This window comes from Fistularia commersonii, chromosome 1, assembly GCF_037954325.1.
Source record: "Fistularia commersonii isolate RoL2024-O1a breed Wild chromosome 1, RoL_Fcom_v1.0, whole genome shotgun sequence".
In the NCBI taxonomy this organism is placed as follows: Eukaryota; Metazoa; Chordata; class Actinopteri; order Syngnathiformes; family Fistulariidae; genus Fistularia; species Fistularia commersonii.
Genome location: NC_141284.1, coordinates 11,809,501 through 12,097,858, shown reverse-complemented (window position 1 = coordinate 12,097,858; position 288,358 = coordinate 11,809,501). Strand labels below are relative to the sequence as shown.

The following is a 288,358-nucleotide window of genomic DNA, read 5'->3' as shown; positions in this document are numbered from 1 at the left end:
TCACGGTATTGACAGAAAGAGAAATAAAGTAGGAGTTATCTTGAAGGAGGACTTTGTTAGAAATGTTCTGGAGGTGAAAAGAATGTCAGATTGACTTATCAGTCTGAAAGTGGAAAGTAATGCAGAATATCCCCAGAGATGAGAGAGCGGTAATTGGTGCAGGCTTCAATTGGGCATGTTGGTGCAGGCAATAGAGGGGATGAAGAAGTGATGGGCCGACTTGGTATACAGAATAGAAACACAGAGGGACAGATGATGGTAGACTTTGCAAAAAGGATGAAAATGGCTGTTGTGAACACTTTTATCCAGAAAAGACAGGAACATAGGGTAACTTTTAAGAGCAGAGGTAGGAGTATGCGGTTGACAACATCTTGCCTAGACAAGGTAACCTGAAAGAGATCAGTGACTGCAAAGTAGAAGTAGGTGAGAACATAGCCAGACAGCATAGGATGGTGGTTTGTAGGATGACCAGTGAGAAGGAAGATCAAGAGGACAAAAGCAACACAGGACAATGTGGTGGAAGCTAAAAAGGGAGGACTTGAGAAAGGTCCTGGGTGTCAGGGAGTGTTTACAGAGGGTTGGACAAGTACAGCTAATGTGATCAGGGAGACAGGTAGGAGAGTACTTGGTGAATCATCTGGAAGGAAAGTCGTGCAGGAGTCTTAGTGGTTGAATGAGGAAATGCAGGAGTATGTACAGAGAAAGTGGTTTGCAAAGAAGAAGCGGGACACTGAGGGGACTTAAGAGAACAGACAGCAGTACAGGGAGATATAGCGTGAGGTAAAAATAGAGGCAGCAAAGGAAAAACAAAGAGCGTACAATGACTTGTATGACGGAAAGGAACGAGAGAATGATCTATACAGGTTGGCAAAACAGAGAGAAAGAGATGGAAAGGATGTATGGCAGGTAGTGGGGGATTAAGGATAGAGGGAAATATATTGGCAGATGGTAGAAGAGTGGTGGGAAGATGGAAAGAGCTGATGAATAAAGAAAATGAAAGAGAGACAAGGGTAGAGGAAGTGACTGATGTGGACCCCAAAGAAGCAGAGAGTAGTAAAACAGAAGGGAGGAAGGCATTGAGGAGGATGAACAGTGGCGAAGCAGTTGCCCCTGATGATATACCTATGGAGTTATGGAAATATCGAGCAGAGGCAGTGGAAGACTTTCTGGCTAGATTATTCAACATGATCCGAGAGTGAGAAGATGCCTGAAGAATGCAGATTAAGTGTGACGGTGCCCATTTTTAAGAATAAGGGGGATGTACGGAATTGCGGCAACTATAGAGGGATAAAGGTGATGAGCCATATAATGAATTTGTGGAGTGTAGCTTCATGCCTAGAAAGAGTACAACAGTATTGGAAGCAGGCCTCTCAGTATTGCAGTATGCAGTATTTGCTTTAAGAATGCTTATAGAGAAGTACAAAGAAGGCCAGAGGGAGCTGCATTGTGTTTTTGTAGACCTAGAAGAAGCATATGACAAGGTGCCAAGAGTGGAACTCTGACTTTGTATGAGGAAGTCTGGAGTAACAGAGATGTATGTTATACAGGTGCAGGACATGTATGCTAGCTGTGAGACAGTGCTGAGGTGTGCTGTAGGGGTAACAGAGAAGTTCAAGGTGGAGGTGGGACTCCATGAAGAATCAGCTCTGAATCCTTTCTTGTTTGCAGTGGTGATGGACAGGCTGACAGATGAGGTTAGACAGAATCTCCATGGACCATGATGTTTGCAGATGACATTGTCATCTGTTGTGAGAACAGAGAACAGGTTGAGAAAGATCTAGAGGGGTGGAGGCATACTCTGGAAAAGGAGAGGAATGAAGTTTAGTCGCAGTAAGACCGAATATATGTGTGAAAATGAGAGGAACCTGGGTAGAACGGTGAGGCTACAGGGAGTGGAGATAAGAAGTTGGAGGACTTCAGGTACTGAGGGTCAACAGTCCAGAACAGTGGAGAGTGTAGAAAAGAGGTAAAAAAAATTGGTTCAAGCAGATTGGAATGAGTGGAGAAAATTGTGTCAGGTGTCCTATGCGAAAGAAGACTATCAGCCAGAATGAAAGGAAAGGTGCACAGTTACAATGACGAAAAGACAGGAGGCAGAACTAGGGGTTGCATACATGAAGATGCTAAGGTTCTCTTTGGGAGTGATACAGATGGATAGGATCAGGAATGAATCTATCAGAGGAACAGAACAGTTGGATCTTTTAGAGAAGGTCAGAGAAGCCAGACTGAGATGGTTAGGTCATGTACAGAGCATAGTGAATATACTGGTAGACGGATGCTAGAACTGTAGGTGCCAGAAAGGAGGTCTAGCGGAAGACCAAACTGAAGATTTATGGATTTAGTGAGAGAGGATATGAAGGTAGTTGGTGTGAGAGAGGAGGATACAGATAATTGGGTCAGATGGAGATGGTTGATTAACCTTTTGGCGACCCCTGAAGGGAAAAGCCGAAAGGAGAAGAAGAACACTGAAGTACCCTGGAGGTCCACACAAATATGTACCTTCCGACTTTTGATCCACACATTCATAAATACCAGTATGGCGATTGGCCTCTTCTAACAGCACCGACAATTTTTGTTTAAATCATTATTTTGTGATTGTACTTTTGTGTGTCATTAAGTCATATATTGTTATGCTAATATTTAGACATCTTCCATATTTTTTTCCAAAAATATAAAATAGTTAATTGCATGTTCTATAAAATGTAACCCGGTTTAGGAATTAGAATCTCCACAGGGTGGCAGTGCATTTTATATTCAGTAGGTGTAAACACTGGTTAGCAGGTTGAAAGAAAAGAAACCACTGCTTCCTGTGCTTTCATCCACACTGTGCAGCCTTTCACAGCGGGTCCCTCAAATCTGTGTCAGAGAGAAACATCTCCTCTGCCTTTACATGTCTGCAGCCTGACAACAGCTCAAGTCTACTGATGGATTGTTTTTGCTGGCAGAGCTGATGCTAATACTGACTTGACAGTGACACAGTGTACAAATGCAATTCAGCATGTGTACAAGGGAAGATATGCATCAAATCCTGATTGACAACAATAACAAGAACAGCAGCAGCAACAGTAATAATAATAATAATAACCATTATAATAATAATAATAATAATAATAATAATAATAATAATCAGTAGCACAGTAGTGCAGTTGTCAGCACTTCAACCTTACAGCAAGAAGGTTCTTGGTTCATTGTCGACAGATGGCTTTTCTGTTTAGATGGCACGTTTTCTCATGTCTGCATGGGTTTCCTCTGGGTTCTCGGTTTTCCTATTATAGTCCAAAAACATGCAGGTTCAATTGAGACTCTAAATTTTCAGAATGTATGAATGAGGGAGTGAATGGTTGTTTGTTTCTATACATGGCCCTGCAATCAACTACCATCCCCCACAACCCTGAGTGCAGGATAAGCGGCAGAAAATGGGTGGCTGGATGTATGGATGGATGGATGTATGGATGTATGGATGTATGGATGCATGGATGGATGGATGGATGGATGGATGGATGGATGGATGGATGGATGGATGATTCATTCTATTATTCAATCAGCTTCATAACGTAATGCAGCTCTTCCATTCACTTCTCTCATCTCCTCTCACTCTCAATGCACAATTTTTAAAGCATCAGAAAACCATGATGCTACTGGTCAATGTCTGGCTGTCATCAGTCAAATTATTCTGACACTTGACAATAAAATTAGTTCATACCAATGTTATAACTTTGTAACATCAGCCTGTTTCACAAATGCACACCCGCACACACACACAAGGACACACACAGATGCAGATTTGATCCACGGAAAGTCATTCTTCCATTGGTGCCCATAATGAAAAACATGTCACATAATTAACAAAGAAACGAAGAAGTGAGAATCATTTAATCTTGTCGGTCATAGCTTCTTTATATATTGTAGACTTCACCTATAGCTTTTTTTCTTAGATATATTAACCTTCATCCCAAAGCTCCCTATCCCCCTGCAACGAGACTTTGGGAGCAGGTTGGTTGAGCTGATTTACCGGCCACGTCACAAATTTACCCCCATTTGACCAGTGACAGTGCTAATTTGCCACCCTGCCAAATACATATGCACACTTTTCACCACATATACATAAATCTCCTGAACACACACGCCCTCTGTTCCCCTCTGTCCCCAAGAGCCGGGTCAGGGTGCCCTCCAGTTCGCCTCACCCTCTCCACTGTTAATTACCACTAATCTGCCTGCTCCTTTTTCCCTCTGCCATAATGGAACCATTCATCTTTACTACTTAATGAGTAGGCACTGTAGTCAGCAGCCAAGGTCACCCACAACTAGCACTGAAGAGACAAAATGACAGAGACTTGGAAACAATAGTTAAAGCAGAGAAGGGGAAGAGCAGTAAAGAGAGTTGGTAGGGTTGTTTATCCTCTACAGTGCAGATGAGAAAATGTGAATATGCAGAAGTTTCCACAAGACTCAGCTTTTTTGGAACTTGCCAAATGCAGAAAGATGAGAAATGTCTGGGAGCTGTAGGAGTCTGCACTGTCCAATGCAAAACAGGGCACATAAACACATACACAAACGCTCTCACACACACACAGATGCACATGCGCGCGTGTGCACACACACACACACACACAGACACACACACACACACACACACACAGGGAGTTTCCAGAGAGAGACTAATTATAAAAAAAATGTTCTGTGAGTGTAAACAATAGATCCCTCAAAACAATGCTGAAAGTGCAGCCTCGCACATTCTAACCACACTGGAAATAGAAAATGCATTTTCCGTAATGTGGTAAGACTCTCTTCTCCAGCTTATGCATACATAATTATGAAAACAATCATTCCGACTGGCAGCACATCTCCAGCCCCAGCAGGTGAAAGGCCAATATGTTAGCTGCCTCAGCTACTGTATAACATCTAATTAAAGCTTTTCAATGCTTCAAATATTAATCCAGTGGTGCCTATGTATTCATTATTATGTTGATTGTGAAAAGCAGACATGTTAGAGCAGAAAAATAATTTAGCCTTATTGCTAAATAGTTCCCTTATTGCATTTGCCTCTGAATATTTCTCTATTCTAATGCTCAGAGGAGCTATATCCTGACATTGCAGGCCAGGATTTTCTAATCAAGCAGTTTTCTCTGTCTCCCTCTTATCACATTGAGTATTTTTTCTGTCTAATCTAATGTAGTGCAATGGAACCACAAACAGTCATGTGCTCCTCCTCTGCTGTGGGGATTGGCCTAATGTTGGTAATGGGACAGTTGTAAATGGATTATGTTAATGTGGTAATCCACACACCGGCATGTCTCTGACATTACAGTAACCTTTGCATGTTTAGCCAACAGTACCTATGGATGTTCATTGAGTGGGTAGACATACACATACGAGCACGTACACAGAAACATGACCACAACATTTGGACAGGGAGATTGACTGTGCATAGCACATACTTCCAAAAAGTGTGGATATTCCTTGCCTAGAATAACACTGTGAATAATTTCAGACATTTACACTCAAAAATAAAGTTAGCTTGTGATGTCAATATCTAATCCAGTTCATCCGGTTCGTGTCAAAGGAGTGGCTGGAATGTTGAACAAAAGTCAGGCCATATCAGACTTTCTTCCCCAACGCAAGAAAAGAAAAAAGGGCTGGTGACTAAATGTCTGTGCAACACTTCTTCTACTGTTACCAACACCAAGTTTGTAGTATGACATGTTCTCTCACGTATGTGCAGCAAGTGATAGGTGTTGAGCATGCAATATTTTTTCTACATGAATGAGAAGTACAAAGAGGTTCCTGAGTACTTTAAATGATTGTGATCCTCACACTTTCTCTTTGGCCACTCAGTGCAGAAAGACATCCTGACATAACCACATCTTTAGACATGCATGAGTGCACATACATGTTAGTTTATATTTGTATTGTGGGGGAAAAAACAGAGAACACTAAGAAAAGACTAACTGGCTCTTTAGGGGAAAAAAATGTGACCCAAAGAAACAGTCAGAACTCATCAAGAGACAATAAGTGCTTTATTGTCACCTTACTATTTTTGGCCCTCTGAGCTTGACAAATAACAGCTCGCCATGGCGGTAACGTTTGCCTGTATTTTTGAGTTTACTGTGCATTATACTCCCACCATGCCAGCACTGATAAGGATCAGCTTGAACCACAGTTGCAATACAAGTGTGTTAAGGCCTATTCCAAGTGATGGATTACATTAGCGATAAGGATAGTTTTCTGACAGGCCTGTAGAAGAAAGTTAAAAATAGGCTACAGTGTTTGCATGCATTTAAATTTTCATTATATTTGTCCAGAAAGACAAAATGATGCAACAGGTTGCATTAGACTTAATTAGGAACCCTGTGGGGAGCTAACTGAGCAGTGCTCCCAAAACAATGTATTCTCTATTTATATTAATACAGAATACATACCTTATAAATGAGGTATTTTTTTCTGATCTGAAACAACTTCAGTACTTTTTTTTTTTTTTTTTTTTTTTCATAAAATAGCCCTGAACTAAAATTGTATGTGTCAATAAAATTTAAAAAGAGGTGCTTTCACCTCTGTCTCTCTTGCTTTATTTCACCTGTGATTCATGGTATTAGCAAAGAGAACCCAATGACCTAGTAGTAAAATAAATAATTACAAGGTGCAAGTGAAAACAATGTCTAACATTCATTGTTCACACTCTATAGTGCAAAAAAACTCTTAATCTTCTCTTGAGGCTGTCTGACATGCCTTTGGTTGCATCAAAACAAGACAAGGAGATGCAGGTTATTGTTTTTTCCTGCCCACAATTTGAATTTTTATAAATTCTTCACTTATTTCTCTGGGGTTTGACTCAAATGATTCTTGCATCCCATCTCTGGGCCATAAAAAAAGAAGGGGGGAATGAAACCGTAACACAACATTTTTATTGCACGACGTCTTTGGCCGTCAGCAGAACTCCTAATGAAAGGTGATATTTGTTGCATAAATACTACCTCGGATCTACTTGGTACCACCTGATCAAGCTGGCCAGAGAGAGCAAAGGATGGGGACAGAGATGACAACGATAGAAAACCCAAGCTCCCTTAATAAGTTTCCCATCTGTATCAAAGTGCGTAAAGGGATAGATTGTTCCGCTGACCCTGTGCCAGCAGGCGGTAGCATCACGGTTCCGATTTTACACGTGTGTGAGAAGTACAGGGGAGACAGTTCACCTCTGTTGGATGAAATGTCCAACCTCCATTGCAAGAAAAACGTCAAGACAAAACGTATATGCCGGGGCTACATCACAAAACTTCCAAGGTATCAGAAAAACAAACGAAGTCCCACAGGGTAATTTTTATGGCTGCGATGTGGAATGTCAATGTAGAGGTGACTACGACAAAAAAAATCACAGTTGCCATTGAGCAAGGCTATCCATTATCTATAAGTTAACCACTGCTCACTAATTCTTTACACATGGTACTAAATAAACAGAAAGACACACAACAGAGAGGGATAGCTTCTCCTCAGGGATGACGGAGGAGGGTCCTTTCATTCAGCTGCTCCACATGGCTAATTAGCATATGTGAAGGTCAGTTTGAGGCCCACAACAGCACCAACCAACATGATATCTGGCAACCCGCCAGTCCAAGTCACATACACACACGCAGACTCACAGGCATAGACACACACCAGTAGAGGCAGGAAACCCATTATATCTGCGTGCGTGAGTCCTGAGTGTGTGTGTGTGTGTAAGACCAATAACTGATTCACAGCCTGAAACAGAGTGAGATCCAGAGAGAGGATTTTAAGTATGCTGACATTTGCCAGAAGTTCACGCAGTGTCTCTGTCTCTCTCTCTCTCTCTCATTGAACTTGCAGGGGTCCATTTCTCAGGGGTCACTGGTCCTCCATGTGACTGTTTTTAACTATCACTTACACCCCCGGCTTGCCCTCTACTTTTCTTTTTCTGCAAACGGAAAAGCCAGGTGTTGCCGGGACCTGTTTTTGAAAATTAAGAGTAATGGTGGTCAATTGAAGAGGGTAAAAAAAAAAATTGAATCCACTGACAATGAAATAGGACTTTTTAGAAAATTGTAAACAAAACTAAATCTCATAATTATTTTCATCTTATAAAAAAAAAATGCAGAATGGGAAGTTTCATACAGGGTCATTTTATGTTAAATTCAATGCTACTCACAAGGACTAAATAGGCTAAGTTTGCCAAGGGAATCGAGTTAAAATTCAAAACCGGGAGGGCTAAAATGTCCATGTGGAACACAGAGGACTCCCCCCGAAATGGACAATTAAGTTTGACTGGAAAAAAAAGCTTTCTTTAGAGTTTTTCGGTTCCCTCTTGACACTGGCAGTTCCGATAAACCAGAGCTCAGGAGCTCAGGAGTCTGACAAGACTCAGCACCCGTGTGCATTAATTAAAGCGTTCCTTCTGGCCATTTACATGTCAACATTTATCTCAGGAGGGTGTTATGGGTGCACAGTGGACAAAAACAAAGGACTGAGATTATTTTATTAGCCAAATAATAAAACATGAGCTTACTCCATATGATTTTCATTTTTACATCTTTTTCCTGCTCTTTTCTTTTATTTCCTTGTCTCTTCCTTTTTTCGTCTTTCTTTTTTTAACTCAGAAGTAATTGTCATTTTGAGGAAACAGCATGCAGCCCAGGGATAACCACTGGCTGCCAATTACCTAAGCAGACTGCGTGTCATCCAAGAAAGATGAAAAACATTGAGCGGGGCCTCTTATCGGACACAACAGAGTAAATTAAAATTTCACGCGGTGCTGATTAGCACTGTGCTGGCTAGCCAAGACAAAGATGTAAACAAAACAATATAAACAAACAACTGACAGGAGAAGAGGAAAAAAAAGGAGAGGGATGTTGCAAGAGCTTGAGGTTGAACTGCTTAGTGCTTACATGGGGCCTAAACACACACACTCACACAGAGAGACCAGGAAAAACAAGCATTCAAGGACACAAGAAGTAAACAGACATCCTAAATGAATCTTAGGCTACAGAAGCACCAAGAGACACACACCTTAACGTCCATGTCCTGACCAAGCCCCATGAGCTTTCTGTCCAGGCCAGAATGTGCACCATAAATCTAATTCCCCCCAGCCACAGTCAGGCCCGTCACTGTGAACAAGGCTTCCTGAGATAGCTGCATAATACAAAGTGACATTGATCTATTGCGCCCATTATAAAGTCTTTGTTCGTATCATACTGATAATTCATAAGGGAGAACTGTAAACAGCATGCATTGGAGGATACTGTAAACAAAGATCATTTCAAGGTAAGCACATTTGCAAGGATGGGACTGGGTCTAGTCTTTGATATGTAGAATTACAGAGCTTTGATTTAAAACTAAAAAAGAAAAATAGGCAAACAGAGCTTTCCGGTGATGCATTACAAAAAACTATGTTCATCTATTACGTTTTCCATTATGGGGTGGGATGTGAAATGAGCTGCTGTCGTAATTATACAACCAACGCCATTTTAAACATGAGGTGTCCATCGTTATCTAATCACTTTTAGCATTCGCTGTGGGTCGCGTGTCTGTTCGGATAGGCTGATCGCGGAGCCTTTCACTGCAGAAACAGAATAACACAGGGGACAATTTGTGTTTTGAACTTAAAGGAGCCATCAACGTTGGACGCGTGGTTTTGTGCTGCTGCTACACTTCCCGCACTGTGTTATGAAGGCCCTTTTACGGACGCATGCTGTCTGAAGGCCTCAGTCTGAACAGTGAATGTTGTACCCTTTCCACTGTCAAACAGATCAGAAAAAAAATGTAATTAAAAAAAAAGAGAAAGTAGTATAATTTTGGTGAGTGTGCAAATTCAACAGGTTTGAAAAACAATCTCTCATGTGTGCACACATCAATACACAGGACACACCATAAATATACAATTTGGAGAGTCTCTGCTATCATCTTGGTTTATGCCCAAACCCTTGTGTGTGTGTGTGTGTGTGTGTGTGTGTGTGTGTGTGTGTGTGTGTGTGTGTGTGTGTGTGTGTGTGTGTGCATGTTTCATGGTGATGGTAAATGAGGTGCACTTTTTATGCTCACAGCTTGATTTTGAAAAGAGACAGTAGGGAAGGAAATTGGGGGTGGGGGGTGCCAACAGGTGACAGAGGTGCGCTACGACCAGACACACTCCAAAATGAAGTGCGGTCACAGTCATATCATGGGGCCAATTTGGATGCTATCTTATGCACTTCAATGCCAGTTGCTCTCATACTGCCTGTCAGCACAGAGCGGAACAGTGCTGCTACTCCTTATATGAATTAAACATGGGGCTTTTGTAGTGTGCATACACCACTGCTGAAATGTTGGTAAAGTCAAGCAGGGAGCAGCACATGCACAAATCATTGGGGATGGTGAAAAATATATTTGCAGTCCAAAATATTGAATGTGTGATATGCTGAAGGGGCTCATTTGCAGGAATTTCATGCAGTAAAATAATTACAACAAAAACATTTGGTGATAGAAAAAGAGAACTGAGGCAAGGAATGGAACTGAGGTGTTTTATAATTGATAATCGATACATGTGTAATGACCAGGAAGTTAGTTTTGACAGCCTTCTAAATGCACTCACTTTGATCAAAACTACAGCCAACCCTTTCAAATAAATGTCCAATTTTATTTCCCCAGTATTCAACACAAATTGCCTTTAATTGAAACAGTCAATGCAAATGAACTCCGTTTGTTAAGTGGGAGGGAGACAGCGTAACACCCTGCTCTCCAGTTGCCAGGCTGCTCCATCTAATAATGCTCATATCATGAATAAAAAAAATAAATAAATAAAAATTCAAACAAAAACAGAATAATGACAAAATATAAATTCACATTATTTCAGGGCAGCTTCAACTTCTCCCTGGCTGTAGGCCTTCACCATGTTTACGGCGGCAGGGTTTCTGCACATATCCGCGAAGTGTGTGGAGTTCTGGGACTACCAAAGATCGGATACAACTATCCCCAACAGATATCAACAACTGCTCCTCTAAATCAACAACAAACAAACAGACACACACCTCTGATGTGCTCTGGAGCAAGGCACTCATCAACCAGATATACCCCAGTGTAGGAGCAGGCTTGTGGGGCTTCCAGTCTTAAACACAAACACACAAAGCCCCTATATTAGTGTTGAGTGCTTTGTGACGCATTGACGTTCCAAGTGAAAAACAACTCCTTACACCGCTGCTTTTAAATAGTCCAAAGTCAAAAGAGATTTAAAAGTAGATGTTTTGAGTAGAAAAAAAAAATGCTATGGCATGAAAACCACTTTCACGTTTTTTATTTTGGGATGGAATTGCACTTTTTTTGTATTGGGGTGAAATTTGTACAGATTGTGTGCAGAGAGTTTTTGCGATTCTGATCGACTATTGTATTGATGAACATGTTGGTCGACGAGCCCCTCGACCGACACACGTCGTCGGAGGTCGATTTTCTCTCAGGAAATTTGGTCGAATTCAAAACTCCGCTCACCTTCCGGGACACTTTACGTTTTCCCACAACGATCTGAACCCGAATGCATCTCTGCGATCTTGAGTCTGGAAAGACCGATTACAAGTCGTGTGTCTTGAATCGGGTTTCAAAAACAGAGAGTCTGTCCGGAGGCGTACGCGTGCGCGCACACACATACACGCACAAGTGGGTAGTTCAGTGTGACACATCTGCTTTGTGACACACTTTTTTTTTTTTTTTTACGCGTGGTCCAAACTCACCTGACTCCTACTAAGGCCCTGCCCTCCGTTGCCTACGCTCATCGAATGCGGGTGGTTTCTCTGCTGCCCTCCCCACCCGTGGGCCGACGCGGTTCCGTACTGAGGCCCCGCGTCTTTCCCCAGGCCCACTCCCACTTGCTGCTGCGCCGCGGCTCCGCCATAGTCTTGATAGGCGCCGCCGTAGCCTCGCATCATGGGGCTCGGGGATGTCAGCAGCTGGTTGAGGGTCGGGGTGGCCGCCGTGGGATGCTGCGGCTGCGGCGGCGGCTGCGGCTGCGGCGGCGGCTGCGGCTGCGGCGGCTGCTGACTCTGTCCCGCGAATCTTTGAAAGCCACTCGTCGAGATCGTGGACTTGCCGTGACTTGCCAAGGAGTTACCGCTCATCATCATATTCCCGGGTTGCCTGCACCCGGAAGGGCCCATCATCCCGTAGGCCCCGCCGCCGTAGCTGGCCCGGTACGGCGGGTACTGGTTGTACTGGCTGTTGTGGAACACCGCTTCGTGGGAGTTCTCCATGCTGTTCTGCGCCGTGGGGTGCGTTATTCCCATCCCGCCGCTTTGCTGCTGCTGCTGTCCGCCATGTTGCTCGTAACAGGCCCTTGCGTTGTAATAGTTGTTACTAAACTCGGAGTTGTTACTAGTTGGCCCCAAGTTGGAGTGCTCGTACCTGGAGCTCACCATCCCCCCCGCGGGTTTACAGGTGAGCTCCCCTTTCCCCGCCATGTGCTGTGGCTGCAGGTCTCCCTGACCCATTAGCAGGTTCTCTTTGCCGCCGTGGTGCTGGTGGTCCACGCCTCTGTCTCCACGGGATACCTGGCCGTTGTTACTGCCGGTGCTGTTACTTTGGATCTGGCGCTGCTGATGTGGCGCAAACTGGCCGAACTGCTGCTGCTGCTGCTGCTGCTGCGGCGGCGGCGGCGGCGGCGGCGGCTGCGGTTGAGACTGGGGGGGGTCTCCGCTCTCCGCGCGTTTCAGCTTGTGGTTGGCGAGCAGACCCGTCTCCGCGGAGGAAGCGGTCGAATTAGTCGACGCGGAGGCGGACGAGAGGTTATTCCCATCCTTGCCGTGGTCGTCCGGCGCGCCGTGAGCCGCGGAAGTTGAATGGACCATGGCGAGCTCGCTCCGGTGCTGATGGTCTACATTATTCACGGTCACATCTCCGGCGCCCAGCATCGGTCCCGTCCGCTGCGCGCTCCCTCCTCCGACGGATTTCCCCGAATTGAGCTCCGAACCCAAGCCGCCGGGCAGTTTCTTATTCTTGCTGTTGGTTCTGGCCGGAACCGATACCACTTGCGCGGCCATGGTCACTCCAACATCTCCGAAGAAGAAGCGCGAAGGCGACGGTGAGAACCGCGACCGGCCTGGCGCTGGGAGATCGAGCCCGAGAGGGGCAGAGAGAAACGCGAGAGAGGAGGCGGAAAAGGGGGAGCAATTCAGTGCAAAAAAAAAAAAAAAAAAAAAAAAAAAAAGCGAGCCGGGTACGAAAGCCGAACAGGGGGTGGGGGGGGGGGGCTCTCGTCAGCGAGGCTTCATATTGAAAGTTTCTTTATCAGGTATATGGCAAACTTTTTTCCCCCCTCTCTCCTTCCCCCTCCGCCTCTCCTCCATCCCAGTCCTTGGTAATATGTAGTGGAGTCTCACGGAGCCCTTGTGGCCCAGCATGGGATGAGAGAGCGAGAGAGAGAGAGAGAGAGGACTCTACCAGTTTATCCACCTTCGAGGCTCCAGCGCCTCACGTGGAAAATCCGGAGTGGAGTCGCAAGGTGCGTGTAATTACTATGTAATATTTGCCCACGTCGATCGCTTATTTTGAAAATGTCCACAGAGGTTTGCAGTACAAGTCCAACGCGGAGGAAGTTGAACATTGGAAAAACAGGCGCAGGTGTAAGTTTGCCAAAGAGAGTTTGGAGGCATTTATCCAGATCTGATTTTCTTTCCTCCCACAGTCCCTGTCCCTCGGCTGAAGCCAGTCCTCTGCAGCTCTGACAGGAGTCGGACACGCAACCACAAGCAGTACGAAATAACGTTGCCGTCGGAATAAGAATGCAATTACACTTTATGGCAGCTATAACGTTGTAATATCTTTAGTATGGAGTCAAACTCCCAGCACGTCCCTGTCGCATTTTTTTTTTTTCTGAACACGAGTAATATTCCCTTTCAACAAAGAACCCTGACAATATTTCGACTAAGGGGACCCATATGGATTCACAGAATAGTGAAATATATATAATCTACCAGACTCTTCTGTAAAATACTTAAAGTCACCTTCAAGAGCAATTAGATCTTCTGAACTTTCACTCAGCGGTATGAATGAATTATATGAATATTAAAGATATTCTTCATTAAGATCGCCTTTGAAAAAACGGTTAAATTCTTTAATTTTGTCGCCTCGATTTAATTTGTCAGGAGAGGAACTAGTCTGAACTGATAACGGCAATGACATTCTTAAAAGGGGAGGGGGTGGGGTTGGTGTGGGTGAAAAAAAATCAACCTCGGGCTGCAGTGTAGGACCACACAAAAACCAAAGTCTACAAGATATGCCATCCCATCAGTGGTATTCAAACATGAATGTAAAATAGTGCTTAGCAAAGAAGCCGGGTGTCTGTTGGGACTTGAATGAGCAAAGGGTCTGCTTTGATGAGATCAGATGCATTTGATCAACAGAGGGAGCTGTGGATGAAAGCGGGGTGGATGGGGAGGGAAGGGAGGGCTGGAAGGATTTGGGGATGAGTTGTGCTGAGGAAGCCTATGATAATGATGCTGACTGGTAGCAGGAACAAATGTGAAGATGCCACTAGTGAACGTTGTGATGATTGCCAGGTTGTTCGCAAAAAGCGCATTGACCGTTTTTTTTCTCCCCTTCTACAAAACATGTTGCCTTGGGCCACGTAACGTGACAAAACAGGTAGATTTAATATCCTCTGCCTTATTCTTGAAGCAATGTGGTGGATAATTCACTCTGAAGATATGCCCATGACAATGGGAAGACCCCTGCTGGACACATCTCATCATAGCATGTTGGAGTTCCACATGAAAGTCTAAAAACAAGCGAAAACCCACCGAGTCTTGGGACGGTGCCAGTGTCGACGGCAAGGATACTCTATGTATAATACTCTTAATACATCACGTTACATAAAAGAGAGAATCGGGAATTTAATTTAACAGGCACAGAGAGTGCCTCTGCCCCACTTTTCCAAATATAAGCTCATGCATTGGAGAGAAATAAAAGCGCTTGACATCCCTGGAAACCTTTCCCAGCCGTTTGCCTTTATGAGCCCATATGGCAGAAAATAAAAGCCGTTATGTTGTTACAGCGCAACAACAAAGTCTCCGCGGCGTTCACCGTGCACCAGGCTCAGGCCCAGCCTATAGCATTGGCAGGAGCAGATGGCCATTTATCTATAGAACACTTGAGGAAGTCATCATATCTCAAACCTCAGTGTACCTATGTGTTTGTGGTTTTCAGGAGCACAAAGTAAATGCTGTTAAAGGATTTAATTTCTACGTGCAAAGTGTCAGACGGCGCCTTCCTCGCCAGTTACGTGCACGTTCCCTGATTAGAATAAGGCTCACCCCCAACCTTCCCACTCTCTGTACTTTGTGCACATGCCGATTCTGGCTCCCATCAGTGTCCCAGATCAAAGCCTCAGCTCTGATCTCATCTAGAGCAACACTAAGGCTGACAGTGAGAAAACCTGGGGCATTAGCATATTCTATGATGGTGCCTAGCTTTTCAAGCCGTTGCCTCGGCTGCAGCTCTGGGTCTGCCGCGCTGTGGCTTTGCAACTCTAATTTCCCTCGTTCATTAAAAAAAGCCCACTGTTCTATTAATTCGCAGACACACTGATCTGTTTGAATGGCAAGGGTGTATGTGTGTGTGTGTTTGTGTCTGCGTGTGTGTTGTTTGAGAGAGAAATAGAGAGAAGGAAGAGGGAGGTGGAGGAGGGCAATGGCTCAGCGCATTTGCATTTATGTATAATTTATAACCTTCAGGGGCCCCCTGATGCAGCAAGATTGAAACAATAACTCCAGACAAACACGAGAAAGAGAGGAGGAGGAGCCAGCGGAGAGTCACTGGAATTAAACATACAGATCAGGGATGGTATGTGCTTTGAATATTTTTGCAAGTGATGTGTGTGTGCGTACATCCGTTGATATCAGTGGTGTCATTTCACATGCACTATTGTAAATGTTCTTTGCTCGTCCTCATTTGGGCTACTGCAATCGAGAAGTGTGGTTGTAACAGACTCACAGACATGCGCAGGCGCGTATGCACATACACACACACACACACACACACATACACACTGAATAAGAGGCAGAGAGGTCTCCAGTCCACGAGGGGATAACATGCCATAGTGAGTGTCTGTCAGGAGGAGAGCTGGAGTCTGCTCTGGGGCTGTCTGCAGGGATCTCCCCCTAGCAGCACAGCACAGAACAGCAGACAGCAGCAGCACAGGCCTGGCCAAGCACAAAAAGTGGGTCAGCCCAAAGACACACACACACACACACAGACACACACACACACGAAACACAGACACAGCTCAGACAGATACAGCAACGGTGTACCACAAGGAAAAGAGATGGTGCATGGGAGAGCAGATATACTGCGGGTTGTGTTCATGAAAGACAACATGGCAGTATAATTTGCATTAGAGATGTTAAAGGAGGGGGTGTTCTTTAAGAAGTGAGCTGGATGGCTAAGGAGGGGCCAAAAAGGCAGCCATTGTGAGTACACTCTATGGAAGTGCATCAAATTGATCCATAGTCTTTTCATTTCAGGCTTGGGTAAATAACAGCATTTGCATTGATCAGCTTGCAAAACCAGGCAACAATGGGCTCGGGAGCGAGTGTGTGTAACAAAGCGTCTTACGCCTTTCGCCTCCTTGCCAAGCTGATGACCTCAGCAGAGCTCTTCAAATGGCTATGATGGATAAAATGTTTTTTTTAACACTTTAGAAGAGCAGATGCTATTGTGTACATTTGCATACTAAAACAGGAAATTCACACAATTCCCAGGCTGCTGTGTGCTCTGTTTATGTGTGACTCAAAGAACCTGAAAACAGCTATGCTCTACTTTTACTGGCATGTGAAGCAAGGAGGGGAGGATGAGGATGATACACACAGGGAGAGGAGATTGATTTTCTTCAACCACAGATCCTGTCCTGATGGTGACAAGGGACTGGGTTCTCAGACCCTCCTTTCATCCCCCATTCATGTACCGCCAGCCCCTCCTCCCCTTGACGCCTGTCACTGCTCCCATCCTTTCGTTCCCTCCTACCCCCCTCTCGACTGGAGGAGTGTGTGAAGTGTCCCTCGAGGAGCGCATACTCAAAGATGGTATTTACAAGACACACACTGAGCCCACTTTTAACTGCCTGTGAAGAACTTCTCCAACCTCCTTTGATGTACCATCCTAATGGGGAAGAGTTTGCCAGCAGTCATCTTGTACGCTAGTGTAGAACCGTAAACTAATCCACTAGCGTTGCGAGGTGCGCTCCATGCTGCTTGGAGTAAGTGAGCCGCACAGCAAATGCCAAGCGGCTTTGCAGAACCACCCTTAGAGATATTCACACTGGTGAACAGGAACTGACACAATGCGTCAACATTTGCTGCAAATTTGTGACACCATAGGCACGAAACGTCTTGCATTCCATCACTTTGATGCCGGACTTACTGTACCAGATACGTAGAAGATTCTTCATCCACTTAACAGATAAAACCCAGCGATGTGCAAAATGTAAAAAAAAACGATACATGTTTTTTTTTCTGTTTATGATTAGTACATTTAGCATATTAATAAAAGTACTCGTCCAAATCCAAACCCTTTTTGATTATATGGTCAATTGACATTTTCACTCTGATAGGAAGAGTAAATGTGAAGGACAGAGCCAAATGGCAGAGATTTGACATTCCCAAGTCTGTTTGAAGCAGGTTTGTTTGGTCAGCTTTCAAATACATCTGATTTTGAGGAAAAACGGGTAGATATCATAGATTAACCTACACTCACTCTTATTGTACATATCCCCCAAGCCCCCTTTTTTTAGACAAAGAGCACGCGCGTGCACACACAAACACACACACACACACACACACACACACACACACACACACACACACACACACACAGATGGAACAATGTCCCTTGTCCAGCTTTAGTTTTATCTTAAACTAAAGAACTGAGGAAGAGGGTTTTCATGACAAAAAGAGGTATTTGGAATGATTTTGAATCAAGCAAATTAGGTTTGTGTTTTGTTTGCTGTTCAGGAGGTATGATCAAAGTGATATTTTACCAATTTGTGTCAGCTACAGAGGAGAGCAAGAAGAGGTTGGAGAATACTGCCTATTAATTTCATTGCATTTGGTGCAGTGTGTATCAGGGACACTAATCACAACAAGAGAATTATGAATAATGAAAAGTGTTGATAAGAAATTAAGCAAAACAGTACATTTGTGTTTTATTAGAAGGATTTTAGTAACAAAATTGAACTGGATGTTTTCTACTCATTTTTACAGTTCCTGAAAGGGGGAGCTTTTGTATGATTGTTTTTTTCAATCCTCTCTGCTCAGCCCCAGTTGAAAAATCAAAATCAAACCGATGTAGATGGCTTGACCAAGCAGCTTCGATTATGAGCGCAACCAGCTGTTTTGATCTGAGCTAAGGTGCAGCGTGTGGTGATATTTTTATTTCCGGCTCTGTCAAGGGAATACAGGGTACCGGGAGTGAAAAGACTGTCATGATTCCAAACAGAAACATGAGCGCGAATGTGTTCCTGCTTGTGTTAGCATCTTTGTCCATGTATGTGTTTGTTTTCCATAAAGAAGACGGTCCCGCCGCCTGCCTCTCCACACCTTTTGTCGAGTCTGCTGTCACATTCAAGGCTGTTTGGATCACTAATGGCATCAGATGATTTTCACTATCTCTTCAAAAAAGTCAAGTGTTCTCGACATGTTATTTGCCCAAAGTGGCCTTGTTCCATGGCTCTATTGTTACCGTAATGGAGGCTAATGATACTAAGACTCTAATTATGGACACCGACGATCAGCCCTGAAGATATTGCGCGCAAAGTGGGTAATTTGTGGCTGTTGTATTGAAGGACAGGGGGGAGGTAGAGAAACGAGGGGAAGTGTGGTTCTGTGTGGTGGTTATTCTTTGCCCGTGTCATCACCCTGTCGTCCCTTACCCTAATCATTCCCAAAGAGCACAAAGCCAAGATGAAGAAACTGCAAAGAATACTTAGGAATGTGTGACATTATGGTGCCCACCTATTCGAAAGGAATTTTGCATTAGGCTAAAGTATGGTCCATCAACAGGTGAATACTCACCACTTGCTAGCATTCAAACTCGGATTTGATAAAGGACCTGCATGACACAGCACAAGCACCCATTCATCTTGTAGGACACACATACACACACACACACACACACACACACACACACACACAAAAATTACATATAAGGCAGACCCATGCTTGTAGGTCAATTGCTTGTTTGTTACTAAGCATTCTGCTGCTAAGTTACCCTAGCTCAGCAAAAGATCACCCAGAAATGAAATGACAGCCCAGATTTGATTGAATTAATTTTTGTGTGCTGTCCTAATGGGCGGTCAAGCAAGAAATGATCCCAGAAGCTCCCCGGTAACCCAATTCCCTCAGGAATTCCTAGTGTAAAAGGCCGTAGAAAAGTTGGCCTTTAGCTTAAGTGCGGTCCGAGGTAAGTAGCCTGTAGTCAGCTGTACAGTGCAGTACCAGAACCCCAGACAGATACCAAAGTAGCTCAGCAAGCCTGTGCCTATTCTGTCAACACCAAATATGAAAGCCCTCTCCCATGAGTGATCTGTCCAAACAATTAAAATGGAACCTCTTTGTACCATCACACTTAAAATGTCAGACGGAAAAATGAAAGGAGCATTGTGTATTGGAGTTACACGCTGTGACACCTACTGTGACAAGCCCCATGGAGAAAGCAGCACGCCACAGGAGTGATGGCACTGTTCAAATTTTAAATATGTTTTGACACAAAACCAAAAGTAGCTTACCATTATGGCGGCAAGATCCCCCATTTTTTGAGTGATCACCGATTAGACCCCTCGATGAACTGAGCAGACACACAGACACCTGAATCCCCCTTTTGCACTTTCTTTGACTGTATTTAAGGAGGGATCTGGAATCTTTTCACACGGGGAGATAATATTTCATTGTGAGAATGAAGCTTTGATCTTGCAACATCTGAGTCTCATAAGGAGCCACCAGTGATCACTCAGGATTCCTGGGTGACTCTTGGTTATATTTTCCTCACATTCTGCCGTTCAGGAGTCCAAAAACTCTGTTTGCAGCCGTTACATTTCTCACGAGAGTGACACAGAGCATTTGGCAGGCCTGCTGCAACTGACAGCCAATGTAGGGCTGTGTCTGACAATCCTAGAAATACACCGGACCAAAATTACCAGGATTTTTCTGTCTGTGCCTAAGCTGATTGGTTTGATGAATTTGATCCTCGGAGCGTACTGATTGGACAAGAACTAATCACCCCTTCAGGCCCATCAATCAGAATTTGCTGCCATCTGACATTTTTTTTTGTCAATTAACAATGGTCCTTTTCCAAAACATATATTTCCTTTTCACATTAATATGCTTGAGTGGTTTTAAACATAATGGGAAGAAAGGCTATTTCATGGGCTTTCACTGTGCTCTGTACATAATCCTGAAGATGAAATTCCTAATCTTCTGCCAAACAGGGGAGAGTTTTTTTTCTTTTATTTTTTTTCCAAGCGAGATCCAAATTATGCCCAGCCACAAATTAGCATGTTTAATGTAGCAAAATGTTTTAATATAGAATAAAAGCATGGCAGAAGAAAACAAAAGCCCACTGGGTAATGAGATTATCTCTGTCAGGCGCCCAGTGCCCATCATTGTAGTTCACACAAATGAGAGAGATTATAAATCACATTCATAACTGCCTAATCCATGAAAGACTCCTGATATGATTACTTTCTCTTACATTTGGTGACTGAGAGCGATGGATTTATTTGAATCCTGAGGTACAGCTGGACATAAAAGAAACATGCCAGTTGAAGATTAGTTGAATCCATCTGTGATAAGCTACAGAAGTTTGGCCACAAACACAGATAAACAATTTAAAAAAAAAAAAAAAAAACGCAGATGTAATATACATTTGACAACCATTGATTATCTCTGCAGATCAGACATGGAGAGAAGATATCAATTCATACTTTTTACTATTTACTTTTACTCATTATTACTTTCCAAAACACAGAAACAGATTAATCAACATCTCCCCGAAGTAATTGTTAGATATGAACCTTTTTCCAAGTAATCAAACTTGTCGGCTGTTATGCAAGTGGCATTATTCATAATCACGGTTGTAGGTGTTTAGAGCATCACGTCTCAACCTCCTTAGCTGAATATACCCCCCTTCATCCCTGACCTCCCCTTAGTTCCTGACAAGGTCAAACAGCACCCATTAGGGAAAACCATGCCTTGCCTTTTGCAAGAGTAGTATCAAATTCATACATTGTGAAGGTCAGGGGCTGCATAATGAACTGGAAAATGTCAGTTATATTACTTCCCATTTAAATAGTGACTTTTTCAACACCAGAAACAATGGTGATATTTACCTTTTTTCCTGTCCTGCCCCTGAGCAAAAAATCTTTTTTAATCCATCTTGGAGGTGTGAAATTGAGTTGTGTGAGATAGGGAATATGATTTCCTGGTTTCAGAGACAAGTGAATGTGCTACATTATAGTTCACAACAACCAAGCTTTCTTCAAATGGGAGAAGCATGAGAAGAAATGTAATACCCTCTTTGGTGTGCATTGGTGTGTCTGTTTTAATCAACAATCATACACTCGCTGCCAAAAACATAAGTGATGGCATTTAACGCCGGAAGAAAAGTACATCTAAATTAGATTTAGAAATGGACAATTTAATCTCTCTAAAAAACAAAGTATCTACCCACTGAAGGGGGAGAAACATTTACTAATTGTTATACTGATTATTCACATATCCAAGAATATTCAGACACCAACAGGGATGTCGCAGCTGCATAAATTAGTGAGGGAATAAAATGAGGGAAGCGACAGGGCTGAGATGACAAAGAGGCATCCAAAGGAGAATGTTAATAATGATTCCTCTAAAACACTTTCCATTAATTTTCAGCCATCTCACCAGGGAGTAATATCTACATGCCCGAGGCAGGTTTAAATTGCATAGTCTGCCTGAAAAAGGAGACGAAGACTCTCTAGTGTCCAGCTGCTCTCATCAGATCATGAAGAGTCAAGGCACACCCAGGAGACAGCCCAACAATAGTGGCACCAACACTAATAGCACAGTACCAAAACCAGGAGAGCGACACGCAGAATGCTCATAGTTTTGCATGATGCTTTTGTAACACGTTTGTAGCAGGCTTTATGCACCCGGTGTTCAGAACACCAAATTGTAGAGGTTCCTTAACCGTCAGGTGCATAGCTGAAAGTCAAAGGTAGGACATGAATAATGCGATCATTTCATATTTTGACTCCCTGCCAGGGAATGTCACTCTGACACCGGGTCACATACCTAGTCAGCATGTAAAATCAGGGTCGGGGCCGCGAGCCACGCCGTGACGAGCAAGAAGGAAGCCAGCTAATGTTGCACATACCAGCATCAAGGACCCTTTTTTTGTCCCCAACCAAAGATGTTCCATCAACAAACTAGCATAGCCCTAACCCTAAACTCTATTTAAGGCAATTGTTCGCTGGCTTTGCCCACTGACACCAGAAACATCTCCTGGGTATGGGCACACCTGGCAGAATGTCAATAGGCTCAGGTTTTAAAAGGGTGGGGCTATTTTTATGCAGGAGGTGATAGCCAGTCATGAAGTCACAACAATACTATGTGTATTGAGAACTAGTCTGCCTTTGTTGAATATCCATACAAAGTATGGAATACTGCAGTCTAAAACTAAGCCCATTAGTTTGGATAAACAGTCTTGATTTGAATTAGATTATTATTATTCTATATGTTAAACATTATGTGCACATCCCTGTTCTGTCAGTTATCACAGAATCCTTGACAAAATAGTAATGAACAATTTATATTCTCTGAAAGATGCAATCATAGTTTTCTGACACAATAAATGGGAATGCAATAGAACATCACAATTTTTAATGATATATAGCAAGTATGCTTATATGGCGACTATTGCAACATCTTGTGGGGTTTTTAAAAATAATAGCTGGTAAACAGGCTTTGCTATCCTCGTTTTCATAGGGATTGTATAGGCCCCTCTCTTTGTCAAGGTGCCATAGGGATAGAAGGTCATTGGTCGCTTATCTAGCACTAGCAACAGTCCAAAATAAAATGTATGTGCCTTGAATCATGAATTTCTCTTTATGGTGGTAGCAAGTTTTTTAAGACAGTTATACTTGTAAATGATGACTATGTGTGTGAAATATTCCTCTTAATGTACCTCAAAATTTTGAACAATAGATAATAATAATACCCTATTAGTGTGGTATAGTGTCCCAAAAATGTTCACCAGTTATCGTTCATATACTGCATAACAGATACCATTTTACATAGGAATTCTTATATTCATATCCTCTCTCACTACGGCCATAAATCTTCTCTTTGGTATTCCTCTAGACCGCCTGCCTGGCAGCTCCAATTGCAACATCCGTTGACTAATATATTCACTATGCCTCATCTGTGCATGACTGAACCATCTCAGTCTGGCTTTTCTGACCTTCTCTCCAAATCATCTAACATGTGCTGTTCCTCTGATAGACTCATTCCTGATCCTATCCATCCTGGTCAGTCCCAAAGGAAACCATAGCATCTTCATCTCTGCGACCTCTAGCTCTGCCTCCTGTCTTTTCATTATTGGAACTGTTTCTACTCCATACAGCATCATTGGTCTCACCACTGTCACTGTTGTGCACCTTTCCTTTCATTCTGGCTGATAGTCTTCTTTCGCATAGGACACCTGACACTATTTTCTCCACCCATTCCAACCCGCTTGAACCCGTCTCTTCACCTCTTTTTCACACTCTTCGCTACTCAGGACTGTTGACCCCAAGCACCTGAAATCCTCCAACTTCTTGATCTCCACTCCCTGTAACCACACCATTCCACCCTTTCTCTCATTCACACACATATACTCTGTCTTGCTGCGACTAACCTTCATTCTTCTCCTTTCAAAAGCATACCTCCACCTCTCGAGATTTTCCTCTACCTGTTTTCTGCTCTCACTACAGATCACAATGTCATCTGCAAACATCATGGTCTATGGAGATTCATGTCTAACCTCATCCGTCAGCCTATCCATCACCACTGCAAACAAGGGATTCTGAGCAGATTCCTCATGGAGTCCCACCTCGAACTTCTGTTACCCCAACAGCACACCTCACCACTGTCTCACAGCTAGCATACATGTCCTGCACCAATCTAACATACTTCTCTGCCACTCAAGACTTCCTCATACAATACCAGAGTTCCTCTCTTGGCACCCTGTCATATGCTTTTTCTAGGTCTACATTCTCAAAGCAAATACTGCATCTGTAGTACTCTTTCTAGGCATGAAGCCATACTGCTGTTCACAAATGCTGAGTTCTGCGCTCAGTCTAGTTTCCACTACTTTTTCCCATAACTGCATTGTATGGCTCATCAGCTTTACCTGGCACAGGGACGCGGGGGCGGACTCAGGCAGGGAACCACACCTCAGAGCACAATCTGGGTTGAAAGTGCTTTATTATGTTGAACGGCAGGTAGGGTGTCGCTGGTAAGCCCCTGGCCCCGAGACAGAGTTGCACAGGGCTGGGTCTCACCAGGACGGGTTGCAGGACAGGCCGCAGGACAGGTTGCAGGCAGGACAGGTTGCAGGCAGGACAGGTTGCAGGCAGGACAGGCCCCCAGGCAGGACAGGTGAAGGCAAGAAGGGTCACGGCAGGATCTCATGGATGGATGGATGGATGGATGGATGGATGGATGGATGGATGGATGGATGGATGGATGGATGGATGGATGGATGGATGGATGGATGGATGGATGGATGGATGGATGGATGGATGGATGGATGGATGGATGGATGGATGGATGGATGGATGGATGGATGGATGGATGGATGGATGGATGGATGGATGGATGGATGGATGGATGGATGGATGGATGGATCCGGTCGTGGCAGGGCTCCGCAGTGGTCTGTGGGAGCCACAATCCCCCGGCGCCAGGTAGAGCGTGCCGCTGCCCTTTATACGGATCTTGATTAGCGGCATCTGCTGCAGCTGGCGCCGATTACAGACTGGACCCAGGTGTGATACCCTGACATTACCCCGCTGTAGTTGCTGCACTTATTCTCAAAAATGGGCACCATCACACTTCTCCATTCCTCAGGCATTTTCTTAGTCATTACTTATATCATCAGGACCAGGCCTTTCCACTCTTAGTCCTCGTCAATGCTTTCCTCACTTTATTTTTACTAATCTACTACTTTGTGGTCTACAATAGTCACCTCTTCTACCCTTGCCTCGCTTTCATTTTCCAGATTCATCAGCTCTTCAAAGTACTCTTTCCATCTTCCCATCACTATTCTAGCATCTGTTAATACATTTCCCTCTCTATCCTTAATCCTCCATTACCTGCCGGACATCCTCTCCATCTCTATCTCTCTGTTTTGCCAACCTGTGTAAATCATTCTCACCCTCCTTACTACCCAACCAAGCATACCAGTCATTGCACGCCCTTTGTTTTGCCTTTGCTCCACTTTCTTTACCATACGCTCTATCTCCCTGTACTGCAGTCTGTTCTTTTCATTCCCCTCAGTGTCCCAGTTCTTTTTTGCAAATCGCTTTCTCTGTATATACCTGCACCTTCTCATTCAACCACCAAGTCTCCTTATCTAGTTTCTTCCCAGATGATACACCAAGTACTCTCCTACCTGTCTTTCTGATCACATGAGCTGTATTGTCCAATCGTCTGGAAGCACTCCATGACCACCCAGGGCCTTTCTCCTCTCCTCCCTGAAAACCATACAACACTCCTCCCTTTTCAGCTTCCACCACTTTGTCCTCTGCTCTGTCTTTGTCCACTTGATCTCCCTTGTCACCAGAGTCATCCTACAAACCACCACCCTATGCTGTCTGGCTACGTTCTTACGTACAACTACTTTGCAGTCATTGATCTCTTTCAGGTTTCCTCGTCTATATATGATTTAGTCTACCTGTGTGCTCCTACCTCTGCTCTTATAAGTTACCCTATGTTCCTGTCTTTTCTGGATAAAAGTGTTCACTACAGCCATTTCCATCCTTTTTGCAAAGTCTACCACCATCTGTCCCTCTGTGTTTCTATTCTGTATACCAAATCTGCCCATCACTCCTTCATCCCCTCCATTGCCTGCACCAACATGCCCTTTGAAATCTGAACCAATTACCACATTCTAATCTCTAGGGATATTCTGCATCACTTCGTCTAGCTCATTCCAGAACTTCCCCTTCTCCTCTAACTCACATCTCACCTGCAGGGCATAGCCACTAACAACATTGAACATCACACCTTTCCACTTTCAAACTTTCAAACTCCTCCTTCAAACCTCCTTCAAGATAACTTCTATTCTATTTCTCTTCTTGTCAGTATCATGATAGTACAACTTAAAGCCTGCTCCCAAGCTTCTAGCCTTACTACCTTTCCACCTGGTCTCCTGGACCACACAGTATATCCACCTTCCTTCTCTGCATCATGTTGACCAGCTCTACCCTTTTCTGTCATAGTCCCGATATTCAAAGTCCCTATTCTCAGTTCCAGATTCTTGCCTCTCCCCTTACCTCTCAGCTTCCAAACACGCTTCCCTCCTCTCTTTCTTTTACCTGCAGTCGCCCAGTTTCCATCGGTAACCTGTAGGTCACTGGTACAGATGGTGGTAGTTGTTCACGCAGGCCTTGACTGATCCAGAATGAGATTATTAGGTTTGTTTCACGTGTTTATTTTGGCAAACTTTTAAACCTGATGCCCTCCATGACGCCCTGAGGCTGCATTTTACACAGGAATTCAAACATTTGAAATGAAAGTTCTGCATAAACTGTCATTTTAAAAAGTAACTTACTCCACATGCCTGACTGTTTATCTCGGTCTTACATTAATGCGTTGAATGTTGTTGCTATTTAGATGCGGAAAAATAATCTTAAGTCATGGATTAATTGAAATCTGGTCTACAGTTAATGTCAATTCTTTGCAAAAGGCATACTTTTCAGATAAACTAGACCTCATAAGCAAACTAGTCATAACTGGAGATGACAGCACAGACATGCAAAAGTAAAAAAAGATCCAGATATGAAAAGATAATTGCATAAGTCATATGTGTTCATTTTAATGGGCCTTAGTGGACTTTGTGCTGTTCCTTTAAAGTACTCTCTTGCTCTCAAGCACCATTAAGCATCAATGTCTTGAGGTGCGTGCAACTTTTAGTGAAAGAGATAGGATACCACACTCTGTAATCCATTAAATTACCTATTAGCTGACTAGAGCACAGGCTACTGGACTCACCTTGGAATAGCCAGTAGATATTTGTGCTTGAATGACATCAGGGTAATTTTACACAATCCCTTGTTTTATTTGTACAACTGTGCAGATAAGACATAATACAGAGATTGTGGAAAGGTATTTATGGATGATGCCTTGACAGAGGACCGGTTTTAAATTCTTATGCCAATTTTGTCAGTACCCTGGCCTTAACCTATCCCTTCTTGTACTGTCCTCACTGCTTATCCTACATGCAGGGTCATGGCAGGAATAAAACTGAGCTCAGCTAACAGTGTAAGGGGCAGAGTGTGCCCTGGTCTGGTCTCCTGTCGGTCAGAGTTGCATTCAGAGATATAAAACCGTTAACAAACCTATTCACATCTACAGACATGTCAGAGTCTTCATTTTACATACTGCGTGCTTTGGTGTTGTGAGAAAAAAAAAGAGAACCTGGAGAAAACCCACAGGACAGGGGTTGAACACAAGAAAACAAGTTGGGAATCAAACCAGGAACCTACTTGCTTTAAGGCAGTGCTCCAGAATGAAAAATAATCCCCCCCCCCTCAAAAAAAAAATCACCTGCAACTCTCCAAATACATCAGTTTTAAGCTGAGCTGACGCTATGAGTGAAAGAGTGCACTTCTGCAAATGAGGAATGGGTGGTCAGAGAACCCATTACTTTTTGGATTAAATTTGAGGATGACAAGTAAACGATTAAGTGGCGAATAACATCTTATGCTATACAACGGTATGGACATTGCTAGATCAAACACACTATCCCAAGCCCAGATGTGAGCTTTTGGAAGTGGTGCGACAAGCAGCTCATGTTAGCAGACTGCGCGTGCAGTACACAGGCAGACATCAAAGGACACCACACAGAGTGTGTTCTAGACAAGAAAGGCATAGAGAGACTTCAAAACAAACAACTGAGATCAAAAATGCAGCCCAAGCTGTGGCTACCGTAAAAATAGTGCGCAGAAGGGAAATGTCTCCTGCACAGCAAAAGGAAAGTTTAGAAGAATAGGAAAATGGTGCCTTCTAGTGATCTTTGTCCTCCATGAAAACAGAACATCAGACTACAAGCCAAATGATCCATTTATTGATGTAACTCAGAAATTGATTTTTCCCAGGGAAGTGAGCTTCAAACCTTAAAATGTGGGAAATAGCATGAAAAGCATAAGCTGGACACAGGTTAACAGGCTAATATTTTCCTTGAACAAATCACCGTCCGAACACTTAGTACCAGCTCTTTTTTGTGTCTAGCCGAGGGTCCCTATAAAACGTTATGCTTGCCTAATGACAAAATGTGTACATATCAGAAAAACAAATAACAGTAGGTGGTAGTAGCATGAAAATGGATGGTAGGAGCAACAAACAAACGAAAAGCCAACCTCATGCACTGTGACACAAGAACCAGTTGTCAGGACCCAAATGCAAAACTCAACATGAAGCTCTCAAAGTTCATTCATCTCAGCCTGAGGTTGTGGCAGAAAAAGAAAAAACAGGTAGTTTCCAAATCAGTAATAAGGGCAGAGTCAAGAAATAATTAAATTAAAAAAAAAAAAAGGTACAACAGCGAGTGGAAACAGAGTATTTGTCTGGTATGATGACCAGGTGGAATTACCCCCACGAGAGACCTTAAACTACAGGGCAGGTTAAATTCCATGACAAAGTTTGCTGGGATTTTGGCCGGCCAAAATACCCTAGAGTACCGGTACTCTGAATCCGCTTTGTCATTCTGGTCTCCCCTGCTGTGCACGGCAATTGATATTGTACAACGACAAGCTGGACTTCTCGCACAGAAGTCTGAAATCAGGTACACGCAAATCAAAAATCTGAATCCTATTTGAAGTCAGATGTTTTCCTCAGCTCCATGTGATGGCACATTCAAGACCACAAGCCCCTTGATTTTATCTTGAAGACAATGTTGGCTGCAGCCCCAACAAAGCCAGAGGGAATGCGAGAGAAATAAAACTTTACAATCATTCACCATCCCTGTAAGGTTATCTCTTTGAAGTCACAGAGGTGCATATTTCAAGACAAATTGAATGAGGGAAAATAATGTTTATGGAGTCCTAAGCAGGCAACACGGGTAAGGATTAGAGTCAACAAAGATTGTGAGATTTATTCTTTTAGCCTGGAATCTCTAAGCACATTGAAGTTAATGTTGGAAATCAAGCTGCTTGTTAAGAGCACTGGCAATCTAACTCCAAAAAGCCTCACTTTAACTTGTACCCTCGGACATGGTCAGGGTGTCATACATTTTGTCACAAATGTTGTGTCTGGTAGACATGTCGAAGTGTGTGGCGAAGATAGAGGTCGCCAAATCAGCACTTGGAAAATATCAAAGAGATATAAGAATTCACACATCCCTTCAAGCTTGTATTACGGCCTCAGCTATGGATTAAACTAAAGAAAATCGTAATAAAACAAGAGCATTTCATGGATAAAGCCAACATAGACAAAAGAAACCTAGCAATCATTCTCCTTTAGAACTGAAACACAACAGTCAACAATTTCAAATCACTAACAAAGCTGATGAGGAGCTGTGTGCTTCAATTAATTTAACTGCCAATAAGAAACCTGTCTTTGTGGTCACTCGCCACAAAGATACATACAAAATGGAGAACAATGCAAGAGTACAAAGAGAGACACTTTCGCCACCTGTACACAGTAGGGAGTCCGTCAGAGTTCAAGAGTAGGAATTTATCATCCAGAAGGCTGACACCAACCAGTTTTATACTCAGCAATTGAGATGAACAAGTATGTCATCAAGGTTGCAGTCATCTTCCCCCTCCAAGGGGAAGCACAACTCAGCCAGAAAAAGAGGATAAGAACCTTATATTAGAAAAATATACTCATCTGAGAAAGTCACCATTCTTGCCTCCTGCCCCAAAAAACACAACAACAAATGCAAAAAGAACATGCATCGATAATACGCACACAAACACATACTCTTGGTAAAGCATTCTAACTCAGGATAAAAGTTTAATCCCCCTGTTGTCTCAGTTCTGTGATATGTAAAAGGTTTGACTGGCTATTTGGTCACAAAAATGAAGATACGTCCACTGACATTGTTGAATGTGTAAATATTAATAATAATAAAAAAATAATAACAGATGACATTGGTGATATATGATTAAGTGAGAGTACTAAGTATATCTGGTGTAAGTTTGGTAAAATGAAAGAGATGATTTTGCTGAGAAGTATGCAATTCCATTTCTACAGAAGAATCAAATGTGTGTTTTTGAAATGCTGTTTGTAAAATAGAGCAGAATGTAACATTTAAATGATGTACTCCATCTGCGGCATCACATACTCTGTATTTCTACAGCTGCAGCAACTGTATTTACTTCAAATAGCCTCCAGTAATTGGAACTACAATGAAATGGCGTGAGATAACATTTCACCAGAGGTGGGCACATTTTTAGAAAATTCCATGTGTGTGCAATGACACATGAGCACTTTGACAATTGTGATCGGTTACGTTGACAATATTGGACTATCAATAGATAAAATGAAATAGACGTCAGATGCAAATACTTTGAACTTTACTTTCAAAACAAGACAGTAACATGCAAGTGGAAAACATACAAATCAGTGGAAAATTAGCATTTCCCTCTAGCCATTTGTGTAAGACCATATAATGAAAACTATATTTTCTCCCCATAAGAGCTTTCTAATATCCTGTCCCTTGCCTGCTTCTATAATGGGTTGGATGTCTCATTTGCAAGAGGGCCAGGAAAAGAGAGGGCTGCCCACACGTCTGTCCATCAGGCGAACTTACCAGAGAGTTTGCGCACCCACTTGATGGAGTGTGTATATGTGTGTTGATTAATATCAGGAGGGTAAGGCAGTGTTCAGGCTGCGGCTGGAGGGAAAGAGGAAGCGACAGGACAGTTCTTTTCACCGCTGCAGAGGGAGAAGTCTGCTGGTGAAGGGGGTAATGAGGCAGAAACAGTCTGAGAGGAGAGAGTAGAAGGCTGCAGACAAGAGAAGTGGAGAAGGCACAAGGACAGGCTGCCCCCCCCCCACCACCACCACCATTGCCAATACTGCTACCACCAACTCAGATACACACCCAAGTAAATCCTTCACTTTCCCTCCATCCCTTAGCCCCATCATTTGTCGCCCACAAGATTCAAGCACCATCAAGGTTCCCCGGGATGTTTTCTCTTTCAAAATTGACACTCATTCCCTACTTCCTTCTGTCTGTTCTGGTTAACGCCACACTGAAAGATACATCTGCGGAAACTCCCGACTGCACATCACATTAAAAACCTCTTTCAAAAATGTACAAAAGCAAGAGTCTTGTGCCATTCAGAATTTATGTCAGTACTGTTTCTACCTGATTCATTCAAAGCCCTGCCAAGTGTATATTGCTGGGATTGAAAAAAGGTTTGAAAAATGCTTCTTAGTCTTGCAGATTTCAACAGTTATACTCACCAAAGCAATGGCTTAGAGTAGTAAGGCATAAAGAAGACAAAGCAATTGGAAATTGGACCAATGTGCATTGCATAGTAGCCACAGGGATAAGTAGTAAACAACAAGCCATGGGTGGGTATTAAGAATGGAGGGCCCGTGTTTCTGACGGATTGTAAGAGTTGGGGTCTAATTTTGCTGTCTGAGAATATTTTCATCAGAATAATTTGTTGTTTCTTTTTAAACGGAACTACCTGAACTTTGTTACTGTTAGATGTTGAATAGGGCCATGTGTGGACTATCTGCGATGAGAGGATGTACCCATCCACTAAGACTTATGAGGGAGAGCACAGTGGTTGGAGGGCCGGAAATAACATGAGCAATTTCATAAATTGAAGGGAGAGGCTGTGACTGCCTAAATCGTCTGTGAAAGACAGAGGGAGGGAGGGTTGAGGCGGGGGAAATGTTGAGTGAGGGAGGCGACGGGGAGAAAGATGGAAGGAGGCGAGAAAGAGCATGACACAAAGTGTGAAAGAGAAAGAAGAGAAAGAAAAGGGAGCAAAAATGAATTTAGGATAGGTGGAAAATGAATATAACTGGATGAGTAAGGCAGGGGCAAAGGGAGAGAGAGGGAGGCTGGAGAGATGAAAAGATGAAGAGGGCAGATATTCCACCAACTAAGTGAACACCTCCATTACCCTTTCTCCCTCCCTCCATGCCCCCCTCTGCCTTTGTCTATCTTTGTGTCCCATCGGCCAGTGTGTTGCATCCTCTCATGACAAATTAGATCCAGCCCGGAGAGGCAGTTAAAAATCCTCTGTCAAAGTTATTTAAAATACATCTCATGTTGAGGCCTTCAATCTTTTCAGCTCCCTCCCAGTATCTTTATTTCTCTGCATTTGTCCTTGTCATGGCCCAAATTCAAGATAAACCCAAGCTCTGGCACTGGGACCTGAGCTGGGGAATCTCCCCATTGCATCAAAAAACACTATCAAATTTGACGGTGTGTGTGGGAAGACACATTTTAGAACCCTCAAATCACTAGCTATGGGAGAGACGGCAGAAATAAACATGACCTGGATATTCAAATTCTGTGATTCGGCGTCCCTTTTGAACATCCCGTTAAAAGAAAAGAACACATTAAAAACAAGATTGTTTTCTTCTATGCAATATTAGGGACTTTTACGATGAAGCATTACAGTGTGCAAAAATTCTCCTTTATATGTTTTTTATTCCCTGAAAATCAATAAAAACATGCAAGGTGAAAGCAGAGCTATTCCATCCAGTGGAGCTGTTGAGGGAAGCTGGGCTTTATAGACGCATGACTGTGCATTGACCAGCACTCTACGAATGACACCTCAGAGAGAGAGAGGAACGAATCACGCCATGTGTGTCAAGGTTGCGTCCCTCCTCGTGTGAGAGTCCAGTTTACTGTGGCACAGCGCAGCCCATTTTCTGACAGAGACTGCTGTTTGTGCTCTCCAGTCATGGCTTTGGTGATGAATGGCCTCCACTGCCAGGCAAAGAAAGGAAAAGGGGGCCTGGGAGCCCTCCAAGGATCAATACGTACACACAGGAGTACCTGCCTCGCATGTTAAAAACCCTTATCCAGCCTCAGCCCCCCCTGTCTGTTCACTCTGCTGTCTCCTGCATCACTGATGGCCAAGCCTAGAGGAACGAGTAGGCTGGAATGAGGGCTGAAGAGGAAGGACTAGTGTGTGTGTGTGTGTGTGTGTGTGGGTGAGTGTGGGTGTGTGCGTGCGCACTACATGGGGTGCGTCAGCAGGTTTCTGAAAGGGCTGGGGTTGGCATGTCAGCACACTCAAGGTCGGCATGGCATGCCCAAGCACAGACACAAATGCACACATCCTCACATCTCTCTGTCGTCTTTCTGAGAGGATGGACGTCCTAGTCAGGAGCCCACAAACAATCACTAATGAGCTTATAATGGGAAATTGAATGCATGGGAATGGGATTGGATCTCCTTTTAGCCAAGAAACGAGACTGTTGAACGCGAGCCAGTGCTCACAGGCTCAAGAGCTAAAAGCTTGAGATTAATGCAAACTGCATGGGTGGTAGCAGGGCAGGGCTCAGTGGAGGGGGACACAGTCAAACCCAATCAATATACCTCTACCAAGCTTGCCTTGTTGCATTTGTGATATACAAGAGCAGGCTTCTTTCCAGAACATAAATAAAGCAAGAAAATCTGAGAAATTATCAGGCTAAATTGACAGAGAACAAGTTTTCTAATAATCCAATATTTTTCATTCTGAGAGTGGTTTTTCCACGTCCACACTGAGTGAAAATGGTGAGATGCAGATGAAAGCATCTTTTCGGGTCATTTGGCCCATTTTTCTCCTCACCCTTTTCCATACATGTACTTTTTTTTGTTTTTTTCCGGTCTGTAATTTTCTGTACATATTCGGGATTTTTGATTTCTCTATTTGATTGTTTGGGCCGGGTGCCCACGCACCTGCCCGGCGGTGCTGGCTAATCGGACATGGCGTCCCCTGAGCCACCCCCTCCATCCCTCTGGCATGGAGTACGGATAATGCCGCCTGACAGCACGGTGTCTGTGTAGGGAATACTGCTTGCAGTAGGACCCAAAAATCTGACGTATGCGTCCAGATTGAACCAAACTGTGGTTACCTTCCTGAAGTCGGAAGAGCTTGTCCACCAGTTGATTGCTAGCGGGATGGAGACCTTAATTCAGGTCCCTCCTGTCCGCACCTTCAATGGGAATCACCATCTCAGGTCTGCCTCTTTTCAATCCAAATGCTCTGATGGAAAATGAAATAAAAAGGTGTTTGGGAAGTTTGCCAGTGGCTTTAAAACACTGAGCCTTGGGTGCAAGGATCCATGGCTAAGGCATGGTCAGTCCCTGAGGACACATGTTTTTGGAGGCTCCATCTCAAAACCGTCACAACCTGCTGCGCCTGCCGTTGTACTGTGGATACAGGGGAGAAGGGAAGTTGGGTGAGGGTGAAGACATTGAATGTGAATCAGAGTCTGACACTGTTTCAGTTACATAGAGCAATAAAGTACAAAATGATCATAATTAATTAATTAATTAATGTCTTCTTTAGGATTCTTTAGGATTAGGATCCTCTATAGGATTCCTCCTATAAGAAAGTTGATATCTCAGACTACTTTGGTGACACTGACATATTCATCAAATCAGTCAGCACCATCAACAAACTGCAAAATCTGCACCCTTTGGATGAAAGGAAACAGTACCGTCTGTAGAAACATGTTACACTTCTGAGGAAGGTGAAAGGCAAAACTGCAAGGAAACGGATGTAAAAGACCATGCGTAACTCTTGCTCTTTCAGTCACCCTGTTGCATGTCATGTCCACTCTCTCGCCCAGGTGCCTCTCTTCCCCCATTCATGCCATTTCTTAGGCTAGGCTCTTTGAACATCAGTGGCGGAAGAGACAGAAACACGAGAGCCCTGATCTCCGATATGTTTCCAGAAAAAGTTGGATATGTTCTTTTTACAGGAAATGCACACGGTTCAGAAGGACGAGGTGGACCAAGGTTTATGATGGGATGGACCCTATTACCTCAGTCACGGAAGCACCAAGAGTGCATGTGTAGTTATCCTCCTCAAAGCCTCAGCCTTCTGCTGAGGCAGCAAAGGGCCACTTGCTGATTGTGAGGGTAGAGATAGCAGATTCTGTCTTGCCTAGTTAAAGGACACGCTCCGACCAGCGTCGCGGACAAGTGAACGTGTTCCACACACTGAAGGAAGAACTTTCAATTTACCAGTAGGACAATATCATAGTGGGCGGAGACTTCAATTGCACTCTTGATGAGACTGTTGACAGAATAGGTGGGGAGCCCTATGCAGTATCTTCTCAGGCCCTCTGAGCTGCCATATCCTTTTATGTTCTGCTGGATACCTTGGTCCGGGCTTGCAGTGGTCGGGTGTCAGCGGACAGAAGTGGCAGGTTCTACATTTCTAAGGCCCTCCTACCACATATAGGGGCTGCGTGGCGCAGGAGGTAGAGCACTGATCTTTGTAACCTAACATTGATGGTTTAATTCCCAGTTCTCCTCCTAGAGAGTTGAAGTGTTGTTGAGCAAGACAATGATCACTAATTGCTTCCCTAGCACTGGTGGATGCATACCTACTGCTCATGATTCATCCATGATGAGTTAATTGCAGAGAATGTATTTCCCCATGGGAATTGATAAAGGATTGATAAAGGATTAATTACTATTAGTCAAATGCCACGTAACTCCAATTGGCTTTTTGGATCATCATTTAGTTGCGTTTGGGTTAGTCATGACTACTGGCCAATGGCTCAAATTGTAGTAGCATTTCAACAATAACCTTCTAAAAGACAGGGGCGTCTGGCAAACGTTCACTGTTTTCTAACAAGAATGGATAAATCAAAAAAAAACTTTCTGTCTTTGAGTGTATGGTGGTGGCCCATATTAAGGTCGTCTGTCAGTAGTGCACATCTCACTCCTTGGCCAAGACAAAAGAGGTCATCAGAATTCTTGACTCTGAAATTTTGAATATTGAGGAAGGGTTGGATGGAGATATGGAGAGGAGACTTCAACTCGCCACTCTCATCTAGGAAAGGGTAAAGGCAGCTCTGATCAGGTACGGGTTCCTCCATTGTAAGGATATGGATGCCCCAATGTCCTCCTTTTCAATCAAGAAAGATCTATTGCGTAGCGAAAGCTGATGTTCTGTTTGAGGCTGCCTGGAGGCAGAGTTACCACCTACCCAGCAGAAATTAAGGCCCATGCACAAAGATTCTATACAGACCTATTAGGGAGAGTACACTGTGACTGTGGAAGCGCAAGGAACTCCTCTGAGAACTAGGGAACTACTCTGGACCAGGAGCTGACCATTGAAGAGCTCACCATGGACGTAAACCAGATCCCCCTGAGACGGACTCCAGGACTTGCTGGGCTCCCTGTGGACTTTTTTAAACACTTTTGGATCAGTATTGGCTATGACCTTAACCCTCATATTATGTTAAGGGTCAATTTGACCCATTGGGTCAATGGGGGAAATGGGTCAAATTGACCCTTAACATAATAAGAGGGTTAATGCACTGATGGTGAGTGCAGTCAGACTGGCTCCCTGACAAGCACGTGCTGGAAGGTGGTCCTTGCTATGCTTCTGAAGACAGGAGACCTGGCCTTGCTGGAGAACTTGAGGCCGGTGTCCCTCCTGTTTGCCCATTACAAAATCCTGTCCGAGGCGCTTTCCAATAGGCTGAAGAGTTGCCTCGATAACATTGTACATGCAGATCAAACCTGTTGTGTCGTAGACAGGACTACGATGGACAACGTGTGGGATGTGCTTGACTTATGCGACAGTTACGATTTGAAGGCTGGTGTAATTGTATTAAATCAAGACAAGGCCTTTGATAGGGCGGACCGCTCATACTTGTTTTCGACACTTATGGCTTTCGGTTTTGGCTATAACTTTGTATCCTGGCTGCGCCTACTTTACAATAATGCACAGTGCCAGGTCAAAATGGGCGCAGGACTGAGCCAGCCGATCGCCTTCAGACGTGGAATAAGACAAGGCTGCCCCATCTCCGGACAGCTGTATGCTTTCGGCATTGAGCCTTTGCTCTAACTACTCAGGAACCGGCCCCATGGCTTCTCCTTGCCATGGCCAAAGGGACAGAAGCACTCCTTTAGCCTGTGTGCTAATGCTGACGATGTGCATGAGTTTGTTTCTAACCAGGATGATGTCCAGCACCTTGTGTATGCTCTCTCAGCAAAGGTGAACTGGGAAAAGAGCAAACTGCTCTACTGCTGGCCCAATAGAATGGCCACACTTTGCCCGCCTCACCCGATGGCCTTAGCTGGGAAAGGGGATGCCTGAAGGTGCTAGGGATGCACCTAGGAACTGACGCCTTTAGGGGAAATAACTGGGAAGGATTGAAAGAAAAGGTTAGTGCAAGGCTGGCAAAGTGGAGGGGGCTATTACCACAGCTGTCCTATAGGGGAAGGGTGCTAATTGTCAATAATCTGATTGCCTTGATAGGCACAAACTCTTTGCACTAGTGCCACCAAGGGGCTTGTTAAAGGAGATCCAGAGGCTCGTCCTGGACTTTTACTGGTTTGGAAAACGCTGGACCTCAGCAGCAGTCCCCTGTCTTCCGGTTGCTGAGGGAGGCCAAGGCTTCTGCTTCAAGACTGCACACAGTGAAGAGGATCCTTTATGAGTGTGGACCCAGCTGGCTGGTCACTGTGAAGCTACTCTTATGAAAGGTTGGGTGGTTGGGGTTGGATAGATGCAGTCCGGGGTTTCTCAATCTGACTGGATTCATTATGGTTCAGTCCTCCAAGCGTGGCAGGTTCTAGCGTTTCAGCTGGTGGTGAAAGAACCCCCGGGCTGGTGGCTGATGGAAGAGCCTCTGCTCTTTAACAGTTTTCTGAGGTCCCAGTCCCTGCGTTCCACAGGCCTGGGTCTCAGTTTCAGCAGGACGGGCCTCATGAAGCTGTCTCACCTCTTGCAGCTCATCACTGAGGGAGTCTGGACATGCCACCTCTACCAGACTGATCACTAGGGTCACCAAGGGAATCAGTAATGCTCTCCCTCCCCGCCTGAAGTGTTTGGTGTCAGATCACTCCCGCCATGACCTGTGGAACGAGAACATCAACTCCAGGTTCCCCTCGCTGGCCATCCTGCCACAGGTTGGGGAATGGGACAAGGACAGCCTAATACCGGCGTTCGAAACCCCAATCTTGGGGTTCCGGATGCCGGTAGGAGGAGTATTCAAAGTAGCAACATTTCTTTGGACCGGACACCTCTCTGGGGAGGCAGTCCCTGTAGAAGCCACCACTGGAAAAGCGGGCAGGTGACCTCCAGTGGAGGATTGTGCATGGTGCTATAGTCACAAACATGTACAGTGCACAATTGGAGCCTGGGATGACCAGAGAGTTTTGTTCATGCCCTGAAAAATGGCCTCATTTATTTATTGAATGTCGCAAGCTTGTGCCACTGTTTTTTTTCTTGAAGAGTTTATTCCTTGGTTTGAGGGTCACCTTTACCTTCCAATTATTTATTTTCGGTCCAAGATATTCAAAGACCAACAAGAGGGTGTCAGTTATGCTAAACTTTTTTTCAGGCTCTGCCAAATTAGCCATTTGGTTGACCAGGAACAAGAAGCCCCACTATCAAGGGAACAAAAGTCCAGTGACAGTCTTTAAAGCACTGATTAAGCCTCGCCTAAAATGGGATTTTGATTTCTTCTCTTTAACTGGCAACCTGGGGGACTTTAGTTATACTTGGGTGATAGGAGGCGTCTTGTGTTCCATAAACAACCATGGCAAGTTGATGTTCTCATTGTGTTGACCCCCTGCCACTGAGCTGTACTGAGCATCGAACATTGTTCTCATTGAATGTATACCTGTTAGAGCCCAGCGTTTGCATAAAGGGAATTTTTAAACTCAAACTCTTCTTCTTCTTCTTTTTCTACTTCTTTTATAAATGAATAAATTAATCAAACTCGGGTTTAGCAGTGGTGTGGTAATTGCGGAATGGGGACCGCAAGGTGCTTCTGCAAGATGGGTGAAAAGAATTACAGTCCAATTGCTTTGTCTTATTCTGGCCCTAATGCAGCGAGGCCTTTTCCTACAAGCCTACTTGCCTATCCATGTGATTTGTTTCCATTTGGAGAGCCTTATTTTCCTCTTGATGTCACACATTAAGGGCCTTGCTATTCACCAGAGCAGGAAAAGGGAGAGGGGGAGCAATGGAATGGATTATCATACAGCTGTTGAGAGCAAACAGTTCCATGTTTTGAATTTTTTCGCCCTGTCCAGTTGAATCCTAAAAAGGGATGGATAAGTCTTAGCAAGTATAATGGCATTAGAAAAAAACATTGCTTTTGGAACAGTTGTGGTCAAGCAGGCTGTAATTTGACAAGCAATGTAATCTAACTATTGCTTTATGTGATGTGGTACAGTTTCCACAATAGTATGGCAATCATGACCCCCCCCCCCCTTAGATATAGACAGGCTTACTGCTGCACCACAGTCCAAGTCCAATATATTACTGACTGCCAGGAAACAGATTCTCATGCGTCTGTTTGAATGATGTTGATGCAGGATTGAACTTAACCAGCAGTAGTGCTTGTCTGCTCAGAGAATAGCTAGCCAATTACCTCTCTTAATTATATATTGACGAGATGGAATTGATGTTTTTGGAGCGCTGATTGGATAATCAGGAATGTCGGCCACAGTTCTTCTCCTTGGCTGGGCTCACTCATCTGGTATCTGGTATCCTAGTTTCAGTAATCTGATTAATTGGACAGCATATTCCAAGTGAACAATAATTTATGATCTGAATGAAAAATGTTTCCTTTTTATGGACACATTTTTCCCCACCACACAAGGCCTTTCTGATAAACTGGTGTTCATAAGAAAACAAATAATGCTCTAATCTAATCTAATCTAATCTAATCTAATCTAATCTAATCTAATCTAATCTAATCTAATCTAATCTAATCTAATCTAATCTAATCTAATCTCTCCATTTAGGGCCACCTTCATCTGCAGAGATGCTTCTCATAAGGTCCAACATCCAAAATGGCCCACTGCCAGAAAAAAAACCTGGATTTTTATACTCTTGTCTTACAGCACCACTTCTGTTTTCCTTGACTCTATTGCAGTACACAGTGGCAAAGGACTACGCATGCATGGGGAACAAAAGGGTGCAAAAGTGGAGTAACACTGATTGTGCCAACGCTGATTAAACCCTTCCTGACCCTGGTATTGGGACATTATAATTTTCCCTTTGAACCATCATACAGCAATTATATTGTGTTTGGCTGTATTTGCATTTCACAAGACTTCCCCAACAATCAAAGGCAGATTTGGAAAAAAGGATGAAGCCAAATAAAAGCAAGGAGGTCTGAAAAAGGAACAACCTTGGGTCAACTGGAGAATGGGATGCTGCAGTGGCTCGTTGCAAGATCATTATGTAATGGGAGTACCATGGGGCTAAACCTGTTGTGTCTCAGTAGACAGAATTGTAGTCTAAGATCACTTTCTCAGACACCATTAATACTGCCCACGTTCTCTACATGGGACCGGAATGCATACCATTACTAGCCAAAAGAGCCCGAAAATGTAATTGTTCAGACCAGACTAACACAAAACCACATCCTTGACCTTGAAAGTCTTGAGAGTCCAACTTTTTGCCAGAGACCAGAAATGGATTTATCACCCTGATGCCTACCTCAACTTGGTAAAAAAAAAAAAAAAAAAGAGACAGGATAAGGCACAAAGTCAGGCACTAAAAATAATCGCACTCAGGAATACTCAGCAGTATTAACCATATGGCCCACTCGCAGAAAGTACACTACACTGAAATACACACAATGGAGAAGAATTGAGCCATCTATGCAAGTATGTACTTCAGGAATAGTGCACAAGGGCACACACTCCAGTTTCCATATTCTGGCTGACATGAGCACTTTGCTGGGGAAATGATTCTCTCCCAAAGATACCGTCTACACAAGCAGTCATATGTCGCTGACATAAAAGGAGTACCTTTGAAAACTTACACACAGTTGGCATTTGAAGAAGCCAAAGGAGATTTTCCCAACCAGCTACTGTCGTGTGTCCACGGCTACCAAATCTGACAACAACAGCAGACTAAAGTTGTTGTGTTAAGAAGAGAATTAAGCTGGCAAAGACCCCGGAGGCCTCCTACTCTCCAGGCAGAATAAGATTGGAATCGCATTCACATCTAGATACTACAGAAAAAATGTTGTTGGTGGTTTGAGTCAACTAGTCGGATGAATACTCACAGCCAATGCAACAAAAGAACCAGGATAAAACTGTATGACACTGGAAGATTCTGAATTTTTTTGTTTTGATATGGATTCTATCAGGGGTGGGCTGTGCATTTTAAACTTAGTCCTTCAGTAGTGCTCCGAATCAATCCACCCCCCAATAATTAGTTTATGGCTATAAAGAAAACATCTTATTATGCAGAAATGCGGTATAAAGAGAGGTGCATCGTAGATAGATAACTCGTGTAGTGTTAAAATTCGCCCGCGGGAACGCATCAAGTGAACGCATCAAAAGCCTGCTCAACTCTGTACTCTTCCACTGACACCCCCCGCGCGTAAACAATCACGTACCCCGCGGCTTTGTCCGGGACGCGGCCCGGCACCCCAAGTGCCCAAATTCCAAGAGTTTGTAAAACAAGTCCTTATTAGGAAGTAAACCCGACTGTTGAGGCGATGGTATAAAATGACCACGCCTCCTCGGCTTGGGGCCAGAACCTCCTCACCTGCACATCCGCTAGACGCGTCCCAGCGGGTGTGCAGAGAGGTTGAACGATCCTCTTGGGGTGACATTCATTCTGGCCTGGCATATCTCTGGCCAGGGATATCTCGTATGTGTATTTCCTGTCTTTGAATAAACCATTCTTGCTTGATCAGTTCCTGGCCATTGTGACGTTTTTCCCTGAATGAAATCTGAACACACCGGGAGAACAAAGTCTGTTGGGATAAAAAGCGTCTGCCAAAGAAATATATTCTTATCTTAAGATAAGGATATCAGAAACAAGACATTTGTATTTCATAATTGCAGACCATACATTATTTAGGCCTCCTATTAATTGTTTCTTTAGTTTGAAAAAAATAATGCATTCAGTGACAATATAGCCCAGTGCTAATGCAGTCATCTTGTATCCACAGAATACAATCAGGCATATTGAATTTTTTTTCTTCATATATCAAACAGAAATAAATCTAAAAAAACTAAACAACGAATACCAGGAAAATTACTACTAATTAGGTAATAGATTAATCAATAAATACCTGCTTCCACCTGTTTTCAGTAAAGCACTGGCACTTTTGGCTTTGTGATTCAAACAATGAGGCCTTTTATATCTGCACAATGTATTAGATAATGCCATACTTAACTATAGTGCCTTATCAAGTGAAAACTCATCCAGGCAATGAGGAACACAGAGCAAGTACAGACAGTGATACATAGTGAGGTTGGAAATGCCATAGTGATACTTAAGATGCACCAAACTCTTCAAATGCTCTTTGGCTGTAAATTTTTTGCATGGTGAGTTCATGTATTATCTACACCGGTGATCGTGCACACAAGCTGGGGGAGTGCATGAGTCAGTCTCAGCTGTCACTGAGCGGGATGTGGGGTGCTCCCAGGACCATCCCTATGCCATCCTCCATATTAAAATTCAAAAGGAGAGATAAACATAGCACAAAATTAGCCCCGAGCTTTCAAAAGAATCAATATTCAAAAAGGTTTTTAACGTTTCTTCTTATGAGCATCATCATTAGTTCAGTCTTTATATTTTTCACTTCACTGGCTCACAAATGAGCTTATTTTGAAAAAGCAATTACTTTTGAAGTAAAATTAATCATATAAAACTGAAGAAGAAAAAGAAAAGGAAAAAGAAAATATATATAATAGCTGCCGCCAAGTTATTATAGCATACTGTAATACATAAAAGCAGCAGAGAACAAAGTGCAGCCTGGTGCCAGATTTCACATTAGGGCAATTTAAAAATATTCCAGACTGCCTAATTTAGCGTTTGGACTTCTGTGTATCTTCATTCAGCAAGCTTAATTATACAATTAAATCCAAACTTCTCTCAATTATATGGAAAAATGTTGCTGGCCTGCTCAGGCTGCCCTTTCACCTTTGCTGCGTTGAGGCACCTGATAGGCATAATATCATCAGTGGAAGAAGAAACTGATGCCTATCGCACAGGTCAGCGATTTACAGCACCTAATTGCTGGCAGAATTAGTGACCGCATCCTTTACATGGAAAGCCAAAATGTTATGCCATTCACTCGCATACTTGTAAACCTGTTGGAGCCTTTTCCTGGTTGACAGAATAAACCTCTGAAACAAAAGATTTAATTGTGTCTCAAACGTTTCTGTAATTATAATTTGTTTGCCACCTCTGCTCTGCTGATTCCTCCTGCAAGAGAAGGAGAGTCTAATGTTGAAATATGTTCTGAGCTTAGCAGTTGTGGTCTTAGCTTTGAAATACGTGGAAAGTGTTAGTTAGCAGGCTGACCTACTATTTCAGTTCTCCTAAACAGGCAGAAACATGTCATCTCATTAAAATAGTCAGGCTTTTTTTCCTTTCCTTTGAATAAAGTATCCATAACAGATGACATTAAAAGGGCCACTGACCTCCAGAATACCAGACCACTGGTAGCCCCAATCATGTTCCTTTCAATTCATCTTAAAGCGATGAGCAAAAGCAGCAGGACATGTTCAAAGTAAGGTGGGCTCAGCTTTCTTGTCTGGTAGCCATTATTGGTACGGGTCTTGGAGTGAGAGAGGAAAAACCACCAGGGACGGGTGTAAAACCTCTTTCAAAGACCCTCAGAATCCCAGTTTCTTCTCTTGCGCGCTCTTTCAATGCCTCCTTGTCATCATTTCATTCGCTCTCGCTCTTCTGATTTCAGAGAGGAAGAGAAGAAGCAGGGGGGAATGGTTTATTTGACCTTAATCTGCCCAGTAGTGGGTTTCAGAGAGATGACGGGCAACCTCAGAGGTAAAGGGCAATTGTTTCTTTTTTTCTCTTTTAAGAGCAAATTTTGATTCCCCCGAGGATGTTGTTTGAAAGCTGCAAACTAGTTGGGGTACCTTCCGTGCTGCTTTAGATACGCCGAGGATAAAGCAAGCACCATCACTTTCCTTTTTCTCAGTTTTCCCTGGCCCATAAGTTTCCATTCATACCTTTTGTAATAGAGGTGTATGGAGTCAAAGATGAGTTTCCTCAGACACTCTGTGTCTGGTTTGCTATGAAAATCGGTCTGTGTGCATTATTTTACATTTCATTTTTTTAAGTTTCATTAGCAGTGATGCGCAAAACTGCTGGATATAGCCAATTTAAACAGATCCAAATTTAAAACCCAGAACTCCAAAACAGCCCTTAATGGCCATATTGATTTTATAAGCATCTAACTGAGATAATCTTTTCTATAATTTTTTTTGCTGTACCTAACCTTCATGGGTCATACTTAACGTTCATCATTTGGTCTTCAGCTGTGTTTTCGGCTGTGTTTTCTCAAAAAGCTTCGACCTTAGAATATAAGTGGTACAACTGATTAGAGAAACGATCATTTCGTCTTTAAATAGTTAGCACACAGCAGCAGCACTTACCTTATTAGGTCCAAAGTGAGTGAAACGAGGCAACTTTGAGACATTTCACCTGTGTGACATGCTGTCCCACTGGCAAGGTGGTCTTTCAAGCTCCTCTTAATTGCCCATATCAGCAAAATGTGTGGCATGTCCATCTCTTGCTATAAATAAAGCAATTGTTTGGAATGGAATATTTACGACAGGATGTCATCATACAAAACGACAGCGGGGATTTTCTACTGCAGTCACAAGAAGCTATGACAGATTTGCCAAGTCCTTATATAGAATTGTCAAGTGATGAATATTTAACGACGTATGAAGGCAGAGAAATTAACTACTAGACTAGACGAGTCTTGGTGAGCCAATGTGAGACATGAATTAATAATTTGGAGTGAAGTTATTAAGTTATTTGTTAACAGTTAATATTCTGTATGTGTCCCTGAGAGCGAGACGTTTGAATAATTTTGAATTTTTAAACTTTAATGTTTGGCTCTGCTCTTGAAACAAGGGCGCTTAGCTGTAATTGATTCTTACGGCGTTGAGTGATTATGACGGCTGTGTCAAAGTGAGGCCTGATCCGCTCGGCCCTGGGTGATAGAAGACAGAGCAAGGGGGGAAAACAGAATATTTAGAGACTAGGAGGAAACAGAGAGACTGAGACAGAATGTAACACACTGGCAAAAACAGCCCCCAAGCCCGGATGATCAATTCTGAAATCTTACTCTACATACCAGTCTTGTTCTTCAGAGGCTTTGGGGGGAAAAACATCCTTGTCATTTTTTTTTTGCCTCCTCTATTTTTCATATCACTCATTCGCTTGCTGGGCTCAGTCTTAGATAGTCTCTTGTTGAGAGAGGTTAAGGATACCATCGGCAGCAGACGGACTAAATCTCAGTAGTTTATGATGTAATCCATCAGGACTCGGGGTTAATTACTCATCAAAACCACAGGGCTCTGAAAAGCCTGGGTTGTCTGGACTCAGATGGTGAGGCACAAAATATCGGGTGAAAAAATGTAATCATCCAGAACAACACCTATGTCCAAAAGGCATTTGGTAGAGTTGAGGAATTAATGGGAGTGAGTAAAAAACCCACAAAAAATCACCTGCAGTTTCCCAGGTGAAGGTGCAGATTCATTTTTTGGCTGCTGGGGTTTCCCATAGGTTATTGACACACTGTTTTATTGTGGCTGCGTGGAGTGCAATGGCAGTTGTCTCCTGGGTGAAATCTCTATAGTTAATATAGTATAGACACACACACACACAAGCGCGCACACTCACACTCAGACTCACACACACACACACACACACACACACGCACGCACACACATACATTCTGAACACACAGTCGTGTCTAGAGTGGCATAGTGGTCCCTGGTCACAGCTGCTCTCCCCTGCCTCGGGAAGAATTGTTTCCATTTGGCCTGTCACTTTGGCCAGGGCCACTGTGGCTTTTCTCATTTGTCGGGGAGCAGGGACATTTCTCTGGCTTTTGTGGCTAATCTGTAGTCTTGGGCTGAAGGTGACGACTCTCACACACACACACACATCCACATGCTCGCCCGTTTAGTCTCTCCTCATAGCTGACTGACGTAGGCTTTTGGTTGGTCTTTTTACCCTTTTGTTTAAAGGGGCTGAAACAAGAGTAATAAGGAAAAGCTACGAAAGAGAGAGAGAAGGAGAGAAAGAAACAGAAAAAGAGAAAGAAAGAACAGCCATGGATGTCAGAGTCAAATAGCCTTATTTTCTGTACCCTCTGTTCCCCCACCAACTAACTTCATGTGATCTCTCACTCCAACCATAAATCTTCTCCTTGGTCTTCCTCTGTGTCTCCCGCCTGGTGTGTCCAATCGCAGCATCCTTCTGCCAATATATTTACTAAACCCCTCTGTATTCCAAACCATCTCAGTCTGGCCACTCTGGCCTTATTTCCAAAACATTTAAAATGTGCTATCCCTCTCATGGACGCATTCCTGATCCTATACATCCATGTCACTTCAAAGAGAACTCCAATTTTACTTCCATCCCAAATATTCTTATTACAAATCACACCTGGCATTTGTCTCCAGTTGGTTCAACCTGCTCGCAATTGTTTCTCCACTCTCCATCCCTCTGGACTGTTCCTAATTGCCTAAAATCTTCCACCTTCTCTATTTTGACTCCCTGTAGCCTCACCATTGTAATTTGGTTTTGGGTGGGACTTTCCCCGACCTGATCCTTGTTCTCATTACAGATCCCAGTGTCACCTGCAAACATCATAGTCCAAAGAGATTCCTGTGTAGCATCACCTGTCAGCCAGTCCAACACCACTGCAAAATAGAAATGGCTCATAGCTGATCCCGATGCTGATGCAGTTCCACCTCCACCCGGAACTCCTCTGTTATACCTACATCACACCTTATACTTGTCTTACAGCTCTCATATGTGTCCTGCACCACTCTAACATACATCTCTGTCACTAAAAAATGTCTTCATTAAGTACAACGGTTCCTCTTTCAGCACCCTCCATCTTGACATTCTCTGACTTTCTCTGTCAACATCCTCAAAGCAAACACTGGATCTGTAGTACTCTCTCTTGATGAAACCATACTGGTGCTCACAAAGGCCAACCTCTGCCTTCACTCTAGCTACTAACTACAAACTACTACTTAGTAACTACTTAGTATGGCTTGTCAACTTTATTCCTCTGTAGCTACCACCGGAGTCATCCTAGACACCAAAGTCATCCTAGACACCACCGTCCTGTGCCGTCTGATTAAACTATCACCTACCATATCTCAAGGAAAGTACTTAGTCATCCAACGTCTGTCTGGCTATGTCTCTATCCTGGATACCAAACCTGCCTATCACTTCTTCATCACCTCTGTTGGCTGCACCGGCACATGATTTTAAGTCTGCACCAATTACCACTCTCTCTGCCGGGGATATTCTGCACCACGCCATCATTCCAAAACTTCTCCTTCTCTTCTATCTGACACCCTTCCGTTTGGACATAGCCACCAACAACATTAAACATCACACCTTCAATTTCTAGCTCCAGACTCATCAATCTATCTGACACTCTTTTTACCTCAATAGCATTCCGAACAAAGTCCTCCTTCATCTTTTTTTCACTTCTGCCATGACCCGCCCCCGCTGAAATTTGATTGGTTTACGCGCGCGCGTGTATGTGTGTGTGTGTGTGTACGTGTGTGTGTGTGTATATGTGTGTGTGTGTGTGTGTGTATATGTGTGTGTGTATATATGTGCGTGTGTGTGTACGTGTACGTGTGTGTGTGTATGTATATGTGTGTGTGTGTGTGTGTACGTACAAACTATGAAAAAACTGCATCTTATAATCCAAAAAATACGGTAATTATCCTGTAATAAAAGGGGAAAATCACCTCTACAGCTGGCACACTAAGGAGGTCTCACTTACCTATTTGCTTACCTGATGTTTACTCAGCTTGATGAATAAATGATACAGTGAGTCTCCAATAGGGATATCGAGATCCAAATGAAACTAAAATGACTTGCATTCATAGTTAAATTACCAGAGTCCCTCAGGTTCAACTTTGCCATGCTCTGTATTATTAAAGTTCATTGTTAAAATTAGTAGCAGCAGCCATCTGGTCAAGTAACATGTTAGAGCAAGTGATCCCAAAATAAAGGCTGCAGGATGCTTAGGAAAAAAAAGCTTGCATGCGGCAATCATCTGGTGGCTCTACTTAGTATAGTATAGTATAGTATAGTATAGTATAGTATAGTTACTATTACTAATAAGACATTAAAGACTCTCCAACTCATTCAGAATACTGTTGCGTATTTTCTAACAAGAACAAGTATGAGCATAAGCATCTTTCTCCCAAATTGGCCTCTCTGCACTGGCTCCTGTGCAATTCAGAAAACAATTTAAAATCCCTCTCTTTGCCTATACAGGCATAAATGGCCAGGCACCATTATATCTCAAAGAAATCTCAGAACCCTACCACCGTGTCAGATCTTAACACTCTCAGGACACAGGGCTACTAGTTGTCCGTAGAGCCTCTGAAAGCAGAATGGGAGCAAGAGCATTCCGTTGCCAAGCTACTCTTCTGTGGAACCATCATCCAATCTGGATCCCAGGGGCAGAGACCAACTCTTTGTTTAAGTATAGGCTTTATATCTTCCTTTTTGAGAAAGCTTATAGTTAGGTTCGGCTAGCCCCTAGTTATGCTGCCACAGGCTTAGTCTGCTGAGGGTTATCCCATGAAGTGTGTTATCCACACTTCCCCTTCTTCCTACTTATCCTATCCTGTCTGCAGTCATGTCCCATCATCATTGCATGATTGTAACCTCATATCTTCTGTTGAGTATTTGGGCTCTCGCAATTCGCAGGTTCCCAGGGGGCATGGCTTGATCTACTGCAGTTGCCCTGTCGGGCACCCGCTATTGCTGTTTCTTTTGTGAATAAAGTTATTATTGTATCATTTCAGCTATCACATGTAACTGACAGCACAACTGGTATTAGAAGTTATAAGATAATTTGTTCCTGTCCCTCTCCACCCTCATACTCCACTTTATTTCTGTCATACTCATGCTTTTATCTCTGTCCCTCTCTCTTGCTTTTTCTCTTTTTAGCCCAAATGTTCGCGATAGAAGGCCACCTAGATTAATCTTGGATCCAAGGTTTCTGCCTGATAAAATGTTTTTTTTTTTTTTTGCCACTGCATCTGCGTGTTCATAGGGGAATGCTGGGTTTTTGTAAATCATTTAAAATTGTGTGCCAGACTTGTTCTAAATAGGAGTATTATGAGACATCCCGATGATTTGGTGCTTCAAAAATAAAATCTAACTTGACTTGAGTTGAAGGACGATACACACTTCCCTGCAAGATGCATTTTAGAAATCAAGCGTATTCTCGTGATCAAAGGATGTATAGAATTGGATTGTCTCTCAAAAAGAAAACAAGAACAAGTTGAGACTCTCTTGATGCCTTTAATATCAGGAGAAAAATAGAAAGACGCTGCAGGCGTGCAAGATAGATAGTCAGTCAAATTATAACCTTGAGGTATAATGAAAAAGAACTACTTCTTTTGAAGGAAATAACTGGAAGAGGTGGTTCATGACCTGACAAGATAATTAGGATGTACCTAGTTGTTCTGTTTCCTTATACATTAAAAGATGAAACAAGCACATACATACATAAATACAGACATACATATGTGTACACCCACGCGCACACACAAACACACACACACACACACACACACACACACACACACACACACACACACACACACAAACACACACACACACGCACACACAACACTACACTACACAACACTGCACTATACTATAATGTAATCTGATATCCCCTTAACTTTACCTAAATCCAGTTTATCAATGCAATAATGCAACTATTTAAAATGCAAACTATCATGATTACTGTAATTCACTATTCAGTATTTACATTTCTGAGTCATGAAGGCTTTAAATGAAAATAGTAGAGGGAGTGTTCTGGAAAGATGATATAGTCATTCTGCTGACTGTTTATTCTATTTCTATAGTCATTCTGTTTACATAGAATAGGACTGATCATAGATACAGTGGGGAGAACAAGTATTTGATACGCTGCTGATTTTTCAGGTTTTCCCACTAACAAACATGTGGAGGTATGATTTTTAAATAATTAATTTGCTTTTTATTGCATGACATAGGTATTAGATCACCTACAAACTAGTAAGAATTGCAGTTCTCACAAACCTATTAGTTCTTCTTTAAGAAGCCCTCCTGTTCTCCACTCATTACCTGTATTACCTGCACCAGTTTGAACTCCTTACCTGTATAAAAGACACCTGTCCACACACTCAACCAAACAAACTTTAACCTCTCCTCAATGGCCAACACCAGAGAGCTGTGTAAGGATATCAGGGAAAAAAATCATAGGCCGGGATTGGCTACAGGACAATGGGTAAGCAGCTTGGTGAGGAGGCAGGAACTGTTTGAAAAATTATTAGCAAATGGAAGAAGTTCAAGATGAAGCAGAAGGTCGATCTTTCTCAGTCTGGGGCTCCATCCAAGATCTCAACTCTCGGGGCATCAATGATCGTGAGAAAAGTGAGGGATCAGCCAAGAACTACACGGCTGAACCTGGGCAATGACCTGAAGAGGGCTGGAACCACAGTCCCAAAGAAAAACATTAATAACACACTACATTGTCATGGATTAAAATCCTGCAGCACACGCAGGTGCCCCTGCTCAAGCCAGCACATGTCCAGGCCTGTCTGAAGTTTGCCAGTGACCATCTGGATGATCCAGGGGAGGAATGGAAGAATGTTAGAACTTTTTGGTCTAAACTCCACTTGCCGTGTTTGGAGGAAGAAGAAGGATCAGTACAACCTCAAGAACAACATCCCAACCGTGAAGCATGGAGTTGGAAATCATTCTTTGGGGATGCTTTTCTGCAAAGGGGACAGGACGGCTGGATCCAATTGAGGGGAAGATGAATGGGGCCCTGTATCACAAGATCTCGGCCAAAACCTCCTTGCCTCAATAAGAGCCTTGAAGAATGGTCATGACCAGGTCTTCCAGCATGGCAACGACCCGAAACACATAGCCAGGGCAACTAAAGAGTGGCTGCTTAAGAAGCATTTCAAGATCCTGGAGAGGCCAAGCCAGTCTCCAAACCTGAACCTAATAGAAAATCTTAGCTGAAAGTCCATATTGCCCAGCAACTACCCCGAAACTTGAAGGATCTGGAAAAGATTTGTATGGAGGAGTGGGACAAAATCCCTGCCTGTGCAAACCTGGTCAAGAACTATAGGAAACATCTGATGGCTGTAATTGCCAACAAGGGTTTCTGTACCAAATATTAAGTTCTGTTTTTCTGATGTATCAAATACTTATGTCATGTTATCAAATGCAAATTAATTATTTAAAAATCATACAATGCGATTTTCTAGATGTTCGTTTTAGATTCCGTCACTCACAGTTGATGAGTACCTATGATAAAAATGACAGACCTCTACATGCTTTATAAGTGGAAAGGCTGAAAACTCAGTAGTGTATCAAATACTTGCTCTCCCCACTGTATATACAGAGACTGGTTTGGTATTACAAGGTTATATAGTGAATGAAGGAATTCATATAAATGTGTTAGTAACAGAATAAATTCATAGGTACACCTACAGATATAATAGGTCTGAAATATTAGTATAACGTTATCAGCTGATCTGCTGGGTCAGCCTCTTTTAACATGAAAGAGAATCAGGATAGGCATATATATATATGTGTGTGTGTGTGTGTGTGTGTGTGTGTGTGTGTGTGTGTGTGTGTGTGTGTGTGTCTTTAGGGTTTGAAGACGAGCGCCTGGTAGCTGGGCCTGCACCCGTGGGGCTCAGCCGGGCATAGCCCAAAAGGTCAATGCAGGTCCCCCATTCCTTGGGGGACCTCACCATCCATGTGGAGGGGCCAAGGGGGTCAGGTACATTGTGAAGCAGGTTGTGGCAGGTTGTGGTAGGTGGTGGGAAGTGGGAGACCTTGGGGTTTGATCATTGCCTGCAGAAGCTGGCGGTAGGTACACAAAATGTTACCTCTAGTGGGGAAGGAACCTTAGCTGGTGTACGAAGCAGAAAGGTTCCAGCCAGACATAGTTGAACTCACCTCGACGCACAGTTTAGGCTCTGGAACTAGGCCTTGTGGGGGGGGGATTGGATTATTTTTCTACTCTGGAGTTGTCCCCTGGGAGAGGGGTCGGGCAGGTGTGGGCATACTGACTGTTTTGACTCTGCACCTGTATGCTGAGATTCAAACTGATGGACGAGAGGGTTAGGACCTCCCTCCGCCTTCGGGTAAGGGGACAGGTTCTGACTGTTGCATTTCCCAATGCATCCAACAGCAGTTTGGACCAACCACTCTTTTTGGAGTCCCTAGAGGGGATGCTAGAGAGCACTCCTGTCAGGAACTCCCTGGTATTGCTGGGGGACTTCAACATTCACATGGGCAGTGACGATGAGACTTGGAAACGCATGATTGCGGAAGGCTCCATCTGATCTGAACCCAAGTGGTCTTTTCTTCCTGGACTTCTATGCTCCATAACAAACATCACGGTCACGCAAAAAGCTGATAAAGGGGGATCACAGTGTGTACTCCAACTACAGGGGATCACACTCTTCAGCCTCCCTGGAAAAGTCTACTTGGGGTGCTTGTGAGGTGGGTCCGCTGGGTTGTTGAACCAGGAGGAGCAGTTTGGACAGTGGACAAGCTCTATACCCTCAACAGGGTCGGCGAGGGCGCATGGGAGTTTTCCCAACCAGTCTATTTGTGTTTCTTAGACTTGGAGAAGGCATTCGACCATGTACCGCAGGGAATTCTGTCGGGGGTCTGCTCCGGGAGTATTTGATACCGAACCCTGTAATCCCTTGTACGTAATCCCATACAGTCCCTGCATGATCAGTGTCAGAGCCTGGTCCATATTACCAGTTGTAAATCAGATTTGTAAATCGGTGTGAGCTGGACTATGTCAGGGCTGCTCTTTGTCAACGTCCCTAGCTGCTCATAACTTGTATGGACAGAATTCCTTAGCGCAGCCATGGTGTCGAGGGGATCTTGTTTGATAGCCTCATGATCGGGTCTCTCCTTTTTGCAGATGATGGGGTTCTGTTAGCCTCATCAGACTGTGATCTCAAGCTGTCGTTGGAGCAGTTTGCAGCCAACTATGAAGTGGCCGGGATGAGATCTGAGATTTTTTTTTCAGACAGAAAAGGGTAGAGATTCCGCCGCAAGTGAAGGTGTTCAAGTATCTCAGGGGCTTGTTAACGAGTGGGGAAGGGATGAAATGGGAAATAAACAGGCGGATTGATGCAGAATCAGCAGTGATGCAGACTGTCTGCCGGCCTGCCACAGGGAAGACAGAGCTGAGCCAAAAGGTGAATCCTTCAATTTACTGGTCAATCTACGTTCCTACCCTCACCTATGGTCGCGAGCTGTGAGTGACCATAAGACCATGACCATGAGAACAAGGTCATGGATCCAAGCAGCCGAAATGAGTTTTCTCCGCAGGATGTCCGGGCTCTTCCACAAAGATATGGTGAGGAGTTTGGCCCTCCAGGAGGGGCTCTGAGTGGAGTCGTTGCTCCTCCATGGGGAGAGGAGCCAGATGAGGTGGCTTGGGCATTTGGTCAGGATGGCTCCTGGACGCCTCCCTGGTGAGCTGCCTCGGACATATCCAACGAGGAGGAAGCCCCGGGGAAGATTCAGGATACACTGAAGGGACTATACCTGGCTTGGAATTGCCTCACGATCCTCCCAGAAGAGCTGGGCTGAGTAGCTAGGGAGAGGGACGTGTTGGCCCCTCTGCTTCAGCTGCCACCCACATGATCTGACCCCAGGTAAGCAGAGGAAGAAGGACAGATGGATGGCAATGAACAAATGTATTCCCAAGTGAGATTCTCACTCATGCTAATTGGAGAACTGGGTTTACACACACACACACACACACACACACACACACACACACACACACACACACACACACACATTTTATATATATATATCCATATCCATATCCATATCCATATCCATATCCATATCCATATCCATATCCATATCCATATACATATACATATACATATACATATACATATACAATGGTGGTGCGGATATTGTTTTGGTGCTGTGACTCCTCTGCTTTGATAACTGAAGAGATAAAGCAATCTGCAGTGACATTAAATACTGAGTACTGGTGGCTTTGTGAAACCATGGATTCTTCAAGCATTTCTTAAAATGTGGCTGGTGACCTTTAATAAGTACAGATGACAGAATAAACTGCGCAGGTCAGCGTTTGGAGGAAACATACTAAAAACAACAGATCAGGAATACTCCCCCTCAATCTATGTGTCAATAAATTTTCTCCATGAGATTTCTGTCTCTGGATCCATATTGAAGATTCTTGTAGAATAATCATTTTAAAAAAATAATATGCAGAGCTCTCCTTGTAATATACTCACTATCCGGTTTTGGTGCTCCCACTCATTGATCAAAGGCACATCTTTAATTTCCAAATCATTGCAAAACATCATTTGAGTGATGGTCATAACTTTTTAAATATTTCTGACAACCTAAATGTATTCCCAAGTTTAATTATTTCTTAATATTGACATTTCTAATTAAGCAGCATAATTGGAAAGCCCATGTGCAGTGGCAATCATTTCAGCGTCCTCTGAAAAATTAATACAAAAATTAATAATGAATACTACCGCTTTTAATTGCTGTGTACCCATATTCATAATTGCTGCAGCAGCCTCCTTGAAATGACACGATGACAAATACAAGTGTCATGTCAGCGCTTCCCTTCTTCATCTCACACCTCAATCAAAGCTAATCCATTTCACCTCCGCTATGAACACTGAAACAAATTAAAGCCCCATTTCATTTTCCACCTTCATTAATGCATCTTGTTTCCAAGGTTACAATCGTTTAATCGCTGAAAAAAAGTTGAAAAAAAAGTGTGCGCTTTAATATTTTCAGAGGAAGAAGTGGATGGAGCTTTCTGAGAAAACAAATCAGCGCAGAGTTTAATCCTCCGGCTCCAAAGCATTCCGCACATGTTTATCACAAAACAAAGCCCTTTTCATCTGAACAAACATTTTAATATTAGAATTTAGAGGCTCATACCCAGTAAACAATGTTCCTAATTCAAACTTTGCCTGGCCAGCTTTATACCAATAAGAATGTGTTGTGTTACACAGTCTGTACTGCAGTGCTGTGAGGAAAGAGCAACTGCACAATGTCATTATTTTCATAGTGATTCTTCCTGTGGTGTAATGTGCCAAAGCACAATGACAGACACAATGACCCAATTTGGCTGAGTGGCTACAGGGATGTGCCAATGGAAGGTTACACTAAAAATACATATCTAAAAATAAAAGAAAAAATTCTAATACTACATATTGTACGTAAATAAAATGCAGCTGTATGAACTGCTGTATTATCAGCATATACATCACGCACAACTTTAATCACATACGCTCAATTGAATACATTTGTAAAATAAATTAAAAAACAAAAAAAAACAAAAAAAAACAGCCACAACAGAAAGCTTTCACAAATGAAGGGCTGAAGGTAGTGGGGGCAATGATGAATTCTCAGACTAGGCTCTTTCGCATGCAAATCATATCTGAATTTCTCATTAGCATAAATGCATGAGCAACTTTAAATGCTTTTAATTTTCAATCTCTCCAAGCAGAGGAGTAATTTGTCACTGTCAGTATGAGAGACTAAAAGAGGGGAGGGGGGCGGAGGGGGGGAGACCAGAGGGAGCCAAGGACTCCACGCTAAAATGGAATCACAGAAAATTTCTGATTTACTAATTGACTGATGTGCAGTTCAGCTGAGTTGCCTTGAAGGTGTAAATAATTCTGTGTATATTCAAATAGCATAAATGAGAGAGTGCGGGGTGGATATGGAAAAGCACATTACATGATGGTTCTCCCCAGGCCATACTTTTCTCTGGTGATTTTCATTTCCAGCCTTTAACAATTTTGCTGTTCGGCTCCAAAGGGGGTTGCTTTTGCTGTTTTAGGATACAATCACAGATAATCAGCTCATAATTAAATTAAAAAGTGCCCCACCCGAAAGGCAAAAATATCATACATTCTGGCCATCACAAACAAAATCCAATCGTAAAACATTATAGCAGTAGTGACCAAGTGTAAAGTATTTCAGATATCAATTTCATTCCTTTTAGATATAAGATCGGTTAATACTACTCTTCAAAGTCTAAACTCATCAGGCGCGGTGTGCAGTCCACCTGGGCTAAATTTAGATGCGGGTGAGAATAGCGCTAACAAGCTAACCCCATTCGAAAGACCAAAACCAATTATGCAGACATGCGTAATTAGTATTCTATAGGAATATTAAGAACAAGCATGGATCTTCCATTAGTACCACGTTACTATCTTAGTCAATGCACTCATTTGCTGTGCGACAGTGGCACTGCCCGCACAATATCCGTCCGATCTTTCTGAACTTTGTCACGTCCACGAGACAGTTATCGGAACACCGGAGAGCCAGAGCTTCATCTTCACACCTCCTCCTCACAGCTACGGGCAAGGCAAAAGGGAGCCAGTGAAGCTGGGGGATGAGGTAGCATTTAATTTTAGTCAAGATGAACAACCACAGAAACAAACAAAGGGTTATTTTAGCCATTTATGCACTGACTGAATTGTTTCCCACAACCTCGAGTAGTATGACAAATTACTATAACCATTTAATAGTGTTTCCCTAACTTTGAACCTCTCTAAAATTTCTGAAAGTAGGATGTTTTTCTGGGTGGCTTTGTTTGGTTCTGTATCATTGTGAAAACAGACTACAGAAAAAAAAAAAAACAATTCATGGGATTGGGGAACATCTCCAGTTCTCGATGAAAAGTCTTGTATGCCTAAATTAATAACTACAATTCAACAGTAATAACTAAGCGCACCATGCAAACTTACAGGAAAATTCCTTTAGTTTTACATGAAAATTAATACTTGTGACAAAGCCAAATAACCATCAACAAAGTTTACACTGTTATCAGCCCAGACAAAAGAAAGTAGAGTTGGCTATCTTCTGTGAAAACATTAAAAACGGCTAAAATGGCAGGACCAGACACAGGTAAAAATAAATTATCATTACTATCATTGTTGTTGTTGTTACTGTTATTCTGTAATTACTATTGAATTACTCCATCTTAATCTAATACATTATTCAGTTTTAGTCTCCTGGTTATTATTAAGTGCATATTCATTCTGCACATTTTTTCTCCTTTGATTCCTTTGACTCTTAAATTCATGAATGTGTTCTCTCTCTGACCTAATAGAATATGAGTTATGACTTGTAACATGAGTAGTAGTATGGAATTAATACATTTTTCACATTAAAGGACATCTTTAGAGGTAAACTCCTGAAACAGAAATATTCTAATTGTTACTTTCTAATTATCGGAATGATCAAAATTTTCTACTAAAATTGTGCCAGACCGCCAATCACTGTGATATATGCATGATGTGGTTCTCGAAATAAAAAAAAATAAAATTAAAGCTCCTGTTGTACATTTGGAATGTTCTCCTGATCACAGTATGTTGCGTTGGAATCCACGGTTAAGTAAGAAGCAAGTCTCCTGCAAGTACACGGTTGGCAAACCCATTCTTAACCGTGCGCTGACACTGCCTCCTAGTGGCCAAAGTCTGAACAACATGTAGAAGGAAGCCGCTGGAGCTGAGTAATGTCAGATTTTTTTTCTTATAGCGCCAAATTAAAACATAGTTGTCTAATGACTTTTTCCATGTCGAGCAGGACTGGAGCGCAGTCTTTCAAAAGTGCTAAAGAGACCCCAAATTCCCCCATGAGTGACAACTAGTGACAGAGGCCAGGCAAAAAGGCATGGGCAGCTTTCTGTCTCAAAAGGTTGGGGTAGAAAGTGATAGAACGAGAGAGGAAGACAGATAGATTTCGAGCAAGAATGTAGTAGAGACAGATAGGATATGAAGGTAGTTGTGTGAGAGAGGAAGATACAGAGAAGAGGGTTAGATGGAGAAGGTTGATTAGTTGTGGTGACCCCTGAAGGGAAAAGCCGAAATGAGAAGAAGTATGTAGTAGAGACAGAAGGGGCATGATGGTTAGGAGAGACAGGTACAAATAACTTCTTACTAAAATTACATTAGCCCTTGCAGTTATATGTTGATAGCTAACATGATAGGATAACTGCTTTGATATTCAGAATTCATATGCATCTGTCATTGAGTGAGAGGTTGGGTTCACCCTCGATCAGTTGCAAGTGGATTAAAGGGGTACATTCTGAAACATACAACCATTCATTCACTCATTCCCACATCTGGACAAATTCGGGTGTCTGATGAACTTACTGCATGTTTTTGTCTGCATTTCGATAGGTTTTGAATATTGGACCCCCAGTCCCGACGGTCTGGTTAGCGCCTTGCAAGGTAGCTCTGCCACCTTCAATGTGTGAGTGTATCTGTGTGTGGGTGTAAGAGGGAGAGAGCGGTGAGTTGTACTCCGATCAACTATTTTGTCCAGACAGCTCTTCTCTAAAATCAGCCACTATTCTTCCAAGTCATCAATCATAAGTATTGTATAGGTTTCTGTGGGTTTTGGGGTTGTTGTTATTTTGGTACATTTTGTTTAATGACACATACACATTATGGAGAGAAAAAAAGAAGATGTGCTTGTGTCATGTTTGCACTGACTGCCTATGACCTTTCAAAAGTATTCTATGCTATTATTTATTATGCAAGGACCTGTAAAGATCGCTCAACAAAAGACTGCATTTTTTCCCCCTCGATATTTAAACAGAGACAATACAACCAATTGAACAATTAAATTAAATTGTGAAATGAAACAATTGATTAATTAATTAACACAAGTAGGAAGTTATACATTTCTGTTACTTTTTTATTGTACCTTTTTATTTTCTATTAATTTTTCAGTCCTTTAGAGACAACCTGCATAAATATATCCTGTATCCATGCCTCCACACACTGCAAGGATTTAACCAAATACTCAGTATTTATAGGGACATAGTACATAGTAATAGTTGAGCATATAATAAGTCAGAAGTTAGGGTACAGGAAACCAGAAACTGTGATGAAATGGGATTTTGCCATTATCAAAATGAGTTTTATGCATTTGATAATAATAATAAGATGCATTTGTTGATGATCAAATATTTGTGTTTATGTCTTCATATTGTAAGAACAGCTGCCTCAGTCATTGACATAATAGAAATGTTTTGTCTGAATGAAAACAATGTGTACTTGTGTTTGGGTTAAAATATCTTGGCATGTTTATCAGTTATGTGTTTGAAATGACCTGGAAATTTATAATAGGATATTGTTTTATGAAGAAGGTTTTGTGTCAATGAGCATATCACATCAAACAGAGGACTGAGATTACACTGATATCAGCGTTATTTGATGATTTTGTGCTGGATTCCACAAAGCAACCACAGAAACACCAGCCGTTCCATTACAACTGGTTCAGGATTAATTTCCATTTTGTTCACATGAATATATCCTGTCCCTTACATTATAGACAGTGTGAAAAGCTGTAAGAAAAAATAGAGATTAAATGTTTCACAGTATACACACATAGACACACATACATACCCAAAGAGCAAAGAAGCTGAATAATAATTTGTTATCAGACAGTGTGGAACACAAGCCCATCATCATAGTGTGTGTGCCACAGAGCTAGTCTCTGACAGCTGAGTTAAACACCAATCGCGTTCACTCTGTACTATTACGTAGATAAAATGCACACTTTAAAGGAACTAAAATATCCTAACACTGAAAATATACTTTACACACAAACCAGCCTCAAACTAGCGGACTACAGGCGGTTCCTTTTCTTGCAGAATTAAAGTACAAAAAATAGTATACTTATCCATATATGCTGCCCAAACTACATATAATTGTATTATTATGCATATATACCCATATTTCTTAACATCAATTCTGCACTTTTGCTCACCTAGGAATGCATACACGTCATTTTTGCACATGCAGAGGAACAAGACACAGTCCTGTGTCCACAGGGTCCCTTTAGGTGCCTCAAAGTGTCTGTGTGACCTTTACTAGTATTAACGCTCTGAAATACCTGAAATAATATTATTGTAATTGCAGTCAGTAGAATATAAACACATTGGTCAACTATTCATAAATACACAGAGCTGCAAGTCCCACATACAGTATTGTCACCTTCTCAAAATAATTGCCCCATTCATTTTTTTATGAAAATTATTTTATTTGCCAAAATCAATTCCATAACATATAGTTCAGTTTTTTAGTATAGTTTTTTGTTTTCTGAAAAACGTTAAAAAAAACAGGTGATTATTTGAAGAAGGCCACAATAATAATCTATTTAAACCATAAAGTATCACTTTCCAAAATTCATTTAATGTGTGATGAAAAGGTGGGAGTGGAGGGGAGAGAAAGTGAATGTTCATGGCCCTGTGGCCCCCCACAGTTCACTTTAAGTCAGCCTTTGAGCGCCTCTCCCCCAAATGTCTTAAAAGTTAAAATTAGAGTTCATAACAAATTATGTAACCAAAATCCTAATCATTCTTCAAACCACTCCATGAGTATTCTTAATTCTTCTAATGTCAGCGACGTACTGCCTCGGTCATGGTTGCTCATGGTTGTGTGTGTATGTCATATTTTAAAATTGTATCTATATTTTAGCAGACTAACTGCTGGTCTCTTGCAGTTGAAGAAACAAGTATTGCCTAAATGTTAATGTAAAACATCATCCTTGTGATGGATTAATGCACCTCAACACTATCAGAAGTAGTCAGAGATTTTTTAATTCATTAATTTTGTTTTTTTATAGGGAAACAGTCTGATTAAGAGCTTGCATTATAAGGAGTGGATCAGGTTACAATGGATTCCTCTTGATATGTTTAATATGTTAAGATGGGAGTTAAATTCATCAGGTGACTAATAAGGCTTTCATGCAATTTGAATTTTATTTTTGATTTCTTTCATGTGAAATAATATTCCACTACCAGAAGATATTTTAGATGGTCTGTTGGGTGTTTATTTAAGGCTAATATGTTGATCTGTAACTACTGTGTGACAGTTTGATATTTTGAATTTGAATAATTACACAATGAAAAACATTGGGTGAAAATAAAAAGAATCTGATTTTTAGTTGAGAAATGATAAAAAGGCTTCTTTCTGTTCCCTTTTGATCTCTTTTTAAAAACTTGGCATTTGATTGAATTAAGTTTGTGCTTGATGTCAACCACAATGAGTAAAACATATTGATGTTACTGCCAATGTCCGCTAGATGGCGTCTCCATTTCTGCTGAGGAAGATCAACACGGAAAAAACAATACAGAACACCAAACGTTTCTCAGACACAAAATATTTTATTAAAAGCACTTGGTTTTGACTGGCAAATACTATCCAACAGCTAAATGGTGAATCTGTTCTAAATATTTTACCTAAAAGCTTTGGCCTATCACTACAGCAACTCCATCAGCGCCAAAGCACCCGAATCCATAAGGAAATTTACAAAAATACAGATACCTGCTGGCAAAAATCCAAACCACATTCAGTATATCCAAGTAAGGTGACTGCTTCCAAGCACTTTAACACATTACCAAAAGCACTTTGCTGTAAGAATGTATTTGGGGTCATCATCCTTACAAATCTAACACCGTTATTGTAGCAGTAAACCAACCTGGGCTGTCTAAAAAAAAGAGATTCTGGAGCAGAACTGCTATCAGTGTAGTTTTATTTTTAGCACATTAGCATCACAGGGTAAAAAACAGCGACTGAGCGTGAATAGAGTGTTCCAGTGTCTGATTTAAACTTTTGACCTGACAAGCAGGCCCTCGTCAGTGATGTAGCCCCCAAGCAAGAGAGCAGGGCTCCTGTGTTTGTTTTATAAGAACACACAGGTAGAGGAAAATAAACTCGGTAGATGACTCTTGGAGGATTCTAAATGGCTAACTTTCCTAAACATCCAAAAAGTGTCTGTTAGCAGCGAACATGATTTCCTTCCATCCAAAACATACAAACAAAAGTTTTCAGCATCATGATAGTCAGTAATCTTTAAATGTCAATGTGGAGAATATATATGCAAAGTCTTAGTCTTTGGCAAACCTGCTCATGCATGAACTCAAACACCAAGAAGTATGCATTGTCAAACTCTTAAATTTACAAGAATGTCATGCAGTTTTCAAATTAAAATAATCTCTCACATGACATTTAAAGGCTGTATCCACCTGAACTGTACAACATGTGCCCCGAAAAGGCTTCGCAGTTTTTTAGTAAACAGATGGCAATACATTTTCCAGCTGATCTTAACACAACTTGGTTTTACTGGGTCAATTCGAAGGCAGCGCCGATCAGATATTGGAGAACACTTCTCCAGCTTCAAACTGAAAATATACATCCTCACAGCTGATGTGATTTTATACATGATATTCGGTTGCATAGTCCATATGTAGCATCATCTGCAGAGCACGCAAGGAGAAGCTTCAAGTCTTGTTTCGCACAATTTCTTAAGAAACACATTTTCATTACCAGAGTCGCTGGTCAAGGAGCTAATATGATCTAAATAATATGTCATAAAATTACAAAAAGTGCACCATACAACACAAGCGGGGGATACAGGAAATATGCCAGGGCCACTTTCACCACGTCAGCATCTACACTTGGGGACAAACAGTGTTGCATTCATTCAGTGTGGAAAAGTTTTCCCTTTAATCTCCCTGCCACCCCACCTCCTGTGCCCCCAACCAGAATCCCTTTGAACTGCATGCAGATTAACACGTTCCAAATGGGCAATAACACAAAGCGAGGAAGTAGGGGAGCGTGCGTGTCGTCTTCTGTAATTATTCTGGATCACAACCCGATGCTTTTTCAGGCTTTTCAGGCAAAGTAAGGACAAATGGAAAGAGGACACCTTTTGCCTCCAGTGGTGCCCTCAGCACCTCCTCGACAAAATAGCCATTTTCCTCCTCCACCACAAACTGCAGAGCCTGGCTTTTGTTCACGCAATAGATGCAGTTGTCGATAATTGCACACCTGAATGGTAAAGCGCTTCCGAGCCTCTGGGAGGCACAATCATGCCACATTTTCACAATGGTGTTGTACTTGAACACGTCGATCCCCTGGTCGCGGTTGACGTCAAAGCGGTAGATATAGCTCTTCAGAGCCACCATGTCCGTCGACTTCTTCCTGCTGTTATTGTAGGGGCACTCCTGCCACTCGTCCCTCTTGGGGTCATACTTGAGGAGACGGTAGAACAGGGAGCCCCCGGAGACGTAGAGTTCCCCGCTGCATGTCGTGGCTTCATGAGCCACCGCGAAGGCTCCCTTGGGCAAAGGAGCCACCATGGTCCAGCGGTCCGTGCGAGGGTCGTACTTCTCCACGGTGAATAAACATTCCCCCCCTATGGCGTACAGGTAGCCATCCATAGACACCAGTTTCAGCTGAGCACGGGCCTGAGTCAGGGGCCGCACCTCTGCCCAGCAGTTGGTGATGGCGTTGTAGCAGAAAACTCTATCCGACACCTTGCCCTTGTCTCCGTACCCCTTTATTCCTCCCGCCACGAACAGGTAGTTGTACATGGTGCAGACGCCACAGCCTTTAGTGTTTATGTCCTCAGGCATGGCAGTCAACGCTCTCCAGTCGCTTTCTTTTTCGTCAAAGCAGTATATCATATGGTCGTCCTCCAAAAGCCCAGCTGACAAGGGGCTCTGAGGACGGCTGCCGCAGCGGCTCGGCGGCCGGCTCCCCATCCGATCAAAAACATCATTTATCTCCATGACCATGAGCGTTTTCCTCCCTTCCAATCTCTTCCTCAGGATCAGATCCCGTTCTGATCCGGTCAGACGGCCGTACACAGAGGGGTCCTTCAGGATCTGGAGGAAGTTATCGCTCATGAAACCATAGGCGGTGTCCTTAAGCTCGCTTAGCCGCTGCTTTTTGGCGATGGTTAGGATCTCATAACAGTTCTCGCCAGTGATTTGCAGAGACATGCAGTCTACAGCGGCCTGGACTGCGCAGGGGATCTGCAGGATTTTGGCCCCTGTGATGACATCGACAACATTGCCTTTATGAACATTCATCTGAGATGTGTACACATAGTCTATCAGCGTGGACAGAGTCTTGTAACTCAGCCCCTTGACTGTCAGGATGTCTCGGGACAGACGGGCCTTGAAGTAGTCACTTTTTGCGGCCAGGATAGACTTGTGAGCGCTGATGGTTTGCCCTCCCACTTCGATGACCAGATTGGGCACCGTTTCAGTCGGCGCACCGATGCCCCTGCGTTCGGGATTGGATTCTAAGACTGACAGATCAGCATCCTTCTTGGTAGGACTAGACAGGCACACAGAGGAATCTGCATCGCAAGACACTTTATCCCTGCCGCCATTTTGGATTTTACCCCTTGTACAGTTTTGCTGCATCACAGCTATATGATTGAACACATTGGTGTCAGCATGAGGAGGGAGGGATATGTCCGGTTTCTTATTGGAGGGGTGAAGTTGATCGTCCGTTACGTGCAAGCCCATGCCTCTCTGGTGACCTATGTGGTTGTTCTCCACCAGACTTTGGTCCAGCAGGTACTCCTTCTCAAAGACCTTGGGGGGACTGAAGTCCATGTCATCCCGCAGGAGCCCTTGCACGTAACCCCGACAAAGATTCCTGTCTTTGTCTGGGTCTGAGTTCAGAGCATGGTGGATGACTTTGGCCTCGGCGGTGACGGCGCCTCCTTCTTCCCCGTGGCCCTGGTTCATCTCGGCGGAGTCACTGCAAGGTGATGGCGTCCTCGCCGGTCATGCCGAGCCAACAAACGAAGTTAGCCCTCGGATTCTCTCCTCTCACCTACTTGGGGAAAAAAAAGGGCATTTGAATCTAGGGCACCGAGGCAGGGGGAAGAAGTGTTAACGCTGCAAACACTTATTTACTCTCTGAGAGGCGCTCTTTCGCATATTACTGGCACTTGCAACGAATTTCTGCAGGCAAATACTGAAAGCTGTACTTCAGAAGTAACTCCTGTTCTGGCCGTTTCAGGGAGACCAGGTTATTTACTGACAGCGTGAAAACATCTACAGCTAAACAAAGGGTGTGTGGGGTGTGAATGTACACTGCGTGACCTACTGTAATAATCACTCCACCGTTTAATCCGGGGGCATTCAGGGCGCATGCGTAGAGGTATTAGCTCATTCTTTAAAATGAAGAGAAGAAAAAGAGCGATTGCGATAAAAACAAAACAAAAAAAAACGTCTTTTTTAAAAATAAACCCATTGTATATTAAGAATGTAAACTGTGATCCTGTAAAACGCCCGGAAGATGATATCTGCGTATGTCGTTTCTGATAAATATTAGATGCAATCCGATTTAGCAGGAAATCCTATTTGACGTAAAGGTTCGGACTCCGAACAGTTTTCCCTCCGTCGTTTCTCCACGTACCTTAGTTACATAAGACGGCCGCAGTCCCGCTCCCACGGCCGGACTGTTGCTCCACTGGATACTTCACCGACACTTCCAGCTGCTGCTCGATACTCCGGACCGTGTCCCCCCTCCTCTCTTCTTCCACCTCCTCCCCCTTCTTGCCCGACCTGCGATCCTGGGATCCTCCCGCTGCGGAGGCGAGGCAAGAAGAGGAGCGATCAGAGAGGCTTCACGGGGTCGCGCCTCCTTTTCACGCGGAGCGATCGCGTAATCTCTTTGCGTGGAAGCACTTGAGCCAGCGTCCGCACTACACGCGTGGTGGTGGTGGTAGTGTGTGTGTGCGTGTGTGGGTGGAGGGGTACCTTTGCTTCAACAGCAGGGCTGCTGTCGCCTCCTGGATTTTTTTTCTTGGTTACATAAATATATTCCCACACATTTATTTATGTATTTATTGCAGTTAAGCGTTGATCTGAAACCACGCCCCCAGCCCAACCCCCCCCCCCCAAACGGCCCCTTACTCCATCCGTCGGGCGCGCACTGGATTCATCTCCGAGATGCGACTTCCCAACCCCCACCCCTTACTAAGCACCACCATGGGTATGGGCCTACTTTTGGAATAACTCCATACATTTGCATTCTCTATAGGCCTACATTTGTAAACCCCAAATTACAGTATGCTCCCAAATTTAGGATTTAAGGATCTGAGAAAGTTGAATCACCCTTCCTGGAGTGCATGAGCAACACCATCATACACACATACCCATGGTTTCATCCTGGGTGCATAACCTCCCCTCCAACAAACTGGCCTCCAGATATATATAAAAAACACTATCATCCCCTGTTTGAGATCAGATGGCGTTCGGCTGAGAGGTTGTGATGCCGGATATTCCGAGAGCCAAGGCTCACTTACAACTGAAACATCCACGCATATCGAGCATCTCCACGGAAACCTGGGAGTGATAGGGAAAACGCATCCTCCACTTGCTGTTCTGATATGTGAATATCAACATCAGCCCGTGGGGATGGGATGGTCACTGTGTTGGTCGTAATATGTAACAGTGAGTGAGGCCTCTGCATGGGGTCAGGAAATACAAGCAAGTGCTCAGTCACATGATTTTATTGTTATCTAGGTTAAAAGTCTGGCTTAGGCAATATTTAGGATCAGCTTGGCTTTTATATTTTTTAGGCTGTTGCAAAGGAACACCTCCAGGCTGAGCTCATCTATTTATACTAGACCTGTCGATACAGAGATACTCTGTTGCGCAACGGTTTATGTGGGTGTCAAGCACAAGAAAAGGCCTCGACCCTTTCTGTTCAGCGGCGAGCGAAATGAGCAATGAAATCCCGGAAGAGCCATATCAGACTCTGTTCCTACAGCTTCCCTGGAGCACATTGCTAGTCCCTGCATGAACCAATGACTGCACATAAACAAAGACGGGAGAGGACACTGGTTAGTCAAGAGAAACATACATCCCTTGCCTCATTTATTAAAACCAATGCCTCTTTTGGAAAATCTGTAGGCTTTTGTCAGTGACTGATGAACTGCCTGCTCCTTTGCATAGAAATATTTCTGTGAGGTTACAGTGCATCCCAGACAAGAGGTGGATGGGACTTCAGTAGTTGATGTAAAATGTTTGCATCCTTTGAACAAACATGATGTACACAGTGTCTCTCAGTAAAACATTGTTTATGGATTAGTTAAGATGCATAACAGAAGTCCAGTATATATACTAATACAATAAAGCGTTTTCATTTTTTTTCTTTTAAATATCCTCATCGGAGAAACATTGCATGAGAGAGCAAAACAAAAATCTGTTCTCGCGAAACCAACTCTTTATTAGCTTTTGTAAGTACAGATCCCCGGCCTGCCAGGGAGCTCATTTTTAGTCTCAAGTATTTAACTTTTTTTTCCCTTTCTTTGTAGACAGAATGGTAGAGGGTATCTTTCTGTGGTCCAGTGGTAAAAAGGATCATTTTATATAAACAGTAACAGCCCTTGGCTAACCCTAAAAACTGATACACATATAATCCTGAGTTGTTATACTTTGCAGCTACAACTCTCGCTTTGACAGATAATCTGAAATCTGGACAAATCCTAATCTTAGTAAAAATATTCATGCATTATCAGCACCATCTTTATTTTACAGGACTTTTAAAACAGAATTAAATGCGTTCTTTGTGCAAAGTGCCCCCAAAATGTTTACAACACTGATTTTAAAAATTGCAGTCCTGTACAGTCAACCTATGCTAACACTCAAGTCTTGTAAAACATTAGCTATGTTATAGAAAAAAACAAACAACTTTACTTATAAAAGATTTCTCTTCTGTTTTTTTTTTTTTGTAAATTTAATTATTGCTTTTTTAAACAACTGTGTCTTTCAGTCCACCATTTTCCATGAAGGACTGCAAGTGGCTGATGTGCAACAGCAGATCTCCTTGCAACTGTTGCTGCTGCACCGATGTTTTACCCTGCAGAGAGGAACATAACGTATATATGTTTCTTATAGATTCTGCCATCATATTTTCCACAGGGTAGGGGTTTTATTAGAGTGGCTTACCATGGCGCTCGTGACTCACATGTTGAGCAATGGAATTTGCCAGACCATGATGGTAGAGGTGGTGTCCTCGTGGCGTGACTGTTTGGTTTTTTTGTTGACCCTGTGGTGGCCCAAACCTCCAGACACCACCAGCAGGGAACTGACATCTACCTTGCTCGCCCGCTGACCTTTTTGGTGGTGCGCTGGATCATGGAGCATGTCATAGAGTGTGCTATCCTCTGGTCCATGCTCGAAGGAGCCCTGGGACTGAGCTAGTGAGCCACAGGAAGAGGACAGGGAGTCCTGGAGAGCCATGGTTGTACAGCCCACATCTCCCAACCACACTCCTTGACCCTGAGGGGCGTTCGGAGCAGAAAGTGAGGAGGACTGGGTGCTCTCCACATCTTCTGCCTCTCCTGGCTTGACTGAGGAGGGAGGAGTGGAGCATGTGACAGCAGAGAGACGGTTGCACACAGCGGTTGCCATGGTGAGGAACTTCACTGGGCCGTTGTGAGCATGCAAGGACACCATACCCCGACCTAAGAACAGAGCAGCCACCTCATAATGAATCCTTTAGGTTCATATGTCTGTCTTGTCCTTCTGTGTGTACAACAGTGTACACACCTGAGTACTCACAGTAATATTACCTTCCACACTGAAGCTACTTGGCCTTACACAAAAAACCTGCCATGAGAAAGTCAACATTGAAGACCAGAGCCTTCCTTATGAAAGACCTAATAAACAATCCTTTTTAATTTTTACTGTTTTTGGGCCACACTAACTTAAAAATGTACAGCTGTTGCATAGCAGATTTCAGCATTACATGCAGGATAACTAAAAAATAATTGATATCAAATACATGTAATAATGCATCGAATAAAAGCTGATTGAGATGCCAAAAAATGGCAAAGAACATATTGCATTCATTTTGAAATGACATTTTTAAAATGACCAAAGGTTTTTGTGAGAATGTGAATTTCTGCATTTCAATTTGGTGAAAACAACAGTAGGTTCGACCTGATGTTCCATGACGTAATATCTGAAGCTTCAGACATCAAGGCCTTGGTAAGCTAAGTAAGACTACTGAATCCTGTACTGAGGAACGGAAGGAACCCCTTAACTGAGATGTGAAACTTCTATAATTCAACCTGACGAAAGTGGCCAGGAGGAACAGCCTGTCAGCATACTGCCATCTGAGAGGCTGTTGATAAGACAAAATTTAAGCTGCATTATAAAGGGCTTGGCTACATGACTGTAGTGATGTGTTTGTATTACCTGTGACCTTGGGGATGCCTTGCAATCTGGGGACAGACAGGGCCACAATCATGCCCAGGTTGGTGCCGACCAGTAGCATCCCGTGGCAGACCAACAAACTGCTCACTGACACTCTATGGCTCCCTGCAGAAAAACAAAAGCGCAGCGACTGTTCAATCACACAAGCCTACTAATGTTTTTTTCAAAGCACAGGGACAAAGAATCTTTTGACCTGAAATGGGTCTCTGTATCAAGAATGCTTTGTTTGGCTTGATGTGTTGTTGCTGTACACTTGTGTGTGCTATTAAATGAGAGAACCATATGGTAAGTGTGGTAGTTCACTGTGCTTGAACACAGTGGGGTACCGAAGTAGTCACATCTTTTCGGTGAATCCTGATGTTTCTGCAGCAGTGATTTTTAACGGTTATCTGTCTCCAGGACAAGAGAACCCTGAACACAAGAGTTCCTTTCAAGTGTGTGAACACGGAAAAGCGCGCCATTATAGTCCGCTTTGAGATAAAAGAAAACCAAACACACGAACACAAAATGTTACGCAACAGAATCAGTGAAGAACAACGTTGAAATTTAGCGAGGAGAACTGGTCTATTTAGACAGCTTGTGCCTCCTCTAACAGGATATTCCAAGCTGACCTTTTCCCTTCCCTTGCGGTCAAAGCAGCTATGCCATGCCATTTTGGACAATAAAATGTACAATTATTATGTTAACATCTTTCATGAAGGAAGGTCACAACAAAGCCCCTGATAGGCTCTCACTAGATAGAATTTCAAATTTATCGCAGCAAACGCAACAAATGGGATTTGGCCAGAAACTCACATTTTTTATGACTAACAAGAGAATTTCATTGTATAGGGAAAAACATTTCCGGACATTAAACATAACAATAAGTGCTTTGAATCTTGAATCTGTGGCTTAGTAAAAACGGTTTTCACTCCTGCTACGCGGGAGGCAGGGCTGCCATGAGTCATTACTGCTGTAACAGCTTGACTTAAATTTCTTCCCTCAAAGAAATCCTCTTCGGCTTAAGGACAAAAATTGCTCCCTTCTTTGCTGACTGACACCCCCCCCCCCCCACACACACACACACTAAAAATGACCTTGTACATGAAGGCACACAGTGGCCGTACTGCTTTGCTTTGAGAAATCCTGTAGATAAAGCAGGCAGGTATACTCCACACTTTACAAACTGCAGCTCTTGAGAATCTTGCCTGCACATACTACTAATGAGGAAAAAAACTGAAGCTGAATCTGCCAACTCCTTTCGTAATATTTGGAATTCCCCACCCAGAGGGTGAACTAAAATAAACCTTGGGTGAATGAAAATAGTGCCTGGCTTGGGCCTGGGTCTATACCAAATGACCACTTTGAGGCACACAATCATGAAAGGCGACCACGGGGTAGGTGGGTGGGGAAGGAGTTCACCCCCACACTGACAGCCAATATCAGATTTTCACAACTAGCAATGCGGGCAAACATGCTTTCTGGTCTTCAAGGTCTTTTTGATGTTGGCAGCAGTCAGCATAAAAGGGTCATATTATCATCAAGCTTACGATTCTACATACAGAGAACTACATACACTACAATTTATCCATATACATTTTGATCGTAGCTTCATCGTTAAGCTTTAATACATTTTCCTAATCTGCAACTCAGACAGTAATAGTGAGGAGTCATGAATCGCAACTTTGAGAAAGTGGATTTGCATTAATATTATTCAGTCCTGTCTCTTTAGTTCATGTGATGTGTCTTAAAGCCCTCACACATCAGAGAAATATAGGATATCCATGATAGGTGGTGTGGGGCAGTGGCTCTTGGCCAATGCTGTACTGGAGGTATTATTTATTGACCCCCCCCCCCCATATGTTTGTCTCTCATCATCTCAAGCTTGGTTGCCTATTTAGGTCACAAAGGAGCACACAAAGGCAGACCCTCAGCAGAGCAGCAAGCCACCAGCAACCTCAAAGACATCAAGATCCTCACCCATGACCACACCCTCAACAAAACCTCATCAAATATAGTTATAAAACTGCTTTGTTGTGCCTTATCGCAGACTCTTTTTTTTACGCATTTACTCTTGAAAAAAAAAAGATAGAAATTTAGTAGAATCAATTAGATGTCATGAATGATCAAAAGTATATAATGCAGCCTCAAGGCGGCACAGGCCAGTGTCTCCCTCAGCCCGCCCCAAGCCCAGATAAATGCAGAGGGTTGTGTCAGAAAGGGCATCCGGCGTAAAACTTTTGCCAAAACCAAACATGCGGAGGAGGAGTTTGTTAGGAATGTTCTGGAGGTGAAAAGAATGTCAGATAGACTAATGAGTCTGAGACTGGAAATTGAAGGTGTGATGCTTAATGTTGTTAGTGGCTATGCCCTGCAGGTGGGATGTGAGATTGAGAAGTTCTGGAAGATGAGCTAGATTAGGTGATGCGGAATGTCCCCAGAGATGAGAGAGTGTAATTGGTGCAGACTTCAATGGGAATATTGGTGAAGGCAACAGAGGGGATGAAGAAATGATGGGCAGATTTGGTAGACAGGATAGGAACGCAGAGGGACAGATGGTGATAAAATTTGCAAAAAGGATGGAAATGGCTGTAGTGAACACTTTCATCCAGAAAAGACAGGAACATAGGGTAACTTATAAGAGCAGCGGTAGGATCACTCAGGTAGACTACACCTCGTATAGACGATGAAACCTGAAAGAGATCAATGACTGCAAAGTACTTTTAGGTGAGAATGTAGCCAAACAACATAGGATGATGGTTTGTAGGATGACTCTGGTGTCAAGGAAGATAAAGAGGACAAAGGCAGAGAAGAGGACAGCAGCGGAAGCTAAAAAGGGAGGAGTGTTGTATGGTTTTCAGGGAGGAGTTGAGAAAGGCTCTGGGTGGTCAGGGAGAGCTTCCAGATGATTGGACAACTACAGCTAGTATTATCAGGGAGACAGGTAGGAGAGTACTTGGTGTACCATCTGGAAGGAAAGTAGACAAGCCGACTTAGTGGTGGAATGAGGAAGTGCAGGCGTACCTACAGAGAAAGCAGATAGCAAAGAAGAAGTTGGCCACTGAGAGGAATGAAGAACACAGACAAGAGTAAGGCGAGATATAATGTACGCTAAAGATAGAGGTAGCAAAGGCAAAACAAAGGGCGTATGATGACTTGTAAGCTTGGTTGGACAGTAAGCAGGGAGAGAATGATCTTACAGGTTGGTGAAACACCGAGATAAAGAACAGAAGTCAGCAATTGTGAACAGAAGTATGGATTCATGCCTAGAAAGAGTACTACAGATGCAGAATTTGCTTTTTAGAATGCGAATAGAGGAATACAGTGAAGGCCAGAGGGAGCTGCATTGTGTTTTGGTAGACCTTGAAATGGGATATGACAGGTTGCAATGAGAGGAACTCTGGTATTGTATGAGGAAATCAGGAGTGGCAGAGAAGTATGTTAGACTAGAGCAGGACATGTATGCTAGCTGTGAGACAGTGGTACGGTGTGCAGTCAGGGAAACAGAGAATTTCAAGGTGGAGGTGGGACTCCACCTTAAGAGATCAGCATCATCAGGAATCAGCCCCGAGCCCCATCTTGTTTGCAGTGGTGATGGACAGGCTGACAGATGAGGTTAGACAGGAATGTCCATGGACTTTCATGTTTGCAGATGACATTGTGATCTGTAGTGAGAGCAGGGAAGAGGTTGAGGAAAATCTAGAGAGGTGGAGGTATGCGCTGGAAAGGAGTGGAATGAAAGTATGTGTGTGTGAATTAGAGGAACCCGGGTGGAACGGTGAGGCTACAGAGAGTGGAGATCAAGAAGTTGAAGGATTTCAGGTACTTGGGGTCAACAGTCCAGAGCAACGATGTGTGTGGTAAAGAGGTGAAGGGACGGATTGGAATTGGAGCTGCCAGACAGGAGGTCTCGAGGAAGACCAAAGAGAAAATTTATGGATGTAGTGAGAGAGGATCTGAAAGTAGTTGGTGTGAGAGAGGACAATACAGAGAATGGCAAAATGGCAAAAAAAACAGTCACTCATTCATATGTCGGGCCAATTTTGAGTCTCCAATGAACTCGCTGCATGTTTTTGGAGTGTGGGAGGAAAACAAACCAGGAGGAAAACTAAGCATGCACTTGAACATGAAAGGGCACAGAAAGGGCCCCTGTCAGTCAAACTATGGGCCCTCTTGCTGTGAGGCCGAAGCACTAACCACTGTGCTGCTCTGATTTTTCTTTTTTTGAATTGCGCTATTTATGGGTGAAAGGGAATTTGACAGCTACTGTGGCATATTATGAGAAGACATGTCTGTGTCAGAACTTCACCACTCTGTGCTCGGCTTAAATGCAATGTCACATAATACTAACTAATAGCCTTTCATAAAGATATATACTTGCTTCAGAAGGTAATGAAGAAGTCATCTTCGTGAATCAGGAATATTATGTAAAACAATTTTGTGACAGCTGGATGCTACTTTTAGTCACTCAGAAAATATACATTTTCGCAAGACTCAAAATTCTGCCCCCTGTCCAAGTAACTGCAGGGGAGTTTTTAATGGAATATCACATGTTTTTCTTTTTCTGTTCCATAGTGGTAGCTGTAAGTGATAAACACCCAAGTAGGAGGTTGTGGAGAAGATAAAAGATTGACAAACTCCTGGCTACTGGACAAACCCTTTGATTTCCATGGTGAGGGACAAAATATGCATCTAGTCCTGTTATCAGAGGAAGTGAATTGTAGTGGGGGGGGCTAGAGAAAGAAAGCTTTCATGTATTAAGCACAGAACAGACTTCTTATTAGTTCACATGGGCAGTGAGATCCCAAAGCAGTTTATCATTTAAATCTGTTTATGACAAAGGGAGAGGCCTCCCACTGGTAACTCAAAATTTTGGCTAGTGTGATACTCAACCATTATATCAAAGAAACTTGGGTAGAGTACTTCAAGAATCACTTTATTTTGAAAAGGGATTATCTTAAACTAACACTCACAGAGCCTTGAGCTGCCTCAGATATTTATTTTTCTGACACCTTCCTGAACTTTAACAATGCTTTTATGGCAGCTGTGTTAATGTTAATGATGCAGAGGATGAGTGAATAGAACAGCTCTAAGGTACGCATCAAACGCAAGACACAATATACACATTCATTGTGTTGAGGTATAACTATGTGACTCATACAAATCCAAAAGTTACAATGAAAATTCAATTGAAGTCTACTGAAACTGCAATGTGTAATTTTAAAATGTAATAATTCATGTAAATACAACTCAATGAAATATGCAACTGCATATGTGCAGACTTCAGATAAATAATTGTGATCTCATCTCATCAACATTTTGCTATCATCTTGTATGATGATGTATTTTTTGCCATGTATTTTTGGATTATGTTTGACATCACACAGCAGACAATAAGATCTGATGCTGATGCAGAGTCAGCTCTGGTGACATCAGGCTGCGACCACTGACATTTGATTTCTTCTGACCTCAGCATCTGCAGTGATACTTTGATTTAAAACTATATGTTTGGGAAAAAAAAAATCATGTACTATTGAGTTGACAACAAATCAGCACATGACGTAGATGCAAAGTGAGTAAATAATAGTTAGGGGCACAACTATTGGATTTTGTATTTTCTCCAACTCATAGCAAATAGGTAGTGAATTTTGGCTGACTTATTCACCCTTTGGCACCATTCTGTTGATGCTACTAAATTATGGTTAACATCCGCATATAATCTTGGACCTAGGTAAGCCACACTCATTGTGGTGGAATAGAGTAGGCAAAAGAACTGCTCAGCAAAGCAAGAAAAAGGCAGGGTTCACTCTGCCCTGAGTTTCCAGCCAATATGGGGCCACTTTTTGAAACATAAAACCATTCACTCTCCCACTCACACCTTGGGACAATTTAGAGAAATCAGTTAACCAGGTGCATGTGTTTGGGCTGTGGGAGGAAGCAGGAGAACCTGCAGGTGCAGGGAGAACTGCAAACTCCACAAAGAAAACCCTCGCCAGCCAAGAGAGCTGAACAAGGAACCTTCTTGCTATGCGGCTCAGAAAGCTGACTGCTGTGACACCTTGTTGTTGTTCTTCACATTGCAATGTATTGCAAAGCCTCATATTCTCACACATCACGGAATATAAAAATGCAGAGAGCAATGGCTATAGTCTACAATCAAGAACTCCCTTTTTTCCGCATTTAAACATTCGGCCTTTTATAACACAGGGATTTTTCATTTGGAGTTGCAACAGCATGTTTTAGAAACATTACTGCAGCTGCTAGAATTTTGAACAATGAAACACATTGATCACATTAAATAACCCACAGAATATCAACAGGCGTAAACACTGGCATCTTTGGGAGTATTTTCTGTACTCTGGCTGGGTACTCGTCTAAAAATCGTCTCATGTGTCACATTTACATTACATACCTCACTGTGGTTGACTGAGAATTTTCTTTTCATTGAACTGATTATCGATTCTTAAAATTCTATGTAATAAATGCATATCTATATTTATCAGAACTAAAGCAACCTCGCTTTGCTTTTGTGCTTTAAACCTGAAGCACAAATAATTTGTGTTATAATTAAAGAACTTCAGTGGATTTTCCTATACAAAGCCTGATTCAAAAACACATAAAATTGATTTCGGACTGTGTGAGCTCTACTATTTTTTACAAAACGAGTAGCTCCAGATACTCCGCTTAGACACATAAAAAGAAGCAAAGGTCATGACAAAGCTGTCGGAATTAGCTGTTTAGACGTGCACCTACAATTATGTCAGCTATTTAATGGCAGTCAGCAAGTAGGTCAGCACTTAACAAACATGAGGTTGTAGGACCTGAATTGCAGTCTCACAGATTGTCTGAGTAATGTGTTTGACAAAACCACATCATGCAAGAAAATGCATTAAAACAAGAGCTCCAGATTGGCTGGTCTTGGTGAAACAGTTTTATTCTGTACCTATCTGGTGACTTGGTGACATTTAAGGTTGGACAAAAAGTGGTAAAACTGCAGAAGCAACATTCAAAACCTGGTAAAAGCTTTTAAACCTTACATGAATCAAATTATAACAAATGTTATAGAGATAACTCTTCTTTTTTTTTTTTTAATTTGACCTTATCTGAAAACATTTGAACAGGTTGGTGCTGTCGTGTCTGTTTTGTCTGATGGCAAAAATATTGAGAAAAGACAAATTTAACCTACCAGTAGCACCACCTGCAGGCACAGTTATACCTAGATTATACCTACAATGAACACTCATCTATTACATTTTTCTTGTTTTCCTGTGTAGACCCCTCTCGTGTGACATCAGCTGCATAAAGAACATTAGCTGTGAAGCGTATGCCTTGAGGGGACTGGACACTTCTACCTCACGACAGTCTGACATTGTAGAAATTGTGGTTAAAATGCCCAATGAAGTTACTGCGAGTCTTACTGCAAGTGAAGTTAGCTATGCCAGTGCACAAAAGATAAACGAATAACTATACACAATTTTTTTGCTAACAGAAAATTTATTGGCAAATTAGTTGGGAAGCACATTTCTACTCTGACCCCTAAACTCTGAATGACATTTGTGTGTTATAAAAGAATGAGCCTTTCATTGAAGATCACCCAATTATTGGCACTTCCGTGCTGAACTGAACACCAGAAAGTACATTGGTTTTTTAGGGCGATTCCATCTACAGAATTTCTGTTATAGGAATTGTGGGGTGGACTTATTGGTCAAGAGACATTAATCTGGTTGTGATGTGTTCTTGCAACTCCGGATGTTTATTCATCTGTGACGAATTCCAAGTGATCTCTTTTCTTTTCCTTTCGACAGAGTCTCAATGGGAGAGGATGCATTGGCTCAAACGTGGCCAAGAATGTTCTTAGCTTTAAGATTCTCTTAGAGCATCATTTGGGCACGGTTACCGTGCATGGGTGTGGGTATGGGTGCATCAGGCTATCTGGAAGTCAGTATTTCTCCAACAGGCAAAAAACAAATGGGTAGGCAATAAACTTGCTAGGGAACATCAACACTCCTGTGGGCCGCGACAGTGAGACGTGATTGGGAGGAATGGCAACCTGAACCCGAGCGGTATTTTGTTACTGGACTTCTGCGCTTGTTATGGAGTGTCTATAACAAACACCATGTTCAGACATAAAGGTGTGCACATGTGCACCTAGCACCAACACACCTTAGGCCGCTGTTCTATGACCAACTATGTGGTCCTCTCATTGGACTTTGGGGTTGGTGTTCTGGACACTCGGGTGATGAGAGGGGCAGAGCTGTCAACTGGTCACCACCTGGTAATGCTGGTCAAACCATGCAGACCATTGTGGTTGCCAAGCAAAAGCTTGGGGATGGGAAGAGTTTGGTGAGGCCATGGAGAATGACTTTTGGAATGCTTGAAGGAGATTCTGGTCTGCCACCTGGCGGCTCGGGAGGGGGAAGTATGCCGTCAATATTGAGTACAGCGGGGATGGCGGGGACTGTTGGCATTGACTCAGGATGTTGTGGATCCGTGAAAGGAATACTTCCAAGGCCTCCTCAATCTCGATGACATGCCTTCCAATGAGGAAGCAGAATCAGGGGACTTTGGGGTGGACACTATTTCCTGGGATGAAGTTGCTGAGGTAATCAAAAAGCTTGGTGGCAGGACCCGGGGGAGGATAAGATCTGCCATGGGTTACATAAGGCTCTGGATATTATAGGGCTGTCCTGGCTGATGCCTCAGCTGCATCCCTTAGAAGGCAGGGGCAGTGAATGGATGGCAACAAACAAATGTATTCCCAAGTGAGATTCTCACTCATGCTAATTGGAGAACTGGGTTTTTACGTATATGTAAACTTAAATTATGTGGAAAGGTATGCAGATTAGAGTCTGTGATGGATGCACAACATAGTGATAATGAATTTGTGTATGAGAAAAACAATTAACTTTTTATTGGAAGTGTCTTTTGAATACTTCTCACTCAAATTGCGGAATTTAATGTTAAGCATCCAATTGATATGAAACTGCTTTACATTATCCATCAAAAAAAGAAAAAAGAAAAATGGAAACTATGTCTTACCAGCTAGTGTATTATGGACAGGTGTGGCAATGTTAATATCCTGCAGATGTTCAAGGGTCTCAGTGTGGAAAAGGCGCAGAGTGGACCCCGAGTTGAATGCAATCCAAATCCCCACGCCAGCCACAACCATGTGGGACACCACCATACCTTCCTCTTGGTGCGCCTCTAATTGCCTCTGAATTGGGGAGAATGCGGGGTAAGAAATAGAAAAACACAAGTTTTGATCTCAAGACTGTAAAGAATCATGCATATCATGCCTAACAATGTTTCCTTTCCACTTCATTCAGTTCTTTTGTTTCAATACATCTATAGTGCTCATATTGGGCAATCATCTGATGAACTAAGGAATAAATTTGACCAATGGCATAGTGCTTGTTTCTGGACTAGGTGCCACTTTAGAAACTGTATTCCTGTAGGCTACTGGGGCTTCAGCGAACTGCAAAATTACCTTTAACTCAATAGGTGAGCAACTTGTGAAGAACTTTGTCAAAGTTGCAAACTCAAGGCCCTTGTGCTGGTCCTGCAGCCACTAAGTCTCAAGTAAGGTTTTCTTAAGCTTCAAACCGCAAAACAGCACTTTAATGAAAAAAAATCTCAAGCAATCACTTATTCAAACCAGCTATTACTAGTGACCTTGTTTTTGACATTTAACATAATTGCTTATTTATAGTTGCAGCAGCTGGTGAATGAACTAAAGTTGGATTTCCACAATTAAACATCAACACAGCAATTGTATATATTTCTTGAAGTTGGAGATCTGTGATGGAGCTTATTAAAGGTAATGATTTTCAATTTTCATAACAAACAGCAAACATTAGGATACAAAACCAGGAGAAATGTTTCTTCAGTCTTTGAATGATAACTGTATTTTTTGATATGTTGCAAATATGGTGGTAGCCAAATAAAAAAAAAACACAGACGGAAAGCAGTACAACAAACTAATTCACAAGATTGTGTTTCTGTTTTCTTAATTATGTATTTTCTATGGCCAGAATAAAAAGGATCAGAAACGTTTTATGAGCTACGAGTTAAAATTATGTCACAAAATAGTGCTTTATATATAAGTGGAGTTACATTGGGCTCCTATGAACCCACTCACAATTGTTTGAGTACAGTGGTAGATAATCATGGTATTTCGGTCCAATTTTCAGGTTTTACCTTTTTCATCTACAGTTCTTACTTGTAATTGATTGGATATGTACTTATTGAGTACATATTTCAGCTTTACATTCTGACTAATCAAGCCACAATTACGATCCAAATCAGAACTAACTCCAGAGTGACGGAAAGAGAGCAAGACAGGCAGGTGGTCCAACATAATGAGCTTAATGAGACTAACCAGATTATGAGTGAGTGCATGTCAGAGGAATGTTGCTATTTCTGGCCTGCGGCAGGTGCTCTCTTTCCACAAACCCCAGCAGAACACACATGGGAAGTACTATTCACATTTTACAATGTAGACAGAAGAAAATGTGGTGGGAATAAGTTAGGAAATGTTTCCTAATAGGGATATTTTATACACAATCCAGTTCTGCTTCAAGTCATGTCTGGCCTGGAATCTGTTTGATTTCATGCTCTTTCCTGAACTAATTTATGTAATAGATCCTTTTTTTCTCTCAATATATCATATGAAATTTGATAACTTGGCCTCGCCTTTTTTTTTTCCAAGTCTCACTCTCCTTGTTTTGGGCAACCTGATATCCCCACATCACTGAGAAAAAGATAGAAGGAACTTTCCCTGGATGGTTTCCTGTGTGACTTACACAATCAGACTGTGACAGACTCTTCCAGAAAATCAGAAGGAAACTAAAAATATATTAAAAATCATATATTCAACCCACATCTAAATATGATCATCTAAATCAGTGCTACATACGACATAAACTAGTTTACATACCTCCACACAGTGTGAGTGTGTGCTGATGATGAAGACCTGTCCACCTGATGACACCCAAAGGTGCTCTCCCACAGCCAGCATGGCCTTGACGGGAAGGACTCCCAGCTTCAGCACCTTTGGCTTCTCACTACTCCACAAACCATCTGTAGCAGCACAAAAATCAGTAGATCAGCAGAGAAACAACCAAAAAAACATCCTGCAGCGAGGAAAAGGCATGAATTCCATATCATGCCTATGTAGTGTCACAAGAGGAGTGCAGCGAAATTACCCACTTGTTTTTTACATTTATGTAAAAGTATGTTAAGTATGTTTATAGACTAAGGTTTCCGAAGGTTTAGATGAAATCAAGGTGCTGTGTACAGTGGGTGAAGTTGAAGGTTGAGTTAATTGAACTGCTTTAAATTCTTGGGTAATTTATGAAATCATTATATCACATTTATGAATTTTTCAGTTTCAGACAACAATTTATCTCTATATATCATCCAGATGACCCAAAGTTAAATTAACCCCAAAACATAAAAGACACCAGACAGAATAAAAATGTTGTAGGAAAGGAAACTGGCAACAATAGCCATCAATATTTTGTGGACTGATAGCACAGGCATGCAGGGAAACTGTAGACTGATGTAGAATGAAATTGAAATAATCTGGTAAAGCTCAAATGTACCCATTTTCTTTCTGCCACTGGTAACAGACAAATTATCATTCAGATGAGCAACAGATTGCAGGTCTTGTTGAAATAATACTATCCTGAACTTTGCAATTTAATGGTTATTTTTACACAACAGTGAAAGAACAATAGTTAACACTGCATGTGGAGGATGTCATTTCACTGTTTAAATGCTGCCTGCAAAGGTCATTTGCATTTATAGCTGTAATTGTGGCAGAGTGGCCATTGATGGTTCTCACAGCCCTCACTGTGAATTCAGATGTGCTGTGAGGCATTCAGAGAGAGCCAAGCTCTATCCCACTCACACCTCCTACACACTCTCTTCTACATGTACTCTGGCACCTCCACTGCCAGCTCCACAGTGATGAAACACCCTGTGAACACATTTTGTACATTGGAGAACATTTTTGCAACATGTATTGGATTGATATCAGAGGAAAAATGTGAGAAAAGATAGGAAGGACAGATTCGTTTCTTGCATCTTAAACTTAAAGGGAACATAAAACATCATCATTTGGACTTGGTTATTTTTTTTGTGAAAACTGCATTTACTGCTGAAGTTTAAATATAAGGGTCCAGAGTCCTATTTGCAATTCATTTAATTTCCTCTGCCTGCCCCCTTCCCTGTGCTTATCTTGTCCAGAGAGAGAATTAGGAATGACCAACAGAGCATGCTTGAGAAAAGGCAAGAAAGCACCTGTTGAGCATTGAGGTGCCATACAGGGTGAGTTATCCTTTCAGAGGTACAGTAATAACAGTTGAAGTGGGTTTAAGGGTGGATTGGCCAGATTAGCATTCCAGCATTTCCTTGTGTATATTATTGAAGCTATCACACTGTGTGGGTTACAACACAGAAAAAACAAGAAAAAAAGGAAAGGAGGAAGAGAAGAGTAGAACACAAATGGCAGATGTGCCAACATGCAGTCTTAAATCTTTAGTGCTGAAGTCAGCCTTCCTACATACCTACTTTTAAGGTGAACCTTTTTTTTTTATTTCATGTTAATAGTGTGCAGTGATATACATGATGAATTAGTTTAATGTAAACAGACCAAAGTATATAAAGCAGACAGCCAGATGTGATTTAGCAGGCTAATCATTTTTTATGATCTGTCATCTAGGTGACAGAGGACACAGTGCCGAGCGCAGTGCAGTTTATGTTGTGACTGTCTGCCGACGATGCATGACCTCTGCCTTGTTTCCTTTCCCTTTCATCATCCCTCAAACACACGCTGTCACAAAGGAAAACGCAAGCATGGCAGAATGAGGATGACTGGCTGGCTTCAAACACACTGTATCTATGGCACAGTACCATTTCCATTTACCATAACCATCGCTTTGAACAGCTGACAGTTCAGAATCAGGAAGAATATAAGCTTGCGTTTCTCACAATTGTGCTGGGTTCTTCATTGCTGTGTTAATTGCAGCTCTGCTCCAAGAGCTAATGGAAAGCAGCCAAAGCAAGAGCTTGAATGGGATTACAATCAAGGATACAGGGGAGATACTACTGACCAAATACTGCAGAATGAATCATTTTTTTGAGCATCAAGGCAACACAGTCATAAATGAGAAGAAATCATACATTGGATTTATAAAATCCAGGGCCACAATTTTCTTCTGGGGATTAACATGACACACATGTTAATGATTAAAAGAAGCTACTGAAGCTATTGGAGCACTTGGTTGCACCAAAGTGTAAGGCTGTCAGCCCTAAAGATGCTGCAGAATAATTAGTGGATGGCTTTAACACATTCTCGAACAATAGCATGTATACGATACATTATTTTGAAGCAAACTGTATGTTTTTAGGTAAAAAAGGACTGTGTTTGTCTCCACAGAATCAAACACACTTATCATCGTTTCTTTCATCCTCTTCGACAAATACACATTAATGTTCATCCAATAAAAAAAGTACAAAAAGAGTCATTTAGGGATTCCGAAAATCCTATTTCAGACATACGAAGAGATGGTGAAAAATTCATTAAATGTAACCACCTCAGTGTAAATCTACGGCAGTATTTGCATCACAAGACAATGACAGACGTTCTGGTATTTGACAATCGAGATTATCAAATCTTTGTATGCTTTTTTGTTGGAAAGCAGACCAAGACTGCAGTAGAGGAAAATGCAGTTTCAGACAGATAATAGAGAAAAAAAACAGGAGGAAGGCAGAGAGGAGTGTCTACGGCCTAGATTCTTTCCTTTTTCTGAGCTCATCTGGGAGATGAGCTGATTAAATAGGCCACTTCTAACAGACTAGATTCTCCTAGACAACCAAAGCAATTGGAAGTTGAACCTTAGCACAGAAGCAAAGGAGACCCCTGACTCAGAGTGAGACATTAAGAATCTATGTTAAGACACCAACAGAACCCAGGACTCAGACTAAGAAAACAGCTTCTCTAAGACTGCTGCATCCTGAGAAAAGTACTGCTGTTGATGTCAGATATTTTTCTCTTTGAAAAATAGGTACTATTGTAATTCTATACTTTAAATATTCATGGATTGTAAATGCTGCAGTCAGCACTGTCTTGATCCCACCTCTTTCCACAATCCTTTTATTTAGCTTGGCTTAGAGCAAACAGACAGGTGACCATGGCAGTTTCCAATCCAGCATTCGATCTACCACTGCAGCTTTGAGAAAGATGCATGTCTAGAGAAGGCCTTTAAATGTTGCTCAGTCAAAAAAGATAAATCAGCCATAGAGCACATAATTACTAGTCCCCCTGTTGTGGTTAAGGTTAGAAGTTTCAGGGTCAATGCAGATTAAATACCCGCATTTTGAAATCAAATAAAAACAACAGGTATATTTACGTTTCGGCGGTAGCATTAAAATAATATAAAGGTTATACTCAATATAGTCATGCTCTACATGGAAAGAGACAAAAATTCACATATCTTTCCAAATTACATACCAGGTGATCTGGAGTAAATGGCCACAGTACCGCTGACCAGACCAGCGTACAAACAGTGTTTCTTGTAGACGAGGCTCATTACAGTGGATTTGTCAGGTGTGAAGAAATGCTGCAGGCGTACTTTCTTGGACCGTTGACAGCTCTTATACACAACAATGCTAAAAAGGAGTGCAGATACAATTAGCAACAAATAAAATACTACTGCTGAGCACCTTCAAAAATGCAAATACAAGGCCAATTGCGATAAAAACTGATAATTGCCGTTAACAACGCCACAACCATATTTGCCACTTTCTTTCAGTCGAACATACCCTCCACTTATTTAAAGAGCACTAAATGTAATGCTATCTAATGTAGAACAAGGTCCCAGCTCCAGAAATAAACATATATTCTAGAGAGACTTACAAAAATAATACCAGTACCGGTACATTTAAAAATTTCAAAAAGTAATTCACTGAATTCGCAATTCAATGTTTAGTGGTAATTATTGTAAAAATTTGCTAAAATTAGAAAAAAAAAAAAAAAAGACGTTTTTTTAATTTGGCTGAATCATTATGCACTGATAGCTACTAAGAGACAAATAAGAGCATAAATATTAAACACAGACACAAACTGTCAGAATACACCTGACACCAAATACGAATAGGTTAAATGTGAAAAAAAAAACTCAAATTGAAGAATAACATTGACTCAATGCGTAATTTCAGTGTCTAAATCTGCAGACACCTCAGTGGTCATTACCTGCCCTCCTCCATGCCCAGACAGACGGTGGGTGTATCACTCGCTTTTGCTGGGGATGTGTGGTTGTTCTCTGGGACTTTCTTCCCAGTCTCCTGGGATTGTTCCGCTGAGACATAGGCCATGCAGAGGATACGGGACTCAACATTGAAGCATTCAGTCACCTTGGGGCTGCAGCTCTGCATTGCCACAATTGCTATCTGGCCCATCTGGTTGGTACAGCTTGCAACCTGAAGAGAGTAAATAATTGTCTATTCAACTTATAGTTGATCTGTCACTTCACAGAGTTTTTCATTCGTGTGGGTAAATGTGGCAATTAATATTTCTACTCAGTAGCTCTGATTTAAGGCTGGTTATATAACCAGGCAAAACAGGATTCAGCAAACACAAAAAAAAACAATATAACCTACAATTCTCATTAGAACTCATTTCAAGTTGTAAAACAATCCAATTTATTGAAAAAATGATGAAGAACCATATTTAATTCCCAAAGCATTAAAAGAAGAGAGTGAACAAGATTTGAAAAATGAATACAGGGGAAAATATCTCACCCAGACACATCCATGACCCATGATGGGAGTGTCAGCGGTGCTCTCATTGTTGATGTAGGGCTCTGGGTTGTGAACGGCACATTCAACCTGTCACATTACAGGAGGGAAAGAAGATAAAATGGAAAGTTATAGGTTGTGAAAATGGCATTAGTGAAATCACAAGAAGAAATCAGAACAAATGAGTCATTTCTAAGGTTTGATTTTTGTTTTTAGTCTGTATTAAAGCACCCCACTGACATCCATGAGCTTGCCCCCTCCGAAACAAGTCATTTTTCACTCCCTCTACTTAATATCAGTTGTTGCAGTCTGGTGTCAAAGAGTGTGCGTGTGCATGTGGTATGATACAGTTGTGAAACATACATTCTTATGGATATGTTAATATTGCATAAAGGTCCACGGTTTCCATTTTGACAAGCACAGTGTGTTAAAGAAACACTGACTGAGATTGATCCTTTACTAATATGCCATCCCAGGGCTGACATCAATTGCATTGAATACGATGCAATCACATCCAGTTAATATTGTCTTATTTCCCCAAATGGTTCATTTCATACCATGCATAACATCTCAGAGATTGAGTTTTATCATGGTGAACTAATAAATTGGCAAATGAGTTACCACGCAAATAAATCTGAATGTCTGTTTGTCCTTTCATAGATTTATATGTATAAAATGTAGCTACTTATACTTTTGTTATATTATCTTGCAGGCAGCAAAGAAAAGAAATTCATTGTACAGGGAAACAAGAGAAACAAGTTTCCTTACTGTGCAAAGTATAATAAACACTTTTCATCCTTGAATCCGAAACAGGTTGAAACAGGAGGGAAAAAAAGGACTCAAAGACAAAGAGGCCAGTGTCAGTACTATGAAAGCACACTATCCCTTTAAAACATAGCCATGTGCTGGGAACAGCTGAATAACCTTGCCATTATAAGCATCAGTCTAGTCTAGACAACGAAGTAACTGGCCCTAGAAGTAAAGCAAGAGCGACAGGGAGTATAGTATGAGGGCAGGATGTCACATGAGTGAGACATCAATAGTGACACACAAAGATGTAGGGATACAGACAACATACTAATTATAGTGTCCAAACAAATAACAAATCACTTGTGTAACTCTGCACAACATAAAGTTCTCAGAGCTACAAGGTACATCTTTAGGGCATTGGGAGTTATTTGTATGATGTTATGCATCATAAATCTATTCTCGGTAACGTGTTTATTAATTAACAACACAGGTGGGGCAGAATTTTAAGAATTATACTATTTTTCATGAGAATCTAGCTGTTGGTTAAGACTGAAGTAACCAGCTACTCTGATGTCAGCTTGTACCTTATATACATTATCTGTGTATTTGCAAGAGATTATGGAGTCCCACCTTGAATTCCAGGAGTTTAGACATGACAACAGGCATATGTCGAAGCAGGAGAGGGTGTTTCTGTTTTTTTATCTGATTTCCATCATCCTCTGCAAAGAACCAGCCCTGCAGGTTGTCTTCTTCTATAATGACACAGAGCCACGATGTTATCAGCTAAGTTGTAAAAACAGTTTTAAGAAATAAACTCCACAGAAATAAGTCATTTTAATCAATAAATAGAAGAATAAACTGAACACAGTTTACATTAAGGCAGTGAAATGTACCTAGAGCCAGCTTGGCCATTTGCAGGTTGCTTATCCATGACTGTTTGATGGCTGGGTTTAGGGTGTTGAACACTGCACTGAAGTAGGTAGATTTACCCATTCTACCAAAGGAAAGAATAAAAGATCACACTGTAAGCTGACATTAACGTTTTTTACACTTTGCTATTTTCAAAAGTCCATGTTAAAGTTAAGAACAGTGTGATCCATGTGATACAACATAAAGAAAACATAATAGTGCATTTCCAACTTTTTGAAGAGCTGTGGATCTGTGCCTCACTAGTGTAAGATAGATCAGGGCATGCAGTCCAAATCACATCCACAAACAATGAATAAAGTTGACTTACACTTAGCTTTAAAAAAGCACCACAATGAAAAGTCATTTAATCAACATTTTATGATTTTAGAAGTTTCAAAATATCGCAAAATATCCATTGGCAACAACACAAATAGATTTAGCATTACACCCACACACTTGTCAATGATGTATCCTCTTAACCACACACTTATTAGTATACAGTATCTTTAAATGTTGAATAAATTGAAAATGTCCGGGCTGTATCTCAGTCACAGGGGTGACGGATGCTCGTCAGTCCTGAGCTGACGGAAAACAGACTGTGACAGAGCTGCAGAAGTCATTTACTATTATGATTTCCAATAATGTGAGTGTGTCTGTTCCTATGGGTGTGTGCTGCTTCCTGTCACAAGATGATGGAAAGAGAGGTAGTGTTTTGAAATTAAAGGATCACAGGATAAAAATGTGACTCACGGCAATTTTCCAAACAAACCCATAGATATTCCCAGCAGTTAAGTGAAGGAACGATCACTTGACGGGGTAGGAGAGACAATTATAGTTACAGAGAGAGAGAATTTGAAAAAACAAAACAGAGACTGCTCCTTCGTGTGCTAGTTTAACTGTATACCACGGCATTACATGTATGAATGTGTGTCATGAGCATTAGTATTTAGGAACAGCTGTGACACCAGCTAGCCTCTGGTTGTAAACACTAGAGCACCATTGCCACATTTACCCCCCAGAGAACTGCAGTACTTCAGACTGGGGCAGATGGAACAAAAGAAGTTCAAAGGGGATAAAGATGAAACTGGGATAGAGTATAGAAGTTTAAAGCAGATCTGCAGTGAATGCAGCCCCTTTTGGCCACCAGACAAAGACCTCAAGGTGTGCAGACAGTGTAGGTAAATGTAAACAACAACAAAAAATAATAAAATCTAAAAATACAAACTTGTCTTGTTTTCCAGGCAGCTGGAGTTGGATCCTACAACGATCAGCTGCCCTGATCTCCTCCTCCTTCTTCAGAATCAGCCTCTGGAGACCGGAGACCCAGTCCTGGGCCACGGTTGGGTTGACATTCTACACAGCCATATAAAAATGGAGGAAAGGATGATATAAATAACCAGCAGTAGGACAGAAAGAGAAGGCGAGAGAAAGAAAGTGTAAATTAGGCAAATTAGATATGGGTGTTGCCACCACCATACAACTTTCAGATTTAAATACAATTTTTAAAAAATGATGCACCAAGATTGGCTTTAGATATTTGTTGAGTTATTAAACTTTATTTGATGGGCACATGTTTCAATAGCACTGCATATATAATATAAATTCACAAAGGTTGAAAAGATAACATTTATTTTAAGCACTTTCATGCAGAATGGGACATGAAAAAAATCCTTGCAGGTTGACTTTGAAAATATATATTGAAAAAATATACACTATACATGAATAAATCTGAAAAAATGCCAAATGTGTCAAAATAACTACATTTAATCAACACAGTGAACCATCAACATCAAACTGCAAGATATCCTTTGAATAAGTTACAATCCATGAGATCTGAGAATATCAATGAATGATTTCAACCACACACGGCTGAAATTATAGAAAAACAATGTATGGTAGTAGTTCATTCTATCGCTGAGAGTATGACAATAGGATTTATTGGGAATCTGTTCTTAATCAAAAAACTGGCTCTGATATGAAGAAGGAGGCAGATGGTAAAACTGTCTCAAAAAATGTTTTTTAATTGCCAAAAACAATGAATATGATTAGTTCCATACTAATTTTAATTTAAGTAGGGAATCAATTGGATATATTGCAGTCATCTTGGAAGGATACAGTATATGAAGAACTTTGATTGCATTTTTATTTCGAATTAGTAACCGTCGGGTTTGTAAATTTTATGTTGGGTTTTGTGAAAAATGCTTGACAGAGCCATCTTCTTTCGATTCATCCTCTGTCTGTATCACCCTATCAGCCTGTGTCCCTATGACAATGCTCTCTGACACTGTTGTTATTCAGCCCTCACAGTCCCTGTAGCTGATGAGATACACATCATCATGTTCTTGTGTTGTGTTTGGCGAGCTAAACCTCCATCCCAAGAGTGAACACGCTGTTATGTGATCAGAAAATTTTGGATGGATGAAAGCCAGAAGGGACCGACATTTCCCAGTAACTAATTGAATAGGTAAACATATTAAGCCTCACACAGTTTGCCTTTCACAACAATTAAACAAAAATGTCTGAAATTAACAGCAAATGCAATTATTTCCTTACTAGCCCCTCCTTGAGCCACCACCGTACCAAGGTGGAGGTCCCCAGTGATCCTGGGAGTTCAGTTGTTGGGACTTTATGGACCGTCCAAGGCAAATGGGTCACAGGAGAGGAACCAGACAAAGTGTGATTGAGAAGATCCCAAAGATGAAAAATACTAATGGACTTTTTTTGTTTTGTTTTGTTTGTTTGTTTGTTTGTTTTTTAATCATTTTTACATCTCAATCCTGGAGCATGAGATATGTTGCTATGTTGAATCTGGCAGTTAGTACCTGATAGTTGCCTTTGAGGCTGCTGATCATGCAGGAGATCTGGTTGACCAGATTTAGGTCATGGATTAGGTTTTGCAGATCTTGGTAGAGTTGACCTGGGCCCATATACAGCTTGTCTGCACACAAACATACACGTGACAAAAATGCCAAATGCAGTAACAAAGAAAACAAATGAGCAAAGAGCACAAGTAGGCTTTGTAGCCTAGGCAGCATTCCTGCATTGCATTGGCTGTAGTGCTGTGTTAAGGGGTCAAACAAGAGGAAAGCCAAAAGAGGAAAAGGTTCTTTTTGTTCTGTTTCTGTTTTCAGTATGATGAAAAAACTCTATGAAAGAACTGTTAGGCCATGAGTTTCTCCTACACTCTCTTTCTCTTTCAGAATAAATCTATTAAGATAATGAGGAAGAGTTTGTGCGTGGCACAAATCACGTGGGACAGCTTGCCAGGATTTTCAACTGCTGAGCTCTGAGGACATTTGGTTAAATTAACAGAGTACAGAGCTGACAAAGGTCATTCCAATTAAATTCTAACAGCAAACATTTTTTTCATGGCACCTAGCAAAAACTGGGGAGCAACTATAAACCCCCCTCTGTCTCTGCTTTGTGCTGTTATTGCCATTTCAGTGGCATTAAAACCAAGTGCTCTCCTGATGCTCTTGCTGACTGGGCAATTGGAGCATTTTATTTCTGCTTGTGGTCACCGAACTTTAAAGTCATAGGTGATGCCTAAGTGAATAATGTAACAACACCCTCTGAGTGCAGAGGTAGGTTTAGATTTCTTCAATTAGTTAATTGTCCCTAGTTACTATCATCAAATAATACATTCCATGGGATATTCATTATGTTATTACTAAGTAAGATTTTTTCTTTTTTGGAGAAGAGTTATGCTCATCTAAACAAAGTGCCATTTATAAAAAGATTAGGGTTTAATTTGTGTCTTGTGTTAGCAGTGTGCATCTACAGTGCAATATTCATTTACAACATCTCACAGGACAGCAACATTTTTAAATATCTGTAATTATCATATACAATAAGGAGAAACTTAAAAAGCATTTTGCAATATTCCTGCAAGTTATTGATGATATGCTGCTTCTTTAAACTAAACAGACAGTAGACAGTATATTACTGCTGAAGAGATATTCATATACTGTATATCATCATACAAATCTATTAATCCACACCTTCATATGATCTGTATTCTGTGTACCGGTATTTAAAATCACTAAATAATGAGGGCAGAACAGAATCGTATGGTCACTGAATTGACCATTCCCACAGTAGACTGACACTGTGTAATCTGGGTCCAGTTTATGAATGGCTCTTTGTTAGAGTGCCAGATGCAAAAGGATTTTCTAACAAAACAGGCCTGGGAGCATCTTCAGAGGAAGGGACATTCATTCCTGTAATTAGGCACTTCCTAAAAACATGCTGACAAATTTCATAGTGACTGTGTGAGCAGTAGGAGAACATTACTGAATCACTTGTGGTTTTACTGGTGAGCAAGCAGCCTAGTGTAGAGGATATATGTAAAGCAATGGCATCGTCGACTGTTTGGACTGCTCATTGAGTATGCCTTTGACTGAAGATAGCGGTTGGGAAAAATGTCTCTGCTAGTTAAAATTTCCAAAGTTACCAAAAGATACAAACTCAATGAAAATTACTGGAGTGGATCAGTAAATATAAGTTAGGAAGGTATGCACCAGCACACTCTTTTGTTATCTTATACTAATTCAAATTCTATGATATGCTGTATGGTTCATTTCAGGTCTACACAAAGAGCTGAGCTTAAGAAAATTATATAACAACAAAAAGAACGACTCAATAATGGATATTTATGGTCAGGGAATTATACCAAGACACAAATAGCACTAATATGCCCTACAACTACAGCAGATGTTACAGAGGTCTGTCTGCAGCTTATGTCAGATATAGTTGTGAAATGTCTAGTGTCGAGACAAGTTCATGCCACCTGGTATCAGAATAAGTATCAGAGGCAAGACTTCAGTGCCTTCAGTGATGAGCTTGCTAAATCTGGGTCATCTGAAGTCAAAACAGTAAATAGTAGCAAAACAAGTAAATCAATAAATAAAAATAACAGGACAGTGAATCATGAAGTATCTACCAGATTTTTTTCAATGAATAGATGTCTGGGAGTAGTGGGACTTCTGATTGATAGCATTGCACTACAAGGGATGAGTTATATAATAACATGAGGACTGCTGTACCTCATTTCAGTCACAGATTTTGATCATAGGCTATAAAATCTAGAGGACGTAGTCAATGTCCAGGTGACAGCATTTCACATTGTAAATGACATGGTGATAAAATGCACAAGACTGGTAATAGCGGAACACTAAGCTGTAAAAAGACTGCATATAATGTGTTTGTGTAACTGACAGAATGGTTAAAAGTGAGAGAATGTAGTGTTGATTGGTAGTAAATGTAGCCCACTTCCACTTCCACTCCCAATTAAGGAGGCAGTGATGCACAACAAAAATAAAACCTGGTGGAGGTAAAGGTTAATGTCACTGCAACGGCCAGGGTACAGACAAAAAGATACTGAAAATCCTACATCCTACAAATAGAGCTTGGAGTGCCTTAACCACAAAATCATAGTCTCTGTATGCCTAATGTTTGTCTGGTCTAGGCCTTTTAAGCAGCTGAACAGCTGTTGATGACAGCATAGAATTCATTGGAAAGTCTGAAATCATTGCACTAGGCAGCAAACCAACTGGTGCAGAAGGAAAAATGTGCACTTGCTAAAGCCAGACTGTTACCATGTGATACCTTTTTGGCAATGCCTGTAAATTTCCAGTAATACATACAGTGTATATATAATAATAATAATTATAATTTATCCTTAATTAATCCCTGTGGGCAAATTTGTTCTCTTCAATTAATCCATCATGGGTGAGCCATAAGCATTAGACTGCCGTCAACCAGTGCCAGGGGAGCAGTTAGGGGTTCAGTGTCTTACTCAACAACACTTCGACACACGAGGAGGAGCCAGGAAGTGGACCAGGAATGTTCGGTTCCGAAGATGATTGCTCTACCTCCTGTGCCACGCCACCACTTCTGGCATATGATATTATAGCAACAATTTATACTGCAGAGCCATTATTGAAAGGTGGACATTTTAACAAGATTTAAGCCCCAGGACATATAGGATCAGCACAGAAAGGTGTTTAGTTCCAGTCACATCTTTGTCTCTGTACAGGCTTCAATGAGCAGACACTACCTAACTTTAACAAGTCTCTTTATTTCTACAGTCTACTATACAAGGTCAAAACTCACGTCCTTGTTAATGTCTTGCTAATTCAGCTAATAGAACCCTGCTACTTTTTCTCTATGACCCTCAAAGGCTTTAAGAGCTGAAATTAAAGAAAGAGAACCACAACTGTTTTATGAGGTAGACTGCTGATTAATGATAAAGGAATATGAGGTGGTCCATACTTGGTTTTGCGTTGATGACAACTTTCTCCCCCGAATGTGGTGCAGGATAGCACGTGCTGTCTGCCATGTCCTCACCGGATCCAAACTCTAACACTTCAACAAAGCTCAAAGGCACACTCCACTTGAGAAGGAACTTCTGGTCAGCAGGAGCACTCCAACTGCCACTGCCACCCTGACATCTGCACAGAGCAGACAGAGTCATTTGAAGTCAAAAAGTGCGTAACTTGAGAAGAATGATGAATGTTTTGCTTTAGCAATGAAATGAAAGATGACTGAGACTTATTTTAAAAAAGAATATATGGATTTGCATATTTCCTAGAGTTAGAATAGCATATGTCGCTACTAACACATTTGTAAAATATTACACATAATTGCAAAGAAAAGTAAGATTACTTCACACAGAAAAAAAAAAAATGGGACAGACTGAAATAGGCCAAAATTGCAGTCCGTCTTACCGGATGTTGGGTGTGGCACACATGAGAACATCATTGAGCAGGAAGAGGCGCCGCTCCTTTGTTTTGATAACTTCACCACGGTCATTGTAGACTGTCTCTACCATGTCATCTGAGCGGATCAAGTAGCGGCTGCCATTGCTTAGAAGCTGGAGGATGATGGATGAGCGTGGTTAAAAGTCACATATTGACAGTGACATTCAAATTTGTACAGTTTATGATTGTCTGCATGAATGACATCACTCCTACAGGTATGTTACATCTAGATTCAACAGAAAGTACTTGTTTCCACAGACACACTTGTGTGGGTCCCTTTCAATTGACAAATTATTATATGTTACAAGGTAGAGTTGTGTGCAAATGTCATGCAAAGTCAAAAGCTAAAAATACTATGGCTAAGATAGTTTTTTGTTAGATAACATGAAGCTAATTCCCTAGTTGCTTGCCACATTTTGGCATGGAAAGAATAGCACAACCTTAATTTGTAAGATGAAAATCAGCTTTCTATCAGCTCAATCTGCTGGTGAAAAAATGTAAAAAAAAAAAATAAAAAAAATAAAAAACTGCAAATGATGCTCAAGGATGCTTGACTTAAGCATTTTGCTTCTTGTTTAAGTAAATGGTGTGCACAGTGACTGGTGAACAGACCTTGTTTAGGTAACCTTCATTCATGGCCTTTGCGATGTGACGAATCTCACAGCGCTGGTCTGCTTCCCTCTTCTTTTCATTCAGTTTCTCAGCCAATGTCTCGAGTTCAGTTAAGGCCATCTGCAGGGGCAGCCGGTCCGGATGTCCAACTGGGGTGTTTTTGAGCATGTCCTGGTCAGGATGCACAAATCACATCACCAATCATTGTAATAATTATCAACAATAACAATAAAGACCAGATATTTTTCTTAGTTATGTGTTATTTAATAGAAAAAAAAGTTGATAGTAAGAATCAGGTTTGAATCAAATTCCACTCCCTCACGTCTATTTGTGTGAACTTGATGTTCCTTCATAAAAAAAACAACAAAAAAAAAACCTTGATTTTTGCATATTGCACTCCCTCTATTGGTGGATGTCTGTAACACAAATGTGCAACTGGTTCAAGACGAGGTCCATGAATTACTTACTTGGAGAAGCAGAATAAACTGAGGAAATCTCTGGATTGGTTTCATCATCAGGCCATACAAAGTCATCCTGTCACAGCTGGTCTCCTGACGATGCTGTTAAAACAATAATAGATGAGTGTACAAGCTGTGAATGTCAACATTAAGCATTTAAATGCACTTTTGATTATCAGAATTCAGAATTTTTATAAGGTCAAAAATTAGGATCTTATATTGTCTTATATAATCAAATGACAGAAAAGAATCCTCAGGCATCCAGGTTTTCTCCGTAAAAAGATTTTTGATTTGTAACTTATCTCTCGAACCTTCAGGAATTCCAGGAAGCCAGGCTTAGAATTGCAGGTCTTCCTCACCACAGACATGGCTGTGCTGAAGTTGTTCACATACTCACAGTAGGCATCGAGCACCATAGATTTTGAGAACTGCAAAAAAAACGAATGTGTCATAAAAATTACACACAAGCAGTAAGGTCATTTACTGTAAATATTCATCAAGCTGTAATAGAAGCAATTTAAACACAAGAGCCCCCAACCCCAACTGGGCTGACATGGGACTCAACTATAAAGTCATGCCAGAGGCTGCAATGGATTTTTCTGGCAAAAACAATGATATGAAAGAGCAGGATTGTCGGAGATGACTGCTTTTATTTCCGTTTGAGTTGCAAGGCAGCCAAAGACAAGAGCGATGCCCAAAAAGAGCAAAAACAAATATAGTAAACAAAAAGGCTTTAAAATTTTAGGTTCAGTTTTTGTAATTTTCTTATATCCGTATTTTTGTTATGATTTTCAAAATACATTTGAATAACTCAAATCGTATTGTATGCTGAGAGGATTCACACTATAACCTGGCCCTTTTAGATAACAATGTTATTTATTTTTGAAAATCTATTAAGGGAAAATAGCAGGTTGCTGACATCATTTTCCAAAACTGACCTTAAATCTAGCTTCTCTCTCTTGCTCTATGAGCTTTTAATAATGAGAAAACTGAATGCATGCAAACCCTGAATGTATCCCAGCAGGCAGTAATACTTCTTGAGGGATTAACACTGCAAGTCAAGCTCACCGATGCTACAAAGACGTCGCCAATCATCTCCAGACTATCCCACTCCGCCACACGGCTTGCAAGGGCAATCTGGAAGAGGAAGTGGCACTGCAGGATCTCGCGCACTCGGTAGAAGGTCATTTTCAGTTTCCTGTCACTCAGCAGCCTTGGCTCAATCTGTGACAAGGGCTTCTCATATTGCTGAAGAAGCAGAAAATGTTAAAAGTAGTTATGTCATAGTGGATTGGGTAATCACTAAAGCCCTATGTGCGTACCTCTAAAATCCTTTTTAAAGCATCAAGGTAGTTCTTCTCGCTCTCTAATATAGACCCCAGGATACATCTCCTCACCAGCTGTAGGAGAATAGCATGTTAATCACAATCTTCAGTTCATCGCTTTAATATCAAAGATTAATGAATATAAGCTACAACTGAATGGCATTACTTGCTGCTGTGAAAGAGCTTCTGGAGCTGGAACCAGAGCTGGTTCCACATTGAAACAGTCCACCTCAATAAAGAGTTCAGATTCCTCATCCTCGAAACAAGTAGTCTTCCTCTCTACACAGCACAGACATAAAACAATGTTGATAAGCTGAATAATTATTAGAATGCAAGCAAGAACAACTAACTGAAATTAAACAATATTATGATACATAAGAAGAGATCAGGTAAAAATGTGTCTGAACACTACTTCTTCGTCTTTGTCTACTTTCGACTTCTCCCTTCAGTGGTTGCGACAGCGAATCAACCTTCCTTATCTAACCCTTTTTCCGTATCGTCCTCTCTCACACCAACTACTTTCATATCCTCTCTCACTATATCTATAAATCTTCTCTTTGGTCTTCCTCGAGGCCTGGCAGCTCCAATTCTAGCATGCGTCTATCAATATATTCACTATCCCTCATATGTACATGACCAAACCATCTCAATCTGGCTTCTCTGACCGTCTCTCCAAAACATCTAACGGGTGCTGTTCCTCTGAGAAGAGTCATTACTTATCCTATCCATCCTGGTCACTCCCAAAGAGAACATCTTCATCTCTGCGACCTGTAGCTCTGGCTCCTATCTTTTTGCTATTGTAACTGTTTCTAGTCCATTCAGCATCGTGGGTCTCACCACTATCTTGTACACCTTTCCTTTCACTCTGGCTGATAGTCTTCTATTGCATAGTACCCCTGACACTTGTCTCCACCCATCCCAACCTGCTTGAACCCTTCTCTTCACCTTTTTTCCACACTCTCTAGTACTCTGGACTGTTGACCCCAAGTACCTGAAATAATCGGACTTCTTGATCTCCATTCCCTGTAGCCTCACCGTTCCACCAGAGTTCCTCACATTCACACAAATATACTCTGTCTTGCTGCAACTAAATTTCATTCCTCTCCTTCCCAGCGCATACCTCCACCACTCTGGATTTTCCTCTACCTGTTCTCTGCTCTCACTACAGATCACAACGTCATCTACAAACATCATGGCCCATGGAGATTCTGGTCTAACCTCATCTGTCAGCCTGTCCATCACCATTGTAAACAAGAAGGGGCTCAGAGCTGATCCCTGATGGAATCTCACCTCCACCTTGAACTTCTATGTTATCCCTACAGCATATCGCACCACTGTCTCACAGCATACAGGTCCTGCACGAGTCTCACATACTTCTCTGCCACTCCAGATTTCCTCATACAATACCAGAGCTCCTCTCTTGGCACCCTGTCATATGCTTTTTCTAGGTCTACAAAAACACAATGCAGCTCCCTCTGGCCTTCTCTATTAGCATTCTCAAAGCAAATACTGCATCTGTAGTACTATTTCTAGGCATGAAGCCACACTACTGTTCATAAATGCTGATTTCTGCTCTCAGTCCAGTTTCCACTACTCTTTCCCATAACTTCATTGTATGGCTCATCAACTTTATCCCTCTACAGTTACTGCAATACTGCACATCCCCCTTATTCTTAAAAATGGGCACCATCACAATCTTCTCCATTCCTCAGGCATCGTCTCACTCGCTAAGATCCTGTTGAATAATCTAGCCAGAATCTCTGCCGCTGCCTCTCCCAGACACCTCCACAGGTATCAGCAGCCTTTGCAATCTTCATCCTCATCAATGCCTTCCTCACTTCACTTTTATTAATCTCTGCTAATTTGTGGTCTACAATATTCACCTCTTCTACCTAATTTCCTCATTCATCAGCTCTTCAAAATACTCTTTCCATCTTCCCATCACTTTTCTAGCATCCATCAGTACATTTCCATCTCTATCTCTGTTTTAACAACCTGTATAGGTCATTCTCTCCCTCCTTACCGTCCAACCGAGCACACAAGTCATCGTACGGCCTTTGTTTTGCCTTTCCTACTTCTCGCTTTACCTTAAGCTGTATCTCCCTGTACTCCTGTCTTTCTCTTGGTCCCCTCAGTGCCCCACTTCTTCGCTAACTGCTTTCTCTGTATATACTCCTGCACTTGCTCATTCCACCACCAAGTCTCCTTATCTACTTTCCTTCCAGGCGACACACCAAGCACTCTTCTGCCTGTCTCCCTGATAACATTGGCTGTAACATTGGCTCGTCCAGTCATCTGGAAGCGCTGCCTGATCACTCACAGCCTTTCTCAACTTCTCAGTGAAAACCATACAACACTCCTCCCATTTCATCTTCCACCACTTTTTCCTCTGCCTTTGTCCTCTCGTTCTTCCTTGTCACCAGAGTCATACTACAAACCACCATCCTCTGCTGTCTGGCTACACTTTCACCTACCACTACTTTGCAGTCACTGATCTTTTTCAGATTACCTTGTCTATACAAGATATAGTCTACCTCCGTGGGTAACTCTTATGCGTTACCCTATGTTCCTGTCTTCTCTGGAAAAAAGGTGTTCACTACAGCCACTTCTATCCTTTTTGCAAAGTCTACCACCGTCGGTCCCCCTGTGTTCCTATCCTGTTGACCAAACCTGCCCATCATGTCTTCATCACCTCTTTGCCTGCACCAAAATGTCCAATGAAGTCTACACCAATTACCACTGTCTCATCTCTGGGGATATTCTGCATCACTCATTCCAGAACTTCCCCTTCTCCTCTAACTCACATCCCACACTCTTTGTGTCTTAACACAAAGTTGTCAGTGTGTGATGTTTCATTTACCATCTTGTGAGGAAACCATTTTGTTCAGAAAGTTAGGTGGGTGAGCAACAGTGTTATAAATGTGTTATTACTATGTACCATTACAGAAAGACTTGGTTTTGATGAAGGAGCGTCCCTTCTTCACCGCAGCTTTGGTTTTCTCAAGTCCATCTTTGGTCCCTTCTTTTGCTACTTTCACCAACTTTTGCATCTTTAAAAAGACATAAAATACTATCAGGCAGTTACAGAGGGAACATCAAGCGCGACCTTTTCTTGACAACATCCCTCCAAGTGATTTTTGAGAAACTTAGTAAGTCTCGAATGTAGCAATTCATGACATGGCATGACGTTAGATCATATAGTAAAGTAGGGATCAGTGAATGACACAGCAACTGGGACATCAGCTAAATGTAACACACTTAGGTTATATTTCTCCTGCTGCTTTACTTATCAAACAATGTGTTTTGTATCTACTGTATAGAAAAACATTATTTTCAACTGTTTTCAGACCACCAAGAATCAATGACCAATGTAATCGAGTCTCTAGTGCTGGTGTCTCAGTTTACTGCAAGTAAATGTTACTCAGGAATATATCATAAACTTAAAAAAGGACAAAATTGTGAACATTTAAAGAGCCAGGCAAATGAAATTTATGCAACTTCATCATCGGTATCAGCACCACTGCCACCAACGGCACCAGAAAAAAAAACAAAAAACATTCACATTAGTGCAGGATGAGGGGAACCGAGTCAGTAAGAAATGACCAAGGTGAAGTCAGCTAGACTGAGAACAAAGGCTCAGAACTACTTTGTCTAGCACAGGCAGGCGGGGTGAGCCTCAGGCAGTTACCTTCTGCTCGTGTTTCTGTTTAAGCTGTTGCAGCTCTACCGTTCCCACTGTATTTGCCACTAGATCTTTCATCTTTTTCTCATAGTGTTCTTTCAAGCGAGTCAGATCTTGAGAGAGCTAAACAAAAGCAAAGCAAGTGTTATTGGTTATAGTTTTAAAAGTGAGAGTCTGGAGTGAGAAGTGCACTTCATTCTCAATGTGTTTTCCTGGTGAGCTGACAGAGCCTTTCCTGAAAAGGTTGTCTTAGCTCTACCCATATGAATTCAGAGTCGGAATATATTTTTGTGGCTTGATTCTCTGAATTAATGTACATACAGTATATTTTTGTAGCTGGGGTTAGTATAAAAAATAGGTCCATACAACTTAATTTACAGTTGTAATTACATTTAGATACAAGAATGGAGTCACTGAATATTAATAATATTTAGTCCATGATTCAGTTTAAGTCCTTTTGAGCAAATATATTGTATTTGATCTACTGTTATTAAAACAGGGAGAGGCCTATTTTACAGAAAAGAAAAAAAATCTGTTTTAGTGAGGGCGCTATAGTATGAATAAATATGACATTTTTAAGTATTTTTCATTAATAGCAATGGATAATAAAATGTGTAATTCTGTAATAATATCTAACACTTCATGAAGGCGCTTCAATTCCAAACATAAATTCCACCCAAGATGTCCACGGATATGTGCACTTCATTACCATTCAGAAATAATTACTGGAAACTGCAAAGCTAACTGCAAGCTAGCAAACCCAAGCCACTACAAAGCAGACTGAGACAAAACTATTGATTTGGCCAAGTTTTAGAAAATAGACATGTCAGTCTACACACAAATAATGATTGATCTTTATCAAAAATAAATAAATAAATAAATTTACACTACAGCGTAAATAAATAATTTCTTGATGTAATGACAGAAGACAAACTGACGTGTCCGAAATGTCCAAAATAAACAGAATGATATCGTACTTAATTCCAGTTTTATCTCCACAAACCTAAATAAATACTGAGTTGGGGGCAATGCTGACACATGGCGGGGAGAGTACAATGAGCATGGTACCCACATGAGTCCTTCTCTGGGGTGGCTTCCCCCTCATAAAGGCATGAGGCAGTCCGTTCTCTGGGTGACCTTCCCCATCGCTTGCTTCATCATAGCTTTCAAACTCGCTGGAGCTCCAGCCATTATCGAGGGAGCTGCTGCACCCGCCCTCCTCGCCAAGCTCAACGTCATCATATATCATCTCATCTGGCTCTGCATAAATAAAACAGGACAAAATGTAGTTTACAAAGAAAGTAAAACTGATTATGAAATAAAAATTATTCAGTTATGATATGGCAGAGAAAAAGGAACACTATTCTATTAAAACGTGTGTCCTAAATATGTACAAAAGCGTAATAACAATGTGCAGCAAACTAATATAATAGCCTGAAAGTAAACTTTTGAATAGTGAAAACAGTAAAAATGTTGAATGTTGTATCACACATTATGAAATTCTCCTGACAGATGATTTTATACAATGTAGTATTCATTCAACTGTCAGTTGACTAATCTGAGTTACATTATTTTGCTTGGATTAGTTTAAAGAAAGAGGAAGCTAAAAGTAATTATCACAGACATACAATTCAAGTATACAGTATGTTAACTGCAAATGAAAAGAGTTCAATCATTTTGTGTAATTAAAAAATAAAGTAAAACTCACCTGTGTTTGAGTCAGAGTTTTCTCGGGGCACGTCATCATAAATCACTTCGTCAGGATCTGAACCATAAAAAAAGTATTTAGCTGATAATTCATCAATTCAGATATCATGTTAACTAGTCCATCTGAAAAAGCAGGATGTAATGTCAGGGAAGAGAAAGGCTGCACACTAGGGTCTGCTTCCTCAAAAGAATGAGGAAGGAAGGATGTCTGGGAGCCCTGTTATATGAGTGGTGAAAAACAAACAAAAAAAAAAAAACAGCCTGAAGGAAGGACATGTGTGAGTTATTTTCCTGAAAACTAAACATGTTTTTATGATTTTATTGTATGTTGAGTCTTTTTTGTGTAAATAACATCTTACTTTCCATCCAGGCAGTGTTGGCAGGGTCTGATGCCCACTTCGCCAAAGCATCCTCCTCTACAATAGGTGGCCATTCACTGAAAACATGCAGAGTACATTAAAAAATGGAAACTATACTATTAACAAGATCATATGTAACTCAATTTCAACTTTGCATGTTCTCAACGCATCCGCATGAATTTCCGCGGGGTTCTCCCGTTGCCTCCCACAGTCAACAAACATATTGTAGGTTCACTGGAGACCCTAAATTAGCCAGACATTTGAGTGATCGAGCGAATGGTCTCTCTATGTGAGCCTGTGATAAGAGTAGCAAATGGTCCAGGGAGAACCCAGCCTCTTGCACAAGTGTCAAAAACCCCACGACCCTGACTGGATTGAATGAATGAATGACTGAATGAATGAATGTCCTTCAGATTTATGACTCACTGTTTGAGGATGATCATCATAATAAAGTATGGTGATGTCAGCCACATCTTGATTTAGTTAAATATTTGGAAACTGGAGGCATTCCTCCAAAGGTTACTGTAATTATTTACAAAAAATGTTAAAGTGAACTCAAGCTGTTACACACCTGTCAACTGATGTGTTACCAGTCCTGGCCACTGTGTCTAAGGAAATAAAAAGTCAAAATCATAACATTAAAGCCTTGAAACACATGATTTTTAAACATCTCCTTTTCTGTTAATTATATATCTATATTCTAAAAATGGTAACATGATGATAAAAGATCACTGGAAACATTTATGTCCATGGAGGCACACAGTAGATATTTCTGATGAGCAAAAACGATATATATATGTGTGTATTCATATCAATGGATATGCATATTAGTATAGTTCTGTGTAATAAAAAAAAACACCATAAATGATAATAACTCTCATTTGAGAAATATGTAGGCTCCATGTTAATTAATCTTCTTGCATCCTTATGGGAAGATGCTGGTATTTCTATATATGTGCCACTAGATGTCATTAATGTTTCCATATCTCCTAAATTTTAGAAATTTAAGAAATTAAGATGAAAAATGGCACAAAGAGGGGATGTATTTTAATCCTGTACATTTTCTGCATATCAACATGTTTGTCTATAACTCTAATTTCACAAAAGCCTGCAGGTGTCTGCATTTAACATGGTAGGAGGTTGTGTTATAAATATCATAATGAGTGAGTACTTGTAAATTCCCCCAGGTGAATATGTTTCTAATAGAACACTTGAAAACAATACAGCAACTTGTTTTAGGCAATTCAAGTTTTAAAAACGTACTTGAAAAATGTATTTGAATATCTGAGAATTTAAATATGTTGTGACTATGCTTGGGTAATTACAGTGTAATCAGATGCAGTTTACCACCCTGCAGAGACGCTGTAAGATTTTTAGGAAAACCAGAAAATCTTCATAGCCAACTGAGACATTTGAAAGCGAGATACTAAATTTTGAATCTCTGTGGAAGAGTTTTAGGAAAATAAAAAGTGTATTTGGGTCTATCTGAAGTAAAGCAAAGAAGTCCAGTTACAGGGTGACAAGTTTCTGGACAACTGGGGGAAGGAATATAAATGGGAGGGGGACTTCGATCGATAATGATTGGGATAGTAGTCATTTCCATCTTCTGTAGATTTAACTTTACCGTCCTCATCTATGGAAAGGTGTCGAAAGATGACAGGTGTGGTGTAAGCTGGTGTGATAAGGGGTACGCCAGACGGGGTGGCATAGCCGCATGGTACTGGCACGGAGTAGCCTGAAGAGATGCTGCCAGGGCCACTGTGTTTATCTTGTGCCTCTGGCTCTTTGGGCTCTCCTGGTGAGAAGATGGACAAGGAGGGTCCGTGACGCTGTTCTAGCTGTGCTGGTTCGAGGGGAGTGATGTCAATCACAGAGTAGGGGTTAACTTTGCCCTGGCAGGAGATCTTAGAGACAGTCTGTGGAGAGCTGATAGACACATCCTGGGCTTCATCCCCTGGTAAGGAAGAGACAGTTTACTTGTCAAATTGAGGTTTGCAAGAGGTGGGCCAACATGCAAGACACATGGTAAATGTATCATGCACAACGATGCTTACACAATGTAGAACAGATAATATATTTACTTTTAACAAAACATTTTCAATTGATAACATGATGTGTTTGTGCAATTTGACAATTTACCAGTTTATCTTCCCTGAATGGCTCATTTTGAATGACTGTCACTTATTGATGTTATTTTGGTTAAATGTTACAATTCTGCTTTGCTATCCAATACTAGTCCAAGTCAAACGGCATGATGACGGAGAAGAAAAAGCATTGCCTTAAACCTAATGCTGCTGTCAAAACTGTCAGTGAAGACCACCAGACAAGCTCTTGAAATAAAGTGATGTGACAGGAGGGAGAAATACCTTCCAGTCAAACTTTAGCCAAAATTGAGGGACCTTGATTAGAGAGATAATTTAAACAAATTGTGCCAGGGTTCTGACAAAATATCAAACCAGCAAAATTACTTCTTTTTTGGGAAGGTGAGCTTAAAAATGCAAAACTAACTAAGCAGACTGAGCAGACAACTAAGTATCAACGCTTTTGGGGTTCAAACCTGTTATTCCAGAGTCTGTCTCAAAATCACCATTTGGAGGAGGGGTTGGAGGTAGCGGTATGTCTGGCTCCTTGCTATCAGACCCTTCCAGACAAAATGGTCTCTCTCTCTCTGTTGGTCCTTCAGTTTCTTGGGGGGCTCGGCCCGTGGCAAATTTTGGGTCCGCTGATGACAGAGTTGTTTCTGCAGCTGGGTGAGGCACTCCAGGGGCTGTGCAGGGCAACTGACCTTCTTGGTCACTGATGGCAATGCTGGCCTGGTCTGGGCTACTGGGATCGAGGGGTGCTGGAGGTGCAGGGAGTGGGAGGTCAGCCTCAGGGATGTCATCACCACTGTCATCAAACTCAAAGGCTTTCCCCTCTTCTTCATCTGTAAAGGGGACATTGTCTGCCAAGACTGGAGACAGAAATAATATTTTCTAAACAATATCCAGTATGATCATTCAGTCATCATATATCGCTATATATATATATATATAATACATTACAGATTATAAATAAACTGTCGAATTAAGAATGTAGATTCATTTATAAAAAACAATGTCTAAAAATTATTCGACTTGATTAAGCAAACCAATTATGGTTTCTGTAGACCTTTAAATATTGATTGCACAGGTGATATATATATACACATGTACACCTCTTGCATATTTTTGGATATTTTTGGAAACTGACAAAGGCAGAAAAACCCATGCAAACACCACACAGAACCTCCCCCTTGCTGTGAGGTGGAAGGGCTAACCACTGTGCCACTCTATATGTGTGCGTGCATGTGTGTATGAGTGTTATATATATTGTATTTTGAACCATCAAGCAAGAGATTGTAAAGCAATAGTAAAATGAGGACAGTAACAATGAAATGATGTTCATAAAATGACAGATCATATACATACTGCTTTCAGGGAGCTGGAGGATCTCACTTTATATTTAGTGTGGATTTAACTCGCTAATCATATTTGCAAAAATCCCAAATTAGACTGTTTACAAATACACTGTGGATGGCGATTCTCGAACAGTTAAACTTCAGGAACCCAGCTACAACATACTTATAATTAAGGGTGTGGTCTTCAGTGGTCGTGTGTTTCCAAACAAGAATCCCCACATAAAAGGTTCAGCACTAAAACACAACATCAGCCCTTTCACTTAACACCCAAAAAACAGCTGAGAAAGATTAGATTTGAGAACTTCACAAACTTCACCTTCATATTTGAGCTCTGACTTGGCAGCAGTCAGGATAGGAACAGCAAACGTCTGTCCATTTGTTACAGAGAGTAGAACAGGAAAGGGCTGTCAACTCCCTGTTTGGGCAGTGTTTCTGATCTCATGAAAAGTGTTTGAGCTTATATAAGAGTGTAAAGAGAGTAAAACTTGAGTGATTTACAGGCATATCTTGCATCTGCTGAGGTTTTCATTATAGAGCTTTTGCTTAAAAACAATAACAACACAAAAAGAAACAATAGCAATGCCAGCATATTTTCAGGAAAAAGGACTGTAAAGGAAGGAACACTGAAAATAATACCTACTGAATTCAATTATGTGGAAAATAACAGATTCATGGTGCAGGCCAAACCTCTAAGACAGAAGGAAAGGATAATTTCAGGGTCCCTCCCAACTTCTTAGAGAAACATTCTATCTTTGAGTTTTGCTCCGAATCATACCATAGATTCCTTGTGTGCACTTTCATCTGTAGTCACAGCTTGACTGTTACTTTGCAGTCTTAAGACTTCCTCTCATTTCCTAAAAAGTAGGCCAGGGGACAACACAAAATTCTGAGTTTGCACAGAGTATCTGTTTCCCATGCAAGGATATGGCAAGTCCATCGCAGTAACAGATCAGATTTAAATTTAACTTTTAAACCATTTAAATGAAGTAAACATGATTCATAGTTTCTTTGTAAATTGAATGTTCCTAAAAAAAAGTTTATTTTATCCTGTTCATTTTGACTTATTCTTAAGAGAGCTTATGGTGGGTCAGTTATAATGAGCTAATACTTCTCTGCTTGATGCTTTTCATCATTCAACTTCACCTACTCTTTGTCTAAGCTTGAATAAGATTTTCCTCAATAGAGATCACTTATATATACACACTATATGGCCAAAAGTATTCTCTCACCTGCCTTGACTCCCATATGAATAAGTGGCATCCCATTCCTAAGCCATAGGGTTCAATATGATGTCAGTCTCCCCTTTGCAGCTATAACTTCTTCAACTCTTCTGGGAAGGCTGTCCACAAGGTTTAGGAGTGTCTTAATGGGAAATTTTGACCATTCTTCCAGAAGCGCATTTGTGAGGTCACACACTGATGTTGAACGATAACGTCTGGCTCTCAGTCTACGCTCTAATTCATCTCAATGGTGTTCTATCAGGTTGAGGTCAGGACTCTGTGCAGGTCAGTCAAGTTCATCCACACCAGACTCTGTCATCCATGTCTTTATGGACCTTGCTTTGTGCACTGGTGCACAGTCATGTTGGAAAAGGAAGGGGCTAGCTCCAAAACTGTTCCCACAAAGTTGGAAGCATGGAATTGTCCACAATTTCTTGGTATGCTGAAGCTTTCAGAGTTCTTTTCACTGGAACTAAGGGGCCAAGCCCAGCTCCTGAAAAACAACCCCAAACCATAATCCCCTCTCCACCAAACTGAACACTTGGCACAATGCAGTCAGACAAGTACCATTCTCCTGGCAACCGCCAAACTGAGACTTGCCCATCAGATTGCCAGATGGAGAAGGGCCATCCGTCACTCCAGAGAACGCGTCTCCACTGCTCTTGAGTCCAGTGGCAGGGTACTTTACACCACTGCATCCAATGCTCTACATTGCACTTGGTGATGTGTGGCTTGATTACAGCTGCTTGGCCATGGACACCCATTCTATGAAGCTATCTGCACACTGTTCTTGACCTAATTTGCAGGCCACATGAAGTTTGGAGGTCTGTAGTGATTGACTCTGCAGAAAATAGGCGACCTCTTCGCACTATGCACCCCCGGCAGTTTATGTGGCCTTCCACAACCAGAATTGCTGCGGTACCCAAACACTTTCTTATAATACACGAATGGTCATGTTCTTATAATACAGATGAAAGTTGACAGTGGAATATTGAGGAGCGAAGACATTCACGACTGGATTTGTTGGACAGGTGGCATCCTATCACAGTTCTACACTGGAATTCACAAAGCTCCTGAGAGTGACCCATTCGTTTACAAATGTTTGTAAAAACAATCTGCATGCCTAGGTGCTTGATTTCATACACCTGTGGCTATGGAAGTGATAAGAACTCCTAATTACGAATACTTTTGGTGAGCGAATAGTTTTGGCCATATAGTGTGTGTGTGTGCGTGTGTGTGTGGATAGATAGATAGATAGAGAGAGAGTGTTGCAACTTCACCTCCAGGCCTGAACCAACAAGGTAAATCTTAACTCAAAAGATATGCAACGTGGCCTCTCTTGCTAAACAAAGTAACTTTGAAGTTTTTCAAAGCAGTTTCCATGCTCTAAATCACCGATATGATCCCCTCAGGCATTGACAGTCTGTTGTTCCACCCTTTAGGCAGGGTGTTAGGAACAGTCAGTAATTACTGCTGCAGGTCAGCACTGTGACCCCATGTCTATCTGCACCAGAGACTAGGGGTACATGGAAAGGGAGGGGCCCATAACAATTCTTGGAAACAGATGTGATTAGTCTCTTCCCTCTGTTCAGTAATTATACCATAGGACACAGAGGAAAGGCACAGCTAGTCCTGTGTTATTTATTGTCTGTGACTGGTGAATTAACACAGCATTAGCTATGGTTCTAATATGCAATCTGATCTTCCCACTGTGGTTGGATTGTGGAATGCTTGATGATACTAGCATTCATTTGATTGGATTTGGACAGATGATGAGACAGTTGACCATTCAATAGTTTTTCTGCAACGTAGCAAAGAGGAGGGCTTCGACAATCTGCCATGTTGGCATGCTTGCCTGTATCATATGTACTTGATGTCGATCTTAACTCTACTGTCCAAGCTCTAACACGCACACACACACACACACAATATCAGATCTGTATTACGATAAATTACATTACATTGCATTGCATTTGGCAGACGCTTTTATCCAAAGCGACTTACAATAGACGACATAGGGACTGCAAATACACTTGCAAATACATATAAATGGGGAATTTGTTTCTTCATTACTGTTTAACAGTCATTACTGATGGAATTTGATTCCCAATAAATATCTGTGTGGAAAAGACATTTAGTCGGGACAATGCCAACAGTCTCAAATTGTTTCATTAAAACTTCAAGAGTTGCTCTTAACATAAGCAGTAGGAGCAGTTACAGAACAAAAAAAAACATTTATTGGAGATTATAGAATCAACATAAATTAGCATTTTTAAAAAGAGCAGTTGTATACTAGAACATACATACTGTCAAAGTTTTTCCCAAATTAACTGGCACATTTTTTGTGATGATCTGTTAGGAATGGGAATAGGACCCTAGTTATATACTTGTACTCAAATAGGGCATGAATATAATCTTTTGCAAAGGGTTTTTTATGCATGCGTTTTGGAATAATCAGCAACAGAGCATGACATGCAATGACACTGATGCCCATTGTACGACACACGCTTGCATTCTATGACTGCTATTTATTGAGCACTCTGCCCACAGTGACTTCAACATTTAAAGACTGGACCGTTCTGTGACCGGACAGCAAAAGAAGTTATTTCATTGAGTGGGTCAATAAAGGTTTAGTCAGTCTGTTGTGTTTTGAAAGTAGAAGTAAGATTCTATGTAGTTTATTCTCTAATCAACATATTATTTGAGGTACGTGGTCAGGTAAAAGGTTGTAATCTGGCCCTTCACCACTGTATATCAACAAATCCCATCACAATTCACATAAGTCTTACATTGTCATTTTTGTCTTTGAAAAAATATAAACAAAAACATTAGCCTCTGCAAAGTTACACAACTGTAATTTCTTATCAGAAAAATTACAAAAATATATGGTAAAACTGATCGACATTCATGTTTTAATGTTAATATTCAGATAAAGGTCATTATGCATTTTTATGTAAATTATTTTTGCACCATTACCATGTGCAAAACACAAAGCTGCCAAGCTGGGGCATCAGTTCAATTCATAATCCTTAAATTGATTATTTTCTGCGGGGCTATTTCTGATTTTTCTACATAATAGCCTGTTCAAATGAGTCACTGGGTTACTATCCGCACAAGCACTGCCCTAAAAGCAAAGCAAGTAAGCGGCTAGCTGGAGATTAAGCTTTTCTTTTGCTTGTTTCTAAACTTGAAAGGGCTGTATGTATGTGAATATATATATATATTCACATATACATGTATGTACGTGTGTGTGTGTGTGTGTGTACACATGCTATTGCAGCAGAATTCAACTCATACTGAGGAACATTATCTGGTATTCACAGCAGCCCAGGACATCTTGCAGAGCTTAAACCCTGCCTTTTTCTGTCCACTCGCCCCAAAGCTTCGGAGGAGAGCATGAGAGGAATGGAGGAGTGTTCTTCCCCGTAACTGCCAAGCTTTAACAACCTTGTAGGAAGGGATCCTTCCCTGAACTATAAAAAGGTACTTTTGATACTTTTGACATCATCATGATGTGATTCAAAAATCTCTTTAAAACCAATAGTAAAAAAAAAAAAAAGACAAGAAGGACAATACAAACAAAGATATCTTACATTGTTATATTAGTAGAATCTAATTTATAAACCTTTTTCAAATTCAGTTTTTTACACAACTTTTGTCTGTTTGTGCCGTGTACCCACAAACACCCATTCCCTGACAAATTTGCTATACTATAGCGATAGGGAAGTTTTTCAGAAAGAAACAAACGGAAAAACAAAAAACAAAGGTCTTGGTTAAAGTCAAATTTACTGCTTATTAGCACCACACTAAACAGCTTAGGTGACTGGCCTGTGGCCTCACATCGAACCTGAGTTAACCTTTTAGCTTGAAAATCTACAAGCAATGAATTTTGACTGCATGACTGTGCAAGCTTCACTTGAAGTGTGATACTAAAAGTAGAGGAAAAGGCATAGTGCATGTTTGAAGGAGCTTTGTAGACATTACTTGCAGGAGGCGGGGGTGGAAACTCTTCCATATCCATGCTTAGTGTTCTTATCGCTGACAAGCTTTTCAGACAGCAGCATGCAGAACATCAACTACGATGACACACATTCCTAGAGAGAAGGAAGAAAAAAAAACAACACATCACTGAGGCAGAACTGGGTGGTTGACCGACAAAATATAATTAAACTACACATCTCCATACATCCTATTTAACTGCTATTATGTTGTTCTATGAATTTGTTTTACTACCAATGAGACTATTTGTCAGCTGGTCCTGTGGGAAAATTCAAGAGTTTCTGTCAATACCCTGATCTCATTCAGAATCTTGATTAACACTTGGATGAAAAAAGAATTTGTCACTCTCTTGCTGTATGTTGTCGACTCAAGCACAGGTTATGAATATAAAAAATACCTCATATGGCAACTGCGTATGATTGAGATAATGTCATGGTAGGAAACACAATGATATACAAAGTTCATGTTTACATTTTTGCCGTTGTCTGTTGTAGTCATGGTGATATAAAATTGAAGTGAGCCAACTATAAACTTGCCCTCCCTCCCTTAATTTACATAGCTGAGGCCCTATTAACCAGGAGTTGCACTTGATGCTTTTAGTAAGATATTAAATTAGTGAAAATACAAAAACAAATAAATGTAGAAAGGGCAGCCACAAAACAAAAGACTGCCTATTATCATGCCACTTAACAAAATGAAATAATAATTTCACACAACTGTTGAATCAAACTAAAGCTTGCTAAGACAAAGGAGGCACACAAATGAAATGAAGTAAAATGAAAAACAATGTATGAACCTTGTTCAAGGATCAGTAGCTCAGGGGTCATGGGGAAGTTACCGTTATTTCCAGACTATTGAGCACACCTGAACAATAATATATTAATATATTATCATGAATAATAATAATAAGCTGCACCGGCTGAAAATAAATAAGTAAATATATGTGTACATATATAGGCCACACTTGTCTATAAGCCGCAAGTGTCCACATTGTTACATGAATTATTTACACAGAAAGATGTTATACAGGAAGATTTTTTAACTTTTAATTAAATACATACTGGTAACATCCACAAATGCTCTGAAAATGCTTTTTTCATAACAGTGCCTGTAACACAAGCGATGAAAAAGATTAATAATAAATAACACAAGGAAAAGTCCATCTATCCAACCATTTTCTATAGCTGCTTTGTCCTTCTCAAGTTGATCATTATCGTTATCTTCTTCCTACGCACTAAAACAATTAAAGTCCTCTTCTTCAGTGTCGGTATTGAACAGCCTCAGAATTTCCCGGTAATTTCGTTTGTCCAATGTGACAAGGCTAAATGTTGGCAGTATGAAGCTTTTTAGCCCCCCCAAAAAATCCAAAAATTAGCCACATCATTGTTTTAGCTGCAGTGTTTAAAGCATGTGAAAAAAGTAGCGTCTTATAGTCCGGAAATTACGGTGTAACAAGCTAAACAGGGAAATGTCATGGGCATGTTGAAGCAGCAACAATCTTTGAATGTGCATGGACATGAAAGACACTGCATTCCTCTGCAGCACATCCATTGTTTGCAGAAGTACAATTCGTATACAGAGGTGACAGTTTCTGTCAAGGACTTCCTCAGGGTACTTTAAGAACGGATTCATTACATCATACTAGGCATAAATCAAGCATTGTGCTAATACGTATGTAATAAATTCTATTCATGAATCTCTTTACTTGGGTACAAACCACAACAGAAGTTAACAACCACCCCTTTTAGTCTAAGACAAACCTCAACCACACTGATGCTGCAACCAAGTCTTTGTAGGCTACAAAGCTTGTTTTGTCTACTAGTAATGAGAAATCCTCTGCCTCTCTGTCCACCCTATTCACAGGGCCCAAGGCCAAAACAGTGAATGCGAACACACAGGGCCAGTGTTTGCTGAATACAGTGCAGCTGACAGATACAGTAATGCTCATGCTAACACTGGCAGGTAGAGTATGCATAGCCTGAGGAGAAATAACCCAGACAATGGAGAGGGAACTATAGAGGGAAACATAATTAGTCATGTCAAAAATAAAATCAGGGATGAGGCCCTGTCTCGCTTACACACTACAGACCAAAGTACAAAACAGGTACATGACATACAAGACTGTGAAGAGTGACAACATTTGGTGTGAGAACAGACTCGTATCTCCCTTTTAATGTCTGGTGGATGCCTGGAAAAAAAGGAAAAGGAAGGGAGAAGGAGGAAATGAGAACTATCAAAGGATCAGGCACTCACCAGAAATGCAAAATGTAGTTTTTATGTGTACATCAGTAATAAGACAAAGAAAAAAATGTAGTGATTTGCACAAGAGCAGATCTGTCACCTCTGTCTGAACTACACTGCTGAGGAAGAGACGCACTTTTGCACACTACATTTGAAATCAGTCTGCAGACTACCACAGCCAGTCTGCCCCATAATCACTTAGCTGCATGTGCTTTCACACACCTTTCCATAAAACGACCTACAAAGTCTAAAGAGGTGCCTATTCAAATCAGCCAAGTACCATTCGAGAATCTTGAACACCCTGTGGGAAACACCAGCTTGACCGAGGCACTTGCTTTATCCCCAGACCATAATGCAGCATTTTAAATGGTACATTCAACCATCACAGACAGGTGAATAGGTGAAAAGGAAATGCCTCTCATGATTCATCTACAAACTGCTAAGCTGAGATTCTCTTTTAGAATGAAAAAGGTCTAACACAGGAGCGGTGACTGAAAGCAAGAAGGAAAATAGGGAGTTAAGATTAACCATGTGGCTGAGGGCAGACTCAGCTGAGCAAGTCCTTACATGATGGAAAGACTGAGCTATGTCTTTGCAGTGCAGGAAAACATTCATCTGGCTAGGTGGTGTAATTTACCTAATTTGCTCATTTATGTATTCACCCAAATCTATGTTAAGAGGCACTGACAAAGACCAAAAATATGCAGACAACAGAAATAAACAGCAGATAATCTGACCCTCCCTCTCTCACACACCAAACAGAGATTCTATGTATTATAAATATGAAGTATGATAAGGAGCTATGATTCTTGAGTAGCTCCTGTTGATGCTTTGTGGCATTCCACATAAACAAACAGCCTGGGCAGGGGGTGGTACGCACAGAGACTTGTGGTCTGATTGGCTGTTCAGTTGGCCAGTGTGTCCCATTTGTCTCCCTCTGCCAAGATTACGGTACATTAATCTGGAATCAACCCTGCAGCGCATATCCCAAGTCTATAAAACTTGGATGTATGAGATCAACATAAAAATCACATTTGTAGGAAGTTTCAGTCTTTGTTTCACCGGCTGAACTGAGCAATGCCATACAAGGTGGGGTTGTAGAACAGTTGTCTCTCCTCATCTGTTTTACTGGTATTGTTGGTGTTAGCATTATAATTGGCTGCTGGGAGTATTTTGTGGATGCTCCTGGTACCATTTAGACAAATTACACTGTCCCAGTTGTAGCTGAAGTTTAATCCAGTCAGTCAAAAATGAATAAAATTTAGAACAAAAAATAATGTGCTCTTATAGCAGCCTCAGGAGTATTACAGCATTTTAAGAGCTGATGTTATTTAGTAATAACATTGTGTTGCTGATATTGAATAGCTAGAGAGAATGAGACACTATGAAAATAAATGTAAATACATCATATACACGGTGGCGCAGTGGTTAGCGCTTCGGCCTCACAGAACAAAGGACCCTGGTAAGAGTCTGACAAGGGAAACTTTCTGTGAGGAATTTGTATATTGTTTGCGTGGGGTTCCTTCAGTTTCTTCCCACAGTCCGAACCATGCAGCAGGTTAATTTGGAAAATAGCCCCAAATGAGTGAGTGAGTTTGTCTATGCATGTAGCCCTGTGCCTCTCAACCAATGACAGCTGGGATAGGCTCCAGCATCCCCTGTGACCCTGAGTGCTGGATAAGTGGCAGAGGATAGATGGACACTATATACACACAATGTCACTTTTTTAAAGCTTGGCAAACAATTGTAATTTTAAGAAAACACAGTCATGTATGATTCTTCGTTTTCTTTTGGTAGTTCCCCCCGGGGAACGCCCCAGCAAATCATCTGCGTCCATCTTACTCGATCCCCTGCACCCTCTTCTCTTACGTGGACTAACTTCATGGCCTCTTCTTCTCCATTCATAAAACTGTTCTTTGGTCTTTTGGTCTTTATCTAGGCCTCCTGCCTGGCAGTTCGGGGGGGGGGGGATTCTCCAGGAGCTTGAGCGTATGACAATGATGGGTACCCCATCAACGACAACATGGGCTGTTTGGTCCCTGTATGATCTGTGTCAGAGCCTGGTCTGCATTGCTGGTTGTAAGTTGGACCCGTTTCCAGTGAGCGTTGGACTCCGCCAGGGCTGCCCTTTGTCACCAATTCTGTTCATAACTTTTACGGACAGAATTTCTAGGTGAAGCCAGGGCGTCAAGGGGATCTGGTTTGGTGGCCGTAGGATCAAGTCTCTGCTTTTTGCAGATGATATATTTCTGTTGGCTTCATTAGGGCCATGATACCCATCTCTCCCTGGAGCGGTTCACAGCCGAGCAGCTGGGATGAGGATCAGAACCTCCAAATCCGAGACCATGGTGCTGGACCAGAAACAGGTGGAATGCCCACTCAGGGTCGGGAAAGAAGTCCTGCCCCAAGTGGAGGAGTTCAAGTATCTCGGGGTCATGTTCACAAGTGAGGGGAGGATGAAGCAGATCGATAGGCGGATCAGTGCGGCGTGTGCAGCAATGCAGAGTCTGTGCCAGGGAACTGAGCCCTCCTTTAGAGCTAGGGTGAAAAGTTCAGTCAACCGGGAAGAGCTCCGAGTAGAGTCACTGCTCCTCTGCATAGAGAGGAGTCAGATGAGGTTGCTTGGGCATCTGGTTAGGATGCCTCCTGGACATGACCCGGGGGCAGTATTTCGGGCATGTCCATCTAGGAGGAGACCACGGGGAAGACCCAGGACACGTTGGAGAGACTATGTCTCCAGGCTGGCCTGGGAATGCCTTGGGATCCACCCAGAGGAGCTTGACCATGTGGCGGGGGAGGGAGGTCTGGGCTGCTGCTCCTGCGGCCTGACTCCGTATAAGCGATGGATGGATGGATGGATGGATGGATGGATGGATGGATGGATGGATGGATGGATGGATGGATGGGATAATGGACACTGAGTTTGTTGAGCTAAGGCATGTCTGAAAGGAGGTGCGCCAGTGACTCCTACGGCTTGTCAGAATGAGAAGTGCAGACTCCTCATCAAGATCCCATGCACTGAAGGCACAATGAAATTACTAATCCCACTTTCATTTGTCTATGCAAAGTGATGAACGCATTGACAACAGTATCAAAAATTGTAGTACAGGTATGAGTAACAATGACCACGACAACTGTTTATGATCCTACATACGTTACAATAATTATAATTCTAGCAGCTTTTGGGGAATATTTTTAGTAATAATAAAAGCATGGTCTTTAAACAATTTTACCCAAACATTACCACAAGAGATGGTCTAAAATAATGACTTGAATTACGGTCTCATTTCAGTGGATCACTTGTTGAGACAGCAATTCCATAACTAATTTTCTAAAACTTGAAACCCTCCTAAAATACTGGTTTTCGCATAGCATAAATAAGGATGCTCTTCATGACTGCATTCAAGAAAGAGCTGGCTCTTTGAGCATCAACCCACCATGTCACTGACACCAATAAGCTATGATAGCAATTTGATCCTTGATGTGTCTGGACCAAATCTAGATTGAAAGCATGAAATCATGAAAAGCCAGAGAATGCCAGTCACAGTTTGAGCGAGAACTGTATTTTCCTCCTCTAGGTTTTAAGCATTCATTTGGGGTGCCGGGCAAGCACCTGATTTGCCAGTCAAAACATCAGCATAGATTTTTGTGTACATGCCTGAGTTTGACCCCTTGATTGTTCCAATTGTATAGAGACCTATTAACTGCATGGCAGCAGGCAATGCAGAGGAGCATCAAAAAGGTATTTTAATCCTGTGAAAACATGAAACAAGGACTTAACTTTAGGTGCGTGTGTGTGTGTGTGTGTGTGTGAGAGAGAGATAGAGAGAGAGAAGAACACTATTACATCAAATGGTTAAATGAAGCGAATCATGGTTTAATCATGGTTTTACTACCTGTTTGGGGGGATTTTCCATTTGACTGGAGGTTAGCAGCCCTCTCACAGAGGAATGCTATGCATGACTACTTGAATTTGCTGTTGGGTTTGGTGCTGCAGCACAGACTCCCTCACTTTCGACCCAACTTTAGGGTGAATAAAAAAATAAGAAAGAATCTAGTCGATTTCATAGGTTTAGTGTGCATCGCTTGTCTAGGATACTTTGCGTTTATTATCATATCAGCAAACGTGAAACTGCAAAATATCGCACATTAACATATCGCAGCTACAGTATGCGACGATCACTGCTGTAAAGATTTCACGTTAGAAGAGAGATAAAAGAAAAGAAGAATAGTGCTACACAAACGTGGCAAACGCACACACGACTAAGAGAAAAACACATTCAAGATGCGTGGTGTCAATCGACTTTTATTGTATAGAGATGACCGGGACGAACTCCGCAAGTGTCCACAATTATGAGCTATTGAGGCTAGTTACGTCGCTGAGTAAGAAGTGTCCGTCTACTTGGCAAAGTTAACCGAGGCGCCACGTAAAAGCTTCTCGCCATACACTTTGTTTAAAACAACTTCAGTTCTTAAAAAAAACAAATAACAAAACGTTGGTAATGTTCTTAACAAATGCGGACAGTCGTCACGTTCTATCTAAAACAAGTAATCAAATCAGTAAAGTGTCAGGATATTTAAACTTTGTTAGAAACAGTGATAAACGTCGTCAGCTTACCATTTTGCAAATCTCCCCAGGTTAACGCCTTTATCCCTTTACATTAATAATGCTCAAAGGTTACAGTTGATGTATTGTTGAATTCAGCACAGCTCCAAACATCCCAGTACCCAACCAACTTTAGCCCCGATAATCTTCGGGTTCACTCAGCTCTCTCTTCGGTGGGAGCAGTCTCCATCCATATAAAAAAAGACCCTTGAGCTTCCTGGTTGGTCGACTGCTGAATCTACTGTGATTTCATTGGTTAACTCAAACTGCCAATCAAACATCCATCAATTTCTTCTCCAGGGGGGATGATCGGAATGCAGAGTTCCGAGCCGCCCACGTGACGTATGGGGTGGCTTCGTTGGAGCTCTCCAGCTGATGTTTCCCCTGAGCTGAGCTTGTCTTTTTTTTCTTCTGTTTTCCCAGTGTTCAATAACCACTGCAGTAGACAGTTTTATATTTAGGGTGTATGTTAAAACAGATTTAAGAAGTATAAAACATTTAGAATTAGTAGGATTGGATTTCCGTACACCGTAGAATTTATTCCTCCCACATGCAAAAAGAAGTTTAGTACAAAACAAATGCAAATGGACAATTACACCTTTATCAGATTTCTCCTTAATAATCGGGCACTAGGATTTACCCATTTTTGCTCAGTAACTCTGTTCAGATGTTTCACTTTAAAAGAAAAAAAAAAAAAAAAAGAGTAATCAGAGGTATTTTTCTTCTTTGTCCCTCCCATTTTGACATTCCAGGGTAAATAGAATTGCTGTTTAACTAAAATAATCCCAACTCATGAGTTTAACTGCATGCTTAGCCTCAATGACAAACATATAAAGGCTAATTCATGAAATAAACTCAATTTCCCAGTACACACTGCCTCATCAGTGTTGGTTAACTGTACTGTAAAAGCTTCAATGGTGAGCTGAATTACCACATTTTTAGTGCCCCTTCTGCACAGAGCTCTATTTGCTGGATCCCACAGTGCACAACAGTTTTTGTCTGACAGATCAACTAAATAAACAATTGTGGTTGATGACAGGAAGTAATCTTCCTGGGGGCTCCTTAAGACAATCTACAGGTCTAGGGTAGCCAGCATGCTCTTCTTTGCTGTAGTGTGCTGGTGGGGCAGTACCAAGACTGGTGAAGTCAACCAGCCAAACAAGCTGGTGAAGAAAGCTTGCTTGGTGGTGGGACTAAACCTGGACAGATTGGAAATGGTGGCTGAGAGGAGGGGGAAGGAAACACATGGAGTTATCCAGGGCAGTCCTTCTCACTTTCTGCATGACGAGCTGTGGCTGATGGGTAGCTCATTCATCCCACCCCAGTGAAGAACTAAAAGCTTCCAACGCTCCTTTGTCCCCACTGCGATTAGACTATACAACAGCAGTCTAGACAGCACACAACTCTGACCTGCCAGTCATACTACTGGCCACTACCTGCAACTGTCACTTTACTCCTGCTCTTGTGTAGTAGCTTATCTATTTTTACCCTTTTATTGTGGCTGCTTATATCTATAACCAATTTATTAACCATAATGTCTTTTGATACCTGTCCTCTTGCCCTGTGCTGCTGTAACACTCTAATTTCCCCAATGGAATCAGAAAGTATTATGTGATCCTAATCGCTCTCAGGTTGAAAAAAATCGCATACTTAAGTGCTTAAAATTAGGCAATTTGAGTTCGTGAAGACCAAGGTTATGATTTGAGGATCTTTGGCTCTTTAAAATTCCGTCTCTCAGTTCCTGCTACCTCCAGAAGTTACAGCTCCAGTTCCTGCCACCTCCAGAAGTTCTCCGATGACTTCCATCATTGGATGCATCAACAATGACATTGAGCAGTACCAAGGTCTGCTGTCTATTTATTTGTGGGTGTATTTCGCTATCTTCCATTTGTCTCTCTATTTATATTCATATTTATTGATACTATAACTGTTACGCTGCTGTGACAAAAGAATGGGTAACAATGAAGTTGATCTTAATCACTGTTATCTTACAGCATAGATGTCAAACTCCAAATACAATATAATTATATTTGGCCTGCAAAGCCATACCAAATGACGATTAGAGCTGGCTCGCCGGGGATAGTCTACAGTGCATGAACCGCTAATTCTACAAATCCCAGAATTTTCTGTTGGTGTTTTGGCACGAAATCACAGCAGGACCTACAAATGCTCTGACCTCTGTGTACAGTACTCATAGCGACCTTATGCTGATAATGGCACCCTGCTACCTAGGCAGAAAACAGGATTTTGCATGTGTGCAATATTAAGTTATATATTGTACTGTAGTATTAAGCTATGCCATTCTTCCATATTTAGTTTTTAAGCAAAACTTGTTTGGGTCCATATGAAAAGGTTCATTGTTATATCTGGAGGAAGATTTTTTTTAAACAAATATCAATGTTGGCCCACGACTTTGTCCCAGTTTTGAGTTTTGGCCCACTGTGTATTTGAGTTTGACACCCCTGTCTTACAGTGAATAATTAACCAAAATGTGCAGGAAAGTGATATTTTACTCAGATTATGCAAAAAATGTCAAGGTGAAAGCTTAAAAGAAAAACAAATATCCCTGGTACATTTCAACAGTGAAGAATATATTTACAACTGCAGACATGTCCTCATTGACCACATAACTCTAAGCCAGGGCAATGTGTTATAGATTACCTGGACATCAAGCAAGCCAAAGTTTCACTTTATCCAAAAATTTACAAAACTTCAATCTTAGGAAGAGAAATGTTCTGTTTGCTCTGTGTATAAATTCATCTTTTGAGGTAACAAATAAATACTTGACTTGCTGTAGGCCTGCCAAAACTAATTCTTATTTCTAGATTTTTTTAGGTTATAATATTGTTATTTTCATGATCTCTAAATGTGCATAAATTATTCCTATGGCTGACATAACAAGCACTTCTGAACTAAGGTAATTTAGCTGTCTACTGCAAAATAATACCATGAGATGGTAATTATCACTCATTTAGTAAAATCCCGTTTTAAGTTAAGAGGGAAAACCATCTAGATAGTTAATCTATAGGGTACCCCAGAGCATTAAGACTCACCAGTAAGTTTTACTCATACAACTAAAATTCAAGTAGTCTGATAGGAACCAACTACCTTGACTTCCCATTAGCTGGCATGGGGTTTGACAGGACCCTCAGACTGACTCTCTGAGCAAGTATTCACAGGAACGGTCTTATTTCCAAAGTTCCAATCCACAGGGTTGAGCAGTTGCATGGTTTTCTTGTGCGTCCAAACAGGGTTGATTACAAATGTGAGCAAAGTCAGGCCTGTAAAGAAGAGAAGGCGCTGGGGCAGGGCCACGTGGGCATTGATCTCTCTCCAGTGGGTTATGCTCACCCACCAGATGTAGTATGTGAGCACCATGCGACAATGGAACATGTGGATCATAACCCACTGATTGGCTTTCCAAAACAGGCTTTGGGCCCATCCAGCCTAGACACAAAGAGAAAAGGAGACAACAATGAACAAGGATATGCACTTTTTTCCCAAACATTTGTTCTGTTTTTTTGCAACTTATAAGATCAAAACAGAGAAAGATCACCTGAACTTTGTGTTTCTACAATATTCATAAATTCATTCATAAATTAAGCAAATTCCTCATTACTAATCATCAGGATATGAAGGTAGTTGGTATTAGAGAAGAGGATAGAGAATAGGGTTAGATAGAGAATGTTGATTCCCTGTCGCAACCCCTGAAGGCAAAAGCCGAAAGGAGAAGAAGCTCATTACCAAATATCAATAAAATCCCATGATGATTTTCACAATAATGTGAAATGCCATGAGTCAATATGTGATGACATAGTAATAAAAACAACAAAAAATGAAAGGCTATAACCAAATGAGGTAAATAAAAAAGGTGAGAAACTACCCAAAATATGTGAAACGTTAGGCAAAGAAAAAAATTATGCAATTTTATGTATCTACTTTTGTCAAAAAAAACAGATTCAATACCAGCAGTTTGACAGAAATTACTTTTGAGTGATGACATGTACTTTTATGTACAATGGAATGCCCACCTTCAGTAACATCCAGGATATACAGGTAAATGGGGTACTCATCTCCAGCAGCAACGTGACCATCGGCAGGAAGTGGCCCATAGAGTCACACACTATCGTTCCCGTATAACATGACAAGGCGAAGAAGTGATGTGTTGCCAGGGGAAGGTCAAAGGATGAGAACACTATATTGGAGGCATGTAGTGCCACATTCTCAAAAACAAAGAAGCCTGTGGCAGTAAGAACATTAAACCACGACCAGTCCTCCTGTCCCCTTACTCTGTCCCTGGTTAGCACTGAGTTCTTAGTCAGTACCCAGAGGCCTGCAACTATACTCTGGATGCCAAACACTGCACGAGTTGCTGCAAGGTTCCAGAAGACTTTCTCCTTAGCTGGCAAGGATTGGTAGGTACAGGATAATACTCTTGACAGCAGGTGCGAAAAGAGGAATATAATTGAATAGAAAGCAAATCCGCTGCCAATCAGCTGGAGACGATGCTCCCATAGAAAGTATACTGCACTAGGCTGGGGTGGGGCATCTGAAGGAGGCAGCTGGTTGGTCTCCTGCCCTGGAATCATGGTGTTTGAAAGTAGGTTAATGAAGCTCACTTTGTGCTACGGGCATGATGAATGCGTATGTCACCTGTGAACCAAGAGATATACAGATATAAACACCATAGATAACAGAGCAAAAGTTACATTTATTCAAGCTATATTTCCTTAATCCAGAGTTAATAACTTGTATTCCTTATCAAAAGCACGCATGTGTACTTAAACGACTTACGTTTCTAATTTTGTTAGGTTTATAAAACCATTCATTTCGACTTACGTTTCTAATTTTGTTAGGTTTATAAAATCATTCTTTTGTTAAACCTCCCTGGAACAAGACGAGGCAGTTACTCCCCCGCGATGGCAGCGAAATGTTAGCACGGAAATAGCTTCCATATAACTTAGGACGGAATGATAAACACAACATTTCAGAGATGTATAGAGCAATAACCTACCGACAATCCGGTATCTATTCTTTAAAGAGAAGTGTTTCCCAAAGTGAACACTTTGTTCCTGTTTCTTTCCACAGCGGTAAGCACATCATAGGACTTCAATTTGTTCATGTGATCAACAAACCGGAAGTCCCGCCCACATTGACTCATTGACATATCATTGGTCGATGCCGCCAAAAAAAAAAGAATAACAGAGCGGCCCATTGGCCAAAATGGAAGTTCACAAACAGAATCAGTTACCATATTTGTAGTACTGTATTGTAAAAAGACATGCTTCTAGTTTCGTGGGATTTAAAGGGAAAGTCATGGTCCTCAACACGCCCTCTTCTCTGGAAGAGAAGAGACATAAAGACAGACATAAAATGTAATTAAATGATAACCTAATATAATTTTAACTAAAACGCAATTTGACCTATTCAATAAATGTTATATCTGTGATGCTTAACCATGTGACAGTGTGGCCACGAGCATATAGCTAATTTTAGATCCCTCTAGATCAGTGCTTCTCAATTATTTTCTGTTACGCCCCCCCCCAACAAGAAGAAAACAATTCGCGCCCCCCCACTCACCGCCGTGACTACAAATAATATCATTTGTCTATAAAGCTATTATAAGTACACCGCTGCATAAATTATATCCTTATTAACATTAAAAAAATAAGGAAGAAATATAGTTCAACTTACAACAAAGAATAACTTTATTAACCCTAGAACTCTAACGTTAAAATAAGTAACACCATCGCTAACGTTGGGTATATTTTACCCAATACAATATCCTGGATAAAATACAGTTTTCATCAATTTATAGATGGGCCGATGGGGGGAGGGACACAAACATACAAATAATAACACCAGTGGGCAGCCTACAGCTACCCAAGGACCCATAAAACTCAGACAATGGTAACACAATGAAAATCACATGACAAGAATTTTGTGGGTGAAAATCACCCGACGTTCTAGGGTTAACATTGTTTTTAGTTTTTTCCTCGTCTGCCACTGTAGTCACGGCAAAGCCAAGCGCTACATGCGCTTTGTCATATTTCCTCGTCTTCGCTTTTGGGTGACTTTCTTTTGTCTTGTTATCTTCGCCTCTCTCCGTCTTTCTTTATATTCCCGTTAAAAAAAAGTCATGTCATTTCTTGAGGGTTTATTAACTGCACTTCATATCGCCTGCTCGGTGCTAAAGAAAAACCCTACACCATAGAGCTAATACTCCCTGCGCACACTCTGACAATGATAGCGCCACTGCTCACTACTGTAGTGGATGTGCAATTACACTTTATTCTAGTACGGCGAAAAAAGCATGTTCCCCAGGGTCACACGGACTGCTCTAGATAATGAGATGAAATCATAAACGCTGGAGGAATCACGATTGCTGTGTTTGATATACAGTATGATATTATGTTGTAAATTGACAATAGTAACAAATTTCTGCCCTGAGGTCAAGATTTGCTTTTCAACCAACATGCTACCTCCTGCAAACACTGATCAGTCATACTGTATATAACACACACAGTTGGTGCGTGAGTAGACAATTATATGAACAGATTTTACCAAGCTTTTGGACTACGATAATGACACAACTGCTGCACACCAAAACGTGTGTGAGGATGCACCTGCAACAGCTTGCAGAGCTTGTTTATACTAACAGATACTGATTGTAGATATGCAGATTTGCAGTATGAGTATACCAATGTGTTTCATCATTACGAGCAGTTTTGAAAAAAGACACGCTGGGTAAGCAAACAGTTGTAATCAGCAAAAAGATGACAAAAATGATGTCTCTACTAATAGTTAACCAGAAATAAACAAAACAATGGCCACTAAGTAAGCCCCAAACTTTATAAGTGGTTTCTTACCATTTTCCCAGTTGTTCTAACAATTCAGGTTACATATATGTATGAAAATATTTTCGACAAGCAGAGGTGATAAACAAGAGATTGTTGTTAGAATTTCATATTTCCCTCAAGATTCTACTGACCAAATACAACTTAAAATTTGTCTGTGGTTGCAGTTTGGCAGGATTGCATCTGACAGGATATCTCAAATATCTATAGAAGTTCTTCATCTGTCCTGCTCTTGTTGGCAGTGACTTACACAATTCTGGCTGAACTGAGACCTTGACCTCCAATTATGTATCACTATTTGCTGTTGTTTTTCTTCTCCTTTCGGCTTTTCCCTCCGGGAGTCGCCACAGCAAATCAACCTTCTCAATCTATCCCTATTCTCTGTATCCTCCTTTCTCACACCAACTACCTTCTTATCATCCTCTCTCACAATGTCGATAAATATTCTCTTTGGTCTTCCCCAAGACCTCATGCCTGGCAGCTCCAATGCCAGCATCTGTCTACCAATATATTCACTATCCCTCCTTTGTACATGACCGAACCATCTCAGTCTGGTTTCTCTGACATTCTCTCCTGTGCTGCTCCTCTGATAGATTCATGCCTGATCCTATCCACCCTGATTACACCCAAAGAGAACCATCCTCATCCTCATCTCTGCAGCCTCTAGCTCTGCCTCCTGTCTTTTTGTCATTGTGACTGCTTCTGGGCCATACAGCATTGCTGGTCTCACCACTGTCTTGTACGCCTTTCTTTTCATTCTGGCTGAGCCTTCTATCGCACAGTACCCCTGACACTTCTCTCCACCCATTCTAACCTGCTTGAACCCATCTCTTCACCTCTTTTCCACACTCCCTGCTGCTATGGACTGTTGACCCCAAGTACCTGAAATCCTCCAACTTCTTGATCTCCACTCCCTGTAGCCTCACCATTCCACCCGGGCTCCTCTCATTCACATATATATGCTCTGTCTGCGACTAACTTTAATTCCTCTCCTTTCTAGAGCATACCTCAATCTCTCTAGATTGTCCTCAACCTGTTCTCTGCTCTCACGACAGATCACAAATTTCTCATACAATACCAGAGCTCCTCTCTTGGCACTCTGTCATATGAGAGGAGATGAGATGAGAGATGAGAACAACTTTATTAATCCCAAAGGAAATTGTTGTGCCAGAGTTTCAAGTAAAAAACATAACAGTAATAGATAATAGTAGAAAGGAGGAAGAATAAGAAATATAATGAAATATGAATTGTCTTAACTGTTAGCAGTAACTACAAAGATTGAAGATTCCCTGCGGCTGAGGGAAGAGGAATTAAAAAGTCTGATAGCCTCAGGTAGGAAAGACCTCCTGTGGCGTTCAGTGGAGCTCTTTGGTGGTATCAGTCTACGACTGAAAGAGCTCCGACAGGACATCAACGTGGCATGCAGGGGGTGATGGACGTTGTCCATGATGCTGTGGAGCTTCCTCATCATCCTCCTCTCTGAAACCTGCACAACAGACTCCAGCTCCACTCCCAGGACAGACCCAGCTCTCCTGATGATATGCTTTTCCTAGTTTTACAAAAACACAATTCAGCTCCCTCTGGCCTTCTCTGTAATTCTCAATTAGCATTCTCAAAGCAAATACTACATCTGTAGTACTCTTTCTAGGCATGGCGCCAAACTTCAGTTCGTAAATGCTGGCTTATGCGCTCAGTCAAATTTCCACTACTCTTTCCCATAACATCTTTGTACGGCTCATCAACTTTATCCCTCTTTAGTTGCTGCAATTCTCCTCTCCATTCCTCAGGCATCTTCTCACTCTCTCAGATGCTGTTGAATAATCTCTAACTATACTGCTGCCTTTCCTAAACACTCCACACCAATCATCAGGTACAGTATATCATCAGGACCAACCTGCCTTTCCACTCTTAGTCCTCTTCTTCCTTAGTCTCTGCTACTTTGTGGTCTACAATGGTCACCTCTTCTACCCTTGCCTCTCTTTCATTTTCCTCATTCATCAGCTTTTCAAAGTACTCTTTCCATCTTCCCATCACTCTTCTAGCATCTGTCAATACATTTCCCTCTCTATCCTGAATCACCCAAACCTGCTGTACATCCTTTCCATCTATATCTCTCTGTTTCATTAGCCTGTATAGATCTTTCTTTCCCTCCTTACTCTCCAACTGAGCATACACGTCATCGTACCCCCCTTTGTTTTGCCTTTGCTACCTCTATCTTTACTTTCACGTTGTATCTCCCTGTACTCCTGTCTGTTCTCTTCAGTCCCCTCAGTGTCCCACTTCCTCTTTGCTAACCGCTTTCTATGTATGTACTCCTGCACTTCCTCATTCCACCACCAAGCCGCCTTGTCTACTTTCCTTCCAGATGACACACTAAATATTCTCCTACCTGTCTCCCTGATAACATTAACTGTAGTTATCCAATCATCTGGAAGCTCTCCCTGACCACCCAGAGCCTTTCTCAACTCCTTACTGAAAACCATACAACACTCCTCCCTTCTCAGTCTCAACCACTTTGTCTTCTGCTCTGCCTTTTTCCTCTTGATCTTCCTTGTCACCAGAGTCATCCTACAAACCACCATCCTATGCTGTTTGGCCAGACTCTCACCTACAACTACTTTGCAGTCACTGATCTCTTTCAGGTTTCCTCGTCTATACAAGATGTAGTCTACCTGCATGATCCTACTGCTGCTCTTATGAGTTACCCTATGTTCCTGTCTTTTCTGGAAAAAAGTGTTCACTACAGCCATTTCCATCCTTTTTGCAAAGTCTACCACCATCTGTCCCTGTGTTCCTATCCTGTATACCAAATCTGCCCATCACTTTTTCCTCCCCTTTATATCCTGCACCAACATGCCCATTGAAGTCTGCACCAATTACCACTCTTTGATCTCTGGGGATATTCTACATCACTTAATCTAACTCATTCCAGAACTTCTCCTCTGACTCACATTCCACCTGCGGGGGAAAGCCATCAACAGCATTGAACATCACTCCTTCAATTTCCACTTTCAGAATCATAGGTCTATCAGACATTCTTTTTACCTCCAGAACATTTCTCACAAACTCCTCCTTTAACATAACCCTTACCCCATTTCTCTCCCTGTCTGTACCATTTTAGTACAACTTAAAGCCTGCTCCTAAGCTTCTAGCCTTGCTACCTTTCCACGCTCTGTTGACCAACTCCCCTCCTTTTCTTGCCGTATTCCTGATATTCAAGGTCCCTACTCTCAGTCCCAGACTCTTGCCTTTCCTCTTCTCTCTCAGCTTCAAAAGACACCTTCCTCCTCTCCTTCTATGACCCACAGTACCCCAGCTTCCACTGGTCCCCTGTAGGTCATCGGGACCAATGGCGGTCATTGGTAACCTTGGCCTCGACCAATATGGTATAAAATTATTTGGTTTGATTTGCCTTTTTGGTTTTGGCAAAAGTTCCCCCTATCAGGGAGTTCCTTTCTGACACAACCCTCTGCATTCATCTGGGCTTTGGACCGGCTCAGGGAGATACTTGCTCATTCCACCCTGAGGCAGCATTAACTTTGTCACTATTTTGTTATTTAATCAAATATCTTATGAGGTATGATATTAAGTGAGAAATCTGCAGCAGAGTGTGACTACTGTCTTCATGACTATTTCATCTATAAAGATATTCTTAAATTAAAAAAAAACTGAGATTGCAACCTGAGAGTGATTGTTTGCCACTCGTAGCCATTGTTCCCAATTTCAAGAAAAAACAAACAAAAAAAACTACAACACCAAAATTGTTTGAAATGCTTGATCCTATAATTTCACAAGCTTTCAGCTTTCACAAGAAGTAAAACAAGGATTAAGAATTTTGCAGTGTGAAGATAGAGTATATACAAATACATATAAAATAAGCATATACAGGTTCTACTCTGCTGCTCACCAAAAGACAGCTGGGAGCAGCCCCAGCATCCTTGCAACCCCAAGAGCAGGATAAGCAATAAATAGCAAATAAATATATATCAGTTCATGCATTTTCAATCCTTCTGATTCTTGTGTGGAAACTCCACACAAAAAGCCCTTCTTTGGGACTCAAACCAGGGTCCTTCTTCCTGTGAGATGGAAGCACTAACCACTGCGCCACCCAGAGAGTGTGTAAAATTTTATATACTGCTTTTTAATATGTTGACAAGACACTGAAATGTCCTGGCACCACAGTCTCAGCCCTGACAAATGACAGATTCAGCATTTCAAGGAAAATTAAGATTTTTTTTAATTTCCAAAATGAACTATTTCTTAACTTTCCTAACTATATAATAATTTAAATGAGTAAAAATGCAATGAGGTATTTGAACTGCTACAAATGGTCTGAGTCAACAAATTTATCATTATTCCTCGTCTTGGAGAATCAACACCCATCCTAATCAACTGAAAAGTACTCTTTATGCATAAGACCAGACAACCAGAGACAAATGTCCAGAGACGGAGCTATATAACCCTGTAAGATACACAGATCGAGGGATACATTTACATTGGGAGAATGTATCGGCATGTAAAGTGCAGAGAAAAATGAGAGTCAGTTGTTTAAGTGTCATGCTTTTTTTAATAAAGACTTTTTATATAATAAAGATGGTATCAAAATCTTCTTCATCATCTCTTACATCATCACTTTTCAGTAAAATACAGCATGCTTTCATTTTTTCAATTTTTTTTTTCTTTTAAATAGGGTCATTTAGACAGAGTAAAACAAGACCGCTGTGCTATATCTGATGTTTAACAGCCCTCACTACTATCTCGTGTTGGATTATAACCCTTTCTATGAATTGTATGATTTTATGGATAAATCTGCAATCAAAATGGGGTGTTATTTCTGATGTGGGATTCTTTGATTTAGGACATATATATACTGTCAGTCACTCTTTTGCCCCCAAATAGCAACGGGCCATCAAGCCATGGCTTGTGTGACCAGTCTACAGCAAATCAGCCCCAAACACAAATGCACAGAATTGACGATAAAGCTGAAAAATTTTAATATATTTACTTCTTCTAATACAATTGTCGAGGTGGGAGATTGGAGCTGCAGCCGTAAGGCGGTCGGCGCATGTCAAGGCGGCAACCCTCGAACCCAGTGGTGGACCCCAGCAGTGAGGGATGCTGTCAAACTGAAGGAGTCCTATCGGGTACCGGCAAGCCAAGTGGCATGTAGCTTCGGTGGTTGCCAGGGCAAAAACTGAGGCATGGGACGAGTTTGGGGAGGCCATGGAGAATGACTTCTGGTGGGCATCGAGGAGATTCTGGTCCCCCATCCGGCAGCTCAGGAGGGGAAAGAAGTGCTCCGTCAACATTGTGCACAGTGAGACAGGGTGCTGCTGACCTCAACTCGAGACATTGTAGATCTGTAGCAGGAATACTTCCAAGACCTTCTCAATCCTGTTGAAACAACTTAAAATGAGTAAGACCAGCTTGATACCCTTGGCAGGGTCCTGGAGGGGGCATGGGAGTTTGCCCAACCAGTCTACATGTTTATTGTGGATCTGGAAGAGGCATTCGACCATGTCCCATGGGCAATCCAGTGGGGGGGTGCTCCGAGAATATGGGGCACCGAACCCAATCATACGGGCTGTTTGGTCCCTGTATGATCGTATCAGAGCTTGGTCCGCATTGCCAGTTGTAAGTCGGATCTGTTTCTGGTGAGGGTTGGACTGGAGAGTTGGGCTGGCCTTTATCACTGATTCTGTTCATAACTTTCATGGACAGAATTTCTAGCCACAGCCAGGGCTTTGAGGGGATCTGGTTTGATGGCCACAGGATTGAGTCTACTTTTTGCAGATGATGTGTTTCTGTTGGCTTCATCAGGCCATGATCTCGAGCTTTCACTGGAGTGGTTCACTGGAGAGTGGGAAATGGCTGGGATGAGGATCAGCACCTCCAAACACAAGACCATGGTGCTCAACCTAAAACAGGTGGAATGCCCACTCTGGGCTGCAGAAGAGGTCCTGCCCCAAGTGGAGGAGTTCAAGTATCTCAAGGTCCTGTTCACAAGTGAGGGAAGGATTGAGGATGGATGCAGTGATGTGGACTCTGTGCCAGTCTGTTGTGGTGAAGAGGGAGCGTAGCCAGTAGGAGAAGCTCTCAATTTACCGGACGATCTACGCTCCTACCCTCAACTACGGTCACGAGCTGTGGGTAGTGACCGAAAGAATGAGATCCCGGATACAAGCGGCCGAAATGAGTTTCTCCACAGGATGGCTGGACTCTCCCTTAGAAGTTCGGTTGTCTGGGAGGAGCTCACGGTAGAGCTACTGCTTCTCCGCATAGAGAGGAGTCAGATGAGGGGGCTCAGGCACCTGGTCTGGATACCCCCCGGACACCTCCTGGGGGACATATTCCGGGAGTGTCCACCTGGGAGGAGGCCATGGGGAAGAACAAGGACACGCTGGATGGACTTCTTCTGAGAGATTAGTCATCACAGGATTGTGTTCTCTTCCAACCTGCATCAGTAATGATAATTAAAATAGATGCATCTTATGAAGCAGTTCAAATGAAGTTAAAGTAAGACCCAAATTAAAAAAAAGAAGTCATTTACTGTATCATCTATTTTGCTGATCCTCTAGTCAAGGACATCATGGCGTTACAGTTTTCCAGTTAACCTAATGTATGTGTAATGTATACAGTAACTGTGGGTAGTAACCAGCGAACCAGAAGGAAATTCGTGACACAGGGCAGAACATGCCAACCCTTTTTCAGAATTTGATTATCTGAGCAAATGGAAATGAAAAATGAAATGAGTTCCCATATGTCTATAATCTTTCAATAATCTGTAAAAAGCTAATATTAACAACTAAGTCCAACCAAACCTATTACTTACACAACCTCTCCCAGAAAGTAAAAGGAGAAGTCCATCCATTGTCTGCCACTTATCCTGCACAAGGATTGCGGTAGCCTATCTCAGCTGTCATCGGGCAAAGTACACCATGTATTGGTCACCAGTCATATCAACCATTCACTCGGGCAATCTTGCCAATTAACCTGCAGCATGTATTTGTACTGTGGGAGGAAACAGGAGAAAACCCACACAGACACGGGGAGAACATGCAAACTCCACAAAGAAAGGTCCCTTTGTCGGCATGGAACCCAAGCCCTTCGTGCTGTGAGGCCGAAGCGCTAACTGTGCCACCCAAAGGAGAAGTGATGTGTTAAATTCAATCAGAAATAATGAACCCTAACAAAGCAAATACAACTATTTAAGAGAGCACATTAAGGCACATCTTTAATAAACTTTCAAGAGGTAAATCCAATTTTATTGACCACTGGATGAGTAAAGCACTGAAATCCAATAGGAGGCAGCCTTACACTTCATGATGCACAAAGTGTAACTGGACAATTAGGCTGCACAAAATGAAGACTGATGGACTAAATCATCCCTATTAATACAAAAATTTTTTCAAGTGCCTTGCTTAATGTGCTCAGTTAATGAAATTGAAATACATGGGTGAAAACAAACAAACAAACCAAAAGGTACTTGTCTTATAGCTGACCAGTTTGTGTCTGTCTGTATTCTGGAGCATGACAGGCGCTAACAGAAAGCCTTTGTTACAGGATTTTGAAGAGACAACTGCTACAACGAAAAAAAAATGACACAACATGGAAGTTTGAATAAATTAAAATAAAGACTTTAACACGTGAAAAACAGAAAATGAAAAAGAAAATGTGTGAAATTCATCATTTGTGTTGATTTTACTTCTGTCCATGACTTCAAGAGCATTTGGAAAGTGGGCTTGACTGACAGACATTTCTTTCTCTCCCTTCGCATTAGGAAAGTGAGCTCATATTTTTAAAAACTCTGACTGACTCAATCCCTGATTGCATGTTGCATTTATGACTAACAATGACATCGAAATGCAAAAGGCCTTACACAGAGGCATTATCTGTATATGTTTTTAAATGGCTATCTATTTCAAAACTAAAATATTGTCTGGAGATATTTGCCTTGTCTAAAAATGGACTGAAGCCCTTCTCTGATACTGACAGCAAAAAATGACACACTCAAGAGAAATTTGGGTCTAAAGCATTCATGGTCCAGTTAATCAAGATAATCCACAGACTATGTCACAAATAGTTCATGTGGCCTGGTGGGGGTGTAGTACATTTAAAAGTGGGATTGTCATAAAAGTGCTGAGATTTAAGTGAGTGGATTATCTTAATTTACCAGGTTATGATTTCTGGGAAGCCTTTTTTCTGCTGAGTTTTCACATCCTTTTTCTTTCTTTTCCTTTTCAAACATCACAAGAGGGAAAAACCCTAATCTATTTTTAAGTTCAGATGTTGCGGCAAAAAAAAATTAACTACTGTAGATGGATGAACAAGAAAATGGGTGAACTGCCTTTTTCATTTAGTATTAGAGACACTTAAATGGAGGATTGTTGTGGCCAATTTTCTTGTGGGTTATGCTGGAGTGATACCATACTTAATATATAAACTACAGTGACTATGTTCCATCTCTATAAAGGTTCTCAATCATCAAGGTTATGGTTAATTCTATTCAAAATATTTTTGTGGCAACTGGACTTGAGATCAGTTAGAAAATAACTGAAGAAGCCTCTCGGATGACAGATGAAACGCCTTTTTGGGAAGAAACTCAACTCCAGTTGCCATAACAAGATTTTGAGAAGAACTATCCACCTTTGATACATTTTTGATATACACATATATCCTGGGGATCTGAGCTCAATTTTCCAGCAGGATTCACAGTATTTGAGGCCCAAAAATACTTATGTGGCTTTCTGTTGATGTACATGTAAATGTACAGTGAGCTCACTCAGTGAGTCAGTGACTGCCCTGACTCACTTGGTTGAGAAAAAAGGAAAAGGAAATTTAGCATCATTTGACAGATTTGAAAGACTGCTTCATTGCTTCCTTTGTGTGTCTGGTTATATTGATATACTAATTGCTCAAAAGACAAGAAACTGTTTCATTTATGTCATGATCATTTCTTTTTAGAGCAAAAACCCTCCCCAGGAATACTGTTTTTATCAAAATAGCTGCCTGCCTTCCTAGTTTTGGTGGATATGATGTGTTCTGTTCTGATGTTCTGTATGACAAAATTAAATCAAATTATACAATCTTTTTATTACTGAATTCCTTTTCATAATATTAATATTTGAATACATTCCATTTTTTGCATGGACAAAATAGTTCCTATGAATATTAAGAGTAAAGTGACACTTCTCAGACAAAGGTTTCCAAACATTTTCTTCAAAAATTTAATTGCAGAATTATTTACAATGGATGATTTCTTCTCAGCAATGACCAAACCAAAATTTCACGTTATTACAAAAATAACCCGACAATCCATCTGGAAATACTGATTCTAAGTTTCACATAGAGAAATGCATACATGATTCATTTAAATAAATACAAAACAAATATACATTGGTGCGACAGTGTCATTATTCTTGCAAAAAAAAAAATAAAAATAAAATAAGCATACATTCAGAATCAGTATTTTGCATGCCTTCGCATCAGCTTAAAAAATTACTAGACAAAGTAAAAATGATCAAAAACCATATGCAAGAGCAGAAAATATTAATCATTAATAAAGCATATTATATCTATCTACCTATTTATCAGTCTATCTATCTATCCATCTATCTTTATATATGTATATTTGTTTAGAAATAATATTTGGCATTATAGTCATCTTCTATATAGATATGATATACAAGAGCTGAAAATAGTTTTGCTAATCAACTACACTTTTTTTTTAATTATATTAAGTAATTAGAGTTGTCTCACATTCCAAACTCAAGGAATTGTCCGTTTATCTCAGTTTGTCTGATGCTGTTTCCACATTGCGACTGAGAAAATGTTCACTTGAAATGGTCCACCTCATACCAGATGTGAGGCCAGAGATATTTGCTAAAATGTCAGAGGAAGAAATGGCTTGCTCATACTAACATGATGAAAAATATGTGGCTGTGCAGACCAGTGATTTACAGTAAGCCGGAGAGGTGAAAAAAAGATGGCGTTTGTTGTGAATTGCTACCCTCATGACACATAATGTGACTGATGCTTTCTGCTGTGGGGGTTTTCACAAGGTTTAAGCGGGCAAGAGCCATTCTGCCACAGGGGACAATTCTCACAGTATCATGTTCGCTGGACTGCATCCAACATAGAACACCCACCGAAAAGAGCTTTGTCAAAGACATACATCACTGCTTTGCTATTTTTTTTTTTTGCAAACTACTTGAACTTGACTCAAAAGTTCACAGCTATTTGGACCAGAAACAGAAAGCAAAAACAAAAAAAGTTTATGAATAGCTATTTCAAATATTTGGCTTTGAGTGTCTTTGGAGGTATATTTTGCCCAAAAGGTAAATATTTCTCACAGTAGATGTGTGATTTCTTTAAGCCCTGTAACTGTTGCAACACATTTATCAGTGTGCCTTTATTTTTGCAACTCTCTCTTCGGGAAAATGGCCTCATTGCAATTGTGCAAATGTGTTTTGAAGGAGAAAGCTAAAGATACTTTCAATTGTACCTAGGTTTTGGGTATGTCCAATTTTGTTTTCAGCTGTGATCATGAAGGAACCCTTTCAAGAAAAAAAAAAAATAGATGCTCATAAGCGTATCAGTCATTTTTAAGCATTATCTTAAAGGTCATAACTCACCATTTTATGTAACAACTGAAGCTTTAAAGGGTCTTGGAGGTTTTTTTTTCTTTTTCCTGATGTTACCAATGACCCGAAATATTACATAAGCTTGTAAGTCAAAGACAATCTGAGAATACCCAGTGCAACAAATAGTGATCCAAACAGAACAGCCTTCCAGCTACAAAACAGCACCAGCAGTATGGAACTCTATGAGGAGCTCTTGTCTCCTCTAAGCCAGCATATGTCAGGCCAGCTCTGTCTTCCTCCTGTCTGCCTGCCATTGTGGCAAAGCAGGGGAACCCTTCTCTATGCTGCCAAATGCCTGGCATCACAAACCCAGATGGTTTCCAAAAACCCACTGTTAAACTGCTTAAAGTCCCTGCGCCTGCACTGAAAAGCAGCAGAATTATACATGTGCTGGTTTTCTTAAAAGTGCTGTCTAACACTCAGCTAAATGGCTATTAATAACGCAGTATTAATGCAGCTGTCAATGCTGCACTGCCAGTTACTGACATTAGGTACATGGCGATTTGAAGGACTCAAAGCTTTATTGTTTTTTATTTATTGAGATTTATTGTTAAAGCCTTGCTACAATTATCTATGACAAATAATGCACCGTGCACTCTGATCGGATAAACTGCACGCTTAAATCCTGGAGGTAAAAGTGACCTGAGAAAAAATTTGACATGATGAGTCATGACTGGTTCCTTTATTATATTTGTATGTGTGATTTATCAGAAGATATGATGAGAGAAAAACTGAACTTTGCAAGATATTTCATGATGTGTGTCTCCACAGAATACTGGTGACAGACTTTGTGTGTGTGAGAGAAATGAACAACTGGCCACAGCAGGACAATAATTAGGTGAAGTGTTTTTTAAAGTGTCGATGCTTAAGTGAAAATACAGTTGTTCACTGTAATTAAATAAAAACATAACATACTATGTTGTTTGCTATCAATGACCTCAATACTTTGGTGATTTATTCCTGGCAACACAAAGGAGGTTTCAAAGTTTGAACCCACATACTAGCATCATAACCTGCAGGGGATATTTTGCCAAAGCTCCATTTCTACACTCACTGTTGTTTTTTTTCACTTTTACATCACCAGCTCTTACTAAAACTTGCAATAAATGGTTTGCTTGGCTGCAGTATCACCCTCTAATCAAAAGCAACCAGTAACACAAATAATACGTGTATCTCTGGTATCACAAGCTTTAACATAACAGGTGACAACAACAACACAGTCACTGTAAATACTTTGCAAACCACAGCTTTGATGGCATCACTTCTATAACTACAAGCTGAAATATGGAATAAACAAAATCTTCTTATGAGTTAGTGGTGGATGTGCAGGAAAATGTACTCTAAGCCAAAGTAGGTTCCTTTTTAGTAGCATATAAAGAATACTTTTTATACAATGTAATGTAACATTCTTCCACCTTACATCGTAATTAAATGTAATCATAATTTTTCCTCAGGGTTTATAGATACTATTTCACTTTTCATTCTAAAAGGGTCACAATGACTGGCAACAAGCCCGCATTAGCTGCTTGCTACCAAGCCAGCATTAACAATCTAAGAAGCAAGCTCATCTTTGCTATGGTAGCTGGTTAAGCTGGTCATGTGACAGTAATGATTGGCTGTGAATATGGAGAGTAATTAAACAAAATATGGAGCAAAATCATTTAAGTTCATTGAAACTAGGCAGCGGAACCGGATTTGTCAAGAGCATTGGAAAACCCAGGCAAGCAGTGGGCATTGGGAAAGACACAATTAATATTCTTCTCGCTCAATATACAAAAATGCAAAAGTACTACTGTGATCCTCGGTATATACATTTCCCTTGGAAATAGAGAGAATTGTTATAAGTGCATAAGTGCGTTTAATGAGAGACTTTTTGATCAAAGGAAAACGATTATTTTTTTTAATGGATTGCTATTCTAACAATTCAGGGCACAAGAATTGCATGTATTCTGTTTCAAGTAAATGCTTGTATTTGAAAATTGGCAATTGGAACATGAGATACAAGACGAGGTCTTTGAAATGTGCATGACAGGAGGTGAGCAGACAGTTGTTCTTCCACCAATCCAGACCAGGAGAATAATTACTGCAACCAGACTTGGTGGAAAACTGCCATTTTTCAACAGCCTAGTCCAAACCTTAGGAGACATTTTTGCTGCCTGAATAACCTTGAATGGGCGATCAGTGCCTCATGCACATAGTTGAGGTATTTCAAGCATTGGCACTTTTCATAGTTTTCAACTTATAACATCTTTTTTTCAACGTACCACCCCAACGTAAAAGAAACAAAAGTGAATCTGATTTGTAAGGTAAATCTACTGTCTGAATTTTACATATCTGAGGAGTTTGATTGAACTGTTTGAACTGTGTCTCTAATTTTCTGTTTTTAGCTCAAAGGCCGTGTTGCTGGTAGATTTATCCAAGCTGCACTTTTTAAAATGGCACTTTGCAAATGCTGAAAGACGATGAACTCACCCTTTTAGAGCATTGGGAAACACTTTTGGACATCAATGGGAGACATGGTTTGGCACATCCTACAGACCGAAGGCATTGGTGATGGGCACTGAGGATGGCTATCAACATTAGAGGACGGATGGAACGAAAAGGAAGAGTAGAGAGAGGAGTAGTCTAGAAAAAGGCAAGTTTGAAAGTAACAGCAGGGAGAAATGTTAGCCCATGACTCTTAACTCCTCAAAGTCTAGTCTGAGCCTCGGGAATATAGATCTCGATACTGTCTGCACGTTCTGAGGCTGAGTTTTGCCGAAAGGAGGCTGCTCGCTTGGCGGCCATGAGCCGTCGTCGAGCCTCCTGCCGATGCCTGTCCGGTAGGTCCAAGGATTTCTCCCTTGTCACCAAACTCCTCTGTCGGGTTGTCTTCTTTGGTATGGAAGCTGGTGGCTTCAGGGAACACAAAAGACTTTTGTGAGTATTCTAGACACAATGGATCAAAAAAAAAATCCTAACACAAAAACACATCCACCCACAAGTAATGATCATTAGGCTTTTTAGTTGTGAAAATACACCTTTGATTGTTTGTGTAACAAATCAGTTCTACTTAAAGGCCTCTTTTCCACTAAAAGGCGACATCGCTCCATCCACAGGTCAAAATATAAATGCAACCAAACTCTCAGAAATATGCAAATATGTCTTATGCAAATAAAAATATTTAATTTAAGAATGTCTATATCTTATTGATACAGGAAACTGGCAAAGTTATCATTACATGTGGTTTATAACAAAGGGTCAGCCTTTGTCATAAAGACAGTATTGAGTTTCACTCATCAGGGACAGTTAAAATATCATGGTTATGTCTTTTATAATTTTCACTGAATGCCTGGTGGATATTTGTGTTTTGCAGCATTGTCACTATCCAGAAATCCAGAAAACCTGCCTGAAACAAATCTGCGTGTGACTCCCTGCTCTTCATGTCACCATGAGTTAGCGCTCTCTAACACATGGGAATGTGGAAATAAAGCTGTGCCCTCATTTGGAAAATTCAGCTCTTGCAATATGTGTTTTCAAGCAGGTTTGTTTGCATGAAAATAGATACATATGATCCCTTCAAAACATTTTTTATAGGCAGCAAATTATGAAACAAACATTGACCCAAATTGTATATTCTCAGAGGGATAAGTGAGAAAAAGTTACATTAACGTGCACTGAATATTTCTGGGGCTGACAGATCACGCACCTTTTTCTCAGGGCTTTCTACGAGCCTCCAGTTGTTGTTCTTGATCTGCTGTAACTGGTCAAACTTAACAGTGACGTCATCAATGGAGAGCTGTAATAGGTCCCAGAACCCAGCCAGGTCCTGAGAGGTAGGCCTCGGCATGGCGCTGGGGTCCTGTGAGAGAGAATCAGAGCAGATCAATTCCTGCGTTTGATATTAATTATTCAGATTGCAGTTCCCTGTGACTAACCTAAGGACTTTGAGTACATCCGACACACACTGTTTCTTCAGATACACAAGCTTTAAATGACGAAACCAGCAACTGCATATATTTAATACAGGAACCACTAGATGTCCCCATCTCATACCCATGAAAACAATTAAACCATTCTCAAGCTTTCATCTCAAGTGATGGATATCAACTTGAAATGGGGACCAATCCAGCCATATTTCAATAAATGAGCTCTGAAATGATAAACTGCCCCGGTCAGTTCAGTCCTATTCATCACTTGATTCCTCAGATGAAAAGGATGAAAAGAAAAATCAGACCAACGAAGAACAAAGTGTCTTAGCAGCTTTTCTGCAGTGGCTTTGGGTTTAAATATGTAAGAAGATGCTGAGAATTTCAAGTTAATTATCAATCAGCATTTTTTTTTTTAGTTTCAGTTTTGAATATTTACCATTTAAGGGTAACAACCACATCTAACAGAATCAACCATTTTATCTCAAGAGCTCCGCATAAAAGTATATAAAGGTAGCCTTTAATGAACATTGATTTGGAAGGTATATCAATTCAGTATCAGAGGTGTGACTCCAAACCTTGTCATAACAATTGAATTCTGAGTCTCTTAAATTAAAAGTTCAAGAAGGGACAGGATCTTACAATTTTGAAACCTTTCTCTGTCAAATTTCCAAATTACTTTCCCCACAGGATTTTCAATTGATACTGATTAACATAACAACGTAAGCGATGCACATTATGTAATCCATAGCATTGTTTAGACGGAGATCGTCCTTCTTACAATGCTCTCATCTTACATCTTTTTGCACATCACACTGCACAATTCTGTCACAGTAATGTTGAACCCGCCATTAACCAATGCCAACATTCAGGCCCAAAAAAACAAACAGATCTGTACCAATCATGGGTAATTTAAACTTTGAAACGGAATGAATAAAACTCCTAGATTTATTTTGATGTTTTGTAGTCTGATATTCCTGGTACTCTTTTTTACTCATTGGGTTTAGGTGTTAGATATTGTGAGCCAGTTTAGTTCGTTTAATGTCAGTGTGCGTCACTGTGTGATTTGAATCCTTATGATCCCTTTTTGAGGATTTCCGATCTCAGAAAATGGATCGCGATGCATCAGACAAACAAAGTGACGCAGAATGAAGCCCAATTATATCACTTAAAAGACACTGTTTTTGTTAATGCCTCTATTTTGTCTCAGAATGCCTAGATAATGTCAAAAATAATAAGGGCTTCTTTAATCAAATTTAGTGGAAGGAGGGATAGACCATCAGAGTTTGAGGCAGACTTGTTGAGCTTAGTAACAAAATGCACCTCTTTACTTATGGGCTATCCTCTTCCCTGGTGAATGCCTTCGAGTTTTACATCTGGAAGTGTCATATATTATTGTTAAAGTTTCATAATTTGACACCTGCAGGAAGTGGCTGACTAAAGGGCTGGTTCCCTGCATCTAGTTTCAGTGCAATTCCCATTATCCCCAAATGAGCAGTTTCTGCTGCGTATTGCAAAACAGCAACACTATCTCTCATAATGGGTACTTGGTTTAGATCAATAAAAGGTGTTGTAAACAGTATGGTCCTGAAAGTCCTAGCCTCAAGTGTGCTCCTTCTGTGTATGCGCAATATAAGGTCTGGTGTTTTGGTTTAATTAAAACTAGGCCATATCACCATTCATTACTTAAAATAAAATTCTTGAAATTCTTCTCATATATTTTTTCAATTCACACAATGAATTGTAACCGGCTGTGTCACTATCGCTTAAAAATAAATATGTATTTGTAATTGTAGCGTCAAAAACAAGCATTATGATTATGATGATAAATTAATTTTTTATTGTTTAATTTTTGCTCTGTGTCTTTCAATTGATGAAGTTCAGCTAACCCAGTTAGATGGTGGGAGTTATGAAAACACAATTTTTACAAATTTCATCTTGTATTTTTAAGGCCCTTAAATCGCCTTTCTGTACAGATCTTTGGCAGATAACCTTTCAGGGAAAGGTCTTTCTTCAGCAGCTGTGTCCAAATATTATTTTTCTTGAAGGAAGGCTGAGGCTTGACTTTGGAAGAAAGGCTGAGCTTTCTACCGAAAAGGGTTTCTGGCATAAAGGCCCCCAGAGTCAGCTGACAAATGTTGTCATTCGACAGCTTGCAGTGATAAATCAGCAGTTCACTATCAATGGATTGGCGTTATGGAAGTCTTTCATGGGGATCTTCTTACTTTCCTATCCTCTCTTTTCACTAGTTGTTTTTACTACCGGTAAATCTTACTTCTTACTTTCCTATCCTCTCTTTTCACTTGTTTTTTTTTTACTGAATAAATAGATTCCGTGTGAGAATATCAGAAAACCTTATAGTATGGGTTAAAATACCACTTCTGACAATGTTAACCATATGTTTCTTTGCTTCCTGCCTTTCTTTCAAGTGCCTTATTCTCTGGTACACAGCTATTATTGACTTGGAGCTTGTCTAAAATTGCCTCAAAACGCCTGCATTTTACTATTCAAGGTTTCATTATCTGTTCAAAACTCACATAACATAGACCAATAATCTGGTTTGGTGTAGTCCTCACAAAGAAGACACTGAAAATTATTAATGAAAAGATACATTAAATACGACTGATCAGTTGTTGGAAAGACAAACAAGTTGGGTCAATTGCACACACAAATGCACACACAGGAATGCAAACGCATACACACGCCTGCACGCATGCTCGCATGCCCGCATGCACGCACGCGCACAAGTACTCACACACACACACACACACACACACAAACACACACAAACACACACAAACACACACAAACACACACAAACACACACACACACACACACACACACACACTAATACGCATGCACATGCACTCACAAACTTTCTTACCAGGTTTTGCTGACACAACCAGTAGAATTGTTGGAATTTCTGAGACATGAGCAGCTGAGCACTCCCCACTGCACTTCGGATTTTGCCTAGGACTGATGCAAACACAGGCTTTTGCATTTTTCAGTCCAACTATGGCCCCATAATTGCTGCCAAAATTGTGCAACTTAAGGTGAAATATGTGCTGCTTCACACAGACACTCACTTTCTTCTGATAAATCATTCTCTTCTGCCTCCATCTCCATCTCCTTGCACCAGCCCTCCATCCTTTTGGACTCTGTATGGAGGAGTTGCATGAACCAGCTCCCATCTCTCCGCAAGGAAGGTGACACCCTCCCCGACTCCCCTGGCGCAATGGTACTCTCTCGGGTTTCAAGCTGCCACGTGGTCTCACTGCTGGTTTCCCGTGGGCTGGGTGGTTCAACAGGGGTACGATAATCCTCACGGTAGCTAAAGAGCCCCTGAGTACGTACAGTTCGCACTGCTCCGTACTGGGTTGGTGTGCTTGGCTCAGAGTGACGTTGGAAACCACCGCCGAACTGTAGGCCCTTGTCCTCCATTGTGGGGAATCCCTCCAACTCCATGTCAGCCTGCACAGCTGTAGTAACACTGTTGGAACGTTTGAACCTGCCCCGCCTGCGTAGTACATTGTTGAGAGTGAAAACATGAACGAAAACACATATTCCGACATTTCCTGACACCTAAAGGGTTGTAACATGCAAAGCCAAAAGTAATAAGAGGCTTTTGTTATGAGGCCAAAATCACATTCTCACCCTTTCTTGTCATCTTCCACCTGAATCCCAACAGAGTGGTACTCCCGTGAGCTCTTGTTTTCTGATTCGGAGTCTGTGGCTGCTTCCACCTAATGCAAAGAAATAATAAAAATTTGCTTAACATTATGAGGGCCACTGTTCTCCAATGATTCTGGATTTATTGCTTTGTGATGAGACAGAGCACTTTAAGCTCAGTCTGCCTGCAAAATGGTAGAAAAATAGGGATGTTGCGAAAGCAACAAGATTTTTGAGAGGCTTTCGAGACTCCCAAACTGCATTAGCTTTTTACTAATTAATTCTGTGAAAGGTTTCTCTGATTTATTTTTTCATGTGAAGGCACTTTTTATGTGAAACATGAAAGAGTATGTGCTTCACAGGATTCTCCCCCATCCAAAAATAAATATTCTCTCTGTTGCAGCAAAACCTCTCTTAATTTTCCTCAACCAGTTCTCTGCCCTCATTACAGATCACACTATCATCTGCAAACATCTTGGTCCATGGAGATTCCTGTATAACCTCATCTGTCAGCCTGTCCATCACCACTGCAACAAGAAGGGGCTCAGAGCTGATCCCTGATGAAGTCCCACCTCCACTTTTAACTTATGGGTGTGCTTATGGGTGTGCTGTATGGGTGACTGTATGGGTAACAGCAAACCTCACCACTGTCTCACAGCTGGCATACATGTCCTGCATCAGTCTAACATACTTCTCTGCCACTCCAGACTTCTCATACAATACCAGAGTCCTTCTCTTGACACCCTGTCATATGCTTTTTCTAGGTCTACAAAAACACAATGCAGCTCCCTCTGGCTTTCTCTGTACATCTTTAATAGCATTCTCAAAGCAAATACTGCATCTGTTGTACTCTTTCTGGGCATGAAGCCATACTTCTGTTCATAAATGCTGACTTCTGCTCTCAGTCTAGTTTCCACTACTCTTTCCGATAACTTCATTGTATGGCTCATCAATTTTATCCCTCTATAGTGGCTGGAATTCTACACATCCCCTTTAAAAAATGGGCACCGTCACACTTCCTACCCATTCTTCATGCTGAATATTCTAGTCAGAAATTCTATTGCTGCTTCTCCTAGACAGTTCCATACATCCACAGAGATGTCATCAGGATCAATAAGGATCAAAATCGGGATCAGATAAGGTCACCTTATTTACTTTCCTTCCAGATGACACACCAAGTACTCTTCTACTTGTCTTCCTGATAACATTACCTGTAGTTGTTCAATCAACTGGAAGACCTCACCTTACCAACAAGAGCCATTCTCACTAAAAAACATACAACACTCCTCCCTTTTCAGCTTCCACCATCTTGGCCTCTGCTCTGCCTTTGTCCTCTTGATCTTCCTTATCACCAGAGTCATCCTACAAACCACCATCCTATGCTGTCTGGCAATCCTCTCACAACTACTTTGCAGTCACTGATCTCTTTCAGGTCACCTCGTTTATACAAGATGTAGTCCACACGCATGCTTCTATCTCTGCTCTTATGTTACCCTATGTTCCTGTCTTTTCTGGAAAAAAATGTTCACTACAGCCACTTCCATCCTTTTTGCAAAGTCTACTACCATCTGTTCCTGTGTTCCTATCCTGTATTCCAAATCTGCCCATCACTTCTTCAAGGCCTCTATTGCCTGCACCAACATGCCCATTGAAGTCTGCACCAATTACCACTCTATCATCTCTGGGCATCTCTCCTTCAAGATACCTCCTACTCCATTTTTCTTCTTGTCAGTATCATGATAGTACAACTTAAAGCCTGCTCCTAAGCTTCAAGCCTCACTACCTGTCCACCTGGTCTCCTGGACACACATTATATCCACCTTCCTTCTCTGCATCATGCTGATCAACTCCTACCTTTTCCTGTCATAGTCCCGATATTCAATGTCCCTACTCTCAGTCCCAGACTCTTGCCTTTCCTCTTCTCTCTCTGCTTCTGGATACGCCATCCTCCTCTCCTTCTTTGATCCACAGTAGCCCAGTTTCTGCTGTTCCCCTGTAGGTCATCTATCGGTACCAATGGCGGCCGATCCAGTATGAGATTATTAGGTTTGATTCGCATGTTTCATTTTCGCAAAAGTTTCTTGATCAGGGAGTTCCTTCCTGACACATCCCTCTGCATTTATCCGGGCTTGGGACCGGCTCAGGGAGACACTGGCCCATGGCGCCCTTAGTCTGCATTCTTGACCGAGAAACATGGCTTGTTTTTTTGTATGGTATGGAATTTATATCAATAAGACTGGAGGCGACACAAAGACCATTCTAAATTTTGACCTCATCATTTGCAGATCTGAAGTCTGCTCACACAAAGTGTTTAACTTTTGGGTGTAGAGGGAATGTCTGCAGAACTAAAGTGCTACCAGTGTGTTTGAACTTTGAGACTGACAAGCTGCGCTTTTCAGATACTATCTCATATTGAGATTGATAGTGAGCAGAATCCATGCTCACACTATAACTCAAATGACTGTTATTATTATGACAGGAATGAACCAATAATGTCAACTCTTAGTATGAAGCAGTCAGAATTCAAAGTAGAGTGACATTTTCAGAGGATCTTTCTGCATTCCTTCCAGACATTTGGGTGAAACTGATGGCGGGTAGGAAAGCAGGCCCAACTTCTCCGGCCTTAATATTTTGTGATATCTGTATGCAGAGATACACCGGTGCATACGTGTGTTCCATCTGGAATTCCAGTCACAGTATCGGCACACCAGGGAAACCAGTTGAAGGGAGCCAATGTGGCTTCCGTTTAAATCACACAATCTGCATCTATTGAATTTCAGCAACCAATGTCATAGGCTACAAGTGATATCTTGCTCTAAATGAACCTTACTATTCCCCCTGCTGAAGTGGTTTGAATCAATCAACTGGTGTTTCCTTCAGGTGAACTGATACTTGCTCCACAACTTGATCTAAGGGATGGTCTTCTAATCCCTCACCAGTTGCAAAGATGGAATCGGTCCAACCTGGCCATTATTCCTTGATGATTTGCTGCTGAAGTAGACTCTTGTATCAGGTTGCCCAAGCCAAATTAAGCCTTTTTCTGCTGGATGACCGCGCCAATTTATTGCCTCTTGGAAACAAAAAATTGACGGGTTCTGAATGAATTGTATTGAAGGTACTTTTTCATTTTGGAGAACCCGCTGGCACATTATTACAGGATTCCTGCAATCCCGCCTTAGTTTACCATGTTATCCATCTTGTAAAACATCTCTCATCTTCCATCCTGACTCTAAGTGGACCTTCAGGCTGCTTCTTTCTTGTGTTTGTAGTTGTATGAGGTGTAGGTAGCAGACATGATGCACGCCTGTGGACAACCTAACTAGCCCACCCATGGTGTAGATGATCTAACAGCTCTCCAGTGTTTAATCGATGCCAACTGCACTATCCATGGTTGTTACTGATGTCACTGCCAAAATATCAAAGTGTCAGCAAAGCTGCCTCTACCTGCTGGGCATTTTTGCCTGAAGCGCTTCTTTTTCTGGCAACAGTGAGCCAACTGCAGGGTAACCAACTGAGCATCACTCTTAGCTAATGTGTCAGTCCTTCAATCACAGAATGTCTCGAGGAGAGTGGTGACAAGGATGATAAGAATAAACCCTGATAATTATATTTATAGAGCGCTTTCCATCAAAGTACCGTTCAATTAAGAATGGACAAGAGTAGAGCATAGATTAAATGAATAACATACATTATATTAATTTATTTCACCTATGGAGGGATGTGATAGGGTTAGAGGCTTCCAATTGACAAACTCATGTTTTTGGATTGTGGGAGTAAACCAGAGAACCCCTCGGAAACCCATATAGATATGGGGTGAACAAACAAACTCCACAGAGAAAGGTCTCTCTGTTGGGATTGCGCCAAGAACCTTCTTGATGTTAAGTGGAAGCAAAACCACTGTGCTCCCCAGACAAAAAAAGGTCTCCATCTCACATTGTAGAGTCCTCTCATATCCCACTTTGCTCTGTGCTTCACTTTTTCCATATAGCAAAGGCAATAAATTCAATCAGATACATTGGTCAGGCCTTAAAAAGCCTTTTTTTGACAAGGAACCTGAGATGTCCAGGAACTGGTCGTGGTGTTGGGTGACTGGTTGGTGATGGGGGGGTGGGGGGGTGGGGCAGTGTAGCCTCTGAAACCAATTTCCACAGGGTAGTTGAAACCTCTCCACCCAGCTAATGAGCACACAGCTGCAAGCTCTGTGTATTATTCAATTTCCTTTAGATGGCAGCCGCTTTACCATTCTCTTGTGGGAAAGCTCAGACAAGATAACTGTTTTTAAAACGGAAGACCTAAGGATGATGTAATGTTGTAAGAGGGTTGTGGTGATCTGGGGAACTTCAATTGGAGTCCACTATTGGAATGCTCAAACTCACTTGAGGCCTCTTCAGCATGTCATCCCATAAGACATACTGTTGATGGATTCCCCTAATCTTGAATGCTTCTGTCAAGAGGATTGGGAAGATAAAGCATCCCATCACTTTGCCTGTTTCCAGCCAGGATTGACTGGTTGAGAAATTCAGGATAGTCCAGTCTCTGAAATGTGCTAAAGCTGTTTTTTAAAAAGTACATATCATGGAAGCTAATAAAAGGTGTGCAAAGCACTGGTGGGGACAGACCCACAAGCATTTGCAAGAACTGGACAGTTTGTATGTGGATTTGATTTGTTTTCCTCAGCTGTCAAGATTTGTTCCTCGATAATAGCCCAGTGGCCCAGACAGCAAGGAAATCCAGGAATACCTGCCTTCTGGCAACTGGTACCGAAGAAGCTATCTCTTTGCAGGGAGCTGATTGTGGGATTCTTTGAAACAAAGAGGATAATGTCCCCCTTTACAATTAGCAGGGCATTGTAGTATGTGTTATGTTGCTGGGGTGGATGTTGTGATATCTACCCTTCAATCTGCTGGGATTGTGTGTTCCACGTCATGATTATTACCTTTCACAGTAGGTGCTGGATTTTTTTTTTCATTATGCTTTATTAATCCCTCAGTGTCTTGCTCAAAAACACTTCAACAGCCAGGAGTTGAACCAGGGATGTTCTGTTCCTGGGACGACTGCTCTCACCCCTTGGACCACACCACCCCTAATAGCATTTACCACATATTTTACGATCTGTATTTTCTTGCCTGCATGCACATGTGTGGGTGTGTAGGAATACACATACGGAGGTTCAAGTTTTCTCAGAAACACACTATATATTTACCTGCTAACCATCTGAAATTTCAAAATTAATTCATTGCATTTTAAACACTAGACTGCTGAAACTGGTGAGTTGGAGCATTTTAAATGATTTGCCTCTCCACTTTACAGTCAAATAAAATGTCTGTAAAAGTTACTGCTATACAGTCTCTTGCGAATTTGAGTGTGATACAATGGAGTGAGGCTAACAGAATGAACTGACTCTGGAGGGATCATTTATTTGTTGGCTTGCCTCCAGTCAATATAATACAATTGCAGCCGTTGACTCATCTCCAGCCAATAGGCTTAAAAATAACTATAAAAAAGAATGGCAGAGGAACTACACAATTAAAGCGTTCCCAAAACAGAATTCATCAAGTGGACTTTATTTCTTAGAATTTATTTTAAGCTCACATTTATCGAAGTTGGCAGAAAAAAGGTAGATTTGTGACATTTTTTTGTGAGTGGATCAGGGGGAATGGCTTGAGTGAAATATAATTGAAATGACTCCTGAGGATATCAGTGGTGAAAAGAAATATTTATGTATAAATACCTAATGTACACAGGAGAAATTATATCAGATAAGCAAAACCAATTGTTCATACTGTATGTGAAGAGCAAGAAATACATAAAAAACACATTGTAAATAAAAACATTGATAGCAACAGCAGCAAGCAGAAAATTGAAAGACAAAAAAATGCAAAAGGAGGATAGAACAGATTGAAGAGGAATAGGGGGATTATGTTAATGAGTTTTGTTGTAAAATGGAATATCAATGAAAACAAACAAAAGGAACCAAAAAAATGCCTTTCATAGTTAGTAGCCCAAATGAATTGTTTATCCATTTCAATTTGTTTTAACAATGATGAGTGCAGATAGAGTGAATTATCTTAAACCATGAGATGAATCTTAATTGATGGATTGCAGCAGTATGACTCACTCCTGCTATTTTTAGCCACAGAAACAAGAACTCTCTTTTTTTAAGTTTGTGTGGAGGCTTGTGGGCTGTGAATCAAATTGGGAGACTGATAGCAGGGTATACAATTTTTCTAAACTTTAAGAAAATCAATAAATTAAAAAAAAATTATATATATATATATACATATATAGTGGTCTTTATACATCTCTCTCTCTCTCTCTCTCTCTCGCTCTCTCTCTCTCTCTCTCTTTCTATATATATATATATATATGCATATATATATATATATATACCTTGCTGAGAAGCTGTGGAAGAAAATAACAAAATACACAATGCCAGAGCAAGGCAAGAGAAAATGCAGTATGACAATAAGTTATTGCTTTGATGTTTTTGTTTTAATGGTGTGCTAATTTGCATAATACAGCCTCAGGGCAGCACGGACAGGTGTTTCCCTGAGCCAGCCTCAGGAGGCACAGGCCAGTGTCTCCCTGAGCCAGTCCCAAGCCCGGATAAATACAGAGGGCTGCGTCAGGGAGGGCCTCCGGCATAAAACATTTGCCAAAACCTACAGGGAACCAATGTATGACCTACAGGGAACCAATGGAAACTGGGCTACTATAGGTCAAAGAAGGAGAGGAGGAAGGCGTGTTTGGAAAGTGAGAGAGAAGCAGTAAGGCAAGAGTCCGGGACTGAGAGTAGGGACTTTGAATATTGCGACTATGACAGAAAAAGGTCATTGAAAAGTGAAAAACTGGTAATTGGTGCAGACTTTAATGGGCATGTTGGTGAAGTCAAAAGAGGGGATGAAGAAGTGATGGGCAGATTTGGTTTACAGGATAGGAATGCAGGGGGACAGACGGTAATGGAGTTTGCAAAAAGGGGATGTGCAGAATTGCAGCAACCATAGAGGGGTAAAGCTGATGAGCCATGAAGTTATGGGAAAGAGCAGTGGCAAGGGTGGAAGAGCTGACTATTGTAGACCACAAAGTAGCAGAGATTAGTAAAAGTGAAGTGAGGAAGGCATTGAAAACGATGAAGAGTGGAAAGGCAGTTGATCCTGATGACATCCCTGTGGAGGTATGGAAGTGTCTTGGAGAGGCAGCAATAGAATTTCTGACTAGATTATGCAACAGGATCTTAGAGAGTGAGAAGAGTCCTGAAAAATGGAGACAAAGTGTGATGGAGCCTATTTCTAAGAATAAAGGGGATGTGCAGAATTGTGGCAACCATAGAGGGATAAAGTTGATGAGCCATACAATGAAGTTATCGGAAAGAGTAGTGAAAACTAGACTGAGAGCAGAAGTCAGCATTTATGAGCAGGAGTATGGCTTCATGCCTAGAAAGAGAACTACAGATGCAGTATTTGCTTTGAGAATGCTATTAAAGATGTACAGAGAAAGCCAGGGGGAGCTGCTTTGTGTTTTTGTAGACCTAGAAAATGCATATGACAGGGTGTCAAGAGAGGGACTCTGGTATTGTATGATGAAGTCTGGAGTGGCAGAGAAGTATGTTAGACTGATGCAGGACATGTATGCTAGCTGTGAGACAGTGGTGTGGTGTGCTGTGGGGTAACAGAGAAGTTCAAGGTGGAGGTGAGACTCCATCAGGGATCAGCTCTGAGCCCTTTCTTGTTTGCAGTGGTGATGGACAGGCTGACAGATGAGGTTATACAGGAATCTCCATGGACCAAGATGTTTGCAGATGACATTGTGATCTGTGCCGAGACAGGGGGAGAGGTTGAGGAAAATCTAGAGGTGGAGGTATGCGCTGGAAAGGAGAGGAATGAAACTGAGTCGCAGCAAGACAGAGTATATGTGTGTGAATGAGAGGAACCTAGGTGGAACGGTGAGGCTACAGGGAGTGGAGATCAAGAAGTCCGATTATTTCAGGTACTTTGGGTCAACAGTCCAGAGCAATGGTGAGTGTGGAAAAGAGGTGAAGAGACGGGTTCAAGCAGGTTGGAATGGGTGGAGAAAAATGTCAAGGGTACTATGCAATGGAAGGCTATCAGCCGGAATTAAATGAAAGGTGTACAAGACAGTGGTGAGACCAGCGATGCTGTCTGGCCTAGAAGTAGTTGCAATGTTGAAAAGACAGGAGGCAGAGCTAAAGGCTGCAGAGATTAAGATGCAGAGATGAAGATGCTAAGGTTCTCTTTGGATGTGAGCAGAATGGATAGGATCAGGAATGACTTTCAGAGGAATAGGATATGTTAGATGTTTTAGAGAGAAGGTCAGAGAAGCCAGGCTGAAGTGGTTCGGTCATGTACAAAGGAGGGTTGGTGAATATATTGGCAGACGGATGCTGGAATTGTAGCTGCCAGGCACGGGGTCTTGAGGCAGACCGAAGAGAAGATTTCTTGACGTAGTGAGAGAGGATATGACGATAATTGGTGTGAGACGGAAGATATGGAGGATACAGAGAATAGCGTTAGATGGAAACGGTTGATTCGCTGTGGCGACCTCTGAAGGGAAAGGCCGAAAGTAAAAGACGAAGAAGAAGAAGAGGTGTGCTAATTTTGTGATAATTGTGAAACCATAATTATGTTTGTATGACTCCTGGAATTAATCAATGCCAAGGTATTTTCATCATACAGACAACATCAAGACTTACCTGAATCCCTATGGAGGATCGGGGTGTCTTCAAGTACTCCTCTGCCTTGGACACCAGGATTGCCTTGTCACAGGTGAGCACTGAATTGTGGCTGTCTGTGGAAGGGTGTCTTTTTCCAGCCATGACTCCAGATGCCTCCATAGCTATTGAAACGGCCTTAGCACTGTCCAGGCTATCAACAGAGTTATAAAGGGCCTTGCCTGGGCTCAGGCCAAGGCAGAGGCCATCAGAGCCCCATATTTCACCATGAGGGTGCCTTGCCTCATGGTAGGCATCCTGGGTTGACTCTGTGCTGCTTTGGGCTGTGATGGAGATTAGGGGTTTGGTGGTGGTGCGAGGTGGCACTGGTGGAGGGGTCTTCTTGTAGCTTGGTGTGTAGGTGATAGCTGTAAAAGGTAAGACAAAATGTTGATTTAGCAGTATCATGTGGAATCATCCTCATGGTATTCTGATAGAAGACAGTTTCTCTAAGAGTTACAGCAAACAAAAATGAATAACCCTAAAACCTTTTTGTGCATTTTAGTACCATGGTAAGAGTGCATAGCAATTTTACACTTCAATACAACCTGATGATTTTAAGTCACTGTACATTTTTAGATTTTGATATCAAATGATAAATACAATGCACTCATTGCACCTTAGGAGCAGCCAGTATTTGTCCACTTGGTCAGAAATTACTTCAATTTTAGAGCCTACCGCAATCATCCTGTAGCTGATTCATTTTGGTTAGTTACATATACAACTAGAAAATTACTCACTCACTCACTCACTCACTCACTCACTCACTCACTCACTCACTCACTCACTCACTCACTCACTCACTCACTCACTCACTCATTCGGGGCAATTTTCCCCAATTTTTTTATAATTAGCATGTTTTTGGACTGTGGGGGGAAATCAAAGAACCCCACACAGACATGGGGAGAACATACAAACTCCAAACAGCAAGGTCCCCTTGTTTGAGAAAAAAGAATGAGAATGATCTGTAATTGTCAACAAATATGATCAGAGTATGAGATTATATTGAGTCATGGACCAAATAATGTTTTTAGCTGAAGTTTCTAGGTACGAAAATAAAATGGAAAATAAACCACAACAACCATGTCTTAGATAAAAAGAAAAATATTTTCACTGTATATTCAGCAACTTACATTGAAATTTTGATTCAGTTTATAATCCCATGTCAATATTTTTCTTTTTTTAATTCAATGACCATTTGTCTCCTAACCATCTCGATCATTGGGAACTATTGCTGTCCAACAACTTGTCCCAGGCCACTTCCACAAACAATCCTTCTCTACTTAATAAATTATTGATTTCATTCCTATATCAGGAATTAAGTGCTGAAATATTCTTGATTGAAGGTGGCACATTAAATACATATATTTAATTGGAAGTAATTACATTTTTGCCAGACTCCCGGAGATATCAGCTACATTCGACCCAAGATGAAGAGCCTATGCAAGGTAATGTTATATGGCAAGTGTTATACATTATTAATTACAGAGATGATACTATGGTATGTTAAACATATGGTATGGCAACTTCTTCAACTGATTCAAATATGGCATACTCAAGGAGGGCAGAGCTGTGCTGCTTCGTACCTGTTTCGCCAGATTACTGTTATTTTTCTGATATTAGGTATAGAACAATAAAATGTTTGAATTTTCACATTGTTATCGAGTGTTTTGCATAGTTGAAAATAAAGTACTCATTTATTATCACCTGCATAAGCCTATACGCATCTCATCGTTATAGTTTTAGCTTCAATATTTCAACTTAATGTTCTCTGCTCACACGGGGTTATGTCATTCTTATTGCAGAATTCCCCTCCCATTTTATTTTTACTGCTCACATGAGACAGAATATAATGGCGGATGAGGGATCTTCTAAGCACTTAGTATATTTTTAGACAAAACTACATTTTTGTGGTACAGCAGCACACAAAAGCCCATAAGACACTAGACACTCCTGAGTTACAGATGGCTGTAAAGAAGCACACACACAAAGGTACTTGTACTTTCATAGCTCATGGTAGGTTGCCAACCTGTCTGTTCATGTCCATTTCAGGGAAGAAAGACAGAGATTACTTTTGTGCAAATTAGAATATGAACTTAATCCACAAAGGGATGGACTGAAGAATGGCTCAGGATGACCTCTAATCTTTCACATCTTTACTTTGATGCAAGGCTGTGAAAAGAAAAGCTCCCTCAGTGATATCTACAAGCTCAAATATCATAACTTGTGTCTAGTGTGTTACGATCAGGACCAAGATTGTAAAAGGAACCTCAGAGTCAAAAACAGAAGGAAGACAGTAAGACGAAAAGCAATTTATAATGATTGTTTTCATCTCTAAGAGGAAAACCATGCTGACTTGTGTGTCTCTGTTTTGTTGCACAAATGCTTGCGGCGCACAGACATTAAGGAAGTCCATAATGGAATCAAATCTGATCTATTTTGGGTGAAAAAGAGCTGCACTCACATCAAAAGGCCAAGTGAATGTTTGCGGGAAAGTACTCTCCTAACATGTTGCACCCTGAACACTGACGTCAATCACTGAAGTTGTTGTTCAAAAATGGTTTTTAATCGTGCAAAATCTCAGTATTTCTCAAACCAGCGACTCCCATTGACCTCATTCTCACACTGGTTTCTTTGGATGTGTGGTTTTAAAAATAGCTTTAAAAGTCTAGTTTGTGAAGCACTATTTGTCTTAAGGGGATAAATGACTCATGCTGCTGCCCCATTCACAAAATTAAGTCATTAGGACTAAGCTGAGGAGATGCAATTGTGACAAGCAACAGAGGGCGGGAGGAAAAAGCAGCGAGACATAACAGGGAGGATGATGTGTGTGTCTGTCTGGGGGAGAATAGGGGGAAAGGATAAATCAGGGAGCCAGAAGAAATCAAGGGAGGGGGAGAGATGACCCATTCAGGGGGCATGATTCAGCACGAGGACCAAAATAGAGCTATTATTAGTCAGGAAGTCGTGCAAAGCAGGGTCATATTTCTTGCTCTCATCTTGGCAGCGGCAGTATTACTCAGCATTTAGATTTCATCTGAAATGAACACAGCCAGTATACTCACTTGGCCACTCACTCACTGCTGCGCCTGCAGCAAAGGCATTGAATAAAACCCTCAGCAACATTTGCTACACCACCGTAACAACAAAATCCTCCCCAAATTTATGGTCCAATGTAAAATTTAAGAGCATGAAGTGTTTGGACTAAGAACGTAACAGTGACGAAATTTTGATATAATTCTTTTCGTGACATGGTTATGTTAAACAGAACAACAAGACCTATACCCAGGAGGATTATCAGCAGTCCAATGAACAGCCAAGCGCAAAAATAACCGCACGGCACCAGAGCTCGGAAATCCAGAAATGTCTCTCTCAATCTGTATTCACTGTAGAATTATACAATGGGACTCAGTGCAAATCTATGCAGGAATTTGGTGCACAGTGCCAACCAGAGTTTGTGCACCATATTCTAGTCGTATGCCTTTGTCTTGAAGAAGTAAGGTTGCACATGACATGATAAATGTTGAGAGTCTTTCTATCTGACTAGATTTATCACGTAAAAGGAAATGCAGAAGACTTTTTCGGATGGAGAGGGTGGGTGAGAGAGACGATGGAAAAAAACATCATTTATTAGACCTGGCAGAGAGAATTAATATATGTTGAGAACATATCAAAAAAAGGTATATAAAAGACAAGATTTTTTTTTAATTGAATCATGATTGATTGATTAATTGATTGATGAACTTAATTGTGATATAAACGGAAATATTTTCAAATGACTCGAAATTTTGTAACCAAGAATTAACAAAAACAAAACTGCAGCAAATCAGATCCCAGAGGAAGACAATGTGGTTATTTCAACAAGGGCTCCTTGTCATCCTTCTGTCAATTCTGTCTTTAAATTAACAACTGCCAGGACTGGCAAGGAGGTCATATACTAGCAGTATTTGCATGCTAACCGTTAAAATCACAGCAACACTTTTATTTCAACTTAAGTAAAAAACACGTCAGCTGCTGCCAGCGAGAAAGATCCCTGTTATATAACATTGGGCCCTAATAGGAGAACCACCAAGAGTATGCTTTAGTTGTATGCCTTCCTTCACTCATGTGATATGGCAGACTTTGGAACATAGAGATGCTCTGTGGTCATTTTTAGAAAATTACCACGGTAAATTACCACGGTAATTTTTGAAAAATGACCACAGAGCCTAACTTGCTGTGACGTAGCAAGTTAGGCTATGCAGTGTGTGTGTGTGTGTGTGTGTATATGTGTACGGTTGTGTGTCGTTTGTGTGTCTCTGTCCATTAAAAAAAAAAAAAAACCCTCACTAACCCAAGCTGTTCTGTATATTTCCTGTGCATTGTGTATTTGCGAGTGTATTTGCAGTCCCTATGTCCTCTATTGTAAGGCGCTTTGGATAAAAGCGTCTGCCAAATGCAATGTAATGTAATGTAATGTAATCTATATCAGAATCATAAATATGCTAAGGGTAGTGGGAGCAACCCACAGGTCTGTTCAAATTGGGGTCACCCTCAGATGTAAGAAAGATAATTTAGAGTACTGTTTAGTTTAGGTGTTGTTGAGAATCTACAGCAAGCTGCATTATGGAGTGTAACTCTGAGGAGTAACTGATGGATTGCTGTGACATTTTTGACAAGTTGCATAAATACAGACACAGCACATTCCTGTTTTTACACACAAAAGCAGGTTCAAGATCATATCATCTACAAAAGCAAGTGAATGTAAGCTACTCAACATTATACAATGCACCACATGATCATCGCTAGTTAACATCTTTGTCTTTCTGATCCATTTCATTGTAAAAATCCAACATACAGTCACTCATAGATATAATAGACGCTCACATCAACACTGGGCAATGTAGGATTTCTCAGGTAGCTGTTTTACCTGGGGGGTGTTGGGGATTCCGATCAGTGTTGCAGGTGGAGGGGAGACAGAACTGGATCCCTGAAAACACAGGAGTTGGGTGGATATTCAGAGGAGCGGGCAAATTAGCCCAAACACCTTTGGTTACAGGACTACTCTTGCACAGCAATGATGTTCAGTAATTGCTTTTAATGGATGAACATGTATATGGATTTACAGATGCAGATGCAGATTATGTACTATTTTTATGAGTTTCTATGCAAATGACTCTTCAAATTATTTCATCCACTATGGAATACATAACTTCAGTACAGCATGTGACCATTATTAACTTTTAATTTTGCATTTGGTTCAAGGTACATTCAGTTCACTTTAGATTTTGCTTTCTTTTCTTTCTCTGAAATCCAAACGAAAACCTCCCAGATATTTTAGGAACAGAAGCAGGCCATGCTTCAAGCTTGTCTCTCCCAAGCAAAGATTTCACAATTCATCCCCCTTTTTTCGGTTTTCCTGTTCGCAGCCTATTATTATCATGTCTCCCATTGCATTGGATACATTTTTACATTTTTATTTTAAAAAAGCATTTTATTATTCAAGTACATTTTGGATAAGGTGGTATGTTTGATTAGCATTCTAGTACATTTAAAGTCAGATATAAACAAAGCTAAGGGGAGGACAATTTGGTGTGCTTTATGCCATTAAAATGAGCACAATTGAAACAATAAAATCTAATTAACTTCCAATCACTTTGAAAATCTTTCTGACGAAACCTTTCATTTAGTGCTATGCACATACTCAACTCAAATCGACACACAAGAAAGTCCATTGCTGCCAGTGACCTGATGCTCAGCTGAAAGAATCTTGTTCTAGTGCACTTTTACTTGATCACAGACAACTGTGAATGATTGTTTTAAGTGGACTCATAGCACAGAGATATTTCATGATTTGCCCCTCTGTTCAGCTGCTCATTTCTCATAATAGAACTCTGCTTCCTTGGTGGTACGTAGGTGCCTGCCAGTGTGCTAATTATCAAAAACTAGCAATAATTCTAATTTGCTTTCTCTGAGTCAGTGAACTGCATATGATATACACAAATTGTCATCAGTTCTGCACATTAAAAAAATCATCATTAGCATTCAGTGTCACACAGATTAAAAAAAAATACAATGATTTATTCAGCTTTGTCTCATGATGCCAAAAAACCTATGTCCCTGTGGTATTACATTCTCAGTCGAATTCCTGAGCACTATCATGTCATACAGTAGAAAAAAAAACATGATATCACCTTTCATTACAGCCTGTTATTACCATAGCCAGAGGGTTAGATTCATTCAACCTTAATTTGGTGTGTTTTTGTATAGCTATTTTCTAATATGTATTGTCCTGTATGATATTTGTGTGTAAATATATATGCTGTTATTTTATAGCAATTAGTATGTGAATATCAGTTTTGTGTTTCCCAGCATCATGTCTTGCTGCGTCCATCCAAAAGCTCACATAGTAAACAATATGCCCTTGGGAATAATAGTTATATGATAACTGTCAAAATTGATTTCGCCCGACTATGGAGTGGGAATACACGGAAATCAAACCAATGAAAAGGAAAGAAAGTTCTGTCATCATGGCAAGGATTGTCAAGGCCTTGATTATATTCGGCCATCCTATTTGTAATGTATTACAGTGACTAACAAAAGTGTCTCTTAAAATAGTTTCTCTTTTCAAATTGTCCACTAAGGATGAATTACATTCATGACCAGTGTATCTGAGGATTAAAAACATACACTGTACTTAAAATGAGTAGTGCTGTCCTGGAAGAATTTTTTTCATTTATTTATTACAATTCATTTTTCGGTAAATTTGTCACCAATGAAGGTTTATCACATTCTTACAGGATGTTGCAATCCTTATGGTTCTTGCTGCTACTGTTGCAGTTCTTTTCCTGGAAGTTTATGTGGAGGTTCTTGTCTTGAATTACAAGAACAGCATGACATTTATATCCACAGATTGGTGTCAACAAACCATGAAATACACTTTCAGCTACATTTTGTCTGCTGGGAATGAGATATGAGCTCACAGAGTGAGAGATACATATGTGATTTCTGCACTATTGTATTCATATCTCCTGCTCCATAGTTCCACACTGGCACTTCGCTGCAGTGACTCTTTCCTCTGAGCCTTTCTTTGCCACCGGTACCAAAGAAACGCTGCTTCGCATGTTGACATCTCAGGGCTATCTGGAGTCTTCTCCTGTGCAAAGTCCTCATATGCCTGGGAAAAATCCATGGAGACAAAAGGTTCTACCAGATCCTCTGATGTCATGTGTGCTGGATCCAGAGGTGAAAAAGCTGTGCTCTCAGCATTAGGTGGGGATGGATCAGTATTTTGTAAAGCAGGATCTGGTGATGGACTTGTTAGGCCAAAGTCCATTTCCAGTGATGAATCAGGAGACACTGAACTCGGAGGGGATACGGTAACCGTGACCTGTGGTAGTGGGACTTTATGTAATACTGAAGATTCATCCTGGGACACACCTGCTAAGCTCAAATGCATCGCTGGCTCCAGATTGACGGACTCTGCTGACCTCGAAGGATCAGAAGGACATGGTGCAGCTTGGCTAACAGCATGTGAGTCTGGAAAGTCTGATTGGTATAGAACTGAATCAAAATTGGGTGGAGAGTCCAGACTCAGGTCAAATGGTTCTGGTTCAGGGTCCATGAACACAGAGTCAAGATCATCCTGATCTAGGGAAGTCAGCATGACTAAGTCAAAGTGGACAAGATCAGCATGGTAAATTTGGGTGTTATGAAATGGTTCTGGGAGAGGCGGCCATTCAGAATCCTCCGTTTCTGGTTCTTTGAACTGTTGAGTTTGTACCAAAGTGGGTATAACGTTTGATTCCAATTGTATTTCTTTATTAGGATCAGATGAGTCCTCTGGGAAGGTGGCAAAGGGCTCTGGATTGATGCTGCTCTCTGTTGGACTTGTGGAAATATCTGTTTCGATGTACTCTGACACCACGATGGCTGGACATGTTTTTAGACAACAAAAGGAATCAGCATCAGATGTGCATGCATCAATTACTGAGCAACTAGTTTCAGTATTGCAGGCAAATGTAGATACTGTAGCTGATTCCGATCGATTTGGTATTGATTCAGTCAGGTGTATAAAATTTGATTCCTCCAATCCTGTATTTGTGTCAGACATAGTTGTAGGTTTCTGAGACATTGGATCGAGCTTGTCTCCAATGTCAGGATCCTTAGACTCAGAATCTGATGCAGGTGGGGACACAGTTACAATAGGGACTAAATATGGTAGGCACCTTGGTACCTTGTCCCTTTCACTAAGTTCCCAGTTTTTGGATTTCAGATCTTCAAGGTGAGTTTCAGTGATAGCATGATCCTCATTACTTGGGTCTACATTTGTTAGTTGAGGAATTATTTGTATTTCTTGATCCACTGTCACTGAACTGTAAGGGCTTTCATTAGATGCCTCTGATGAAAGTGGCATGGCACCACAAGGTTTGAATGCCTCATTAGTCACCGTAGCAGGTAAGCTCCCCCCATCATGGTGAAGTTGCTCCTGTTCTGGCTGTGATTTAATATGGGAGGGCTCAGTTGGCATTTCAGGTGGCTCTGGTGGGACTGTTTTGCCTGAGCTGAGGAGTATTGGATCCAAGGAAAGTGGAATGGCACTTTCCACATACATTGACTGTGGACAAGCAAGAATACTCGGGTCCATTGACAGTTGCTTTGGCAGGCTTTTGCGGGATTCCTTCTTTTTCTCCTTCTCTTCTGGACAATTCACCGCTGCATCCGCTGTGCTTTGCCTGACCAAGACCTTGCTTCTGGCCTGGGTCCCAACCGACACTTTGGAGACTTGGGTTTTTTTCTCTCTTGCTCGCCCACTACCGCTATCTTTCCCGAATGTTCCAAAATGTCCTGCACATTCTCCTGCTTTTGTTCCAGTCACGGCCTCTCCACCTGCTGCCGTGGTACCAGCTTGAGGCGACCATGTATTGTAATGCTGTGTGAAAGTGTTGAAATTGCTGTTAAAGGCACGCAGCTCTTTACAAAGGTCCCTCCTGAGTTCAGCCAGCTCTCGGCGCATGGCTGACACCTCTTCTTTCCACTGCATACTAATCGCCGCCGCCAAGTTGGCTGACTCTTTGATACTGGTCTGAATGGCTTTTGGTGATGGGCATTCTGGAGCACTAGCTCTGGGGGATCTGAAGAGACTTGGAGAAACTGGTGGCCCAGACATGGGCTTGGCTGTTGCTACCGTGCTATCTTGTTGGTAATGCCTGTCTCTTCTGATGGGGCATCCTAGATCGTCATGAGCCAAAGGGGCTGTTTCTGCCAAATCCTCATGTACCCCAGCTTGGTTGGGTAAACAAGATTCTTCCCGCAAATTATTTCTATCTGGAAAACAAATGTAAATATGTATTTGTAATATGGCAACAGGTGTGAGCATCTGGAGAGAATGTGCTTTTCATTGTCATTAAGCAATAACATCAAATCATGCACTGAATATCATGAGTCAAAGTAAGAGAGGGGAAATATACAATGCTCTAGTGTTGACGTTATCATTACATATATTGTATAGATTTGAATAACTTTGGTTGTTTGTATTATGCAGACCGAAGACCTTTTTCTTGCCATGAATGTAATAGGATTGTACATATATTCAGTGTCTGTGAATCCATGATAATACTTAACACACTCCCATTTTGACTCATTACTATTGATGGTTTACACTGCCTTCTCAACCTCAATTTACAGCATGCAGTTTTAACATTTTGTCAATGCACAAAGCTGAAAATTCCAGCTTCTTGGAACATATCACAGAGAATGAACAATACATATTTTGATACAGGTGTTAAAACAATCCTTGCATGCTCCTTTGTTTTCTGTCAAGACAGAGAAATGTGTACTTTGTGCAATGAAAAGGGGCAAAGAAGAGCAAAGCTCAGAACCTTTTTTCTATCTTTTCAGCCAGAAAGTACAGTATGAACCCTATTGAAAATGTGAGGTCCTGTCTGATCAATTTCTGCCAGGTTATGATAGCTCTATGTGAAAATAGTGTCAAAATTAGTCCTGTAGAAAGTAGTGCGCTATAAAAATCCACACATTTGGGTTTACAGAGAAAGCAGTGTAAGCAAAGACATTATTATTATGAAAAGAAGGATAATGATAAGCACATCTCCAGATGTCCACACCTCTGACCCTCCCTATAATAGTCCCACTGTTTTTCGTTGAGTGTAACGCAGTCAAATCCACTCTGCCCCATTTTCCGGTCACTTTTTCTTCTTTTCTTCACCCATCCATTCTCTGTGTTTGGACAAATAATTTCCTCCACAAAAGGGAAATGTTTTAAACCAACAGCAGCTTTTAATGTGTAATCAAGCCTCAGAAATAAAAGCTTCAAAAGATTAGGCTTATTTTTATTGTAATGAGTTTGATATGTGACAATCCAGTGTCAATGTTCAAAAACCAGAATATTCATGGTCAATCAATTTTTTTTTTATGTATATTTTTCCGGTCTGCTGGATCCGTGATCTCATTGAATGTAAACATAGATTTTAATGAGACTCAAAATACAGAGAACAATCTGGGGGCAAATAAATCTCGTAGTTTGTGCGATGACATTTAAATGTTTTCATCAAAAGTACAGAATCCATAGAGCAGTATCACAATTCCTTTGCCCAGTTCACAGTTAAAGAGTGAGTACATTCACAATGTGCCATCATGAGGAAACTCAAATATCGAAAATGCTGGGGAAAGAGCTTGTCCTTAATATTCTTTGAAATTACATCATTTTGAGATTTTCAATAGGGTTCATAGCTTTACAGGTTGATGAATCCAGTGGATGAGCAGATGAGGCACAATATCTAAAACACAGGGAACTCACATGGCTCAAAAGTTGGAGCTATGGTCATAATACATGTCAAATAAAACAGAAACATAAATGATTCATGCAAGGATGTTTAAAAGTATAATTAATTCACACTCTTAATGCCAGATCCATTCAGTACAGCATGTCAAAGTTATTCGTATTACACAAGCAAACAATAATACGATGTAAAATATGTAGGATGTTACATATTAGATTGAGAAATGAATATGATATTTGTTCCTACCTGTGGTGGATCTGATGGTGGAGGTGACAGTGGAGGCCATGGGAGGGATGCAGTCATCATCTTGGGAATAACCAGCTTGGATAGCTCGCAGGTAGCTGTGGCTCCGGGTTCTGAAGCAGCCGGGTAAGTCTAAAGCCTCCATGGCCTGGGATTCCACCTCACTGAAGACCGACTCACACACGGATTCAAACTGGCCATTTATCTCTGTTTCGCTTACCTGTTGGACAAAAAAATCCTTTTGGATGTGTGTCATTTTCATTATGCAAGTAAAGATATGCTATTTCTTTCTGGAGAAAGGAATCGGCTCTGTCGATTTTGTGTCCATTGAATAAAAATTACAGCAAAGTGTGCTGTTGAAATAATTAAAGACAAAATAAAATAAAAAAAAAGAGGACACAACACAAATCAATGTAAAAAGAAAAGTATAACTTTAATGACAAAAGTATTCTTTCTTTTTCACATCCACTGGATTATTCAATTATGTCTTTCATATTATCTGTCTTCTTCAAATCACTGGGCTCCAGTGAGCATACAACATACAGCGACTCAAATTTTGTCAGGCTCATGGTGTTTTTTATGTTTCAGGGATGTTTTTGAATATTATCAAAAAAAAAAATGAATGCATGAAAATACAAAAGTGGCACCAACTCATGTGTTTGGCAAAATCAATATTCCCATGAAGATACCCATCTACAGTAGTTCCATTGATGTTTGGCAGGGAGTTAGATTAGTTTTGAAGATTTGATCAAGTGAAAATAGCATCCCTTTTAAGAGACAGATAAATATAACAATCTTTGAGTTTTCTCACTTTATTGAGATGCAGTTTGTCACCAAATAAGTAAAAAAAAATGAAACTGATGAAAATATTTGTGTGGTTAAAATCATACACAAATTGTATATTATAAAACAGTTGATACTGACTGCTACAGGTACAAAATCATAAGGTTTTTATTCAGAAGGATATGTAAAGAATACTGTTGTCCAAAAAAGGTTGTTGTCAGATTTTTCTAAATGAGCTTTCTTCAATAGTTGCCTATCAGATGTTAGTAAGAGAAAAAATCTCCCAATTTCAGTGAAGACTACAGTTTTGTATTTTGGTGTGCAGACTTACCTGGCTAACTTGGCTAACACAGCTAGCCTGACTGAGGGTGCTGACCGCCCGCATGTAGCTCTGGTTCCTGGAGCGAAACTTGGGAGAGTTGTAGTCTCCAGATGGATCCAGGGCAATGCTAGGGTGCATGGTGGTTTGCAAGTGGTAGCTTTGACTGAATAGAGGGAGCACAGGAACAAGTAGGCAACAAGTGGGACTTCAGTCCAAGCGATGATATTTGAAACAAGTTGGTCATACGGTATTTCACTGCTACTCATACAAGATGATGAGCAGAATCATGTGACATCGATATAAAGATTTCCTTGGTTTCTTTTGGCCAACCAAAGTTTTTAAGGGCAAATGATTTTGAGAGTGACTTCCGAAGAAGTTCCCAAGAAGAGACTTTTTTTCTCTCTGCTACATTGCTGTTAATCCTTTGTAATTTACATTGTGCCGAAACATAAATTCAGTGCTTGTAAATAAGCAAAATGCTAATCAGGAGCAAGTAAGTGAGCAAGCACCTCTCTGAACACTGGTGTTAGCCGTTAAGATCAAATATGTTAAATAAACGGCAAGAAATATGCTTCAAAAAAAAAAACATGATGGAGGGGAAATACGTCAGAAAATGTAAGGACATACTGAATAGCATATTCATGTTAATCGAAATATACAAAGAGTGAGCCACATTGGGAGTCTGGATGTAAAGTTCTTCCCTGGCAAACCCATTTCTATGGCAAGTGTGGAAGAGTAAGTGTTTTCTGAACTTTTAGAGACAAATGATTTTGTTTTGCATTAAGTGTATACACACACACACACACACACACACACACACACACACACACGCACACGCACACGCGTACATACATACACATACAAACACACATTATCAGTCATTTAGAGCTTTTGCTTTACAGTCCATAGCTGTGGGTAAAATCATATCTGTTGAGGGCTGAATGAGCTGGATTACTATGAGATATCCATATGCTGTGTGTCAGTGAGGCCAGTGCATCTGACATCTGACCAGTGCAGCGTGGCAGCAATAGAGAAGCAACAGGAGACTCTGATCCTATATTCACCTTAAGTCTGCAGCAAAATTGGTGATGTAGTTACGCATGTCACTGTTGATTTTATCCAGGCGGTAAGAGCTGTGGGTAGAGAAGAAAACAGAGTTACTGGATTTGACAGACAGAAATTGGATGGATCTGACTTCCTGGTAAAAAAAGTCAAATGGAGGTAGCTGTATGTGTTGTGAAACATGAGGGTGATGAAAACCTGACAAACAATCAAAACAAAGTTATTCTGATTCGATCACTTTTATTTGGAAATGTGCTAGTTCACTTGTCAGAAGATGAACACATGGGACAGTGATGTTTAATGTCTAGAAAAAAGCTCAGCATGTGCAAACTATATTTTTCCATGTATTGGATGTTGCCCTCCCTTTTCAATGACAGTCACTCCTCAAGTTTACAGTATGTATGTATTTAGTGAATGGACTTATTTTCATGAATAAATTACTTGGTGAATAAATTAACCCATTAAGTATGTCACTATTATATTTACATACATAAATAATGATTATAGAACTGGATGGGGGGGGTTACATCAGTGTTTTGTATGGCATATTTCATATTTATGTAATGTAATATTCAAACTTCCCTTTAAATTTGTTTTAATGTGGACTGACATTGCTTCAAAGGTGACTTCATGTGCCATTTTTTCAGCCTGTAAAGTCATTTTGTCCATAGGTCATTATTTTCACACTGCCTGTAGTTCAGGTGGGAGCAGAACTGGTTTAAAGCCTGTCTATCCAAACTATAATGTAGCAAATGATGGGTTACAGTCTGGATAGGTCGCTAGCCCATCACAGGACTGTTTTTTTTTAATTGTATGGCAGAAAGAAACATGAATCTAAACCAGATTATCACAAAAGAATCATACATTAATATTTTCTTTCATTTTGTATGTGATAATAAAACAGGGAACCCATATGATAATTTAATTGGTTGAACGATAAAAGGAAATGTCCTTTCAATGGAACATGTAAAGATACAAGAGTGGAGGAATGGTGTCATGGAGGATGTGTGCACACACACATGCACACATGCATGCACGCACGCACGCACGCACACACACACACACACACAAATTGTCAGTTGAGTGAAGAGGGGATGTTTCAACAAGTTGTACATAATATGACTCCTGCTCATTTACTTAGGATATTGGCCCATACTGAGCTGAGTAATGACGTTGTCCTTAAGAAATGACCTTTCTGTCTGAAATAGGCAAACATATTTTTTCTAAACAAACAAAATATCGCTTGGCTAAATACAATTCAAAGAACAGTCTAAAAAAAGACCATGAATAAACAAAACAAAACAAAAAAATCTATTATTGCAAAAAGAGAGACTCTGCCATTGGACAAAACTTATCAACAAATCATCAGAGAGGATAAAATGGAGACACCTCAAAGTGTGGAAATAAGAGGAAAATATCCAACCAATGCACTAGAGGCAATGTGTTTTGGATGCTCATCTGCAGAAACCGTCCATGCAAGGATAGGTTGAAAAAGGAGCAGAGATCGCTGTCTCTGTTCGAGCTGCATCTGTGACTCAATCAGAGCTGAAGCTGAGAAGTTCCAGAGTATGTTGCAGTAATTTCATTTGCTTGAAAAACACTAATTGAACCCACTGGGGCTGACAGATCCAGATGTCTGTTGTTGTGAGAGGTCCCACTGTAAAAAATGTATCTTATTCAGTAAAGAGGCCAGACAATTACTTAGAAACAGAAGGTAAGCCAAATATTTATGGAAGGTCCCCTGCAGGAATAAATGAACGCATTTGACCTTGTAATCTGTGGGACAAATCAGAATATTGCTTCACATTAATTATGAAATTATCTTGAACAAGGCCATTCGCAATCAGAATCATAATCAGAATAGCCTTGATTGTCATTGAGGACAGATTTCCAATCTCTTTGTGGCACAAAATGCCTTATCAGAACAAGCTTTTGCTGGAAATATTGACTTAAGAAGACAGTTGTGGGGAAGCAAATAATAGTATATGAAATACTATACAAAACTATTTGAACCTGCAACAGAAGAAATTCCCTTGTTATATAACAAGGGGCCAAAGTCATTTCAGTTACTTTGCGTTAAGTTCATATAAATAATAATACACAATATAAATGTCTGTAATACTGCCTGACATAACAACAGAACTGATGGATGCACTGACTCATAATGATAATGGAGAAATTTGCCGTATGACTTTCACTTCTCATTTTCTTTAACACAATTCTTAAACATCTTTGGCATGTCTTATATGCATGTCAAAAATCCCCCTCATCATCAATGAATCACAGCTGTCAAGACCTGCAACTTGCAGGATGTACCAAACCTAAGAGCGAAATTGTAATAGGGGTTGGGCTGTAGCTTCATTAATTAAATCAGTGAGTGACATCCAACTTTCCTCAATGTAAACAGGCCGTCCCAGCTGAGCGGTACAGTGACATTGATGCATTCTTTATCAGTCAGACGGACAAAGTGGTGATCCTGTTGTGAAGGGGGGAGGGATGATATGACCTGACAACCTGTTTTCACTTTAACATTATTCGCTTTTGGGCGAAATGCTGTTGTCAATTGTGAGTTTGGCCTATCTCACTGGACAAACTAAATTGCAAGTAAATCCCATGTTTGTTTTGAATATGATATAAGTCTCTATCTGTTGATGCAGCAGTGCATTTCAGTGGACCCAGGTGGTCCTGTAGTGAAACAATCGTGTTCTTTGTAGGAGGCCCCGAGAAAAGTTTTGTCAAGAAAAGATACACCACATAATTTTTAAAAATGAGTGATTATTAAAAAAACTAGATGGCTTGGTGCAATAACATTGGTTCTTGAAATGCTCTTGCAGAAAACTCAATAGATGCATGTCTTCTCCAGGTCATCTTTAGAACTTACAGTATCAGTGGGTTGTCCTGCCCTGCCTATACACTGGTACTCTCCCTAAGGATCTTTGGATGAAATTTCACATGTACAGGCTTTGTTCTGTTGCAATTATGGTACTGCTTGACTACCTCCGTGACTGCCACCAGGGATATTTGAAGGGCCATGTGTTGCATGTCTCCCTTATCTCCATTATCTGATATTAACAGCCTCAGACCAAGCTATACTTTCATACTTTCAACTTTTCTGAGTTGCCATGACCTGTGAGTCCATGGAATTTCATCCCAAACCCACGCTGTTGCTTCAGCAACCACAAGGACAGACCCTTCTAATACTTGAGGAGTTTCCTGAATTGCTCTCAATTGTTCCTGATCTTGACTCTCACCCAAGACCACCTTGCGCACAGAAACTCTATCAGATGCAAACAGCTAGCAAGGCAAATGAATAGTCCTGCTATTGAAAGTGGTGCCACGTAAAAGCTTCGGCCCCAGTCCAGCAAATTGCCAGGTTGTTAAGTAAGATATTCAAGCAAACATGTTGCTATGCTCCCATTTGACATCATGGAAGTAACACTGTTTGTCCCCGAAATTGAAATTAAAATTGTTGGCAAGTAAAACAGAAACATATTGTTGCTGTTTTTGTAAACAATGACATATAAAGTTTCATATCATCAACATCATCATTCCTCTCATATATTTAACAAGTGCAGAAGTTGAATTATTATCTGTCACAATTAGAAATGTAAATTCCTTGTAGGGGAGCTGTGTAAGAAGGGTGTGAAGCCAAAGTTTTCTCTGAGAAAAAGTCAGAAATTCTCACTCTCAGCTAAACAACATAGTCAGACGACACAAAAGACAAGAGAATAGAAAAGAAATTATAGCTCGCCATTTAAATCCAAAGGAAAGATGCCGCATTATGACAATCTTAGAGTGATTTTCGCAGGGGGTATTGGGACTTTTCAGTAATGACACCCTTAGGGACAGTACTTGTATCTGAAATGAATGCAACAACAAATCTGCTCCTCCATACTCAATAATGCTGCTTTTGTGAGTGAGCTATGGGAGGTGGGAGGCAGTCTGATCCATGTCGGTCAATACCTTCTTTTCAGTTGAGCCTAGCACAGTCTCATCCGAATCACCAAGAGAGCCATTATTCATTGGGGCCTTGGAGTATAATAACCGCAAGTGATAGCCCTTCCTGTTGTTGCATCCCCATAAATCATTGACCCTTTACAGCTATTCAAAGTGGATAGTCCAAGACATTTTGTGAAATGTGAAAAAAGACAACAGCTCACTAAGGAAGCATCATAGCCGAAAGGAGTTGTTACTTGGTCAAATGGTGGTCTTTAGAAAAAACAACACAAACCAACAGATATCCTACTCACGATCCATCACATTTATTTTTCATGATGCAGTTCATTCAGTATTTGGTTAAATGTGTACGCATGGATACATAAGCACTTTGAATGGACAACAATTGTAATTTCTGGATGTGCAATGGCCATTCTGTGAAGGCATGGAGTCAAAATCAAATAATCATCATTCTATTTGTCCGTAAGGGCACCTTAGCATTAAAAAATGTAACAAAGCTTGCTATCATTTCCAGGAAAATAAGCATCTATAAGCATCTCTGAATTAACACCAGACACTTCTGTCCCTTCTAGATGGGATGGTACAAGTGACAGAATAATGACTGTCAGTCATCTCTTAGTCAGTATTTATGTCACTGGGACTGTCTGACATGACATGCTGCTGCTTTGTATGTCACAAACCAAGCTGTACACAGAGGTTGCACACAAGGTCATCTTTTCAAAATGTCATGAGAGCAAGATAAGATATTCTCTGCTCACATTGCTGTCAGACAGTCAATTCAGACTTTCTTTAAAAGAACATCTTGGACAGTCACTTCCTGCCCAGAGTTTGAATATACAACTTATCATCTACTGCCAAGACTGTGATTATTATTGAAAAAAAAAAAACTTGTATCCAGGACTGTCACCAAACTTGCCAGAGCTGTTGGGTCCCTGTCCAAGTGTTTTGTACACATGTTAAATATAATTTATTAATTTAATTTATTCTTTGGGACTTTTTTTGTGAACTCTGAACAAAATTAGGGTTCGATAGTGCTCTCATTTAACATAGTTGTAGGTTTTTATCATACATGTAGTATTCATATCTAATAGACATTGTAACTGTGATAGTATGAGCTTTCATTTGTCTTCAACTGAAACTTAAAACTGGAGGCCTTATTCTAGAGCTGTCTTCAGTCCTCGTTACCTTGTTCAGAAAAAAAAAGTGCTATTCTTGCCAGAATTATCTTTGACTTTAAATATCGGTATTATTTTAATCAAAAGATTTTCATACATGTTTCTTAATTTTAAAATTTAGGGTGGCTTGGTGCAGGGGGTAGAGCGATCATCCTTGGAATGGAACATTCCTGATCCGATTTCCTCCTCGTCTGTCGAAGTGTTGTTGAGCAAGACACTAAGCCTCTAACTGCTCCCCTGATGCCGCCAGATGGCAGTCAACTGCTCATGGTTTATCCATGATGGGCTAAATGGAGAGAGGAATTTCCCACAAGGGATTAATAAAGTACAATTAAAAAATAAAAATAAGGAAGGGCATCCTTCAGGAAGGGCATCTGGCGTAAAACTTGTGCCAAAACCAAATATGCAAATCAAACTTAATAATCTCATCACGGATTGTTTGTTTCAAGTACCTAAGGTCAACATTCAAGAGCAACGGAGGATGTGGAAAAGAGGTAAAGATATGGGTTTAAGCAGGTTGGAATGGGTGGAATGGGTGAAAGGAAAGGTGTATAAGACAGTGGTGAGACCAGTGATGCTGTATGGTTTGGAGACAGCGACATTGAGGAAAAGACAGGAAGCAGAGGTGGAGGTTGCAGAGATGAAGATACCGAGGTTCTCTTTTGGTGTGATGAGGAAGAATAGGATCAGGAATGAGTCTGTCAGAGGAACAGCACACGTTAGATGTTTTGGAGAGAAGGTCAGAGAAACCAGACTGAGACGGTTCAGTGATGTACAGGGGAGGGATAGTGAATATATTGGCAGACAGTTGCTGGAATTGAAACTACCACGCAGGAGGTCTAGAGGAAGACCAAAGAGAAGATTAATGGATGTAGTGAAAGGATATGAAGTTAGTTGGTGTGAGAAAGGAGGATACAGAGACTAGGGTCAGATGGAAAAGCTTGATTAATTGTGGCGACCCCTGAAGGGAAAATCTGAAAGGAAGATCTGAAGATATTATTGCAGAAGCCAATTGAGCTCTTTGGGTGGCTATCAGGAAATCTATAAATGTTTTCTGATTTTTTGTCCAAGGAGAAGATATTTGCAAGTCCCATTGATTTTGTCATACGACAAACATAGGTGTTATACATATATTATTAGTTATAAGATTCATCATTTATATTTTTTTTCCAAAAATTTTCACATCAGATTTTGTCGAAAGCTCAAGGTGTTAGGAATTTACTATCCTTCCTTCTCAAGTTCTGGTTGACCTTTAATGTAAGACATCTTGCACCCTGCTAACATTTAAGACACACACCACTAATCATGTGACCAGGATCACCAGCATTCAATCATCCTCTTCCAAATTATTTCTTTTGAGGAGTATTTTATCAGAGAAAATTACATTATTGTCACTTTTTTACTTCAAAGTAATCGGTCTCAGACATTTCTTGTGTTATTTGTTATTAGAGATAAATTCATCTTTCTTTTTCATTCAGTCAGTAACATACTACTTCCTCTGATTCCTCTGCTCAAGAAGACAGAACAGAGATAACCGATCCTTTGAAAAAACATGTTTGTGACAATTTTGTGAAAATAAGTGAAACTTTGTTTTAATTACTATATTCTGGTTGAGCTTGGCCAAAGAGGAACTGATCACTCAGAATGAGGAACTAAATTTTAGATAATTTCATGTATTGCTACTCTATTAAGAATGTCAAGATGAGCATGGAAAAGAGTCATCCACTAAGTGCATTAGATGCCAATTCATTACACCCCAATATGATAAGACCAGTGATAATTTTCCAATTTGCAAATCTGGATACTTTAGCTAATGGTTTCCTTGTTCAAAAATCAAAAAACTGCTGTATACATTGAACACAAAAGGCCCCCTGGAATGTGATACCAACAACTTATGTAGCACCGGCAATATGTTAAAGTGACTTGGAATGAAGAAAAAGGTGAGAATTGCTCAAGACTCATTGAAAAACAAAGCACATACTTAACCACAACGGCATTGTATATCATTGAGTAATTTTATGAGCAGGTCTGGATCTCATCCAACATTTAATGGTGCCTGTGCTGCACCACGCCAACATGTTCTGTAAAAATTGACCTGTTCAATTTTTCCTAAATCATGCGGACAGAGTGAGACAGGAAGACTGCACCAGCAGATAGACAGGCAGACCACGTGATTACTCCTGGTGAATAAAGTAACTGGTTGAATGGGAAAAAAAAACACCTCTGGCCCCAAACATCACTAGAATGGCTTCAATCGCTGCAGTGACACTATTACTGTAACTGGGGTATAAATATTATGACTGATACGATTTTTAGAGTTTTACTGGTTTTAAACCTGACCTCTTGATTGCTGCATTAGCAAAGTATTTTGTCAGGTAGATTTATATTAGTGTGATCACTGACCCTGTGTCTCTCCATTATATTGTTGGTTGTAATTTTTTTTCTGTGACCTTGTCTCCAGCTTGTCTCATCATGTACTCCTCTTATATGCATTTTACTGCAGAGAGCTGGTAAAATAAAAGCTCCCATTTCCTCCCCATTTACTGGGACATGAATATCAAAATAACACAGCACCTTCCAATGAATACCCATAAAATGATGAATTCACAGGGCTACTGACACTGATGTTGTAGCCCTACACCAACATATAAAACTGTATGACAATTTAGCGCGGTGTATCTATAAAATCTAGTAAGTTGATAAGAGAGTGGAAAATGTTGAGCACAAAGACAGTGAAGTTTCAATTTGTGCAAAAAAAAACACCCAAACAAGATTTGGAAATCCCATTAACTCACAGCTTACATAACTCACAAAAATCTTGTTCTGATAACATTCTGTTGGTAGTCTTTTTGCAGCTCGGTCCAGACAAAATTTGTATTTTAAATATGAGATAAAATTGCTGGGGAGGATACTTCTCTATCTATAGTATTTACCTCACAACAGTGACGTGCAGTCAGTAGAGGCAGGGGAGGCCGGGCCTCACCTGTCATCACGGAAAGAAAAAAAAAATGCAAAATGAAAAGATAAATTAAATGGTTATATTTATTCAGCAAATTGTACTATAAATTTATTTTCCACGTAGCTTCACCACTTTTAGTAATTTTTTTTCAAAATTACTAAAATAATTCACATTTACCATTCGTATACGAAGAAGAGACGTGCGGTGACGCAGCAACCAGCTGAGCCCACTATGGATTGCGCGATGATTCTGCTAACTGTGCTATTATAACTGTCACTATTTAAAAAACACTTTTAATATATGAACTAAATTTCCATAGTTTAGCTGATGTGTCTGATGTTTTTCGTCAACAACTGTTTCTCGTTTTCACTTCCACACTTCCACAGGTATATTATCAGGACCAACTCAAACCCCCTTTCCACTCTTCATCCTCTTCAATACCTTCTTCTCTTCACTTTTACTACTCTGTGCTACTTTGTGGTCTACAATATTCACCTCTTTCATTTTCCTCAGTCCTCAGCTCTACAAAGTACTCTTTCCATCTTCCCATCACTCTTCCAGCATCTATCATTACATTTCCCCAATCGTCCGAAAGTGCTTTACTGAAACTGTTTCCATCTTTATCTCTGTTTTGCCAACCTGTATAGATCATTCTCTCCCTTCTTACTGTCCAACCGAGCATACAAGTCATCTTATGCTCTGTGTTTTGCTTTTGCTATTTCTATCTTTAACTTACAATGTATCTCCCTGTACTCCTGTGTGTTCTCTTCAGTCCTCTCAGTCCCCACTTCTTTGCGAACTTTCTCTGTATATACTTGGTGTGGAATGAGGAAGTGCAGGAGTCTATATAGAAAAAGAGGTTTGCTAAGAAGAATTGGGACACTGGGGGGACTGTAGAGAGTAGACAGGAATACAGGTAGATTTGGCAATAGGCGAAGGTAGAGCTGGCAGAAGCTAAAAGAGGGTGAGCACTGAGTTGGACAGAGAGGAGGAAGAGACTGATGCAAGTTGGCATAACAGGGAGGTAGAGATGGGAAGGAAGCGCAGCAGGTTTCGGTGAAGAAAGATAGAGACTGAAAAGGATAAACAGGTGCCAGAATTTTAATAATGAGAATGTGAAAGAAATTCAAGAGTCAAAGATGTGACTGTTGTGGACCAGGAAGCAGCAAAGATTAGTTAAGGTGAAGTGGGGCAGGCATTGATGAGACTGCAGAGTGGAAAGGCAGTTGGTCCTGATGGTTTACATGAGAGGTGGCAGAAGAGCTCTTAACTTGATCATAAAAGGATCTTGGAAGGCAGGAAGATGCCCAAGGAGTGGAGTAGAAGTGCGCCTGGCCAATTTTCAAGAAAAAAGGGACTGCGGTAAATATAAAGGAACAAAGTTGATAAGCAATGCAATGAAGGTATGGGAAAGTGTCATGAAGGCTAGATTGTGGGCATTTTTGAGTACCAGTATAGTTTTATGCCAAGAAAGAACACTACAGGTGCCGTTTTTACTTTGAGAATGTAGAATGTTTGAGAAGAACAGAGGAAGGTGCATTGTGCCTTTGTAGATTGAGAAAAGCCATATGATAGGGTGGAGAGAGAGGAACTGTGGTATGAGGAAGTCTGGAGTGACAGAGAAGTATGTTCAGAGTAGTGTGGGACATGTAAGAGAGGTGTAGGACATATATGAGGTGTGTTGTTTGTGTGACTGAGGACTTCATGGAGGAGGTGGACTGACAGATAAAGTTAGACAGAAATCCCCATGGACTATGATGAAATCATAGTGGGCTCTGCTGTGAGAGTAGATCCAGGAAGAAAGGATGAGATTACAGGGAGAAGGGAAGAGGATGTTGGAGGATTTTTAGTGCTTAGAATCAACAGCCCAGAGCAATGGAGAATGTGGAACAGGGGTGAAGAAACAGGAAAGAGTAGTTTGGAACGGTGAAGTAAAGTGTCAGGGAAAATCTGGGATTAAAAAGTATCAGCCACAATTTAAAGAATGGTGAACAAGGCAGTGTTGAGCCCAGCAATGTATGGTTAAAAGACATTGGCACTGGAGAGAAGTCACAAGGCAGGGATGAAAATGCTGAGATTCTCTTTTGGACTGATGAGGATGAGTACGATCGGGAATCAAGCCATCAGAGGGAAGATACGTATTTGCTCTTTTGGAGATGGCAGGAGTATTGTATGGCTTTGAGGGAGGAGTTGAGAAAGGCTCTGGGTGGTAAGGGAGAACTTCCAGATGATTGGACAACTACAGCTGGCGTTATCAGGGAGACAGGTAGGAGAGTACTTGGTTTGTCATCTGGAAGGAAAGTAGATAAGGTGACTTGGTGGAATGAGGAAGTGCGGGAGTATATACAGAGATAGCAGTTAGCAAGGAAGAACTAAGTGTCAACTAAGTTGACACTGAGAGGACTGAAGAGAACAGACAGGACACAACATAAGGTAAAGTTAGAGGTAGCAAAGGCTAAACAAGGGGCTTATGATGACTTGTATGCTCGGTTGGACAGTAAGGAGGGAGAGAATGACCTATACAGGTTGGTGAAAGGGTCGCAGAGATGAGGATGCTAAGGTTTTCTTTTGGAGTAACCAGGATGGGTAAGTTCAGGAATGAGTCCATCAGAGGAGCAGCACGTTGGATGTTTTGGAGAGAAGATCAGAGAAGCCAGACTGACATGTACAGAGGAGGGATAGAAAATATATTGGTAGACGGACTCTAGAAGTGGAGCTGCCAGGAAGGCGGTCCCGATGAAGACCAGAGAGGAGATTTATGGATGTAGTGAGAGAGGATATGAATGTAGTTGGTGTGAGAGAGGAGGCTACAGAGAATAGGGTAAGATGGAAAAGGTTGATTCGCTGTGGCTACCCCTGAAGGAAAAGCCGAAAGGAGAAGAAGAAGAAGAAGAGATAAAGGTCAGAGAGGCCTGAGTGAGATGGTTTGGACACAAACAGAGGAGGGATAGTGATTATATTGGTAGAAGGATGCTGAGGTTGGACCAGCAAGGCAGGAGGCCTAGAAGAAGACTGAAGAGAAAATTTATGGATTTATTGAAATAGGACACAAAGTTATTTTGAGTGAGAGAACTGAATGCAGATGATAAGGTTAGATAAGGGCAAATGAATCACTGTGACAACCCCTGAAGAAACAGCCAAAAGGAAAATAAGAACAATGAAAAGTTGTTGGGGCAGCAAAGTTTTTGCATGCACCCTGGGATATAAATGAATTTAAAATGAATCAGATTGCATTGCAGTCCATGCAGAACAATATCTGTGGTCAGCATTTTCATAAGATTCTCAAGAAATATTTACTTGATGGAGGTATAAGAGGTAAAATCAGTATATGTATCATGGATGTCTTTACCAGCCCATCACAGCCAATCCTTACTTATGATTGTACCTCTGGGAGTCCAGCAAATCCCTGGGTCTGATGATGGCTTTGACCAGCGCATCTGGCCGCACCAATTTCTGAGGGGATGTTTTTGGACTGGAGTCTGACTCTCCACTCTCTTCATCCCCCATGGCTTTCACATAGCTGCTGCTCCTCATTCTACGGCAAGGGATCTCTTCGTCCTTCCCACCACCGGGGTAACCTCTCCAATCATCTTGGGGCACCTGGATGGGAAAGAATGATACATCATACATTGATACAGATAGATAGATAGATAGATAGATAGATAGATAGATAGATAGATAGATAGATAGATAGATAGATAGATAGATAGATAGATAGATAGATAGATAGATAGATGAGTCTGTGTGTTTGTGTGTGTGTGTGTAAATAAATAATCCTAAAAGTTTTATGGCTAACAGTTCAGACAGTTGAGATAACAATAACATATCATTTTACCACGGAAACTCATTACAGTTTCCCTGGAGAGTATATCTATGTGCCTCCTAAAATTTAGCTAATCCCAAATTCAAAATGGCATGGACAAAATATTTGAAACAGATTCAGGTGGCATTAGAATGACCTTTGAAATAAATCATCACCCAACACATAACACAGTTCAATAAAAGGAAGATTAGAGCCCTGAAAGAACGATATGTTGCTCCAAAATGGTATTATAGCGTCTTGTGTGGATCCAAGTGAGTCCAAAACATTCACAAGTAATTATAATTGAGACTACATGCAGTACACTAGATCATCTCCAATGGCTGTGAAATAAACGGTCAACATAGCAAGCATCAATATATTATAAATCCTACCTGTAAAGCATGACAACCACATATTTCAGGGAAACAAACAAAACAAAAACATTTTTTCAACTGATAAACTGATGAGCTATTTGATAGACTTAATTAACATTTTTTTATCTTGAACAAAGTTCCATTAGATGACTACCAAAGTAAAATTTACATGAGGAGTCACCATTCATCTTCATAGAGCTTCAACAGCTGTTCTGTATTTGCTGTGTTTCAGTTTTTTATATATTCTCATTTAATATTTATTATTTATCATCTTTATCAAAATATTTCATATTTTATAATATTCATTTTAATATCATTTAATCTCCTTTCCACTATTGTCTATTACTGTTATGTTTTTACTTGAAACTCTGGCACAACAATTTCCTTTGGGATTAATAAAGTTGTTCTCATCTCATCTCTCATCTCATAATACAACCGACTGCAACTTGAGATGTTGTAGATCGGTGGCAGGAATACTTCTGAGATCTCCTCAACCCTGTTGAAACGCCTTCGAATGAGGAAGCAGAGCCAGATGACTCTGGAGCGGACTAACCTATTTCCAGGGCTGAAGTTGCCAAAGCAGTCAAAAAGCTCTTCAGTAGCGGGGACCCAGGGGTGGATGAGGTCTGCCGTGGGTTCCTCAAAGCTCTGAATGCAGTAGGGCTGTCTTGGCTGACACACCTCTGCCGCATTACGTGGATGTCGGGGAGAGTGCCGCTGGACTGGCAGACCCCTTTTTAAAAAGGGGGATTGGAGGGTGTGCTCCAATTACAGGGGGATTACAGTCCTCAGCCTCCCTGTTAAAGTCTATTGGACTTTATCAGCAGTGGTTGAAAAGAGGGTCCGCCGGGTTGTTGAACATCAGATCCAGGAGGAGCAGTGTGGTTTTCATCCTGGTTGCGGAACAGTGGACCAGCTCTATATCCTCAGCCGGGTCCTCGAGGGGCCATCGGAGTTGGCCCAACCAGTCTACATGTGTTTTGTGGATCTGGAAAAGGCGTTTGACCGTGTTCTGCGGGCAATCCTGTGGGGGGTGCTTCGGGAGTATGGGGTACCAAACCCCGTTATATGGGCTGTTTGGTCCCTGTATGATTGATGTTGGATCGGTGTTCATAACTTTTAACTTTTAGTAAACGTTCCACTACATTCTAGTTGAGCTCTTTCTGCACCGTAACAGCCCCTACAGCACCACATTACAGCAGAGGCTGCATTGACAAACTCATGGTCCATCTAATTCTCACAAGATTCTTTGACTTCTTCACAGCAATCCTCAGCCAATTCAGGGGGCTTTCACACACAGCATAGGCAGTGGCTCAAACCTCTATCTGACTTTCAAAAGAATTGTCAGCCAAGACTGAAAGAAACTTCCACCGTGGATACGGGTGACACTGTGATTCTTCCAGCTTTGCCTCCTCCATGGTGGACAGTCACTAAGTTTCAGAATTTTCCTTAAACTGGTCCTGTCATTTCCTTTTTTAGTAATTAGAACCTTTTCAAGGCCCACTAAAAGTCCATCCCAACCCCTCCAAAGTCTAACTAGAACTGGGTTTTCACTTCAGTGACCACCAAAGATGCTGCTCTTCTTACCCACTGGGACTTGGGCCAACTGTGGGTGTATAACCCACTTATTTTCTTTACAGACTCTTTAATTACAAGTCAAAATTAATGGGTTCGCAGGTTGCTAACACTCTTGACTGCAGTTCCAGGAAGCTGCTTTCATAATGGAGACTTAAAACATCACCCATTTGAATTCAGCATTCCATACTGTCTCTACGGATAATTCTCTGGAGGTACAGTTTCCAGACCACGGTGTTCTGCCATATGTTTCCATTTGGGTCTGCCAAATGGATACGCATATTATGATAAATCCCCATTCAGAAATCCAAAAAATTATTAAGGATTGAAATTCTATTTTAAAGATAATCGTAGTCCATTTTACAAGGTTTGCTAATATATCGCAGATAATGTGACTTAATTATGTTTCTCTAAACATTTGTTAACTTACAAAAATGTGTTCATTTTACCAAAATCCCAAACTTGTACTGAAGCTACCACAGTTTGCCTCTCATAAGGCTTCTAAATACATTCCTGCGATGTCCTGACCTATTTATAACAGGAGAACCCCAGATGGGAGATGCTCCGGTCGACACAACAAGTCACTTCAATATGCTGAGCATAACTCTCCGGTAAGAGGAACCCAACCCTTCATGTGCCAGAGTTTTGGGCATTTGATTGTGAGTGAGCAGTGTTCGGCCCATAGATGGGCATGTTCTCTCACTTCGCCTCCCAAAGAGAGTTGATGATCACAGAATACAATCACAGATAAATTGTTAGCCAGACGTTACTCATTCATTAGAGGCCAAATTGCATTTGGCTTGTGATTTGGCTTGTACCCACTAAGTCTCAATGGGATGGGGCAGCCACAAATCTATATTACAACAATTATGTAGTTGCAAATGAAAAACCAAGATAATGCAATATAAACAATTTGACATCAAGTTTTTTTCATGCTTGAGAATAAGGACAATTTGTTTAAATTCTCATAGAATGTAAAGTAAAAGTTACAGTCGTACATACACAGTTGTACAGAAGTTACAGTTGTACATACACAGTTGTACAGCATCCAGTAATAATATGTGAACTTAAGTGGTGTCTGTATTGAGCGATGTAGCTCATTCAAATCTGCTGTGCTTACTCAAACCACTCATGTAACGGAAAGATGATTATTTCCAAGCTAATGACACATAAACTCTCAGTCTCAATCACACTCTAATTTTGTTTTAGATTAAACAGTACAAGAAAGTGTAATTAGTTTAAAGACAATCTCAGTGGCTGAATCAGGGGTCATTGCTGCAAATACAACAAGAACACACCAGCACACCCAAAACACACACAAAACACACACTTACAGAGAAAGAGTGTGAGCGTGAAAAGGACAGAGAAGGAGAAACATACACAAATAGGAACTAAAGACTCTATGAAATTCAAAAAAATACATTTACTCCTTCGGTAGATTTTCCTCACTCCACTCCGCTCACTATATGCAATAATTAAGAGGATTGGTTGGGGATGTGTTCACATATTCAGAGATTCGCATTGAATATTATGATATTGTCAGTAACTATTTAATTCCATGAGGAAGAAGAAGGCTTCACCAATGCTATATCCATCTGTTACTTTTGAACCCCATTGAATGAGCCAAGCTGTCCTGCACCACATTTCATTAAGTGAAATCCAACTTTGGTTTTTATGTCTTCGACTTTGTGGTAAGACTGGACCATAGGTGCCTTTGAAAGCTTTTAAACAGCTTTTGGTAGACAGATGAAGAATGCCATTACTGAAGCTCTTATTGTTAAGAGCTTCTGTTAAATCTTGGTATCCAAACTGAAAAGCCCATTTCGCTTCTAACATAGTAATTACTGTGTAGCATGGGAAGCATGGCTCTCATCACTTGTTGATGCAAATGTCATCTATAGTAACAACTGAAATGGACGTATAACTAACAAACCTGTTCAATGGCAGGACGGTTAAAAAAGTCAACTGGTTCCATGAAGGTGAGCCATAGAAGCACCTATATTCTTATAATGATAATTGTATGTCACCTGTTTGTGATAGTACTTCAAGTAGTTCACTTGAAAATGTGATTGAAAATCCCTGTAGTCTGCTACATCTATACGTGCTGTGTTTACTCATTCATACATTTAGGTCCTGTATTTTAGTATTATTGGTCATGCATAATACTATGAGAGTGGAGCAACTTACCAGGACTTTGCCCCAGAGGTTGACAGCTAAATATAATCCCCTTTTTTTTCGTGCAAATTAAGCATTTGTGTGGTCCATAGTATAAAAGAAAGGTGTGACTTTAGTAGAAGGCTTTAAATAAATGTTGCATGGTTCCAAGCTGCTTGTATCTTACTATGTGTACCAAGGGGTTGTTGAATGCATTAATACATCATCATTTTTCTTTGAGTTTATAGTTGCTGTAGGTAGTCCAGACATAAGTCTGGGTCTGATTTTTTTCGTAGTTCATCTCTGAGCTTGTGTTCTTCTGAGGCCTTGAGAAAACGAATGAAACTGTGGAATTCAGAAAAAGTGTTGAGGCTCTAAAAATGCTGCAGGGAAGGAAACACTCCTGCACACCAGGATACAAACACAGAAAACTGAAGGACTACAAACTATTTTTAGAACTAACACACATGGGCCCCCACAATGTTGCAATTAAACACGCACTCTACGAGCGTCATTCATCTCCCAGAAAAACATAGACACACACAACCTACTGAACAGAGTCAATGGGTTAATTGAGTCTTGGAGGGGTTTGATATTTTTAGTCATCTAATTAATGAACGGAACATCAGATGAAAGATGTAAGCTGTGGCGAAATCTAATAAATTTTAGAGAGATAGACTGATTAGATAGTAGGGTGTCTCATTGTTGTGATCTTAAAAGAAAAAATAAATACAATGACTGGACAATAGGGCTTCTGTAGAAACACATCATGCATCCCATCATGCTTGTTGGATTTGAAAAATTATATAGAGTCTCATGTAGGAGGCCAGTAGGTGCAGTATGAAAATTCACAGCTCAGTGTGAAGTTTGAAATTTACAGTATAATGACAATAAGAAATTTCCCACTGGAAAAATAACAGAATTGTGTGCTTCTTTTTTCATGCTTAAATCAAATTTTCAATTACATCTTCAAACATCTGTTGTATTTATCATTTGTTCTAGCCTATGAAATCGGAAATATCCTCCTTATGCATTCCATAAAAGGGGGCATAGTAGCAATGCATCTACTTTTGCTTCCAGTGCTTTGATCCTTGGGTCTCCCAGAAGCCAAAGGGTGTGTGTGTGTGTGTGTGTGTGTGTGTGTGTGTGTGTGTGTGTGTGTGTCTGTGTGTGATAGTGTGTGTTAGTGTGTGTTAGTGTGTGTTAGTGTGTGTTAGTGTGTGTGTGTGTGTGTGTGTGTGTGTGTGTGTGTGTGTGTTTGTCTGTGTTTGTGCATGTGTACGTGTGCATGCGTGTGCACATTTCAACCAGTGCTTCTGCAGTGTGGCAGTGTATTTTATTGATTAACTCTGCAGCTCTATCAACTGCACCACTCTCACTAACACATAAGTAATTTCCATTGAATAAAGGAATATGGCTAGAGAGAGGGGGCAGGATGAGAGCTGTTCAGTGGACAAAGATGCAAAAATTGTCACTGGAGACCCCCTCAACTCTTCGCAGCCTTGATGCTTCTGACTCGATTGTAGGGGTATTTTCATTTTTTTTCTCCTGCTTTGAAGGGGTAAACCATAAGTACTTACTAGCTGACAATAACCCCAAAGCAAAGAGCATCTCGAACATGCCAGTTGTGTTTTCACCCTCTTTCAAAGTACTTGCCCACACATAAAACCTTGTACAAAATGGGAGTGCTGATACATTTATGCTGAGGTTGGAATGTATCTGGTAATTTTATTTTATTTTATTTTATTTTATTTTATTTTATTTTATTTTATTTTATTTTATTTTATTTGCTCACACTGGCAAATTTTAATCAAAGATTTGCAAAACCAGAATATCAGATGAATCATACACTAAAGTTGGATAAATACAGTTCAGACCCACCACAAGATTTTTTGTGTTTCTTTTTTTTTTGTCTGGGTTTGATGGGAGACATTATTCTGGAGAAAGACTTGTACAGCCCCAAGACTTCCATCCCACTGGCCTGGCACACACACATTTGGAAGCATTTGCAAAAACTTTGATTTTTTATAATAGCAAGAGGAAAAGTTATGTTCTTGGGACAGTGTGGTCATCCTATTTTTTTTTAATTGTGTCATGACTGAGCTAGGATAAGAACCCAAATGCATGACTCGTGGCACACAATTTCAAATAAACAGTCTTTAATGACAAAGGAAAAATAACTTTTTTAATCCGTCACTAAAGCAAGAAACCTGCAGTCTGCTGCTACATGGGGACTGAGACATCAGATGAAGAGGAAGGGCAAGCTCAAAAGATAAGAGGGGTAGATTTCAAAATAAAACAGCAAGCTACAAGATAGACAAAATCAATATAACTTAACATCTTTTCCTTGTCACGACAAATAGAAGGCTTATATGAAAACTTCTGCTCAAGTTGGATTGCACTAACATTACAGTATCCTTGTGCTCTGGTAAAATTAGGGGATGTGAAGGATCACATTCTATTTTATAACCGTTGTTTTCTAACTCTAACATTGTGCAACAACAGAGTAGTCGTCCACGAACCAGGTCCAAGTCACCTGCTGTCGAGCCTCGCTTTTAGTCACAGTTCCCCTTCTCTCATTCCTGCTTAGCACATCCTTTCCTTGCACCCTTCCTGCCTCTCAGCCACTACCTCAAATCACTCTCCAGCATTACATCAGCAAACAATAAGAATAAGAAGGGGGCCCCTGATTGTAGTTTATGTGGGAAGAAAATGGTTTTGTTTTTTCCAGCGTAGCTGGCTTCATCAGGACTGAGAGATGTTGAGCAAGTTTCATGCTGCAAACTTATAGACTCAAAGCCTTGATTGCAGCAGTTTGAGATGTGTGTTTGTGTTTGTGGCACGCACCTGCTTGTGTGTGTTTATATGTACTTCAGGCTGATTGGGGGTAATTTGTGAAATTCAAATTCTCTTAAAGTTCTCATTTCAGAGAGAGGTCTGCCGCTCTAGCGATGAAAAATCACCCACAATCATTTACATATGTCAGTAAAATGAGTGCTGATCTTTGTAAAACTTTTTCAAAAGGTTTCAAATCCCTCTCCCATCAACGAAGGACGAAGGTGACTAACATTAAATCAAACCATCTGATGTATAATAGCAATTCTCCTCAGACACTTTACCTGAAAGTGCTCAGAAAATTCATGCACACTGTCCCTTGATACACAACAGTTTGTTACTGTGCACACAATTGTGATTCCAAGTCATAGGTAGGAGGAGGTGAAACAATTCTAAATGTGACTTTTCATCATCATTCGTCATCTAGGCTCCATCTACAGTATTTCTGATGGCCCTAGGTGATGAGTAACAACTGCTGACATGGAATAAATTAAAAGAATCTTCTCGATGCACCCACAAATTCACAAAGACTCTCCCGCTATATATCACCAACTTTCTTCACATTGTGTGTTACCCAGTTGTTTTAGAGGGCATTGATTCTCTTCCAGGCAGGAAGATGTGTCATCGCACATGGATTGGATTGATAACTTGGTGCTAAATATAGCCCTGCAGTAGGAAGGAATAGGATATTTTTAGAAGTGTTTATAGTGGCAGGATTCGGACAGCGTCTGAGCTGAATGTCCAAGTGGTAAAAAAACAAATACAAAACATGTGCCTCGGAATGAGTCTTAAATGTTTTTATGCTGATGTAAGCTGTGTGATTGGTTTCATCGGCCTTACTGCCTGACCTGAGAATTGGTTTTATGTTAACAACAGTCTTTAATCCATATAGCAGGCTCTGCTTGGAGCACTGGGTCTCCTTGTTTCTCCAAATGGACTGAAGTTCTCAATTTACAATGACTGCAGGTGATACTTACATGGAGCTGTTGGATATCATATTGTTTTACTCCCCATTACCTGCTCCAGAGAGGGTGTGATTTGTGCAGTTTTTCCATTTTATATTCTCTTCAGCATGTACACCCCAAGAGATACCTCTGTGAAAGGTGCTGACTCATTCTCCATTGATCCCTCAGGTGCTTAGTCCAATATGAAGTCAATTGTGAATCCCAGCTAAATACTGTTTTTTCTAACCTTGTTCCATAAGCAATATCGACAACAATGCAGTACAAAAGATCTAGTCTTCTTCTGACTCAATGTGGCCTTCTAATATGAACATTTGCACAAGTAATCAGAGCGCATGAAATCAGAGGACAACAGTACTTCTCTGTGGGCCAGTGATTACATTTACGAAAATTTCTGTCTGACAGAACTTTTTTTGACGTCCCACCACAGAAGTGTAATGTTAACTATAGTCCTGGTACATTTTGGTAGGCCTGTTTATCCTGACTCACCAAATATCTCTTGCACTCTGCCACTGTTTTACGTGGTTGTTTAATCATCATTATCTTTTTTGCATTTTCATCAATGTGCTTTAATCTACTGAGCAGCAATGTATCCTGCAGCTTTCTTGACTCCTCATCTACAGTATACGTTAGATACATCTAATATTGTGAATCACTCCAAGTACACCTGGCCTGACTGACTCAGATCACAAAAGCACGAGTTCATTCATATCCAAATTGGTTATGGATATGCGTGAAAATAAATGTAAAAAAACAACAACAAAAAAAAAAAAAAACTAGAGGAGCAGAGCCCATAAACATCCTCAGAACTAAATATAACAGGACTATCACAGAACATTGATTATCTATCAGTCTTTTCAAAGGTTCCATTTGCATAAAATGTAAAAGTAGTACAGTACAGTAGGCAGAACAGCATTTCTGCCCATTTAATACTGCAGGTGAGTCAACCAGCTCAAAAAGAACGCATCTGTCAAACCAAAGCCTCTCTATCCCTCAGCTGTCTGAGTATATAACCACCATGCTGTCCAATCATTGATGACTCTGCAACTTAGGCTGGTAATTATACAAACAGTAGCTGTGGATGTATTCTGCCTCTTGATGGTCAACTGTGTTATTCTGTGTCATTGTGGAAAGTGGTCTGGCTGTATAACTTGGCCCGTTTCACCCAGGTATAATTGCTGCACCACACATAACACTGAAGGGTGCGTTGTTTGTGATTTTATTTTTGTGTTTTAATTTAGCTTAATATCAGATGCATCACAGTGCATACAGGTTTATGTCCGTTTGGCTAATTTGAAATTTTGATTCTTGAAAATGTATAGTTATATTTCAGCATTTTCAAGACTTGTCACAAAGTCACAGTTTAAATGTAATGTGTTTCAAAACTTGCACCATGATAGGTGCTTGTTAAAATAAGACCTACCTGTAGATAGTGACAGGGCCTGAGGTTGGGCTTGAAGTCAGATGGAGTCATGGGTTTCTCAAGGTTAAGTGAGGACTTCCTGTAGGCCTCCTTGGCTTGGCTGACCGTTAATGTGGACCAGGAGCTCCTCTTCATGAGCTTGCCATCTGGTGCCATGCTTAAGTTATCACAGGCAGAACACTTAACATCGTTATTACTCTTAGAAGTCTTCAGTGACAAGTCCAATGTCAGGTGACCATGAGCCGAGTCAGGGTAGTGACTGATATGGTCTGCAGGGTGTCGTGACATGATGCTTGGGGTTCTGTACGTACTGTCACTGTCCAGGTTGTCGTCTGAACTCCACCAACCCCCTGTGCGTTGCTTCCCACTACCATCACCTTTGCGCTCTTTGCTCTTGCTGCGTTTGCTGTGTTTGTGGTGGCCTTGCTGGTGCTGATGATGGTTTGAGCTGTCACGATGGGAGTCGCTTTTGGTGCCATTAATCTTGGAGGACCCTTCAAGGGAATGTGACTTTGTGAAGAGCTTTTGTACTGAATGAACAAGGTGACGTATGCGCCCGGGGCTTTCATTTCGCTGCTCTGACGTCGTAGTTGTCGTGGAGGTGCGTTGGTATTGGAGTGTGTGGAAGCCGTCGCGATGCAGTGGCATCTGCTTTTCAAACTGGTCCAGAAGGTTTGCTGGAATTCGGTTCATTTTACTGCTGCCTCCGTGTGTTGACGATCCACCGTCCTCTTGGTATTCCCTGCCACCTAAGTTGTTGCCTTCTACATCCCGCGAAGTGCTGCCATAGTGCATGCGAGGGAAAGTGCTACATGCGACTGAGTGGTCAGTGGCTGACATCGACATCGGTATCACCATGCACTCAGAATGGATGGAGCTTCTTGGGGAGCAGCGGTGGTGACCTTCAAGCGGGCAGCTCTCGGTTGGGCTGAGGAGGTAGGAAGGTGGCCGTGAGTCTCCATGGCGGAGGTGGTGGTCCAAGGAATGCTCACATCCTACCAGACCACAGGTATGCGCTGAGGTGGGAGATGTGAACTGGAGGTGGGCAGGGTGACTGCCAGAGAGACCCTTCATGTTCCTTGGAGGAGGGGAGCAGCTGTCCTCATCGAAGTCCTGAGGCGTCGACCATGAATACTGCTGGTCTAAAGGTGACAAAAAGACATGAGCGATGGATTACAACTGAGTAGAAAAGACACTTAACCAGAAGATGAACACATTTTGCCCATCATAGCGAGTTTGATTTTTGATTCTTAAAAAAAAGAGCCTTTGAATTGAAAGACAAATCAACATTTTACACCAAAGAAAATCTTAAATGACAGTCTTCTCCTCTGTGGCAGTGGGTAAGGGACACTCCTTCTCAGAAAAGTGAAGACAGAAAGCAAGAAGAGAAAAGCAGAAGCAGGTAGAGGCCAGCATTACCATTTATCCAACGCAAGGTGAAATAATAGCCTATCAGTCCATGGTGTTGTTCACATCAATCAAAGCTTAAGAAGAGAATTTAAAAGAAGTACGTAAAGGCATTCTTGCAATGCGATCACCGAAAACCTCCCTTAATGTAGTCTTAAAAGACATTCCTGCGGCTGCTGATTGGACAGATGTCCACACACCACATTCTAACATACTTAACTCAACTAACTAATCAACTAACCAACCAACTAACTAACCAGCTAACTAACTAACTAACTAACTAACTAACTAAATTTTGACTCATATCATTTTACTTTACCGCTAGCTCTTCTTTATTGAGACCAAGCTAGGAGTGAGGATTAAAATTTCATATATAGCAACAATAGTACAAGACTGAACATAGTCTCAAGTATTATAGGTCTTAGGATTTGAAGGGACAAAAATTAGGTTATGACCATTTCATTATTAAGAAAGTATTAATGTTTTGTCCCAATGCTTTGGTGGGATTTGCACTTAGATTCAGGCATTAATGCCCTTATTGAGTCAATTTGGTTTTCTTCAAAAAGCAGAATTTTATAGTTGGAAGGCTCAAGGAGGTTATATTGTTAAGTTATATGCTCAACGTTTTATGAAATAAAGAAAAAATGAATAAAAGAAACAGTCGTCAGCCATTACACCGCCTCATTAACCCCTACATTTTGTGTTGTGTTGGCCATATAGAGGAAGAGCCTTTACGAACTTTACGAGACCTTACAAATTTTGTGATTTTGACTGTTGACCTGAGATGTTCCACTGGCTATCTTGCAGTGCCACCATTAGGCGATACAGATGATATATATTTTCATTATGTTATGTAACTCATCTCGCAGGCATCTTGTTTTTCTTATAAAACAAAGTCACTTTTGGTAATCCTTTCCATTTAGATATTACTTGATAGTATTAACGCCTTTTGTGAGGTGTAGATTCGACACCATAACATATGCTATTTGTCTTCTTGATTTTTGCAACGATAGTTCCAAGAGGGTCAAAAAAAGATTTGTGCAAATTACTCAAAGGATTCTTAGCGGATTGTGACAAATGGTTGATGTTCTTTTTCATTTTTTTTCAATCGGACAAAGTATATTTCTTTCAAATTTACTTTTAATGAGGTCCATGAACCCAAACCCTGAGGTGCAGCTTTGCTGCGGCTACTGTCGTGCTCCATCTGTTGAGATGAAAACAAATTTTCGGTGTTTTTCGTACACCAGGATGTCTTGGCAGCCTGTTTAAAAATTAATCCAGGCTACTCTAAGCATGCATAAGGGAAAGTAGATGGGATGTTTTTCCGAGAAGAGAAACTGCTTTAAAGGCTGTAAAGAACTGAAAGAGAATAAAAATACATAAAAAATGTTAACATTATCCAATTGCCACAGGCTAAATCAGGTGAACTGGTTTGGTAAGATTGAGTGCTTGCTGATAATTGCAGCAGAGAAATGCTGCATTATTGATTGAATTGATGCTACATTTCTGTCTGATGTTATGTCATTGTCTTACCCCAAGGTCTAACTGCTGATTTTTCCTTGAGGCTTTTTCCAAGCTGCAATGAATGCAATGACTTCAAGCAGTTATAGCATTTCCTATCATTATAGAATACATGGCAGACTCACTAACCTTCTGCCTCTCTTTTTTCGTTGATGCTGAATTAGGGGAAGAAAAAAGTTTTCAAAGTCCTTTGACACATTTAAACAGGTGCAATTAGATGGAAGTTATTGTTAGAATCTTTCACCAGGGTCTCTACAATCATACCTGAATCCAGAATCTCCCCTCACATTACTGGCTGATGAAATGACTGTATGTGCTGTATGTATGTATATATATACAGTACAGCACAGATGGAGTGTGAATTTCGAAAGTTTGTAGCGATGACATTTCTGCAGCACAGATAGTAAGCCTGTGTTAAGCTTTAATAATCTCAAATGTTTTTAAGAAAATGGTAATAATTACACAAATAAAGACGTATTCAAAGTTAAATGTTGCCTCTGATTTTTGCTTGACACCACATGAAAAAAACTCTTCTTTCGGGAAGCACTATTTATCAGTTTAGATCAGTATTTGATCATTGATCACTTGGATCATCTAAGTGACAGAGAATTTACACGAACCTTTTTTATTTTCTTTCTTTTTAACAGACTATGTCTGCTTATCCCTCTCACGAGCATTTTTTATTTTACTTATATAACTTTTTATTTTATTTCAGGATTTACTGTAAGATGAACATTTTAATGTATTATAAGGCAGCATTCAAGATAATGATATGAAAATCCCCCTTTAGATCACATTTATGAAACATACTGTTTAAAAGAAAATGCGGACCTTTTGCTATTATATTAGCATATTTTTTAGTGTCTTAACTGACCGAGTCTGTAGGCCTCTTAGTAGGATGAGGGATAATGTTTTTCAAGCCCCCTGGGTTTTCTGGTGATAAACACACCTTAAATCTGCCCTGTGGAAAGGAAACAGTCAGAGGAAGGTGCTCATTTATTAAGGGCTTCTGTTTTGTGCTGCTGCTCCATATGAGTGGAGAGTGTGAGTAAAGGTCGTTTTGCTCCTCTTAACACATTAGCATTTAAATAGCATTATATCTACACTAAGTATCACTGACAGCTCCCACTCTTCTGCCCTGCTCGCGCCACAAGTGGAGTTTAAAACAAAGTAAAAAGATAATAAAGCAGTTGACTAGAGCGGGGGATCAGAGGCATTAAACCTACACACTAAGCAGCAGTTGGTATCATAGCTGGTCTTAACTGTCTGAGATACGAAGCAGTTCACAAGATTTGAGTTGAAGTGAAGCAATGAATGGCTGCGTTCATAAAGCAGTTTCTCAAGGAACCTCACTGAAGCTGTGTTTCACTTCAAACCTGCAGACTCCTGTAAATAAAATGATGATCATAGTTGGTGTTGGTTAGTCCGTTTATTTTGTGAATCGGTGAAAAAAATAACTAACATAGAAGCTCATCAGTTGTTTGCCTTTAAAAACACTCATTCAAATCAGAATGGACGGTGTCAAAGGAAGTTCTATTTGCAAGTTTACATCGAAAAGGCTCAGGGTGTGACTCAGAGACGAGTAAGACAGACAAAGCTCAATGCAACTGTGTGGGGTGGTGGTGAAGTATGATGAGCCACAACTACACATAGCATGTGGGCATGAAATCTCAGCCTTCTGCAAAATAAACAGGATGAAGCTCAAGAAAGCTTCCCAACACTGAGTGACAGATTTGGGGCTCTCTCCCTCCGTCAGGCTGACCTAGATGTACTTGGATTGAGAGCCAATAAATGATTTGTACTTGTAGTTCATTTAGTTTTTGAAAGCCTGATTTTCATAAAGTTAATATTTATTCAGGTTTAAATAAACAATTATTTACCATCTTTGCTGAGCAGCAGCTTTGTTGGAGAGAATTTATGGGCTGGCTCCATTTAAAGCCTGTTCTAAATTGGACGTGTTTTTATTTTTTGTTTCTCCATAACACTGTTGTTTTTCCTGTTTAGTGGGACACTTAGCATCGGAATTCCTTGCTCAGTGTTGTATTTATTCTGACTTATCATTTTGAATCTTTGTCACAAATCATGGCAGTGCATAAACAGCTGGGCATTTCTCCAGCTTCTACCAACCTTTTTTCTCCTTTTTTCCATTTTATGTTCAATTGAAAAACCAAATGACATTTCACTAACAAATGAAACATTATGTGAACAAACAGAAGTGTAGATTGCTATGAAGACTGGTATTTGTTCATCCAAGTGACTGCACTGTAAAATGTATGCATATATTTGAATCTGAATCCAGTAGCATTTGAGTTGCCAAGGCAATATTCCACTGTCTCAGATCACAGAAAGAGTGGGAAACTCTCACAACAATGATATTTTTCTTCATGGACTACTGGTCTTTAGTCAAACATGATATCCAAAATGGAAGAAAAACATTTGCAATGATTGACAAGCAGTTTTGTAAAGGGGCTATAAAAAAAGGCACTTTCATGTCATTGTATACGGGGTCAGCATTTTAGAGGTCACAAGGACAAGTATGTTGCATGGTTTCTCACACAGGGAGTGATCTTGTGACGTTACACACATCATCAGAATAATGACATAAAAAGAGCAGTGGTCTGCAAGCTTGCATTTATAAAATACAGGACTAAAAGTGTGGCGTTTCAGGAGAATTCTGCGGTGATGCCTTTTTATAACTTTGAACTGTTATCAATGACATCCAGCCTCAGGGCGGCACTGGGCGGTTTCTCCTCAGGCCAGCCTCGCGGGGGCACAGGGCAGTGTCTCCCTGAGCAGAGAGAGAAGAGGAAAGGCAAGAGTCTGGGACTGAGAGTAGGGACTTTGAATGTTGGGACTATGACAGGAAAATGTAGAGAGTTGGTTGACATGATGCAGAGAAGGAAAGTGGATATACTGTGTGTCCAGGACACCAGGTGGAAAGGTGGTAAGGCAAGAAGCTTGGGAGCAAGCTTTAAGTTGCACTATTATGGTACTGACAGGAAGAGAAATGGAGTAGGAGTTATGATTCTGAAACTGGACATTGAATGTATGATGCTCAATGTTGTTAGTGGCTATGGCCCCGTAGGTGAATGTTAGTTTGAGGAGAAGAAGTTCTGGAATGAGCCAGATGCAGAGATGCCGAATATCCCCAGAGATGCAGACTTCAATTGGCATGTTGATGCAGGCAATAGAGGGGATGAAGAAGTGATGGGCAGATTTGGGATACAGGATAGGAACACAGAGGGACAGATGGGGATAGATTGTGCAAAAAGGATGGAAATGACCGTAGTGATCAGTTTTCCAGAAAGAAAAGGTACATAGGGTAACTTATAGAAGCGGAGGTAGGAGCACACAGGTAGACTACATCTTGTATAGACGAGGTAACCTGAAAAAGATCAGTGACTGCAAAGTAGCCGTAGGTGAGAGTGTAGCCAGACAGCATAGGATTGTGGTTTGTAGGATGACTCTGGTGACAAGGAAGATCAAGAGGAAAAAGGCAGAGCAGAGGACAAAGTGGTGGAAGCTGAAAACGGAGGAGTCATGTATGGTTTTCCGTGAGGAAATGACAAAGGCTCTGCGTGGTCAGGGAGAGATTCCAGATGATTGGACAACAACAGCTTTTGTTATCAGGGAGACAGTTAGGAGAGTACTTGGTGTATCATCTGGAAGGAAAGTAGGTAAGGTGACTTGGTGGTGGAATGAGAAAGTGCAGGAGTGTATACAGAGAAGGCGGCTAGCAAAGAAGTGGGGCACTGAGAGGACTGAAGAGAACAGACAGGATTATAGGTGGATACAACAAAAAGGTAAATTTAGAGGTAGCAAAGGCAAAACAAAGGGCGTACGATGACCTGTACAGTTATCGGTTGGACAGTAAGGAGGGAGAGAATGATCTCTGCAGGTTGGCGAAACAGAGAGATAAAGGTGGAAAGGAAATACAACAGTTCCAGGTAATTAAGGATAGAGAGGGAAATGTATTGACAGATGCTAGAAGAGTGATGGGAAGATGGAAACAGTACTTTGCAGAGCTGCTGAATGTGGAAAATGAAAGAGAAGCAAGGGTAGAAGAGGTGGCTATTGTAGACCATAAAGTGGTCGCAAACTACTTTGAAAAGAAAGTAAATGACATCAAATCCTCTTTCTCTCACAATCCAACTAGCTCCACTGCCAACCACCCCTCCCCACCCATCGCACCAGTCACTGCCCTCCCCCAACCCATCCTCTTCATTCCTTCCCTAACCCACCTCAGCCTACCCTACCCCACTTCACCCCTCTCTCCTCCCCCGAGGTCCTCAAACTCATAGCCGACCACCTGCTCCCTCGACCAGGCCCCCTCACCCCTCTTACAAGCCATAGCACCAGACCTTCCCCCCTTTCCTATCTCACCTCATCAACACGTCCCTCCAAGCAGGCTGCTACCCATCTGCCTTCAAGTCTGCAAGGGTCACCCCTTTGCTCAAGAAACCAGCACTTGACCCATCTGATGTCAAAAACTATAGACCCGTCTCCCTACTACCCTTTCTCTCAAAAACACTTGAGTGCGCAGTCTTTAACCGACTCTCTCACTACCTTCAGCAAAACAACCTCCTGGACCCTCTTCAGTCAGGGTTCAAAGTAGGTCATTCGACAGAGAAAGCCCTCCTTGCAGTGTCACAATCACTGCAGGAAGCGAGAGCGGCCTCTCTCTCGTCTGTGCTTACATTTCTTGACCTGTCAGCCGCGTTTGACAGTCAACCACCTGATCCTTGTCTCCACCCTCAAGGGTCAGAGTGTCACAGCATCTGCACTCTCCCTGTTGGCATCTTACCTGACAGGTCGCACCTACCAGGTGACATGGCGGGGGGCTGTGTCTGAACCACACAGACTGTCTACCGGGGTTCCACAAGGTTCGGTTTTAGGCCCTCTCCTCTTCTCCCTGTACATGACATCGCTTGGTTCTGTCCTTCGCTCCCATGGCTTCTCTTACCACTGCTATGCTGACAACACACAGCTGATCCTGTCCTTCCCTCCACGAAAATGTACCTCTTCACCAAGCACTACCCCACTAATCACATTTACCACCCCCCCCCCAAAAAAAAAAAAAAATGAAGAAATGAATGTATGTTTGTACTGTATATGGTTTTGAGATGGCTATTTGGTAGAGTGGTGACTTCTGAATAACAACTACTGGTACTTTGGATCTTTGCTTATTGAATTGCAATTTTTGTAAGTCGCTTTGGATAAAAGTGTCTGCTCAATGACTGTAATGTAATGTAGCACAGATTAGTAAAAGTGAAATGAGGTAAGCATTGAAGAGGATGAAGTGTGGAAAGGAAGTTGGTCCTGATGATATACCTGTGGAGGTGTGGAAGTGTCTAGGAGAGGCAGCGATAGAGTTTCTTACTAGATTGTTCAACAGGATTTTTGAGAGTGAGAAGATGCCTAAAGAATGGAGATGAAGAGTGATGGTGCCTATTTTTAAGAATAAGGGGCAACAATAGAGGGATAAAGTTGATGACCCATACAATCAAGTTATGGTAAAGAGTTGTGGAAACTAGTCTGAGAGCAGAAGTCACATTTTGAAACAGCAGTGTGGCTTCATGTCTAGAAAGAGTACTACAGATGCAGTATTTGCTTTGAGAATGGTAATAGAGATGTACAGAGAAGGGCAGAGGGGGCTGCATTGTGTTTTTGTAGACCTAGAAATAGCATATGACAGGGTGCCAAGAGAGGAGCTCTGGTATTGTATGAGGAAATCTGGAGGGGCAGAGATGTATGTTAGACTGGTGCAGGACATGTATGCCAGCTGTGAGACAGTGGTACGATGTGCTCCAGGGGTAACAGAGTATGTCAAGGTGGAGGTGGGAATCCATCAGGAATCAGCTCAGTATATCCACCTTCCTTCTCTGCATCATGTCAACCAACTCTACCTTTTCCTGTCATTGTCCTGATATTCAAAGACCCCACTCTCAGTCCCAGACTCTTGCCTTGCCTCTTCACTTTCTGCTCCCAAACACGCCTTCCTCCTCTCCTTCTTTAACCTACTGTAGCACAATTTTCACTGGTACCCTGTAAGTGATCAGTATCAATAGTGGTCATTGTTAACCTGGGCCTCGACCAGTCCTGTATGAGAGTTTTATGTTTTGGTAAAAGTTTTGTGTTTATGTTACGTCTGCATTTATCCGGCCTTGGGACTGGTCTTGGGAGACACTGACCGTCCCCCCCCCGAAGCTGGCTCAGGGAGACAATGGCCAGTGCCACCCTGAGGCTGCAGTGCACTAATCTCTTCAGATGTAATTAGGATATTAGCAGGGTGTCCTAACAAATGTAAAATGCCCCTATTTCTTTCTTCCCTTAGTTATTCTCTATATCCCCCCAATATAGTTGTTGCAGAGCCAGCCATAGTATTTAGCTGAGAGAGGTTATGGGACTTAGATAAGGAGAAGGTATGTGTAAATGAGAATATATGTACGAATATTGTGATCTTGCTTATGATGGAGTGTCTTATCTGTGCTGCGCTCAGTACTCCTCTCAAGTGCTCAATGCTCTTGTGCTGCCCCTCTTTTGTATCTAAATTGAACAAAATACTTGTGTAAATTGTCACTTGCTTGATTTGAAAATGCACATCCTCTCACATCGGTTATATCATCCCACGCTGTGTTTTATAAAATGTTACAAAACTGTCTCGCAATCTTCTAATCATTTCCCACATGACCAACAAACTTTTCAGAGGAAACCACCAAAAGACTAAAAAAAAAACCCTCTTATTTACAATAGCTATAAAATATACCAACTTAAGAAGTGCCCACCACCTGAAACTCACAACAAGTATGGTTGATTGCACTTTCTTTTGTGACTTGTCTATCAATCAATCCAGCATAGCCATCAACTGTTGAATAAATCATGTTGATTGTAGAACTCTGCCACAGTTAGTGTTTATCTCACTTACTCCTCACACTTTTGTAACAGTCACGGTGAAGGCGTGCCCAGTCAACTTCTTGGAGCAAGCCTCAGAACAGTTTATTAAAGTATTCCATCCCGTGTGTCTTTGTTAAATTACCGAGTTGTAAATAAAATAGAATCAGGCATTCAGGCTTAGTTGTTGTTTGCATGGAAAATAATAACTAACTGTCAAAAGGCACTGCTTAAAGAACCAATATTGCAGCAGCTAAACAGGAAGTTCCTGACATCTGGACCTCTTCCCTGACAAGGGTTGTGTCAACAGTTTGAGACAAACTTTACTTTCCTCTTGACTAGAAGGTTCACAAAAAACCCTCCCATCAGAGATGAGATTTTAGAAACCCTATACATATGTCCCAGGGCTCCTCTAGTATCCTCAGTCTTCACTCTGGAGAAGACAATTGATATCCCCTCCCTTTTAATGGAATTTTCCTCTGGGCTCTGACAGCCCCTCCAACGAGCACAGCAGCAATAATAGGGAAGGGCAGAAGGACACTGTTATGACCTTTGTGCAGTGGAAGTGATACTGACAGTGAAGTTAAGACCCTAATCTGTTTCTTCCTATTTCTACAAAGTCAGCTGGAACAATTGAGCCACAGTCATTTACAGTGTTAAAAGATTTTGCCTGGTTTTAATCGCACCAAAGTTTGTGAATCTCTCAAAATGAAGTGCATTACCTTACAGGAAGGACATGAGTAACGCTGATATGGAGCATTTAATTACTGCAAGGATAACATTTTAGTGCACAGACTTGAGTCCTACCCAAGAGGCCATTCAGAGAACATAAAAAAAAAGAATCCTAGAGATCAAACACTTTTCAAACCACATGACCCCAATAATAATCCAAAAGATTTTCGTGTGCCCCCAGATCCAACCAGAGCAGCTGCAATGGGATGACGGGAGACATGGAAAACATGGCCTTGTATTTGGCCTTGGATTGGATTGGACTGGATCCAGCTGCAGCCTGTTATCTAATGCCAAAATGAGCAAGATAGAGACAGACATGTAGACATCGAGAAAAATGTGCTGGGAATAACAGGAAATTGATAGATGACAGTCCAAACTTATAAAATTTTTCCAAATGTTATTCCGACATAGCTCCCGTTTTGATTTTTATACCCTGGGGTTAATCTGCAACATTGTCTCCCGACTCTGATCTACAAGCCATTTCTTCTCCCTTGCAAGATGACCAAAACTGATTTAGAAAGTCAGAGTGGTTGGCATACTGCATGTATTGCTGTAGGTTTACAGTAGAGTTAAAAGTAATACGATGTTATTTCAAACTATAGGGCTGTACTTACAATTCACATGAAATCTGTGAGACTGCGCCTCACTATTCGAAAATATATATTGACAGCATACACACATTGATTTCTTTACCGAAATATTCCCCACACATGGTACACACATGGATTGAAAACTCGTACATTTGAGAGATCAAGTTTTCCTGGGTGAAATAGTCAGAAGTTATGTGTGATGACAGATAATCAGCCTTGAACACCACATCATACTTGTTGCATTATTTTCCACCTTCTACACCTACACATCATTAGCCTTTAGGAAAAAGAGATGGCTTCATAAGGTCTTATCATAAGGTCCCGTGAGAGAAGAGGACAAGCCCAGGAATGCAATAATCACCCCATTTAAGCTTTTTGAGTTCATGAGCACCTATCAAACCTTTCAGAGACTGATGGACTTCGTATTACATGACCTTGGCTTTCTGTTGTTTATCTTAATGACATATTTATGGCCAGCCCATTGACTGAAAAGCACCTTACCTGGGTTTTCGGTTGTCAAAGCGAACATGGTAGATAGTCAACCCAGCAAAGTGTCAGTTTGGACTGCCAGTGATTGACTTCTTGGGTCATCGCATTTTGCCACAAGGCGCAGCCCCATTGCCTTCTAAGGGCAAGCAGTGGCACCAATTTCCCTGTTGAACCTTTGTCTAGGCATTGCAGGAGTTATTGGGCATGGTAAATTCTTTATAAAACTCACCATATATATGCAGGACTGTCTCAGAAAATTAGAATATTGTAATAATTTTTTTTTATCTTCTGTAATGCAATTACAAAAACGAAAATGTCCTAGATTCTGGATTCATTACAAATCAACTGAGATATTGAAAGCCTTTTATTATCTTAATATTGCTGATGATGGTTTACATCTTAAGAAAACTCAAAGATCCTATCTCAAAATATTAGAATATCATGAAAAAGTAATTTTTGTTTTTTTAATTGCATTACAGAAGATAAAGAACTTTATCACAATATTCCAATATTCACAATATTCCGCAGACAGTCCTGTAAAAGTATTCACGTATGTATACATATATATATACATATGTAGTGAAGTATATCTGGGACAAAGATAGGAAGAACGGCGACATACCACACACTGCGATGGCCATAATCTCCATCTGCGGTAGGGAGAACATGCCACGAACTAATAAAAAAAGGAAAAAGAAACAATGGTGGTAATCCCACTGGAAACCCTGACATCGGCCGAGATCACTGCCAAGAAAAGCCACAGAGCCTGGAACTCAGATGAGACTCCCAGCAAACTTCCACTTTACCATGAAGGGCAGATCTCTGCGGGCCAAACAGACTGCTGGAGATTTTAACAAACGGCCACCTTGACTACACCTTGGAGTAGTCGCTGCCGTGCTTTTTAAAAGAGTCTTAGTTATGAGCAATTGGCGAAAATCAGTCACATATGATGACGACAATGCCCATTGACACAGGCACCCAATATCCACTACATTACCATTTCCACCCTTGTGCTACCCACCTCCTTCAGCCACTTTACGGGGTTCTGCACCTTAAGAAGGCAGACAACCCTGTGGACAATCCCTCCAAATGTTGTCCAGCTCTTTAACAGGGCTATGCACTCCTTCGTTGATGCAGCCTTCCTCACCCATTCCACACCCATTATGTTTGTTGCTTTGACAACTCATGCGTCTGACATAGCATTGGGGGATTGAACAGCATGTGGAAAACACGTGGCAACTACTCGCATTTTTTAGCTGGAGGCTGCAAGTCAGCGAGCGCAAGTACAACACTTTTGATCGGGAGTTGCTGGCCCTGCTCCTGAAAACCCATCATTTATGGGTTCTGCTGGAAAAAAGAGGTTGCTCTTTCACAGCTTATGTGGACCATAAACTACTGACCTTCACCATGTCCAAGGTGACATAAATATTATAGGGCGTCACAGTCGCGCAATGGCGCAGTGGTTCACGCTTCATCAGCCACACAAACGACCCTGGGTCGATTCGGACCAGGGGACATATTTGCGTGGAGTTTGCATGTTCTCTGCAAGGGTTTTCTCCGGTTTCCTCCCACAGTCCGAAAACATGCAGGTTAATGAGAAAAATTTGGAAAATTGCGCCAAATGAATGAGTGAGTGAATTGTTTGTCTATATATGTGGCCCTGCGATTAACTGGCGTGTACCCCACCTCTCGCCTGATGACAGCTGGGACAGGCTCCAGGATCCCCCGCGACTCTGAGTGTGCAGGATAAGCAGTAGAAGATGGATGGATGGATGTATATATGTGTTTTATATATATATATATATATATATATATATATATATGTGTGTGTGTGTGTGTGTGTGTGTGTGTGTGTGTGTGTGTGTGTGTGTGTGTGTGTGTGTGTGTGTGTATATATATATATATAAAATAGGTAGAGAGAGACAGACAGACAGACAGACAGACAGACAGACAGACAGACAGAGATAGTTGTGATGGTAGTTACGAGAGAAAGAAAACTGTTGAATAACTACATGCCCCCACCCCCCGCTAAAATAAGCGTGATAGCTGGTTTTTGCTTGACAACAAACAACAAACAGAAGTCCCATCAGGCACACATCAAATCTGCATTCAAAGCTATTTTAGCTGAGTGATTTAGGCTAAACTGTTGAGAAACATGTTTCTAGAGTCATTTATTTAACGGTTTGGCAGCTCTTTTGAGCAAAAGCAGCACTGGTCCCAGCGTTTCTCTCAGGAGGAAGCTGGAGTGGAACATTTGTGCAAATGCACTGCTATTACAGTGGTGAGGGAGCAAACAAGTCAAGGAATTTCATGTCTTTGAAGGGATTTTCCTGGAATAAATGTGTCCACTCGGACAGGCACTGTTAACAGCTCCTCTGACAAAAAGGCCACTGATATCAGAAGAGCAACCTTTGCTATGCAGGCAGAGAATCTAATGACTGTCCTGCAGGCATTGGACTGCTGCAGAGGCTGCCCCCGCCTCTGCACCCAGCGTGACTGCAGTCAGTTGCAGGTAGACCTGAATCCCCTCCATGGACATTCACTAATTCAGAGACACAAATAACCTGTTATTTCATTGCGCACGCGCACCCCCCCCCCCCCCACACACACACACACCCTCCCCACAAAAAAGTCTGTTATAAGGTATTGGGAAACAGGCTAAAATTCAACATTGCTCCTGAAGCAATCTATCATAACTGCTCCGACAGGAGACACTTGAGAGACATTTGAGCACCTATACCAACAAATGCTATTCCCTTCATCCACCAAGTCTCTTATACATGTTCTTCAAATTTTGAAAGGTTGCCTGGTGACAAAGATTGGGTATTAGTTTTTGCTTCAGGCCATTGGTAGCGCATTGGAATTGATTGTCACATCAGTCAGTAGTCTATCAGTAGTCTATCAGCCCGAAAGTGAGTGGTTCTAAACTGTTGACTTCCTGTCAAGAAAGAACATGTAACATGTAATTCTGTGAAATAAAACTTGATATTTCATTGCAGGAAATTAAATATGAGGTTAGATTTAATAGCTTCATGAGTTTGAGCGCTGAAGGTAAATATCTCTGTAATGTATGATAGAAGAAACCAGGAAAATCTTCCTCTTGCAAGGTGTAATAAAAATCAATACACATTGATTATATTTAGACACATAATATGTGTTGAGAATCAAAGTCACTATTGTTTGTTCATCCAATATAATAAGAATTGAAAATCACAGTAATTACTTTGAACTGGGGGTCTCTTTTTATCATGGTATCACCAACAATTGCTGTTTTTAATGATGTCACTGCATTTATAATGTACAACTCATAATTCTAAACTTTTGGGTATGTTGAAGCATTGAAAGTAAATAACTTTAAAAGTCCAAATCCATTCCCTCACTGCAATGAAAACCATAAAACCTCTCTGATTGGACAAGCTTTACTTTGCAATCCATCCATTTTATGAATGATATTTTAAAGAAAATGGAAGTACTTCATATACTTAAAGACTGTGTCCATTCATTTAAATCAGAAGGTATTATTTATGTGATAGCCATTACCAAAGATAGGACCTAAGTACAATACAGGGCTGTCACCACCAAAGTCACAGGGGAGTTACTATGGAAACTGTGACTGAAACAGGCTTCAGAAATGCATTGTCATGGGAAGCATTATGAGAAATTCCCCAAACCTTAGAGGTACATGAAATGCCTGCAATATCCCTCGCTAATTTCCGCATCCAACAAGACAAGTCCCCAAGGGCGTTAACAATATTGCTGCATCCCACTGCCTCTTGATTGGCCTAAAACGCTTTGTCCTTGAGACTCAAGGTACTCATGTATTTAATTTGTATGTGGGAGTAAAATAAAGGACTCAAATCAATTACTTAACCACAACCTAGGCTGCAAATGAAGAAGACAAACAGGGAAATGTGGAGGCTTGAGTTTTTGTTGACTTTTAATAGCCTCCTCCCTTGGAGTTGACACAAAATGTGCTGGGGTGCAGCATTTGCTCTTGTCATATGGTGTGATATGATAACAGTGCTATTTTGAATCATTGGAGTGACAGATGAAAACACTAGGGGTATGGTTCTATGAATGAGGAAGAGGAAACGCTCTCCTGGATCATTCTGTGTTCTAACAGGGAGATGAAAAATGATACACGTCCGGGGAGGAATTAACATAAGACAAGGTGAAATGCATGCAGCCAGCCAAGCTTATGTTGGATTAATGTTGTTTTGCATGAATTAACAGGGTTCATCTGAAACGTGCTGTGAATCTGTTTCAGTCAGTTTTCTACTAATTGATACCTAATAATATTCTGCTTGGAGTCGGAGATGGTGATTTGATTTTAAGATGGCACCGTAGTTCAGTTGTACTAATATAATTTTTTTTTCCACGCTGATGATGGAAACAGATTTGATTTCCTAGCGTTATCAATCTGTTTTACAACCAGGGAGTATAACATTTGATCACAGAAGGAATAACAATAATAATTTTGAACACATTTTGAGAAGAGAACAAGATGCATTTGCAGGTTCAAATTAAATCAGTGATTAATAGGATGTCAGTCCCAGCAGAGACCAAACTGCCACCTCTGTTAGCTGTTCTAAGATACTTTTACATCAAATGTGGTTGAAAGATTTTCTCTCAAATAATCAAAATGCATCAGTAACCTGTTTGTCATTACCAACTAAAAGGCAGTTGATTGCCTGAAGATGTCTCTTAAGAACAATTCAAGGGACATGAAACTGAATGTAAACAATAAGCAGTGGGAAATATAAGAGCAGAATAGTGCAAATATCATGACAAGTATGGCATATTGGTGTGTTAATGAATGCATGTCATGGTAAATTGTCTCAGCATGGGGACCAAATTTCTTAAGTCAGGACTCAGCTGTCCGCTTACACCTAAAGGACAAGTGATGCTCATTCAAATAAAGTGCAATGCAGAGTGCTCATCTTGACAGGAAAAACAGAGCAATTGAGTGAGGGGGGGAAAAAAGGCATTTTTGTCACAGGAAAAACCAAACCATCACTGTACAGAGGAGGTGGCCTTCATTAAACCTTTCAGCCACGCATAACCTGATTCTTGGATTGCTCCCAGGGTGGATTAACACATACTTACCCTTGAACTCATGCTACCCTGACAACCCGTATAATGATGGAGAGGTTTAGCGACTAAAAGCCGACCTAAAAATCTTACAAGTGAAACCCCAACTCTGGTGTGCCACCCTGCTCCTCAATATGTTAACAAATCCTTTCACCTTAAATGCTGGGCAGGTTCAGGGGTCAGGTCTTAAGGTCAAACTGGAGAGAAGAGTGCTTTTCACACCTGGAAGACTTTTCCAGGTGAGCATTTTGTGAATCATATATCAGAAAAAAAGGAAATTTTCCAATTGTCATAGAACATGTTTAAAGGTTCTATGACAGTAGGAAATTGCCTTTTGTCTTGTGCAATTCTACATTTTTAGCAGTTTACTTCATTGTTCAGGGCAAAAATGGCAAACAAGTGAATTACATAGTAATCATATGACCATACATAAATATGTTATAAATCTAACCTGTATAACAAGAGTAAAATGAAATCTCCTCTATCCTGTCAGATAATCATTTTAAGATGAATCAAACATTTTGGTCTGCAGGTTTTTTTTTTGTCCGATATTCACAAGCTATTCACAAGCTGACTAGATAAGCAGCAGGTCGAGGGATATAAATATTTTTTAGAGAACCCCTCTGGATGCCAATTGAAAATACAGCTGGTTGTTTAACCTGCAAAAACAGCCCCTGAAGGCAGCAGTGATTGATGGTTTGGATTTAAGAATAACCATTAAATGGAGCTGACTGTCGCAGAGTGTAGGGTTTGGAAGTGAACGTGATTTCAATATGCCGTACACTCTCAAAGAGCACTTAGGCTAAGCTACGTGCAGTTAGAGACCAGCACTCAACAAAAGTGTTCCACTTGTACAAAATTTGTAACACGTTAGTGACAACCTCAACCAACATGTGACTGTTGCCCTGGAAAGCAAAATGGTGTGTTACATTCCCGTAAACATGTCTGATAGAGCTATGAGTCATGGCATGCATCCATCATTCGCAGCATCATAGCCTAGCTTTCAGACACTGAGATTAACCTGCAGTGACCCATTAAGAAGCTGGGTGTGGAAATAATGCTTCCTGGGATCCCCATCCCAGACACTGAGAGGTTATGAGATCTCAGATAAGCAAGGCCCTTTGAGGTGAAAGCACAGTACACACTATTAACCCTCCTGATGCGAGGTTACTTTCACGTTCCACAGGTGTTTGTTACCATGCACAAAACAGATTTAAACGGTTAGCTTTTATGTCCCGAGATTTTTCCTGCCACCAAAGGAACACAGATTTGAACACAGTCTGCAATAACAAAAGGAGTCAACGTCCTACTTTTTGGATCCATCTGCAAAGTGCCTAAACAATTGTTTCACACCCTCACACAGCTGTAACACATCATTCACGTAGTCATCAAACACATACAAAAAAAAAAAAAGATCTCCAGATTACCTGTTGGATTTCAAGACAGTGCCATCGACATATTGTCTCTGAAGCAGACTTTCCTCTGTTGAACATCTGTGGGTGGAGAAACAGTTTGGGAGCAAATCTGTTGAAGTGGGTGCAGAACATGGGCCATACCAATTGAATTATGAATTGTTTTGTGTGTTTTACAATAAAAAAAATGCACAATGTAAAAACCTTTAGTGTCAGAACTACATTTTGCTAAAAAAGATAACAGGTTGGCTTACTCTGCACCATTCAGTTTTCCCAGCTGACTGTTAGGTCCTTCAGGCATGTACTGTATTCTTCTGATGTTGGTACAAAGTCCTGGGGCGATGAAATCTGAACTATGAGAAATCCATCTGACTTGCTCAAGATCTCCACCTGAATTGCTTTGATTTTAAACAGCTCAAGGAGCTGCAGGCAGAGCAGTCAATTGATGACTGGCAAAACATAAACTATGTCCCACTAATCAAAAGGATGAATATATCTTGATTGTAATTGGACCAGATGTTAAAAAAGTGCATGTTTTATTGGTTACACACTTCCAAGAACCTTTTTACTCTCTGAACCCAACCATGGCCAATATCTACCTAAAGGGTTGTCTTCTCCAAAAAATGATGATAAGATTGTTGTGGCAGGAAATAGTCAAATTGCGACACATTGTCTGGTAGTAATTACAAAGTCTTGAACTGAGTCAATAATCACTGAGATTGTCTATGTTGTATTTGCTGCATCCTGATTCTATTAAATTGCAAAAGTCTGCTAGAGGCCATGGGAGACTGAGTCTCCATGTTACATGAAGGTAATTTGCTCCTCTTCAACTTCCAGCTGTTTAAGCTCATCAAGTAATAAACAAAGTTTAAATAACTATTCTGTCGCGTGTCATTGAGCTACTGCCCTTCTTATTCTATGAGCAGGACAATGGTATGAGTCAGTGACGACAGCATTAAGGAAAATTGAGATTTAAACAATGAAAACAATGGGAAATTGAAATGGAGATAGCTGTTTCGACAGGCCGTGTTCTGAGATGGATCATAATATGGAAATTCAGGTGGTTGTGAAAAAAGTACCCATGCTGCAGACTGACAATAACCATCACTCTTATGCATACCCAGTCTTATCTAAACACAGCAATGGATTGCTTACAATTCACCGGCAAGCCAGCACATTATCTAAAACCCTCTCACCCTGTTTAACACTTGGCTAGCCAAGCAATGTATCCATTAAGCCTTCATGAATAAAAGTGCAGCTTTGATCAAACTTTGATCATAATCAAAAGTCAATGCAGTGCTTATATACAGAAGGATGAGTTTGTGGTTTGGTATAATCGCAAGCATCTCAATAGGAAGCAGTGATGAATATCTTTGGGGCTCCATTGAGACCAGCCTCTTGACATATGAAAAGAGCTGACAGTAGAGTGGACTACACAAGTAAATGTTCAAAATGACATTATATTAGTAGCTTGAGTCAGGAATTTGTTTTCTTTTAATAATTAATTAAGCAGAATATTGTGACATGTGGTTTTGAGTTTAAAAAAATAAGGATGTTAAAAAAGATGTGAGGGGGAAAGCTGTTAAAAGAGGAAAAAAAAAGTCAAGCTACTGTTTAATATGTTCATCCAAAGTGCATTGGCCCTTTCGCAAAGATGAAAAATCAGCCTACAATCAGATGGAAGACCTGTCTGCAAACTGCATTCAAAGCAGCAGTGTATTAAAACCCCAGTGCATGTCATTGGTTTTGATTACTTGATTAAAGAGAAAATGTGATTTCAAGTGAGACAGTAGCAAGATGAACTCCCAGAGTGAGTTGGTTTGACCGCCATGAACAGCATCAAATTGACCGATGAGCAAGAAGATTTTATCAAAAGAGTTGATAGGATAAAAAATGATGCGTGTCCAGTGTCAAATATCTGACCTTTGACCTAAACTGGACAGGAAAAAATATGTATAAGAATGTATTAACTCGGTGGGCAGCCACTATCAAACCATACAATCGACCAGTACATCAGTGCCAAGTTCAAGCACTGTGCAAACTGTATATCAGCCCGTGTGCAGCAACTTAGCTGACGAGGAAATATTTAGCTCAAGTAGTTAGGTAGTTAACAAATAGTAGTTAACAAGTAGTTAACAAATACATTTTTATTTGAATAAGACAGAGAGAGTTGGCATCAGTTGCACATATGAATGCAGGCACACATGCATGCAAACACACACTAGCACAGACATGCACAATGTCTGTCACAACAGCAATTAAGAGACCATTCCATTCTGATTTTAATGCAAGGGTGAGATATTTTATTTATCTACACCATAATGACTGCCTCCTTCTCCTCCTGCTTCTCTTCATCCTCATCCTTATCATCATCCTAATCATCATCATCATCATCATCATTATCATCATCATCATCATCATCATCATCATCATCATCACCAGGGCTACTGGAGAGTTTTTGTGGCAGGTGCAAGATCTATTATGTGCTCATTATTTTACATTAATTTCAGAAACTGCATACTTTTTTGAACATATCCAGGGAAACATAGCACACAACTAATGGCAAACATTACTACGCAGCTTCTTGTGTCATGGAAAACAAGTCACACAGCGTTTGAAAATCATTGACAATCCACATTTTTTTGTAATCATCAAGAGAGACAAACTAACTGTATCAGAAATGCAAACACGGCCATTGCTTGTCATAGAACACTGGAAACAGGAATATGAACATAGTTGTGAATAAAAATTGATGTCTTAATTCATGTACTGAAATGGATATCAAGTTAGAAGCGGTCACATGCAACTAGTATATTCTATTTTAGGTGGTGTGCACATTTTTAAGTGCATCATTGAGACCTCTGTGCTAGTTAGGAGGAGAAAATGCAAGGATAGTGTAAAGACAGGTAATCTCAACTAGTGTCGCATTCAAAACTTTAAGAGCAAGGATACCCAAGCCCCAGCCACCGTAGTTTGTTCAATATTGATAAGATTGACAAAAAGCTTCAACTTACATTTGAAGAAGTCACAACCATATAAAGGGATAATTAGAAATGTATACATCCGTAGGTTGAAATTGTTACTAACACTTTTTTTTCTTTTCCCTTTTTCTGGTACAAGAGCATTGAAATATACATTTCTGCTCTTAATGAAAAGGACAATTTGGCAATGATGCATTGTCAACAAATTGGAGCTAAAAATGTCAGCACTGCGAGTAGAAGCAGAATTCTTCCTTGACATTTCCACCGACTTGGTTCAAAATCTACCGGGTGCTCTTGCTGCTCGTCTGCGGTTTTGCCTGGAGTGATGTCAAGCTTTCTCCTCACTTTCCAAAGAATCCTGTCGCTGGATGAAGTGTACACATCCCCCCTACAGCCATTAAAGCCTAAACCTGGACAGCTACTCACCTGGGAGTTAATAATGTTAGAACACCCTCAGACCCGCAGAACAGAATCGTCAAGCCCTGTTGTGTGTTGGCAGACTTTTTCAGGTCTGCTTAGCATCTTCCACCAGTACCTTCACACCTTCCCACTTTTGTGGGAGGGTGTCTGGCTTCCTATCTCTGACTGACGTTGGTATTGCCTGTAACTCAGCAGCGGGTAAATTGATGGCAGTAGAGTCTGATCAGACATTACTTTTTGTTGTTAAATTTATGCTTTTTTTTTCTCTTTTTACCACTATTTCGCAGTCTAAAATACAGGACTGTCTCAGAAAATTAGAATATTGTGATAAAGTTCTTTACCTTCTGTAATGCAATTACAAAAACAAAAATATCATACAATCTGGATTCATTGCAAATCAACTGAAATATTGCAAGCTTTTTATTATTTTAATATGGCTGATTATGGCTTACATCTTAAGAAAACTCAAAAATCCTATCTCAAAATATAAGAATATCATGAAAAAGTAATTTTTGTTTTCTTTTAATTGTATTACAGAAGATAAAGAACTCTATCACAATATTCTAATTTTCTGAGACAGTCCTGTAGTGCCACATTACACTATGTTTTCTTGCTATTTCTTGGTTGGATTTACTCTGGAACTGCTCTTATACAGACTGATGGCCATGGGCACAAAGGAGCGCCTAAAGCATTCAATCTGTCACAATGTTATTCTTGCGACCTCCCTCATTATGCTTCTTCACAATTTTTTATATTTCCCGTATATTATCGTTCGGCTCTCTTTGAGTTAATAAAATAATTCAAAGAAATATAAAGTTCTGTAAAAATAAAATAGTAAAACAATAGGTGTAATTCACTTTGTGTGAATATAATAGACTCAAAGAGAGGAATGGGGGGTACCGAAGAAGCTGGTTACTTTATCATCATCTCAAAAGACTGATTGTTGAACTTGTGCATTAAGCCAGATGAAAGTAAAGTCCTTACTTTTGGAGTCGCACTCTTTCTCACCCTGCATCACCAAGTGCTAAATGCAATACTTAGACATTTAATTGTTTTTTTGTCTCTTTCTTGCTTTGGAAATGGAAAGATGTGGACATCATAGTCATTTCTTCACCCACTTGAGCACTGAGCCCATTAAACCTTATGGGGTTATTCAGGTTGGAGAGCGACTCTGCAATCTAATGCTGACCAGTAGAACGCTTGAGTCTTTGATTGCATTGATGTGGCCTTTGAATTGCTGCACAGAAGGTTGGTACATGATGAGAAGTGATTTGGGAAATTGTGGGCCAAAGACCTCAGAATATATCCATCTAAACACCCAAATCTGAAAGTACAGCTTTGTGAAATACCATCCCCACTGCACTGATATGAAGGATACAACTTCAAAAGAAACCATCCATTTTTGTCTGTCATACAAGGTGCATTGAAACGCCAAAGCGACATAGAGTGCATGATAAAGTCTGTGTTGCATAATGTACTGAATCAGTACTCATCTCACACCTAATTGCAAACCACATCTACTGGACAGTGACCTTGGCCTGTTTGGCCTTCCTTTTTCTTCACATTGCCAACACACATTGCAAATGGTTTTCTTTGAATAAGAAATCCATGCTGTCCAATTGTATAGAGGACAGTGTCAACATGCGGATGGTGGTTTTTCATTAGGGCATAATCATATCATCTGTGCAACCAAGATGCCTCTCAATGCAAAAAATGAGAGCTGAGGTTTGAAATACATATGCAGATGAGTAAATAACTTTGATGCAATATATTCAAACTCTGTCTGGAATAATCAATAATGCTATATTTCATTTAATTTGTGCCTGACTCTAATTACAATATTACAGTAAAAGTTTGAGCAGTGTGTTAATGTACCTTTTGGGGAAAACTGAGTCTTATTATGATGATTATTATTATTATGATAAGTTCATGATGATCTTGAAAAATTGTGGTGAACCTCAGATCAACAGATCTGTTTTTGTTGTTTTTACAAGGGAACCTGATCTGCTTGCATGCAACCGACAATACCACATTTAAAGTATTTTGTGACAATACTGTCCTACCATTGAAATCAAAATTTTCCTCAGAATTCTAACTGCTCTTGGGGTGGTATTGCGAGTGTGCGTCTTGTGGTGTTTGCCAGTGTTACCTTGTCCAGTAGCCTACACCAAGGAGGTGTGGTAAGAAGTATTTACCTTAAGATCAACATACTGTCATCGTTTCAGGTACGCGAGCCCCTACAGGATCATTGTTCATCTTTTTTTTTTTTTTTTTTTAATAAATGGCTCCCTTCTCCAGGCTACGTTGCAATAAATGAGCCTAGCTGTTACATGTGTCGTTCAGGCTTGTCTTTAAATGTTAAAGGTGGTGCTGCCCGGAGAAATTACATTTCCCTTTCTGTTTCTTCCCAGATTTTTATATGCAAAGTTGGAGTAAAGGCTGGGCCTTCAGATCTCAAAAGCTTAGAAACACTCAAAAGCTTAGAAACACTCACCACTGTGCCATTTCCCCTCAGTTGCTCTAACTGGAAAGGCATCAGTGAGTGAACACAAAATGTGGCCTTCCGCTTTGTTTAACTAGGCTGAACTTTAAAGTCCTGCACGTCTTCCAAACAGTGTAATGAGCCCTGCAGAGAGATCAGCTCTAATATTTCTGGTAAGCACAGGCTTGAAAGTATGAGTCACAGCGAAGTGAGCGAGGTAACGAGCAAGGTATTTTCATGACAAAGTGAGATGGTGAGGAAGAGAGGGGCAAGTTAGGGAAGAAGATGAAGCAGAAAGGATGTGTAGCAATCATGAACAGAGGAGTGAGAAGAGAGAAGTAATAAAGAAAGCCAAATATGTAATTCAGAGTAGGGGAGGGGAAAGAAAGGAGTACAAGGAATAGAAATGAAGAATAAAGTAATTGGAAAAGTAATGAACAAGGTGACTTGAGGAAATAAATTGTGAAAACCTATAGAAAAAAAAGGCAGGGTATGCTCGTCCTTGTTTTTTGTATTTACAGGATTTTAAATTTTAGTAATAGACCATGCCATTTACCATCTATGCTATCCACAAAAAAAAAATGTAATCAGTTTTAGATAATTAAAATATGACTGTCCTATCCAATGGTTCAGGATATTTAAGGTTCCATTTACTGAGTTGAGATTTCTTGATTTGAGATTTGAGGAGCCAAGTATCTGATGAGCAAGCTGAACATTCACCCTAAAACCTTTTTTTCTAAATTAAAATCAACCTGAACATTTGCTGCATTACAAATGCAGAATGATGATAAAAGTCTAAAAACGGTTTAATTTGAAAAATGACACAACTTTTTTTTCAGTTTATACTCTTTCCAATCACAGACTTTTTGGGCATGGGCGCTGGTGGTTGACAATTGGTGAGCTCAGCCCACATGTGAACATTTTAAGGCTCCTCCCTTTTTATCCCACCACAGTAATTTTATAACATCGTCTTTTATCTATGGAGAACCTTTTCAAAATTTTTTCAAAATTTTAAAAATGATTCCCTTGCCAGCCACTTTAGGACAGAACTGCACTGATGTTAAGACTGCAACCTGCAACCCGGCCAAAAAATGCCACCTAATTGTGGTCTTGGTTGTGGTATGGGAGGAGTACTGTGGAAAGAAGAAAACATTTTACTTTGAAAGAAAAGAAATCAATAATCTAACCACGACTGTAAAGTGATCAGCTTTCTCCCATGATGATCTTCTCAAATTTCCCACATTTCCCCGTTAAGACTTTTGTTCATCAGACTTCCAGTTTCTGTTCAATCCTGCCTGCTCAAGCTCAACTTCGAGTATTACCTTCCCTTCCAAGCACCTCTTGCACCTCTCACCTCAATTTACCCTCTTTCTCTATTTATTTACTTTCTATTCCCCTTGTAACATACTGTATATTCAGGGTCTTGGTAAAAGTTCAGGTAATCTTTGCCCAGAAATGATGAGTATACTCTCTCCAGCCAATGCATCAGCTGATGGACAGACCAAAAAACTCACACTGATTTGAATCCCTAATAAGTACATTACTTTTGGTTTGTTTTGCCATTTTCTGATTATTTTATTTTGGGGCTAAAAGTTGTGCTGTCAGTGTCAAGGTGAGTGGAGTAATTTTGTTTTTCCAATAATTTTATATTTGAGACCAGCTCATCAATTTCAATGCCCCCCTCACCCATTCCGAGGTACTGAACATAACTCTGATTCCACTCGCTACAGGACTGGGCATTTTAAGAACTCTCGATGAGTGTTTGCTGAAAGTTAGCTTATGTTTATGTCCTCTATTTCATCTTCATTCTTTCGGGTCCAGTCACCTTTTATTTCATACAGTTAGAGGGGTAGTGGCTCATTTCATAAACAAGTCAAAGAATTATTAATATTAATTGATACTTCCCCGGCGTAACAAAATTCTGCATGTTCCAATGTAATAACTCACTATCTTCTGAAGGCAGCATCAAGGAGGCACAAATCAGTGTTCTGCTTGAGATGGTCTAAAGCCCACTTAAAAGCAGAGGTTTGTATCAGGATGGTCCTTCAATCTAAAACCTTCTCCTTCTTCTTCTATCCTCCCCTCTCGCACCAACTAGACCAACAACAAGATTTATGGATGTATTGAGACAAGATATGAAGGTAGTTGGTGTGAAAGAGGATGATACAGAGAATAGGGCTAGATGGAAAAAGTTGAAGATGAAGAAGTTTACACACTTCCCATCAGGACATACCCAAGTAAACTGAGGGCAGCAAAGTAGGAATTTCACTGTACAGGGAAACATGTTTCTACACGGCATATGTGACAATAAACACTTGTCACATCTTGAATTTTATGTCCTTAATTCATTTTACATACAATAAATGAAAGCATGACTTCTTTTCCTTTTAGCTTGTCCCTTCAGGTGTCGCCACAGCAAATCAACCTGCTCCATCAAACTCTATTCATTGTATCCTACTCTAACCTTATTCTGTGTCCTCTTGTCTCATACCAACTAACTTCATATCCTTTCTCAGTACATCCATAAATCTTCTTTTTGAACTTCCTCTATACCTCCTACCATGCAGCTCCAATTCCAGTATCTGTCCACCAATATATTCACTATCGCTCCTCTGCACATGACCAAACCATCTCAGTCTGGCTTCTCTGACCTTCTCTCCAAAACATCGAACATGTGTTTTCCCTCTGATGGACTCATTCCTGATCCGATCCATCCTTGTCACTCCCAAAGAGAACCTCAAAATCATCATGTCCACGACCTCTATCTCTGTCTCCTGTCTTTTCATCATTGTCACTGTTTCTAGACCATACAGCATTGCTGGTCTCACCACTGGCTTGTAAACCTTTCCTTTCATGCTGGCTGATAGTCTTCTATTGCATAGTACATGACACTTTTCTCCAACCATTCCAACCTGCCTGAACCCGTCTCTTCACCTCTTTTCCACACTCTCCGTTCCTCTGGCTTGTTGACCCCAAGTACTTGAAATCCTCAAACTTCTTGATCTCCACTCCCTGTAGCCTCACCGTTCCACCCCAGTTCCTCTCATTCACACACATATACTCTGTCTTGCTGTGACTATGTTTCATTCCTCTCCTTTCCAGCGCATACCTCTCTAGACTTTCCTCAACCTGTTTTTTGCCCTCACTACAGATCACAATGTCATCTGCAAACGTCAAGGTCTATGGAGATTCCTGTCTAACCTCATCTGTCAGCCTGTCCATCACCACAGCAAACAAGAAGGGGCTCTGGGCTGATCCCTTGTGGAATGCCACCTCCATCTTGAACTTCTCTGTTACCCCTGGAGCACATCGTACCACTGTCTCACAGCTAGCATACATGTCCTGCACCAGTCTAACATACATCTCTGCCCCTCCAGATTTCCTCATACAATACCAGAGCTCCTCTCTTGGCACCCTGTCATATGCTTTTTCTGGGCCCACAAAAACAAACTGCAGCCCCCTCTGGCCTTTTCTGTGCTTCCACATTAGCATTTTCAAAGCAAATACTGCATCTGTAGTACTCTTTCAAGGCATGAAGCCATACAGTTGTTCACAAATACTGACTTCTGCCCTCAGTCTAGTTTCCACTACTCTTTCCCATAACTTCATTGTATGGCTCATCAACTTTACCCCTCTATAGGTGCTGCAATTCTGTATATCCCCCTTATTCTTAAAAACGGGCACCATCACACGTCATCTCCATTACTCAGGCATCTTCTCACTCTCTCAGATCCTGTTGAATAATCTAGTCAGGAACTCCACTGCTGCCTCTCCTAGACACTTCCTCATCTACATAGGTATATCATCAAGACCAAGTGCCTTTCCACACCTCATCCTCTTCAATGCCTTCCTCATTTCTCTTTTACTAATCTGTGCTACTTTGACGTCTACAATAGCCACCTCTTATACCCTTGCCTCTCTTTCATTTTCCACATTCATCAACTCTTCAAAATACTCTTTCCATCATCCCATCACTCTTCTAGCATCAGTCAATATATTTTCCTCTCTATCCCTTATCCCCTGAACCTGTTGTACATCCATTCCCTCATTATCTCTCTGTTTCGCCAACCTGTACAGACCATTCTCTCCCTCCTTACTACTGTCCAACCAAGCATACAGGTCATTGTAAGCCCTTTGTTTTGCTTTTTCTACCTCTATCTTTACCTTATGTTGTATCTACCTGTACTCCTGTCTGTTTAGTCTTCTCAGTATCCCACGTCTTTGTTGCTAGCCGCTTTCTCCTGCACTTCCTCATTCCACCACCAAGTCTCCTTATCTACTTTTCTTCCGGATGACACACAATGTACTCTCCTACCTGTCTCCCTGATAACACTAGCTGTTGTCCAATCATCTGGAAGCTCTCCCTGACCACCCAGGGTCTTTATCAACCCCTGCCTGAGAACCATCCAACACTCCTTCCTTTTCAGCCTCCACCACTTTGTCCTCTGCTCTGCCTTTGTCCTCTCGATTTTCCTTGTCACCACAGTCCTCCTACAAACCACCATCCTATGCTGTCTGGCTGTACTCTCACCTACCAAGACTTTGCAGTCACTGACCTCTTTCAGATTACCTAGTCCATCCAAGATGCAGTTTACTTATGTGCTCCACTCTTATAAGTTCCTCTCTTTTCTGGAAAAAAGTATTCACCACAGCCATTCCATCCTTTTTGCAAAGTCTACCACCATCTGTCCCTGTGTTCCTATCCTGTATACTAACTCTGCCCATCACTTCATCACCGCTATTTCTTGCATCATCATGCATCCTCCCATCTTTTCCCGCTTAACTGGACTCAGGTCGTAGTAGCTATGCTGTCTAGCCAATCTCTCACCTACAAGTATTTGTAGCCACTGATTTCCTTCAGGTTACCTTGTCTATACAACATGTCTATCTGGGTGCTCCTACCTCCACTCTTATAAGTTACCCTATGTTCCTGTCTTTTCTGGAAAAAGGTGTTCACTACGGCCATTTCCATCCTTTTTGCACAATCTACCACCATCTGTCCCTCTGTGTTCCTATCCTGTATCCCAAGTCTGCCCATTACTTCTTCATCCCCTCTACTGCCTGCACCAACATGCCAATTAGTCTGCACCTATTACTACTTTCTCATCTCTCGGGATATTCTGCATCTCTGCATCTGGCTCATTCCAGAAATTCTCCCTCTCCTCAAATTCACATCCCACCTGCAGGGCATAGCCACTAACAACAATGAGCATCACACCTTCAATTTTCAGTGTCAGACTCATAAGTCTATCTGATATTTTTTTCACCTTCAGAATGTTCCCAACAAACTCCTCCTTCAAAATAACTCCTACTCCATTTCTCTTCTTGTCAGTACCATGATAGTACAACTCAAACCTGCTCCTAAGCTTTTTGACTTACTACCTCTCCACCTGGTCTCCTGGACAGCAATGGATAAATCTACATTAACACAAGGACACTCATATCTTGCACGTACACAAACTTACAAATTTAATCTTAGTCAGGTCCTCAAATCAATATACATTTCAAAAACAGGGCATGTTCATCTCTGTAGCCTTAGAAGACACTATTTGACACTCTATCTCATGCATTTCAGTTTCACAGTCTGAGGCATCCATTAACCCCACTTGCCACTCACATCACGCTGTTATAATACCATGAAATATATCTAGAAAAAAATCGTCTTTGTCAAAAGTTAATTTTATAGATGCCGTATTCTGTGTCCATCAAATCCAAACAAAAGCACTACGAAGGTTTTAAAGAAACAAGAGAAATGTAGTGGACCTGTAACACTGAATGATTCCCAGAAGTTGTAACATACACACACACACACACACACACTTTTTAAATTGATCTCTTCAATAACTTAACAATATGTTTTCTGTAGTAATTTTTACTGCATTTTTGGGGCCATTACAGCTGGTATATGTCCTATAAAAATGGTAATAGTTGCTTGTTAAGAAGAAAAAACATTTGAATTCCTGTATGGACAGGAGACAATATCTAAATAAGAGTAGTATTCAGAAGATACTCTGTATCTCCATTAGACATCTCTGCTTTAAGAATCCCAAGCTCCTACATGCATTTGTCATCTGTAAACCTGTTACTTACAACATACGAATTCAGTGAGTGTTTTAGAAGAAATAAAGCTGTGTTTAATGTGCCTCAACCATTGAAGTTTTGGTTTATACACAGTATTTATGAGATAGAGCAGACAAGGTGTACCTCTCTCTGTCCCTCTGACAGGACAGCAATTTCTTGAAAGCAAAAGATCTTCATTGTCCTTGTTAATGGACTCCATTTTTCACTGATAATACAAACAGCACTCTCTGAACCTGGAAAATTGACTGATATTGGATTTTTGAGGCCAATGCTAAAACAGATTCGAGACACACTAAAAACAAAAGAAATCAATAAATAGAAGATAAAAAAAGAGGAACAGTGATTTCATTTTTGAATAACAGATCAGATGATAACAGATCTCATTTGTGTGGACATTAATATGCACTATAAACAAACTATATTAGTTTAGTTTACTTTATCAATTTATTCTAAAATTAACCAAAACATTAATATGGAAATTTGAAGTGTTTACATTAACTAAAGGACACTGGAGTGCACCCCTCTCTCATTCAAAAGGAAATTGTGCATTTAGCTTTCAAATCTGGATAGTCTGAAACATATGACTTAGAGCCATCAAACAAAAAATAAATTGTTAATGCACTTTATCAGCTTGACAATGTTTAAACTCTATTCACCTGTGTTTTTAAGTCTACTGTAGTTGACAAAGAAATCAGCGTGATGAGTGTATGTTTGTGAATGTTATGTTTTGGGGTAATGACTCACAGCAAATAATGAATCACTTCATACTTTTGAAATGTCTTATCTCCTGCCAACACCTCAAAAAAATACTTTAAACTATTAATTTCCCAAAAAGGAAAAATAAAAAAAATTATAGTACAAAGTAACCTCAGAACAACTGTTCTTCATTAATAAGATAAGACAAAGCTAGGATGAACTTTATTGATCCCCATTGCAGCGTAATAGTCATAATGTCAAAGAAAAAAAAGGAAATAAATACGAACATAAAAATGAGTATAAATATAAATGGAAAGGCAGAAGACAGGAGATAGCGAGACAAAAAAAAAAAAAAAACACAAATAAATAGACAGCAGATAAGTAGACAACAGACAACAACATCAGTGAAGAGAATGGGTAACATCAAGGAACAGTGAGGGTGAAAAACTAGAACTCAACAACAATATAAATAGAGTGACAAGAATAAATAGCGCTGAACAAAATAAATGAACAAAAAAAGGCAGGATGTGTGCGGGCTGGGACATACAAGGAGAGACATCAGAGTTAGAACATGACATGTGTGGGTGAGGTAATGAATGGGGAAGGGTACAGAGATTGTGGAATTGTGGAAGCAGCACAGGTGCACCAAGGCCGGTCAGAGCTGTGTGCCATCCAGACTGCTGTTGTACTGTCTAATGGCCGTGGGCACAAAGGTACGTCTGAAGCGCTCGATTCTGCACCAGGATGGGGTGAACCGTTGGCTGAAGGAGCTGCACATCAGCCACAGCTCATTGTGCAGAAGGTGGGAAGGATTATCCAGGATAGCTCCCAAAAACAAAAGCCACACAAGGTTTTCATTTGAATGAAAATGTCAAAGTTATTATAAAAATTGAGGAAAAGCCAATTAAACAACATAAACAAGTCAATCAAAATGGGTGTCCAGTCATACACTTCATTAAGCAGTCATACTCGAAACCACTTCAGTGTTTGGAAACTATTTAATTTTAGTTATGAGCCCTGAAGTCACACAAACAAAATGTTTTCTCTCTCTGTTGTTTGAGAAAACAATGCAGATTGAAAACATACACACACATAACCTCACACGCACATGCACACGCAAGCACACACATGCTTGCCAGTCTGGGGTCACTGTGGACGTTCAATGGACAAATTAATTTATCCTCCCATTAGCTTTGTATTTACAATGATCCTTCAGAACACTAAAAATGGCACAGGGGAGCCTAAAGGGATTCCTTCTGTTTACCTACACAAGTTTGGACACATAAAGCAGGATACACACAAACACATGTACCTCTTTCCCCCAGGCCTCACTACGTTGTCAGTCTGTCTCAGTGGGAAGGTCACAGGCGCAGTTATCACGCTCAATTTGATTACATCTTAATGTTATCAAGCTTTGCAGAGAGCACTCCATTGATTTTTTGAGACATAGAATATTGCCTATTGAGCATGGAGAGGTGGCTGGTTCCTGGACAGAGTAAATTCCAGGGGTAAATATCATATCCGTCACTGAGCCCTTCACAGTACATGTTTGCTTTGTTTTTTGGGGTTGCCAAATTTTATCCCTTTGAGTGCAAAGTGTGAAGAAAGCCTGCACCCTTCCGGGGTGGTTCCTTGTCCCGGGTTGAAGTGAGATTGTCAGCAAACAGCAAATATTCATGCAAATATAATGCTCAAAATATAATACATGCAAAGAGGCAAAGAATAAAATGAGGCTCATTTTGGAGATGGAGGATGAGTCTCTGTTGCAGGAGAAGGCACCTGCATACACAATAATGGAATCTCAAGAGTAAAGCAGCATTGCATTGTTAGCAGAGTTTTTGTCTGCATTTTGAGGGCTTGTCCTTCACCCTTCTCATCGCAGGTCAGTTGGTAAAAAGAAACCATACACACAAGTATCTTTTTGTGGAATAGTATTTAAAGCTGGCGTGACAGCTGAATGAAATCAAACATTTGAATCTGTTTTGTGATGCAGCATCTGGTGATACAAAATACAGAAGGACATCATGCCTGCAGAGAGGCTGCCCGTGCCCCTCCTTCCACCCTCCCTAAACGAGCAGTAAAATAAGCTGTAAGATGGCTAAGACAAGAGATTTGGGGTTATGGACAAGCCCACTATCCCACTGGCTCACCACACAGTGTGCACAGCGATTCTGAACGGGAATCAAAGAGACAGCAAACAACGGAGGGAACACATGTCTTTGTGCGTGTGTTATGCAGAATGTTAACTGTCTCTATTTCTGGAGCGGCATTTATCAGATTCGGCCGTCAAACAAATATTAAGAAACAACAATGCTTCATCGCCTCAATTGTTTTGCTCAGCACACTCCCGTCCACATAATAGAAAGCCAGCCATCATGTGTAAATAACCATCAGGTGCAAGACAAGAGAATGTGATGCAGGTGCAGGTGTTGAAGAGAAACAATCAAAATGATAAATAATATTGCTTCAATTCATCACTGACACATGCCATACACGCACTTTGCAAACCCATTAACATCTAACCATTAGTAAGAGACAGTGATGTATGATTGTATGTTAGAGATTATTTGAATAATTCTCTTAGGTAATGCCCCCTTCGTCAAATGCTTAGATATGGCTGGTTTAAAAGGTATCTTAAACACAAACAAAGACAAAGGCAAAAAAAATGCAAATGATTGAAGTCGGCCGACTCAAACCTGTGCTATGTATCAAAAGGATATACACAATCACAGAAATTTATATATGTTTATTGAGGAGAACCACAGCTTAATCCTACTTTATTTCTACTCAAGAGAAACATTTGAGATTGATCGAGTAATAATGTGTAGTGGCAGTGACTTAAGGATCCTGAGGTTCATCCCTTCATCTAAGGGATCTAAGAAGTGGCCCCCCTCCCCCATCCACACATGCCACACAGACAGTGAATAAAAATGGCATGCCATTAAGCACTGCCTTTAAAAGCTCTCACTAATTTGTAACAATGCTTTAACTTTAACCTTTTTATGCTGATGGCATCAATTTAGCCCAGCTAAGGTAAAACCCATTTTTTATTATCATGTTAAGTTTTAATGCAGAACAATAACCTCCATAAAACCGCACAGGAGACACAGCTGTAATCAGCACGTGTTAGTTCCAAAATTCCAAGACTATGTTAAACCTGAAACGAAGTTGTTCTTTGAGCAATGTTGAAATCAGTAGTAATATATCTTGAACTACATGAGCTGGGGTGGAACCTTGAGATAAGATATGCAAACCAAGAGTTTAGGTGCTCAGTTCTGGTACACGGTAGGGAAGTGTTGAGATCAGAAAGATTAAAAAAAAAAAAAAAGAGAGTGAAAGACAGCTGAATCTTTTTCCACCGATAACAATCTGATTAAGCCTGCATTTTGATGTCTCCACAGGCCTCCTCAGGGCTGTATAAAGGCACTAATAGATGCATTTTATTTTGATTCCTTCCAGCAAAACTATTGGAAACAGTTATTGGAAAAATAAGAGAACACAGAAGATATGTTTTAAGAATACATTTATTTATAAATTCATTTTACAAGCTTTGTTTTCCTGAGTGAGTCCAGTGATTGAAGCAGTATTCACAAGATGTTAAAATATTTATAGCCATTAATGGTTCTATTTTCCTGAAATACCAATGTCATTTTCTTGAGAAATTGTGATAGGGAGACCCAAGATAATGAGCATTAATTTGCAGTGTTGGTGTTATCAGAATCTGGATCACAAATAGTATCAGTTTTAATAATCAAGTATGTTCACACATATGAGGAATTTGGCTCTTATTTATTGTTACACCTTGAAACAACTGGACAACTGTACCATTATACACAATTCAAAGTGCAAAGAGAGCAGTACATTGTAGTTAAGAAAAGAATTAAGTGATGAGTTATGTGTATCAACAAGAAATGAGACATAAGACATTTCATCTTGACAGGCTGTGACTGAGGAGATATGTTACAAGATGATCAATATTCTCTTCTTCTCTACCTTTGGGGTAATGTGCTAAATCATGTTTCCTGCAGTTATCCAACCTACTGGATAATTGCTCTGTTTTATCACAGGAGCACATACATCAAGTCTACATCCAGTAACTTCTCTATAAAATGAAACTGGAGGCTACATGTGTTATCAGATGATCTGAGAAATATGGAAAACAACTGAAATGGGCCCCGAGGACGTTAACATAAAAAAAAAAAAAAAAATCACCTTTTTCAAAATGAAATCCTGCTACTCCACTTTTACTGAGTGGAGAAGTGACGAAGTAAAAAAAAGTGCCAATGTCATTTTATTCACAACTGAGTTACCAAATAAAAAGAAGTAATTGCCAATTATAATGAGCTGAGGGAAAGAGGGGAGAAGATATTCCTTTTATTCTCAGTTTACATTTCTATGTTGTTAGCACTCTGGGTAAGTTAGAATGCGACACACACTCTTTGCTTAATACTGCGCTTTGGGGTCAAAAATGATCTTCGACTAAGACAGCCTTCATCCTAATGACCTAAAATATCATCTGAAAAATCATTTTGCGTATGAAATTTCTCTGTTCCAATGTATTAAGTGTCTTTAATGTAAACGAGACACAGCATTTGTGTTAAAATGGTCCAAAGACAAAAAAAAACAATGTTTGTGTAATTTAAGAAAAATGGCAACTTTGCCCCATGGCACTACTTTATTTGGATGTATGTCATGGGTGCCAAGTAGAAGATTTGTTGACGTAGTGAGATAGGATATGAAGGAGGGATAGTGAATATATTGGTAGACGGATGCTGGAATTGGAGCTGCCAGGCAAGAGGTCTCGAGGAAGACCAATGAGAAGATTTATGGACGTAGTGAGAGAGGATATGAAAGTAGTTGGTGTGAAAGAGGAGGATACAGAAAATAGGTTCAGATGGAGCAGGTCGATTCACTGTGGCCACCCCTGAAGGGAAAAGCCGAAAGGAGAAGAGGTAGTCATAGTTGCCAAGTGCTTTTCCAGGGAGGTAGTGATCAGGGTCTTTGGGATCGAAACACAAAATAAGAGAACACCCATCAGCACACAAGAGGACAGCTGAGACCTACTGAGAACTTACTTGTTTAATTAGTCCATTTTACTTTTCTCTCCCAACAGTATAATTCCACAGAGCCGAAGTGATTGGCTCGATTAGCTGGTCCTGCCTGTTAAAATTTAAAGTGCTTTTAGATTTCCCTGTGTGAAACCTATATTGATCTTGGTCAAACTGTTTATACAGTATGGAACGATTCTTGCATAATTCTCATTGCATTTCTGCTGCTGGTCTAAAGTGGCTGCCAACCCCTTAATCCTCTGCTAAACATGAGGTTATCGCTTCAGAAGGTCAGCAAGAAGTGTTGATTTAGCAAGAGGGAGAACATTTTTATCTATAAGCCTGTTTTACAAACATTAACAGTGATTGCTGAGGATTTTGAAAGATGTAGTCGCCAGAAAGAGAGTCTAATGAAGAACAACATCAAGTGGTGTTCGTTTTCAACAGTCAGTGTATCTCTGTTCTTATTGCCTCTATTGAAATACAACACCTCACAAGAAGAATAGCTTCAATAGAGTTTGCAGCTTAATTGCTGCTGTGCGGCTGTAGACAGACATACAAGCTACTGGAATGTATTCCAAAATGTTCTGATCAAATTAAAGGTGCCCGTAAATAGTCCAAATGTCTTGATAGGAATAAAACTTAACTACACATCTGAGACTGCACAACAACAAAATGATTTGTCCTAGCAAGTTTTTACGCTTGGAAATCACTAATGAAATTTTAGAAAAGATTTTGAACTAGGTGCTTGGCCTACATAATTTTTTCCCTGAAATATGTTGTAATTACTACACTAAAAAAGCAAAAAACAAAAACAAAAACAGTGCATGTACGAACAAGGGTTTATCAATATTGTGTGCACAAAGGAAGATACACATCAATACTTATCCCCATATTACACCCAGATATGTTCATTTAACTATATTAAAAGAGGTTGAATTGTATCAATTTCATTTAGTTCCAAGTGTGAAAGAGAGTTTTAAGGTTTAACATGTTGGAGGGATCTAGTGCCAAAAAAAAAAAAAAAATGTCACTCAGTCAAATATGTTCATCATTATCTTTTCATTACCATGTAATGAACTAAGCATGACTGTGTTTCCATTTATGTATAATTAGCCTTTCTTATCACGAATACCATGTTTCTCCTCTCAGTTAACTCTAATTTTTAATCAAGACAGGTTAAAATTTTTACTTCCAACATTTGAAATAAGGAGGATGGAAAAAGAGGCTGCATTAACATTTTGTGTGGGGAAAAGAGTGATGGAGCGTAAATTGTTGGCATTCTAGAAGCAAAAATGCAGTTATACTAAAGTACAGAAATAAGAGCAATCAAAATCTGACATTAACAAAAAATTGCCAAAACCTTATATTGACTCATATTACATATTGGGAATTATAGATTCAGAGGGGTCAGTTGGATCTCAAGATATTAGCCTGTCTCCAAACAATGTGGGAAGAGCAAAGCAATCGTCGAAAAAAAAACAATATATTCCACTAGAATTAAAATTTATATTCCATAGCAACACTGTTGACGCCTTTCTTGTCTGGTGATTGATCTTTTTTTGTCCCCTCCTCATTCTATTTCTTTTGTACATATGATGTACAAGATACATGTGCTATTTAAGAAGCTGTATGACTCCCCAGCTTAAAGTAGGGAGAGGTGGGTTGTGGAAATATAATCTGGGCGTGCCAGCAAAAATCAGAGTATAAAAACTTTGGTTTAGAATCTATCCTTAATTCGATTAAGTTTTTGTTTTAGAATTGTCAGCAAAGAGTCTGTGCTGCTCTAGTGTTGTCAGGTAAGAGCATTAAAGCTGAAATACTAGAAAGACCTTTATTGTTTTATCGTCTGCCTTGTATTTCCCGCTGACTTTCCAAACAGCGAAGGCCACCACGTGCCATACAACCTCCTCCTAAGAGATAATAAAAGTGTGTTTATGGGGAAATGATCAATAGGTAGTCAATAAAGGAAAATGCACAGTAATGTCCAGCTTGTATTGATGTGTGATAACACTAAGGAATCAAAACGTCTGCTCATTCCCTAGAGCACACACACACAAACACACACGCACACATGCATGTGTGCATGAATTTACTCAAGTTCTAGTCTCATCTATGTTCAGTTTACCTTCCCCTTGACTGGGCCAATCCATCTTTGAGAGGTCCCCCGTGAATATCCAGTATCCCCATGGAGCTGATTTAGCACTTCTCAAAGGAGATGTTGTGTTGAGTGCTGGCCTGGAAGAGACTTTGTCAGCCTTGCAATACAAGCCCTCCCTGCCTCTTTAGGGGCTAATTAAAACGGCATTGTCCTACACAATGATTAGGTTTACTACATATGCTCACATTATCCATTGTAAATTCACAATCCCTCACACTTACACATTAAAATGTATGTATGCTGCCCAGATAATACCTCTATGGGTCATTGTGCATGTATCTGGGGGCGTATGTCTCTCAAATTTAATGGCAAGGTTTGACATTTTACCCTGTTTATTGAAGCACAGAATGAGTGTATCAATACAAATCGCATGTCTGACTCATGAATTTGGGGCGACAGCACAACCAGCAGACAGTTAGATTCTCTAAACAAAACTGGAAGCAAGGAGAGACAGCTGGCCCAGGCTTCCTTATGACACCATACAGTCAGGCTGCATTATTGTAAAAGCCTGATTACATGCTGTGCCTACTCTGCTTGTCACTAGACATTTAAGACCATTGGGTAACTTATGCAAATTTGTAGTTTGAAAGATTTACAATTATTACTTATCTACCATGCAAAACTGTGAGGTGTCCGGACTCTTTGGACATTGCCACTAGAGGTCCTCATTTTACTTGTTTCCTTTTGCTGAGTCACCTTACCCTGAGTCATGTTTTCTGTTGATTAGATCTTAAGGACTCATCACCAGTGACATGCAATCAGTAGAGGCAGGTGAGGCCGGGCCTCACCTTGCATCATGGGAAGGAAAAACATGTAAAATGAGAAACTAAATTAAAAGATTACATTTATTCAGTGATTTGTACTACAAAGTTATTTTCCATCTAACTTCACCAATTTTAGTTGTTTTTTCAAAATCGCTGAAAAAATAAAAATCACATGTAGCGCTTAAATGAGAAGAAGAGGCGTGCGGTGACACGGCAACCATGATTCTGCTAACTGTGCTGCCATGCTATGCGGCTGAGACCGTATCGCTGTCTCAGTAGATGTCTCTATTACAATTTTCAAACACTTAAAACACTAATATATGAACTAAATTTCCATACTTTAGCTGATGTGTTTAATTTTTTTCATTAACAACTGAAACGTGTTTCTCGTGCCGAGCGATCGTAAAGGGACAGTGAAGACACACTAGGTGAGGCACGCAGTGACGGGGCCTCATTGTAGGGGGCACTGGTGATCCTACGGATCCTTTTTACTACTCGGCTGAAGAATAATAGAATTTGCAAAAGCAAGCTACTGTAAACAGTTGGCAAGTCAAGTGTAGCCATCCAGTTATTTTTTCCTCTTGCTTGGCTTTATTTACAAAATGGAGGATTACATAGCTAAACGGAAAGAATTTTCTAAACTGGACTTTTAATCGAAGCAGGAGATGATAAGTCAGGGAAGACCGACACCGGCGCTAACAGATTTGCTTCAGACTACGACACAGTTTTTTTTCAAACGGAGTGGTACACACGAAAAGGCTGGCTGTGTGGATGTCCAGTTAGAAAGCGCCTTTTCTGCTTTTCCCGCATTCTTTTCTCAACTTTTGACAATGTCTGGAGTCAAATGGGATATTGTGACCTGAAGAATCTGCAAAGAAGCCTAATCAAACATGAGTGCTCGGCCACTCACATTCAAAGTCAAATCGCGCTAAAATCATTCGGGACGTCCAGGATAGATTTGGCTTTGAATGAACAGCAAAGACTCAACATCAGCATCAACAATGCAAAGGTAAAGGAAAACCGAGAAATTCATTCTTGGCACTGAAAAGGCTAAAAACATACAGTCGGAAAAGGACCGATCAAGGACGACTGTCTTCACTGGCAGTAATTTCTATTGAGACACACAGACTTTTAAAACTGAAGAAAGACAAGGACGATTTCTACAAGCAAGTTACCAATGCTTTTCTTCAGATGGAGCGGCGCATGGACTTATTTTATAGGGTAAGAGGTAGCGTCTTTTTTTAAAAGTGCCTTTTTTTCTATGCTACAGTTTGTATATGTAAAATTATGACAGTATTGTATCATGATAGAAATATCAGCTCAAAGGAGCGATGCTTATAATCTTGCATGAAATTATATCAAGAGAACAAATGTTCACTTGCAGAAATTTAACAGAATGAGTATCTTTTTCAAATAAGGTTTCCAAATCCAGAACAATGGAAGACTGTCAGCAGAGGAAAAGAGGACCAAGGTACCAGGAGTACCTGTTTGGAAGCACAAATCTCTGTCTTTAAGGTTTTAAATGCTTTAAGAGAGAATATACTATTGCAATGAGTGGCTGATAATTCAGCCCATGAGCTGTCATTTCATTTGAGGGTTTTTTTGGTGCTTGAAAGTGACTCAACTCAAATGCTCTCAAGTAATTTTTAATAAAGGATGCATGTGCCGCAAGTACAACTAAGTAATGAACTTTTGCTTTGTAGCCCTGTGGCAGTCAGTAGCCTTCCAGATGGTCAGGCAACAGGCTTCAGTGTTTCTTCATACCAAAAACCTACATTTATACATGTTATGCATAATGTATCAGTTCTGAATTGTGTTCTATTTCAAATTCATATTACAATTGACATTCTGTGTTTGGCCTATGGTTACACATGCACAAACAATAGATGACTTGTATAATTGTACTCACTCTCTCTTGCACTGTTTATCGAAACTTACCTAAAATGTAAAATTTGCCAACAACCTCTTGAAGAAATTAAATACTTGAATTCCAAAATACCATTTCCAACAACCAGATGTCACTGATCATTTCTGAACATCACAATGGGTCAATGGCGTCAGCATAACATTGCAGTCTTCATTGCTTCTAGTAATTCAAATCTGCACTGTCGTTGTCATTTCAAATACATTTGCTGAGGGTGACCTAACCAAAGTAAATTACAATGCAAACATTAATGGTTACTGAGGAGCGCAGTTAAGATGCCCCAACTCAATGACCACAACTCCCAGAGCCCTAACATTGCAATGACAGTGCATGAAACCATTTTGAAATTAAATTCCACATGTCTCCTCTCTTTACATTATTTGTAAATGTTCTGTAATTCAACGCAGCCTCAGGGGGGCACAACCCAGTGTCTCCCTAAACCGGTTCCAAGCCCGGATAAATGCAGAGGGCTGCGTGAGGAAGGGCATCCACCATAAAACTTGTGCCAAAACCCAATATGTGAATCAAACCTAAGAATCTCATACCGGATTGGTGGAGGCCCGGGTTAACGACTGCCATTGGTGCCGATAACCTACCAGTGGAAATTGGGCCCACTGTGGGTTGAAGGAGAGCAAGAAGGCGTGTTCGGAAGCAGAGAGAGAGAGAGAGAGAAGAGGAAAGGCAAGAGCCTGGGATAGAGGGTAGGGACTTTGAATATTGGGACGATGACAGGAAAAGGTAGAACTGGTTTACACAATGCAGAGAAAGAAGGTGGATATTCTCTGTGTCCAAGAGACCAGGTGAAAAGGTATTAAAACTTGCTCCCGAGCTTCGAGTTGTAGTATAATGGTACTGACAAGAAGAGAAATGGAATAGGAGTTATCTTGAAGGGGAAATTTGTTCAGAATGTTCTGGAGGTGAAAGGAATGACAGACTTATGAGTCTGAAACTGGAAATTGTAGGTGTGATGCTCTGTCTTGTTTGTGGCGATCCTCCACCGGTGGGATGTGGGAATAGGAAAAGTTCTGGAATGAGTTTGCTGAAGTGAAGTAAAATATCCCCAGAGATGAGTGGTAATTGGTCCAAAATTCAATGGATATGTTGATGTAGACTCTCATGAAGAATACACACTTTGGATCCAGTTTTCCTTTGCCCGGATGCAGGTCACTGGGGCCCTCTCCTGGAGCCAGGCCCAGGGTAAAGGCTCAATGGTGAGCGCCTGGTGGCTGGGCCTTTACCTATGGTGCTCGGCCAGGCACAGTCCGAAGGATTGACATGGGTCCCTCTTCCCCTGGGCTCACCACCCACAGGAAGGGCCAAGGGGTCGGGTGCAATGTGAGCTGGGTGGTGGTCGGAGCAGGGGACCTTGACAGTCCAATCTTCAGCTGAAGAAGCTCGCTCTTGGGACATGGAATGTCACCCCTTGGCGGGGAAGGAGCCTGAGCCGGTGTGTGAGGCTGAGAGATTCCGACTAGATATAGTTGAACTCACCTTGATGCTCAGTGTTGAGTCTGGAACCAGGTCTCTTGAGAGGTGGGATTCTTTTTTTTGACACTCTGGAGTTGCCCAATGAGAGGTGCCAGGCAGGTGTGGGCATATTGATTACCCCAAGACTCAGTGCCTGAACATTGGTTGATGGTGGGGAGGATGCCAGTTAGAGCCAGCAGACCCTCACTTGACATTTCGCTCTGCTAGGATTGTCTGGCAGAGTACCCTGTCAGAGGAAGTGTCACGAATCGCTGGGGTGGACTCGAACAGGGAACCACACTTCAGAGCAGAGATGGGTGGTTGAAAGCACTTTTATTGGGTTGACATGGCAGGGCGGGTTGCAGACGGGATGCAGGCAGGACGGGTTGCAGGCGGGACTGCAGAGGCTGGGTCTCACCGGGACGGGACGGGTTGCAGACGGGACAGGATGCAGGGTCTCACCAGGACGGGTTGCAGACGGGGCTGGTTGCAGACCGGGTTGCAGACGGGGCGGGGCGGGGCGGGGCGGGACGGGACGGGACGGGACGGGGCGGGGCGGGGCGGGGCGGGGCGGGGCGGGGCGGGGCCCAGGCAGGGAGGGGCGGGGTGAACTGAGAGCCACAATCCCCCGGCGCCAGGCAGAGCGTGCCGCTGCCCTTTATAGGGATCTTAATTAGCGGCATCTGCTGCAGCTGGCGCTGATTACAATGGGGATCAGGTGTGAACCCTGACAGGAAGTTCAATTTCCTACTCCGGCAGAGTGACAACCACGTCCTGAGGGAGGCAGGGGACATTGAGTCCAAATGGGCCATGGTCCATGCTTCCGGCAGACAGGCGGCAGACAGGGCCTGCAGCCATAAGGTGAGGGATGCCTCCAAATTGAAGGAGTCCTATTGGGCCTTTCTGGCCTGTGGGGCTCCGGAAGCAGTTGACAGGTACGGGCAGGCCAAGCGGCATGGGGCTTTGATGGTTGCCAAGGCAAAAATTCAGGTGCGGGAGGAGTTCGGGGAGACCATGGAGAACAACTCCCAGAAGGTGTCGAGGAGATTCTGGTCCACCATTTGGTGGCTAAAGTGGAAGAAGAAGTGCTCCTTTAACAATGTGTAGAATGGAAGCAGGGTGCTGCTGACCTCAATTCGCAATGTTGTAGGTAGGTGACAGGAATACTTCCAAGACCTCCTCAGCCCTGTTGAAATGCCTTCCAATGAGGAAGCAGAGCTGGGGGACTCTGGGGCGGACATACCTATTTAAGGAGCTGAACTTGCTGAAGCAGTCAAAAAGCCAGGATGGTGATCCCCCTTTATAAAAAAAGGGGGATCAGAGGGTGTGCTTCAACTACAGGGGAATCACACTCTTTAGTGTGAGTGGAGTGGAGTCAGATGAGGTGGCTCAGGCATCTGGTCAGGATGCCTTCTGAATGCCGCCCGGGGGAGGTATTCTGGGCATGTCCTTCTGGTAGGAGGCCACAGGGAAGACCCAGTATATGCTGGAGAGACTGGCTCTAGGCTGGCCTGGGGAGCTGGACCATATGGTGGGGGAGAGGGTGGTCTGGGCCTCACTGCTCCAGCTGCTGCCACTGCGACCAGAGCCTGGATAAGCGGGGAAGATGGAACAATGGATGATGAGGCAAGCAATAGAGGTGATGGGCAGATTTGGTATACAGGATAGGAACGCAGAGACAAAGATGGTGGTAGACTTTGCAAAAACAATGGAAATGGCTGAAGTGAATACTTTTTTCCAGAAATGACTGGAACAAGAGGTAACTTATAAGAGCGGAGCACACAGGTAGACTACATTTTGGATGGACTAGGTAATCTGAAAGAGATCAGTGACTGCGAAGTCTTGGTAGGTGAGAGTGCAGCCAGACAGCATAGGATGGTGGGTTGTAGGATGATTGGTGACAAGGAAGATCAAGAGGACAAAGGCAGAGGCAGGGGACAAAGTAGTGGAAGCTGAAAAGGGAGGTGTGTTATACGGTTTTCAGGGAGGAGTTGAGAAAGGTCCTACGTGATCAGGGAGAGCTTCCAGATGACCGGACAACCACAAATAATGTTATCAGGGAGAAAGGGAAGAGAGTACTTGGTATGTCGTCTGGAAGGAACGTGGATAAGGAGACTTGGTGGTGGAATGAGGAAGTGCAGGAATATATACAGAGAAAGCAGTCAGCAAAGAAGAAGTGGAACACTGAAAAGAACAGACAGGAGTACAGGGAGATACAGCAGAAGATAAAGATAGAGGTAGGAAAGGCAAAACAAAGGGTATACAATGACTTGTATGCTCGATTGGATAGTAAGGAAGGAGAGACTGATCTATACAGGTGTGCAAAACAGAGAGAAATGAAAGGATGTTCAGCAGGTGATGGTGAGGAAGGAAATGTATTAACATTTCATCATGCTAATGTATTAGCATGATGATAAGAGTACTTTGAAGACCTGATGAATGGGGAAAACTAAATAGGGAAGGGTAGAAGAGGTTACTATTTTAGACCACAAAGTAGCACAGATAAGTAAAAGTGCAGTGAGGATGAAGAGTGGAAAGGCAGTTGACACACTTTTGGAGGTATGGAGTATCTAGGAGTAGTAGAGTTTCTGGCTGGATTATTCAACTTTTTAGAGAGGGAGGAAATGCCTTAGGAATAGAGAAGTGTGATGGTTCCCTTTTTAATATGGGACTTCTGTGGTGAGTGCAGAAATGCGGTAATTTTAGAGGGATAAAGTTGATGAGCCATACAATGAAGTTATGGGAAAATGTAGTGGAAACTAGACAGAGCCAGTATTTGTGAGCAGCAGGATGACTTCATGTCTAGAAAGAGTACTCAAGTATTGGCTTTGAGAATGCTAATAGAGAAGTACAGAGAAGGTCAGATGGAGCTGCATTGCACTTTTGTAGACCTAGAAAAAGCATACAATATGGTGCCTAGAGAGGAACTCTGCTATTGTATGAGGAGGTCTGGAGTGGTAGAGAGGTATGTTAGATTGTGATACAGTGGTGAGGTGTAACAGGGTTAGGGTTTGTTGGTGTAACAGAAGGTGGGACTCCATCAGGGATCACCTCTGAGCCCCTTCTGGTTTGTAGTAGTGATGGACAGGCTGACAGATGAAGTTAGACAGGAATCTCCATGGACCGTGATGTTTGCTGACAGCATTGTAATCTGTAGTGAGAGCAGAGCACAAGTTGAGGAAAACCTTGAGAGATGGAGATATGCTCTTGAGGAGAGGACTAAAGGTTATTCACCGCAAGACAGAATGTGTATGAATGAGAGGAACCCAAGTGGAACGGCGAAGCTACAGGAAGTGGAGATCAAAAAGTTGGATTTCAAATACTCCGGGTCAACAGTCTAGAACAACGGAGAGTGTGGAAGTCAAGAAACAGGCTGGAATGGGTGGAGAAAAGTGTCAGGGGTACTATGAAATAGGTTATCAGCCAGAATGAAAGGAAAGTTGTACAAGGCAGTGGTAAGACCAGCGATGTTGTATGGTCTAGAAACTTTGACATTGACCATACGACAGGAGGCAGAGCTGAAGGTCACAGAAATGTTGAGGTTCTCTTTGGGAGCGACGAAGATGGATAGGATCGAGAATAAGTCCAGAGGGACAGCACAGTAGATGTTTTGAGAGAAGGTCAGAGAGGGCAGACTGAGATGGTTCGGTCATGTACAGAGGTGGGATAGTGAATATATTGGTAGACTGATGCTGGAATTGGAACTGCCAGTCAAGAGGTCTAGAGGAAGACCAAAGAGAAGATTTATGGATGTAGTGAAAGAGGATATAAAGTTAGTTGGTGCGACACAAGAGGACACAGAATAAGGTTAGATGACGTTTGATTCACTTTGTCAACCCTTCAAGGGAAAAGCCGAAAAGAAAAGTACTATAATTAATTTTGTGTTCATTTTTTGTTGAAATTTAAGGGCTGTTGCTCACATTTTTTTGGTGCAAGAACTTTAAATTTAATTGTTTTGGTTTATATTGTCGAAAAAACAGCCTTCTATGTTGGTAAAATTCATTGTGAATCTGAAACCATTAATCATATTTTAAATCACATGGCAGTTAAGGTTTACAAATAGCTTTTACTGAATATAGGGCCTTTTTGATCTATTTTATGTCTGTTTAAGATGTTCAGTTTTGCTTCTCCATTCTTGATGAAGTAGCAATCCTCATCAAAAGATTTGCCATTACAATCGGACCTGGGGAAAACCCAGCATTGCACCTCCAGATGTGTCTGTGTGTGTACATGCCCACCATCATGGAATGGGCGTATTGGCACAACATGCCCGCACTATTTGTCTGAAAGCATGAAGCCTGATTTCATTTAGCATTTACCCATGTGAGGTTCTGAGCCCCATAAAACTGTGTGGCTGACTGTCGATAAGACAAGATTGGCTGGAAGCGTTTGGGAAGATGACGGCAGTCACAGGCCCGTTTAAACAAGAGGAAGATTTATTCCCAAAGGTCTTTTGTCAGATTCAAAGACAGTTTCTCTCACCTCCTGGAAGGTTGAAAAAGTTGTGCGTAAGTAAGATGCACAAAGCAGGGGGGGTCATCTACGCTTCCAGGGCATCTATTAAGAGCATGTTAATAGATGACCTTACTGACACCTGCTAATGGAGGGGCTGTAGCCATCAATGAGGTGCCCCACACTTCTCCCTCTCCTGTACCTTCATATCCTCCTTGGTAACTTTTTCCATTGCCATCTCTCATTTAATATATCCCCTTTATCAGAATACTTTATCTAGTCAGCATTGTATTCATGTTGCGTGTGTGGTAAACACAACATGAGCCGAGCAAGTTATTTTGAACAGTCTACAGTGCAGTCAAGGTCAGCTGATAACATATTATGATAAGTGTAGCAGCTAAAAGTGGACTCAAGGTCAAATATCTGGTTACATGTGGGTCCAAACACATTTAAAGCCCTTTAGTTTACCAAGGAAAGAAGTGAAACACATGGGAGTCTTCCATTAAGCTGCCCATTAATGCTCCCACGTTAAGCAATTCACATTTAAAATAATCCTTTTAAAAACTAGTGTGCATGAGGCATTCAAATCTGAAATCTCTCTAGAAGGATTATCTAATTACTATGAGGAAAAATGTTGTATAGAAAACGACAAATATTTCCTTATATTTATTTTGTTTCTCTGAAAATTTCTCAAGTTCATGATGCCATGAGAACATTTGTGGAGAATGATTCAGCTTTGAGCTATTGATGTAACTCACATCAAAAGGTCTTCCAATGGTAAAATGTCTCTAAAGGCTAAATAGGTAAATCATCTACTTCCTGAATTACTGGAAGTGATACTGATTTTAATGATTGTGAGCTGTGGAACATCATTGTCATGTGACTGTTTTTAATTGGTTTGGTATCACTGCGGTCATAGGGGTCTGCCACAATTCCAGTACCCAAACACAAGTTATTAAAACTTAGAATATTTGTGTAATAAACTGCCCATGACAATTGGGGCTGGATGTTTTCAAATGCCAACGTCATGAATCAGTACATATAATCACTGCTTGGCTCTTCAGCCCCTCACTGACTTCTATATGTGTATGCCATTGTGCACAATGAGAGGTTCAAAGATGCGGAAAAGAGACTGTCAAGCATAAAAGTAATCAGCAAGGTCAATGACATAGGCTATTGTCTATCCATTCAGACATGTTAGCTTTGTAGATGCAAAGCAAACAAGACGTGGAGAGGAGAGAGTGGGGGTATGGCAAGGTGCAGAGACACAAAAATGCAAAGTGTGTTTTGTGCATGAAATGCTCTGAAGGCTTTCAACACATTTCATGAAACAAAGGAGGATGGGGGAAAATAATTTGCTTCCAATTCCCTGATTCAGACACTTTCTTTCAGAACAGGGAATGAAAATGAATTAACTAATTTGATTCAGGAATGAGTTAGATTGAAACACAATCCCAAATGTTTCAGATGAATCATGAATCACTCATCCATTGCAATAATCTTTCAACTGTAACTTTTACCCTGCTTGGAAGTTTGGTTAACAAAAACAGATGTGTTCAGTGTCCTCAAACTGACTGTACTCTAAAAAATGAAATAAAAATGTCTTTGGCTCTGATTACATGCAATTTTCAGTGGGTCTGGTCATTACTGCTTAATGTAGTGGAGTTCATTATTGCACAGATGTTTTCTGGGTTTGCATACAATTTATACAAAAACATTGGTAAAACTTCAGCAGTAAGAAAACGCTGCGAATAGTGTCATCATATTTAACCTAAAATTTATATGCAATACATCGTCTCAGAGTTTTACAACTATTCCTCTTAAACAGCTCCCAGTGCAAGTGTTCTTTTTTCTTTCTTTAGAAATTATGCTCCTATTGCTTCTGGAGTATTTGTACGTGTGTACGTTTACAAGTACGCTTGTCCAAGTGCGTAGGGTTCATTCAAATCGGAGTGTCACCACACTTTTCAGTATTCTTTCATTCTCTACCAATTATGTCATTGGTAAAAGGCCTTGCCAGTCCCTTATTGGACGGAGGGAACAAACTCTCATTACCTCCTGTGTAGATTTATAGAGCTAGTGTACTCATATTTTAAACCAAGGGATGTGGAGCCAACAAAAAGATGGAGTGAGAGAGGGAGAGAAGAAGAGAGTGGGAGCAACTGAGAACATTCATTGATAAATCACTCTGCATGACTATTCTTTAAAGAAAACTCTTCTGGCTATCAGCACTCTCAGCAGCATCGGATATCAAACTTGGTGTGTCCATTACCTGCATGTCTGTGTCATGGTCCTCTTTAGCTGCCATTGGTAGAAACACTCAACTTTATGCAGTGGAGAATCCTTGGTGAAGACTGTGCAGTTCTTATGGAACTCACAAATGCCCGGAAGGCAAGCATTACATACTATTGAGATCCGGGACTAGGTCTCTATCTGCAGCTCCCTTCACCAGTAAGCCTGATTGAGCAGGTGAATGATTTCAGCTGGGGTGACAGCACACCGGTGGCTCATCAGGCCTTGTCAAGCGGAGGATAAGAGGAGCCTGCTGCAAGCCCTTCAGTGCTAGATTGTTGGTTGTTCTTTGCTTGTGTCTAGTCTCTGCATACTATGCCTTGCCTTTCCTTGCCTAGTTTCTGTAACTCCTGATGCCTCTCCTGTTCCTGAGACTCTTGTGACACACCCTAAGAAACAACCCAGCACAGCTCTCCATTCACCTTCCTTGTCAAATAACCCCTTTAAGACGCAATACCTCCAGTGTCTATGCGTTTGGGTCAGGCACAGCCTCCCTAAACATGACAGAACAATCTGACCATTCTCACCCATCAGACGCTCTCCGGAGAGCCCTTGCTGATCAGAGTTCTCTTGTCTACTATTACAGTGCTATTCTCAGGCCCCTTAACATAAAGCAGGGGTACACTAACCAGTGTTTGGATCAGTTGACTCTGCTACTCCTGAGTCTTCAATCTAGTCTATCTACTCCTCCTACAGAGGTCCCCACTCCTCCGCCAGTCTCTGGGGCCCTCGCCAACTTCGGTACGTTAGCTCACACATGCCAAGAAATTCTCACAGGGGGTTTGCCGTTGTGAGGGATTTCTTTGACAGTGCACCCTGGCCTTCAATCATTCGCCAAATTGCTTCTTCTACGACAACGCCAACATTTAGTTGATCCTGGGCACCCTTTCTAGCAAAGCCCTAAGATGGGCCTGAAGCCTGGTTCCAGGACCCATCCCGCTTTGTTTGTACCTTGAAGGATTTTTTTCAGGAATTCAAGCAAACCTTTTGCCAGGATCCGACCACACCACCCGATCCCGAAATCTAGGGATAAACAAGGTCAGCGAACAGTTTCTGATTTCACCATTGACTTTTGAACATTTGCTGCTGCATCAGGGTGGAACTCTCCTGTGCTGAGGAGGACCATTTTTCACGCCCTCATTAAGACCCTGAAACATTCATTAGTTTGCTTGGATGAGCCTGAAGACCTGGAGGGGCTGATATCCTTGGCTACTGTCTGTGGGAAAGAAACAAGGAAAGAGGTATACAGCAGGTCGGGCAAGAACTTACTTCACCCCCCCAATCCAAGACTATGGTTTGCTACTCCAGGCCCGGAAACAATGCAGGTCAGTCGAGCCCACCTGTCTCCAGAGAAACGTGGGTGGCGTTTCAATCCAACCAGTGTCTCTACTGCGGATCTGCAGCCCACTTCATAGTCTCCTGTCCCGTACAGTCAAGGAGAGAGGATGGAGGAGGTCTTGTGGCCCATCCCAAAACAGGTAACGCCCCTCAGCTCGCGCTCCCTGCAACTTTTCAACAGTGATTCTCTCGGCCTCACCGCACTTGTCAACTCTGGTTCTGAGCAGAGCCTGATTGATCACTATCAGTCAAGAATAGAGACCATAACTCTGCCAGCGCAGTTGACCGTTTCTGCCCTGAACAGTAGAGCCTTACCCCGGATCACCTGCAAAACCAAGCCCTTAGGGTAAATAATTCCTGGAAACCACCGTGAGTAAATATCCTTCTACGACTTCCACACGTCGCACTCATCCATCGTCCTTGGCTTCAACTGGCTCCAGCAACCACAATCCGCACCTTTACTGTTCTGAGCTCAGAATCCTGGTCCTCTAACTGCTTATCCTGCTGCCTGCAGAGTGCCATCCTGCTAAGTCTGCCACCTGTTAATCCCGGAGGAACTGACACAGTTGACTTGTCCCTTGTCCTGAAGAATATCATGAGTTCAGCCAAGTCTTGCAAACATAAGGCTCTCTCTCTCTCCCTCCTCACTGCCCCTATGATTGTGCAATAAATCTCCTCCCTGGGGCATAGCTACCTTCCAGCCGGCTTTTAAATATTTCCTGTGTGGAGAGGGAAGCCATGAAGAGATCCGCGAATCACTCACTGCAGGTATTATCCGCCACTCATCATCTCTCCTGGGGGCAGGATTCTTCTTCATTTGTAAGAAGGACAGCTCACCCCAACCTTGTATCAACTACAGAGGACTGAATCGGATCACCATCAAGAATAAGTATCCCTTACACCTCCTTTCGTCAGCCTTTGAACCCACTCACAGAGAAACCATTTCTTCCAAGCTCGACCTCCGCAACACCTACCATCGCAACGCCCGCAAGATTAATGGAAGACCGTCTTCCTGACCCACATTGGACACTTCAAAAACGTAGTCCTGCCTTTCGGACTTTGAAATGCCCCAGCCATTTCAAGCCCTGGTGAAGGATGTATTGCATGATGTCTTTAACATCTGTTTGTCTATCTGGATGACATTCTCATCTTTTCAAAGTCTCTCAGATCACTGTCAGCATGTGTAAATGGTCTTGCAGCAACTGGTGGAGAATCGCCCCTACGTCAAGGCTGAGAAATGAGTTTCATGTTCCATCAATTGCTTTTCTTGGTTACATTCTAGAGCAGGTCTGGCCAACCTGTGGCTCCCAAGCCACATGCGGCTCTTACGTTCATGTCGATTCTTGTATTTGTGTGGTTTTTTTTTTGCTGTGCGCGGAGAACACTGGAGCGGCACGTGATTGCACAAGTAAAAAACACACAAACACAAAAGTCGACATGAACATAAGAGCCCCATGCGGCTCAGGAGCCACAGGTTGGCCAGGCCTGTTCTAGAGGATGGACGGCTTTGTACAGGCCCAGCAAAAATGAAAGCATTTCTGGACTGGCCAAACACACAAACTACTCCAGAGTTTCCTAGGGTTTGCCAACTTATACCGCCATTTCATAAAGATTTCCAGTCAAACAGCTTTCCGACTGACCACTCTCACCTCCACTAAGACCACCTTCTCATGGACTTCTGAAGCCATCTAAGCCTTCCTGGATCTGAAGCGGGGGTTCTTCCAAGCGTCCATCCTCATCCAGGCTGATCCCCACAGACAATTTGTTCTTTAAGTTGACACCTCTGGAACAGGTGTCGGTGTGGTACTTTCACAATGCTCAGACTCAAATGGAAAACTTCACCCTTGTGCCTTACTCCCGCAGGTTATCCCCAGCCATGAACGTCTTGCCCTCAAACTTGCTTTGGAGGAGTGGTGACATTGGTTCGAGGGTTCCAAGCATCCCGTGCTAGTCTGGACAAATCACAAAAACCTATCTTACTTACAGCCAGCCAAACATCTTAACTTACATCAATCCCCTTGGTCTGTTTTCCTTGTTTAACCTCCATTCCGAAGAGACCATTCCGAAGAGACCCTGGTCACATATTGCCATTGACTTTGTCACTGGACATCCTCATTCGAAGGGGATATCCACCATCCTCACCATCGTGGACCAATTCTGCAAGGTGTGTCACCACACTCCCCTCCACTCTTCAAGCAGCTCAACTGCTGGTCAAACATGTTTTCCATCTTTCCATCATGGCATCGCCCAAGAACTTCTATCCAACCATGGACCATAGTTCATCTCTCAGGTGTGGAGGCAGTTTTGCCTTGCACTCGAGACCAGCAGGCTCTCCCTCACCTCAGGTTTTGCCTGCCAACCCCTCTGTACGGAGCCAGTTCCTCCCCTGGGTTGTGTATGCTCACAATTCGCACATCTCCGCTGCCACTGGTCTGTCCTCTTTCGAGGCCTACCTGGGCTACCAGCCACCACTCTTCTCCGCAGAGGAGTGATTGTTACTTTGGTCCCACATCACATCTGTTGCTGCAGGTACATCTGGACGATTGGCCACACTGCAGTGCACCTACAAGCAACACCACCACTTTGCTGACCGTAGGAGGACCCGTCACGACATCCCCTTGAATCCACCTCCCGGAAATTGGCCCCTATATTAATCATTCCATTTGAGGTGGAGTCTGTAATCAGTCCTTCTGCAGTTCGCCTCCAGGGTCACCCGACCATCCTCGTGTCGTGGGTTGAGCCAGTCCATGCTAGTACCTTGTGCCCTCCTTCCGAGCCCCCTCTGTCCGGACGTTGGGGGGCACCCTGCGTACTCTGTCTGACACATTGTTGATTCCCGGTGGGGGTGGCAGTACCTGGTGGATTGGGAGAGCTATGGCCCCGAGGACCGCTCTCGAGTGCCTCACTCCTTCATCTCCCTCCGTCCCTCATGTAGAATTTCCTATCTTCCCTTCCATCTTGTTCCTCTGGCCTACCTCGTGGCCATTGAGGGGGGGCGAGTGATGTTGGGATCTGGGGCTGGGGCTCTGTGTGCAGCTTCCTTCACCAGTGAGCCAGATTGAGCAGGTGAATGATTTCAGCTGGGGTGCCAGCACATATCCGGTTCATTAGGCCTCACCAAGCAGAGGATAAGAGAAGCCTGTTGCCAGATTGTTGGTTGTTCCTCGCTTATTCCTAGTCGCTGCATTTTATGTCTTGCCTCTCCTCGCCAGTGCTTCGTTCTTGTGACTCCTGGCGCCTCTCCTCGCCAGTTCCTGAGACTCCCGTGACACACCCCCAGAAACAACCTGGCTCCAGCAAAGCTCTCCTTTTATCTTCCTGTCAAATAAACCCCTTAAGACACTCTACCTCCTTGCGTTTAGATCAGGCCCACCCTACCAAAGCATGAAACATACTCATCCATTGCCTCACACACAGAAGGCCCATCACACAGCCAAACCTTCCATGTTGGGCTCTGATGCAACGATCACATGGAAAAGCTAAGAAGCTCCCCGCCACCCTTTTCCTGGCATAATGTCACAACATTGTTCCAGATGATTGGCTGTATATGAAACAATGAGTGATTGGCACCTGATCTCAGCTGGTGCATACCTGCTGCTATTGGCAAAGCCTGCTCCATCCATGAGCGGCACACCGTGCAGATGTAGAATTTGTGTGTAGATGTTGATGTTACTCTTTGAAAACAGTCCCTGGTACTGCATTATGTTCCATCTCCTGGAATTGGCCTAATGGACCGTGACGACCAGGCAGACGAACCAGGCCCAGAGGCAACGTTGGATATGTCTAACACCTGTTCAGTCATGTATCTGGATGGCTACATGGCTCTGTCCGTGCCAGGCCTTTCGGTTTTTGTTACCAAGTAGATTCCACATAGGGAATAGCCAAACTTGTTTCCTTTGCAGAGAAAATCTTGTTATCAAAGTGAATGCTCTAAAGACAATGTATTAAACATTTAGAAGAAGAAACAAATAAAAGTTGGCTTGACTCTTGTTCATATATTTGTTCATATCGCTATTACACTGAGGTGTGAATGAACGATAGGCAATATGGAGCCTTAAGAGTATTCAACATTTTGAACAAAGTAATTCCATAGAGGTAATTGAAAATATATAGTTGTAGTATAGCGTCAAGATGTACCACCACTATGCTTCATTATTTATTCATCCATGGATTTATGAGTTGCATAAATATTCTAATATCTATTCTATATAACTTGTGACAATATTTGTGAACGATTTACTTGATTCATAATAAACAGAGCAATGACAGTAAACACCATTATGTACTCATCCTCAGTAATTCAATTTGATCTTTGTTCTGTTGACCTCTGCCTTGGCATTGCGCCTAACAGCTCCTATAGCTTTGTAATGTCAATGGACGTTAATCTGGATCCGAGATGCTCAATGTGAAGAGACTAGATCCACATTTTTAAAACAGAATATGATGATAACAAAGCTGCAAGAGTTGGTGAAAGATTCTCATATTGCTTAGTCTTGGTCACCTGCATCTACTTCAGCATCAGAGGTGGCGCGGGAGCGCAGAGGCAACTGCAATGCAGACTGATCGGCTGTATTTTTTCGTTTTTTCTTTGTAAATGTGAAACGCATCATAATGTAAATGACGATGCAAGGTAGCAATTCATAATAAGGGAATTCTTTTCAGATGAACCTTTTCTGTATCCTAGCAACCAAATACAGCTCTTTTTTTACCCTATGTTGCAGGAAGCAAAAAAAAATGTAATTACAAACATTTTACCAATCTGAGAAACGGCTACCATTGGAGAGGATAGGATGCTGTTGTCATAACAGAAGGAAGTAAGAATGGGGCAGAAAAGTGGTTGGAGACAAAGAGAAAAAAAATCAAAAGAAGCCACAAATGCAATAAACAGCAGATAATTTCAGTCCAAAAAAAGAACACTTCTTTTGGGACTTGTAAATTATTTCACAGGAGCATTTCTCCCTCACACAAAAATCCGTTGCAGTTCTGTGAAGACAGAATCACCAACAAACCCTTGCGCTCTCATAAAGACATCCTGTTGCCATGACAACTGAAAAGGAAGAGGATGCATGCAATGTGTTGATTGAGCCTCCTCTCTATGTGGAGTGCTCTCCCTCTCACCCTCTTGCTTGGAGCAGATGCATGAGCATAAAGCTAATCTGCCATCTTCAGCAAGACTGAATTAATGTGGCCCACTTCCACTCCCCATCGGGGAACATCGCGAAGGCAGAGCTCTGTGCTGCTCACTCTCTATTCAACCCACGGACCTATCGCTGATCTGTTGAGTACACCATAAGTGAAGGGTTGGAGAAAAGTTTTATATCTGACAAAACAATGAATATTGCATCACTTGAAGTCATTCTTAATAGTGTCACAGCAGAAGTGTATTCGTGAAAGTAATAAATATTGAGCCAATGGCCTGTTTTATGTCCTCTTAACGAGTTCATACCCCAGCCATCTATCACACTGACTTATTTCATTCAAAGTCTGATGGTGCGAGAAGTGATTAAAATCTTTCATTGAATTGTTTGTCCAGTTATTTATTTCGATTTCCTTGATATGAACGAAAAATTAATTCAATCTTAGTAAGGAAGTGCCGCTGATAAAATTTGGAATACCACACTAATGTGGTCTTCTCTGGGAGAACTGTTTTCTTTGACGTCCTACGCATGTATGGATTGGGAGATACATTTGCTTTCAGGATATCCTTGCACCCATAGAATACCTGAAACATAATGTTTTGATTACTCGTTTATAAAGCATAAAATCAGTGCGTTGCTTGCAATGGAAACTGTTCTTGTTTGGCATGCATGGTATCGCTGTCACTCTTAAACCACTCAGTCTTCATTGCCGGCAAAGCTCTCTTACATTGTCCATAATGGGCCTTCTTAGCCCAATGTTTCCAAACTCTGACATGCTTTTTACAGTTTTGCCCATTCAGCCTACTGCGTGCACACATTTCCTGCATGGTAAAATAATAAGCAGTGCTGGTTCAGCCTCAGTAAAATGCTCTCAAAACCCTTTTAAATGATATCATATAATAAACAATTTAATATCAACTTTACTTAACTTTTTTGAGACTGTTCCGTTATTTCCCGCTCTTTTTTTTTTTCCTCTATTCCAATTAATTTCTAATTCATGGTGGACCAAATATAAATACTACCCTTTCTGTGCATTATCTCCTTGCTGCAGTCATTTATGATGGTCTTTTCTGTACACTCCTCTCCGATTCAGTAATCCTATATTAATTGGAACTGCTCAATTTTTCAGTGCTTCTTTGCCAATTTTTCTGCTCTCTAACTCTAAGTGATGCTCAAATAATGTTATCTTCACTTCCTCCTGACGGGATACATTATTACAAACTGCTTTCAATGCAAATTTAGACTTTCACCAGCCTGGACCAGAGCAGTTAAAACTTTTGAAGGGTATGGCTTTTGACCGTGCTCAAATTGCAAAAAAAGCTATCATCAAGCTTGGAGATGATCGAGGGACTGAGATGAACTATAAACGGGCAACTAGCACCCTTCAAGTTTGGAACCTAACAGCATTTATAATTGCTTTAATTTAACTGAATCCACATGACACATGTTCCATCCATGTTAGTCTTGGAAAAAAATCCTCAAGGAATTTTTTCCATGACCTTCGTTCCAGTAAACCAGCACCAAATTCATCATTTGATCCTCCATTTTTTTATAATCACATATTCTGCATTTCCAAGCCTATTTCGAAAAGGGCCTTTGAGCCTTCACCCTCACCGCGAAACAAAAGCCCCAAAACCCATAGAATATTTACAAATTTATCTAAATAGAAAATACAATCCACTTATCATAGGAGTGTCACTTGCTCACTCTATCACTCTTCAACCAATATTTCCATCAATAAAACCAAACAAATTCCCTTTTGAGACCCACTGAACATGATTTGATTTAAAGCCCATATTTCTATAGCATGAGACCTCTTTACATCAAAGATACCACAAACATTGCAGTTGTTAACATACTATTGTTAACTTGAGCTTCTTTGATTTCATCTTCTGGACACTTCCCTGGATCTGTAATACTCCTTTACTCTTTCAGTCCACTTTGGATTTTTTTTAATATATCAATCTCCCATCCAAAAAAGTGAGACTTCAAAGCAATTGACCGAGCTTCACAGCAGTTTCTCAACACGCCTTTAGCGCATTTCATCTTGTTCAGGAATAGCCTTTCCTGATTAGGATAGATTCTTTTCAAATCTCGAAGGCCAAAAAAATTTCACCCCCAGTGTGTCCATGTTTTCAGACATCTCATAGTCTCTCTCTTCCTCGTCTTTTTTTGTTCACAAAGACTTTAAGATTGGTCACTTGTGACAGTGTTGCCCTCGCCATCAGATATTACTGGATAACTCTGGTCCCATCCCATCTTCCTTACTATCTCATACTCTTTAGATTTCCCATTTGCTCTTTTTTTGTATAATTCACAGCACACCTTCCAGTAAATTCTCTTTTCTTGCCTTACTACCACCAGAACTTAGACTCCAAACACACTGTTGGAAGTGATAGGTTCTTTAAATGAGCTGTGATGCTGAATCTGCTATTTGCCACTGCTGTAATTGTATTTGTAATTTCACCATTACATTACTTAATCATCTTGATTGCTCTTGCTTTCAATTATAATGCAGCAAGCTTTAATTGTTGTTATATCTATCTAAATATAGTTTTTATTGTCAAATCAAATGATATTACAATTATAGGTCTACTGACCACTTTAAGATTCCTGTCATGTTGCTCCATAAAATCTTTCTTATTTGGCTTTTACTAAACCAACTTCCCATAATATCAGCAGCCAGTGATGTCAAAATATTTACAATTATTCCCACTGCAGTGTAATTCAAGTTTTTTCTTCCTGTTAGGTCCTTCATGCAAAACCTTTATGTGTGATACATTGCCTGACCCAGAACAGATTATATCCCAATATAAGTAGATTTTATCATGCTGCTGCCAACATTTAAACAGCATTAAATTAACCTAGGGATGGCGCAGTGGTGCACTGGTCAGCACCTCTGCCCCACAGCGTGAAGGGCCCTTGTTTGATTCCCACAGGGAATGTGTGGTGTTTGTATGTTCTTCTTGAGCCTCCCTGGGTTTCTTCCAGGTTCTCTGGTTTCATCCCACTGTCCAAAAACATGCAGGAGGTTAATGGGAAAAATTGTCCAGATGTGAGAACGTGAATGTTTGTTTTTTGCCCTGGGCTTGAATGATAACAGGTCCAGGGCGTACTTTGCTTAGAGCCCAATGACAGCTGGGATAGGCTCCAGCATCCCTGACTGCAGGATAAGCGGTGGATAATAGATGGATAGAATAACCTATATTTATTTTTCCATTTCCTCTACTAACTGGCTGCTCATATATATTGCCTCACTCTCTGATTGTGTCCATTTGTGGAGTGCTTTAGGTTGAATACAGAAATTCTACCCTAACCTGGCCATCTCTATTTAACGTCAGGCTTACATTTGTTGCAGGAACTCAGGATCCCTTCCTCTTTCCTCACTACTTTTCACTCTTACAACCCAAATATTCAATAAAGAATGTTCCCTTCAGAAAAGTATAAGTTGTTCTTGTCTTTCATTCCATCTCTTACGCCTACATGCTTTTCCACTTCACTTCTTCCATTATTTGATGAGATCCTTGCACAGCGTTCCTTGCAATTTCCAAACTCCCTTCCTGAAGTCCCCCTGTCTGCATATCCAGGAAGATATTAAAACAGATAGTTTTTAGATTCACCACAAGTTATCAATTCAACCAGTGCACTTTGTAAACTCTGAGATTTTAGCTCCTGACACTGTCGCAGGGTGACTATGGCTTTCACCCCTGATATTACCAATGGGTAATATCAGGTCACAATGATGTTTAAGGCTGTGGAACCTGAGACATGAACCTCCCCAGATACCGTGAGCAGAAAATGACATGAGACCTTCCCTTCTTTTATTTTTCCCCAGGGTATGAAGTCACGTCTGACCACTCGTTTTCACAGTTTGACTCACAATAATGGCTTATTTGAGATGATGAGTCCCAGAGCCAAAAACAGTACACCTGCTCCCCCTCAAATCCACTACTTGAGACAGCTGTGCAAGTCTTTCAGTTATGATAAAATGTAACTATTTGGATTAGCTGAGCAGCAGGTTGTTCCAAGTAGCTCCATTCAAATGTATTTTCTTTGTTTTTTTTGTCTTCTGATATGAGATGTCCTCTTCTTCTCCTTTCAGCTTTTCCCTTCAGAGGTCGCCACAGTCAATCAACCCTCTCCATCTAACCCTATTACCTGTATCCTCCTCTCTCACACCAACTACCGTCATATCCTCTCTCACCACGTTCCATAAATCTTCTCTCTGGCCTTCCTCTAGACCTCCTGCCTGGCAGCTCCAATCCCATTCTGATATGAGATGCCAATTTTTTCAGCATTTGCAGAAGCAGCCAAGATCTCCCCATGTGGGGGATTTCTGTCATCATGAGTACAGAGGAGGGGGTTGAGCACATAACCTAGGGGGTAAAAGAGCCTACAAGGACTAACTGTCAATCCAAACTGAACAGTGTGGCCCTAACCCGCTAAGTGCTAGTTTTAGCTTTCTTTCTCCCTACAGAGAACATTAGAGGGGTGGCTTGGCACAGGGGTTAGAGCGGTCATCCTTGGAACTTGGTTTGAGTCCCGGGTCCTCCCAGCGTGTCAAAGTGTTGGTGAACAATACACTGAGTACTGCTTCCTTAGATGGCTTCTGCTCATGGTGCACCCATAATGGGTTAAATGCAGTGGCCACATTTTGCTGATGTCGTGCTCTATGTATAGCTGTATCTGATAAGGCATTTCTTCTTCTAATCGCCTTAGCTCTGGTGTGTGTTACCCTCACATGGTATTCAGATTGTATGTTTTACATAGCTCATCAATGCTGTGTTTAGGTAGCCATGATGAAGTGGAAGCTAAGGCTTAAACATCCAGCTCAGTTTTAGGACCCCTCTTTTCCACACAGACCTGGTGCCTTGTTAAATTCAGTTTTTCAGTCATTAAGGGCAATAGAATTGTGAAAATATTTGGATGCAGTTTTTGTGCTGTTAGAGACACTCAATACTAAGACACCTTGATCCTGTTCTCCTTAGACCCCATGAACATATTAACTTTCAAAGTTCTAATATTACTTAATGTATGCCCCTCCAGCAACTTTAAGTAAGATGTTGATGCTATGCTGGCAAAGAGCACATATGCCCAGTCTCTTGGCAGATGAACACGTTTTCCATGAAATAAAGAAAATAAATTATTTGTTGCACACAAACAAACAAGGAAACATCTTTTTATGTAGCTGTATATATATATATATATATATATATATAATTTTCCAGCACATATCCCGGGTGACAAAGCTCCGGGTCTATGCCTCAGTCATCTCTGTCCTACTCTATGGCTCCGAAACCTGGACGCTGAACAACACGCTGGCAGCCAGGCTTGATGGATTTGACTCCAGGGCCCTGAGGACATTAGAAGGCATCAGCTGGACCCAGCATGTCACCAACAAGACCCTAAGGGATCGAACCCAGCAGCCCCCGAACATCCCACAAGCTCCATCTTGGCCTTTAATCCCTAGCTAGCCGGATGGAGAAGACCCAGAGGTGCCCCCTGCACCCGCTGGCTTGATGTTGTGGCCCAGGACCTCAGGGCCTGCGGTGTGAGCCTGGCACAGGCACGGCAACTTGCCAACGACAGACCCCAATGGAGAAACCTGGTAGTCACAGTTGGCTCTACGCATCTCGTGCAAGAGGACTAACTAACTAACTAATATATAATTTAATTATGCATCACCCTGTCTTGTAAACCAGAAATGTATTCTTTCCATGGTGCACCATTTAAAATGCCAGCTACAAGTGGTACAAACAAATGCTGGTAAATTCTCCTGAATTTTTGTTTCGTTAGTATTACTACAACAACTATGTCTAATGATAATGATACTAAAAATTGTCATCATCGTCTTTCATTTCAAATGAATGAGTGTCTGATCATATGAAGTGGAAGATGGTGACTAGTAAATAATTATTATAGATTATTTTCAGCCACACTCACCGTTACCTAAAATAAAGAGCAACGTGTCATCCTTAACTTCATCTAATTGCCTTCAAAAGGTTTTTCCAGAGCAGCATCTCTGGCTGACATTTCCTGGCCGTTATGGGTGAATTAACCAGCTGCTATGACCACCTGAGGCTAAGTTCACACTACTTCACTTTTCTTAAATGCCACTGCCATTTTTAGATTTATATTCAAAGACGGTATGGCAAAAGCCTGATTTTAACTTATTCTGTTCTTTCTTACCTTCTATTTAAAAGCAATATCCAACAGCACTTCTGAAATAGAATAGGCAATAACCACCTTCTCACTTGATCTGTCAGTCGGGTGGTCACACATCTTTAAAACATCTTTATTACAGGCACCTGGGTCCAAAAAGTAGAAATGAAAGGAAGTTGAAAAGAAAAATCTAGAGATTGTTATACAAATTTGAATACATTTCTGCTTCAATGCCAGGTTGCTAATCAGAACAGTAAAAACAAAGTCATATAGTTCCCAAAGATATTTCTTAAGTTATGACAAAAGTTCGGTAAACAATGATTTTTTTTTTAAAGAAGCGGAATCATTTGCTTTGTTGTCAAATATCAGTGGAAGTTGGAGCAAAGACGAGCAATTGTCTTTGAAAGCGAACATTCCTGGTTTGATTCCCGGCTCTTGTTGAGCAAGACACTGAGCCACTAACTCCTCCCCTGCGCTGATGGACTGCATCCTACTGCTCATGGGTCATCCTTGATGGCTTAACTGAGAGAATGAATTTCCCCATGAGGGATTAATAAAGTATTTAAAAAAAGAATTTAAAAATGAACCACTAAAACTCAGATGGTTGGCCACTAATCATATAGTCTTATATAAGTTCTTTGACATAATTTGGGATACCCCAGCACATGGGGAGAATGGTGAGGAGGTTAAAAATAAAAGTGAAGCAAAGATGCATCGCTTTAAGGCCTTAAGTTGTGACCCAGACATCAATTTCACAGGTTGAAAGAGACTTAAAAAATGGTGCCTCTCATTTCCATTAGTTGTCCCTTAAGAGGCAGTGGTAAGATTGATGGGTTGGCAAAAACCAACAGCTGTAACAAGATGAGCTTGTTAAAGATGCAAAATGTAGTGATAAGTGTGTTTGTGTCAAATATTGAGTTGCACTCCTTGGGATGGACTGTTTCACATGTCATCTTTGGTCTCAGTATTTGATTTATGTGTCAAAGTGGTAAATGTCACAGATGCATGATGTGGTGGAGATTAAAAATGTTTCTGGTGTTCTATTGCTGCAGCAAAGAGCAGTGACGTGTAAATGATCATGAGCTCAAACAACCTGATCAAAATGCCGCTCAGGGGACAAGTGGAATTTCAATTATGAATCTTGTGTCTCCCCCCCCTGCTCATGACTATGCCGTTTAAATGGATGCCATCATCCACAGGCTTATTTAATGAATAGCACATCAACTCCCATATACGGAACATAGCTAGGGGTTTGTCAATTCACATCCAGTTTTCCCTGAAAAAGAAGCTGTGTGTGTGTGTGTGTGTGTGTGTGTGTGTGTGTGTGTGTGTGTGTGTGTGTGTGTGTGTGTGTGTGAGTGAGTGAGTGAGTGAGTGAGTGAGTGAGTGAGTGAGTGAGTGAGTGAGTGAGTGAGTGAGTGAGTGTATTCCAATTCCAATCAGTGCTGTAATGGTTGTAGGATCTGATGGGTGTTACACTTTTTTTTGTTTTTTGTTTGAGTAGTTTATGTAGCTATTTATCATTTATTCATTAGGCTGAAGAGTCTGCTCACCGGGCAAAGGTTGTTTTTTTTTTTTCGAATAGTTCAAATAACGATATCTGATGAATATTTTGCACAATTAATTCTGAGCTGGATATACTTCTGACAGGTTTAGGAGAAAAACCACAGGGGCTTTGGAAAGGATCTGTGCTAAAGAACATAGAGCATAGATTTGGAGCATAGGTTTGAATAGTTACCTCATCATTCAGACAGGAAAAACATGAACAAATATAACCTTGTCTCCTCTTTTTTCCTGATGCAAAATGGTTGCATCGCATTTGAACTCTTCAAGCTGCCATGTCACATCTGTGTGTAGCAATGATGGCAATTCAAGATTGTTCAGTATAGGCCCTAATGCCATGCCTGAGCATCATGGGCAATAGACGGAGAGCCTGTGGATGCTACACTTGGCAGTTCAAATATCATAGATGCATGCATCATGACAGTCCATTTGACATATTGAGACATGGTTTACAAATTACAAAAAGGAAATAATCACATCTGCATAATACACCTATTCTAAAATCCCTCACAGGCCATTTGCAACTATACCTATGATAATGATTTCTTTTTATCTTGAACTGCTAGATTGTCAATCAGCATGACACTTGTCATTAGGGACACATTTTAGCACAAATCTGCCGTGTGGTGTGATTACTTGTGTCTGTGCTCAGAGCAGACAGAAGCAGGAAGGGTGTCAACATGGAACCAAAATTATTTTTAGCTTGTTTTGTCATCAAAAGCTGTTGCTCCACTCCGTGTCATTATAGAAAACTGCATCACTCCTTTTTCAAATTAATTCATCAGGAAGTCCCAGCATCCATTTTTTGATAATAGCTGCCCCCCACCCCAAAAGAAGTTACAATATGCTCCTTCAGATAGATTGACTTTGTTTTATACCTAGTTTATAAGCCATTAAAAATATAAGAATATTGTGAATTTACTGACATTTCATTGGACATATATCTAAAGAAACATGGATTGCAAATTGCTTGATTTTGGAAATTAGGTATAACTAATGCAGCCTCAGGGCGGCACGGCCAGTGTCTCCCTGAGTCAGCCTCAGAGGGGGATGGGGCAGTGTCTCCCTGAGCTGGTTCCAAGCCAGGATAAATACAGGGGGTTGCGTCAGGAAGGACATCCAGCGTAAAACCTTTGCCAAAACCAAACATGCGAATCAAACATAATAACCAGCTCCTACCGGATTGGTCAAGGCGCAGGATAACGACCGCCATTGGTACCGATGGGCACTGTAGGTCAAAAGAAGGAGAGGAGGAAGGCATGTTCTTCAGTAGAGAGGGAAGGCGAACGGCAAGAGAGTGGGACTGAGAGTAGGGACTTTGAATATTGGGACTGTGACAGGAAAAAGGTGAAACAGAGCAAAAAAGATGGAAAGGCTGTACAATCACCCAGACCTGTCATACATTATACTGTTGAACAGTAAGAAGGGAGAGAATGATCTATACAAGTTGGCGTAACAGAAAGATAAAGACGGAAAGGATGTACAATGGGTCTAAGTGATGGTACATCCTTTCCATCCTTTTCCAGGTTGATTCGCTGTGGCGACCCCTGAAGTGAAAAGCTGAAAGGAGAAGAAGAAGCTAACAAGCATGAATTCATTAGTACTCATTTTTTACGTTATTAATAATGATCCGTAGCACCAGGACATCTAAGTTGTCAGTCACAGATAATTGGTCAAAGATGTGACATGAGGAAATATTTTTTTGTTGCAGAAAAAAATTAGGTACTAATTTGATACTGACATAGGTTTAACTGTTATCGGACACATTCACGGAGAGGGCAAGCTACCTTGTATGAAAGCCACTCAGATGACCACAGAGTGTCAGTCAGGCAGCGACTGCAGATTGTTAAACAGATGGGGATGATAAGGTGGGAGGCATCTATGCTCCTTCATATGAAAATAAGAATCACTTGATTTATGGATTTTGACCACGTTCTCTTAGAGAAATCAGTCAAACTAAAGGAGACAGTTTCTGCAGAATTCATGTGATCAATGGTACACAATGGTACAAAAATTGTCAGTTGCAGCTTTCAAAGCTGTACAAAAAAAACTGCATATTGTAGTAAGTATTTATATATATTTTTCACCACTCTCTTCATCTTGATAAAGAGGGATAATGTTTGTACTGAAGAAAGTACAAAGGAGGTATTGAAAAAAGTAAAATTTTTAAGATGGGTAAAAGCTCAAGTCAATCTGCAAAACTGTTATTTCAATGAAGTGGCTGAAAAAAGACAAACTTATCACTTGTTGTCTGAATGCTGAACGACATATTTAGAATAGCATTTTGTTATCAGTTATCTTTTAGTGTATCTATAAGCATGAATAGTGCCGCTTGGTCACATCCTCAGTGAAACACCCATGGTCACTGGATGTTTCGGGTCACAGATCTTCAAATACCCTTACTTGGGCGACCCAGACGGGCGTGATCTGTATCCAGCTGGTGAACAAGCAGCACACTACACCATGAATCCTGATCCACAACCACCTGGAAGCCTTCTCTGTGGCTTTGCTGATATTCTTGGTGGCCTTCCTCTCCTACAACTCTCTAATATCAAGGAGCTTGAAAGCTCTGTGTGGGGACTGCCCCAGAAACACCCTGCTGCCCACTTTAAAGGGGGGGACAGCGGACCTTCTACCCTTTCCTCTGCAGGACCTTCTTCCACTCATGCGACTCTTTTATCATTTCGTCCCCAGGGGGGCTCCACAGAGTCCCTGACGGGCAGCATCTCCCTGACTCTGGTGACCTTAAACTCCTCCATCAGGACAATGAGTGGAGCTGGAGCTTGTTCGCATCGCCAGACAGGACAACGCTGCTGAGACTCCTTGGTAGGCCGAGCCACCTGCACAGGAACTGGCTGATGTTCTGTTTGAATCCCTCAACTGTGGACCCTGTAAATCAGCAGTGGCCAAGGGAGTCTCGGCAGGATTCTGTACTGGTAGATCTATGCCTTGAATTACCTGAAAGTGCTGACTTGTCCACCATGGACAGCCAGCCACTAAAATCTTCCTGAGTTTCACTGATCGACGCTATGTCTCTCATGGTACCATTGAAGGTCTTTCCAAGGCTTTTCACAGGCTTGTCTGTTACACAGGCTTGTCTGTTACTGATTGGATGGGATCAACATGGAATTGATGCTTGTCCTCAACATTCCCCTACCTCAGAATAACGGGATCTGGATTTAGCAGACTTGAAGGACATTCTCGCCCATGAGACAGGTCTCTCCACACCTCGAAGTAGCCAATGGCATCCCATTGATATTGATGTAACCATCAGATCATCCATGAAGGCTCATATTGGGAGGAGGCACATGCCAGATCTGAGCAGGGGACCTCGACATTCCACTTCTGCTGCTTTGACAAGCATGTTCATTGCTATAGCAAACAGCACCACTGATATAGTGCAACCAGTGATGATGCCCTACTCCAGCCAATGGCATGCAGATGTTATGTTCGCAGATGTAAATCTTAAACTGAAGCTACTATAGTAGTATATAATAAGCTAATGGACCTTTTATAGAACATGGTATGCGATCAAGGTTGGTGTGACCAGTTTGTGTGGAGTGAGTCCATAGACATTGGCGAGGTCCAACCACAAAATTGACAGGTCTCCTTGGTTCTCTCTTGCCTCATGGATCAACTGGGTCACCACTCCTGTTGCACCATACAGCCTGGCATGCCTGGAAGCCAACCATTCTGCACCGCACATTCAAGATCACAAATGTTGAGATCTTTTGGGGATGTTTTATACAATTTTAAAAACAACCATTTGTTCAGCGTTTTTTTCCAAAAGTACTCCCCCGATACATAATCATGCATAGGGTCCCTAAAAACAGCCCATTGCATAAAATACCCATGATAAGAGTTGCAGCCCAGAAGATAATTTACTGAAAAAGCAAAGATTAATGTCTTGAAGGTGCTTATCCATAGTTTTGTCAGTGTGTGTTAATGGCAAACATATGTTGCTCAGTGGGTAACCCAGCAGCACCACCTGGCCCTAATGACCCTACTTTTTACTTATCAGCAGGCCTCTGGCTTGGCCTGATACAGATCATTTGTGAGGATGAAGAAGAAAAGGAAGAGGTGGATGTGGGAAACCTGGAGATGACGATGTATTATCGTTGCATTATTCTAGAGATTTTTTTAATCAGCCTCCGCTGTTGATGTGGAAAGTGTTGGTCTCTTGGCTCAAATTTATGCTTCACACATATGTGGATATGTTTCCCTTTTTTTCTATTGTAACATAATATATCTATTCATTTTTCAATGTTTTTTTTTATACTCAAATACCAAAGTCACTTGATTCCGATTTGGCAGTTTCACATTGATGACTCATCTTTATATTTTAATAGGAGCTTTTGTGGAATGGGTTTGATTGCACTCTGGTGATGAATGTCTGCTTGATTTGGAGAGCAATAAGGGTACCCAGAGGAGAATTTGAATCTGCACCATTGTAGTTCCTGCCAAGACATTTGGTCCGTTTGTAGATTGGCAAAATTGACTCTCCAAGAATAATTATCTCAACAACAAAAGGAAAACCAAAAAGAAGAAAAGAAAAAATAAGAAAGACTTGGGACACAAACAAACATTCTTAGATAACAGGTCAATCATGTATCTAGTCTTGTTAGTCTCGTTAACTCGGACAAGGCTATTGCGTTATACAGGCTGAATTGACCCATGCATGATATGTATTTTGCAGTAATTCAAAGCAAAGTACACAGCTAATGTAAATATTGCCAAACAATATTTTACTACCATTTTCCAGGACCCCCACCACCACCTAATATAGTAGTACCAGTCATTTTTGTTAGCAGGTAAGATATGAGGTCTGAATTTTTTTTTTATTTTTATTTTTTTTGTTTTTTGCTTTTTTTTGCCAGTGTCTAAAAGAATCTAGATTTTTTTTCTTGTGCATACATTGTATGTTTATTACAGAGAGAGAGAAAAAAAGCAGAGCAAAAGAGGCTCAGAAATCCCATAAAGAATGTTAATGAGAGGATTGTGGACATATTCTTGTGGATGCAGCAGGAAATTAGATCAAAATTGAGTAACCAAAAGGAAACAGGCAAGGGGGTGAATTTCCAGGGGAAATTAGAGCCAGGTTCTCCTGTGTTTGCGTTTCCAATCTTGGACCATGGCTCAATCCAGATCCAGAACCACACCACGGTCAAGTATACTCACCGCATAGGAGTTTGGAAAATATAGCAGCAGGCAATGGATGGCTCTAAAGCAGCAAGGAATACACAAGATGAAATTTCTCAAGTAGAGGAAAATGCAATAGGAAGGTCTGAAAGCAAAACATGAGGAATGCTGATCTGCAGAGAGCTATGCGGATCCACAAATGTAGGGACAGGAAAAAACAGGCACAAGATAGCCTTTTCAGGCTTAATGGGTAGACTTAGACTTAACAGACTTAAATAAATCCTCACATTTTCGGGAAAAGAGGAAGTAAATAAAGTATGACAGTGCTGCTCAAGACTTCTCAAGTCATCAAGGGAGCTCTCCCACAAAAATTCAAAGAATACCCCTTATTGCATCATAGTATTTGCCTCTAAATCATGAACCTACCCCTCATTTCAACATCAAATCACCAAAATTATCAAAGATGATCCAGGTTGTGGGAAACGTAGGTTCCAGACCAAACAGCATTCACAAAGATATTTAGGAAATACCCTCTTGCACTGATATGAGGGGTAATTGATGATAGTTTCATGCGAAATCCATCTGTATAGAGCAGAAGTACAAATACTACGATTTTAATCCCACAAGAGGGACCTACATGTATGATGTCACTGCAGACATGCTTACATTTCAGCTTTATCTACTTTTATTAAGCTCTCGTATAAGCATGTAGCTTCCTATTGCAGAACACCCCTCACTTGGCCATGAACGCCTCTTCAAAGACACCCTGTGCACTCAGTTGGCTGTACTTCATCTTGTATTCTGTCTAATACCCCAAAACCCACCAATGATGAATCATTTTTGCAATGACAACAGTGTCACACTTTAACCCCTCTCCCTCGATAACTTGCCTTGCATGAATATAGTGTTTTTCCTGCACAACCGAGGTTACGTCCTTCAGTCACCAATCTCTGCATGTCGTGACAGTAATGCATGCAGTACAAAAATAGCCCACATACGAAATGACTAAGGTGTTTTAGCAAAACCATGCTAAAACAGTGATGAACTGAAAGGACAAGAACCTCCCTTGTGGGAGAGGAGGATGCAGAATAGGTTTAGATGGAGGTAGATGATTTGCTGATGTGACCCCTGTAAATAATAACCATGAAGAAAAGAAGAAAACATTTTCTCAGCAGGGATCCCAGTGTAGAAAACTCCAAAATAACTTAGTGATTGAAGTTTGCTTGAGTAAAATGAATAGCGTTACATTTCTTAAAGCAGGGGTGGGCAAACTTTTTTGCTCAGGTTGCCGCATTGACTTTTAAAGTTAAACAGACGGCCCGGGTCAGCACAAGATACGATACATGTGAAAAAAAACGCATTCGTTAACCGTACACATCAGACTCTGCTGACATTTGTTTGAACATTGTCTGACATTTGCTTGCATTTCATGCACAAACCGTTTTTTTTCCCTTTGTAGCTTCACGCCCAGCTCAATCATGTGTGTCAGTATGTCCACAATAAAGGCTAAATCACAAAGTCAATCTGTATCATTCAGCTCAGGAAAATTCTCAAGCAGCTCCAAAAATTAAATCATCTCCTGTTTGAGCTCCCACATTCATTGATCCAATCATTCAATCATTCACATCAAGTATGAATTCTGTACCAATCTTCGGTGGGCCAGATTAAAAAGACCAACGGGCCGGATGCGGCCCGCAGGCCGTAGTTTGGCCAACCCTGTCTTAGAGGATTCAATGACAAAAATTTACAGAAATGCATATCTCCAAGTTAAAGGTCTGAAAGCACTTCATCATTAGTGTAAAAATGACATAATGTACTCAAAAGTTCACAGTATTTTAGTCTAAAAACAAGAATATAAAAGTAAAAAAAAGAAAATGAACTTATTGAGGTCAACTTCTCAATGACAGAACCTGTTGGACCACAATTTCTGGATTTGGGAGCAGACGGGTACCATCATCCTCCTCGTCATTGATTCCACTGAGGAAGCCAAAGTTCACATCATCTTCCTTTCCCTCTAGATGAACACTTCGGGAGTGGAGCATCGGGGAGGAATGCCTTAGGAAACTGTCAGAAGCTGTAATAAGCACATCTCGAGACTTTGTCGCAGTGTCAGGGAGACAGCCAATGTGCACATAGTTCACAATGTGCCCTGATCCTGCATTCAGCTCCTCACAGGGCTCAGGCTTTGCACTGTACGTGCTTAACACCCGTGTGAATAATGCAGAGGAGATGGTGTCCCTTCCCAATATGCAGCAGGGCAAAGTCACAGTCATTCTTAAAAAGCTGTCCTCAAAATGATTTATTTCAGTTACACTTGCCATAAATTTTGCAAACAAATGCAAAAAAGCTCAATTTTAGAGGTTAAGATAAACAAGGTTAATTGCAAATTATGTAATTTACATACTTATAATCTAAAGCCTTGCTGGTGTGGTGTCAGTACTTTGTTACGCTCCCAATCTCTCCAGTCTGCCTGTGGGTAATGGCTGCCCCCCTTGCTGGCAGGGCAATGGAGGGAAAAATTTCCAGCCCTTCATTGCCGGCTCAAGCCAGTTGCTGATACTAGGCGTTGCACTTTGGGTTTAGAGTGCAAGGCAGGTGAGAGGGTAAGACTCTCCACCTATGGGCTTATGCTGTGGCATCACATGGGCTGGCCTTAGTTGTAATTGGTATGGCTCCAACTTCCTCAGTTCATGAGGGTGCATCCACCCATTTCCTCAGGATAGGGCCAGTCCAGGAAAAGACCTCTGGTGCCAGCTGCTTGATAACCTCAGAGCTTTATGGATGGAGGGCTGACCTGTGCCTAGATCACGGACTGTTTGCTCGCTGAGAAAACACTCCCGGGTTGTTTCCACCACTACGCTTTTTGCTTGTACCGTCTCACTAAAAGACTGCAGAAACATTTGGTCGTCTGTTGTGTGAAAATTGGTTACCAAAATCATACCCGTCACAGCAAAATCTAAACAATCATGGACCCATATGAATCCAGATCACAGGATCAACTTGAAGATGGAGAGTGTCCTCTTGCGGCCCAAGGTTACTCTTCATGCCAGACAGACAGCTGAGATGCCCAGGCCCTTGAAGCTGTGGCAGCTCAGGTGCATCAGCTAGCAGCCACTTTATCCCCCCCGAAGCTCCTACTTCCTCATTGCCCCAGGATGTTCTCAGAGCCTCAGTGGGGACAGAAGAACACCATAATGGCAACTCTGAACTCTGCAGTTCTTTGTTGACATCCTGCTCGTGCTGTTTAGTATGCAGCCCTACACTTTTGCCACAGAAGGAGCCAGGGTAGCCCATGTCATCAAGAGAGCAAAATAAGCCAAGTGATCAAATTAACAAAGGGCGCAGACAAAGCAAGTGAGCTGGGGACAGGCAAGGTCAGAAGATAAAGCACTGGAGAGTCTCACATCTCAATGACGACAATCTGGCCAACAGATGACTGTGAGGCTTTGTCTTTAAACTGGCCGTTATTGCTGATGATCAGGTTCTGCTAAGTGTAACCAGTGGAGTGAGAGCAGATGTGTGGAGAAAGAACAGAGATATAGAGCAGGGGAGAAATGCAGGTTTGTGAATCTGCTGACTATGACAGTGTTGTATGAATCTCCAATGCATGTTTCAGTGGAAGAGCTTCCGCTAAATCAGTTTTTAAATGTCATAATGAACGTATTCAAGTACCTCCCTTTTCTTTTGTTGGCATATATTATTTTAATCCTATACTATCTACTTCTGCTATTTCCTATTTATATCTATATTTTATGTGCATTCCATTTTACATTTGACTTTGTGTTTGTCTTTAAATTGGAATGTTCAGTGAACCTGTACCTGTGAGGTGCCTCATAAATAAACTTTACTAACAGTCTCACAAAATGCTGCCATAAGGAAAACAGTGGCGAGGAAATACATGGACAATTCTATTCAGATCAGATAAGTAGATTTTTTTTAATGCATAATAAAAGTTAATTAGTAACATAAAAAAGCTTCTAACCTCAGCTTATCAACTGTAACTTAGCAGAATACTATCACAGTACAGTGTCCTTTACAGTGGACATAATGTTTAAGGATAAAAATGACAAACTTTTACAGGTACCTATTTCACTGGTACTTAATTTCCCTCGGTTAAGGTCCCTGAAAAAATGTAATAGTCCCTGACAGATTTGAAATAATGTAAATTGTAATGTAAAAAAGAGTGAAGATACGATTGGATTTCTACTTATTTTTGCCCATTAGCCTCGTGGCTGATTTTGAAAGTAGAACAAAGTGCCAGGCAAAAAAAAGTGAATGGAAGAAATGACTTGTTTTGCAATAATGCTGGAAATTCAAGGTGTGCTATTTTAAGCTGTAACTAGTAACATAATCAAGTAGAAGAAGAAAATAATGTTCCTGCCTGTTGGTGTTTGTTGCAGCGGGCTCACAGCAAAAATAAATATTCCAAATTTCAGGATGACAGAGCAAATTGCTCACAATTATCTTAACCAATGAGGAAATGCAAAATGTATTGCTATATATGTTGCAATGTAATTCAGATAAATATTGAAAATGTCTGAAACTTTAAGAGATGACATAATAACAACAATAACTACTACATATAGAAAATATACCAACAAGGGCAAAGATATATGAACAAGACTGGTTGTGACATGGGCTGACTCAAAGCCCTGACTAAACTCTTATATATGAGTTTGACACCTATCAGAAGAAAGTGCTGGAGGTTTTATCATCAATATAAAAAAAATCTGACAGCAGTAAATAAAATATAAGTTATATTTTGTAAGTTTTTTTTATTTTACCCAACAAAACTGAGTTTACTTTTACACACACATATCATCAAAAACTTTAATGTGAGGAATGGAAATGTTACCTTGTTTGAAAAGCTTTCATTTATTCATAATGTAAACAGCAGCAAGCGTTTACTATAGCAGCACTTATCAAGGCCTCACCATGAACTTCTAAAACACATCAGCATTTACTGTCAATATAATTGTTTTTCATCAATATTATTTTTTTCCAGATTTTATGCCCCGGCCTTGTAGCTCGAGATGGTAATGACCATTTTGTTTACAATTTGAAATGTTTTACAGTTTGCTTACAAAATACCAAAATTCATAATTGGAGAAAAGTCCAGAACCCTAGTTTAAAGCAGAAATTTAACTAAAACAAGCCCTTTGACATTAAGCACATATATTTGTTCAAGACTCTTCGTAACCGATCAAAAATCCTCATACACCCTATTGATAACACTGTTTTAAATGAAATTTTTAAATGATAATTGTTGTAGATGAATTCAAGTAGGAACAATGGCCAACAGCGTTGTCAGCGGTCAAAAAGTGATATGATATAATATCCACAAAACACCTGATCGTGGTAGTATTTTTTTTTTCATTTTGAATTTTCTAATTCCTTTTTAAATCATTGCTGTATATCATAACAAAATTCATTGATATATGAGACATTTCTCTACTATTTGTCTAGATTAATTGGTTGCTTATATACAATTATATGTGAGTTATGTTTTTTTAGTTTGAAATAAACCACAACTGATACAGGAAAAAAATAAAAAGAATAGGTCAAAAACTGATAAAACATGTTCATTTGTTTTTCTTCCTTATAAATTACATTCTCAAAAGGAGAAAATGACTTCATTTTGTATCGATGAGTGACTAAGAAGTCCCAAATGGTTTACTGTTGAGAACGATCCATCAGTATATGTCTAAACCCATCAGAAAACAAGTCATCACATGTAAAAGTGATAAAAAAAAACCATTAAAGTCGTTAAAGGAAAATCTAGTGCACACTAATAAAAAAATGTGACTCAAGATTTGGCATCATGTTGGGGAAATAAGCCTTGCAGAGGGTTGCAGAGATCAAACTGAGGGTAAAATAAGCTGCACTGATGCAGCATCCCTCCACCCACACACTTGCCATGCTCACTCACACAAACGTTTCTCCTGGTGGCTTTTTGTGTACTGCATGTTAGTGAACAGCATATGTCTGTATGTCTATTTGTCTTGGAAATTCACACACCTCTGTCATTAACCCCAGCCATGCACACATACACATCCCCATATTTTTAGACACAAACCCTCCCATTTGTTTTTAAATGTTTTGTCGTCGTTTTTGTCTTTCTTTTTTAACAAAGTATGCACGTGTACATACTTGCACCAGTTTATCTACCCCCACATACATGGCTAGAACGGGTGGGGCCCCAACACGCAGCACGGGGAGAAAAGGGGTTATGCAAAGACAAAAGCGCCACTGCCTAATGGTGTCTCCATAGCAACGAAGGGAGTAATGCCCTGCAGTGCAGTGTCAAACTATCAAAATCTTGGGAAAAACTCAAACATATGAAGGTAACAGTGATGAATAGATTTGTTCATTCAGAACGTTTTCCATTTTCCTTCATACAAGATTTTCAGCAAAAACATACTTCAAAGAGCGTGTTAATTAGGCTTATATTATGATTAAATGCCCAGTATTACTGTGAAGTACCCCCACCTAGACTCCTGTTAAATCCTGGATTGCTCTATTATTTCTAACTAAGGAACTTTAATACAGTCAAATCTGTACACATATGAAGTATACACACATGCACGCACGCACGCACGCACGCACACACACACACACACACACACACACACACACACACACACACACACACACACACATACACACACACACACACACACACACATACACACACACACACACACACACACACACACACACACACACACACACACACACACACACAAGCAAGTATGCAAGCATTAGGGAAAACAATACAGTGTACATAATGTTTAAGGAAAATAATTACAAACTTACAGGTACCTATTATCATTGCCACATCCCTCCCTCGGTTAGAGACCATGAAAACATTTAAATAGTCCCTGAAAGATTTGAAATATGGAAATTGTAATGTATTGTAAAAAAGAGTGAAGGTGCAATTGAATTACCACTATTTTTTGCCCATTAACCTAATGTCTGAGTTTGAAAAAGTAGAACAAAGTGCCAGGCCAAAAAAAAGTTTATGGAAGATCTAAATTATTTTGCAATAACGCCGGAAATTCAAGGTGTGTCATTTTAAGCTGTAACTAGCTAACTTGAGCCAGATATACCAAAATCAAGTAAAAGAAGGAAATAATGTTCCCGTCTGTTGGTGTTTGTTGCAGTGGTCTCACAGCAACAGTAAATATTCCAAATTTCCCGATGACAGAGCAAACTGCTCACAATTATCTTAACCAATGAGGAAATGCAAAATGTATTGCTAGATAAGTTGCAATGTAATGCAGATAAATATTGAAAATCTCTGAAATCTTAAGAGATGACATATTAACAACAACAACTACTACATATATAAAATAAACCAACATGGGCAAAGACATGTGAACAAAACTGGTTGTGACATGGGCTGACTCAAGGCCCTGACTAAACTCTTATATATGAGTTTGACACCTATCAGAATTAAGTACTGGAGGTTTTATCATCATATAGAAAACGGCTGGAATGGGTGGGGTCCCAACACGCAGCACGGGGAGAAGAGGGGTTATGCAAAGACAAAAGCGCCACTGCTTAATGCTGTCTCCATAGCAACGAAGGGAGTAGTGCCCTGCAGTGCAGATCAAACTATCAAAATCTTGGAAAAACTCATATTTATGGAGTTAACATTGATGAATAGATTTGTTCATTCAGAATGTTTTCCAATTTCCCTCATACAAGATTTTCAGCAAAAACATACTTCAGAGAGGATATTAATTAGACTCATATCCTGATTAAAAGGCCAGTATTACTGTAAAGAACCCCCACCTCGACCCCTGCTAAATTCTGGATTGCTCTATTGTTTCTAACTAAGGAACTTTAATACAGTCAAATCTGTACTCATATGAAGTAGACTTTAGCACACACATAGACACACACAAACGCACATGGGCATGCGTGCATGCACACACACACAGACACACACACACAGACACACACACACACACACACACACACACACACACACACACACATGCACACACGATCTCCCTGACAACACAATCAGTACACACTTATTGTATATGATAATTCAGTCCTTTCACTTTGCAACATTTTTTTCATGCACTTTGGACCCACTGTAGTATTAGGGAAAATAAAAACAAAAGTCATTCAAATTCATGTGCAGTCCAGAGCCTAACCAAATCACAACAGATCTGCTCTTATGAACGCATGGTCTTTCAGGGAGAAAACATTAAAGGTGTGAGGACTCACCGTTGGACTCTTGAATACGCTTAATTTTTTTAATCTGAGATCTTGAAGAAAAGCACAAATCAAAGATAACAACAAAACACAAAAACAATGTATGGCTTGGGCTAAAAACTTAACAGATGACATGGTACAAACAAATAAGATAAGATAAGATAAGATAAGATAAGATAAGATAAGATAAGACAAACTTTATCCCCATCGGGGAAACTCTTTTTTCACATTACAGTTATCACAGTTAAAATTTCAAAAAATGAAAAAAGGACAATAAACATGAATATAAATATAAATAGAAAAACAGAAGATAGCAAGACATCCACAAATAAATAAACATCAACAACAACAAGAACAGCAACACCATCAATGGAAAATGGAAACGCCATTGGAATTCCCACTAATATGTCTTTATTTCACAATAAAAACCTGCAGTCTATTTCTATTATCTTTTTATGTGGATATGTCAAAGTTGTAAAATCCAGCATGTCGGTGGCAGTCGTCTTAGCAGGCGCATCTCTGAAAACCTTCCACCCCATCTGGCTTGTTTCTTCCTCTGTTCACTGATGATCACTTTTTTTATATTATACCGCCTTCTTATTTTACTTATTTGCAGTTGTGGTTGTCTTGGTTAGGTGAGACCTATGAACAGACCAGGCAAAAATACAAACTGATCTAAAGTGGATGACTTTTCAAAAGCCTCGTGGCATCTGCTTGGTTGCTTTCTGGCGTGTTTTTTTCTCCAGTACTTTCCAAAAAGCTGGGCACTAACAAGGAGAGGTATATGCCCACAGGCATTTGCTCTGACTCTCACTGAGGACCCTGACCATCTGTAGTGAGCAGGCGACCTCATCCCATATTGGAATTCCACACACCAGTGACTTAAAGCATCTTTTACAGTTAAGCCATCCTCGCTGTCCCCTTTCGAAATATCCTCTTCCCGCCACATAGAAAAGAAATTAAGATGCTAGTTCAATTTCAAGCACATTTCTTTACTTTATACCTAAGGGGCTGTAATGTATTTTTTTTTGTTTGTTTTTTTAACAAAATTATCAGCACCCAATATGAGAGGCCTTTAGCAAAATAAAATGTTCGAAAAAAATTTGTGTGCCACTGCAGTGATGCAACAAGACTTGATTTAATAGCACTAAAAATGTAAACACCTTCATAAGTCAATATCTTATGGATAACTGACATTCCTTTCCTCACTTCAAAAATGTGACACAGCTTTATATACTTTGCATGAAACAGGATTTATTGAAGCTCCTGTGAAATTATTTGAATTAGTGTTGCTGATGACAATATTCCATTCATGCACTCACATGAATAACATAAGTTACAAAGACAGGACAGACCATTTATTTTCTGACAGGATTTTTTTATTGTTTAGCAGCTATGAGGTGCTATAACACCATTGTTGCAGATAAGTAATAACATGAGATGAAAGAGTGCAGATCACTCACGCTAAAAACTCAAAATAGATCAAGTTCCAATACCCTGCTGAACTGATCACAATTTGTTGAAAAAATACAATTGAAATATATTTATAAATAATTGTCTACTTCTATTTACACATATTTATTAAAATCTTACAGGAGGTGATTAGCTGGCTCTGCAAAATAGCTCAGTGCTGGTTTTAAGCAATAATCATCTGGTTACCGTAATCTGCACAGAAACAAAGAAGCGTCAATTGTATAAACAGTGATGTGTAAAATGAACCTGAAAGACTACAATTAGGATGCAATAATAAATTATTATCTGCACACCTATAACATTTATAAGAAACATTTATTGTTATCATTATCAGCCCAGTGTTTCAAATGAACCTGCTTAACGTGTTAACCATGGGCTGAGGGAGGACACCGGAGAACCCCGAGGATATCCATGCTGTGACATAATTATTCATTGAAGTAATGAAATGACATAATTAAATTGATCTGTTAGTACTGAAACTTGGATTTGTAATAAGTGATAATGATAAATACAGGTATTAATTTTCTTTTTTTTTTAGCCTACAATCAAATAGATCACGGATATTGTATTGACATGGGATATCAGGGTTTGATCACACTAACAAATGATAGCTGGACACATATTGAGCCCTTTTAATTGAAATGCAAATTCATTCTGACTTTGAGTTCATCTGAAGATCGCGCTATGTGGTCGTGACTCCGACAAATGAAGGATGCACTGGAAGCAATTTCATGGTTGAACCACTTAAAGTGTTTGTTGAGACGTAGGAAAAGCAGATGCAGGATGTGTGTGTGATGCGGGTAAGGCCAGTAGATCACTAAAATAAAGTAGAATACACTGCTTGTCAGTGATTAATACCAATGCTTTCCTTTAAACTATTATAACAACAAACTCGGTCATCAATATGATGCCAGCTGCAGGGTGCTTGTGGTTTGGGAGCCTCAGAGGATGGCTGTGGGGAATTATAGTTAACTATTGGTGAGTCCAAACTGTAATATGTTGCTGGATAGCAGTTATTCAATCAATGACTTGATTGGCCTTCACAGTAGCATGTAGCATTGTCACATGGTTACTCTTGAACGTCAATCATAATTGCAGATTGCAGTTTAACCCCATACATCTTTCTGCACATGCATGAACAGCTTACTGAATTCTGCCTCGAGATACTGAGCCACACCGCCTGTTTAAATATCATGGGCCGATAGATTAAGAGCCTCTCAAAGCCTACACTGTGTCTGAATAACACACTTGGGCATCAGCAGCATGGGAGATTCTCTGTCTGCAGTGCAGCAGTGGACATGGAGACCCAAAGCATCTCTTCCAACCGCTCCGTGCTTCACTAGGCAGGCTAATTTACAACCAGGTCAAGAACAGAGAGTCCCAGGTAGTAAATCGTCACCAAGTCACCACCCACAGTCTAACGCAATCCAATACCTGATGAAGACACAGTACTGTGGTGTAGATGGGTATTTTGCAAAAAGTGACTAGATGCAGCTGCCAGCTGAGCTCGTAAGCAGTTAGGAGACGGTGGAGAGGTGATGGTATTAAACAAGACAATCTTGAACATGACACAGAAAATAATGCGTCTGTTCTGTTTTATCAAAGAACACTTCATTCACAAAACGCACAGATGAAGCACACGCTGAGCTCACAAGAGTTTACATTCAACTCACAATATGCCCACGCATCTATATATAAAAATCCATACACACATTGAAGTATGTGTGGATTTGACATTGAATCTCCCTGATATCATCTGAGCTTCACTGAACTGTTCCACTGAATTTTTGAGGATAAAGAATGCTGAAAATATAAATTCTGATACAAAATAAGACAGATACAACCTTTTCTTGAAAATGTCAATGAGTGGGACACCCTTTTTTTATTCTTGGATTGACATATTGGAGGAGGTAACATTTGAAGTTGCTGCGGTAGGAGTATTTCTTTCAAAGATTTTTAGCAAAAATAATAGCAAAGCAATAGGTTTATTTCAAAGAACTCTGATATATGGGATTGCACACACGCACGTGCACAAACGCACACATCACGGCATGCCATACGTTAATTATACCCTCTGTTGGACCTGTTTGCACACAACTTGCACCAAATGAGCCTCTTCTCTCATGAGCAATGAGCAAAAGGCTCTCCTTGGTCACCCACAAGATCAAATGCAGAAAAAATTATAAGAGATATCAAACAGGAAACTAACTTACCTGTCAGATAGGCTGAAAGCAGGAGGCATCTAAAAGCCGAAGCTTCTCTGTCACCAGCGGACTGCAAAAAAACACAGTCATGTGCAAGATATATTGAATCAAACACTTCCTGAGATCTTCCTTTCTCTTGTCTTTCCTATGACTTTTCCTTTTCATTCATCCAGACTCTCTGACATTTGGTTGTAAGCAAAACAACAAGGGCTTTGGAAAAAGAGTGAGAGAGCGAAAGATGGTGAAATGACAAAGAGATGCTCAGATCATCACTGATAGTTGCGAGCGCACCGCAAGGACCATCCACTGCAGCAGAGCAGAGTCGCACTCAGCAAGAGGGAGAGAGGAGATAGGAGGCAGGCAAAACAGGCATTTGCTACTGTTGACTCCATCAGCACGGCTAGAGCAAAAATCTGGGAGCGGAGTCAGGATTCTGGACTTGCTCAAATAGTTGCAGAGAACAGACAAGTATGGAAAGTCTGGTTGAATGGCTTAGTCGGGGAATTGTGTAACGCCTGCTGCTATTTTGTAGAGAAGGACAAAAATCCAGCATCACTTCCCCCTTGATCGAGAAATAACATGCATTCATTTGTCACACTTGAGTTTTTTTCTTTCCAGTTTCCATCACTTGTTGAAACTTACCTTACCTTCCACACCAGCCAAACCCCCCAGTGCTTTTACTGGAAATAGCATTTGAATGCTTGTTTTCTTTCTTGCAGTTTTTTGAATGGCAGAAAAATATTTTTATCTGCAGCATTTGAACTAGAGTAATATACTAACTGGGAATAGTGAATAGAGAAGAAAAATCTGTGGAAATATAATACTGTAAAATAAAGACTGAACCATGTTGGTTACTTATCTGGCTCATTTATCTGTATAAATTAATTGTCATGTGGTGTGTTTACTCCATAAATAAAGAGTACATTTACCTGTCTCAAACACTTTCTCAGAGTGATTTACCTGCATGGCAGAGCCACTCATTTGCTGTACCAAGGAAGCATGCTTTTAGTCATTGTCCTTCATCCCCAACAGGGCTCAAGGTCACTTGGCAGAGCCGCTTGCCAGCAGCCCAAATCTTTCAATGATTAGCAATGGCCAAGAGGATGGAGCAGCTGTCAGTCTAGATCTGTAGCGTTGGCCAAGAGAGCCAGACTGCCATCAAACATTTTAAGGGAGGCGCAGGTAAATTGGAACACTACCGTAGTCAGTTATATCAGCTCAGAGTTACTCGCGTAACTACAAGCATTTGAGCAATTTAAGATAATCTGTTTAGTACATTGCTAGATAAACAGCTTTTTCTATTTTCCTAAACCTGCATTATAGGCCCTGCTATACAATATCAGTTACATCCCTGCACCTACTCAAAATATGTGTTCCATATACTTGTGTTTTGGCGGGACCTTGTGACATATACAGCACAAAGGGTAACTGACGTTTGGCATCCGCGACTTTGACAAAATGTAAGAATCACTTATCTTCTTCTTTATCTTTCTCGTCTTACACACCCTTATTCTGTTTGCCCGTTTTGGTCTCAGGTCCTGTAATCCAAAGTGTCCTGATCAAAGAAATGTTCCATGTCCCGAAGTCAGCCCAATAGGTAGACCTTTCTCTTTATAACAAATTTAATTTCACTGGACTTTGGCCCACAGCAACAAAACACATGAAACACTCATTCACTTCACAATTCAAATCCCAAACAACAAAGAGTACATGAGCCAAAGAAAACACCCTCCAATTAAATGCGATTTGTCCTTGCAACAACAAACAGGGAACGGTAACTATTTATAGCTTTTGCTGAAATGATATGCAAAGGTGACACCTGCGATAGTTATTTTGAAATTATGCCCACTTGGCAGTTTACCATTATGTAATGAGAAACATTACAAAACCTCATGATACAAGCTCATTGGTATCTGTCTCAAGAAAGTAGAGAAACAAGAAGATATTTTCCCCTTCAGCTCTCATGCCAGTACTTAAAGTAAAAAAGGTTGTCTATGGAGAGTCAAAAATACTGAACCATTTCCAAGGCTCTACTTAATTAACCTCAAAACTGTTGCAAAGAGGTAACTTGTCTGAATAATTGAGATGCCCTACCATTTCAGGTTGCAATAGCAGACCTTTGCTGAGCATAGTTCTTACTTTTAGCCTTTTAAAGGCATACCCAGTTATTAAGACATTATTGTCCAATTGGATCAATATTTGTAACAGCTACATAAACACAATAATAAAATCTCTCAAGTAATCTTAGATTGTATAAAACTTTTAAAAAAATCTTTCTGTCTTAGGTCGCCATTGTTGTTTACACTGCAATGCAAAACATATCATAAGTGCAAGTCTTCCCATCTGAGCCCGAGAGAGCCATGAGCAAGGAGGATAAAGCTTGAAGACAGAAGTCAAAATGAGCTTGAAAAGGAAGATGAACAACTTCACAGAGAGGCAGGAGTCGTCCAAAGTCACTGGTGTGCGTGCGGCATCTGCATTGCTATTTTAACTGAGGGAGAGTGTCAGTCGTAACGTTTTTGTCATCAGCTGTTCACTGTAGATTTACGAACTAATATGTTGACTGACCGGGTGACTCAGCTTTCTGTCATCAGCTTTCTTTGTGATTATGCTGGTGCCCAGTATTTCGTCATCAGATGCTTCTGATGACAACCCGGCAGTTGCGGGTTGTGGACATCCTTGCAGGAGAACAACCAGCATCTCCTACCAGTGGTGTTTCTTCAAGTGGGGTTCACTTGTTTCCTTTTAAAACTGGGAGCACCTCTGATCTCTTTCAGCAGCTTAGTTTGTCTAAATGTAACAAATATATCCAGAGAGAATTGACGAGAATACAGAGCCTTAGGAAGCTGTGAATGTCTACAAGCAATTTCCCACTCCTTTATTCTGTTCCTGTTCCAGGGAAAGCTGTGTAGTGTAGTGTAGCATTAGTCCCTTTGTGTCCCTTGGGCTGGAAATTGCACCAAAGAGCAGCACAATGTTGCATTATTGCTGTATATACCGTACCGTATCAAGCAAAAGTTTATACTGGCCGAAAGCCACAGTCAATACAAGCAACCTGTATACAAGAAACCCAGCATGCATTGCACTAGTAAAACAATGTTGGTGCCCCTGGGTTAAAGCATGCGTTATTAATTGTGATTTTTAAATAAATAACTCTTCTTGCTTATTTAACAACAGAGTCTAGTATGAGACAAACAGTACAGCATATTTTTGCCTATATGTCCCCCCAGGCCAGGGGTCGGCAACCCGCGGCTCCGGAGCCGCATGCGGCTCTTTCATCTTTACACTGCGGCTCGGAGCGGCTTGGGAAAATAAATCATAAGTATTTAATTGAAGTGTATTTCATTTGTGTTAATTCCTGTTTTTAACTTTTAGTTCTAAGTTGGAAGATTATTGGGATCTTGAAATATTAAATAAAATTGTATTTATTATTTTTCGTCGTTCAAAATAGCGTCACACTTGCAGAAGCCGGAAGACCCGCCAGCCGGTAACGTCCCGATTTGCAGATGCTGTGCGCAGAAGTTCAAGAGCAGAAGTCCCATAAACCAAGTAAAATAAATATTTATGAAGATATTTTGCAAATATTTATTTTTTATTGTTTCCTGACACAGTGATTTTTTCCCGATTTATTTTTAAAATTCAGGTCAAGGCTCCGCTACACAGTCTGAAAGCCCAAAGCTCAAAATGAGTTCATTGCATAAATAAAATTTAATTTTCTCCGTAATACTTTGTGAATTTCAGAAGCAACACACTACACACTTGTTTATACAAAGTGTAAAGGTAATAAAAAGCTATATATACAATGGTGAGTTTATTTTAGACGTCAAAAAGTAATTGCGGCTCCCAGTGGTTTCTTTTCCGAGGAAACCGGGTCCAAATGGCTCTTTGGGTGTTATGGGTTGCCGACCCCTGTCCCAGGCGGTGTTCCCTTTAAAGACCATGCGTTGGAAAAGTTGATTGCTCCAACCAAACTAAATCCCCACCATATCTAATGCTGGTCTAAGTGATGTGTGTCCACTTGCACGTCTCCCAATGCTAACGCTCGTCAAACTGCATTAATACATCTCTTGTCTTGGTAGCTCATTCATAATTGAAACTCACACTTCTGAGGACCATAAAAACCATAAGGAACCATAAATAACTGGACTGACAAACATACAGTATATTGCCAAAAGTATTTGCTCACCCATCCAAACAATCAGTATCATGTGTTCCAATCCCTTCTATGGCCACAGGTGTATAAAATCAAGCACCTAGGTATGCAGGCTGTTTTTAGAAACATTTGTGAAAGAATCAGTCCCTCTCAGGAGCTCAGTGAAGTCCAGCGTGGATCTGTGATAGGATGCCACCTGTGCAACAAATCCAGTCGTGAAATTTCCTTGCGCCTAAATATTCCACAGTTAACTGTCAGCTCTATTATGAGAACAAGTGTTTGGGAACGACAGAAACTCAGCCACAAAGTGGTAGGCCAAGTAAACTGACGGAGTGGGGTCAGCGGATGCTGAGGCGCATAGTGCAAAGAGGTTGCCAACTGCGACCTCTGCAAAGTTTCTGCAGAATCTATCACCACAGACCTCCAAACTTCATGTGGCCTTCAGGTCAGCTCAAGAACAGTGTGCAGAGAGTTTCCATGGCTGAGCAGCTGCATCCAAGCCACACATCACCAAGCGCATTGCAAAGCACCAGATGCAGTGGTGTGAAGCACGCCATCACTGAGCAGTTGAGACACGTTCTCTGGAGTGATGAATCGCGCTTTTCCATCTGGTAATCTAATGGATGAGTCTTGGTTTGGTGGTTGCCAGGAGAACGGTACTTTGACTGCAATGTGCCAAGTGTGAAGTTTGGTGGGGTTATGGTTTGGCGTTGTTCTTCAGGAGCTGGGCTTGGCCCCTTAGTTCCAGTGAAAGGAACTCTGAAAGCTTCAGCATACCAAGACATTTTGAAGAATTCCATGCTCCCAACTTTGTGGGAACAGTCTGGAACTGGCCCCTTCCTTTTCCAACATGACAAGGTCGATAATGATATGGATGACAGAGTCTGGTGTGGATGAACTTGACTGGCCTGCACAGAGTCCTGACCTCAGCCCAATAGATCACCTTTGGGATGAAATAGAACTGAGACTGAGAGCCAGGCCTTCTTGTCCAACATTAGTGTGTGACTCACAAATGCACTTCTGGATGAATAGTCAAAAATTCCCCAAGGTTCCCAGAAGAGTTAAAGCTATTATAGCTGCAAAGGGTGGACCAGCATCATATAGAACACTATGGATTCAGAATGGGACTGGATTCAGAATAAAGTGACCCAGAATGGGTCACTTTATTTCATATGTGAGTCAAGGCAGGTGAGCGAATTCTTTTTTGGCCATATATATATACATATATATATATATATATATATGTGTGTGTGTGTGTGTTTGTGTGTTCCTTAAACCAGGTATATTTAATCCTGTGATGCTGTTTCATTAATCTCTTCTTTTGCTTTAGGCTGTTTTAAGCTTTTCATTTACAAAAAAAAAAATATTGGTTCTTGTGGTTCTAGAGAAGTCAACCGTTGAGGCTCTCAGTTGCTGCTCTGCATGTTTCCCTTATTGAACACAACTGATTCAAAGAAATGTGTCGGGATTCATCTTGTACACTAATGACAATCCATCTGATTTGAAATATGTAGAAGATAAAAGCTAACACACCTGTTTTAGGAAAAGGCTGTTTCACACTCATCACAAAGAAACACAGTAATTTGCATATAATAACTTTGTTTGGAATTAAAAAAAAGAAATTGGGATATAGATCAGGGTTGCTATTTTACACATTTAGGCACAGCTTGAGAGATTTATTGTAAGCAGCAACATCACCCAAGTTGTGATGGGCACAGTGGGTGCAAGAAGCTAGGATGTGACTTGAAAAATATTATTTACATTATTATTTAGAGCCGCAGGACTCGGAAATTCCAGAACAAGATACTTGTGGCAGCTTTCTGTCACTTACTTTGCATTTTTTTGTTAGATTGTGCTTCTCCTCCACCAGATCCACCTCTGGAAGCACTGCTGTTTTAAAAGTAGGCTAAATGAAGGACAGCCTTTGCATGCAGAAAAAGGTTGCATTAAGACCATTTAATGTCATTTATTCAATCATTTGCTTTCAAACATACAGCATATTGGGTAAAGCCTTTGCAATTTCAAGTTTGCAGTGAATGTTTGAGCAGGGATTAAGAAAAGTGTGTTTTATATTTTTCCACCAGCTAATCAAGCAAAAAGTCTGTTCCACTTTATATGCATAAGTATGGTATACAATAGAATACCAGAAGTAAAAATAAATTAACTATTTATAGTCACAATATGACTATATCATCGGTACACATTCAGCTTCTCTCCCCTGCCATTCTTTGCTCTCATTTTGTAGTTTCTATTCACTTCTATTCTGAACGTACTTTTATAATATTATATGAATTAGCACATTGTATTTTGTAACATGAACACATGAAGCCATTCAGACTGAAGAGGCCTCTTGGATGAAAGGTGAAAAACTTCTTCAAAGGAAGAAAAATCAAGTCCAGTGGCTTTGAGAAGAACATTCTGACAAGAATTGACCATGACCTGGATGACCGAGAACATCCACAGACATGAACACATGACTGATGCGTACGGATCAAATTATATTTATGAAATTAAATAATGGATTTTTCAAAGTTGCCCAGGAGGAAGAGGTTAGGAACATTTTTTCAGGGAGCAGCCAGACAAACCACTGTTAAATAGGATGAAGAGGTAATGGTCTCCATCAAGACTCCTGGACCTTTTGTCTGTGTGATAAAATTAATCTTTGCTAAAGCTGCCTTTGGCCAATTAATTTAGATTGCATTCAGTGATGTTGAATAACTACAGGCCAGTAGCACTCACTCCGATCATCATGAAGTGCTTCAAGAGAGTGGTGCTGCCCCACATTTAGAATGACATTCTGGAAACCCTAGACTCCCTGCAATTCGGATACCGGCCCCTCTCCCACCTAGAAAACAAAGACTGCATCAGGATAATCTCTGTGGACGACAGCTCCCCGTTCAACATGGTCATACCCCACAAACTCACACACAAAATGTCCATGCTTTGTCTGCACCCTCCTTCTGTGACTGGCTCCTGGACTTCCTGACTGGCAGACCCCAGTCTGTTGAGATAGGTAACAAGACCTCAGCCAGCATCATCATGCACACGGACACTCCTCAGGAATGTGTCCCCAGCCCCGTCCTCTACACCCTGTTCACCCACGACTGTATCACCTCCCATGAGGACAACGTCATTCTTAAGTTTGCATACAACACTGCAGTGATAGGACACATCACTGCTGGAGATGAAACAGGATGGAGGTGGCCAGTCTGGTGAAGTGGTGTGAGGACAACAACCTCATCCTGAACATGGACAAGACCAAGGAGATGATTGTGGACATGAGGAAGGAGAGGAGACCTCTTCAGCCACTGTTCCTTCAACGTCTTGAGGTTGAGAGGATGAGCCGTTTCAGATACCTGGGTGTCCAAATAAGTGAGGACCTCACCTGGACCCTCAACACCACGCAGATGGTCTGGAGGGCTCAACAGTGCTGTGCTTCCTGAGGAGGCTGAGGAGGTTTGGCATGTCGCCTAAGATCCTTTACAACTTCTACAACTGCATTGTTGAGAGCATCCTGACCAGCTGTGTCACTGTGTGGTACAGCAGCACCACTGCTCTGGACCGCAGATGCTGGCAGCAAATAATAAAGACTGTGGAGAGGATTACGAGAACCCCGCTGCCTTCTCTGCAGAGCATCTACCACCGCAGAGTCCACAGGAGAGCCGCCTCCATCGCTTAATACTACGCTCACCCCCAACATGGACTGTTCACACTCCTACCCTCCGGCCAGAGGTACAGGAGTGTGAAATTTAGGACGACAAAATTAAAATAACTCATTCTACCCAACTGCCATCAGACACTTAAACAGCTGACACTCATTCTTCTCCTTGCACGTGTAAAGTCTACTGCCACTTAATTTGCCCTCAAATTGCACTCATCCTTGCACCTGCTCTTTGTGAGTTGCACACCAAGCTGCACTCAAATGTCTTATTGCATCGTATTCTACTCACTGTTATATTGCAATGTTCACATTCATAACCATAATCATATTTATAACAGTGTTTACACTCTTCTACCAGCACACAGCAGACAGCAAAGCAGGAATTTCACTGTACAGGGAAACACATTTCTACACTGCACGTGTGACAACACTTTGAATCTTGAATCTTGAATTGAGACATAACAGATCCCATAATTCTGGCTGCTCTTCAAAAACCCTTGAACTTTCCAATACACTAATAAAAGCAAGGACCCCCTTTCTATGACCTTGCTTCCTTTATGAACACCCACACACAACACACCACGGGTAATATTCTGAATCATGTTTTTTGCAGTTTAGCAGATCATGTCTCAACTGAATTAAGCAATGCAATTGATTTTCACAAATGTTATTTCCCCCAGTGAAATAACATCAAAAAGAACTTTGGCACAACTTTGACAGAATTTTGCCATATCTTAAATCCTCAAGACGGTCTTTGCCTTTGAAATCGAGGTCAATTGAAAGAGGTTCACTGGGCTATCTTTGTCTAACTCCAAGCATCAACCTCAGAGCACAGGTTACTCCTTGATCACTGTAAAATGAATTTGTGACAACTGGTCTTCAATTGCCAAACCAACAAACAAACCCTTGCCCACACAATATTTGACAGGCTTGTTTGCCTGAAAATAATGGTTGGGTGGATCAAATCCTATCTTGCCATAATGTGGTACAAAACACAGTCAACACATACATGTCATTCATGTCCATTTTTGCCGCTTTTGCTCGATATATTTTTAAAAATGAAAGATTCTAAAGAACACCCATGAGGGAAAATGGTACCAATAATGACAGTAATTGTGAATCAGTGAGCAAGATCAAAGATTCACTGTCAAGTATGCTTCCATTCAGCATGTCTGAGTAAGCTAAGTAAGCTGAATTCTGCTCTCTTTATCAATGAATCACTGAATTATATTTTTTCCTTATATAAGAAAATAGTCTTTTGGCAGGTGCTTTTATTCAAAGCAACTTACGGTGAGGATGCTGGAGAATGAACCCAGGACCTCACACATGTGAAGCATGTGCTCTACCACTGAGCTACACGTTCACTTATATAATTATCTGAGTGACACGATGCAAATAAAATTCCATCAATCCACATGTAGAGACTGACAACCATTCAGTCACAGCCTCGTCAGTCCTCCAGTGGGCTGGCCACTCCCACTTGTCAGTTCCTGGTTTCAGGCGAATTAAGAATCACTGTTTGACTGCAGACACCACTCCTGTATGTAGCTAATTCAGTTCACCTGTTTTTTCTCTCTATAAGAGAATCCCTATGACCAAGCATAACTTGTCTGGTCTCATTGAAGATAGAACTTGTTTTTCTTTTTTTTTTATAAATTATTCTTGTGCTACATTCGGTCTCCTGTTTTGTGAACCCTTGAACAAGAAGACAATGCCTCCATTCAATAACCTAAAAACGACCTACATCCCTATAAGCAACCCAAACAGACCAAACCCTCATAGCCATCCTCTAAACATACAGTACATACTGTATCAGTAGTCTCAGAGTTGGGCACCTGTACAAAGTCAAAACGGTTTAATCACTGTGACATTAAATTTATCCAGGAGGAAACATTGATGTCTATCACACAAATCAAATTTAGACTTAATTCAATTCTGTCTGTATTCCAGGAATAACTGACTCTGCTTGCTACTGAGATAATGGCTTTCCTGGTATATCTACTTTCTATGATCTCATTTGCTGTTACGTTTTTGCTCGTTCTTGTGTGCAAATGGGGAGTGTGCAACCAGAAAAACTTTGCTAAAACACCGCTATAGTTTTCTGAGGTTACTACTCCTTCAGTGTTCAGATATATTCCAAGCACAAGCAAACTCTAGTCAGTCACCTAAATAAAAATGTAAATTATAGTGCAGCGACTGAGTCTATATTGGAGTCTATCATAACATCGAGGAGAATATGTTTTAACTATCTGAATAAGTTTGAATGCTGCAGGAGTCTTTTGTGTACTACTTGTCTCAAGTGTCATTTATCACCTCCTCATGCAATGAAGATTAGCATATATGTCGTCAGCATCATCCGTGGTCACTTGTAATCAAGTATGGCTCTCCTACTTCTTGGTCCTTGTTGTTCTTTGAGTGTTTGAAGAGTCCAATCCTGGATCCACCTATTCTAGTGCAATCTGGGCAGAGAAATGTGGTGGTTGTGTTGGGATGTTTGGGTTGGGCCTTTTTGGCTGATGATTTCTCCTTCCTGGGTTGACGCTTGTCATCATATATTACACCACCCTCAGAGCGTCTCATTCTTTTTTAGCCATGTCTTCCCAAACCTTGAGGTCTATGCAGCACTTTTTTATCCCTTCTTCTTGCCCCCAGGGGCATGTTTTCCTTCAGCGAGCTAGGAGTAAAGGACTTGTTCTGGGAGGCGTGCATCAGACATGTGGACCTGATGTCCAAACCATCTGAGCTGGTGTTGAGCGATGGTGGCAGTGATGGTGAGTATGTCAGCCTTCTCCAACACACTGACATTTGTAAGGTGATCCTCCCAATTTATCCTGAGGGTTTTCCAGAAGCATCTTTGATGATAATACCCCAATGTCTTTATGTGCTCGTTTTATGTTGTCCGGGACTCATACAGAAGAGTTGCCTGGAGGCCACAGTTCTCAAAGACTTTCTGAGCTTTGATAAAACCATACTGGCACAGCTGAAGCAGTGGATTATTTCATCATCAATAGCTACATTTTATGAGAGAACTTTGCCAAGGAATGGAAAATAGTCCACATTATCCAGACTGGTGTTGCTGACTGTGATGTTTAGGGGTGAAACAGCATATATGTACACCCACACACAACACACCACAGGGAATACACACCACAGCCAAATCATTTTTTGCAGTGTAGCAGGTCATGTCTCAGCTGAATTATGCAATGCGATTGATTTTTACAGAGGTACTTACAAAATCAACTAAGAGAAATGAGTGAATGAACACTGCAAGTAAGCTACAAGTGCATAATCAAGAGGTAAAGCGCAAGTGCTATCTTATATTCAAAGGAGATTGTTAAAATGATGGGTGTGACAAAGGAAAAGTCTTCTCGTGCATAAGGTATTTAGCCAAAACTGTTTACTTTGTGTGTTGAGCTTAAATTGGAATCACTGTTGTGCTGTGTGCGTTGTCCCTCTCCTGGCAACCGTCAGTTCTGCTCTTCTACACTCTGCCTTATTTTAAAACCAAATCACCAGTAGAGGAGAAATTTGTTTTCTCTACTTATCTCTCTGCCACAATAGCAAAGATAAGCACCTGACACATGAATATTGATTTGTTGTGGTTCGATTAATTTGGTTTGTCTTGTAACAGAAAATATATAACGCTAGATTTAGCGATGCTAAGCAGGACGCAATGCGACCATATTAACTTGGACTGCTTGACTGGACAGTTTTCTCAATGCTACTGTCTTGTGTAGTTTTGCAATAGGATCCTCTAATGATGTGTTTGTCTATTCAGAGCCCTGATTCAGCAGGCCGCTTTGTGTCCAAACAAAGTCCATAGTGAAACCTTTAGCGATTTGTCAGAATTATTTTAAACATTCCCAATTGCAGTGGTGATGGACAGGCTAACAGATAAGGTTAGACAAAAATCTCCATGGACCATGCTGTTTGCAGATCACATTGTGATCTGTAGTGAGAGGGGAGAACAGGTTCAGAAAAATCTTGAGAGGTGGAGGTATGCTCTGGAAAGGAGAGGAATGAAGGTTATTCACAGCAAGACAGAATAGATGACTGTGAATTAGAGGAACCCATGTGTAGCGGGGAGGCTATAGGGAGTGAAGATCAAGAAGTTGGAGGATTTCAGGTACTCGGGGGTCAACAGTCCAGAGCAATGGAGAGTGTGGAAAAGAGGTGAAGAGACGGGTTCAAGCAGGTTGGAATGGGTGAACAAAAGTGTCAGGGGTACTATGCAATTGCAGACTATCAGCCAGAATGAAAGGAAAGGTGTTCAAGACAGTGGTGAGACTGGCGATGCTGTGTGGTCTAGAGACAGTGACAATGGCAAAAATACAGGGGGCAGAGCTGGAGGTTGCAGAGATGAAGCTGTTGAGATTGGGAGATAGTTCAGTCATTTACAGAGGAGTGATAGTGAATATATTGGTGGACAGTTGCTGGATTTGGAGCTGCCAGGCAGGAGGTCTAGAAGAAGACCAAAGTGAAGATTTATGGAGGGAGTGAGAGAGGATATGAAGTTTGGCCTGAGAGAGGAGGATAAAGAGAGTAGGGTTAGATGGACAAAATTGATTCACTGTGGCGAACCCTGAAGGGAAAAGGCGAGAGGAAAAGGTCAAGAAAAAGAATCAGAAGATTGCTTCTGTAAACCTATGGTAGAGGAGGCAAAATGTGTAACTTTGAAAGTGAAATGTAAAGGTGAAAGACCCTAAAATATTATAGCGGCTTGTTAATGTGACTCATTCAATGTGCCCTCTTGCAGAAAATGCAGATGCCATGTATTAACCTCTGCATCCATTGGTCAGCTGGAGTTTTCTGTGGACACCAACTAATGAAAATAGAAACAAAGTGAGTTTACATAAAGTGAACTTAGTCCAGCGGAGTGGGCTGACAAACATTCTGTTGCCTCCCTTGCCAATGTTTGAAAAGCAAACAAACGCTGCCTTCAACATTCCAGTTGGTCCAATGACACAAAGACACACAAACGCACATACACACACATACTCAATCCGACATGTCTCCCATGAACTGCTGTTTCTCTTAATGATGTGTATCAGTGTGTCTGGGTTGTTTAACGGTTTTGTTTTCCTTCAGCTTGCGAAGAGGGAAAGAAACTCTACTCAGAGGAAAACTGTAATTGTTAGTCGCGAGGTGTAATTTGTCTCCAAGAATGCAAAATAGTGCTGAGTATCCTGAAAGTGCCAAGTATCTGCTGCAAGAGCTCAACCTGCACAAACAAAGGGGGGGGGGGTTAAAGTTTTTGGTTTGGTAAAAAACTTTAAAAGTTTTGTAACTTTTAAAGCAAGTACCGCTTTATTACTTTACGCCATGAGTGTACAACCTCTTAGTTACATACTGGATAATGTTTGAGCAATGAATTCCAATGCATATTAAGATGAAGGGCAAAAATCATTAGATAACAGGAACACAATGCTTGTTGTGGCAAAATCTGAGATTTTCGATACAAAAAAAGAAAGAAAGAAAACTTGAGTTGCTATATCAATATCGCTAATTGAAGGGGGGAGGGGTATTTTCCAAGTTGCTTCAGGTAGTCTCCTTCAAAGTATGACCACAATCCTTGTTGGTGTCCATTCCCTGATGATTTCAAGCAAGGCAACATTTAGCTCAGCTGATCCTCAGTAGCATTATCCATGTAAAGTTGTAAATAATATTGCAATTACATTTAGTAGCATTTGTTGAAGTTCAGAAGAAAAACTGTAATCAGATCGAGGGTCTCTTCAAACTTTGTAGGACATATTATTTCAAGTAAAGTTCAGGAAAAGCAAGCTTCATTTGATTCTTGAAGTGGCTGCAAAACAAATATTTCAGGCTTTACTATTGTTGTAAAGTAACTGTTCCTTAGGGATGGGTTGAATGTAGAGACACTGTTTAAAGTAAGGTACAGGTGTCAAGTACCACAACCTTTTAATAAAATCAGATAAAAACAGAACAATTAAAGATGTCTCCTTGTTTACAACTACTGAAAAAAAACTCGACATGTTTTTTTGCGGTAAATCCGTCTGGGAAGGCAGATCATTTTTATACAAAATATTCTTGATCGTCATCTAACCACAAGAAGCAATACGTTGGTTCTTTGAAAACCTGTGCCAATATTGAAAAAAAGCAATATTACAGTCAAAACATGTCAGATCCCTTCCACTGCCATTACTACTAGCCTCAGGTCTCAAGGAACCGGAACAAGTATCAGTTTTGCCTCACAATATGCAGACAGTGTATGAGCAATTAAATTGGATTTATACACTTCCTCCAGTAATGTTTTTGAAGCAGCCAAACAAAAAGAATTGGATCTGTTGAACTTGTGATGTTGCCACTTCTATTTCCAGGTCGGAAAAATCACCCCAGGCTGAGGAATAGCTCTTTGTTCTTATTGGTTTGAGATATAAATGGAGTTTCATGGGATCTGGACCTTGTTTTCACCAGGATTTAATTATTTTTCCATTCCTTGCCTTTTCCAGGTCCTGCATGTTTTGCTATGAACTTGTCTCGTGAAAGCAATTATGACTTTTTACACTATTGGGTGACCTTTTTAAATCAAGAGTGGAAGCCATTTGCTAATTTGTTACGGAGAATGGGAGTTGGGATCTTTGTTCATCCTCCCTTCTAGCTCATACATATTAATTGTTTGCATAGATTTAAGTCTTCTATCAATACTTCAAGTGGATCAGGAAATCGGAATTGAATGGATTCCATATACAGTCAAAATTAATACATTATTTCCGTGGTGTTAATCACAATGCTTGGGATAGCCTTTTTGATGCCTGTCGAAAGACTTAAAATGAAATAAGGAGTGCATTGACATCCATGAGGGCTCTCATGAGAGGGAACGATTACAAAAGAGAACCCCAAAAAAATTCCCTCAGAGCCGAGCCAGAAGGCCCAGAGGATATGAATAATAGCAACAAAGTCAACGGGTGTTTATTTTGCATGTGTGGTTATGTTTGCCATGTTTCCATCCCCATGAAGAGGGGTGACTCTTCTGATATTGTCCATCCATCCATCCATCATCTGCCACTTATCCTCCACTCAGGGCCTCGGGGGATGCTGGAGCCTATCCCAGCTGTCATCAGGCGAGAGGCAAGGTACACCCTGAACTCTTCGCCAGTCAATCGCAGGGTCACATTTTCCAATTAACCTGCTGCATTTTTTTGGACTATGGGAGGAAACTGGAGAGCCTGATAAACCATGAGAACGCAAACTCCACACAGAAAGGTCCCCTTGTCAGAATCGAACCAGTCCTTCGTGCTGTGAGGACGAAGCTGCAAGGCCGACCACTGCGCCACCATGCCACCCCTGATATTGTCAACTTCTTAAAATAAAGGTGAAATTATACAAATATTATAGCAGCCTGTTCAGTATGTGACCTGCGGCCTGTAATATATATGTATATATATATATATATATATATATATATATATATATATATATATATATATATATATATATATATATATATATATATATATATATGACTCATTGCATGTGCCCTCTTGCACAAAATGCAGCCGCCTCGTGTCAACCTCTGCATCTGTTGGTCAGGTGGAGTTTTTTGAGAATTTTTGAGAAGGGCCGTATGACAATTTGACTGAAGACTTTTAGAGTAGTGGATCACATGAAATCATAAACAATTTATCTACAATTTAACATTCAGACAACTAATGTTTTGGAATTTTGTAAGTATACTGTTTTGAAGCTTCATATGAAAGAGGCAACTCATCCATTATTCAGGTGCAATCTGACAGTCTGTGATGGCTCAATTTTGAAACTGAACTTATTTCTCAAAATGTATATTACCTTTATTAATCTTCCTCTTCTCTCTCAAGGCAAAAGAAATAATGTCAAAAGTGCTGACAGTGCTATCTTAAGAATACAGACCAGATATGAGGGTGGCAGAAAGATTAAGCGGCAAAGAAAGATGCAATGTGCTCACAATAGTTCCTTCCAACTAAAAATGAATTACATCCACATAGCATGTGGCTCAGATGTGAGAAAACACAAACTTTTTTGTTATGATTCTAAAAGATAACATTCAGCTTTGGGAACTGTGGCAGCCCTATAAATCCAAATGAAGTTTTATCAATAATGCAGAGGCTTATAAAGGTGAATCAGTACAAAGACAAGGTGGGTGGAAATAAATGCATCACAATTTTAGACATTTTAGATTCAGGGAAAAACCCACTGCTGGAGTCACTACCGGAGATTCTGAATCAAGAGCAATGGGTACATCCACGGGTGTCAACTTCCATCAACTTGACTCAGACTCAGCAAAAGGGGAGGTATTGTAGTTAGTGAGCATCGGTTATGACTGGAATGAAAAAAGCAACACTACAGAAGCTGGTAGCCAAAAAAGGGCCAAAAACTGGACATGTCTAAAACACAAGGGGAGTTAACAGATGTTACAACTGGTACAGATGTGACAATGGGGCCCAAAGGTGTTTCTAGGGGCTCCTGGGGTGGTCTAACTGCTTTTGGTGGCATGCTTTATCTCAGTCAAGGACTGTTGCAATAATGGTAACTTCAAGTTAATCTAAGGTTGAGTCAATACCTAAGAATTACTAGTTAAGATAAGATAAACTTTATTGATCCCCATGGGGGAAATTCCTCTGTCACAGAAGTATAACATTTATAAAGTGAAAAAAGGAAAAATAAATATGAATATAAATATAATTATAAATAGAAAGGCAGAAGACAGAGAGCAAGACAAAAAAAAAAAAATCTACAAATAAGAAGCACACAACAACAGCAACATCAGGGATGACAATGGGCAACATCAAGGAACAGTGAGGGTGAAAAATACACAACCAGAACTAAACAACAATATAAATAGAGTGACAAATAAATAGCAATGAATAAAATAAATAAACAAAAATAGGCAGGATGTGTGTGGGCTGGAACAAACAGGGATAAGAGAGACAGCAGAGTCAGGGGATGACAAGTGAATGGCTAAGGTAGTGAATGGGCTGGGGTAGTGAGATTGTTGAATTTTGGAAGCAGCACAGATGCACTCAGGCCATACAGTCTGATGGCCATGGCCACAAAGGAGCATCTGAAGCGTTTGGCTCTGCATCAGGGTGGGACGAACCGTTGACTGAAGGAGCTACACTTCAGCCACAGCTTGTCGTGCAGGGGTAGGAAAGGTTGTCCAAGATAGCTCCCAGTTTGTCCTTCACCCTCCCCACTGCCACTGATTGAAGATGGTCCAGGTTCAGTCCACCACCAAGCGGGCTTTCCTCACTGTTTTATCAAGCCTATTGATCTCACCAGTCCTGGCAGCGCCCCACCAGCACACTATATCAAAGAAGAGTGTGCCGGCTACCATAGAATTGGAGAAGGTCTTGAGGAGTCCGCAACATATGCCAAACAACCTAAGTCTCCTCAAGGAGAAGATCTTGCTCTGACACTTAATGTAGACTGCATCTGTGTTGTGTGACCAGTCCAGTTTGTTGTTGATGTGGACCCAAAGGTACTTTCAGGAGTCCACTACCCCTCCCTCTTCACCCTGGATGGTGATTGGTATCTGTCTCCTCCGATTCTTCTGGAAGTCCACAACAGCCTCCTTGGTTTTGGAGATGTTGAGTAGGAGGTAGTTCTGGTTGCTCCACTCAACAAAGCTCGCAATCAGAGCTCTGTACTCCTCCTCATGATTGATGCACCAAATGATAGAAGAGTCAACAGAGAACTGGAGGTGGCAGGAACCAGAGTTGTGCCAGAAGTGGGCAGGAACCAGAGTTGTGCCAGAAGTGGGCAGTGAAAAGAACGAAGAGGAATGGAGACAGGACAGTACCTTGGGGCACTCCTGTGCTGCACACCATGGCCTCAGAAACACAGCCATCCACCCTGACATACTGCGACCATCCTGTGGGGTAGTCCAGGATCCAGGCAGTGATGTCAGGGTGAAGTTGTGTCCTCACCAGCTTACCCCGTGAAGAGGGTGGGTTGGAGGGCGTTGAAGGCACTGGAGAAGTCAAAGAAGGTGACTCTCACAGTGCCTCCTGCACGCTCAAGGTGGGATAGGGCCCTATGAGTGAGGAAGATGATTGCATCCTCCACACCCATGTGCTGCCTGTACAAAAACAGCAGAGGGTCCAGGGAAGCAAATAGCCGATCCTTCAGGTGCTGGAGTACAGGCCTCACAAACGACTTCATGACATTTGATGTTGGTGCCACCGGCCAGTAGTCATTGAGAGTACCGGTACTTGGATGTTCCTCATTGGGTACTGGGACAATGCAGGACCTTCAGCAACCTCAGAGAGAGGTTAAAAGGTGCTGTAAGACACCAGCAAGCTGCCCAGCACAACCTTGAAGACCCTTACTTTCTCTCTTACTGGGAGAAACCAGCTTGGATCAACACACCATTGTAAACATTGAGGGTTTTGTTCTAATTTTTTCTCTGCTTCTCCATCCTCAGTTCAGCCAGAGTTTTCCCCCTTCTATGTTTCTACATCCGCATGATTTCTCAGTTTGTATATTCCACCATTCAGCACACACCTTGTTTCACACACTCATCCATTCAACACACAACAGTAGCACTCATAATCTGGAACCAGTCTCTGGTGAAATTCTTAACTGTTGGTCTTTGTGAGGTCCTATTTTTCTGAGAAGTATCTGCTGTCAGACTGTATCCCAGGTTCACCTTGTCTTCCAGCCTGCTGTCTGTCTCACCCTGCTTTCCCTTGTGTATGTAAATATCGGACTCTGCGATGTGCGACCATCTGTCCCGCTTCAGTGGTCACCCTGGCTGGCACATTTCACTGAACTGGCTGTCCCCCTGTCAATCCAAGAACTTTCAACTTCTACTTCGAAGTACATCCTGAATCTAACATGTAGGTCCAATACTGCTTTGCTTTTAACAAGGCAAATAGTTGAACTGAACTAAGACCGACACATCACTCTCAACACTGGTTTGCCTGATAGACTGCCAATGCAATAAGCAAACCCATTTTCATCAATCATGAGTCAGTGAAACCAGTTCATCACCTTCCCCTTAATTTTGTACTGTAATACACACTTTGGTTTCTATATTGTCGTGAAGGTGTTGTGACTCATGAGCAAAACATAAAACAAATAAACTTCCCTATATTTAACGACACAGAAGCACATGTGTACAAAGTTCTGAAGGCATTTATCTCACCACAGAATGAACTTGAGTCATGGTCATGAATTTGGACCACTAAATGTATTTCTATACGAAATATCAGAATAAGATTGTCATTTAAATTTGAAAATGATAGTTGAGATGATGATGTGACTTTGAAATAAATGAAAAGTGGTAGCACCTAATCATTTAACACTCAACAGTTTAGTCCCATATCTTCATTTCAAAATGTAAAAAATTATTAGCATAACTGTGAATAATAGTTTGACATTTGAATTGAATAAAAATAACACTTCTTCCATATGAATTATAATGGTTGATAAGTTAAAATTGTACCTATTGATATACAATAAAATACAAAAAATTTATAACGTAACACAAAATATCTATACAATTGGGAGAACAAGTATTTGATACACTGCTGATTTTTCAGCTTTTACTCCTTACAAAGCATGTAGATATCTGTAATTCTTATCATAGGTACTTTCAACTGTGAGTGACAGAATGTAAAAAAAAAAGTCCAGAAAATCACATTGTATGGTTTTTTAATTAATTTGCGTAATATTGCATGGCATAAGTATTTGATACCTAAGAAAACAAAACTTAATATTTTGTAAAGAAAAACCTTGATTGCATTTACAGAGATCAGGCGTTTCCTGTAGTTCTTGACCAGGTTTGCACACACTGCAACTGGGATTTAGGTGCACTCCTCCATATATACCTTCCCAGATCCTTCAGGTTTGGGGGCAGTCGCTGGGCAATATGGGCTTTCAGCTCCCTCAAAAGATTTTCTATTGGATTCAGGACTGGAGACTACAGGCTCCACTCCAGGACCTTGAGATGCTTCTTACAGACCCACTCCTTAGTTGCCCTGGTTGTGTGTTTCGGGTCGTTGTCATGCTGGAAGACCCAGCCCTGACCCATCTTCGGGCTCTTACTGAGGGAAGGAGGATCTTGCGATACTTGGCCCATCCATCCTCCCCTCAATACGGTTCAGTCATTCTGTCCCCTTTGTAGAAAAGTATCCCCAAAAAAGGATGTTTCCGCCTCCATGCTTCACATTTGGGATGGCGTTCTAGGGGTTGTACTCATCCTTCTTCTTCCTTCAAACAAGTCAAGTCCAGTTTAGATCAAAAAGCTCTATATTTGTCTCATCAGACCACCTGAATGACCTTCTTCCGTTCCTCCTCTGGATCATCCAGATTGTCATTGGCAAACTTCAGACATGTGCTGGCTTGACCAGGGGTCCTTGCACGCGCTGCAGGATTTTAATCCATCACACCATACTATGTTACTACTGGTTTTCTTTGAGACTGTGGTACCTGCTCTCTACAGGTCATTGACAAGGTCCAGCCCTGTAATCTGGACTGATCCCTCACCTTCCTCATGATCATTGATGCCCGGGGAGGTGAGATCTTGCATGGAACCCCAGACCAAGTGGGATTGACCATTTTCTTGAACATCTTCTATTTTCTAATAATTGTGCCAACAGTTGTTGCCTTCTCACCAAGCTGCTTGCCTATTGTCCTGTAGCCCGTCCCAACTTTGTGAAGGTCTGCAATTTTATCCCTGATGCCCTTACTCAGCTCTCTGGTCTTTTTCATTGTGGAGAAGTTGGAGTTTGTTTGATTGAGTGTGTGGACAGGTGTCTTTTATACAGGTAAGGAGTTCGAACTGGTGAATTTTAACAAGAAGAGGCGAGAATTTAAATGCTGGTCCTTTCAACTCACCTTCTCTTGCACACTTCGTTACGCTGTCCAAAATTAGCGTTCTCAAAATGCTAGATAGGGCAGAATGAGAGTTTGAAGGACCTTCCTGAAAACAGCTACTGTCTGTATCATTTCGTTATAAAAAAATCCCTATCAATTCTTGGTCAAAAGTTAACAGGAAGTGGATTTCTTTCATTTGTTGAAGTCTTATGAATCTCATGAGTACTGTAATTTAACTGCAATGCGTGTTAGAGCAGCTCATGATTGCACTGTGGCTTTGAACGGTCAGCTGGGTCCAGGGGATTTTCATCACAACCGCGGTCTGCAACAGCTTTAAAGCCGATTGTCCTTATACTGGAAGATTCTTTTGTACATCCTCAGCTAAAGCATTACAACCACTGACAGAGGAAGTGAATAATAATAATTATCTTGTTACAGAACACCTTCTCACTCCCAATGTGTCAACAAACCCTAAGCAACATAACCGACGCATCAGAACCCCTTTCTTGTCATGTTTTGATGAACTCGGAACGTCAGGTCTACATCAACATCTGTATCTATAACTAAACCTACGTTTTATAAAAGTAGAATTTGTATTTTGCACATCTTTCTGTTCTAAATGAGAAATCACGTTCCTCCACTGACGCTGCACCTGAAAATATACGCTTCTCTATGTTTGTCAAAACATAAAAAAGAGCTCCTTAATATGTCGGCATCTGACACAGGCTTGGGGGTGACAGCGTGTAGGGCTGAGCTGGCTTCAGGACTAAAGGTAGAAGGCTTCTGGGTCTGGAGAATTAAAATGTCTTTTAGATGTGTGTGTCTGACCCTTAGTATAAAATCTCTTTATATACGGCACTTTACCAAAGGTTCTTTTCAAGTGTTCAAACTTTTCTTCTCATAAATCAAGAAGAAGTTTGATCAAATGTAGTTTTTCATTCCTAAACCAGAAGCAATAATTTTCTTTAGATGTATTTCATTGTAGTAATTATCAAACAGAACATATCTGTATGTATGCTGGTAGGTTGTTGATATCCCATTTATATGCAGATTATAACGATATTCAAGCAATCTATCCCCAAAAGCAATCCAATGTTTTCACATGAACTGAGGATGGATGGTTATATTTCTGTTTGGTAATATTATCATGAATGGGTATAAACTATTGGTAGCAATTGTTAACTTTGATAACATCAAAGTTGCAGAGAGCAGACTGCTCTCTGCTTTCAGTAATTCAAAAGTAATTTCCCTTCCGTGCTTCTCTCTCGCTCTCTCTCTTTCTCTCTCTGCCTGCCTTCTTAACCACTCTTCCAACACACAGGGCTGTGCCCAACAAACCTGCCTTCCTCCACACAGTCTGTCTTTCCTTCTCCCCCTCCTCCATGCTGCAAAGTCTCTCATGCCCTCACGCTTTCTTTCTACCTTGCCTCCCTCCTCCCCCCTCAGCTCTCATGCCGATCCACCTGTTCATCTCACGGACCAAATGGTAGCTGGCGATGCTGACAGCATGACTCCTACAACATTACAACATGGTGGTTTTTGACAGCCTTCTGGTGAGTCATTTTTTGCTGTTTTTTGTTGTTTTTTTTTTTTAAGGCAAAGGATTACTTTTCTAAACATGCTGAAGAAGAGCAACAAAGGGCTGAGGTGAAAACTTCAAGGAAGACTTTAAACTAAGCATGACTTAGTGGTCTTAGACATATGGCTTGTAACATGCATTTTAGAAAGAAGGATTTTCTTTTTTTGAATAACTTCTGTGGGAGGGAATTTCAAAAATGGTGAAGCAGAGGACAAGACAATCCCTCTGCCTGGGCTCACCATAATCCTCTAATTTCATACATTGGCCAGTATAATAGAGGGACTACTTTATCTGCCACCCATTGTCACAAAGAAAAGGGAGATGGTCAAAAGATCACTCTCTGCAATTAAAATTTGACTTCAGTGGTCAAATGTAATCCATGAAATTCTGTATATTCTGTCACATGCTGGGGGGGCAGGA

At 41.1% G+C, this 288,358-nt stretch overlaps 5 protein-coding genes across 19 annotated transcripts in view; all 5 read right to left on the bottom strand.

The window, feature by feature from the left end:
* The window catches only part of LOC147237371 (AT-rich interactive domain-containing protein 1B-like), a 186,448-nt gene extending 173,140 nt beyond the window's left edge, over positions 1-13,308 (bottom strand). For 2 of the 4 annotated variants that reach the window (XM_086148097.1, XM_086148114.1), the window contains exon 1: positions 11,706-13,175. In XM_086148097.1, coding sequence (XP_086004223.1) covers positions 11,706-13,007 — 1,302 coding nt within the window. In that variant the 5' untranslated portion in view covers positions 13,008-13,175. Of the gene's footprint in view, positions 1-11,705 lie in introns of all 4 variants that reach the window. The other 2 variants (XM_086148124.1, XM_086148105.1) reach the window with 2 other exon arrangements.
* A 48,327-nt stretch (positions 13,309-61,635) lies between these two features.
* On the bottom strand, positions 61,636-66,173 carry kbtbd11 (kelch repeat and BTB (POZ) domain containing 11). 4 transcript variants are annotated; one of them, XM_086148064.1, is made up of 3 exons: positions 65,713-66,173; positions 65,401-65,467; positions 61,636-65,127 (listed from the first exon to the last, which is right to left on the bottom strand). In XM_086148064.1, exon 3 carries the CDS (start codon positions 65,034-65,036, stop codon positions 63,129-63,131), a length of 1,908 nt encoding a protein of 635 aa, XP_086004190.1. In that variant the 5' UTR covers positions 65,037-65,127; positions 65,401-65,467; positions 65,713-66,173; the 3' UTR covers positions 61,636-63,128. The 4 variants fall into 4 exon arrangements, with proteins under 4 accessions (XP_086004190.1, XP_086004198.1, XP_086004207.1 ...); XM_086148072.1 differs by having other exon boundaries at positions 61,636-65,124; XM_086148081.1 differs by lacking the exon at positions 65,401-65,467.
* A 1,848-nt stretch (positions 66,174-68,021) lies between these two features.
* On the bottom strand, positions 68,022-117,523 carry arhgef10 (Rho guanine nucleotide exchange factor (GEF) 10). Of its 4 annotated transcripts, none has more exons than XM_086148013.1 (30): positions 117,385-117,523; positions 110,511-110,620; positions 104,425-104,820; positions 103,492-103,821; positions 102,439-102,475; positions 101,868-101,944; positions 101,510-101,566; positions 100,874-101,061; positions 99,808-99,924; positions 99,058-99,169; positions 96,286-96,398; positions 96,117-96,194; positions 95,863-96,042; positions 95,106-95,222; positions 94,804-94,896; positions 94,337-94,507; positions 93,692-93,837; positions 93,237-93,415; positions 89,786-89,901; positions 88,189-88,316; positions 86,948-87,048; positions 86,685-86,806; positions 85,308-85,394; positions 84,760-84,986; positions 84,019-84,176; positions 80,440-80,582; positions 78,543-78,717; positions 69,507-69,629; positions 68,253-68,770; positions 68,022-68,163 (listed from the first exon to the last, which is right to left on the bottom strand). In XM_086148013.1, exons 2-29 carry the CDS (start codon positions 110,545-110,547, stop codon positions 68,268-68,270), a joined length of 4,311 nt encoding a protein of 1,436 aa, XP_086004139.1. In that variant the 5' UTR covers positions 110,548-110,620; positions 117,385-117,523; the 3' UTR covers positions 68,022-68,163; positions 68,253-68,267. The 4 variants fall into 4 exon arrangements, with proteins under 4 accessions (XP_086004139.1, XP_086004128.1, XP_086004157.1 ...); XM_086148002.1 differs by having other exon boundaries at positions 68,272-68,770; XM_086148031.1 differs by lacking the exon at positions 99,808-99,924.
* Positions 117,524-119,942: 2,419 nt separating this feature from the next.
* On the bottom strand, positions 119,943-122,525 carry cln8 (CLN8 transmembrane ER and ERGIC protein). The gene is made up of 3 exons (XM_086148043.1): positions 122,387-122,525; positions 121,404-122,025; positions 119,943-120,819 (listed from the first exon to the last, which is right to left on the bottom strand). Exons 2-3 carry the CDS (start codon positions 121,959-121,961, stop codon positions 120,493-120,495), a joined length of 885 nt encoding a protein of 294 aa, XP_086004169.1. The 5' UTR covers positions 121,962-122,025; positions 122,387-122,525; the 3' UTR covers positions 119,943-120,492.
* Positions 122,526-133,455: 10,930 nt separating this feature from the next.
* Positions 133,456-266,045, bottom strand: dlgap2a (discs, large (Drosophila) homolog-associated protein 2a). Of its 6 annotated transcripts, XM_086147970.1 has the most exons (13): positions 265,739-266,045; positions 185,583-186,724; positions 175,843-176,057; positions 164,369-164,437; positions 163,314-163,467; positions 162,203-162,419; positions 156,088-156,147; positions 151,161-151,546; positions 142,436-142,524; positions 141,868-142,298; positions 141,666-141,757; positions 138,561-138,713; positions 133,456-137,767 (listed from the first exon to the last, which is right to left on the bottom strand). In XM_086147970.1, the coding sequence occupies exons 2-13, from the start codon at positions 186,654-186,656 to the stop codon at positions 137,561-137,563; spliced, it is 3,147 nt and encodes a 1,048-aa protein (XP_086004096.1). In that variant the 5' UTR covers positions 186,657-186,724; positions 265,739-266,045; the 3' UTR covers positions 133,456-137,560. The 6 variants fall into 6 exon arrangements, with proteins under 6 accessions (XP_086004096.1, XP_086004106.1, XP_086004071.1 ...); XM_086147980.1 differs by lacking the exon at positions 156,088-156,147 and having other exon boundaries at positions 175,831-176,057; XM_086147945.1 differs by lacking the exons at positions 133,456-137,767; positions 138,561-138,713; positions 141,666-141,757; ... (2 more) ...; positions 151,161-151,546; positions 156,088-156,147 and adding an exon at positions 156,347-160,484 and having other exon boundaries at positions 175,831-176,057.
* Positions 266,046-288,358: the final 22,313 nt, after the last annotated feature.

What these genes read in the sequence shown, in the direction of transcription:
- kbtbd11 (XM_086148064.1), bottom strand. Translation starts at nt 65,036, where the DNA reads ATGAACCAGGGCCACGGGGAAGAAGGAGGCGCCGTCACCGCCGAGGCC.
- arhgef10 (XM_086148002.1), bottom strand. Translation starts at nt 110,547, where the DNA reads ATGGATATGGAAGAGTTTCCACCCCCGCCTCCTGCAA. An exon ending in GACAGACTCTGGAATAACAG is followed by an intron (nt 103,822 to 104,424) that starts GTTTGAACCCCA and finishes CTTCCTTACCAG; the next exon opens with GGGATGAAGCCCAGGATGTG. An exon ending in CAAATTCCATTGCTCAACAT is followed by an intron (nt 68,164 to 68,271) that starts GTGAGTCACGAG and finishes TCCTCTCTGCAG; the next exon opens with GGTAAAACATCGGTGCAGCA.
- cln8 (XM_086148043.1), bottom strand. Translation starts at nt 121,961, where the DNA reads ATGATTCCAGGGCAGGAGACCAACCAGCTGCCTCCTTCAGATGCCCCA. An exon ending in TATCCTGGATGTTACTGAAG is followed by an intron (nt 120,820 to 121,403) that starts GTGGGCATTCCA and finishes CTTTGTGTCTAG; the next exon opens with GCTGGATGGGCCCAAAGCCT.
- dlgap2a (XM_086147945.1), bottom strand. Translation starts at nt 186,656, where the DNA reads ATGAAGGGTCTCTCTGGCAGTCACCCTGCCCACCTCCAGTTCACATCT. An exon ending in AATTTTGCTGCAGACTTAAG is followed by an intron (nt 163,468 to 164,368) that starts GTGAATATAGGA and finishes CCCTCTATTCAG; the next exon opens with TCAAAGCTACCACTTGCAAA. An exon ending in GTGTTAGCCAAGTTAGCCAG is followed by an intron (nt 162,420 to 163,313) that starts GTAAGTCTGCAC and finishes TTTGTCCAACAG; the next exon opens with GTAAGCGAAACAGAGATAAA.